At 37.0% G+C, this 258,371-nt stretch overlaps 7 protein-coding genes across 14 annotated transcripts; 2 read left to right on the plus strand and 5 right to left on the minus strand.

The window, feature by feature from the left end:
• The first annotated feature begins 3,187 nt into the window (after positions 1-3,187).
• Positions 3,188-68,836, plus strand: LOC134533042 (integrin alpha-PS5-like). The gene is made up of 24 exons (XM_063370211.1): positions 3,188-3,387; positions 15,703-15,830; positions 16,305-16,414; positions 18,325-18,454; positions 24,235-24,317; positions 25,390-25,438; positions 26,341-26,439; positions 28,999-29,099; positions 31,981-32,208; positions 33,083-33,197; positions 34,736-34,924; positions 37,217-37,390; positions 39,099-39,250; positions 42,922-43,024; positions 44,997-45,135; positions 46,883-47,096; positions 54,353-54,516; positions 56,556-56,637; positions 58,463-58,576; positions 60,716-61,034; positions 61,726-61,825; positions 64,945-65,077; positions 65,820-65,879; positions 68,516-68,836. Exons 1-24 carry the CDS (start codon positions 3,221-3,223, stop codon positions 68,558-68,560), a joined length of 3,198 nt encoding a protein of 1,065 aa, XP_063226281.1. The 5' UTR covers positions 3,188-3,220; the 3' UTR covers positions 68,561-68,836.
• A 1,331-nt stretch (positions 68,837-70,167) lies between these two features.
• LOC134533043 (cytochrome P450 6k1-like) lies at positions 70,168-102,994 on the minus strand. Of its 2 annotated transcripts, none has more exons than XM_063370212.1 (9): positions 102,690-102,994; positions 94,627-94,840; positions 89,089-89,277; positions 81,353-81,477; positions 76,548-76,755; positions 75,012-75,169; positions 72,728-72,949; positions 71,097-71,357; positions 70,168-70,422 (listed from the first exon to the last, which is right to left on the minus strand). In XM_063370212.1, the coding sequence occupies exons 2-9, from the start codon at positions 94,824-94,826 to the stop codon at positions 70,256-70,258; spliced, it is 1,530 nt and encodes a 509-aa protein (XP_063226282.1). In that variant the 5' UTR covers positions 94,827-94,840; positions 102,690-102,994; the 3' UTR covers positions 70,168-70,255. The 2 variants fall into 2 exon arrangements, with proteins under 2 accessions (XP_063226282.1, XP_063226283.1); XM_063370213.1 differs by having other exon boundaries at positions 94,627-94,857; positions 102,690-102,835.
• A 6,397-nt stretch (positions 102,995-109,391) lies between these two features.
• On the minus strand, positions 109,392-134,366 carry LOC134533044 (aldehyde dehydrogenase 1A1-like). 2 transcript variants are annotated; one of them, XM_063370214.1, is made up of 12 exons: positions 134,061-134,366; positions 129,231-129,335; positions 128,262-128,363; positions 127,277-127,442; positions 124,991-125,181; positions 122,813-122,926; positions 117,062-117,164; positions 114,718-114,902; positions 113,563-113,727; positions 111,726-111,883; positions 110,450-110,524; positions 109,392-109,806 (listed from the first exon to the last, which is right to left on the minus strand). In XM_063370214.1, the coding sequence occupies exons 1-12, from the start codon at positions 134,094-134,096 to the stop codon at positions 109,737-109,739; spliced, it is 1,470 nt and encodes a 489-aa protein (XP_063226284.1). In that variant the 5' UTR covers positions 134,097-134,366; the 3' UTR covers positions 109,392-109,736. The 2 variants fall into 2 exon arrangements, with proteins under 2 accessions (XP_063226284.1, XP_063226285.1); XM_063370215.1 differs by lacking the exon at positions 134,061-134,366 and adding an exon at positions 130,036-130,323.
• Positions 134,367-156,474: 22,108 nt separating this feature from the next.
• LOC134533046 (breast cancer metastasis-suppressor 1-like protein-A) lies at positions 156,475-168,740 on the plus strand. Of its 5 annotated transcripts, none has more exons than XM_063370220.1 (5): positions 156,475-156,618; positions 160,990-161,128; positions 162,792-162,882; positions 165,463-165,670; positions 168,273-168,740. In XM_063370220.1, exons 2-5 carry the CDS (start codon positions 160,999-161,001, stop codon positions 168,570-168,572), a joined length of 729 nt encoding a protein of 242 aa, XP_063226290.1. In that variant the 5' UTR covers positions 156,475-156,618; positions 160,990-160,998; the 3' UTR covers positions 168,573-168,740. The 5 variants fall into 5 exon arrangements, with proteins under 5 accessions (XP_063226290.1, XP_063226289.1, XP_063226291.1 ...); XM_063370219.1 differs by lacking the exon at positions 156,475-156,618 and adding an exon at positions 158,098-158,264; XM_063370221.1 differs by lacking the exon at positions 156,475-156,618 and adding an exon at positions 158,277-158,315.
• A 3,831-nt stretch (positions 168,741-172,571) lies between these two features.
• Positions 172,572-204,153, minus strand: LOC134533045 (ADP-dependent glucokinase). The gene is made up of 8 exons (XM_063370216.1): positions 203,625-204,153; positions 201,795-201,985; positions 198,321-198,417; positions 192,999-193,135; positions 192,018-192,181; positions 184,909-185,015; positions 178,492-178,669; positions 172,572-178,197 (listed from the first exon to the last, which is right to left on the minus strand). The coding sequence occupies exons 1-8, from the start codon at positions 203,948-203,950 to the stop codon at positions 177,976-177,978; spliced, it is 1,422 nt and encodes a 473-aa protein (XP_063226286.1). The 5' UTR covers positions 203,951-204,153; the 3' UTR covers positions 172,572-177,975.
• A 7,835-nt stretch (positions 204,154-211,988) lies between these two features.
• Positions 211,989-231,648, minus strand: LOC134533048 (transcription cofactor vestigial-like protein 4). 2 transcript variants are annotated; one of them, XM_063370222.1, is made up of 6 exons: positions 231,486-231,648; positions 225,150-225,243; positions 223,147-223,249; positions 222,619-222,797; positions 221,450-221,587; positions 211,989-220,811 (listed from the first exon to the last, which is right to left on the minus strand). In XM_063370222.1, exons 2-6 carry the CDS (start codon positions 225,226-225,228, stop codon positions 220,648-220,650), a joined length of 663 nt encoding a protein of 220 aa, XP_063226292.1. In that variant the 5' UTR covers positions 225,229-225,243; positions 231,486-231,648; the 3' UTR covers positions 211,989-220,647. The 2 variants fall into 2 exon arrangements, with proteins under 2 accessions (XP_063226292.1, XP_063226293.1); XM_063370223.1 differs by lacking the exons at positions 225,150-225,243; positions 231,486-231,648 and adding an exon at positions 224,664-225,140.
• A 7,038-nt stretch (positions 231,649-238,686) lies between these two features.
• Positions 238,687-257,524, minus strand: LOC134533049 (probable ATP-dependent RNA helicase DDX47). Its single transcript, XM_063370225.1, has 9 exons — positions 257,332-257,524; positions 257,141-257,234; positions 253,765-253,929; positions 251,872-252,038; positions 247,830-248,066; positions 245,067-245,290; positions 242,091-242,223; positions 240,636-240,764; positions 238,687-238,986 (listed from the first exon to the last, which is right to left on the minus strand). Exons 1-9 carry the CDS (start codon positions 257,521-257,523, stop codon positions 238,843-238,845), a joined length of 1,485 nt encoding a protein of 494 aa, XP_063226295.1. The 5' UTR covers position 257,524; the 3' UTR covers positions 238,687-238,842.
• Between the last annotated feature and the right edge of the window lie 847 nt (positions 257,525-258,371).

The raw sequence follows: 258,371 nt of genomic DNA on the forward strand, positions 1-258,371 counted from the left end.
TATAGGCTTCGGCCTGAGACGCACTTAAGTCTTCCTTACCTAGACCTCCCAAATACACTTAGTTTTAATTTAGGTTCGGAAAAAATTTCTGTTCTGTGTAGCTCACGACTCAGACAGATGTGATAGCGCGGTGATTCGTGTGATTGTGTATAGAGAACTGACACACTGGGCAATACAGATTATATGTTCACAAAAAACATTAATTTTGATATTATGCCATCGGTATCTCATTTATCATATCACAGGACAATGTTAAATAGAATTTTCGTCGTAAGCTACCATTTAATGTCTGTTTTGAATTAAAATATTTAGTACGTAGTGAATGTCTCGTTTGTATTTTAAACCATTAGCTACACTAAAAGCGACTCGCTAACATAGAAATTTCACTTGAAACAAACAGCCGTGAGTCTCGATACAGCCCCACCGATTTTTTTTGATAGAAAATTGGTAGGATGGTTCCTTACTGTAGGTCATGGCTAATTCATTTGACATTGCCGCTCTACTGGGGCGTTGTGTTTTGCCGTCTATTAATCTGTCTACGGACAGACAATCATTTCAGAATAAGAAGAAAAATGATATCGGAAATAGACTATTCCCCTGGTAAACATACATAAAAATGATTTCAAGGCTTTCATAAATTAATATTCTGAAATGTTTCCACTTAACCAGCTCATTACAGTATTACTAAATTATTTATTAGTCATTGAGGCAGTTATAATATAGGTCTAATTTCACAACTACTTAATTAGTAAAACTTAAACAGCAAAAGTTAATCGTTCTCAAGTAATGTATAACAAATATTCCGTATTCGCAGTTCACAGGTTGGAAATGCTGTGATTGTTTTTATCTATTCTTAATGGCAATAGTTTTTTCTGTACATATATATGTTAAAATCTCTTCTAATAGTTTTCACAGCAAATGCTAAAAACAGGGAATCACAATACTCTGTAACATCCCCAACATGACAAAAACAACACCACAGCCATTATGAAGTAAGTTAGTATAGTGAAGTCAGCCTACGAAAATTGAACCCCAACAGCCCATCAGAAACATAATGTGGGTATTATTAATGATGTAGGTAGTAACGTAAAAAAAATATTTTTTCTGTGAAATCATTAACGCTTAAGTTCATTTTATTGTTCATTTGATAGACATTACATAAAATAAACTCAATTGAATTACTACCTCAGTAGTATTGATGACTATACACCTGATGGTGATAGCTGTCGTGGCATTTTAAACATATGATATAAACTAGCTAAACCCATACACGCTTTGCTGTGGATCAGTATTAAATGAAATGGACAGGAAATTAAAGTGATTAAGTATTGTAATAAAATCTAATTTAAAAAAGTTAAAAAAATTAAAATTTCATTAAATGTATTGATTATCAATAACTGAAAAAATCAAATAAAAAATATGTGTAATAAACTTTAGAAAATAATGAACGGATGTTTTTAAATTTAATTCAGAATCTAGTAATTACTATTAAATGGAGATGCAATTAATATTTCAGTTATTACTTCATATTAAGTTGAATTATTTAAAATTATGGTGATAAATTACATGGGGAATATAGTAGAGTATATTAGAATTATATACGTTTAAACGGAAAAACTAATTACATAAAAACTCACCAAAACTTCAAAAATATGAAGAATAACTTCTTATTGATTGTGTTCACAAAGTTTGATTTCACTCACTAATATCAATAAAATCACTTCTGAATTGAGTAACAATTAACTAAATTATCATCAAATACACATTAACTAACATTCTACTCAAATAAAAAAAATCACCAAACGAAGAAAATTATAAGAACAATTATAGATTAATAATTAATCTCACTTAATTAGGCCCACTTAAATCAGGTCTACTTGATTTAATTAAATCAATATGATCAGTTTTTTGAAAATATTTATCCTGACAGCTGTCTGGTTATATTTTTATTTTGACACAATAAAAAAAAGTATCAAAATGAATGTAATTGGTTTTTAAGATAGCTTCAATTCTATGAACATAGTCAAGTAACATCCTATTTAAACTATTTACAAATAAATAACCCATTTCAATTTAATAACTGAAATAAAATTTAATATATTTACAAATTACAAAATTTACTAATTTAAATAAAAATAAAATTTCATGTTAAATAAAATAACCAAATATAAACCAACTAATTAAATTTTTTTCCAATATTTTATAAAGAATTGAATTTAGAGCAATTAATAATAAATGGAGACAATATATTATGACCTCTATAAATTAAATTAAAATACAATTTATTAAATTAATTATAATTAATTTCAAAAATGTATTCTTTTTTCTTCCGATTTTAATCTTTTGAACTGGAGATTTGCAAATCCAAAAGTTAAATAATAGTCAAAGAACGTAATAAATCGAAAATCGAGAATTGAAAAGGAGAGAAAATAAATTATTCGTCATCTACGTGCGAAAACTGAACTCCAAGTTCAATATTCGGGCCAAGTTTTATACCTATAAGAGCTATAGTTTGAAGATGTGGATTTTTTTAAATTAACGCCCCCGCAACCCCCCTTGCGGGTGGAATTTCGTAAAATCCGTTCTTAGCTGACCTCTATTCGGCGAAAGGAATAATCCTACCAAATTTCAAGTCTCTAGGCCTTATGGTTCCAGAGATATAGTGATGAGTCAGTACATTATTTTAGGTTAAATTAGATGAAGTATGATTTTTTGCGTAGTTGTGTAGTTCTGTGGTTAGGTGTAAAATAAGGCTAAAAGCCTTAACTTCGTCATTAAGTCAATAAATAAATAGTATGTTCTGTTATAGTTATGAAGTTTAGGTAGACGCTGCCGACTGACAGCGCCATTACGGTGATTGCTAAGGTTATATTTAGCCCGGCGAGCGGTGGTCTGGCGCCAGTCCCTCCTACCGTGGACATCACCGGAAGGAGTCGCATCGCCGATGGACTATCGTTGTCACAGGTCATTTCAACTCCATCCGAAGGCACAGCTGGAGGCAGTGCTGGAGGGAGGTGCTATTTGCAGCCCGGAGAGACAGACAGACCTCCGGATGACTCACGGGACCTGCGTGGCCGCGATGGCTATCTCGCCGTTCAGGGAAGTGGAGAGGGGTTATCGGGATACGGATGTTGGGTCCGGATGATGAATAGTGGAGGGGGAAAGGGCCAGAGGAGGAAGGGGGAAGACGCCCGCCGGCGGGGCAGACTTGCGCGGCGACATGGGGCGTGCGGCGGCGGCGCTGGCGGCGGTGGTGGCGGTGCTGGCTGGGCGGCTGGCGGGCTTCAACGTGGACACGACCTACCCCCTGGTGTGGGAGTCCCACCAGAGGGCCAGCTACTTCGGCTACACGGTGGCCCTGCGGGACCTGGGCGGCGGCGACTTCAGGTGAGGCAGGGCCCGCAGCCGAGATCCTGTGAGGCCGGGTTTATAGAAAACGCAAGAACGCAGAAACGCAAGAACGCAGGACGCGACAACCGCAAGAAATTCACAGTCGTTTATAAAAAAAAAACGCTATGACGCCGGCCATCGCCAACGTCAAAAAATAAAATTTCAGGAATAAGTCATGATTATTTTTAAAATTTTTGTTGTACCTATCGTACAGGCAGGGAAAATTTTTGGATAAGCTGAACAAGAAACTCATCAGCTTCCTCCATTCTCGCTGTATTCACTAGAAGAATGCCAGCCCAAAACATAAATAAAGAAACACAAGCGTAAAGGTGGGTCTACACTGTGTAACAAAACAAGTTATAAAATGTTATATTACAAAGTTATACAACATGTTACAAAATGAAAAGAATGAAAATTATATTACAAGTTACACAACAAAGTTATATAACTTGTTATGAAAACGTGACGAAAAATGTTATATAACACCATGTTTTATAACAAAATAAGTGTTATAAAACAAGTTATATGTTTCCCATGCAGTGTCGGTAAAGATCAAAGGAAGTTAAATAACTTGTTGTATAACATGTTGGCCGTTTGTCCACACTGGTATACATATTTAAAAACATGTAACATGTTATGAAACAATTTGTATTACTTGTTATATAACTTATTATATAACTTGTTATGTAACATGTTATGAAACAAGTTGTATAACTTGTTGTATAACATGTTACAAATATAACATGTTTTTGTTATATAGTGTAGACCCACCTTAACGCTTACAATCGCAGAGCCTTCTATATGCATTACATGACAGTTTCAGTTTTTCACATACTAAAGCAACCAGTATATAAGGCCGAAACGCAAGGAGAAAACGCAAGAAGTAGAAAGTTGAACAACTTCTGCGTTGCGTTCTTGCGTTCTTGCGTGTCTTGCGTTTTTTATAAACGTGCTGGTAGAAGAGTTAAGGTTGGACTTTTACCGTAGTTGCGTTTCTTGCGTTTCTGCGTTCTTGCGTTTTCTATAAACCCGGCCTGGAAGGATCACTTTCAACTGTTTTCAATGCTGTGTTCTAAAATTACTTCGATGATTTCGTTAAAAAACCTCGTAAATACATAATATTGATAAATAAATTACACACACATGTCAAGTTTGAATTAAAGACATGCTTACAAAAAACACACCTGTAAACCGGCATCAGATGTAGACTACTGCATACTTGCAAACACACAATTCCTGACGCTTTCGTGTATGAGGAAAGTCGGCCTCTAATTGGGAGGAAATGCATTATTTTAGTCCTCTAAGGATCACAATTATTAATTCTTCCAGAATAATATCTCTGTAACCTTATTTAGGTAGGTTGCCATTATTTTCTTATGATGTATTAGCTTTTTTATTTTTTTAATCGTGTAAGGGAGAGGTCCATGTGTGAGGAGAACTGTCGAGAGGGATGGGCAATGGAGCCCATCGCAGGGAAGTCGGAACAAGCGGGGGGGGGGGGGCAGCAGGGGCGAGTCGCCCCCGTGCTGTTATGCATGGGGGGGGGGGGGAGCGAGAGTAGCATTTCGCCCCCCTCCTTTTCCCAGAATAAATGTTTGGTCCTAGTAGTATTTTTCTCAACCAGTAGTTAACAAACGTTGCATTGGTGAATTTTTTGAACCTGAAAATTATTTACAGAAAAGTGTTATTTTTATATGACAGAAACCATGTGAAAGTGAAAAGATAGTTGTAAAGTGAATTTATGTAAGTGAAATGTTAAAATATGAATGTCTAATTACTGTGAAGTAGGCCCTATATCTCACTAAAAATTTTGTATATCACCAGTATAATTTTTTTTAATTGTTATATTTTATAAATAGTGGTTTTGTGTGAAATTGCTATAGTTGTCATGAATTAGTGAAATTGAGGACAGTAATTGATTTGAGTTATATAATTAGAAATATATTTCAAAAATTAAAATTGTCTGTATCTGAATATTTTCAAGAACCAGTACGAATCAGTTCAATTTTAAGATCTAATTTTTCAGGGATAAAACATTGCAGTATTTTCCTGGAAATAGAGCCATACATAATAAGATTATTATTTGCTTTAAATGTTCAAATTACGATAATGTAATGAATTATTTATAAGCTTTTTAAGATTAATATCTTAAATTTATTTCTTAGCAGTTGATAAACACTTGGATTTCAGTCCGCTGGAACTCATATCGTAGTAGTTTTTAATGTAGTAACATATTATTTAAGTTGAAAAATAAAAATTCAGTAAAAAATTTATTTTGAAAATTCCTAGAAATAATATGTTCAAGCTACCAATGTTCACAGGTTAAGGAACCAAAAAAATATCTATTGACATTAAAATTCCAAGACCGAAGCTAAGGGGTAGATCACATGGGTTAGGTTATTTGTCACCCTCTACCCACGATATTTTAATCCATATTTAACACATACTACGTCATCAAATTCTTGGAATGGTATATTTAATATTTTGGTTCGGAAACTCATTAAATAGCACAATTTTTCATCTAAAATTCCAAATTTTTCCGGGGGAGGGCCATCTGTTCTTTCTTTTGAAAGATATTTGTGCATTGGCAACATGTGTTATTGAACATAGTTTGCATTTATTGAAAGCTTTTTAAAATAATTCTGATGGTTTGTTTACGTCACTGTGGAAAAGTCGTTGGAAGTCGTTTTCACTGTTTTTTATTTTTTACGGTTGGTTAAGTTTTGTATTCACGTAATTTTATTTTGTATTTTTTTGTTTGTTTTAGAGTCCGTCGTTAGGAAGTGTCAAGGGGGAAAAGGGGGGGGGGGATCTCCGGGGCCCAGGGAGGCCCCAGTTTCCAGATTTTATTTATAGTTATAGTGTTTATAGAACTAATAGGAAACCTTAGAAGTAATGCAATACCCACAGCCATGGCCATAGTGACGTTTATAATTTTTAGATTTTTTTTTTTAACTACGGGATTTCATAAATAGTACATTAAATAGTAGGGGAGGATGTTCGACGAAATGATTTGCCATTTGAGCCCTTCGTTTCTCTCGATGGCCTTGGTCCAGACACCAAGTAGCTACGGTTTACAGACCGCGCGAGCGAGCTACAAAGCGGAACATTTTTGAGTTAATCATTTAACGGCTTATTTGCCGAAAGATCTTTCAAATCATTTGTCATGGCGGAAGGGGTAGCTGCAGGGCCGGGCGACCGCCCAATGCCCGCACTTCTACTACCGAAGCACCTGTCATGTAAAATGGTTGTCAATGAATTGTAGAATCAGATTTATTATAATATTATAATATTATATGAAGTCCATAAAATATTGTCCCAGTTCAATGGTATATTATAACTCTTAAATTAGACTATTTATAACAAATCAAACATCCTAGTTTGTTTTTTTACAAATGTTTAATACGTGCTCATTTAGTTATACGGCACACATCCAACCTAAAGTCTAATTCTTCCCACACTATTGTTAACAAGTCAGGAGTAATGGAAGCAATGGCCTCTTCAATTCTGTGTCTCATCTATGGCAAATTACCAAGTAGTGTGGCGGAACGTAGACACGATATTTTATAAATCCCCAAACAAACAAAAATCGCATGGCGTTATGTCAGGTGAACGTGGAGGCCAGCGAGAAAGAGCTCTGTCGTCTCGACCATTACGACCAATCCAACGGTCATGGACTATGACGTTCAACCACTCTCGTATCAAATAGATTCTAATGGGGAGAGGCCCCATCTTGTTGCCGAATAAAGAGTACAGGTTCACCTTCTACTAATAGCCATTTTTCGTAGATGGCGCTGCAAGCGAGAAAACAACAAAGCAGTACTAGCACATGCGCCTATCTAAAACTGTTTTGAGTTACTCTTTGTGACCTTGAACCAAAACTCTACAATGCTTACAGTTGATACTATAAAATTTTTAACTGGAACATTCTTTTATGGATATATGTATAACGTGAACGTAATTTATTAGTTTTTTCAACAACGCTAATATCATACTTATTTTCTTTTCTTATAATTTTAACTTATAAATAAATGAGCAAAACCGTCGTCGAAATTTAAGTTCCTGGTTGGCTTATAAACGGGCCCGAAAGTCTATATGAGCCACTACATGTCGGCCCTGAGTTGGTTAAGTTTCGTGTTACTTTGTGGGTCCGAGTTTAAAAAAAAAAGTGTTTGTTATGTCATTATAAGTGCATTTAAGTATGTTCTGCGCCAGTTAAATACTTCTCATTTAAAAACTAAAAAAAGTTTTGTTTGAACGTTACAAAACAATCCTACATGGTATTTTTACATATGAATTTGTAGTTCTGTTGGCAAATATAAGCCATCGACGCCTCTTGCGCAGAAGACGATTATTGGTCTATATTAAGTATATATTCAAATATACATGGTCGCGTCAGGTGGTTAGTGGCCGAGTTTCGTAGCTTAATGGACACATAAAAACTACTCAACTTTCTTTTTTAATTCTAGACTTAGCATAGCATCGCTCGATTTACGATAGTTATCACACAATATTGGAATTCCCAAGTATATACAGTGAGCATATAGGCTAATCTGTTTTAAAGTTGATATATAGGTCTGTCAACCTGTTTAGGTAAAAAGATACCCGGTAAAAAAAAACAAGAGCAGTGAAAAATTCATTTGGATTTCTATATAATCGCTGCAGACACAAAGTGCAGCGATAAAATTGCATTCTGTAATCATCAAAAGTTGTATACTGAAAGAACCATATGCGAAAAATTTTAATTTTCTCAAGAAAATTATTTGAAAGAAAGATTTAGCCAGAAATAATTCTATTTAAACGTACCAACTTAAAAAATTTTAAGGAACGAATTTGGAGTTTTTTTTAATGGTCAGTCACACATGTAACTGGTTTCAGCAGAGCTGATTAAGGTGACTGGCCGTTCGCTTTCCTTAGCATGAAAGACCGATAAGGAAGTTTCCTCATACAAGAGGAAAATTCTCACTCTTCCGAGATTATGAAACCGAACCCCGTAGAAAATCTGACTCACCAGACGTGAGTGATGATCACAGAAACAAAAGGTCAGACCAGTGGCGGATCTCGTTTGGGCCAGGAAGTGAGGGGTGAGGGGAGGTGTGCTCTTCTCTTCGGCAGTGACACAAGATAAAATTAAATTTCATTGAAAAAAAAAAGTTTCTTTTTTCACATCAACGAACTCCTTAATGTGTAAGACACTAATTTAAGATGTTTGCATGTTACGTGTTGACTTGCGAGCTTTCGTATGGGAAATAATGTTTAATTAAGAACGAATTAAAACTATATGCAGTCCAACCATAGTGCGTTCGGGTTGAAATAAACGCTTTTGAGATAAATACACACAAAAAAAAACCAAATGTTGCAAGCTTGTTATGTATCATCACCGTCATAATAGCACTCAACAGCCAGGAAACAATTCAGACGCAAAAGCAAGCGAAATTGGTGACAGTTCTCATAGTGCCAGCCAGTGGGGGATTTAGAAAAAAATTAAAAAAATTGAACATGTGTATTAAAAAAAAACTTACATTATTGTGACATTAACCCACTGACATATGGGCCTACAGTAGAAGCCGTAGGCAACGTTGCTTCTTACTCGGTAACATACTGTCTTCACTGATTTTTTGCAAATATTTTCATAACTTTGGGGAAGGGGATATATCCTCTATCCCCCCACCCCTTGCTTCCGGCACTGGCATCAGCATCCTGTTTAATGAGAAGTACATCTGTAATCGTACTTCCTGCGATTACAGATGTATTCATAACCCGCTGCAGTACATAACGTCACAATAATTCTCTTCTCGATAGCTACCAGTCGGGTTTTCAAAGCTGCTTTAGTACATGCACTGTCCTAATTAACGTTTCAAAAAATAGGAATCTTCAATGTATGTAGACTAAAGGCCGTCGAGAGAAATTAAGAGCCCGGGGGGAAATACGAGGGTTATTTTTTTTTCAACCTCCGATCGGTTGTAATAAAAAACGGGAATGAATTGGGAAATTATTTTAATGTCAAAAGAAACGTACATCTTTACTCTATTTTTCCACATAATCACCGTGCAGATTGAGGCATTTGTCGTACCGATGCACCAGCTTTCCAATACCCTCTGCATAAAATGATGCCTCCTGCCTATTCAGCCACGTTTTAACAGTGCCCTGCAGTGTGATTACAGTTTCATTTCTCCATGGCATGCCCATTAATCGATACCCTAATCGCTCGTACATGAATCGACACGTCTCGTAGTGTTTACCCCCTTCCACCAACCATGTGGAGCGGCCAACTCACACCTCAAGATTTCGATGGGAAGTGTTTGATCACCCTCCTTACAGTCCGGATTTGGCACCGAGTGACTATCACCTTTTCCCCACGTTGAAAAAGTGGCTTGGAGGACGACGCTTCAACACCAATGATGAACTGCAGAGCACTGTTAAAACGTGGCTGAATAGGCAGGAGGCATCATTTTATGCAGAGGGTATTGGAAAGCTGGTGCATCGGTACGACAAATGCCTCAATCTGCACGGTGATTATGTGGAAAAATATAGTAAAGATGTACGTTTTTTTTGACATTAAAATAATTTCCCAATTCATTCCCGTTTTTTTTATTACAACCGATCGGAGGTTGAAAAAAAAATAACCCTCGTAATTTTGTTGGGCTCCATCCCTATTACTTAATTCACAACTCAACAAAACCCTCACTATTAATAAAAGCAAGAGAAATTATAACGTGGTATGAATAGGACAAAACTAAGTGATTTTGAACAGCATTTTAAGAAAATATTTCTAATTTTTCTTTCAATAAAACTAATTTTCATTCCTTTTATATCTTTTCAAAAAATATGACAATTTTTTTTTTTAAAACATAACAATTTACGCATTACTGAACAACTTAAAATATAACATAAATGTACTACCGAACAACCTATAGTCATATGAGCGAACGTTTCAATAATACAATCAAAATTCAGTGGTCGCGCAAGTTTTGATTCAATGTATAATGTTCAGAGATCAGTAAATTTTTTTGACCCACTGTTGATCTCGGGCAATTATTTATCCTGCTAAGCACACTGAAAGATCTTTCTGCTTGAACAACAGAAACAGGAATTACGCAGAAAATGCGTACACACACTGTCGGAAATAAATTATCAATATTGAGTTCTGTCAATTGTTGAGTAATTTTAGGGTGCATGACATTTGTTAGCCTTTTCTTCTTTTTGATGATTTTCCTGGAAAAATTTATCACATTGCAATTTACGTGACTTGCGTTTTTAAATAAAGAGATAAAATAAAAAAGGGACACGTATATATAATATTTAACAAATCTGCTCTCATATATCTAACTCTGAACAAAATTAAACACCATGTATAATTAATATTTCACGTAACAAATATTTTTTAAGCCATCTTATTTATTATCTGCATGTTCATCTATACACACCACTGTTTCTTGCGTGAGATTTCGAATCTTTGTACTTACAGGTCATTTAATTAATATTCCAAACTGGAGACAAACTTATCGAAAAAAAGACACAAAAACACTCATATATTACGATTATGCTTCATTGTAATGTATGTGTGCGTTGTACGAACTGCAACACGCTAAAACGAATTAAAAGGGTCGAAAAATCAAGGAACGTAAATAAACCTGAGTTACTGGCTGCAACCGTAGCTGTCCCGCACATTATCTTGAAATAACATCTCCCTCACACAACATTCACTTGTCGTGGCAAGCAGATTTTTCATTGCCTTATCAGGTTTTTAACATTCCGCCACCAAACGATAACACAGCCTCCTCCTCATCTATGATGAAACAAAATATCTTATATAAAGTCTACAGCCACACTGAAGTCTACAGCCACACTGAAGTCTACGGCCACACTGAAGTCTATAGCCACACTGAAGTCTACGGCCACACCGAAGTTTACGAAACGAATGCGTGTGGTTTGCTGAACTCGTAGCTCGCGGCCCTGTCGCACTGTTGTTTTCTCGCTTTCAACACTTTCCAACATGCTGTGTCAAATAAAGTTGGAGGGTTATGACGTCACCGGTGACATGTTTGTTTTACAAGTTGGATGAATGGATTTTTTCCATCAATATTTTGCACGAAGGACAGGTTCTAAAATATGTTGGATGTGGGATGCAATCGTGCCTATCAAAAACGGAAATGACATCCGTTTCCGTCACAACGAATCTTTGAGATGGCAAAGAACACATGGGCGATTAAAGATGTTATTAAACTATTAAAGTGAAATAACTAAATAATGATAATATGAATGTCGCATGCGAAATAGCTTTACATGGAAAAAGGAAATCATGTTTATATAGCTTTACAAAAATCACCTACAGTTTATTTTTATTATTTAACCAACATCATTGTGAGTTAAATTTATATATGTTAAGGAAAATTATAAATCGATAAATGGCATAACAAGTTCAAAATTTCAATCAAGCTCTTGCTGAGTTATTTAATTTCAAAATGAGATTAAAAATTTGTAAAGAATGCAATAGCTCAGACCAAAAATAAACTTTGATAGTGTGGCATGATTTAAAACGTATTTGAGGTTATCTGTCGAAATTCACGTGACGGAGAAGAAGATTGTTTCCCGTCTGACAGTACTTCTCCAGCTCTGTTGCCGAATGCAGCTGGTGAGAACAAACATCGGACAGCGTGACAGGACCTCGAGGGCCGGCGCGGCAGGGGAGTGAAAGTCTCTGGCGACGCCGCGATGCAGACGCGCTTGGCGCACAAAAGACGAGCGAGCCCCGCGGCTCCGCCCGTTGCCCGTCATCGCGGGCAATCTTATCAGCAGCAAGCAGCAGCAGCCGCGCCATCTTCCTGCCGCGCGGTGACGTCACACTTCCGCCCGGCTCAGCGGGCCGCGCCTGGTGCGTCGACGGGCCGACGGCGGTCCCAGCTGTCCGTCCCAGAACACAATAGTGTTGTCATGTATTAAAAAATTCGGGGGAAATAAAAAAAATAACCAATACTACACAAAGATTCCAGATAAAGAGCTATTCGTATTTACAGTTGTAGACAAAAATAAAAAAAATAAAAATATTCTCCACAATAGTGTTGTCATGTATTAAAATTCGGGGGAAGTAAAAAAAATAACCAATACTACACAAAGATTCCAGATAAAGAGCTATTCGTATTTACAGTTGTAGACCAAAATTAAAAAAAAATATATTCTCCACAATAGTGTTGTCATGTATTAAAATTCGGGGGAAGTAAAAAAAATAACCAATACTACACAAAGATTCCAGATAAAGAGCTATTCGTATTTACAGTTGTAGACAAAAATAAAAAAAATAAAAATATTCTCTACAATAGTGTTGTCATGTATTAAAATTCGGGGGAAGTAAAAAAAAAATAACCAATACTACACAAAGATTCCAGATAAAGAGCTATTCGTATTTACAGTTGTAGACCAAAATTAAAAAAAAATATATTCTCCACAATAGTGTTGTCATGTATTAAAATTCGGGGGAAGTAAAAAAAATAACCAATACTACACAAAGATTCCAGATAAATAGCTTTTCGTATTTACAGTTGTAGACCAAAATTAAAAAAAAAAAAAAAATTCTCCACAATAGTGTTGTAATGTATTAAAATTCGGGGGAAATAAAAAAAATAACCAATACTACACAAAGATTCCAGATAAAGAGCTATTCGTATTTACAGTTGTATACCAAAATTAAAAAAAAAAAAAATATATTCTCCACAATAGTGTTGTCATGTATTAAAATTCGGGGGAAATAAAAAAATAACCAATACTACACAAAGATTCCAGATAAATGGCTTTTCGTATTTACAGTTGTAGACCAAAATTAATATATATATATATATATATATATATATATATATACATATATATACATATATATATATACATATATATATATATATATTTTCTCGTTTGTACAAATGAATGCATCTACGTTACATTTTTTTCCATTCCGTCACAGACATTAAAACAAATTGAAGAAAAACAAAGATAGCCACGATTACAATACTTGTGGCTGTAATAAACTGAGATCGACATTACATACTTTATTATAAAGGTACTTTTAATTCATCCTTTGTACGAATTAAAGGTTTCGCAAACATACAGCAGATAGAGAAGCAGAATTTTGGGATAATATTACTGGATGTGGGTACATAAATAGGTAGTACCGTACTGGTAATTTATAAAGTAAATGTATAAATAACTATACAAACGTGCACTGGATAGGAGTCGGGACTTTTTGCAGTGAAATTATATCTTATTTTTTTTTTTTTTTACATTCTTTGGGTACACGGGGACTTCTGGAAGGGGTATGGTTTGGGATTTGTTTCGTGTACAGTTTACTTTGTTTTTTGTCGATATCAACATCCGTGATTCAGAACAATTTATCATTGTTTTGGTTTTATTATGTGTATATTTAGTACACTGTGTTGTATGTACAGTACCTACGTTCGGAAATTGTTGGGCATACATTTAATGGTCGCAGGGAATAACAAAAATTTATATTTTTGTTAAGAAACATTAATCCCCAATTGCAACTCTAATTAATTACGGCGTGAACAGCAGCGCGCAAATTTGAATTTCGCGCGCAAAATGCACCACTCAATTGGCTGAGAGGATGCGCGATCGTAGCGTAATGACGTTCAAACGATCTGCGGGTAGCAGGCAACGAGCCGTGCACAGACGTTTTGAACTGGCCCAGAGTTAGCCATCCGAATATATGATCGAAGGTGTGGGCCAAAAATTTAATTTCGATCGCGTCGTGTGGCCGGGATGTTACTGAAATGAGAATGAAAATTTGGTTTTCGGATGTTGGTTAAAATTGGGTTTTAGCGATAAAATTATTATTCACGCATTTTTAAGGTTTTAATTACTAAATTCGTTTTGGAAATATATATAAAAAAGTTCACCTACAATGAAATTTCAGAATAAATATTAATAATGGACCAGACAATTTATTTTCCGAAACAAATCAGTTTTAAGTTAAAAAACACTTGTAAACACTTAGGGCCTATGGCTGTCGTGCGTTGTGCATGTAAATGCAGTAAACATTTAGCGTGTTGTTGTTAATTTCTATTTTTCATTCGGTTGAAAATGGCATGCCCATAATAATGCGATACTAGTCGACCCGTGGTGGAAATCCGCAGTGCGCACCAAATAGTTTTGTGTGGCATTCCATTTTTTAAAGATTTGTGAGAAATTACATTTTGAAGAAGAATCGAAAAAAAGTAAACGGGTGTTGGTACAAAAGAAGACATGTAATTGAACACACCAGTACAAATAGCTGTTACGTATCTTCAATACGAACTGATGCTATGAGAAGTAAATGTAAAAGGTTATTTTTGTAGGTTATGTTTGTGATACAAAATATCAGCAGTAATTTCAAAAGTACTTACTTATAAGAAAAGTCTGACGTGCCAGAAGTTTTGGTTAAGTGTTTTTTTTGGGTAGAATTTTTTGGTTAAGTTGAAGGATCCTCTATGATTTCTTTATCATAAGTTCTATTTATTATGACGGACGTGCAATTTAAAAAAGAAATATATAAATGCTTATATTTCAAGTGGATATCTGATTTGATATTTATCGATTCCTGTTCGATATCTATCGAAAACTCGACGCATCCATTAAAGGACCTCTTCTTAGATTATTTTAAATCTCAAATTTTAGAGAAGCGGTACTTTTTTAGACCGTGGGTCTATTTTTCGTCTTTAGCCGGCACGATAAGCTTTAAAATGAGGGGTAAATCATGGAATTTGATAAACGAATAAGGAAGATCTCGCGGACCGACAGAGTAGGTCCCATAATTTTTGTCCCATGTATGGGGCTTCCCTAACCAACAAATTTTGTTGAGCAAGCACTTGCTACGTCGGAACAGAAAAACAGGTTGCTTACAATGTTTATGGCTGCGTTCAGACATTTGAAAACTTATGTGCGTACGCAAATAAACTTCTACGTGTTTGTATTTGGTATATAATGTAATTATTTAAATGCCATATCATAGGAAAAAAATAGGAATGATCCACATTGGGTTCGTAACAGGTGATGAACATGCTCTTTCATTTTCAGTTCATGGGCAGTGGTTTTGTTTTGTTTGTTGGTTTCTGTGTTTGAGATGGGCGTGAATGGCATAGGTGACTTGCCAGTGATAATCATAAGTGATATCTTAGCGCGGGAATGGAATTGGCCGTGAGAGGTGGGAATAACTTATAGAAGAAAAGAAATTGAGAGTAAAGTAGATATCCTTGCCATAAGGCGGAAGCCCAGCTGCAAGCGTATTCTTGAATTGATTTTAAAATTAATTTAATTGAATTGTTGCAGGGTGGTGGTGGGAGCACCCAGAGCCAACTCCTCGTACGAGAGCCATGCACAGTTGCAGGAGCCGGGGGCCGTGTATCAGTGCAGTGTCCAGGAAACTACGTGCGAGCAGCTGACCCTCAGCTTGTCAGGTACGTATGTTGTGTGTCCTATTCACACACACTCTCTTTTTCGTTACTTTGCTTTCAGGTGGACTCTTGGTGAAGGTTTCATGCTCTTAGATGCTGCAGGTAGACAGGTGTGTCCTTTACTTGCTTTGCTCATGCTTTGGGCAGCACAGTGATGCAGATTTATATGTATGTGTGTATTTGTGCACGTGCGTGTGTGTGTTTGCACGCATGTGTGTGTGTTTGTATGCACACATGTGTGCGCACATGTGCATATTTATATATATAAATTTGAAATGTGCTTCTCATGCAGAACACATAAGAAACATTAGCAACACCCAAAAACACAATTTTCGTAAATTTATTTTCATTTTGTTTTGGTAAAGCATGTATGTAAACGTCACAACTAAGTACCATTTAGATATGAATGCAGATAAATCTGATGATTGGTTTACAGTGATACATTGGTGGCATGTGCTTGTCTGATTTTGTTTCTAGGAAATACGATTCACAACCTAGAAACAGGCTTCAGCTACACGGACAGAAAAGACTACAGTTGGCTCGGAGGGTCTATCGCTGTTCGACAGACTCCCCGCAGTCCTCTGTTGGTATGCGGCCACCATGTTTATAAAGCGTTCAAAAGTAATATCAAACATTTGATTGTCTCAGTTCTGTAGACTTGCAAAATGACTAATAGGTTGGCCTTTTATTTATTTTTAGTATGAACATCATGTTGGATGCAAGGAAAATTTGGTAAATATTTACAATCGCGGTAGATGCCAAAAAAAATGCTAAAAATCCGAAAATACTTTTATTCCATGCTCTTTCACTTCCTCTTTTCAAATCAACCGGCGGAGATAAGAAATTCTAAATACTTTAGGAGATATGGAATTTTTAAATTTTGAACATGTAGAGTAGCGGTATTTGCGAAAAATAATTCTAAAAATCTGAAATTACTTTTATTATATGCTCTTTCACTTCCTCTTTACATTAAAACCGGCGGAGATAAGAAATTCCAAATACTTTAGGAGATATCGAATTTTTAGATTTTCATCACAATACCTGTGAATTCAGGCGGCCACCATTGTTTCTTGTTTACGAGACGAGTATGATTTTTTTCCGCGTAGGTGAACCGACCATTGTTGCTTGTTTACGTTTATGATTTTTTATTTTCGCGACGTAGGTAGAACGACTACATCATTTTCTACTAATGGCAAAGGAATGTACCCGCCTCTAACATATCTGAGTTTTTAACGTTTCAAATTTTAATGTTTTATTTGTTGCGCAAGTAATAAGTAAAAAAATTACGTGAGTTCCTACCGTTCATCCTTTGTCCCGGTTTGTTAGGTCAGGTCAGCTACATTATAAATACTTTAAAACTAAACAACCATTAAAATTAACTTATAATATTTTTAATGTCTGCTTAGTTTGAAAGTATTAATAAAGTAACTGACCTGACCTAATCGACCATTTTAATTAATTAGGCATTCACGAACGGTAAATCAAGACGCACATAAAGTTCTGCCATTCCCGATTACACCCGAACCATTTACCTTCGGGCCAACCTCGGTTTTATTTATTAATATTTATATTTCTCTGTTTATTTTAATGTAGCTATACTAACCTAACTAACCGTCCATAGTGTTTTAAAGTGTTTTAATGTAGCTAACCTAACATAACATAACTATAATAAAAGTATTTTCAGATTTTAATAGATACTCCTAAACAAGCAACAATGTAGTCGTTCACCTACGTCGCGGAAAAAAAAATCATACTCGTCTCGTAAACAAGAAACAATGGTGGCCGCCTGAATTCACAGGTATTGTGATGAAAATTTAAAAATTCGATATCTCCTAAAGTATTTGGAATTTCTTACCTCCGCCGGTTGTTTTGAAAAGAGGAAGTGAAAGGGCACAGAATAAAAGTATTTTCAGATTTTTAGCATTTTTTTTGGCATCTACCGCGATTGTAAATATTTACCGAAAATTTGAAAGATAAAAATTAAAAATTAAAAAATAATTTTTGTTTCCCTTCAGCAAAAAACAGATTGATCCAATATTACCAGCTTGGGAATGTGAATCAGTATTGTTGTGTACCTTTTTACTTGCTAACATAATTATGTCAATAGCTGGTAGTGTTGGTTGAGGAGGAGTAAATAAACTAGCCACTTTAATCCATTAAACATCTGTTAGAATGTAAGAAAAAGAATAGTTGATGCTGCATCAGTTCCCAATGTTTTTTTTTTTGAGCTGAGCAGTTAAAAAGTTTTTAGTCTTCCATTGTTATACTATGCCACTCGGGATGAATCAATCAGCAGGAGATTCTTCTATTTAATCTCAGGTGGCAATGAGAGAAACATACATAAAATATTACTGCGTTGGTTGGTGGTGTTTGTGCAGGAATATTCTGAATCACGGAAATGCTGCTCCAAATAATCAAACAGCAGATTTACTAACACTGTACTGTAATTGTTTCAGCCATTTTTCAGCAGGAGTGTAATTTTTGTTTATGTTACCAGGTATGTGCCCCACGCTGGAAAAACAGTATTTACAAAAATTTCTTCTTCATGAATGGCATGTGTTACTGGTTACCTGCAGACTCAGAACCAACTTCAAATGCTCGAATTGTCTATCCATTAAGTGGCAATTGTAAGTATAAGTTCACATAGGCTGTTGCAGAGGGAATGTCAAATTGTTGCAGTTATTTACCAAAGTCTATAACTAGTTTACTTACCTAACCTTGATGGTTGTTTTTAATTCACACACAATTATTTTAAATAGGATAGGAAAAATTAAGAGTTGATGAAACTTAAGGCTTAATACTAATTTATAATTGTATAGGTAGGTTGTAGGTTCATTCTGTCATATTTGTACCTATCCACATGTTTACTATGAGTTTTAAATTTCATCATACCAAATACATATTTATCTGGAAAAAGCAAAAAAAAATGTAAATCCTAAAATACATTTCACATAACTGTAACAATATATGAAACAAGCCTTGAAATTTGCTTTGTGTATGTTATGTATAGACCACGCGGACATGGCGGCGGCTGATGCTCGACTGACTGAGTGACGCATCGGTCTGTGTTGCCAACCTGAGTCACCAAATATCCTCATCCATACTATATACAACACTTCCCCCCATTTAATTTGTCACGTAATCATCTAACTTTCTTGGTGGCACTCGATGTCTCCTCGAGGACCTGTCCTGAGTACGGCCTAGTACAGAACTGGAAGGAAAACCCCTGAATGGAGGAGATCCTTGGGAGATCCCCGGGCTGTTTCCATATCCAGGCATCTCGGAAGCTGATTTTACGGGTGTCCCTGCTGCCGCTGTGGACTCATCTGCAGTCGTCCGACCCCGTTCGCCAGTTGGTTCTGCTGCTGTTATGGCCGCAGCTGCTGGCTGCTGCGTACCTTCACTGCTGGGGCGAACTCCGGATGCAAACTGGTGTGTCCGCTGCAAAAACGTCTGCTCCCTACAGGACACTGCCTCCCCAGGACACTGTCCCCTGTCTGGCTGGCTACTTCTTCGACGTAACTGATCGACGTGCCTCCTGTGTAAGCCTCCTTGCTCATCTTTGACCCCATATATCAGCAACCCTTCTACCCCAGAGATCCAGCCTGGTATCCACTTTGGGACTCTTCTATAATTCCGCAGCCACACTGCCTCACCTTCTCTGAAGTGTCGAACCCGCGTTGCTACCGTATTGTCCGCCTGACTTCTCTGAACTGTACCTGTTGCTGGATGGAGTTTTGTCAAAGCTGTCTGTAATGATCGCCCCATCAACAACTCCGCGGGAGTTTTCCAAGTGTTATTTTCCCCTTGTCTTGGCGTAGTGCGCCATGCCAACAGCGTCCGTGCTATTCGAGTTCGCCAGTCACCCAATACCAGTTTACGGAGTTTCACCTTGAAAGTTTGCACCGTCCTCTCCGCCAACCCATTACTCGAAGGATGATAGGGTGGTGCGAAAACCATGTCAATGCCATTATTTTTTAAAAACTGTGCCATCTCTTGGGATCGGAAGGCTGTCCCATTATCTGCCACCACAGTGTCTGGCAGTCCATGATAACTGAATATGTCTCGTAATTCTTGAATTACGGCTGTTGCAGTCATACTTCCCACTTGCCTGACCTCTGGCCACTTGGAATACGCATCGACTACAATGAGAAAATTAGCTCCTTGAAATGGTCCCGCAAAATCTATGTGCAATCGAGACCATGGTTTGTCAGCTGTGGGCCAGGCTACTGCTTTAACCTTAGGTGGATTATTTTGACACTGCTGACAACTTTTGCATTCCTTCACAACCTGTTCAATTGCAGCATCTAGTTTTGGCCACCAAAAGTAACTCCTTGCCAACGCTTTCATATGCACCACCCCATCATGGTTTGCATGAAGCATGCTCATCACCTCTGTCCGTAACTGTGGTGGGATTACTACCCTGGATCCCCACAACAAACACTCCTTGTGAACAGACAGTTCCAGCTTCCGTCGAACATAGGGCTGCATCTCCTCTGTCACTTGATCTGGCCATCCATTTTGTGTATATGTCAACACCTTGCACAGTAAATGATCCTTCCCAGTCTCTCTTGCTATTGTCTGTGGATCGACAAACACTTCCCCCGCTTCTTCCAGCATGAGAATTTCACTGGGACCTGGAACTGGGAATGCAGGTGACTGCAGAGGCAATCTGCTAAGGGCATCAGCATGCTGTATTTGGGTCCCTGGTCTGAATTCTAGTTCAAAATCATACATTCCTAACATCAAACTCCATCTCAACAATCGCGGTGAAATGGTATCTGGAACAGGCTGCTTGGGATGGAGAAGGCGCAAGAGTGGCTTATGGTCAGTCACAATCTTGAACTGTCTTCCGATCAAATATTGTTTAAATTTGGACACCCCAAAAATGACAGCCAAGGCCTCTTTGTCCACCTGCGCGTAGTTTCGTTCGCTCTTTTGTAGTGTCCTAGACCCAAATGCGATTGGAGCTTCCGTCCCATTACCCAGATCATGGGCCAGCACTGCCCCTACCCCATACTCAGATGCATCACATGTTAAAACTAAGGGTTTGTTTAGGTCATAGTGTATCAAGACTTGCTCCGATCGTAAAAGCTGCTTGGCCTCTTCAAACGCCCTTGCGTGTGCATCTGTCCAGCACCATGGAGTGTTGGCATCCAGCAGTCTGTGAAGAGGCTCTAATACATCTGCTTTGTGACAAAGAAATCTCTCATAAAAATTCAAGAGACCCAAAAATGCCTGGAGCTCTTTTTTGTTACTAGGTTCTGGCGCATCGTGAACTGCTTCAACCTTACTTGAAAGTGGATGGATACCCATCTTGTCAATTCTGTGTCCCAGGAAAACAACTGAATCCACCCCCCAAACACATTTTTCACTCTTTAACCTAAGCCCTGCACTTTGCAACCGTCCCAGGACTTCACGGACACGACTCCAGTGCTCATTGTCACCTCCTCCGGATATTAATATATCATCAAGTAATACTACTGTACCAGGTATGCCAGCAAGCAAGGTGTCCATCAACCGCTGGAATATCGCTGGACCACTACTTATGCCAAATGGTAATCTCTTAACCTTGAACAACCCCTTCATGGTATTTACCGTAAGCAATTTTGCTGTGCCCTCATCTACAGTTACCTGCAAATATGCTTCCTCCAGATCCAGTTTTGAGAACAGCTGTCCTCCCTCTAGTACTGCTAGTGCTTCACTGACAGTGGGCAATGGGTACACACTAGTGTCACACACGCTGTTTACAGTGCCCTTATAGTTCCCGCAAAGCCGAATGGACCCGTCTTTCTTCAAAATGGGTATGACTGGAGTCGCCCAACCCGAAAAGTCCACTGGTTCATACACTCCACGCTGCACTAACCTATCTATTTCCTGGCTCACCTTGTCTCTCAAAGCAAATGGTATTGGCCGGCTCTTTTTAAACACAGGGTCACATTCTGGTGGAACTGTTATTGTCACTTGTGGTCCTACATATTTTCCCAGCTTATCTGCCTTAAACACATCCGGAAACTCCCTAACAATCCCTGCTGCCAAGTCTTCCCTAACCTTGTTCACCCCCACTAACTTAATTCCCAGAGGTGCAAACCAATCTCGTCCCAGCAAATTCGGCCCTTGTCCTTCCACCACTACCAACTCTAGGAGTACCGCTGACTCACGCCCCTTCAGTTGTACAGCAACTTCCATAACCCCCATCACCTGTAGATATTCGCTGGACCAGGTGCGTAATAACATGTCCTTCTTTGTCAGTGGAGGTTCCTGAGGCCACAGGGCCTTGTAAGTTCTCCCGCTGATAATCGATCGACCTGCCCCCGTGTCAACTTCCATCATCGCTGATTTCCCATCCAGCAACACTTCCACACACCACGGTTTCCTGGGCTGTTGTTCCCGCATATTGTACAGCGTATATTGCGTGGCAGCACCTTCCGAACAATCCTCTTCAAAATGCTGTACTTCCTGTGCCACTTCTCGTTGCGCTAGGTCGTTTGTTTTCGAAACTCCCTCATGCTTTTTTTTTGTGATACAAGCCCGCTCAATGTGTCCCCTCTTTTTACAGAACCGGCATACAGTGTTCCAATGTCGGCACGTGTCTGCTGCGTGCTGCCCATTACAGCGCCAACATAGCTGGTTCTCGTTGTCTCTTCCCTTCCTTATCGCTTCCCTTTGTCTTCCCAGTGATATAGTGTTCGACTTAACCGAACCCGCCGGTTTTGAATATCTTGACACGCCATTGTTCACTTTGTGTACACTCTCTTCCACTATTGTACTGTCTCTCAAGTCCGCCATGTTCTGTCCAGTCGCCTCTGTTGCCATCGCAATATCCACTGCTTCTTTCAAGGTTAGTTTCTCTTTAACGAGGAGAGCCTGTTGCACTGATTTATCCCTTACGCCGCAAACGAGCCGGTCGCGAAGCATTCGGTCGAGGTCCGAGAAATTGCAGTGTGTACTCAGCCTTCGAAGCTCTGCTATGTACACGGCGATCGTCTCCCCATCTTTCTGATCGCGCTTCAAAAACTTAAAAGTTTCCACAATTTCACTAGGCTTCGGGTGAAAGTGATTATTTAATATGGTGAAGACGTCCATCAAGGAAACCGACGCGGTCGACTTTGGTGATACTAGCGACGTCACCAGCCCGTACAAATCGGCGCCGCACACGGTATAAAACACTGCCCGCTTGGCCTCATCCTCCGTGATAGTGTTCGCGATAAAATAAAACTGTAACCGTTCGCGATAAGAATTCCACGATTCTTTCTCGGGCGCGAACTCTCCGATGGCTCCGATTAAGGCCATATTGTACACGAAATTGTTATCCGTTTTAACCTCGTCGCCAACTGTTATGTATAGACCACGCGGACATGGCGGCGGCTGATGCTCGACTGACTGAGTGACGCATCGGTCTATGTTGCCAACCTGAGTCACCAAATATCCTCATCCATACTATATACAACAGTGTACAATGCAGCACTTCAAGTAGGCTACTGGGAAGTAGGCTACTGCCCATGTAAAAACAACATGTGAAAATCAATCAGTGTGCTGTATTTTAGAGATATGATTTAATGACATTTATATTGTTTGGAAATGTTTGTATTTGTATGTTACGTACAATGAGACCAACTAAACTTAATGTGATTTAGATTTTACAGATATGGCTTGCTGGGAACTTAGGCTTGTATCAAACTGTCATGCCACAAACTATGTCACGGACGTCTAGACCTGTACATAGAGACTTAGTTCAGAATGTTTTGTGAAATCTTTATTAGTATCAGTATAAGCCTACATGATCTAGATCTCCTCGGTAGTCATTGTCCACCAAGGCAACACAATTATGTGACTAGGAAAAGGGTTTTGGTTCACGTATAAATTCAGGCATTACTCATGTTAAATCGTGAGCAGTGTGCTGGTCTTCTGGGGTCTGGAGTCCAATGTGATTGGAGGTACTATCTTCTATAGCATGTCAATATAATCCATGCCGTGACTGTTTATTGAACCATTGTATTATATTTCTCCACTGCAAAGGAGTAAACTGATGTTATAAACTGGCGCAACATGAAGGTGGTGCTGGTAGAATGTTTGTCTGCAGCAAAAACAATTGATGTTAGAGCATTTGACTGATTATGTCTACTGATTATAAATGAAAAAATAATATATGGCTTGACACTTACTGATGTAATATTATTTCTAATAAGCTAACCAATGTAATCTAAAACATGTTCCCTAAACAGTTACTTAAATTTTGAGTAGGTATAATTATCATAAGGAAGGAAAAAAAAAAACAGCATCTGGCAAATGATTCATAACTTTTGTTCATTAAGCTGATTTAGTCTCGTTGCTGAAACAATTTTACTGACAGATGTATTTGGTGCAAAACATATGGTAATAAACGTTTTTGTATCCATACTTTCAGATCACGACTACCCAGGAAAAAACAAGACAAAAGTGTATTATTTTGCATATGGGGAGGCTGGATTTTCAACGCATCTCACTGAGGTACTTTCACACGGAATACATATGTAGTAGCATGACGTGCTTCATGAATAGAGTGTGACTTTACATTTAGCTTTATCTTCTAATCATCCTGCTTGAAGGAATGCAGAGTTCTAGGCCTCTTCGTGATTAGCTTAGCTCGAACTCTTAGACCAGGAGTTCCCGAAGTGTGTGCCAAGGCTCTCGGAGGTGCCCCATGCACAAAAGCTTTTTTTTTTGTTTTTTTATTGTATCACTCAATTACTAGTCGATTGACTGACCTGTGTGATTAACTTAACTAGCAACACAAGAGACCATAAACTTGCACGGCTTTAACAGGACAGTTAGATCCTTTCTTCCACCTCATGTCATATATGAGGTGTGGCTATTAAATAACCGGACTGATGCTACTCCCAGCAAACTGTGAGCGTGCCACATGTTTGGACATGACTGTGTCTGATGGTCCTTCCCCCACCCTGAGCTCGCTAGACAAGCCAGCAAGTTGCTCAGTTTGACTGTAGCAGTTGATTGAATTAGTCTATGCACTAGTGACGCGACGAAAAAGGCCAAGTTGTCAGACGGAGCAACAGGTTAACCTCAAGTTTCTTGTTAAACTAGGGAAAACTGCCACAGAAGCTTATGCAATGTTGAAAGAAGTCTATGGGAATAAATGTTTATGTATTTGTAAAATAGCTTTATTAATAAAGATTGCTAAAATTTAATTTAATTTACAATTTAAAATTTTATAAAACATTAAATATTCAATTTAGACATTATAGTTTGTGGGTTTGTGCTGTAATATTTGTTTTAAAGATTTTTGGAACCAACGTTATATTGGTTCGTATTTGGGGTGCAGTTGTAAATAATGCGTTGGTCTTAAAACTTCGGGAACCCTTCCCTTAGACAATACTTACCACTTGTTGAACAGATTTCTGTTCCCCTTGACCCAAAAAGATTTACTTTAAAATTACTGTCCCCTGCTGTTGACGTTAACTATGTTTTAAGGTTAGTGATTCATACAATTATTTGGCAGTAAAATTAATAGTAAACAGTTTTTATTAGTTATGTATGAACTGAATGACTGTTTTTTTTTCAGAATGGCGAAGACATGTTGATTGGAGCTCCAGGGATATTGGATTGGGCAGGTAAAGTAAATTGTTCCATGCATGTGGAATTAATAAACTCTTGGTGTAAAATAGTTATATGAAGAGAGCATTTTTTTGTCGCATGTAGGCAACTGAAATGATTTGTTTGAATAACTTTTTTTAAACAGTATAGTTTACTATTTTGATATGTACTAGCAAACAATTTGTGGGTGCAATAAAGTTATTTAATATTATTTAGTTATTTTTCCAATACTTGTTTGTTTAAATGTCCATGGCAGTATGTTTTTGCCATAAATTATTCTAATAGCAACCAAAATAAATAAAAAATTCTTGTGCAAATAACTGAAAGTGAGAAAACCCCAAACAGTCCTTGTTGTAGAGCTTCTCTACACTCAAATTTTTTCACAAAATGCCACCAAAAATTTTTTAGACTGCGAATGGATAGGTAACGTTGTGCTACTCCCATGCCTAAATCAAAGTAGCCTAACATTTTTTATGAAAAGTTAAATTTATTTTTCAGTTTTCAAAAGCTGACCTTGTCTTAATTGCAGTTTCGTATATTTTGCCAGAAAATTTGGAGTCTTGAAGTTAGATGTGCTTTTGGAATAAAAGGCTTGCAAAATGTGTTTAAACATCGTGTTTCAGTTGAAATGCAGTGTGTGAGGAGTTAACTACACAACTGGAACAGATGCTAACATTTTCAAACTCATTTATTGCCCAAAATAGTGTTCTTGTTTGGTGAAAATAAATATTCTTAGCAAAACCTTGTAATGGCACTGTTATTTGTGGCTATCTTTGTGACTTGTGTCTTTCATACGTGAAGCCTATGAAAATTTCCTATTAAGAATAAAGCTGTTTGCTTGGCAGTGAAGTAAAATGCTATTTGGTGTTTAATAATTTTGTATGCTGAAAAAATAAATCTGTGCATATTTTTTGTTTAGGAAGCATTGCTTTCTACCGTAGCTCAAAGAAGAATGTGACAGAGCTGAGAATTCCCAACCCAGTCCACACGTCTGAACAGGAATCTAATGACTATTTTGGTAAATACTATTAAATAAATTTTTGGGCCATATCATTTGAAAAGTTTATTTAACCATTAATTCAGTGATTGTACATTTTTTTAAAACTGAACTATCATTTGATAATGAATAGTGATGACATAAATGTAAGGAATGTTTTTCAACATACTATTTTTGTTCTGGACAATATTTAAATAGAGGTTTAGATATCTCACTTATTTACATATTACGATTTACCGCGGGGTTCGTAAAGGATAGCCCAATTAAAGATTTTATCACTAAACAGTTTTATTGATGGCCCCTACTTATGTCACTTACAAATAATCTTCTAAAATGTTAAATAATCAATTGCACTTAAAAAAATGTTGCTCCCCCAGTCACTCGTTTCTTACAATCCACACGCCTCGCTGGGCCGCACCTCTGGTGCAACTCTCGCCGCAGCACCCCTCGTGGATCTCCGCCGCGGGACTCCGTCGCCGCACTCCACCGCCGCTGACGCACTTGCCTTCGCCGAGGATCCGCTCGACGCCTCGCTCGGAACTTCGCTCGGGACTCCGCCGCGCCCGCGACACTATCGTCCGGAACAGAACTCTTTGCTCTGGAACCTTTGTCCAGGGATTTCTCCGCTGTATCGCCCGGAAACTCCACCGCGGGAAAACTCCCGACTCCACTAAACTCCTGCCCTGGAACCTTTATCCAAGGACTTCGCCACTCTGCCGCGGGAAAGCTCCCGCCTGAACTCTCTGACTCTACTCTCTCTTTCTCTCTCTCTCTCTCTCTCGAGGCCAGCGTCCCAGGCATATATACAGCCCAGGCACCTTCTCGAATTCGCGAGTGCGGCTGGGGCCAGTCGCATCATTCCGCGCCGACCCGACGGCAGAAATCTCTCGAAACACGTGTCGGCGGCTCGCGTAACTCCGCAGCTGTCGGGTGTCAGTTATGTGTCAAAGGCAGGGTGCCGCGCGGGGAGTGGTGGGAAGGAGGGGGGAAAGCGACAATCCTTGTAATCTTCCAGGCGCGCGCGGCGCATATCATGTTGCGGCAGCCGCCAGCCAGCTCTGCACCTGCACATGTCCCGACCTTGCTCACGTCCGTAACAATATATTAAATTCATGCTGATGGAATGTCAATTTTATGCACTATTTTCATTTTAGTTACTTTTTCAAAATAAAATCAGCCGACTTCATTTGTCTACAAATCTTTACACCTGTCTTACAACACCGAGGTAGTGCGTTTGAGTCCTACCTTAGGTTTTAATTTTTAGAGTAAAAATAGTGTGTAAGCCATCCTCACTTAGCTTTCCAGCATGAGGTTTTACTCAATCAAATTAGCATTCTATAATTAAGAGTAACATGCTTATCTGTTTTATTGTTATTAATTATGCTATTTAAAATATAATATTTTGACATTAGGTTACTACCCTTCAAAAAATCAGTCGTTGGAAGGAGCAGACTCACATAAGTGCGCTCTTTGCAGCAAGATTTTTTTAAATTTTAGTTTTACATGTAGCTATGCTAGTTTTTTTTAAAAATAATTGTGTGAGTTGGAACTAGGTTACATTATTTGTGGCATCAACGAAAATGAACTTGCTCAATTTCACAATCTTTATGTGGCCATAAACAAAATGAAGTTATTCACACCTCTTCAAATAACCTTTATTTGTCCATCATTGTTACTTAAGCCTGCCATATTCATACTGTAACTTTATACGACCCTTGATAATGGCACAAATACCACTTAAATGGTACATATTACATGTCTGCTTCTCTTCTCCACCATCCTTCAACCAATCATTACCACCAATCCACTCTATTGGAAGTAGTGAGCCACTTTTTTCAATTGCTGTACACTAAATTTAACATTAGAAAAACAAATTAAATTTTGCAAGTTACTGTATTTTTAGGTATATTTGGCTTTTTTAAATTTTACTTATTTTCAATTTAATGAAACTCTTAAACTATTTTATTTAAATTTTTTATCATGTGTTGCACATGCTGAATCTTGACTTCAGTATGGGCCCAGAAAAGACAGTTCAGAGATTCTACTATGGAAAATAAAAAAATTAAAATAAAAAATGGTCCAATTGAATGTGTAGACATACCCAAAACATTATTTAAAAAAACCTTCTTTGAAGTATTTATGCATGGTAATTTCTTAAATAAGTTGTGTTATGTATTAAATTTATCTTATTTTTATTATGAGTTTCACCTTAATTTTGCAATAGGAAGTACGGCTTTCATAGTTTGAAAACACATTTAAAATTTGAAATGCTGAAAACTGCTCCAATTCAATGAATTTTCATTTTAAATCTCTTAAAAGTGCTCCGTTGGAATCTGGGGAGCACTGAGTTTGCATTGAATTTCATTATCTTAAGGTGGCCGCCAAACGGGATGCAAAGCGAGAGGTATTAACATGACATGAACAAACCATTTAAGATTACTTAACACTCAGAAATAACTCATTATTTGTTAACATAAACATCAGTTACTGTCATTTCCCTTATTTAGATCACTGACTCATTTTTTAGATTGTTGTGCACAGTAAAAATGATGTGAATAGTTGACTGACGAATGCTTGCAGGCTATGCTGTCAGCTCTGGCAAGTTCTTCAAAAAGCCAGCGGATGCATCAGGAACTCTGTACGTGAGCGGGGCGCCGCGGGCGGGCAATCTCCGTGGGAAGGTTTGGAAAGTTTATACTTAAAATTTCAGAGCTCACACTCAACATGTTCACTTGAAGTGTATGAATCTTGGATACAAGCTGGTGCACTTCCTGGCTTTACAAAGTAAAGAATAATCACAAACCTTGCATAAAATCGTGGTTATACGTGATTAATAAGTTTCTTTAATGTGCTGAACTTTCCCAAAGATAGTGAAAAATTTGTTACCAAGTAATTAACAGAAGAATGTAAATATAATAAGTGCTAACGTGAGATTATTACCTTTTAAGAATTATGTAAGTAATACATTTTTTTTTTTCCTTAGAAATTGTATGTAATATTATATGTTTTTCCTGAACCCCTGATGTAAAATTTGAAAATGTTTCTTAACTGCATAGTTTTTTGTTGAAATGTGAACAAAAAAAAGTGATGAACTTTGCTAAACCAGTAAATATATATAAACATTTAAATTCATATGCAAACAACCCAACCATGCCGGGTTTGTAGGGTGATAATACCACAATCCTACTTGCCAAATTAATTCCAATAATTTGACATTGTGTTAATGCCAAAGTTATAATTACATGAACATAGGCTTTTATATGCTAAACTTCTCATAGATCAGGGGAGAATGGTTTATGCTCATGTGAGAAGGGCAGTGTCGGATCCAGGATTTTGGTTTGGGAGGGGCTTGACCCAGCTGAGGCTAGGCTTTATCAAGGCAAACACTAAAACAATAGTGGACCGAGATGCTTTTGGAGGGGGCTTGAGCCCCTTAGCCTCCCCTCTGGATCCGCTACTGGAGAAGGGTAATTGTTAGCAATGAACACAAAGGCATTATGACACACACACATTTGGTGGTAAGGCAGCGCCAGTGGTGTCATGTCCGACAACATTTTAAAACCAAAGTGTTTCAGAGACCAATGTATATTCAGTCCATGCTGTCTTACCTGAAAACATTTGAAATCAGCAATAAAAAAAAAAAATCTTTTTTTTTTTTTTTTTTTTTTGTAAACTGGAAATGAAAGAATGTGTTCACACACTGGCGCACACCCATTTGAGTTGGCAATGTTTCATAGACTTAACATTTTAAAGAAAGTTTATTGTTCGAATTTGATGACTGCTAAAATGGGTATATTAATTTTTGTTTGTATATACATTAGAATAAAATTTAGCATGGTCACAACATATTTATATTTTATGAGAAATAAAAAAGATTTTCCTTGCTCAATGCATGCCTGCAGATCGCTAGGCTCCTAGCAATTCTATTTATGCATGTGGTGGAAGAATACTGAAAGCAGATCGTAAGGCTTGGTCTCACATATCATGTTAATTTTTTAATATTTTTTTCATAATTATTTTAACACAATACTTTCTTTGTATTTGTTGTTTTGTCACCAAAATTTTAAACTGATACTCACTAGGTTTAATTTAATGAGTGTATAGACATGCAAGTCTTAGTAATTACTAACATTGCCTGACTTTATATACCCATTATATTAAACCTAGTGACCATCTTTTTAAAACATTGGTGACAGAGCAACAAATACAAAGGAAGTATTGTGTTAAAATGTAAGAAATAGACCTTGTATAATAGTATTGATGAGAAAAATAAAAAAAATAAACAACTTTGCACGTGAGACCGGGTCTAGCTTTGGAAGGCCAGAAAATGAACTTTCAGTGACTGACCACAATGCAATTATGTATTTGGCAAAACTTTTCATTATAAATATTTGACTAACTTTTTACAAATATCAGTTATATGTAGCATATATCTGTTGAAAAAAAATTTGCTATAAAACAGAAAATTGAAAATATGATATAGTGGAACATTTGTAGAATTTGCTCTGGATAAAATTGTAATCCATTGGAACAATAACAGTAAACAATGAAGCACACAATACCGTACTAAACAGGTATCATCATGTCTAGGAAAAGCGTAGCTGGGAGATGGCCTGAGTAATTGTCGCCGTGTTTCTAACGAGGAGCGGCGGTCAGCAGGATGAGTGTGGAGCAGCCTGTCAGTAGCATAATGAATAATGCAGCACTGTAGCATTGCTTCACGAATGCTTGCACAATAGTGAGGAGTGGGTGTTCAATATTCCCTCCTGCCCTTTCAGCCATTGAGGGCCCCAATCTAATTGTTGCTCTTTTCATTATGCTCTAATGAGCAATTGCTTTGACTTACCATACCAGCTTCAAAAATAACCAAAGTACAACCTTGGATAACCAAACTAAAAGAAGGGTAAGGGGGGAGGAATTTTTGTTAACAAATTTTTTGGTTAAGCCATGCACATCTATTACTGTTTTATTTTTATCTAATTACATTATAAAAATCTGAAATGTTTTGAAGTTCAAACGAATTTAAAACATTATACGGTATGTAGGCTCCATTTATGGCAATTACTGTTATGGCCACACATACAACAACTGGCATCAGTGCGGTGTGTAAGGCAGATGTACATCTGGCAACAGCACACCAGTCTACACACAAGAATAATGTCGTATGATGTCGGACCCGGGAGTGCGGATTACACCGGGACCTTGGCAGTGATATCCAGCATGTATCAATTATAACATATTGCAAGAGAACTTAACATTTACTATTAAATTTTTAATTACATTCTAGTTTTTTTTTTTTTTGCATCCCTCCCAATGTTCTCAAGCAGCAATGTCCTTCCCCTCACGCCCGTGCAATTATTCCAATGCGGTATGGTATGTGTGTTTTAGATTTACTGTTGGAGGCGTTCGGATAACACAGGTTTCAGCTAACCCGAGTTCGGTTAACCTCTGTTTTGCTGTGTGTGATACTGCAGTAAGTCGAGATCGCGGGTGAATGAGAGTGCTGAGCGGGAATGTTGTAGTGCTGGTGCGAGTGCGAAGCTGCCGTCTGTGTGGCCGCAGGTGTTTGTGTTCGCCCTGCCGGCCCGGGAGAGCCGCCCCCTGGACGTGCGGGTGGAGAAGGTGGGGGAGCAGCTGGGAGAGTACTTCGGGGCGTCGCTGTGCGTTGCGGACCTGGACGGCGACGGCCTCGACGACCTCCTGGTGGGAGCCCCCCACTACTCGCTGAGGGAGCCCGGCGGGACGGCGTGGGACGAGGGCCGGGTTTACGTCTTCCTCAGCCAGGACCAGGTGTGTGGAACTATCCCGGCATTTGCCCAGTGAAACTTCGGGTGACCACGGCAGGGCCGGCGCGTTCGTATAGGCGAACTAGGCAACCGCCTAGGGCGCCAAGTAGCTGGGGGTGGCGCAGCACGACACAATAACAGCTCATATAATATGTTTAACGATTACTGTAACTAGATGAAAATGTATTTTTGTAACAGCTTGGAATGTTTATATTGATATAAGTAATTATTTTAAGTCCACGGTGACCTGTTTATGATTTGTAATAAGTAAAAAAAAAAAAAAAAAAGCACAAGCCTGCTTACATTTGATTGTTGACAAAATCTTAGGCTTACGTGATGTAGTTTGAGGCAAGGAAAATTTTTTTTCGGGTGTCCTGTGGGGGGGAGGGGGCGGGCAATTAAGGTTTTTCGCCTAGGGCGCCAATTTACCTTGCACCGGCCCTGGACCACGGGAAACCCAGATCAGGATATCTCGGCTGGAACGTGAGTCTATTGTCTTACCCAAGTGCGACCTTGCTCCGTTTCCATCCCTCTTGTCCTGCACGCTCATGTGTGTTATGGAAGCTCGGTGACTAGTCGTACAAAGCCTTCCAAGATATTGGTGACTAGCAGATATACTACTTTGTCAACCCTAATGATATGTGTGTTGATGAGACTCATTGCAATTCAGTTACTCATTTTAAGATGCCTGCTCTGGTGGTGGGAGCTGCTGAAACCCAAGGCTAGCCGGCACGAAGGCGGGAGACAGTAATAAATCCTCAAATGTAAAATACTATTGTAAAATTTATCTGGTACATATTTTATATCCTATTCCATTCCCCAATCTTAGATATGTGTATGTGCACGTTCGTGTTGAAATATTTCTTGTTCTTTTTCAGGGACGAATGAAGGAAGTTACGGCAGAGAATAAAATAGTGGGTGATGGAATCCATGGAGCCAATTTTGGGACTAGCATTGCGTCTTTGGGAGACATTAATGGAGATGGTTATGCAGGTATAGTTTAACAGTGATAAAGAGTTTTTTCACTCTTACTGCGACTCAGTTTTCTTTCCTAAAACTTACAGATCACATGCTACTTGGCTTTATTTATGATTTATACTCATGGGGATAAAGGTAGGCATTTCAATTGTCATTGGATTTTATCTGGGCACTCTCATTAGCCTCACTTGTATCACAGGGCATAATTAATGTCAACAGGCTTCAAGTTCAGAAGTCTTCCTCTCAATGAGTGATGTTTCCACTCTCAGATTTTCTCCCCTTGTCCACCATTTTAATTAATTACTATTTTTTTCAAACATAATCAAGACTCATGAAGACATTACCCTTGAATCTGTTTGTATAATGTGGCCAAATGTCTTGAGAGTTGGCTCCTTTAGTTTGATGGAAACATGTTGTTCGGAATAGACTGGCAGAGACCAATATAGTTGGTGAAGCGTTATGGAACCAAATTGTTCAGACTCGGCACAGCCTGGTTTCACATAAACCGTTTTATAAAAACATCATTTTGATTTTTCTGTGCTCACTTTCAGATTTTTTACACATAAAGAGCTATATGGTCAATTAATTTTGAACTGGTATTGCACTGATGGAGAATTGCTGCGGCCAAGATGATTTTTCAACCTTCTCAGTAGGATCAAGTGATGCCACTAGAATGCTCTGCACAATGTGTGTGTGTGTTTTTTTTTGATGACTTTCCTGTGTTGTCCTGCTACAATATTTGCATGGTCTCTTTCATGTTTAGTGTGGACTATGACGACAGTTATCGGTACATTATTTTAGTTCTGTCTCATATTTGGGTTATGTTTTTGTTGTCGGTTTATTTTAAATTGATGCAAAATAATATTTTTTTCGTAATATTTATTTACTAGTTGTCTGGTACCAACTAAAATTGAGATTAAACACAATATTAGAATATTTGTTTGATTTGTAAATTCTCTCTTGGAAAATTTTTAAACACACATATTTCTATATATTTTTTTATTCAACCTTATAATACAAGAATTAATTTATTCAATAGTAAATTAAAATTTTTGGCATAACTTCATTGTTGATGGCATATTAGTTGGTTAGTATATATTAAATTTTTCTTTACTGTAAAGTTAAAGTATTTTTTAAAGAATGAATACATACAGGAAATTAGAAGATTTTTTTTAGAGTTTTCCCTGAATTTACACTTTCTCACAATTTACACTTCTTTTTTCTTTGTTTCCCCCGAAAAGCGTGAATAAGAGGTTTTGCTGTTTTGCGGAACGAATTTGTATTTTTGAAGTTATTTTACTACAGCAGAGTTTTGTACCACCGAAAAAAAATTAACGTATCAATGGGCAACAGGAACTTCAAGTTGCATGCATGAGCGTAGTCTTTAGACAATTCTGTAACTGTTAGTTCATTTTATCAATTTAATTTTTTCTGTTGTTTTATTGCAAGATATGATAATTATGTTCGTATTGTGTAAAACTATAACATCTTTTTATGTATATTAGGCTGTTTTCTTAACACCTCCCTAATACCGACATTGTTTCTGTGTACAGATGTTGCAATCGGAGCCCCATATGGTGGTGGGGATGGAAGAGGAGCAGTCTATATCTACCACGGACATAGAGATGGAATTAACACCAAGTACAGTCAGCGCATATTGGGCTCTGACATCAAACCGACAGTCTGGGGTTTTGGAATAAGCATTTCAAATGGAATGGATATAGATGACAATAATTACAATGGTGAGTTTTCAAAATCTAGAAATATACCAAAATGTTCACTATTTCATGTCTGTTTTACCAGTATTGAACATGGGTAGTCAATAATCCTTTTCCGAAACCATGTTGACTACCTACTTGATAAACTTTTGTTCATTTGAAAGTTTAAAAATTTAAAAATTATTTTTTTAAAAAATTTTAGAAAAACCATTAAGTAGGGAGATAGGTTGATTGTTATTAACATCAAGTTTAGAGCCTTTTTTTGTGGCTAGGTATAACTATGGCTATTATTCATTGAAATGGGTGGACGAAAGTTTTTTAACTAAGTGTTAAAAATATGTAACAAGAGATGTAAAAATAAGTGGGCGCAACATTTTATAATGAAATTTGGAATGCCGCTTAGACCAGTGGATTTAGATGTTTTTAAAGTTTTAATACCCCCGTACACTAAGGTTTCATAAATTGTAAGGACAGGTATAGACTCTTAGGACATAGTAGTTGACAATGGATGTTGAATACAAATAACAGGTTCATAAATACTAGAAAAATAATTGGCATAAGCATTGGATATTATGCTAGGATCATTCGTAATAACACCATGCTGTTCGTAATTTCATAATTTTGACATAACGCCAATTGTGTTTTGTGTTAGATTTAATATAATTATTACTATTCTGATACCATCAAATTTTGTCCCTTTTTATTAAATATTTTACTAATTTGCAAAAATAAGAAAAAAGTGAATAGTAATAGGGATTATTACGTATTTCTTTTATAGAGTTTATGTAAATGCTTCTTAGATTTTAAAGCTTTTATTTAATCTGTAGAAAACCATATAGGAAATTTAGAGAAGTTGTTGGTAGATATAGGAATAAATTTTATCAGATTTGCATTTAGTAAGTTTTTCAACTAGTTCATTAACATCAGAACAATTGTAAAAAACCAGACCATTTGTGGTTTTTAACAGTCATAAAGACCGAGGAAATCACCTTTTTTTTATAGTTTCTGAACACTGATGAAATGTTAGTATTTTTAGTGAATGATTGAATTTTGACGTTGATGTATATAGCAGGATGATATATATCTTCTTTGATAAGAACATCATAGGCTTTTTTCACTGAACAAAGATGTAGATTGGTTAAGCACAAATCTAAAATAGGTATTTATATACGGCTGGATATTATTACACTGTTTTAGTCCGAGGATGGATATAAAATTAAGTAAATGGTGTACCTTAGTGTTGTCATGTGTAGGTGCTGTATAAAAGGGGTTAAGATTGATCCAGCCAATGCCAGGTACATTCACCAAGAATCATGATTTCATCCTGAAATGATGAGAGTTTATCTTCTAAAAACTCGAAATAGTTATGATAAAAATCTGGAGTAGTATCCGGTATTAAAGTTTTGAAAGTAGACATTTGTATTTTCAGCCACACAGCTTCAATACCTGGAGAATCAAAAGTGTAATTAGGTTGAACTGAGATAAATTTAGACTTGTTAACGGCTGTTAAAACGCCACCACCTCTTTTCTTCTCGGTTAGTTGAGGATTTCTATCAATTCAAACATGGTATTGGTCTGTGAAATAGTGTGATGTTACGCTGTTTGCATTGAGCCAAGTCTCAGTGAGGCAAATAATATCATGAGAACTGACAATATTACCAAAGAACTCAATTGACTTAGTCCTTAATCCTCTGACATTCTGGTTGTAAATTGCCAATGAAATTGAAATTTCTATGAATTAGTAAATTAAGGCTTAACAGCTGTTGATATTGAGATCATTGGAGACATTGAGCAATGGGACAATGACAAAATAAATGGGCAGGGCTGGCAGGAGTACCCAGAGAAAACATGCAGTGAAAAATCCAAGTGTTAAAACACTGGGAATCTAACCTGAACCACCTCGCTGGGAGGTTAGTAAACTGATCACTCGACCACCGTGGCCCCTCTAGTCCCGTCCACTGGGATCAGTGGCGTAGCCAGGATTTGTGTATGGGGGGTGTTAAGAAGCATGCCCCCTCCCCCCCCCCCCCCCGTATTAAAGCGGAGGTCCGGGGGTATTCCCCCGGAAAAATTTGGATTTTAAGGTGTAAAATAGTGCTATTTTAGCAGTTTTCGGTTCTTAAATTTAAATATTGTAATGGTAAAATTTTTATTAATTTTAATATGAAATTTGTTGAGTGATGAATAGGAAATTAATTAAATATTTGGCGCTAAGGGGGGGGGGGGGGTTTGAACCCCTAAAACCCCCCCTGGCTACGCTCCTGACTGGGGTGCCCGCCGGCCGTGTGCCACCGTCGCGCGACCGGATGTTCCCAGACTTGGCCGTGGGTGCCTACGCGTCGGGGCTTGCCGCCGTGCTGAGGACCCGCCCCGTGGCTGCCCTCAGCGCCGAGCTGACCGCGGACGTGAACAGGATCAGCATCAACGCGACCAGCTTCCAGGTGGCGTCCTGCCTCGGCTACACCGGCCGGTTCGTGCCCTTCGCCGTAGGTGAGCCGCCGGTGCGTCGCCACTCATCACTTGCACAGCCTCTGCTTCAGACAGCCATGAGTGGCATATAAGAGTTCGCAGTATTTCTTGTGAAATGTGGTCCAGTACTGTGTTGCAAGTGGCGGAAAAGGTTTTACAGTCAAAGATATATCTTTGTTACTTTACCTTAAAAATGATTTATGTACCAGCCTTTGAAAAAAACATTTCTTACAATGCAGAGTATTGTGAGCATTAGACGATTAGACAGTTTATGTTTTTGATGTTTTCATAAAATGGTTCTATTTGATTTTGCGCATTGCTCTAAAAGAAATTCCGTGAAAGAAACATAATATTTTACAGTTGCTAATATAAATTAAATAAATGGTTTTAAAATGAAAGGTGACATGTTTTCCTCAAGTTTATGATGAAATAAAGGGCTCCTTCAAATTGCATGCATTTGTATCACTTGCTGTTTTGTACGTTTGATGTCATTTTATTTAGAAGTGTGACCTACTTAGTGAGTGAAAACATTCCTCTTGTTGCAACTCTCTAGGATGTACCATACCACCTGACAGTGAACATTTAATCACAAAATTATTTTATTCAACATGGCATCAAATTGACTTGATGTAAGTTTTTGGACATACGCCATTGCTAAGAACTTTTTCTGTTGAAGAAAAACTAAAAACTAAAATAAAGAAATAAATTAAAAAAAATACCCAAAAAAGACATAAAACACACATAATTAAGCAAACAATTGCTGTTGTCAACAAGGATATGAACACCACAAAATATTCCGTAACAGGAATATGGTCAACAAACAAAGAAAAACAAAGAAAAAAGTACTAAGAGAACGAAAAAGAACCCACAAATGATGACAACACAAAAATATTGAACCCAAAATAATTCAGCTCAACAGTTGAAACGAGACAAAAACACGACAAAACGAAAAGACAAACGAACACAATAGTTTTACCAAAACAGAAACAAGCGACGTTTCGGGAACTGCTATCTGCTCCCATCCTCAGGCAGAGACGCACATGGTACAGAAACACAGGTGCGACCTTGTTGACAACAGCAATTGTTTGCTTAATTTTGTGTGTTTTTTGTCTTTTTTGGGTATTTTTTTTAATTTATTTATTTCTTTATTTTATTTTTTATTTTTTCTTCAACAGAAAAAGTTCTTAGCAATGGCGTATGTCTAAAAACTTACATCAAGTCATGCACTCCCATTGCACAAATCTTTTAAAGATAACATGGCATCAAATTATTAGGCTAACAATTTCTTGTCTCTATAGTATGACAGATTTTATGCTTTCTCTAAATTTTAATGTTATTTAAGGATGGATTAAATTTTATTGCATAATTTTAAGTTGTTAATGTTTTTTTATGACAAAAAATTGTGACTTAAAGTATTAAAGGATAGTTAACTATTTTTAACTTACTTGACAAGAAAACCTTTTTAAGTGGGAACATCTTAGAAGGGTTTCACTGTAATTCAGTATTCGTATTTGAGAACATTTTGTTATTTGTATTCAAATTTGTTTGGAAGTAAAAAAACTATTTTGCATGTGCCTTCGGTTGGGTGTAATCTCCAGACTATTTATTGGTTACTTACACTGTGATTACCTCTGCATGCATAAAGTATGGCCTTGATCCCAAGAATACATTTTTTTTTGATTGGATTTGGCTTACACCCAAGTGTAATAGGCAGAATTTTTTTTTACAGAGGTGAATTGCACGATGATGGTGGATTCACTTCTGTCCATCGCCTACTTCTCTGACTCCAGCGACCCTGCACAAGAGTTCAAGACTCACACTGAAAACATCCTCGTGTACAGCGGCGTCCCAAGTTGCAAAAATTACACCATCAACTTGAAGGTAACACAGGCGTGATTGCGGGGGAGGGGTAGGGGGCCAGATAAAATTTTCAGTCGATGAATCATTCTCGTGTGCTCAGAGTCGGAAGCTCAAAATAAAGAATTGCGAAAGTAAACAAAACACGTATTAGGTAGTTACATTTTCCGGCCTTGTGGGATCTTTTAAGATTTAAATGGTACAGCAGAGTTCCCCCAGACATGGAAAATCTGGAAAATATGGAAAAACAAAAGGAATTGAAACGTCTTAAAACCTGGAAAACATAGAAAAATTAACAGTATCTTATGCACAAACATTAGCTGTAATTTTTCATAGTATCTTAATGTCATAATACAGTATGTTATTTAATTATTAATTTGTGTGTCCTTAATCCCTACCTATTTTTTACTAACATGAACTAAAGGTAAAGGATATTCAATTGTGTTCTAACTACGTAGAATCCCGCCGATGCGACCCCCCTCTGATGCGTCCATTCCGTTTATACGACCGTTTTTTGAGAAACAGTGAAAAATTTGAGCAGAGAAAGTCGAAAATTTGAGTAAAATCGACTGAAAAACAAGTCTGTTGCACTTTGTTGGGCGCTGTGTGTTCACATTTATCTTGGCGAGCGCTGTACTGTAAGCAGGCAGGCATACAAAAGACGGCTAAAAATAGATACTACCCCTCTAGACTGTCCACGCTAGCCAGTACCCGTAAGCTAGCCAGTACCCGTAAACTGCGCGCATTACCTGATAGCATCTACGCGCACGTCTATTGCCGTCCAGCTCCCGTGCCTTTGTCTTGCAACTGGTTAGGCCGGGTTTATAGGAAATGCAAAAACGCAGAAATGCAAGAACGCAGGACGCGACAATCGCAAGAAATTCACAGTCGTTTATAAAAAACGCAAGGACGCCGGCCATCGCCAACGTCAAAATTTAAAATTTCAGAAATAAGTCATGATTATTTTCAAAATCTTTGTTGTACTTATCGTACAGGCAGGGAAAATTTTGGATAAGCTGAACAAGAACATCAGCTTCCTCCATTGCATTGTATTCACTAGAAGAATGCCAGCCCAAAACATAAATAAACACAAGCGTAACGAATAATTACAATCGCAGAGACTTCTATATGCATTACATGACAGTTTCAGTTTCCACATACTAAAGCAACCAGTATAGAAGGCCAAAACGCAAGAAGTAGAAAGTTGAACAACTTCTGCATTGCGTTCTTGCGTTATTGCATGTCTTGCGTATTTTATAAACGTGCTGGTAGAAGAGTTAAGGTTGGACTTTTACCGTAGTTGCGTTTCTTGCGTTTCTGCGTTCTTGCGTTTTCTATAAACCCGGCCTTTAGTGTGATGTGATCTTGCCAGCTGCATCTCAGGTGTCACTGGCCACACAAAGCTGTGTTCACTGTGTTAACGACGTCGCCAGGTGTTTGGTTCTCGGCTTTTTTTTCTATAACATCGCTGACTTCGCACATGCGCAGCTAAACAAAAAAAAATTGCGTGGAATTATGCTATACACCTCGGACTTGCATACCCCGAACAATGGGTTCCGATAAATACTCGCGCTAAGTGAACTCGCGTCACGCGAGTTCGGCTATGCTAGCCGGCTGGTGGTTATTTTCGTTCAAAACGTGGCGAAGGAACTTGTGTGGATCAGGTAGAAAACATTCGGCTATAAACGAAAGATATGCTATCCAAAAATGCTGTGACATGTTTTTGGAGTAGATAATCACAGCGACAGACCGACAGGATGCGCTCCCGACCTTGCCATCAGCGATGTTTATTTTGACAGCTCAAGCAATTATCTTGTCCACGGCCCTTCACAGCGTAAAAAAAGGAAGAAAAAAAAAACATGTTGGAATGCAGACGGAAAAGTAACTATGCAGTAAAATAAATATATTTACGGCCCTGCTAAATTTTTCTATTCAATAAAATTTGAAGTAGTATTAGTGATTTTTCAGCAGAAACTGCTGTGTGACTAATAAAAAAATTGTATCATAAAAACTTATAAAGTATTTATTAACGGCGAGGGACAGTCGTATAAGCCCATAAAAATATTTATTTTACCGAGAATGGACTATACAACCTGGCTTTTGCCGCACGCGGTGTGGGAGGGGAGGAGGATGCTGACAGTTTCTCACGCAGAAGGTAAGCTACCACAGTGGCTTTTCTTGCGGGCGGGTAAGATAACATGACAGCTGAGACGGCTTTTCGTGCGATAGTGGATGCGCCGAGCTCGGCTAGACACTGCCCGAGCGGCATTCACACGATGTATCCGACGACGCGGTGACGCCCCGAATTCTCTATTGCGACCATTCCGTTTATAAGTCCGTTTTTCCAGAAACCGTGAGGGGTCGCATCAGCGGGATTCTACTAGTAATTTAAAGCTCAACTAAACATCTTAATCTTTCACATGATAACAATCAATTATAGTGTCAAAGTTTGATAGACAAAGATTTTTTTTTTTTTTTCCCAGGATGGCAATGTTTATTAAGGCTTGGTCTCAAGTGCCATGCTGATTTTTTTTAAATTTTTCATAGTTACTATTATCAAGGGCTATTTCTGTGAATTTTAACACGAGATCTCCCTTGCATTTATTTTTCTGTTCACAAATATTTTCAACAAATATTCGCTCAGTGTAATATAATGAGTGTAAAAACTGTGACTGGAAAACTGCAAGATTGTTGCAGGCACTTCTGGAGTTTTCCATCATGTCTTGTTTCGTGTCTAACTCAGTTGGCATATGGGGGCCGGATTTGGTTATTTATATTTGTTGGGCACAATACACATCCTTGCACCAAAAATTGTTTTGACTTGTCGTTTACCGACGTGCGTATGCTCTGTCGAGAACCCTTGCCTCGTTAAGACCCCTGAATGAGACTCAGCTGTGCCTCCCGTGCAACTGTGACTCGTAAGTACCTGCTGAGACACTGAAGTGCTTCCCGCGATGAGGCTGCCTTGTGGAGAGGTAGCTACTGAGACCCAGACTTGCATCTTAACCCCTCGTCGCCTCCTTCCAGGGAAAGAGAGCTCCATAGGGGGACATTCTTCGGGGAATTGAATCTCAATGCATGTAACACTAACTGCATAATGATGAGTACAAATGTGCAAAAATTTATTTGTTTGGAAGGTATAGGGCAACAAGACGAACTACCTACACAGTGAGATGAAAAATTCAGCATGCTGATTCGATTTGGCAACAGTGGTTATAGTTATATAATTGCTTAAAGGGTAGTTTTAGAAAACACATTCTATAATATGAATTTAATAGACACACAAGCATTATTTATGCAATTATTTTTCAATTAAAATTAGTAGTAATTTCATGAGGCTGTCATAAACTTTTAAAATAAATGTAGTTGATGAAATGTTCAATTTTCAGTAATGTTAGTTACACACAATATACTATTTTGATATTATACTATATTTCTGTAATTAATTTGATATTGTTCTGAACTATGTATTGTGTTACTGTTTTGTATAATACATTGCTGTGTTTTATAGACTTTTACTTAAATTTATACATGGTTTACACATATATTTATATATAAAATGTATCATGTGCATCATATGTTTTAAAAGTTGACTGTATTGTGAATTGTAATTTCATTAAAAGTAATTTAAAAATAAATAAAATAGTGATGAATTGTACCACTATACAGAAATAATCAGTTAAAACCTGTTTCAGCCTGGTAAGAAAGACTTCTCGAAACCCATCGATGTTAAACTTGACTACTCACTAATAGAGGATGATATCACGCCCACCAGGAAAAGGAGAAACAGCTATGAAGGCATGTTTAGAGTTTAATTTTGTATCGTTTACTGAGGTAGGATAAAAATAGTATAATTTAAATAATTTATAGATTATATATTAAAAAGTCTTTGTCAGTTGTGGTCTTCTATCATCTGTGAGGTTGTCAATAATTCTAAAGGAATGAGATAATCAGATTTAACAACCATTTGTTTGGAGGTGACCCTCGAATAATACTCCTGTATATCGCAAAAAGCTAACTGAAACTGTTATCCAGCCAACATTATTTGTGTCTGCAAATGTGGATCATTTGTGCTGTTAATCATGCTTTAAACATATTTTTAAAATAATTTAAAACTTTTTTTTGTTATAACTTTATTTGTAAACTCTCCAGGTTATGTCCAAACAAAGGCCCCTGATTGAATTTTTTGTAAATTAAGTACAGCATAGAATTTCATGAAATAATAAAAAAAAAAAATGCTGCAAGATTTTGGAAATGATAACAAAATTCATAAATGAACTGAGTGCTAGTGATATTGTATGGGATGCACTTGATTCGTGACTGCACATGCAGATGAAGCATTGGCAAGTCATCTGGTTAAAATGACATGAAAATTGTACATGGGCATACGATGCATTCACGTAGAGAGCTATTGAAAAAAGAGCCATGTGGTACAAATCAGCTTCGGGTGAGATGAGGGTTTTTTCCCTCACCCGAACACAGGATTCAGTGTGGTTTGATCTGGAAGATGATAAAATAAACTGCATGTCGACTTCACAAGCTCTGTCGGAGTCACTGCGAAAGCTAAGCGAATGATATTTGATGTGACACATTTTAATAGGTACGATACAGAATATTCTCCAAAATTGTGCTATTAAGTGATAAAGTGATAACCCTGGCTATTGTTAGAGGGGGGTGGGTGGGGTTTGGTTTTTTTTTTTTTTTTACATATATCCTGCTATCATGCTCATAATATTAGCTTTATCTTTACCTTTATTTTCTCTGGTGTCTGGTAGTAATCAGTGGCGTCTCGTCAGGGCAAGCTAAGCAAGCAGTGCTTGCCCAGGCAGTTTCCAGACATTGTATTTTTTAAATAAATATTTTATTCAGAATAGTATTTTACTTTGGCTCGTGCAGTTAGGTGTATGTATTTTTTACACTATCTTCTTAGGACCCAATACTGTGCGGTGTGCCCTATAAGAAAAGAACTCGTTGACACACAAAACATGCTGTTTTAGAAGCGTTGCTAGGTTTAGAAGCGCTGGTAGGACCGCTTTCAGCAGGAAGGCTGCCGCAGTAGTTTCCTTTCGGAAGGGGGGTGGCATGGTACAAAGGTTCAGGGAGGGGATTGGCTGGAAAAATACGCGGTAGAAGCTACGAAGGTAACGCTTTCTTGCCGAACTGGAGCGAACATGGCCGAAGCAGACGGTGGAATTTTTCCGCCGACTGCTTCGGCTATGTCCGGTACAGTTCGGCACGGCAGGTGGCGATGTCGCGTTTCAGTCGGCGGTCGTCTCTCGGGGCGCGCACATCTCTCCCGCGGGCTGTTGGCTGGCAGTGCGTGGGGGATTTGTGGGCGTACGATGATACTACACTCCCATTTAGTATATAAGTAATGTAGAGTATGTATTTTACTATCAGAATAATGTAAGTCAATCATTATTTTTCAAAAATAATGTATTTAAAAAAAATGTCAATTTTTCTACCTGTGGAATAGTCAATGTTCAGTTAAGAAAACTACTTAAATAACACCATTTTGTACCTTGAAATCCATATTTTCCCGGCAGAGGGCCCCCAGACCCCCCCCCCCCCCCCACCCCCATCCTCATCATGTTTTGGTGTGAACGGAGTTATTGCTTCCCCTCATGTAAACCTCACGCCTCGCCACTGGTAGTAATTCAGGTTTTGCAACTGGTCTGATGGGATTCACATCTAGAGATGTCATGGCAACACAGGTGTCATCACACAGACTAAGGTGACGTAATCAGCATGGTTGTTGTCTTCTGTGCAGACTTCTGCAAGTCTTGTCCTGTGCTGGACCCCAGCCAGCCGACCTCCGCCATGCTGCGAGTCCCTTTCGCAACCGGTTGTGGGGAAGAAGACATTTGTCGCACGGACCTGAGATTGTACACGGATCTCGTCAGTGCCACGTAAGTCATACTTGCGATCCCCGAGTCAGGTAAGCAGGTGTTTGGTCTGCATCACACGTATGGGAGTCGTACAGTTTATTTTTAGCGTCTAGTGTCGCTGCTCGTACATCAGATGCCCAAAGTAAACATTGGTATTGGAGGTTTGCTGGTGACGTTAAAAATGTTTTAATTTTTTAAACTGTAAAATTAGGTAAGTAGTGAGAAGATCCCTTAAAGATGTGTAATTTTACCTGAAACCTCGATTCTACGTACACTCACGGTTCTCCAAAATTTGTCCTTACGACCGAGTTGTACGTACGAACCAGCAAGGCCAAATTACGTCCATTTGTGGCTATCCCCCCCCCCCCCCCTTCTACATTTTTCCCACCGCTGCCGCGGGAATTGAATTGCCGTTGCTGTGTCCTGCTGCCACGGAAAATGACCTGCCGTGTCTATATATTATGCTGATTAATTTTTTTATCAAAATTATATCCTATTCGTGCAGAAACAACAATTGAGCAAATCAAACGTAAAAATAAAAAAATCTCGACACTGAAGGCAATGTCGTAAGCTCCGTGTTTACATTTTTTATATTTTATATCAATAAAATAATAATTAACACACAATATATTTGCTCAAATAAAAAAATACAGTGGGCACTTTAAGTGTAGATAAGATTAGCTAGTAGGCCTAAAAACATCATGAAAAACGTAACGTTTGTAGTCGGCAAAGAACATTTTAAATCGCAATATATACATATTTTATAACATGAAAAGTTTCTTTTATTTCTAAACATGTAATAATTTAAGCCTAGGCATGTAAAAGTCAGAGTAATTATAGCAGGTGACAATCTAAAATGCACGAGAGAAAAACGTAAACTCACGAATGTATAAACGTAACGGGAACGTCGGGAATATTACGTGGCTGCTTGTAAGTTCTGATACTGTACTTATGTCACAACTTAGCCGAAATACTGGTACATGACATAAACTTCAAAAGATAAAATGGACAGAGTCTTGGTAACTGTTTTATACGTATTTAATAATTTCGGAAGTATTGTACAGTTGACGCATATTTTTTAAACTAACAATTTATTTCTGGGGATCGTAATTATTAATTATTGGTATCAAGACATCAAGATGAACGTAAACTTGAACATGTCACGACAGCGAGAAAACTGGTGCGTTTACCAATAAACTGGTATTAGAACTGGACAAAACTGGTACACGGGAGGTGGAGCTTATATTTTTCCCCGCTAAGCTATTGGCTGGCTGCTGATGGAAGGTCACGAGTCTGGGCGGAGCGTTGAGTTTGTTATACTGCGCATGCGCAGCTCAGAGAACAGAGAGCGCCAGCCGGCGGCCATGCCGCGCCGTAACAACAGCTGATCCAGTGCAATGACCTTTCTCCACACACGGCGCGCTATTGACGGTAAATTTCCATCAATTTGCGGCCCTTTTTTTTATTTTTTTACTGTGGCGCAATGCGTACGTGTAATGTAGCCCGTATTTGTTCTGAACGCTGCAGGATGCGACTGTATTTTAATGAACTTTAACGTATTTCTTACAAATTTTCATATTTTTAAAGTTTTTTTTTTCTTTCGAAAATCTGTATGTACGAACCGCGGGGCCGTACGAGCGAGGTTTTACTGTATTAGAAAATATTTGGATTGAATTTTGATTTCTTTAAAAGTGTTAAATCGTCACATCAGATCTGCCGTTGCTAATAACTTGTTATTTTACTTGCCTTGTTCTGCGTGTGCGTGCAGAGTGCCGCTGGTGCTGGGCAACCAGAGCGCGGTTGCGCTGGTCATCGCGGTGGAGAACCTATTGGACCCGGCGTTCCTCGCCCACGTCGTCATCGAGGCGCCGTGGCTGCTGGCCCTCATCAGGATGCCGTCCTCGTGCCGCGAGGACTCCTCCGCGTCGCTGCTGCGCCTCGACTGCGATCTCGGCAACCCCCTCACCTCCCGCGCCGGTCTGGTGAGTAGTGCAGGCCTGTCGCTGTGCCCTCCTTCAGTGAGCAGCGGTGCATTTCTTTACTTCCCGTTTTTGCTTTTAACACATCGTCAGCAGCGTCTTAAATAGAAAGGTGCATGTTTAGTTTTTTTTTTCTCGTGTCAACAACACTTGTCATTCAGTTTGGGAAATTTGGAGAATGAATCGGTCATGGCCCATAGTAAAGAACCATCATCTTATCAGCATTGCCTGGTGTGATTTTGGAACCACAGAAAAACCTTCATCAGAATGGTTTGACCAAGATGCGAATTTAAATCTTCCTGAAAGCGAGTCCAATGTTTTACCACCTCTCTCGGGCCACGGTAGAAAAGGACAGCTAGAACACTGGTTCATCTGGCGTGGATGGCATTAAAAAAGTGGACCAAAGGAAGACATTGTGTCTGCTCATGGAGTGATGGGAGGGAGTGTGCCCTCAGAGTCTAAAGTTCCTTGTGTGTAAAGCCTTGTGATATGGCAGAAAACCTGAAACAAGACCTGCCAGGCTAAATTAAGAAGACAGTTCTATGTGAGTGCAGGAAAATGGTGGGCAGTTCTAGTGTCTTGTGTGCTCCGTGCTGATTTAGGATCTTCCAATGGAGGCTGTTTATGTATTTCAGAATTTTTTTGTAAGTTTGCAGAAACAAAGCTGTTTTTGCAAACTGAAAAAAAATTGTGTTCTACTTAACTGTCTTTCCCATTGTATGTGGTACTAATTTAATTTAACTGTCTGATACCATAACTCTCTATGGTAAGGCAAAACAAAAATGTAAAAATCTAACCTAAAATCCAACCAAACTAAACCGTCCTATGTAATTACATGATGCTAGATTAGTTCATCAAAAATTGGCAGAACTTTTACTTTTGATGTTGGAAGCTGGTTACATTGTTCCATTGTTTCATCATTAAACCCCCTGTGTCCTTTCATAGCTGCAGTTAAGTTGAAGTTGCCACTGAACTGTGTAGGGTGTGCAGGGCCGCAACTAGGGGGGAGCAAGCGGGGCATACGCCCCAGGCGCAAAGCTGTGGGGGCGCCGAAATTGCTTGCATTGTAATTCCTACTACAACTGGTAACTGGTAAAAAGTTTTTTAACTTGCATGCCAGGAATGTCTAATCTGATTTACAATATAACGTCTCAACATATTTAATGAACATCTAGTGATTATATGGACTACTTTATGGACATAGTGGGTTCATGCATGAAAGTTACAGTAGCACAGAAACTGTTACATGTAGGTATGGAAAATGCTTAAATAGCACCATTTTTCCGTGGGAGAGCACCCGGACCCCCCGCTTTATTGGTGTGGTATGTGCAAAAAAAGAAGGTGGTGGGGGGGGGGGGGGGGCGGATGAATCCATTCATTCCCCGGGTGCCAGAGACTCTAGTTGGGGCCCTGAGGGTGTGCCAGGTTTTATGTAGTTATTGTCTCAGTTATGGTGACTTCCTGCCTTGTGTTTATTAAAATATCTCTTACGATTCGTCTGGGTTCTTATTTAAGGCTGTTCAAGAGGTCCAAAAATCGTCCCTACTTCAGAATGACTTCAAACTGATACATCACTCACAATAGCATGAAAACTGATGGCCGAACACCCTGACAGCGCTGTATAAGACTCAGGGTCGCGCCGCTGGGCATTCAGTGGCGAGACAGCCTCCAAAGGGGGAGGGTGTGTCACTCCGCTCCCGAACAATGGAAAGACGACGCGCGTATGAAAATGGACAGTATCACTCCTAGCGGAGGGAAAGCTAACTGCTTGTAGGCTGGGAGCAGGTAGTCGCGCTGGCTTGTGGGAGCGCCCTTTGGCCAAGGGGTGGGGGAGGATGTGACAGACAACAACTCGGAGCTCAGAGCCCACTGATCGCTGGTCGCCTTTTCGTGTCGTGGCCCGACGCCTGGCTCGCTGGCCAGCAGTGCGCGGCTTCACACGTGTTCCTGCTCCACACCTGCCATCTCGCACATACTTCCTAGATTCTTTTTAATGATGCTTCATCCACACGCATACGGCCTGTGCAATATGTAAGCTTATATAACTTTTATAGTTATAGGCATAAATTCTTTATTTGCTTTTTGTCTACATTCAATATTACAGAGGTGTCATCGCATTTAGCCTAGGTGAGCAGGGTGACGCTAATACATGTAATGACATTTTTTTAAAAATCATGTTTTATTAACGTTACCCGATTTATGCAATAACTATTTTTAGAGGATGGCGCACAAGCTAACACGAAAATACATTACATATTTAATGTAATAAGGTAGTTAGAGATATCGTTGATGTGTCAGTCAGTTAGACATAGCACGCCGACATCTCTCCACGGCAATCCGGGTTTCTGGACAAATACCACTTGAGATGTTTGGTGTTTGAGAGACGCGGTGAACGCTGTGAGTCTGAGCGGTGACGCATCATTTGCATCTCGCCGCTCGTCAGCGCCGTTTTGAAAATATTAAAAGTACTTTGTAGTTGTCACTACAACACTAATATAGAGTGGCACATTGACAAATATTTTAAGTAAGAAAATATATTGTAAATAAAAAACAAATGCACCAGACAATTCAACATTTCCCCTCTGTGATAGTTGTGCTGCACACGGAAAACCGGTGATCATACTTGCAAAGTGAGGTACTGATATTTTTCCTGCTTATTTTGGGATAACTGGCAAGATAAATCTTGGCCGTTTTCTTCAGCAATTTTTTTTGAACGCCTGCTGCGTTCATTTTTGCTGTCAGATATTTTTCCCAGGCCTGAAAGTCATTAATATCAAAGTAAAAATGATTTCAGTGTTGAAGGAAAATATAATGCTGTTGTTGGCTAACTACATTTATTTAAGTTCATATAAGTAATGCTTATTCTTAACGTTCATAATATTCGTGTTAATTAGTGTGTCGTTATTTATTAATGCTGAGGCTATTACACTTAGTAGTTTGGTGATATTTGTTCTACAATATAATGCAATGGAATGTAACCTGGTATTATTTCTTTCATGGAAACGCAAAGTACGTGCGCAATGCACTAGGCAAAGAAACGTAATCATCATTGATAATAATTGTAACACCTGTTCAATTGAAGTTTCGTGTTTTCAAAATGTCTCATGTCATAACGGGAGTGTTCATAACGGAAAATATCTCTTCGAGTTGACTGTAGCCAATTCCAATGGTCACAGCTCCCCAAACAGCAGCATCATTTACAGAGGCATATAAAGGCTTTTTCTTTGGGAGGACACAAAACCAATGAAGTTACGCAGTTGATGATACACACTTACGTACAAGTACATTATATGCTGCAATTTAACCTTAAAAAAACAAAATCAGAAAACTATTCTGTGTAAAGGAATGCAGTTAATAGAATAACACAAATATTTTAAAAAAATAATCTAATTGCTGGGTATAAACAGTAACAACGATTTCGCAGTAATTACTACAATACAAACTACTGCAAGAGTCAGCAAAAATAAAATGTTTTAATAAAAATGATGTCTTTATTACACTTTACCAAATACTTCGGTTTAAATTTGAAAATCGTGTTGTAGTTACAGCCTGATGCGGAGTCTAAGGATGCAGTGAATGGAGGTTGGCACGTTAGTGAGGCGGGCCGACCCACGCGAGGAAAAGACCTGCAGCTTCCAGCCAATCGTGAATAATGCCCGAGATAGGTCGAGGTGCATAGGGTGCGAGCGCCGTAACACAGGGACAGGGAACAGGCATATCTCCGAGAAACCCCGCCGACCAATAGCGATTGCTACATGCGGAAATCCGTGTGACCAAGCCGCGACGGGAATCTAACCTGGATTGCATAGATGGTAAACCTGCGTTCTAGCGCCAGCCAACGCTGCCTTTTTATTATTTTTTGTTCACCATAATTATTTTATTACAAAAGGATAAAGGGGGGGGGGAGGGGGGCAATCCGATTCATTAGCAAACAACGCGCACCATAATAAGTAACGAAACATCAAACGATGCCAAGAAAATATGCAGTATTTACTTTTATTTTATAGTTTCAGGATAATTTCGTTTCAAGCTAAACAGTTCTAAAGATTCCTGTATTTATACTCAGTAGTGTAACGCAACAATTCAAGACAAAGCCGCCGCGCCCTCCCCTCCTCCCCAAAACTCCTTTTTTCGTTGTCATGAGACGAGCAGAGCGCATTTTGGCGTGAATATTTCTCCCGCACGAAACTTTTGCAACGGGAGGGGTTAGTAATTCTTGCCACGGTGACCTTGAAAGGCGGTCCGCCCAGCCCCTACCCGGCGTCAGCTGATATGCAGGTCATTCACGCCGCGGAGACCTAGGCCATTACGCGTTACAAGCCAACCCACAGCTATATTATGAGACTGAGTCGTTGGCCAAGGGAAATTTGACTTGAATGATGGACGAAAAATTCAAACGAATGGCTAGGCAGTTGTGCAATTTCAACCACACATGACTGTAGTACAGTGGAGTGATTAAAATTTTTATCCTTACACCAAAAACTAAAAATAGAAGTACACATAATAGTACTTTGTGTTGGACAGATTATTCTATAACATAGATAGGGTATCTTGTATTGCGTTTACATACATTATTTCTACACTGACATGAAAAATACATTGGCATTAAATGGAGCAGCAAGATTAATTCTTTCAACTGTTGCACATGTGCCTTGTAATGGGTCGCGAAATTTCAGTATCACCTTAGCTGCAGCTGCAAACTCATTATCTTCTAGATTTGCAACCTGAAGCCTGGATTTTTCTAAATTGTATCTGCTTGTGTAACGAAAACTGTGCAATTTTGTATTTTTTTTTTTTCAAAATCATGTTTAGACCATTTTTAGTAAAATGTCAGTTTATTAAACTCGAAACTAGCGCTTAATTACTAAATTTACATGCATTAAAAATAGTTTATTCACGTTCGTCTAAGTACGATACCCATTCACATATGAAATTTCGATCTGATCTGATAACGTTTCAATACTGTCGTCCAGTGTACTGATTCTTCTGTTTGTCACGGTTGTATTTTGTTATCTACGACAGAAAATGACGTGAAACTTCAATAATATTCAATAAGTATCTATTTTTAAATTATTTTTAATGGCTAAAGGTAAATCTTTTACGCAAAAAAATGCACGCGTTTAGTTTCAAAAGGATTTCAATACGATAACCATATGAGTTAGGTAAATTTAACACCCTAGTCGAGCTGGTATTGACTCATTTTTGGGATGCCCGACTTTGACTGTTCGATTTAAATAGGTACTGTATACATGAGCGTATTCAATTCGAAAAGTGTTTCGAAATCGTTTAGAAAACGAAATGGAAACATGGTAACTGGATACCTCATACGAGTAACTTTTGGTCCAGTTTTTTGTTACGTAACCTTGACCCGAAAAAGTTAGCAGAGATTATAACGCGATTTGTTAGTACTGTCATAATGAGGTAAAAAAAGATATAACTGCAGTTTACTCAATGAATAAATTAATTATTTATTAAGAGTAATTATATAGTGAGATTGTGTTATAACTTAAAGATAATTTTTCTACAATTTCGGTAGTTACAAGCTCGTATTCGGAATATTTTCAAGTTTCTTTACATCTTTCTTAAAATATAATTTTTTTAAATTTCTAATAATTTATTTTTCTTATTGCATACAGAAAATTACGAAATATAGCATAAACATTTCCAGTTTCTCTTTTTTTATATAATTTATAAACTTACAAGTACGATACACCTGAATCACAGTTGCAAAAGAAAATTAGGCTATTGGCTGAGCAAACTTTTTTTTTTTCAAAATTCATTAGCATACTGAAACCCTGAATAATGTATGAATAAATATACACCTCAAAACGAGCGTATGACTTAACTCGAATTTGTAAAACATGTTCCGGTTTCGGCCTTGGCTTTTTTCTTCTTCCACAACTGCCGCATGATTTTAGATTTCTTACTTTTCTTCAAAATGCTTCTCGGCTGCCTTTTTCTGTTGGACATGTTTTACAGTTTCAGATCCACTCTGCCTACAAAACCACTTCGTACGACTCACACTTCACAAAATGCGCGCGAAAGAGGAATTTTTTCCCGGGAGACTGGCTGCCCACGCGAGAGCTGGTAGTAGTTTCAAGACATCTCGCTTGGAGCGCCAGCGTACAGTCACAGGCTGACAGGTCGCGCGCTGGTAACGGAGGCGATTTCCAAGTCTCGCGCGAGACCCAATCATGCCTCCGGTTATTCGTGGACCACAACTACGTTTTCACTCGTACATTTACAAACCATATACCACTGGAAATTATACTTTCGAGGCTAGGGCAATGGCTAAATATTAATTGGAAATAAAACTCAATTAATTTTATAACGTAGGTTGAATATAGCCCAAACTTTTCTGTAAAAAATTATGTAACACTAAATATGATGCCAAAAATGATCTAATGGCTTTTACTGAATACAAATTTGACATCACCCTCGCAAACAATATCGTACACCAGATTCTATTTTCTTGTCATCTGAAGTTAAATATTTTTCTTCATTTGCACGAATTCAATTACAGAATTGAAAATTTAATAAATCCAAAAAAATTAATGTTATAAAAATTTGAAATTTTTTAATGCATATACCAAACAAATGTGTGTCATGTATACATCAACTAGGAGTTCCATACTTTTTTATTCCATGAAATGATTTAATGTCTTGACCAGCCTTAAAGGAGTTCTTTATATGAACAAAGAATTTTTGTTCTGAGGTACAACATTTAAGGGGATTTAAAACCCTGCATTAAATATCCCAATACCTCTATAAAATGTTTGTGTGTTATACAGTCTTGAAATATGTGAATTATGCTGGTATCGCAGTCGTCAAAACTGTTTTATTTTGGTAACAAGACCGATAGTGATTATAGTCAATTAAGAAATAGCACTTTAAATTACCGTTAGTATGAACTGTGCTTCAAACTACGTATAGCAATAAAATATGAACTTATGATTTGTTTTATGTTTGAAGTTCATTGGTGTTGGTAACATGTATTTAAGTATACGTTTATATTTGCCCAACATAAGTCAACAAAAAAACTAACAAAGACAGAACAAAAAAAGTTACAGACCTAGGAATTTGACTTTCTAGGTCTGTAATATTTTTTCGTTCTGTCTTTGTTAGTTTTTTTGTTGACTTATGTGAGGCAATGGAGAATGTCCTTGTAAAATCATACACAAGTATTGATAAGTACATAATTAACATTGTATTGCTCACCAACCTTGCAGTGTGATCTTGTGTGTAAATTGTCCTTGCAGAGGAATGTAACTGTGGAGTTGGACGTAACAAACGTTCCCGGGAACACTACGGAGTTGGTGTTCAACGTGACAGCAGCTAGTGCGGGTCAAGAGCAGTTGCCTAGTGACAATGGCAAAGTTCTGAAGCTGAAAGTCAGCACTTTCTCCGATGTAAGGATAATAGGGTGAGTGACACTCGTTGAAACTTTCCTGAAAGTGTCTCAAAGGGTGGTGACTTTGGAACTATTTACGAATCAATTTTTTGGAAATGCCAGTTACCGTATTTACTCGTGTATAGCGCGCCCTCGTGTATAGCGCGCACCACGATTTTTGCAACTAATTCCAAAGAAAAAAAAAATGAAATTTTTTTTTTCCCCATAAATAAATTTTACTAACATTTTGTGGTACCTGATTATTTAAATTGATGTGTGGTGATGCGTCAGGAAAATACATAAACTCTGCTGTCTAAACGGAAGATAATGAAGCGCTATATCGTCACAACTGGTACGTGGAAGGAAGGAAGGGAGGGAGGCGTGCCGAGCTACGTTGCTAAGCTGGCGCGGAGAACTTGATGACTCACCGGTGAGGAATGGAGGAAGCGAAGAAGCTGGCCGGGGGGGGGGGGGGGGGGGAGGGAACTGGTGACAACATTCTCTCTTTCTCTCTCTCTCTTTTTACTACTTCTGAGCTGGCTATCTGAAAAGGGGGGAGGTCTAAAAATAAACAAGAGACCATGATGTGCGAGCTTGCGCGCGCACGTGTGTGTGTGTGTGTGTGTGTGAAACAGAGGCCTTGTTGCTTGTGCGTATGTGTGGGGGCTGGCCAGAAACGTCACCCGTCACCCGGCAGTTAACGACTTCCACTCCTCCCCGCCTCCCCCCCCCCCCCCAAATTTTTTTTCCGTGTATAGCGCGCATCCTTATTTTTTTCCTTTACTTGAGGGGGAAAAAGGGCGCGCTATACACGAGTATATACGGTATTTTACTCTACGCTATGAGGAGGTCTTAAGATCTGATTCAGCATGTCTTGTTCTGTTAAGATTAATCCCTCTCGAAAAATTGTGTGTTCACTTAGTTTTGATAATTTCTTTTCCTATTCATCAATGAGTATATTATCACATCTACATTTTCTCTATATTTACTACTCCAGATTTTTTTACTGTTGCATAAGTATACTCTAAGCTGACGAAGAAGGTCCCAAACCTACTCATTATAGCCATAGGATACAAATCAGCCCTTTCTGTGACTAGTAAATGAATGATTGCCATTTTGTTAAGTTACAGATTTTTTAGTTGTTGAAGTAAATCTAGATTTTGTTTTAATATCACTCCACTATATTTCGACAACATACGCAGGGGATAAGTGTGTGTGTGTGTGTCGGCAGTGGGAAGTGGGGGGGGGGGGGATATCTCCCTCTGAAATCCTAAACAATCCATCATTCCCACCAACAATAGGAAAGAATTTGGAAGCAAAAACCGGGAAAAGTAGTTCCATCACTTCACTAAACGAAATGCTGGCTTCAGTATTATGATAGTTTGGTTTGAGGCCTTCTTTGGCAGAAAAATCTACTGAAGTGTAAAATGTGGGAATATTTTCTGCCAGACACTAATATTGTAATATTCAAATGCTCAGAAGTATTAATTTTTCTTCGGGTCCTTTTATTTTGGCTTCCATGGAATGTTGGGAGAATACTTCCAGATAAAATTATCTGCTACATACTAGGCAATTTATATTTTGTGTATAAAGTTTTAGCATATTACAAAACTTAAGTCACATATAATCATTTGTGTGAGATTGTTTAGTGTGCAAAATAGCATCACTGCATACACATAATTTATTTTAACACCTGAAATTTTTCCATTTGTGTAGCCAATAATCTCTTAAAAGGAATTAGGAGAAAGAAAGTTATCTCTTTAAACTTATATTATAACTGTAGGCAGCAAATTAATCATAGTAAAGTCAATACAGTAATTAAAGCTAATTGCTAATTTATAATATATACACACTTTTTAGGAAATAAGGATATGGCTCACTAAATTACCATTTTGACTAGGCTGATTCAGGAAGTTTTAAATGTATTATTAGAGACAGTTTACCTTTGATATCTTTGTTAAACTTTGTCTTTTTTTAAAATTATCTTTTGTGATTGAGGTAGTGCTAGATTAATAGACTTCCTGGCTGGTAGATTGCCAATAAATACTGTGACCACGTTCCACTTGTTTCAGGACATCCAACCAAGAGACAGTTTACTTCAGTAAAGCAGATGACAGTGATGATGAGGAAATGACAGTTGTACACTCTTATGAGGTAAGTAGTTTAGCAGATATTTGGAAAAACTTAATTGCTGGATTTTATTGTGGAACAACGCATGTTGGTAAAATCATACTCAATATCTAGAGACATGATTATATGATGAATAGTGATAAAATTAAAATAACATTGAATTTGAAGTCAATACACTTCTGAACACCAAACTCCAAAGCAAAACTAAATGCAACAATAGTGACCTGAATTACTTAGTTGTATCTTTTAAAATGTAAATTTCAATTCTATAATCTTAAATTAAGTATTTTAAAATTTTATTAAAAATTTTAAATTGGTTTGTACTCTATGCAAACTTTTATATACCTAGTGTGTATTGTGTTTTTTTTTTTCTAAGTATGTTGGAAGAGAAAAGAAAAATAGTTTTATTAAAACTAAATAAATAAAACCTATCAGCCTATCACTCATTTCACACTCACCAGCAGGGAAATGTTGGAGACTGTTATGGAGTTGTATTTACACAGTTGGTGAGAGGGGCAGTGTGTGTGAACATGGACATGTGGTGGAATCCAGGCAGATGCAGTGTGGAAGTTAATATGTTTTCCACAACATTATCCTGCGTATTCGACACAATATCGTGATCACGAACCTAACAGAGTCCCTTGCTTGTTTACAAGCATGCATGTTAAGTTTGTGAATATAGAATTGGCAGATTTAATCCTTATTGTTTATCTTGAAGTAGGTGGCACAGTGGTAAGACAATGTACTGCTTGCACCACATGGGTTCGAATCCCAAGATAGCAATCCTGATTTTGGTTTTCCAAAATCATCCCAGGCAAATGCAGGGGGTGGTTTCCTTCTATATGACATGGCCAATTTTTTCCCCTAATATCTCTGTTCGGTGTTGTGGATTACAATCACTAATGATCTCGCTGCTGACAAAATCTTTGATAAAAAAAAATCTTCTGGGCTTTAAAAAAGCAAAAAAGTAGAAGCCTTAGATTCTGAAATTAATGTCTTTTGTTGTTAATATGCTTGTTAATCTTATCTGCTGTCCTATTTTTGAACTGGCATGCACAGTGTTGACTAGTTTAAGATTCAATGAATGACTTATCTACACAGAATTTCTCCAGTGATAAGCACCAAACAGAAGCAATGAAATTTGCAGACACTTCTCCTCAGAAAAGATTTGAATTGTTGATATTAGAAGTGTAGGCCCGCCAAGTATATTTTGTGCTGATATGTGGTTCCCTCGTGTGCTCTTCAAGTTGACAGTTAAAAAATTTAAATATCCATATTTTACATAACTGAATAATAATTTGCTTTACTTCAGTTTTCATTGGCTGAAAAAATAATATTACTTGCTGTACCTGCCGTACCCTGAGATCCTCCACTCACGAGTCAATTAAAGTACAGTATTTGCCCGAAAATACTGCGACTCTGAATGTAATGCGACCCCAAACTTTTTCCACATGATTTAAAAAAAAAGATGGGTAAAAATTAACATTCAAACATACATAAATTAAAAAAATATTTATGTTATTAAATTTATACATTTACTAACAGATTTTCTGGTGTGACTTTGTCAGTAGAGTGATTTGCATGGCCTTTTTTGAAACAGAAAGTGGCTATTAGAAGAAAAAAAGAGTTGTATTGTTGTGGTTCAAAAGCCATTCATCAGCAAGCAAAGAATGCTGTGATCTATGGTGGTCAACAGGAAGGGTGCGGGGAAGGGGAGAGGGGTTGCCAGTGGTTATCAGCAGCATTCCAAAGTGTTATCTAAATAATTACAAAGAATGCGCAGAGCTTTTTATCCACGTAAAAATAGCAAAATTATGTTAGAGATAAAAACTCACTGGTGTGTTCTTAGGTGAGGAACTACGGCCCCAGCAAAGTTGAATCTGTGCGCCTCGAGTTTAGGGTTCCTGTTGCAATGTTGGTTGCTGGGAAGACCATAATCTTCAACAAGTTGTACCCACCAAAGGTTGGTATAATTTGTGTGCATCATTTGGTAGTAGCTTAGAGGACTTGTGTGATGTGTTAGGTTAGTTTTGAAATCTTAACATCTATGAGTAATAGTGGCCTTATGAGAAGGGTTAGGAAATCCAATAAGAGCATCTATTTTTGTGATTTAAATTCATTGTGAGTACAGAAATTGAGCTGTGATAAATACTTTTAAATAATAAACCTATTTTGTATCAATTATCTTTTAAATTTAAAACACCTGGAATACTTGTAAAAATAATGTATCCATAATGAAGTTCAGGCAGTTCTTTGATGTATTGTGATGGAGAGGAAATGTAACCAAGTGTTACAGCATATGTAGCTGCCACCATGTTCATGTATGCACATACTTACTTCTACAATCTGGTTCTTATTGCATCATTTGGAATGCCACCTTGATTATGATCTGCTACATTTTTGTACAGACGGCCTGCCGCCTTCTGCTGTAATGGCTGATAACTAGGGGCAAGATTACCTATATGGTTTTATTTTTAGGCTAATTTCATTTTTAAAAACAGGAGATTAGTGTTATTTTTTATTTTTTACTAGCTAAGGCCAGGCATGCTTCTTTCAATTTTTTTTTTGTAATTTGTTTGAAGTAGGTATACATATACAAAGCATCTCTCTATCTCTGTATATAGGTCCCTCTATATATATATCTCTATGTCTATATGTTCAGAATATGAACACACACACACACACACACACACACACACACATATACATATACATATATATATATATATATATATATATATATAAAAACATGCACGTATTTGAATGCAACGGTGTGTCAAAATTTCAAAGCAATTGGTGGAGAACTTTTTGTTTATTTATATAAGTCATTTCTGTTTATTCAAAACTATATGTTATTAACAAATATGACCCTTAATGATATTGACTAAAATATATTGTACTTTAAAAATTTAATAATTTTAAAAAATCATGTTTATTTGGAACAATAAAAATAAATTGGCAGTATCTGTGCATTTGGAAAATATACCACTTTCATAATACTTAGTTATAAATGCTATTGCATTTTGGTGCTTTATGGTATATTTACTTGAATTTTGGTGTTACGTATTTGCATTGACATGCTTTTCAGTGTTATATGCGTTGACATTCTTTTTGGTGTCATTTCGGTTTTATCGCAATACCCTGAATAATCTTGCCCTTACTGATGACTTGCAGTCAGTACACTATTCTTTTTTAAGTACATTTAAATGGTTGGAACTTTTTTAAGTTGGAATATTTAAATGTGCAATTTCTCATAAAAAGTTTGTTTATTGGAATTAATATGTAACACACAACTGATTCAGAATAGGCATACGAGTGTTTAATTGTTTAGAGAAAAATGCTAATGAATTTACTGTTGCACATAAATCGTAGTGATTATCTCGGGTATAAAATAATTTTGAATTGTTTTTAAAAAAATTTAAGGGAAACACAAGTCTTCTTGGGGAAAGGCAGGCTAGTTGATCTAACTTAAAAAATATAACACAGTAAAATTATCTCGGTTTTTCCCACTTTTATAACAGTTGTTGTTAAAACTAGCTTGAACTCAACAGACTGGGAAAATAAAGGTAAGGTTTGTGGTGGGTGAAAATAAAAAAATAGATGAAAAAATAATATAATGGTTTAAATAAATAAAAGCTCTTGATTTCTGGTAGTTACAGTGCAACAATGGTTGAGTGGTTTGACTCCTGGTGGGGCCAAACTCTGAGTTTTTGTAAGTTTGAAATGTGTTAAATGTTTTGAAGAGCTGGTAGATTTTTTCAGAGGGTTCCAGTGAATTACATTGCTTCTGTGTCTCACGAAACAAGGCGGCACAGGGGTTAGACACTGGACCAGGGCTTATTTCACTCTCAATTTCTCTGGTAGGTGTTGTTTTGTGTTACAGTCTCTAAATGTTAACAAGACATATAAGGAAGGGTATTGTGTCCCTCTGTTGTGCATTAACCCAAGATAAAGTGGGCTCCAAACTATCTGGGTACCGACTCGGTTCTATTTAACTTTAGTCATATCAGGGAGATGGGATTGAACCGATGACCTGTTGTTGGCGATCATTGCCACCGAGGACCCTCTTCTCGGATGTTGAAACGTGTTTCCTTTCCACCAGGCGTCGCTGGGCGGGCAGCCCTTCTTCTGCTCGGGTGCTGGCTACGAGTTCGCGGTAGACAAGCGCGGTTGGGGCGACGCGGAGTCAGAAGCGCCCGATGGGGACGTCAGCCTGGCGACGCTTGCCCGCAGACGACGCTCCGCGCGGGATGATGCCCGAGAAGGCGAGGGATCGTTGGCCAACGGAACGCTGCTCGTGAACTGTAGCCAGGAGCACACCGTGTGTGCCACTGTTGCATGCGACAACGTGGGCCCGTTCCCGTCCGTGCAGAGCAGCGCGCCGGTGCAGCTGTCCATGAGTTTGCAGATACGTGACCTAGGTGAGACGATTCTCCACTCTTGGCGCTCTGGCTCGACTTTAGGCCCTTGCTTAGCGTGGAGCGAAACTAGGGTTTGTTACTGTGCTTCAGTGCCGGGAACATTCCAGGCGATCTTCAGTCATTACTTCTTTAAACGTCCCATATATGGCAGCGCAGATGGTCATGAATATCATTTGCAATGAGACGTGATATTTTAAGCTCCTATGAGTGGGGAACTATTAGGGCTAGCCACCAAGACTTATGTTGTGGACATTAAAAGTGTAATGACCTTATGAAGATCATCTTGCCAATAATACCTACCAAAGTTACAGAAAAACTGCTTTGTTTGGTTGTTATTTTTATTACATTCATTATAATTGTAGCCGTAATTATTTCGCATATTATTTCTGCATCAGGCCAGACTGTCCTATTCATGATCATGCCTCTTTATTGTGCTTGTTGGTCAGAAGCTTCTCAGCCTGTAGCCTACTGTCTTTTTTATTACTGGCTTAAGGTTGTGCAGTACATGTCAGCCATTCATAAAAAGTGTGTGTGCTTCCAATATGTTAAGTATTTCAAAGTGTTTATGAAGTTTATTTATGAATTATACACCATTACTATTTTGAAAATATTTTTAGCAAGTGAAATATTATTGCCATTAAAGTATATTATATATAACAATGTGTTATTAAAATGCTTTTTTTTTTTCCAGTACACATTTTGGGCAAGAGAAATGTCTTATTGCTGTCAACTTCTGGTAGCATCTTGAATCAAATCCCACCTAACACCTTAGAAATGATACCTTCTAAAAGGTAATAATCTCTGGGCATTTATACTATAGCATTAAGTAAAAAGAAATTCTGTTTGTTAATTTGCCTGTTGCTTACACATTTTAATGACACACTGGATTTAAATGACATTTTGTATGCAGATAAATATATATTATGCTTCTAATTAAATAGCAGGTAGTTTTTATCATAATAACATAAGTGTTTTCCATAATACAAGACTCGGAAGGTTTTATTGTCATTGTTGTAATGTGCATCTTTGTTTAATTTTTTTACTACATTACAAAACTGTTATATACGTACAACTTTATAATATATACATTATTAATACTTCATATATAATATCTAATAAAACCATATACTATATTTAATTCACACTCAAAGTATTTCAGGAGGTGATTACATGTATTACTTCGTATAGAATATAATTATATACACTAGTACTTACAACCTAGCTCAGTTTCTTACAACACTTACAATCTAGCTCAGTTCTTAAGGGTGATGTTCATACTTGAAAATCATGTTTGGAGCTAGTATATGTACATAATGTAAAAAAAAAAAAAAAAACAATTTTGGAGATAATTTTTTATTTTGTGAGTAGTTTTTAATACTGTGAAGTTCTTCAGCCTTTTTAATACACCCTCGTTTTTTTTTTTTTTTACCACAATGCTATATTGTGCACCATTTGTGACTCGAGGTGTTATAGATATTTGATAGCATCTTGTTGGGTCTGCCTAATCAGAGATGTAGGTGTGTTAGAAAGGCAGGATGATAAATGCAATACAGCTGGTGCTTCTAGTGCGGTATTGCCTCTAAGCGCAAGGCTCTGAAATGGTGTGCAGTCCTCTTGTGCGTAGCTCATCTATAGATTTGAGTGGTAACCATAATATTATATGGTGGAAAAATGAAGATAAAGGTGTAATGCAAGTCCCTCGAGTGCTCTCAAGTATCTTTACCAAGGGTTTCAAGCCTAAATATCACTCTTCTAGATATACATTTAAAAAAACTAAGTCCGGAAACAGAACCATTAATTTGCCCTCAGCACATTCTTAAATGCCTTTTGTAAACAGACACTACTCAGATATCTTGAGCAGTTTCCAAATGATGAGTGGGGCTTGCTGGCGCCAATGTGCTGCAGTTCAGAGCCGACATACGTTTGGTGTATGTTAGGGCAAGTGGCATTGGCCCTAGAGGATGCTACGTGTACCAGCGAAGGTATCCTAACCATGTTAATCCTTGTGTAGGTTCATTAAAAAAATCAGACTACAAAAATAACCTTGAGTTAACATAATTTGTATTGTAGAGACAAGATTTTATAATTTTATTTTAACGCCAGTTTTGTTTCAAACGAGGAGATTTCGATGTTATTTTTTTTATTTTTTGTGAAATCTGCTTATTAAAAAAGATAGCATATTGCTGAACAAATATGATACTTAAATGTTCCATGATAACTAATTTCTGCAAAACAGTGTCATTTTTTTTAAGATAATGATTTTTTATAAGTGAACAAATAAAATAAATCTGTTAAGTATTACTGTTTTGAAAATTGTTCTAAGATCATAATGTAAAATGAGAAAAATAGTGACAGTTGCCAGATTAAATAGTATACATTTAATCTAATATTTTTTTTATAAAATAACAAATATCATGCTAAATAAATTACTTTTATTGAATTCAATATTTAAAAGATCAGTTTGTCATTAGAGTCAAAATTGTTGGAAAATGCTTATTATTTTCATGATTTTAATTGCAATTTGGTGCTTTATGGTGCATTAACTTGAATTTCAGTGTTATATGATGTATTGACATGCTTTTGGTGTTTCGGGTTTATCACAATTCACCACATAATCTTGTCCCTAGACATTACACATGACTGTATTTTCTGCAATGTGGTATTTATTTTAAAAAGCCCACGACAGTGTAATTTTTTTTGCTTGGAGTTGAGTCCCAGGTGGCCATGTTCTGGGGAGGTTGACCACAAGGTGAGACCCACAAGCTTTCACCAAGTGTATCTTCACCTCTGGGAATGGCAAGCAAACACACTATGCCTTCATGCGATAATTTTCTTAATCACTACACTACAACGGAACTTAAATCGTAAATACTCATTTCAACAGATGTCAGATGTCTTACCTAATGCTTAACTAAAAAAAACTTTAAAAGCAATTATAATTAAACATTTAAAAAAAAATCACATTTTTGGCAGCCAAAATACAAATTCAAAATAAATTATACAACCCAGATAGCTTAGCTTGTCTTTTTTTTTTTGAGAGTGAGAAACAATAGCTCAGTAAACATTGTTTTAGCTGCAGGGAATACATTTTTGGGCTCTCAATTACAATGTGATACTAACAAGCCACACACAAATGCAGTTAAAGGTCTTTAATGCTGCATTCTGTGGTTTGAGACATTTCGTAATCAGGCACTAATTGTACCACTCGCGTTCAGATATTTTCAGGTTGGTTCCGGCTGATGATTTTGGCTGCCAGATCATGTTACTGGCTAACTGCGTTTTTAGTTCGCTCAAATGTTTTTCATCAATTTTTTTTTTTCCAGCAGAGATCATTTTACATTTCACATTTCATGTTGGATGATCTGGCATGACTGTGGTCCTGAATGTTCCGGAACTGTAATGAGACTTGACGAGTTCGTGCTGACAAAGCAATACATCAGTACTGCCAAGTATTACGTATTTTCAGTAATTTTTACCGATTTAGACTTTCAGTTATGGAACTACGGAAAGTTATGCATTTATTGCAAATGCAGAGAAACTTGAGGAAGTCTCAGTATCAGCGTTTTGTATGATAAATATCGGTCATTTATATCTTATAATAAAAATGAGCAAGAACTCTGAAACTTGTTGCAACTTTTTAACTATCAAGTGGTTTGCAAACCTGTGAATATTTTAAATTTCTTGATGAATAGATTATCTTGTAGCCATTTAGAAGTGTCGTTAATTTTTTTGTAGAATGTAGTACCTGGCGTAAACTTCATAGCTTTTGTTTGACATATGTTGAATTTTTTAAAAAAAAAATGTGATTACTTTGCTCACCTGACCAAAGGCTGGAAGCAGTTGATGATGATGAGGTAGATGATTACTGATGGGTGTGCCTCGAATTTGGCAGCGCTGATGCTTGTTCCAGCTCCTCAGAGAGGACGGTGTTGACCGTGCTGATAGCTGAGGCCCCCAGCCCGGGCGTGAAGTGGTGGGTGCTGACGCTGGCGATAGTTGTGGGTGTTCTGCTGCTGCTGCTACTGACGCTGGGACTGGTCAAGGTAATTTGCTGGCAAGACGTGTTTGGAACAGGCAGCAACAATCCTCTCGCTGCCGCAAGAGTACATGCTCGGATCCGGGCATCAGCCAACAGAATCCACGTCATCCAGGGCCAGTTTCACCAACTACAGATTTTAAGAACGGGGAAGTTGAGATAATTTTACCGCAATGAAAATTTTTTTGTTCCGGACATGGTGAATTATAAATGACAAGTCATCTAGATGGTGTGGTGTTACTTAAACCAGATGAAGTTTCTAAACGCTGTTGGTGAAACTAGCCCAAATATAGATATTTTATGAAAGTACCACAGAAATTTAACTAAAGCTTTTTATTTTTTAATGTTATTCACTTGAAGAAATTCTCTAGTATTATACTTATTTTATTACTGTAGCCATTCATCGTTATAATAAGTAAACCTTTATCTAGTTGAAATTTGTTTCACAATGTCATTGTTTACATTAAAATCTCATTTTAAACATTACAAAAAGTTCCTTTTGCCTCAGCTTGTAATCCGCAGATACTTTCAAAGTGTTAATACAACTTATAATTTGAATAATTCTCTCAGGAAAGATATGTACGTCAGGACCTTTTACTTACTAACATTCGTATTTCACTTATTGAATTACATATTAAGAGAGAGATCAGCTATGGAGTCCGACACTTTCTTTGTCTCTACATTAGTTTTTGTGCTGATTTGTCATTTTCAATTTGTATCAACGATTTGTTATGATTTTCTTTTTTCAGCTAGGATTCTTTCGTCGAAGTAAAAAAGAAGAGCTGGAGCATTTGAAAAACGAGATGGAGGTGAGGATCAGTTTCATTACATTGCAGATGACTGTGTGTTTGAAAATTCAGTTTCATAACTCAAAATTAGTGATGGCCCGATATTCGATATCCGATATCGGAGATCGGTAATATTGGCACATTTTTCAATATCGGACATCGGTAAATACTTGCGATATTTTGATAACCGATGTTTGCTCTCGCCAATAATACTTCTCACATAACCTTAACCGTAATTCCAAGCTTATTTTCCGCGGGCGTAATTTATCTTTCTTCACGTCACCATATTACCTAGTAATTCCAAGCATATTTTCCACAGAAAAAATTTCAAGATTTCAAGCCTATTTCTTCTTTCTGATACTGCAATGCATCCCGACGGTACAATTCTTCCATGCGTACACAAATCCCAGTCATTAGTGCATATTTATTCGTTTCAGATATTCGCAAAATGTTTTCGCTTGATGAATTTTCGAAGTTCACTATGTGTACATAAATTGAAAACATAAACGAAAATAATTACGATACTTAATTTAATAAGTGGTGTAGCCGTAAGTAAACATGAAGAAGAATAAAGTTGCTGCTTGATATAACAGACATTTTCTTTCCGTGTCGTTTCATGGTCGCCAACTGCTGTTCTATACAAAAACATTACGTAAGTTTTTACAAAAGCTAAAATATGAAACGTGTTTACGTAGGGCAAGTTGCAGCAAAGGTAATATGTTGGCTATATTGAGTGCATTGAAAACAACATAAATAAATATGTGTGGTTTTATAAACTCTGCAGTACGTTTCAAAGTTGTATTGAAATTATTTTTCACGTATTTTTAACGTGTTTTCGCACCAATAAATGGAGTGATACACTTGAACAATGGTCACAAAATTTACTACTTGAAGACCTTCCTTTCTAGCGTGTCGTTTACCGTGATGAAATTTTACAAAGGGTACAAAAGTTTGATGTTTTTCGGCGGTAGCCTACAACTCACGTAGTTTAGGTTCCCTACCACGTTCGTGCAACTTCGGATTTCTCTCAAAAATTGAAATTAAAAAAAATCGAAGTGTTATGTTAGGTTAGGTCAGTCACAACATGCTTGAACTTCTGATTTAGCGGCTGAAGTGGCGTTAATAAACTTCGGAAATCTTCGGAAATTCTTGCAGGGAACCGAAACTACGTGAGTTGTGGGCTTCCCGTTTTTCGGACGGTATTTTTCGTAGATTACAGTTGAGACACTGGACTCAGTACATGCAGTGGCTTGTAATTCATACATTATAAGCAAATACACTAGAGACTAATACCGGACAGCTACAATATTTCTCAACATTTCTCCACAAAAATCTGAAATTTGTTTCCTTGTAGTTACAATATGTTTTTTGCATACTGTAGGTAATACCTACACCAGAATATTGCTTTATCTGGGCTTGAAAAACAATTTAAATTTTTAAGACCTTGAATTTAGAGAGCTTATTTGTAGGCCATTATGATAAATTCATTATTAGCTTTCATTTAATGTGAATTTACTATATTTTACAATTAATAAAAATAATATACATTCACATATGTATGTTTTATTAATATTTAACATTTTTCATTATTGTGTCTAACAATACTCCAGAACCACAATTTTATAGAATCAGTGTTAGAAATGAGATAGGCCTATTATCAGAATATCGGAATATCGGGTATCGGTTATCGGATCGGTAAATTTGGAAATATCGGCATCGGTATCGGTATCGGGTTTTTGGATATCGGGCCATCACTACTCAAAATGCTAAATATATATGTTTGTTTGTGCAAAATGTTACTATGAATTCAATTAATATTATCAGAAAGAGCTCTCTAAGATTAGGGTGTTGTGAGTATTTGATGTATTACACTGACCTTCTTTTAAAGTGTGGAATAGGCACATGAAAAGAAAAGTTGTCTAGGAAATGAAAATGAAATAAAATATATATGAATACAAGTTGTACCCAAGAGATAACAGTAGATAGTTGCAGGAATGCATGAAAGGATTTTTGATACATATTAATTTCTGTGAATAGTAATTTATGAACAATGGTTAGCTGCATTTTATCACTTCACCACAAGCTGAGACTGAGAACATAAATATTTCAGTCAAAAACATAATTAAATTATTCTTCTTATATTATTTTGTTCTTATATTTTTTTAGTTCACTATTAATATTAATATATTTATGCATTTTCTTTTAGTTTTACAATAAGTTATTATATTTTCTTATAATTTTAGCATAAGTTAATGGAGTAAAATAAACATTTTTAAAATGGTAGAAACTCTACGGTGTTCTTAATGTTGCCAGAAGAATAAAGAATTTTTACAAAAATATTTTTTTGCGTATATCAGAATAGACCTACATGATGTTTCAGGTTAATTTAATTTAAACGTTACATATAGCCATGTATTAATTTTCAAACACAGGCATGGTAACAATATTTTTAAAATATGTATGTATGAAAAAAGAGTAAATGTTAAGTAAACTAGATTTTTGAAGGTTTAATCACAAAGCTAATGTACAAAGGGTGATTTGGTTAAGTATTTTCGTGTGCAGATGCTTTTGTATTCATTAAATCACTGCTGTTAAGAGTTACGAAGATGTGCTGCCAATGGCGGAGCAGTGATCTCATGTTCACTTATGTTCCACAGGTTCAGTACGATGAAAATGACGCTGACGCAGACCAAGCCCTCTGATGACATCGGTCTTCACGTGTAGCGACTTATCTGCAAGAGTGATAACTTCTCTGTATCACTTAATGGACACTTGCAATCAGGTGCGAACACAGGGGAGAAATGTTGGTTTTCCTACGACGGTTGTGATAGACTGGCAACGTGAAGTCTGGTGTAGTGTCCTACGCTACCTACAGCTGATATACTTAAGATCTTTTCTTATTGTGACTGTGAATAACAAAAAATATATTTCTATATTTGTTGCATTGTGAATACAGATACATTTGTGCAGTATTGTAATGATTTTACTGTTTGATTTGAAGTTTGTAACAAGCATCGACTGAAGTAATTCTATCAAAATGGCATTCATAAAGTATTAAGTTACGCACAACTTTGATAACCTAATATTTAACAATTTGATGGGTTTATTTTATTTGTTTAGGGATCTCTGCAAACAGATTATCAGATTGGGTACATTTGAGTTATGTTCAACTAAGTAAGGCTTATATTAATTTCTTTCCTTAGTGATGATTTTTTTTAATTATAGCTCACAAAATCACATTTTAAATATTTATGCTGCCAAATTTTAAATTTGAATGGTCTAAAATAATAAATTAGGTTGAAAATTATTGAACATATCTTTTTATTTTAAATAGATTTTTAATAACAATATACTTTCTTTTTTTCTTCTTTTTTTTTTCTTTTTTTCATTTGCTGCCAACCATTAAATAGTTTCCGAAAATTCTGTAACAATGTGGGGAAGATATTTCTGTGTTTGGCATTGTCTACCAAACAATTTTAAGATCATTTTAGACGAATTGTTACAATTTTTCCTATATAAAAAGTGTTATTTGACGTGTCATCTAAACAATCTAAAACAAAAACACATTACATTTTTTAAATAGCTTTTTATGTCTTAGTTTCATTGCAATGAAAGTTTGCATGTTTCGTGACTGGTACATCCAGAAATATAGTTACCCCGTCAAAATTTAACTCTATGTTAAGTCACTTTAATGAAAGTGCGTGTATAATGAAGTGCAGTTTGTTAACAAGTACATATTTTATTGCTTACTTTTACTGACCTTAAAATTTCCGTTGGCAAATGGTAAGCTAGCGATTGTGTTTCATGTTCACAGTTAAAAATCTTTTTTGTTATTTGTATAGGTTATGCATTTATGTTGTTTTACTCTCCTTGGTTTACTGTAGTTATTTTTTCATAATTTGTAAATGTCTTACTTTTATGTACATACTCATTTACTATTTTATTATTGTTTTGGCATGTTATATGCAAGTTCTATGCAATGACTGGCCATGCACTCGAAGCAATTAAAATTGAGGACCTCAGTTGTAAACAGTGATAACCAACATTCCTGTGAGTTGTGTCACAGTAAATCAAAGCTTTGGAAAATCGGTGAGAGCAAATTTTTAAAAATTAAACCTTGTTCTTCGTATTTTTTTGGAACGAAACCGCAGATACAGTTCGCATCTCGAGACCAACACTTGAAACGGGAATTTCTTGTTTTTGAGGGTTGTCACTATTTAAACCCGAGGTCACGCTGTACGAGGCAGGATCTGCATGATGGAAGAAGGGAGGGGGGGGGGGGAGGTGTGGGTAAATAAAAAGAGACGCCTCAGGGTCGCAGAAAGGCCACGTGTATGCACCACGGCGACACGGAAGCAGAGACACTGAGACACTACAGGGCGACAGCGCGGGCAGCGTCAACTCCTCTTGCGGAACTGTAGCCACACCTCGTCGTCGGTCACGAAGATGAAGGCCTGCGGGCTGTGCGACAGCTCCTTGGGCGTCTTGTCCGTGGGCAGGATCTCGTAGTGCGCGAGGATGGACACCACGCCGCACTTGACGAGCGCCTCGCCGAAGCGCGTCCCTGCGGGCAGGCAGGCAGGCGTCTCGCTACAGTCCGTGTCGAGAGACTGTCACTTGCAACAATCACATCACATCACTGTTCAAAACTATTGCTGATCAGTCATTTCACTGGTGCTCCATTTTGAATCTGTATGGAGAGGTTTCAAAAGGTTTTTACAGTGAAATTACGCTGTTTCGAAGTATTTTTTTTTTTTTTTTTTCAGCAGTTTCACTGAGATGTTAAGTTTTGTTATCACATTTCATGTTGGTTAAATCATTGGTATTAGCTAGGGCCTTGTATTTCGTGTGAACATGTTTACAGACCAGCTATTTGTTAAATCCATGTAGCTTTGTCTGGGTTGATTTTGGGTTCGTGTATAATGTCTCTACACCAATCTTAGTCATCCAGTGCGGAAGCAAACGCGTCGTGAATGGCCCCGCCAAAAATAGGACCGCCAATTGCGAGGGAACAATCGCTAGCGCAGACATACCTTATCAATCAAATGAGTGATAAGTTTTTTTTTTTTTTTTCACGAAAAATACATGGCCCTAGACAACACTGTATTTTATGCTTAGTTACAAGTTATTTGTCCTCGTATATTTACTGAAGGTTATTGCATGCAGTGAAATGACTTTCGTCGTCGTTAGACGACATGAGAGCAAAGACGTGGTGCCGAAGCCAAGATGGCCCCTCACCGAGGCACTGGCGCGGGCCTTCGCCGAACGGCAGGAAGGCGTAGCGGTGTCTCTTCTGCACGTTTTCCTCGGTGAAGCGGTCCGGGTCGAAGCGCTGCGGCTCGGGGTAGTACTTGGGGTCGTGGTGGATGCCGAGAGTGGGGGTGAGCACCGGGGTGCCCGGCTCCACGCGGCACGACAGCCCGTTGCTCGCCACCAGCTGGAACGGCTTCGTGCAGATGCGGCCGATGAACGGCACCGACGGGTACTTCCTCACCGACTCTGCCGGGCAGCCACCACCATGGAGCTAGCAATTTTCTGGAGATGTGACCCTACCATCGCCGTGTGGCAACACCCAAGACATAGCCGACCACGCCTGACGGAGGCTCGTGATCATGTATCGCTTCCGTAAAATAAAACTGTTTCCACAGTTCATCAGCAGAGCTGCGATGGTTCAACTTGCTGGACTCACGGCATTTGCTCACATAAGGGCTGAAACCACCAACATGAGCTCCCTAGAGCCACAGGTAAATTGATATGCCATTTCATCGCAACTTGGAGGTGCTTGAGGAGGAGCTACAACGAGAGGCTGAGGCAGCTCATCCCAGCATCGTTGACTTAAAGGACTTCCCATCCTACAAGTATCACAAGGCGCTTAACCAAGTCTACATCCCCGGGAAACCTCAGAAAACCCAGAAAACCCAGAAAACCCAACTGTTCCCACAATGCAAGCAAACTGTGTGTCCGGCAAATGTGGCATGGACCATCAGATGGTCTAAAAGCGGCTTCACGCAGTATCTGCGTGGTGATGCGTGCATGGCCACCCTGTAGTTTCAACTGTACATTAGCCACAGATAAACAGTATGCGTCGGAACACCATCAACTAATTATAATGCAGGTTCGTGAAAAAAATTGTTGAAAACATTTGCTCGACTTATGGTATAGACTCTAGAGTGCTTCCCAAGGCTGGCCCACGACTTGAAGTTGGAGATGAACAACTAGTTTATAGCGAATAATATAGACATAATTTGAGATGGAGAAATAAGCGTCTGGGTAATGTTTAGTTGCACGAAGCTCTACAACCACTATAAAACTTGTTACTATCGTAAAATCGTTAAATTTAAATATTCGCTGTACACTTACTTCCCACGTAGTTTTGTGACTTCTTGTTTCGCGCGTGGTCTATATAAATCATTTAGGATCACTTAGGAGGTACGATAATTCAAAATGGATGCAATTATTTTTCGTGTTAGGGGAGTTAAAGTGATTTTTCAGTTTTTCAAAAAAAAAATCCTATTTCTACCCCTTTGCAGTGCCCTTTGACCATTTATAAATTATACCGAGATTTACCAGTGTAATATTTCATGTTGAAGCCTGAAAGTAATGTGTGCAAAATTACGGCAGTTATCGTGTCCATAGAAAAGTGATATAAATATGGATGTTTAGGCTACACACACACACACACGCACGAACACGCACACACACACGCACGCACACAATTATCAGCTGACGATGGTTATGTCTAGAGATCACTAAAAAAAACTAAGAATTTTTGAAACTTCCACAATGGTAACTACAGCAAAATGTAGCCTTATTAAAAAAAAAACTTGCTAACGTATCCTTGCTAGGAAAGTACCAAGTAGAGAAGTTACCTTTGAACACCATGTCGAGGTACTTCATCTCGAGGATGCCCTCGTACGTTATCTCGCCGTTGGTTTTCTCGAGCGAGGCGACAATCTCCTCGGTGAGCTTCCTCTGGACGTCAGGGTTGACGGCCAGCTCGTACAGCGTGTACATCAGCGAGTTGGACGACGTCTCGTAGCCGTCGAAGAAGAACGTCATGCAGTGGGCGGCGATGTCGTCGTCGGTGAACTCTGCGACAGAGGGACGACCCTCGCTGAAGCGTCCAGTTCAGCCCTGCAGTGATGGGCAGCTTGTACGTCCCACTGACCCGCCGACATGTCCCAGAACACATCCGCTACTAGCCGCTCGCTCATGAAACTTCGCAATTGGAGCAAAAAATTTTTTTGCAATTTTATATATATATATAGGTATATATATATTTTTTTCTCCTGTTTTATTATAGTATTGTAAATGTCGCTGAACTATCCCAGCCAACTTTTAATTTTGGTTACAATCACCTAGACGAGCGAAAACATACACTCACGGGGGGGAAAAAAAATGAAAAACCAAATTTCGTGAGAATTTAACACACTCATAAAGATTTTATGTATTGTTTATGTAGTGACTTAACTAGCTAATATTTTGTTATTAATTACAATCATTTAGATGAGCAAAACCTTACCCTTTCAGAAATAAAATAAAGGATGAATTTTTGTCATAATTTTAATACTTTTATCAACGATTTTACGTATGGTTTATGCATTGAGTTTAACTTATCCCACCTTTAATTTTTATTTCAATCACTTGGATGAGCAAAAACCAACCCCCCCCCCCCCCCCCCCCCCCCAACCCGAAAAAAAAAATATATTTTTGTGGAAATGTTGTTTTATGTAACACACCTAACTTAACCTTCCGTTTACTTTTTTAACATCAAACAAATCTGAACATGCAGGAACAGGAAGCGCGTTAAAGGGAATGAAGTACATGGTTCCTCAGGTCTGTTTGCTGCAACTCTTTAAGCCTCCTTACCTCCGACGATGTCTTTGTCTAGAGAAACCATAGCCGGATGATCCAAGTACAGAACAATATTACATATGTACTATTTTACTCGAGACACGCCATTGCCACGGAAGAAATGCAGAGGAAAGGGTTGCCGATAATCAAGATTCATTATTCATAAAGGATGACAAACTTAAGCTGCAGGTTCATCACGGAAAAATAAGTAGAAAACTTTCATACATGTATGGTCTAAAGTACTTCCCGAGGCTGCTGCTATTGGCCTTTGCAGTTGAAACTGAAAAACAAATGTGTTGCCAATGGTAGAGAAACAACTTGTCTAGAGGGAGTACCTGGGTACGCTTGTATCATTCTCTTCTAGTTGAAGAAGTGTGTGTGTGTTTGGAAGATGGCCGCGTGCCAACCAGAATTCTCGGTGCAAAGTGTGAGTAAGCAACAGCAGCATGAATTGTGACACAAAACTTAGTCCATCGATGAACTTCAGGTCGTGTGAAGGGCCAAACTTCTCTTAACTTGAATGAGTGGAGTACAGTCCACTCATACACTTATCATCAACACTTTTCGAGACCAACCATCGAATAAAAAAACCATGTGTTCATAAACTGGTAATGCCAGAACTCAATATTAGTTATTTAATTTTCTTCTCATCACTATCATTTGAAGTCTTCTGTAAATTTTATCTTGATAGTGCACTTGAGTTTTATGTTTTGTCTTAAATTTTCTCAACAATATAGCTACAAAATCTCCAATGACTGTATGCTTTTTTGGAACATATTACTTATGTATCTATCATGAAACCACAGCAGTGGACGATTCGTGACAATCATTGCGATTTAGAACCATTTAGAAATATTCATGCCTCTAGGTTGATGATTAGTAGAGAAATGGAAACATTCGCTTTATTTTATAGTGTTAAGATAAACTCTAAAAATTTGTACATAGTCATTTCAGAGTTGTACATCATTGACTGCTATCACAGATCTCCTGTACTGGTTTCTCATGATATGGTTCTGTTTGTTATTGTTTCTAATTGTTCAAGGCGTGCCAAATAACCCATGATAAAATGATAAGTATGAGTCAAATAAACAAATATTTGCAATACAACCTGTCACTAAATAATAATGTGAAGTTAATATTATTGTAACTGTAGATAATGCGATATTACTGATGATAAATTATCTATATCGCGTAAAAAGTATTTTTTTTTTATCCTCGTACACTGTAGGTCTGGTGAACCCATACCTTACTTCAAATACACAAAAAAAAAAAATGGCAAGAACCACAAGAAAAACTTACCATCATACCAATTGACCACTTTCTTGCCCTGGGACTTTTCTTTCAAGCTAATCAAGAGCTGCAAGAAGTCGTTCTTTTTCACATTGTTCTTCTGACGGTAGGTAACAGCTTCCTTCATCACACGTTGGAAGAACTGGGTTACTTCTTTCTTGGTTATACTGAAACACATTAACAAACTGGCATAACATAGAGTCCTCATGTATTGAAATAATTAAATTTTTTGTTAATGGTAGACGATATATTTTATAAAACTAACAGCTGTATGACTAAGCAAGTTATAATTTCTGATATATTTATGACAATATTTCAGTGGAGAGAAAACATGTGTTCTTGATCACTAACACAAAGGGTATTAAAATTATAACAAGATCTATAATCTTGAAGATTTGTGAAGTAATGAGGGCTAATCCACCTCTGAGAACCTAAGTCTCGCTTTGTTTCCATATCCCGCATGAATAATGCAATACTCACTATATTTAATTCAGCTTTGCATTTTTAAAGAAAGCTTTTATATAACAGCACCTTTAACATTATGTTAAACAACTGTATACCAAATATAACTCGTAAAATTATCAGTATTCGATTTTTTCAATTTTAAAAAAAGTGCATGGACATTTATATGAGTTATACGTTTTCTTTTTATAAAATAATGTTATGTTCAATTATATTACTGACAGGTATACACATGCAGACCTACATTTCTGTCCTGAAAGACGTTGGATCATTTTCGTGTTGCCGTCACCAATCGTCAGTGTATCTAAAACACTCGTCAGAACTGTGGGTACAAGTGCAGGGCACGAAGAGGAGACAGAAAATGTCAACGGACATAGGTGCGGAAATGCTTCCGTTTACGGCCAGAGCCGTTACTGTGCACAACGAGATACACCGGATCCATGTTATGTGGACATGCCGAGTAGCTAGCTGTCTCGTACCCGGTAACGGCTCTGACGATAGCAACAAATGCCCTGCGAACGCCCCAAGAGTATTGACGTGAGTTCGAGAGACACCCTATGGCAAACGGTATCTGCAGGTCGTAAATGCCAGACACCAGGGGCGCAACAACAGGGGGGGGGAAGGGTATTTTGCCCCCCCCCCCTCTGAAACCTTTAGGTGGGGGCAAACGGGGGCAAAGAAAGTGCTGTGTAATCAATTTTTAGATAATAAAACTGCTTAAATAGCACCATTTTCCACCTTGAAATACAAATTTTCCCTGGGGAGGACCCCCAGACCCCCCACTTCAATAGAGGGGATCGATGATTCTTTATAAAAAGGTATATTGCCCCCCCCCCCCCCCTTGGAAATTTAGTTGTTGCGCCCCTGCAGACACGTACGAAAACCATTTTGTCTGACTAAATCACGCAATCTAAAAAACTGTTTTGAGTAAACTCTCTAATGAACCAACCCTCTACAACGCTTACAGATGAAACTTTAAAAAAAATTTTTTAACTGCGGAACATTCTGTTACGGGCATACTGAGTTCAGGTCGGGAAGGACCCGGCTAGAGACGAGTCGTGCGGGGGGTGTCGCGGGCCTCACCCGATGTTGAGGAAGCCGGCGAGGCGCGGGAAGAGCATGATGATCATCTGCTCCACGCCCTGCCGGATGCTGGGCGCCAGGAACACGCGGCCGATCTCGGCGAACTCGGAATGCGGGTTGACGAGCGCCGTGCCGTCCAGGCCGTAGGCGCAGCACGCCACGATGTCGAGCGCGAAGCTGCCCACCATGTCCTTGCAGTTGAGCGGTCCTGCGGCGACCGTGAGTCAGTCAGTCCCCTGCTGCTCGCCGTCAGGGAGGCATCTAGCTCCGACCCTTCCCCCTTCCCCGCCAACACCCGGCATCAATGAGCATAACAGTTATTATTCCTTTCTGCATCCGCGTACAATACTTTAAATTTATCGAAACCTATGTACTTTACAGTGTTCGACGTAGCAATATAATGGTGTTCAAGTTTCAATTGGAACACAAAATATATAAAAAAAAAAAAAAAAAAAATTGGTAGTCTGTAAAGTCGGTTTACGGACGATAGTTTAACGTGACAACGTCATAACAAAACATTGATGGAATGATTGCATACTTTTATGAATAAAATTGAATCATTTTTATTGAATTATCTCTATTTTGTATGGACACAGAGAAGGAGTGAAATGAAATCTACAATTTAATTGATAAATTTACTTTTATTTGCACTCATTAATTCAAATATGTTTATTACTTTAACGAAGAGTTTATTTTAACTTTAACTTTTATACATGTTTGCTATTTAACTTCTTCCAATCTGTGTTATTCTTTTAAGGATAGGAAAAGTAGGAAACTAATGGGAGTGTTTCAAGTTTAATGTGCCTCGAAAAAGTCATTTCGATGGTTGTTCCAATCGAGTGTAAGAGAGATAGATGCGGTGCAAGCGTACAATGAGCGTAACGGGACACAACGTAACGGGACAATGTGCGTTACGGGACACTTTTTCGTGCGTGCAGCTGGCGTTCATCGTTTTATTAGACGTTGTCACGTAAAAAAAACAACATATTTTTAATTAATATAATATTGGAAAAAAATTGACAAAGTACTTTTACTGTTGTATTTCCTAAATCCTATACATATTCAAGGGTCCACTTTGCGCTCATCTAGGGTCTAGGGCGTCGCCACGCCCTTCACCTCCTAGATCCATCCGTGCTCACCCATCGCCATGTCGCAACGCCCGGAACATGGCGGAGACGTTTCTTCACCACGCCCCGTGGTGGTTCATGCGCACGAATTATTGTTTCGCCGTTCGCTCCCATCAAAATGCATGTCCTGGTAACTGTTTCCACGATGCGAACACTGCACTTCAGCCAATGTTCTGGGTGTTATCGAAAACATGGCGCAGACCAACAGTTGGACAAAAGGTGGCTTCAAGCAGTGTCCGAATATTAATGCATCCATGGTTACCCCCTGTCCTGAATGGTTCCAACCATAGACTAAATATATTTTATAGATAGGTAGATCCTTGTCTTCTGCGCATGAGACTATCATTGGCTTAGTTACTACTTGCCATCAGAACTTTCAAAAAAAAAAAAAAAAAAAAGAGATAGAGAGAAAAAGACAATTTTCTAAATAAACATGAGCTGACAGAATTAAGTATTACTCACTTCAAAATAACTGCTCGAGATATCAATAATTATTGATCAATCAATAATTATTAACTAACAATAAATATTACCCACTGTTTGAAATACACCATAAAGAAACACAGTGCATCTTACTGTTTCTGCAAACAATTCTGAATGAAATATGAAATTTATAACAAGTAGCGCCAACTATGCGGGAAATGCAGGGACTGTCTCAACAGTGCTCTCTACGCTGCTGGTTGAAAAAGGAGGTACGCAAGCGCGCTGGTAGCAAATATAAAATTCAAGTCACGCACAACTGACTATACAGGATACCTATATATATTTTCTGAAGAAAAAAAAATGCATGTGCATACTCTGTCTTATTCTTTCGTTCATCTTTCTCGGGTTTTTTTTTTTCGGTGGGGGATGAATCATCACACAAAGAGGAGAACGAAAACGAGCCCAGCAACTCTTTATATCTCAGAAACGTTTCACAGCAATGTTTCACGCAAACGTTGCATTAAAATTCTGCCTTGAAATTTTACTCTCGTCGCACCCAAAAAAATTTCATTTATAAATAGTTAAAATTATTAAGGGTACAAGATATTAAAACACAATCGTAATTAACAAAAAACAAAACTTCACTGAAACTCGACAGACAAAGTGATGTGAGAGTTCCTAAACTTAACAGCTTATTAACTGCGTCCGCCATGACAGCACGATTCAGGCCACCGGGTCAGTTCTAACGAACAATATGCTGTTCAATGTTGGGCGCAAAAATTTCCTACTGCATAGATTGGCTCGCCGTCTGTGTCCTTGCTTAGTCCATGGCGCCGTCTCGACGCCTCTAACATCACCGTAACAGCACGGGTTAGAGAGCGGCAGTTAACCGTAAGAAGCTAACATGGACTTTTGGAGTCGAGTTCTGACAACCACGATTCCCTACGACTGCACAAAAATACGCTGTCTTGACGTCAATATTACAATTGACAGCACAGTAAAGCAAGTAGTTTCATTTTTAAACATATTAATGACTGAAAGTGTCTCTCTCTCTCTCTCTCTCTCTCTCTCTCTCTATATATATATATATATATATATATATATATATATATATATATATATAGGGCGGATCCAGATTGATGGTCAGCGGTGGGCTGAATTTAATTTTCTAATACAATTTTATTACATTCAGAAAATAATTTAGTACATTTTATCTGTGGTTCATGAACGTCCTATTATAGCACTGCAGGAAAATAATACTTTAGTAAGTTTGAAATACTATGATTAGGAAAAAAGAGAAAATCTGAAAGTTATTCAGGGTTCAATGGGGGCCATGCAGCTATGCCCGCCCCCTTTTCTGGATCCGACAGTGACATTAACAAGTGTTGATATTAGGTGTAATGTTCTGCAGTGTTTGATGTCTTATTTTTATCCAGGTCATGAGACGGAGGGGAAACTAAAGGATGGATCAGTGACAGAACACGTTCGCACAGTACACTGCGCGTCTCTTATCATCTCCCGACACAAACAAACCTTGAAAAGGACAGTAAACTTTTTATGACAGTCAAAGAGCTATCGGGAAAGATGCCCTTGAACATTTTTAACACTTGCATGAGAAAACGATTTCGATGCAGTGCTGAGCGCATTAGTCCAGTTCAAACTAGATCCGCTGTTTTTAAAATGATCACTAACCATTAGGCTCACTAGGGAGAAACTCCCAAGAGTAACAGTGGCACTTAAAATGAAACTAATGAAAATATAATAGGATAGGCATAACATTTCGTCACCATCGAGGCATTTAGAGATCTATGAGCGTAGTGAGAGGTAAAAGCAACGGAATGCATTCATTGGTACACAAAGAGTATCCCGAGAATACATGACACACCATGGTGCCAAAAGCTAGCGTGACAGCACTGCTCCATTTCTAACTGGAAATCAGTATCTCTTAAAACTATTAAATTAGATGCATTGTATTTGTTACCTACCATCGACTATTCGCAAGGCTTTTCGGTGAAAAGTAAACAAACTGCCTATTCGTCGTATGCGATGCGCTACGAACCCAACGTTCGACGATCGTGCGACGCTTTAGACGCACGTCGCATGTGGAGAATCCTAGTATTCATTTACCCCGAGTCAGACGCCAGAGCAGTCCGCGTTCGTGCATCTTCTGATACTCTAAAATCGCGAAAATGTATGAATTATCACATCCCTTAGCAAATGCTGCAATTCTAATAGATGGATAATATCCATAAACGTTTACTGCTAACACTATATGTTAATTGTTGGTTGTACTAATGTGAACGTAGCCATTTAGAGTCAAGATATTTACGAATATTCAACAAAACATAAGTAACAACGACCAATTAAAACATAATAATATGTTGTAAATGCTTAAGATAAAAAAAGAGATTGTTGTAAATTTCAAAATATTAAAAATAATTAAAATGAGGTTTAAATGACCATATAAGTTTAAGTTCGCCTTCCGGTAATTTTTATTAGTGTTATTTGTTTCTATTTGAGTTATTACTTACACTTATAACGTTTTGAACAAATATTATGGCAAAACTGAGGTAATATTGTGTACAAAAATAATTAAACACGATTCCGAAGCTAAATGGACGTAGGGACGCATCAGTGGATGCGAGTGCCGCATCCATAGAAATCTTGATATAAGTAGTGGACGCATGTAGGGATACATCGGCATCCCTTGCGAGAATTCGGAAGCAACGCAAAGGTGGCCCTTAGCTAAGGGATCCACTAGGCTAGTATCCGGATGCAGCTACAGTCTTCCCAGTGCTCTGGCTGGTAGCTTTGAAAATATATACTGTATAGAAGTCGCCAGCCCAGGTTAAAATTTCTAATACGGTTTTGAGATTTGAGGTAGTTGGTTAATTCACCGCCGCAATCGCCACCATCTCTAGGGCATCGACTTGTGATGGTACCTAGCAGACAAGTGTCGAACTCTTCAAACACCCCTTCCCCCTCCCAGTGAACAACCTTGAGCTGCAGTGAATGATGTATGAGGGGTGCGGAGTATGACAGCGGGCGACAGCGCTGCTCTCTAACGTGTAAATAACAACTAAGACGATACAGGGCGTTACGGCAGCGCACTGCAGCGGTGAAGTTCCCAAGCTGCTCATCATACGCTTCTGAAAAACGTAGAGTAAATCCTATCCACTCGCGACTTCTATACAGTATATATATTCAAAGCTGGTAGCGTGTCCAGCGGGGGGGAAAAGAAGACGCGCTGCGTACCTTTGGGCGCGTGCGTGTTGAGGTAGGTGTTCATGTTCTTGCTGACTTGCACCATCTCCAGGAACCACGCCTTCACCTTCTGGACCGTGAAGCCGGCGGTCAGGGGCGACCGCACCGCCTTCCATCTGCCGGGCAACACCGGCGGCCGTCACTCAGACGCAACCGACGGGTACAGGCAAATTATTGTAATCTGTACGACTCGCCACATGTTGGCTGGTTGCAGGGTCGTGAATAGACTAGTGTCCACCCGGGGCGCACCCCCTCCCTTCAATTTTCAAGCCAACCAAAACCAAAACAATTCCCGACAACACCTCATAAACCTCTCTCCCCCCCCCCCCCCCCCAAAAAAAAAAATATTAATTCCACTATTTAATTTTTTTTTATTCAACTTAGATAGTAAATAAATATATTAATTTCCAGTGATTTCATTTTTAATGCATCGCAAGTTGGATAGTGTGCTACGCGAAAAATACCATATTTTAAAATGTTTACGATATACACATACGTATCTTTCAACAATACAAATAATCCTAGTTCATCTGCCCTCGAACTTTTTTTTTTTGTGTTTTTACACTACGATATTCAAGTAAATATCTATAGTTAAAATTAATTTGCCAGTTTAGCAAACACCCCCCCCCCCCCCCCATCCACCCACAAGTTACGTCCCTGGCTGGTGGTCCTTCAAACGACTCACGATTTTATTCGTAACAGAACATATTTAAATGCACGAGTTGTCAAACACCAAACACTTGGTGCATTGAATCTCAGGCACAGACAGCGCCCTCACACTTTGTTTCGGCAATTCTATTGGATGATAAGGCCGGCTCACAAAATATGTACTGCGCAGCGTTGAATATCGGGGTTCATACCGACTGCTTATTCACTGTACGAATACGGCAAGGTATAAAATATTGTAATATAAACATTTCATTTTATTTCAAACTGACTCGCATATTGCAGCCTCGCGTATCATATTTTGTAGACTATCGTCCGATAATCAGGCAGACGGAAGGGAATCATTCGAGATTTTGATGTGTAACATCTTAGCTCTCGGTATTCGGCATTTGGTGGGAGTGATGCCGTGAATGGAACGGAAGTCGCATGGAACGGAAATGTGTAACCACGGTGCTGCTATCTGTGGCGGATGGCACGAACCAAAGTTCACAATGCAAAAGGGAAACTTTACAGTATTAACTGTTTATTGAATTTTAATAAGGTAGGCAATATTTAAATAAAACTCCTTGTCGAATATCATATCTAAAGCTAGTTTTTTTTTTTTTTTTTAAGCATTTTCGCTTTTATCGGAGCCGTTTCATTATAAAGTTTAAAATACCGGACTGCAACGGGAATGATTCGATAGTCGACGTAGCTGCTCCGACAGTGAATTCAAGTGGCGGGTGCGGAAAGTACGTCTGATTCGCGTTCAGAAATGCACTTTGGGTGTATCTATCAAGCTCGTAAAGAATTTTACGTTAAATTTCGTGTCCGAGTTTCATATTATAAGTGTATTGCAACAAAAGAACACATGAATTTGCTCGTTACTGCGGTTAGATTTTACACATCACTGGATACTACTGAAAGACTAGCTCACGTTGTGAGGTTTCGGAAAAAAAACAAAAAAAAAACTATGGGAGAGGGTCCGACAAAATTGTTTCGCCCCCGAGTCGTTAGTTTCTCTAGACGGCCCTGGTGTATTCAAAATGGCGTCGCGACACGCAGGACCTTCGAGCCCGACCTTTCCCCGGGCCACGACTGCTGCGCGGTTATCACTCTCGATAACTCCCGCCGACACTTCCAGCTTGGTCACAAAGAGGTCACTGATGTGACCGGCTGCACTGATCTCCCATCAGTATCATGTACTGTTCGACTGTGCCACATTGGAGAACGTTTACAGCATTGTTATACAGCCTTACGTAAATGCTAAGGGTGCCGTCTGCCCGGGCGCACATACGGTGCGCAATGCTTCAGGAAAAACAACGCGATTTCAAAACTACTGAAGATGTCCGAGTGGGATCTGCTTGCGAAAAGCATCTAAAAATTCGCTGAGGGCCGAAAAGTACTTTTGATTTCGGATTAAGTTTTTAAACTGCATTTTTGGAAGAGTGAACATTACTAAAAGGCGTGTTTTAAGAGTAATATTTAGGAGTAAAGCAACCGGTACAGATTCTTGAAAGCACTTAAGGGACTTTCATCACACCTTTATCTTCATTCTAACACACCCCGACCAGACGGCGCCCTGTGGCTAGCTTTATAAGACGCTGAGATTCAGTGGTGGCCTTAACCTTTGCCCGGCCCTGGGCCATTTACTTTTAAGGTGACATAATATTTTAAAGAGGAGATTAACCTATTAGGGAGGAGGGGGCCTAGGGAATGCGGAATAGCCCCTAGTCCCTCCTCCGAAAAATGTGAAAAATAACTTCTTTCAAACAACTTTTTAAAATAAATCCGGAACTTTTATTTCAACAACGGTTTCGCTAATTTATCATAAAAAACATATACGTATATATATTTCTAACAAATCCTTATCTGGTTAGTTTTATAAATTTTTAAGTATAATTCTGGTAAAATCGTGTCATTATAGAAGGCAATAATATATTTGAAAATTTTAATATGATTTTATGAATTTAAATATATGTATTTATTAGCGCTTTAAAGAATGCATAATTATTTATTTTCCCATTAATGTCCAGATTTTTAACAGAACAATAGAAAATCAGAGAACATAAAAATTCAATCGGCTTCTGGAGTCGCCCCTGCTGAAATTATGCTTTCAACATGAAAGCGACGTTAATTTGTATTTCTAAAAATCAGCTCTGAAACTAATTTCAGCTACTCTAGCATATTCACAGTGAAGTCTTAACACGTCAATTAAGGGGCCCATCTAGTCAGGGGTGTATATGTGTTGGTGAGGACGGATGATAAGCGCGACGCTCGCTGGCGCTTCTAGCGTGGTATCGCCTCTAAGCGCAAGGCTCTGAACTGGCGCGCAGTGTTCTCGTCGTGCATAGGTCAACTAGCGGTGATATGGCGGAGAAATTAAATGCAAGTCCCTTAAGGTGCTTTCAATAATCTGTACCGGTTGTTTTATACCTGAAAATTACTCTGAAAACACGTCTTTCAGCCATTTTCACTTTTCTAAGAACACAGTTTGAAAACTTAATCCGTAAACAAAACTACTTTTCGGCCCTCGGAGAGTTCTTAAATGCTTTTCTTAAACAAACCCCACTCAGATATCTTGAGTAGTTTTGAAACCGCGTCCCCCCCCCCCCCTGAATCTCTGCGCACCGTACGAGTGTCCACGATGGCGGGGCCCCATAACTCGCGAAGTTGATAAGGCTATTATCAAACACAATTCCACGCTACTCGGGGAAGCAGAATGATCTGCAAACACACTTTATGGCAATATTTACTGCTCCTTAATCTGGCTTAAGATGGATGGCTCTACGTCGTGTGACGACAGAAATGACAGACTTGTAAATGCACTTGCTGGCAAGTAGGGAAGAACGAGGCAGCACCAGGGCCGTCGACGCATTCGTTTTATGCAGGCGGGTTGGTCGGAGAGAGTTAACATATAAGACTCAACAACTTAAGAGTTGTTTATCTGTTGGCCGAGGAATCCAGCTTGTCAAACTGGTCAGAGAACATACCGAGCATCAGTGCATTCATACACGTAACGCCTTTCTAATAGGGGATGGATTTATGTTCCTCATGGAAACAAAAATATTAAAATTTATTGCGTTTGATTTTCATGAGGATGGAGCTTAGTTCCATCAATGGCGTGGTTGTGTTCAGATGGTTTGGGTCCTCCAATATTTAGTTCCTGTCACTTCAACACTTACCCAAGCCAAAAACTGGGTTGTTTCAAATTCGTAATGCACTGTTAAAAATTTCACCTTGAATTGGCGAAGAACACTGGCTACAAATTTTCCAGGGATATTCGTAAATGTACTAATCTCTCTTTTAATTTACGAGTACAGAGTTTACATGCATCACAAACATTATCTTGAAATGTTAACAAACGCTTTAAAACTTGTCATATCTACAACAAAAACACTCTTGTTCCTTCCGTGTGCGTGTTAACCATGTTTTGAAAGTCTTAATCCGACCTTTGAATATATATACTGTATAGAAGTCGCGAGTGGATAGGATTTACTATACGTTTTTCAGAAGCTTATGATGAGCAGCTTGGGAACTTCACCGCTGCAGTGCGCTGCCGTAACGCCCTGTATCGTCTTAGTTGTTATTTACACGTTAGAGAGCAGCACTGTCGCCCGCTGTCATACTCCGCACCCCTCATACATCATTCACTGCAGCTCAAGGTTGTTCACTGGGAGGGGGAAGGGGTGTTTGAAGAGTTCGACACTTGTCCGCTAGGGACCACCACAAGTCGATGACCTAGAGATGGTGGCGATTGCGGCGGTGAATTAACCAACTACCTCAAAACCGTATTAGAAATTTTAACCTGGCCTGGCGACTTCTATACAGTATATATATTCAAAGATCCGACGTAGTTTCACGTACATCCAGTTATTGGGCTCTACGAAGAACCTTCCTCTTGTTTCACGAGCATTCTTCGTTGAAAAGTCTGTGAATATACTGCCGATGCCAACAAAGCAGAGCAAGTTAAGGCCCCTCTACAACAGTCCGAACCTGCGAGCGGTCCGTGTCATCCTAATGAGAATGACGTCACATTGTCGCACGGAGGAGAGCCCTGCCTACAACTTCGATGTACGATATTCGAATCTACTGATTTCTAAAGTAGGCACCAGAGAGCGGTAAATTTACAGCGACAAATATATTTTTCTCTCGATTGTTTTTGTTTATTTTATTCATGCAATGTAATTGAGAAGTACGCAGTTAAATTTTGAAAATTCATTTAACTTGTGAAAGTTGTGGGAGTTCAATAATATTTATTTATCATTATGAGGAAAAAGTAAATGCTTGTAAATGAATCGAAAAGCGCCTGTCGCAAACGGATAGCACCGATGAATATTTTGTCTCTGTCTTATTAGCTTCCTAACATACCGGTCGTTATCTTCTGCCTACCTCTTTGAAACGGGAGCAGGAAACGGCGAATATTACGAGTGTTGTCCTTCTATGCTACCGAAGGACACAGATTGGGACAAAAATGATCTCAAGTCGGACCCATGTGTTCGGATCAGGCAGATTCGGACCACCGTCCCATGACGTCAGAGGGTCACCAGACGGGCCTTCAGATGGACGCGGATGTCGGCGGGCGAACCGTGAGACATGGCGCGAACGGGGACGCACCACAACGCCGAAATACCACAACGCCGAACGTACAATAACGCCGAAAACCATAACGCCAAATGCCAAATTGACTACAATGCCGACAGCTAGAGAATTGCTGTGTACCACAACGCCGAATTACCACAACGCCGAAATACATTAACGCCGAAAAATGTCATTGCAGGACTGCCACAAAGGTTAGGTTAGGTAAGGTTAGCACACAAATTCATTCAGTTGTTTCTCATTTTTCTCCTGTGCCCCCCCCCCCCCCCCCCACCCTTCCCTGCAGCAACATTTTTCGGCGTTGTGGTACACAGCAGTTTTCTAGCTGTCGGCGTTGCGGTCAATTTGGCATTCGGCGTTATGGTTTTCGGTCTTATTGTACGTTCGGCATTGTGGTATTTGGGCGTTGTGGTAACTACCCGGCGCATACTGCAAGGAGCACTGCGCGAGGCGGCAGCTGGCGCGCATGCTAATGGCCAGCGGGCGGTCCCCGGAGTGGTCGGACAAACAAACACGTGATGTGTCCCGGCCTCCGGCCTTGGCGCCGTCTCGACAGCCACCGTCACGAGCGGCCGGCCAGAAGGCGCGCAAGTCATCGCAATTACGAATACAACAACTAAGACATTGTAACTTTGTACAACAAATTAATATCGTTATTTTCACATTTACTTAATACGGTTTTTTTTTCTTCGGGATTACTGAGTATTTCTTACAACAATTGGCACATCATATTATATTTTAACAAATGTTTCATCCAAGTATAATTTTTTTTTTTTTAAATCTTGGAAAATATACTTGTATATTCAACAGTTCGACTTTATTTTGTTTCATCGTGCTCTTTATGTGCGCAGTTAATACTGTAAAGCTATTCAGGGAACGGTTTTCAGATAACTTTTAACTACTGGAGGTACTGGGATAACACAAAATATATAAATGCCCGGGCGAGAACCCGAACCCAGTATTTCTGCGAACACTATTTTGTAGTGATGAGAGTTTTATTGCACGTAAATAAATCCGAGTTTTTTTTTTTACCCGGCGGGAATCGAATTCGGACCGCCTTGCTGCGCGCTCCATCGCACGGCTTTTCTCAGTACCCTTCTCTATTGTGCTGGTTTTTTTTTTCCGTCCTCTTTAACTAGACTATTCATATTTAAATGGCCTCTACTGCAGCCACGGCGCCAGACTGCCCTGCTAACAGCCGCAATGCTTGCGACCGCTTAACAACCCAAACGCGACCTAGAGCACAGACCTGACCTGACACGCACTCAAACCCCAACCAAACAGAGCTACATACGTGCATGCCGGAGGCCCACAGAACTGTGAAGGGGCCCACATTGGCGTAGCGGAATTTGGGGGTTCTCAAAAAAAAAAAAAAAAAAACCTGTGCGTGGAGTCCACGCGCGACAAAAGTGAAACTTCTTGCTTATTTTATTATGAGGTATAGGAAACACAGCTATCTTTGACTGAGGCCACAGATCATATATATATATATATATATATATACATATATATATACATACATATATATATATATATATGCAAGTATGATAGTGCTAAAGTATACTATTGCGTAAGTATGCAAATGTTCAAGCATGCAATTTCAAGTATGGTGCGTCACTTCTACCTATCCCGTGTCGCCTCCTCCTCTTCCGGTTCCCCCACCACTCGCCTAACTATTCCCCTCATGCCATCGGAATTTTTTTGACGTTCGAAAATTGTAGCTCCCTCGGCAAAGAAGTTTCACAAAGCAGGAGGAGGTGAGGTTATTACTAGAGACATGCAAAATTCGCGGATTCATTTCGCGATGGGCTAGCATCAAAACAACTATACCTTCGTACCGCTTCTGCGATTGGCCCACATTTTATCCGGGGAACTGTTGAGCCAATGGGAAACACTAAACTAAGAAAGTGCCGAATTTACGGACAGCCTAGTTGAGACGTCTCACGCGTCAGTGGCCAATGAACAGGTGTCATTTCCGCGAGCATTTAAAGGACTGTGGATTCTATCCTAGAGGTCAATGTATCCGCGAATTTTGCAGGTCTCTAGTTATTACCTTTGAATATATATACTGTATAGAAGTCGCCAGCCCAGGTTAAAATTTCTAATACGGTTTTGAGGTAGTTGGTTAATTCACCGCCGCAATCGCCACCATCTCTAGGGCATCGACTTGTGGTGGTCCCTAGCGGACAAGTATCGAACTCTTCCAACACCCCTTCCCCCTCCAGTTGAACGACCACGAGCTGCAGTGAATGATTGGTGGGGGGTGCGGGGAATGACAGCGGGCGACAGTTCTGCGCTCTAACGTCTAAATAACAACTAAGACGATACAGGGCGTTACGGCAGCGCACTGCAGCGGTGAAGTTCCCAAGCTGCTCATCATACGCTTCTGAAAAACGTAGAGTAAATCCTATCCACTCGCGACTTCTATACAGTATATATATTCAAAGTTATTATTATTATTATTAGGTGACGAAGACACTCACGCCTCGCCGCGCAGCACGAAGGGGTTGCGGCCGAACAGCGGGTCGCAGTGCACGTACACCACGAAGTCGTTGTCGTGGAAGCTGGGGAACTCCTGCACGGAGACCACCTTCACCAGGTCCGGGTCGCGGATCATGAGGCTGGGCTGCCCCAGCTTGAAGTAGCCGCCGAACGGGTGGCCGTCCAGCTCCCTGTTGGGGACCGAACATCGGGGACCTCTCGAGGTCTTCAGCCGTCAGGACTCGCACGAAGCACACAACTGGAGGAGCGATCGTTTCAGCCGTTGTAACGATTTCACAAAAAAAAATATGCTTTTACTTTCTTAAATCTCGGTCCACATTCCATGTCTATTATTATTATTATTATTATTACGTATTAACATCTTAACTCTCGGAATACGGCATTTGGTACGAGTAATTACGTGAGTGGAACGGAAGTCGCATGAAAAAAGAAATGTTCAAACTCGGTGCTACCATCTGTGGCGGATGGCGCCTACCAAAGTTCACAAAGTCAAAGAGAAACTTTACAGTATTAACGGTTTAGTGAATTTTTAACAAGAGGGGCAGTATCTTAAAAAAAATCCTTGTTGAAAATCAGGTCTTAAGCTGGGGATAGTATTTTTTTTTTAAGCCTTTTTTGCTTTCATCAGAGCCGTTTCATTATAAATTTAGCTCTGCAAAAGGAATGATTCGATAGTCGACGTAGCTGCTCCGGCAGCGAATTCTAGCGGCGGGTGCGGAAACTACGTGTGATTCGTGTCCTTAAGTGTAGTTGAAAATATAATTTTAGTATATGTATTTATCACGCTCGAGATATAGTTAAAGAATTCTACGTTAAATTCCGTTTCCGAGTTCCGTATTGTAAGTTATTTGCAACATGAGAAATCATGAATTAGCTCGTTATCGAGTTTATATGTAACACATAACTGGCGAGTACGTTACATCTGTTGCGAGTTCGTCATTCATTTTAGTTAAGGGCTATTTATAAAAAATTAATTCTATACATTTCTTGCATTTATTCTTCTGCCACAAAAAATATTCAACATATATTCAGTTAGTGTAGTATATGGTTGCAGAAAGGTGCGCAAGTGATGATAATTACGAATACTTAAGCGTCTTTTTGCACACACGATAATATACTAATTGAATATCAGTTGAATATTTTTATGGCAGAAGAACAAATGCAAGGGAAGTACCGAATAACAATTTCATAAATAGCCCTCGATTAAAAGTAATGACGAAAAAATAAAAATAAAAAGGCATGTCAGTTAGGAACCGAAACATGCCAACTTGGTTTAGCTCTTTCTATATCCTAGAAATTTTCAAAATTTTCTTCTTTGAATCATAGCATATAACTTAGTACAATGCCTGAAGTCAACAGTGACTGGTTGCTACAAATAGTTTTTTTTTTTGTGAATTCATTAGCATTTTAGCATTGCAATTATTATTTGAAAATGCGTATAACTGTGATAATGCTGCCAAAAGACAAAAATGTATTGTATTTTAAATTCTCTTAATGTGTGAGACCTGTCTCAAAGAATGTAAATTTTCAGTATAAAACAATAGAAAATGATAGCAAAAGAACTTGCGTATTGAGGTTTTTGCCTCTACCCCCTTAAAGGTCATTCGTGAATTCAGACCCCGCGCAACTGTAGAGTCTCAAGCTCAGAAGTCAGTTCAAATGTTTATATTAGTTGGAATATACCGTATAACGATTTTTTTTTCAAGCCGAAAATGTCACAACTAGATGGACGTTGAAAACAAAAATCATTCATTGATCTAATAGGCATTCTTTACATGGAAAAAATTCCAATGTGTACTTAAAAAAAAATTCAAATGAACCAGCCCCTGAAAACACTTGGTTGTCGTTTACATAACCAATGTTTCATTTTTGGAAGATATTTTTAAATAGAAATGTTTTTGTGAGGCATTGCAAAATGTACACAAACAATTTAATGTCAATAAAGACATTAAAAAATATTTCATGATGACAGTAAAATAATTTTGTAGTCTTTGCGAAACCAATTATTAGTGGCACAAAAATTTTACTCTTTTTGACGTGACGTCTAATAAATCGATGAACGCCGGCTGCACGCACGAAAAAGTGTCCCGTTACGCACATTGTCCCGTTTCGCTGTGTCCCGTTACGCTCATTTTATAATGCTCTTTGTTAACCTGAACCTCCTAGCATTGCGACCGAGTCCGTGGCGTAATTCTGTTTTTATGCATTTCAATGTAACATTTTCATTGCTCTTTGCTAACCCGTTCCTCCTAGCATTGCTGCAGAGTTCATGGCGCAAATATATTATTTTTTACTGCATCTTGGTGTTGGGTAAGCCATTTTCCTTCAAATCATCCTTGAAACACTTCCATTCATTTCCTACTTTTCCTATCATCGTCCTATCCTTAACAGAATAACACAGATTGGAAGAAGTTAAATAGCAAACATGTATAAAAGTTATAGTTAAAATAATCTCTTCGTTAAAGTAATAAACATATTTGAATTAATGAGTGCAAATAAAAGTAAATTTATCAATTAAATTGTAGATTTAATTTCACTCCTTCTTTGTATCCATACAAAATAGTGATAATTCAATAAAAATGATTCAGTTTTATTCATAAAAGTATGCAATCATTTCATCAATGTTTTGTTATGACGTTGTCACGTTAAACTATCGTCCGTAAACCGACTTTACAGACAACCAATTTTTTTTATAAGACATTAGGTGGACACTAAAAAATTATTTTGTTGTCACTACGACATATTTTTTTAAAATTTGTATTGACAAAATTTTTTTTCAATGTACAAACATGTATACATAGATCTACGTACTTAGTTTCTCAAAAAAATTTCATGAATATTTATGTTCGATGAGATTTCTGATTGTCATTTTGTGACACATGCCATAATTGTTGAACACTCTTAATGACCTCTTTCATAATCTAGTGACCTAATTGGAGAGCGAAGTGAACTAGTGACCTTGTTATCTGTGACACAAACACTATACTCTATTGAGCAAACCATGAGAAGAACTCATCTGTAATATGCGTGTATTGGGAATAACATATGTTATATTTATGTCCTAAGGTCAAAAACTAAACATAAGTAATGACTTAAATTTAAACTAAAATACAGTTTGCGTATTAAAACGCTCCCTAATTTTAAAAACGCATAACACAAATTGTCTTATCGTACTTGGAAGAGAAAGTAAACATGAAACCAACTAAGTTGTTTTCATTTGTGATGCAGTACGTGCTTTCAACACAACAAAAACTGTAATACATGACGATAGAGAATGCTCTAAAATTTATTCTCCTTTGTGATTTTACTTCAGAAAAATTGTATTCTAAACTTATAAACACAATTTTTATATTTTTACCTGAATATTTTGGGAAATGACATCACAAATTATATTACAAATTGAAGACCATTACTTAGAAAGTGTTAAGGCAATATAAGTCCTTTACGTGACCAACATTTGCTTGTAATGGTTTTATTTTCATGTGTATATAAGCCGCTCTTTTTATTTCTATTTTTTTTAAATTCAGACTTTACTTCAAACCAACAACGATGTCACTACACTGTTAAAAAATTTCTCCTTGAATTCACGAAGATGATTGGTTATAAATTATTCACGTAACTTCGTAAATTGACGGGTAAGCTACAAAGTTGACTTTCATTAAACATGTACTCACAAGAAACATCTTGGGGTGTTAAAAAAACCTTCAAACACTTGCCACGCATGTACAGCAAACACACCTTCTTTCTCCCTTCCACGAACATGTTTACCATGTTAAGGCCGAGTTTATAAACTACGCAACAAACGAAAGAACGCACGAAACGCAAGACGCAAAAAGTTCTATAACGACGTTTTCAAATATTAGTTTATATACTACGCAAGACGCAACAACGCAACACAACGTAATTTCAGGTAAATGAATATTCGTAGAAACTACGACAGATACCAACATTTCAAGTCTTGTGTTTATTTGTAAACAGCGTAAGCACACGCGTGAAAGATAAAGAGGAGTATCTTTGTTGTAGTCTTAACCAGTTTTCCTTAAATGTTTTTGTTAATATAAGAAGATAATCATCTAGGATTCATGATCAAAGTAAGTTAACATAGTATCCCGTAAATTTACGAAGATAACCGTCAATTTACGAATACCTCTGGATCATTTGTAATCAGCGTTCTTCGTAAATTTAAAGTGAAATTTGCGTTTTAGCTTGCGTTTCTGCCTTTAATATTTGAAGTGAAATGTTTAGAAAAAAATTTTAAGACGCAGATGTCATTTGCATAGATGATCACGATTTTGTTTTCATTTTATACATGATGTTTCCACTTGTTAAACTTTGGCACAGTGAAATAAAATAACACTTTTAAAACAAACTATTGACAATTTCATACGTTTTCATGATAAACCACGAAATATCAAACTAAGTTCGGAAAATAGATTTTTTTTTTTAACTGTTTTACATTTTCAAGTTATAGGGTTGGTGACTTCTTGCGACTTCCGTGCTTTGCAAACGAGCATGATTTTCTTGCATCGACAAGAAGCAGCCAAGAACACTTGGCTGACAATATCGTGAGTCAAGTGTTACTTCTAATGGCCAGTTGCACCATTCTGCTCTTCGATCGGATATCCAAATATCTTAGCCCAAAAATTTATTCTCTTTGGATCACTCCTCTAAACGTTGCGCCATCACGTACCGAGACTAATGCGACAACAGATAGCAGCAGTTTCAAAGAAATGTTAGGTGCATTTATATTGGTGGGATGGAAATACATGAGTCGCTACAATCGATTGTGACACGACTAGACAATGATTAATGCTGTTCACACATGTGGCTACTGACTCGATTTTAATAACGAATGAAAACAATACTGTTGTTTAAAAGTTAATATAATTCAAAGCAGTCTGAAAAAATATAGAAAGTAATTATGAAGAAACGAAAAGACTTATTAAAGCATTAAACCAAATAGAAAGCATTTCAAACACTTAAAATAGGGTATTTTACGTGAGAAATGGTTTTAACATTAGAATAAAAAGCGTTTTGATACCTGTCTTAAGAATTATCTGAAATTTTGTAAAAAAAAATAATAAATCTTATATTTACGTCTGATTAAATTAACCCGCATAAATTCCGTAATATTTCTGACAGGTCTGCTCACACAGTGTCGATCCGAGATCATTGTCCATGAACCACCACGAGTGTCGGTTCATATCGTACTTCCCAATGATCTTCGTTCAGCTTTAAAAAACGCAATGGTGGTCGAACCGCGATCAAACGGTTTTCTGACCGTAGATCACGCTCGAACTCTAATGGTTGGTGCAACTGGCCGCGAGAGCGCGGGGAGAGCAGGAGCCGAGCAGGAGCAGAAGGGAAGCCTACAACTCACGTAGTTTCGGTTCCCTGCAAGAATTTCCGAAGATTTCCGAAGTTTGGCGTTTTGGTTGTAACGAAGTTGCACGAACGTGGTAGGGAACCGAAACTACGTGAGTTGTAGGCTGCCGGGAGCAGAAGGAACTGTCGCTGACCAGTAGATGTCCTGGTAGACGCGGCCCACGGACTTGCGGCCCAGCACGAACTCCTTCATGTTGCCGAACAGCAGCCGCGGCCTGGCGTACGGCACACCCTTCCTCTTCCAGTAGTCGAAGCTCCAGGCGAGGTAGGAGTAGACGGCGATGAGGGCGAGGGCCGCGAGCAGTCCCCAGTCCACCAGGCCGAGCGACACCATGACTGCACGCGGAGCTAGAGGGAGGCCACGTCTGCATCATTACGTCATAACTGTATCTAATGGAATGTTTAACCTAAACAATTAATTTTATAAGTTAATAACTTACATAGTATGTTTAAAAAAGTTACCAAATATCTTTAAAGTTGCTATTTGCGAACAGTGGTGCTTTGTCCTTTACTGATCCAGCCTTAACCAAACGATCCTTTGGTTTCAAGACTGCGTCCAGTGAGAAACTAGCCTTGAAAGTATAACCTAATTCTTCCGAAGATTACACAATCCGGGGTATCAACAAAGAGATATGTTGCAAGCTTACTATAATGCAGGGCTGTGAAATGATAGACAACATTGTTCACTGTAATATTTACTGGGCACCATATCTCTGCGTGCACAGTCACACGCAGAGCCTACAAGCACACTGTCCACTCGTGAGCTCTGCCGCTCCCGCTTCAGGGCACCCCTCTGACTGCTACCCTTCAATATCGGTTTCAATCCTCCCCTGCCTGACCCTCTCCTGCCAGTACAGTCTGTCCATCACCATTATTGATACACAACATCAAACATTATCCGCCCCCTTGAAACCATTAGTTTCAAATTTAAAATGCTAAGTACATACACAATTTGTTGAGAACTCATAAAAAACTAGGCCGTAGGTAAAATCACAAGTTTCTGAACAGGTCGCTTCAAGATGCCACTGGAAGTTTTTACATTCACCACCCTGACTACACCATCAGTTCCAGGAAATGTCTCCTGGACAACTGCTAGTCGCCATCCAAGAGGAGGCATGTTGTCTTCCTTGACAAGGACCACCATTCATGACTGAATGTTGGCATTCTTAGACTGCCATTTACTTCTTTGTTGTAGCGAGTTCAGATAGTCTTTAGACCAATGGGTCCACAACTGTTGAGATAACCTTTGAACATGTTGCCACCTGGATAGCTGCTTCATTGGTAAGTCAGACACATCAGGCTCAGGAAAGGACATGAGTGGACAACCAATTAGGAAATGTCCAGGACTAAGGTAACTAGGGTCATTAGGGTTGTCGCACAACATTGTCAGTGGCCTGGAATTGAGACATGCCTCTATTTGAGCGAGTAATGTGGCCAGCTCTTCAAAGGTAAGAAGGGATTTTCCTGCCACCCTTCTCAAATGATGCTTCAATGATCGCACTCCAGCCTCCCATAGCCCACCAAAATGAGGGGAACTTGGGGGAATAAAGTGCCATGTGATACCCTCTGATGATGCAAACCCACATAGCATTTGGTTGGATTCATCATTAAAGAAAAGTTTCCGAGGTTGTTGTAGTTCCTTGTTAGCACCAACAAAGTTGGTAGCATTGTCATTATAAAGATTTAACACCTTGCCTCACCGAGCTATAAACCGCCGGAGTGCCGCAATAAAAGCCTCTGTCGTAAGAGAACTGACCAGTTCTAAATGGATCGCTTTTGTTGCCCAGCAGACAAAAACAGCTATGTAGCACTTGACCACAGATTTGCTCCTGACACTACCAGATTTTACTGCCAGGGATCCTGCATAGTCAATACCAGTGTTCAGAAATGCACGAGCAGGCCGAACCCTTGCTGCTGTTAATTGGCCCATCGGTTGTTGGGTAACAACTCCCTTCAGTTTTGAACATGTCACACACTTGTGGATGACAGAGCGCACATTTTGACGGATTTTTGGTATCCAGAACTCCTGGCGCAATGATGCTATCAAAAGTTGAGGCCCCGCGTGTAGCAGACGTTTGTGTTCAGCTGTAATTATGAGTCTTGTAATGTGGTGTTTGGGTGGTAGGATAAGTTGGTGCTTGTTACCAAAAGGCAGCTCCGAATGATGTAAACGTCCACCCACACGTAAGCACCACTTTGTAATGAAGATATTCAAGTCCTTTAACTCACTTTTAGAGTTGACTACATTAATTTCCTTTAAGTCATTGATTTCCTTTAGAAACTCTTCATGTTGTGCAATCTTGATGCAGGTTTGCAAAGATTTCTGTAACTCTTCAGCTGTCAAGTAGCCTGTCTTTTTGGTCAATGAATGTCTTGCATTGTATGCAAATCTTTGGACGTATGCAATTACTCTTTTCAGTCTAGCTAGTGAGGAAAAGTCTCTCAGAGTGTCTTGAAAACAGTCCATGGTTGGTTTTGTTGCAATTGCAGAGATCATTGGCATTCGTTGTTCTGGAGTATTTTTGTCATTTTTGTCTAGATCCTTGCTGGCTGTACAGGGCCAAGCATCTGGTTGCTGCAGAAGCCATGATGGACCATGCCACCACAGATGTAAGTGATGCAATGTATCTGGATCAACTCCTCTAGAGATTAAGTCAGCAGGGTTGTCTTGCGATCTTACATGTCTCCATTGATATCCATTGGTTAAATCCTGAATATGTTCTACTCTGTTTGCAACAAATGATTTCCATCTTGCAGCTGGTGAGTCTAACCAGGACAGGACAATTGTGGAATCCGACCAAAGTGCCACGTTACCACAACTGGAAACAGATCTTAGGTACATACAGGCCCCATATGCTTGTGATTGTTATAACGCTGATTTAGTAACTGCCATGCCACTTGAAAGTTTTCGTCGGAAATAGTCAAATTTTGAACCATTTCAAGTGCTTCACCTTTCAATGAAGAAAGCAAGTAGTGAAGTTTCTGTACTTCTGGGAGAGATTTATTGCCAACGATAAAACCCTTGAATGTGTCCCTGAATTGTACCCATGTTGCAAAATCACCAGAAAATGTAGGCAGATTGACTGCAGGGAGATGTAAATAATTTGGTTTGCCATGGCTAGATTTATCTGTTGAACTGGGTGTCATAAATGTTTCTAAGTGGGCCTTAACATGTAATGATAAAACATAGCTTCAAATTCCGCTCTGTGTTCACTATGGTCAGTTTCTTCATCATCCAATTCCAATTTTAATTGTACATCGTCAAACCGTGACCATAAGTCGGGAAGTGCCTGTAATCTACTTAGAATCTCACCAATGTTCTGAGATTCACTGTAATTGGATGCAAAGGTTTGCATACGAGTCAATGAACCCTTGTACACAGCGCGTTGTTTCTTAAGTCGTTTGCACTGATCCTCATCCATGGTCGAAAATCGACATACAATATAATGGATATGAGTAGAAGGATTAGTAGGGACGAGGGAGGTCTGTCATTATGTCTGACTAACCTGTCTCTGTTCAATGTAGATCATGAAGAACCACTGTAGTAGTCCCAATTAGACTTCGTCTGCTGGCCTTTGCACTCTATTGCTGGGAATACTTGTCGCGGATGAACGCTAGTTCAGATGCGCACGTAGTTGCGTTTTTACGGCTCGTGCCTCGCCGGGAACACGCGCGGACGCAACCGACGCGACGCGACCGGGAATGATTGCGATGACGTTACACGGGAAGCTTCCAAACCGCACCAAGTCTCTTACACAATCACATTGAGTGTTCGTTACATTCGTATAAATTACGCCACTGTATTGTTAGTCGTGTTTTCATAGAGTGTGGAACCGGTAAACACTCACTTGTCGTACCGATCCGGCCCGGAGGACCAAAATGTTGCAAGCTTACTATAATGCAGGGCTGTGAAATGATAGACAACATTGTTCACTGTAATATTTACTGGGCACCATATCTCTGCGTGCACAGTCACACGCAGAGCCTAAAAGCACACTATCCACTAGAGTTGTAGCAAACCGTATGTATTCGTTACTGAGTAACGGGTGCGCCATCCAGTAACGAGTAACGAAACGTTACACACGGCTGCATTTCGTTACTCGCATTTTTCGTATGTTTTACGCATGCGCGCGCTTATTCGTTACAAAGAACGATGTTTGTTTTTTAAGTAAAGTATAATTTGTAAATTCGTCGTCCAAGTTTTTTACTTTTTACTAAAGGTATTGTGTGTGTGAGATTGGAACAGAAACAACGTAAGAAAGTATTTTTTACATATTATAAATATGTAGCTATGTTAATATTTTTTATTATCGCGTATTTTCACGTTTTTTTGTTCTTATCTTAAAAGAGATATTATAATAAAGCCGTTATAATGAGATTTAATTGTTTCTTGTTTAACAAAAGCTGTTAATTATCAAATATTGTTAATTGTTTATATTAGATTTATTATTATTTATGCGACGTCATACTGTACGCGTACGCAATACGACTCGATTCGTTGCTATAACACAACATAGCATGTTATGCGGTATCAGAAGTAAAGAGTAACGTAACGATACGAAAATAACGAGTACTAATTGTTATAGTAACGAATACATACGGGTACGCTTTTTTTCGTTACTTTTACACCTCTACTGTCCATTCGTGAGCTCTGCCGCTCCCGCTTCAGGGCACCCCTCTGTCCGCTACCCTTCAAAACCGATTTCAATCCTCCCCTGCCTGACCCTCTCCTGCCAGTACAGTCTGTCCATCACCATTATTGATACACAACATCAAACAAAATACTTTTCGGCAGTCAATTCTTTACGCTTAAAAATTTTGTACACTCTGTTTTCTGACTTTATTTATCTTCACTTTTTTTTAGATTTCAAGTCATTCATTTGACAGTAATAAAAAGGCATAAAAATGTGTGGACATCAGTTGGTTGCCAAGAAACGTATATCGTTACTATTTACTAAAAATATGGCGCCACAAATCCCGGAAAGGCTACAAGGAAGTATGAGAGGATGCTAGTGACTCGTCGTGTCACGAAAGGCTGCACCGGCGATTCTATAAGTATCCAGACAACTATTTGGAAGGTAAAAATAAATAATAATAATAAAAAATAGCTGACATTCTTTTAGGTGCACTTTGCAGTAATTTTTTTTAGGCGAAATGGTGTTTTGAGGAGGTATTTGGAAGCAGAAATGAAACGCTCCGTTGCCGTCCTGAGACTGCTGAGGGCTCTGATTATGTGAAGTGGCACGGGGAATAGGATTTTGCTGTCGGTTAATTTCTGGGGTGAGGGACGAGGGTGATTGGCCGAGGAAAACTGGTCTTGAAATAAGTAAACACTTTTACTACGGATCCTAGACAATTGACTCTTAAGGCTGGTATTCCAAGAAGAAGAAAAAAGTGGTTTGGTGTTTAGATAATATGCTACACATGTACCCTAACTGTATACATAGTGCATGATAGGACACAGCCAGGGTTTTTGGTGTCCTATCTGTTGCCCATCTGTTGCCTAAATTCCGCGCATGCGCAGAGCTAAGTTCTTTGTTGATATGTCCAGATGGCGGACCCACGTCTGGCAACATAAACTCGTCTATAGTCACTTTTTGTGATCGCTGGAGGACGTACCAAGCGTGTAGGTGTGACAAATGAAACTTTATGATGGCAAAACTATCCTGGAATCCTTTTTGTACACTTTAATGGAAATAACAAGAAATAATCGCAACTTAAACAGGGCTTTAGAAAAACGGTTCTGTTTTTGTGCGATGGTGCTGCTACCTCTAGTATTTCTGCCGTAACAATTTTATCCGTTAGAATGCTCTTAAAACCAGTTTCTAGCCTCGCGCAGGGCGCCGTTCATTAAAAGCGACGGTGGCCGATTTGTTTCTTTACTGGGATTCGGTTTTGACACGTTATAGTTAAGTTACGTTTTTATCCCAACAAGGCCGTGCTTATTCGCTACCTCACCCGAGCGTTTTGAAACACCGCCAAAAGAGACTTCGTTAAAAATAAAATATTTCCAATTTAAAATGGCGTTTGCGTTTTTGTAAACATTGCGTCGTCCTTAAGGCTAAAGGGTCCAAGAAGGTACTCGGAAACAGCCAGTGTTTGCAAGCTCGCACACGGGAGGTCGAGCTGGTCAGCGGAAGGGCGTGGTCGCGGTGACGCTACCTGTGCAAAATCCGATAAGGGGTTAACACCACCCCCTCTAGTTTTTTCTTTGTCAACCCGGCACTCTTAGGCATCAGTTCTTTCCGTCCCGGGGCCCTCAAGGGCATCGTATACGGAATACGGTGGGTACGCAACTCAGGAAAAACCGTCAGAGCCCCGGCTATGACGAGAGGCTGAGGCTACCCATCGCAGCATCGTAACCCTAACACACTCATAACCAGACAGTGACTGTGTACTTAGCCCTTAAGGTGGGTTTACGATTGAAAATTAAGAATTAAGACTTAAGACTTAGTCGTGTACTTACCATATGACTCTATGTAAACTAGTGGAATGGTTTATGATTGTCGTGTGTGAATTTTGACGGGTCGTGTGCGCAGTGGCGTAGCGTGCCATCTCGGCGCCTGGGGCGGGAAACCCATTTTGCCGCCCCCATTCTATAGGTGCTTAATTAAAATTAAATTTCACATGCAATGAGGTACCTTTTATTGAAGTTAAAATAGGATGAGCGGTTTTACAAGCGGATTCTACGGGCCTTATGAGCAGCGAAGTCAGAAATAACTTTGTCAAAATCAATATTAGCAGCCAATTCTTGTTCAATCGACAATATAGTCAAGTTTGATAGTATAGCGGAGTTATGTTCTTATATATTTTTAATGCCTTTTTGGTAATTATATTTAATTTTTGGAGCTCCGAAGTATATGATCAAATTATAATTTTTCGGGGGAATTGTTAAAGTATTTTTTTAGTATTATTATATAGCTATTTTTTATAAGTAGTAATAGGGTATGTATTTTATGATGGATGCACCGATTTGTGATGAAACGATTTTATGATACATATATATATATATTTATTAAATGTTGTCATATAAATTTTGCGTCTTTTTAACTTGCTGCCTCCTCTCACTGTTCGCAACCTTATTAGTATTTTTTAAGCCTGCTATTAGTTTGGGTTTTAATATTGTTTTGGGTTTACCTGCGCTCGCGGTACGGGGCAATATATGAGTTTTACTGTGTCCCGGTTTGCGGAAGATGTTTGGTTTGCCTTGGGTTAAGGTCAAACTTTACAGTTCAATGCGTAGTACTAAATTCAATGAGTGCGAAAGAGAGGCATCGACACGGGCCGACGCGTGAAACAAAAGATTTTGTATGAGTAATTAACATAATAAGGAGTGCCGCTCAACTCGGCTCGCGCGCGCCGGGCGGCGCGGCGTGATGCGATGTTGCCGTTCGTATGTAAACAAACAAACGTTATAAAGAGCTCTGTCAGTGATTTCGCAGTTTTTCTTTTAAATAAATATTAAAAAATTGTTGGTGCGCAAAATTTTAGATAAAAATGGAACATTATAGTGTGTCTGACACATGTAATGAATGAATCATAGATCAGATCTCAACCCGCTTCACCGGCGACCCGCCCCCGCGGGCTGCCGCCCGGGGCGGGCCGCCCCCTCCGCCCCACCCACGCTACGCCACTGCGTGTGCGAACCATATGATGACTTAAGACTTAACAGAAATGGTTATATTTTATATTTTTCGTTAAGTCTTAAGGGAAGCGACCAATCACAACAAACCGGAACCTTTCATCCGGAAGTTTATGTTTTATTATTGGACCGAGCGAGGCAGTATTTTGGGTTAGAATTCGTATATTTGTCATTTGTAATCATCATCCATTTCGAAAAATAGATATCCCATTTGTCAATAACCTATTTCAAACCTGCTTCTCCGTTTCGAACAATGGCCGACCATGTGTTTTGTGCTGTGATTGGTTAGAATTAACGACTTCTATGTCAATCGTAGACTGGAAAATGTAGTTTTGACTTAATCGTGTGCTCGATGTTAAGTTATAATTCTTAAGGAAATCAATCGTAAACCCAGCTTTATGCCTCGATCCACCACATCACACTGGGACCCGTGGCACGGTGGAAGACCATCCAGCCTCTCCTAGCTGCGCAGTCTAGTAGCCGGAGCTGTATCGCCGCTCACTGGGTCAGCTGTTCACAGGGCTCCGAGCGATGGCAGCACCACCACCACCTCACCTGTGACCGGAGCCGGCGACGGCAGGAACGACAAGCAGCGGGTAGCGCTGCCGGCGACGCAATGCCCGCCGCGCGACGAGGCGCCGCTCTTGGCGGGGCGCCAAGGCCTTGGGTCGCGCCGAGATAACCTCCTGCCACCGCGGCCTGCGATGCTACGAGCGGCCTTCGCGCCGAACCGCTTCGCACTAGGTCCAGGGTCTCCACTGCTACTACTATCGTAATACGTCTACTACCTTTTTTTTTTAAAAAATACATTTTTTTATGTGTAAACATCTTAGCTCTCGGTACAAGGCATTTGGTACGGGAGTAATTTCGCGAAAATGGAACGGAAGTCGACGAACGGAAATGTGTCAAAAAGATGGCGGATCCACGTGTAGCAACATAACCCCGTAAATAGCAAAATTCGTATTGGTGTGTCAAATGAAACTTAATGATAGTGAAACTTTCCTGGAATATATTTAGTCAACTAAAATAGTAATAGTAAAAAGTAATCACATTTTTTTTTTTAGAAAACTGCCATTACAATGATTATAATACATATACTTCTTCTAATTTCGCAAGAGGCTCATTAGTGCAGAGGTAGAGCACGCGCTTGGTAACCACAATGGCACGTGATTCAAATATCGTCATTGGATTTTTTTAAATACAATTATAATATAATATCATAATAATATTGAATCAGCTCAATAAGGATAAAGTTTGTTTGTAGGAAGTGTTGTCAGACTGATTTCAACCAAATGAGCAGAAACAAATGTACAAACATATAATGGTGGCTCGCTGTTAGGAAAGGTTTTGATGGATATTAAAAACGGAAGAAAACGAGCTTCTACTGCGCAGCTTAGGTCCCTCCCCTTCTTTGCGACGGAGAGGGGAGTGCTATGGAAAGAAAACATGAGTACGGTACACACCATACTGAAAGCATCACGCTGCTGTTGTGTAGTCGGTTCGCCTACTGTAATACTTGAAATATGTACGATTTACTATATCCCTTTCAGAGCGGTTACTGTCGGAACAGCAAAACACGTTTTTACAGTATACATTACACTGAAACCAAAATACATTTTTCAGTTTACTTACCCACTGTAGTTCTTCAATGCCAGACAACTCGCTGTCCCTTTCAGAGTGATTTCTGTCATCACTGTAGCTATCGGTGTCACCTGAAATGTCAGTTTCTCCACAGCGATATCAATTGCCCCTTCCTGTGTTCTATATCCGTTTTCAATTGTTTGTACATGTGCACATACTGATTTCCATTTGTCCTGATCTATCTCGGAGAACCGTTGATTGCACAAAGCGATTGCACTATTAATGTTCAAATCAACATTTCGTTGCGCAACCCATTATTTAACGTCCGCCCAGATGAGTTCAATGGAGTTTTAATCAGGGTGGTATGGAGGAAGACGTAAAACTCGGTGAGAGTACTGTGACATAAGCTCGTCAATAACGTAACTCTTATGTAGTTCTTTGTGTTTTTTATTATTTCGTACAACTCTGGTTTCAACATGTCGGGCCGGAATGCAATACCCTTTTCACATAACCATGTCTTCATGTCCTCTTTCTTGGAGTTGGAGTTAGGACACTTTTCACGGAGTTTATTGTGATACGGTGCATTGTCTATTACCAGAACACTGTTTTCTGGAATATTAGGTATAAGCTTCTCTAATACCCATTTTTCGTAATTAGTGGCGTTCATTTCATTGTGATAGTCACCTGTAGCTTGCTTTGAACGCCACATTAACAACGCGTCCAGGCTTTCTTTCAGACATTTTCCCCCGGGGGGGCAGTTAAAAGTTTTGGGGGGGGGGAGGGGGGGGAGAGAGATGGGGAAGGAATGAGAAGAAAAATTTTTTCTGTTAGGTCAAGCAATTATTATTAGACCTTTAAACTTCAATTTCATGTAAAAAAATTACCATATTACAAAATAATGAACGTTAATAAACAAACTAAATATTTAAATGCTAAAGCCTACTTTGATTGTTTTTTTACAGAAATCGTATCCGACGACCTTTTTTCATTGCATACAAATCAACTGTTTTTTATAGAAACTCCTCAGTCGGAATCTCAGGAGCCTCGATACTTATCATCATGCAATGAAATAGGGTTTCCGGTAGCATTCTAGATCTTGTCTTATTCAAAATTCTGTTCATTGTACTAAAAGATCTTTCCACCGAAGCTGTAGTCACAGGAATGGTAAGAATAATTTCGCAAAGTTTTTGTAACTCGCAGTAGCCTACATCAGCCTCAAGGAGTTTTATCACTGGACTCTCGTCCAATTTGAATTGCCCGCTATGAATCATGGATCGTATAAAAAATTGGAAGGATTTCAAGTCTGCAAGTACACCTTCGACATCGAGCATAGGAAAGTGTGCGCAAAACTTACTTGCATCATTGTCTTTTAATTCTAATAATGATTTAAATGTGTCAAAGTGGCTTGAAAATACCAGGATATCTATCGATTTGTCGTTGAACCTGTCTTCAATTTCTTGGAGGACACTTTCACTGTATTCTTTCATACCCTTGAATGTTTTTTTTGAATCTTCATCAGCAACTAGGCACACCTCAGATCCAAACTTCTCTGTTATTTCGCTTCGGACATTTTTTTGCAAGTCGCTGTTGATGTCTCCACACTGGTCTGCAATATCTCGTAAGTGAAGTTTTGTTGTAGTAATTAGAGGAATGACTTTGGTCAAACTCAAATCCTTTCTCTGCAAAGCATTACTCAGGTAAGAGAGTGCACTGAGGAGTTCATTCATCACATGACAAGTTATGAGAAAACTCTCATTTCTGATTTCCAGCAAAATTCCCCCAGCTAATGACGCGAGGTCTGCTCCTTCTTTATGAATGTGCTCACAAGCCATCAAAATAGACTTCAAGCATCTTAAGACAGTATTCACTACCTTGTAGTGGGACAACCATCTCACTTCAATACATTCTGGAATCTTGAGAACTGGATCATTTACTACTGCTTGAATTTCATGCAAAATGTTTTCTTTTTTTGGTGACTTACTAAACAGCTTATAAATGTCTTTCAAAACATGGAAAAACCTTTTGACTTTTTGATTTTTATTCCTGCAGGAAGCTGCTGCCAGGGACAAGATGTGTGCTCTACAGTGTATGTAAATAACTTCCTTGTTCGCCTTCTCTGAAAGCTTCCTTCTTACACCTCCAATGTTTCCAGCCATATTAGAAGCACCATCAAATCCAAAGGCAATAATATTTTCATAATTTAAATCAAGAGCAGCAAGTTCCTTGTCAATTGCATCTGCAATAGTTTCTGCCTTTCCATTTGGGATTTTAACTATTGCTAAGAACTTTTCCACTGGTACTTTATAACATGTCATTGTATTCCCACCATACATGTGTGAGTTAAAGGGCAAAGATAAAGAGGTGCGTTCGGGAACATAATACCGTGGGGGCGAGCACTTGAGACACACATGCTGGACTCTGCTAACTGCATCTATAACAAAGGATGCCTGGCAAACCGATTGCAATCATTTATAAAAACTTAACATACTGAAAGAGGGACTGCATAATAGACATGGCCATGAACCAGTTTTTAATCAATTTACATGAAGATTGTGACTGTAACGAATTTCTTTCCTTAACAAGTAACATTAAAATGGATTCCAATTTTATATTTTGAATATTCCCCGGGGGGGGGGGGGGGGGGGGCTCGGGGAGAACTCCGGGGGGGCAAAGCCCCCCCGGAGAAGTGCCTGAAAGAAACACTGAACGCGTCCTTGATAAAACCCATTTCACCACCTGCGTGAACAATTGTCACTCACTCGCCTTTAGATACTGGTTTCAACAGGCCTGCATTGCTTTCGTCACTCCATGATTTTGCTGTACAGTGCGAGCTCAGTATATACGTCTCGTCCATGTACACTATAGGCCTGCCTTGCTGCCTAGCTTCCTTTCTCTCTCTTTGGTACACAATCCGTTTGTATCTTATTTCTTGCCTCTCTGTAAGTACAGAACGGTTTGTTCTCGTTTTCTTCCATCTAAATCCCAATTCCCGTACGATTTTTCGCAAGCTTGTTGCTCCTCCTTTAAAACCAATACTCTGTCGCAGTTCTTGTAGTAGTCTTGGGATAGTAGGGGCGATTTTCTGATTTATATAAAAAATGTGAATACTTCGTCGCACAACATACTTATCAGAATCGTCAAGTCCCGTAACATGCTTCGTACGCGTCCTATGTTTGTTTGGTATTACGAAACTTGTGCCATCGCTGATTGCAATACTCTGCATCTCTTTGGTAATCTGGGTAACAACATTTTTAGACAAGCCTGTAGCCGCAGCAACACGTTTTCGTACTTCGGCAAAAGGGATTATGGGCTCTTGAGCTTGTTTTTCATTTTTCATGAACTCAATTACATTCGCAATAACTTCTCGCGTTTGACTATGCAGAACCTTGTGTTTCAGCTTCGAACGTATTGAAGGCATTGTTACGTACCTCAAGAAAACATGCACACAAACTCCGACAATTCTCACAGAACTCTGTTAAATACGTATATTAATTCACGAACACAACACTACCACGGAAAGAGGAAGACTGATATATTCACGCACGATAGTAGTCTACTAGACAGCCGTGCGCTATCGCTGGTCTTGGCAGGCACAACCAACCAGAGCACGGGCGCCGCTTGGACTATCAGGTGGGGGGGGGGTTTACGATCTGCGCGTCTCAAGGCCCTTCCTAGCCTGCGCGAGTTGCTTAGTATTATAATGTGTGTTTTAAAATTGTTCAGGTTTATATTTTAGTAATGCGTAGAAGTATAACTTCTAACGTGAACGGAAATTTTATAGTATTAACTGTTTAGTGAATTTTAACAAGATATGAAGTATTTTAATAAAATTCCTTGTCGAAAATCAGGTCTAAAGCCGGGGTTTTATCGCAGCTGTATCTAATACGTAGTTTAAAAAATCCGGTTGTTTCGTGCTGTTTATTGCTATCTGCAACGTTTACGATTCAGGCAGCGAATTCTAGCGGTGGGTGCAGAAAGTAAGTTTGTGATTCGCGTCTAGAAAATTTTGTATGTACTTGAATAGCTAATATTTTATTGATACATATATAATTTATATATATATATATATATATATATATATATATATCACGCTCGGCATTATTTTAAGGAATTAATTATACTTTAAATATCAATGGCGAATACTAAAAGTCTCTCTCACATTTTTTTTTTTTAATTTAAAAGCCATAAGAGAGTAAATGTTCCTTTTGGAACGACGACGGTCAAAGTTGTTCTGTGCCTTCTTTTATTTCAACAGAAGAAAAAAAAATCATTTGGTTAAATTGACCACTTAACCAAAATTAGTATATTCATCAGTTACAGATTACTGTTACTCGGTACCACACGCAACCTTACTATTATTTAAGTGCTATTCGTGTACATCTATCACTACAGTTCTTTTGAATTTGTTGTTTTGTCACTAATTTTGTCACTATTTACTCAGTAAACGTTATTTTCTGTATGTAGAATTTCACACCAGTGATCATTATTATTAACACTTGCGTGACATTTTACCAGTATTAGATAGCATTTAGTAAATAAAATATTTAAAAAATTGTGAAAAAAATATCAAGAGAGTTATCGTGATAAAACTACGGCCCTTAAATAATATCAATAACAATAAAATTAAATAACCAGGATGTCGAGTGAAATCGAGCCTTAACGGGCCCTGTCTACACTATAAAATAAAATTGTGTAATTTTATACTTAATGTATGTGGCAGAAGTGATGCCATTCCTAAGTTATTTAATTTTACACCTACAAGGGTTTGTGTTTCATGAACTTTTATTTAAGTAAATATTATATCCCTAAATTTGCTGTAACTCTTGGTGTCATTTTACTACGTTGTCTATAAATTTACACATGCAATTTACCTAATGATGTTATCTTTAAAAGATTTGTGCAATGGGAGTGCATGACTTGATGTAAGTTTTTGGACATACGCCATTGCTAAGAACTAATGATAACTAATTTTACTGTGATAGTTAGTGAATTCACACAAACTATGAATGTGTAAAATTGTTCTTATTCCAAGATTGTTTCAATGTAGCTTAAGTATGTTTATCCACGTTGATTACTTTAAAATTGTTTTAATAAATTTACCTAGATTTAAAGGTTAACTTAGCACTTAGCACTTAAAACTTAGGCTACCGAGTGATTTGGTAGAGTATCGAGTCTACACATTTTTAAAAAAAATATTTTGTTTAACTTAATAGACTTCCTTGTAATAATAATTCAGTGTATTCTGAAAAATATAATGTTAATTAACACTGAAGTTCAGTGTTTATGATCATGTAAAAATTATAAAAGCAGTAAAACCTGACTTGGTTTTGAGTCCAGTAGCACGTTTTTGAATGTTATTGTAACAATGACAATCCTATTCAGTATACAGTCATGAAACCTTGCAATATCGTGTAGCATTCTTGAAATATTCATTTACTTTTAAGAGTAGGGAAGTATAAAAAAATTGTTTGTTTTGAGGAAGATCAGAAGTATAATGGGGTGTTAATTTTGCATTCTAAATGTTAGTATGTTTACAAATAAGTCTTCGATATGTGGTATTTTATCTGTGATGAATACGTATTGTTAAATTTATTCTAGATTTTTTTTTAATCAGTACTTTTACGTTTACTGGAAGATTATTTTATCATGTTTGCCAATCAAAATAAAACTAACATGTATAATTTATTTATACTTTATTGAGCTACTGTCCCATCAACAGCAGAAACACACAACAGGTCTATTGGTTCAGGACTCAGTCATTACCTACAGCAAGGATCCATAAGCATTTTCCGCGAACACTCACAATCTACTGTGTTCCCATTGCACAACCTCGCCATATAACACCAATAGAAACAAATCCAAAATAAATTGGGTCAATTTTTTTTTATTTCAAACATAAAATGTATAATATCCTCACCTCTTGTATTTCAATTTACATAAATTGTTTTCACAAAAATATTATCTCAATAAATTCACATTTAGTTCTTAACAAAACATCTTCTCAATCAGTTCCTCGCAGCATCAGAATTTCTCCGGCAGCTTTATGGTGATGGTCTTCACTTCCAGGTACTCTTTCAAGGAGTCTTCGCCTCTGGGGAATAATAAAAAGAAGTCATATCACAGATTAGAATTTACTTAATTAAAAATAATAAGAAAATATGTGAGCGGGTTTTTCAGCACTCTCCAGATATGTGCAACATCTAAATTCTGTAACGAGCAAATTTTTGTGTTCTCATGTTGCAAATACACTTATAATACAAAACTCGGACGCGAAATTTAACGTAGAATTCTTTAAAATAATGCCGTAAATAATAAATATATAAGCAAATTGTGTTTTCAATTAAATTTCTTATGCTAAACTCACAAAGTTTCCGCAACCATCGCTAGAATTCGTTGCCAGAGAAGGTATGTATGTTGACAACTGAATCATTTAATTAGCAGACCGAAAATTTATACTATAAAATGAAACGGCTCCAATAAAAAGACTTGAAAGAATTCCACACCCTGGTTTTGGACTAGATTTTCGACAAGAAATGTTATTAAAATACTGCCTATCTTGAAAAATTCACTAAGGAGTTAATACTGTACAGTTTCCATTTGGGTTTTGTGAACTTTGGTTAGTGCCATACGCTACATATGGCTACACATGGCAGCACCGTGACTACCCATTTACATTTAGGCCCAACTGGGAGAGCATGCGTGGATTGCTTTACAGAAGGATGCTCGATACTCACAGTTCTCTGCCGGTCCCCGACTCCTTGAAGCCGCCGAACGGAGCCTGCGGCACTATCATGTTGTAGCCGTTGATCCTGCACATGAAAGTTCACGAACAATCAAAAATATACACAATTAATTATGCCTCGTAGGCAATATCAAAATACAGTTATTACCAAAACGGCCTTTGGCACAAACGAGATGATTAGTCAGGTATAAAAGGCAGCTGTGTTCAATAGATAAAATGTGCTACAAACTGTTTAGTTTAAATTTACCCTACTAAATTATTTTAAATATTATTTTTTAAATTATAACCAATGTTTTAAAGTCGCCACGAAAAAATTTGTTTGTAACCGCATACGTTAGCGTATACTCAACCTAACGTTAAATAATTTGAATTATTATAATTATTCCATACAATAAGCATATATTAAAATATGAATGAATATGAATGAATAACAGTTAAAGACCCTGTTTGGTTAAAAATTTTGCTAAGGCACTATACGACTTAATACTATAGACTAAGTTAATTATTTAAAAGTGGCAGTAATTAGCATTAAGGGCGTATGTCATATTCCAGGTCATTATTTTATTTTTACGTTTAACACAGTTAAACTAGTAGACTTTACGTGAAGCCGAACTTCAACAAAATGAAAAAAAAAAAAAATTATGCATACTAGTATTTGCATAATAAGCTGGCAAAGCTGAATTTTTCAAATTGTGTGTTATGGATAAGGAGAATCAAATTGAATAAATAACTGAAAATCTTTGGGTATGGTTTAAAATTATTTCAGAAATTTTTATTAATTTTATTTGTTTTTATAAATTATAAAAATTCTGATGATTTTAAAACACCAGATAAAATTAAATACTTTTTTTTTTTTCTGAAAGAAATGAAACTGTATCACATAGCAGCCAGTAAAATTTACATTAAACCTAAAAAGTTCCAGTTTTATATTCCATTTCATTCTCCTTATCCATACTGCACAAAAACATTAAAAATGCAACTTTGCATTATAATTATGCATAAATAGATACAGTAATTTTTTCTTCATTATGTGTAGGTTCAGCTACTTGGGTAGGTCGGAAAGTTTAACCGTGTTAAATTTAAATATAAAATAGTGACCTGGAACGGGACACACGCCTTTAAGTATAATAAACTTCTAAAATTATTCATATACGACCACTCCTTACAACATTAATTCAGCAAGGTAGCATATGAACCTGGTACGCATGACGCATCAGGGCAACAGGCACGGCAACAGTGTCGAGGCGAGGAAGGAAGGCCGCACTCACCAGACAGAACCGGCCTGGACAGACAGCGCGAAAGCCATGGCCTTATCGATGTCATTGGTGATGATGCCGGCGGCCAGGCCGTAGCGGGTGTTATTGGCTCGCTCGATCACTTCTTCCAGCGTCTTGAACCTGATGATGCTCTGCACGGGCCCGAATATCTGCGCGCGAACAGCCACACTCAACGAACACGTCCGAGGAACACAGCGACGCTGCTGTGAGATTACTGAAGGGGTGCACAGGTGCAGGTTGGAGATAAGATACTGTAGGTATTTTCCAATTTTTATTTTTTTTATTTTGACCGATTGTTTTCAAATACTTTATTCAAATGAAACGGCTAATCACAAAGTATAATAACTAGGTTTAGAAAACAAAAATTAACTATAAAAATTTATAAAGCAACAAATTAAAAATTATAGATACTAAATTCGGTGTTAGTGAAATTGTAATTATATTACCTGATTGATTTTTCAAAAAAAAAAAAAATATTCAAAAATGGAATTTTGATAAAATTTATTTTACTTAAAAAGGTGTAAATTCATAGGTTTAACAATTATTAACATAATTTCATTTATTTATTCATCTTCGTAAGTAAATAGCAGATCAATAATTTTTGATAATTTAAGCCAAAAGTCGAGAAACATCTGTATTTCAGTAGTAGGCCTATCATACTACACAAATCTACTATGATAAAAAAAAGGTACCATTAATTAACACCTAATAACTGGTAAGTGCTCCGAGTAAACAGCATTGAAATACAGTAGAATCCCGCTGATGCGACCCCTCACGGTTTCCGGAAAAACGGACTTATAAACGGAATGGTTGCAATAGAGAATTCGGGCCAATTTTAACCCTCCCCCCTCCTCCCCCCAATTATAAAGTGAATTTGCGTCACGCGAGTTCGGCTATGCTAGCCGGCTGGTTGTTATTTTCGTTCAAAACATGGCGAAGGAACTTGTGTCAATCAGGAGGGGGGGGGAGGGGGAGGGGGAGGGAGAGGGAGAGGGAGAGGGAGAGGGAGAGGGAGAGGGAGAGGGGGAGAGGGAGAGGGAGAGGGAGAGGGAGAGAGAGAGGGAGAGAGAGGGAGAGAGAGAGAGAGAGAGAGAGAGAGAGAGAGTGTGTGTGTGTGTGTGTGTGAGTGTGAGGCTGGCAGGTCTCGCCCTCTTCACCTTCTTTATCTTATCTCTCACGCACCCTTGAAGCACCTAATACGTCGCGCCCCTCAAATTTTTCAATTTCAAATTGCTGCCTTCCTCCTGTACTGCATTTATAATTTCTTCTCTCTTTTTAAGAATCGTGAAGAGAGTAGACTTCGGAATGCCATATTTCTGTGCTATCTTCGTCTTGGAAAATTGTCTTCTTATCCACTTGCTGGATAATCTCATAATTTTTCATTAGCGACAAACTGGCTCGCTTTATACTCATTTTCACGAATCCACGAGTCCGTGTAAATTGAAAAACGAGTCACAATCGTCAAACGGGACCGGGATCGGGACCGGGACCGGGACGGCAATAGACGCGCGCGTAGATGCTATCAGGTGATGCGCGCAGTTTACCGGTATTGGCTAGCGTGGACAGTCTAGAGGGGTGGTATCTATTTTTAGCCGTCTTTTGTCTGCATGCTTACAGTACAGCGCTCGCCAAGATAAACGTAAACATACAGCGCCCAACAAAGTGTAACAGACTTGTTTTTCAGCCGATTTTACTCAAATTTTCGACTTTCTCTGCTCAAATTTTTCACGGTTTCTCAAAAAACAATCGTTTAACGGAATGGGCGCATCAGAGGGGGTCGCTTCGGCGGGATTCTACTATAGTTTTTTTTTCTTTGCAAACAAGTGACCTCTTCTCTGGCGATCCTCATGTCGTCGGTGACGCCCGAGAACACGGTGGGCTTGATGAAGTATCCTTCGCTGCCCAGTCTCTCGCCTCCACACTCGAGCTTGGCGCCCTCCGCCTTGCCGGACTCGATCAGCCCCAGCACCTTGTTGAACATGTCCTCGTCGACCTGGCAACACAGCCCGGCCGGAGCGCCTCCACAGGACATGCCTTCGGAAACCACTTGCCGAGAAACAGTTTGTAACATCAACATACATTTGCGTGTTCTTAGAGATGATACTGGATTAAGAAAACTGGCACAAAATTTTACATTTTAATTAATGTTCCATTCAATAACAATTCTCTTAAACCATGGAAAATATAATCGAATATTCAATAAACTGTCTTTATTTTGTTTTATAATGCTTATTAATCTGCGCAGTTAATACTGGAAAGCTAATCAGGAAACGGTTTACGAATAAATTTAACTATTTTAGGTACTGGGACAACACAAATCATAAATGCCTGGGTGTGAATCCGAACCCAGTATTACTGCTAACACTATTTGGTAGTGATACAGTTTTTTTTTTCTCATTTAAATGTACAAATTTACAAATGTCTGTAATTTTACTTGAATGATTCTGTTCCATTTACAAAAAAATATTACATGTTGGAAATTGACTTGCACTTAACATACAAGCAATTATAAAGCGACTTCATAATTTTCGAAAATTATGTGGTTAGCTAACTTAATAATTACATCTTAAATTATAACCTACTTTATATCAATGTTACACTGACAAGTTTATCAGCGACAGCTTACACACCAACTTAATTACTAAAGTAGCATATCTAATTGTATTTTAACGTTTTTTTTTTTATGAAGTAAGCAGTTGAAAATGTTTGTGATTTTAAACTGTTTAGTTACCTATCTATATATATATATTATTTGGGAGATATAGGTACAAAATAAAACTTTTATATATCCTGAATAGCTACACGATGAGAAACATTGTCCCCGGGAGAAATTGGCCAGTGTAACGCATAAAATTGCAGTTTAACATAAAATGGAGAAATGAAGTGATTAATTGAATGTGTTCGTGAGGAGAAGCTGGAACACGACATGAACTGGCCACGCAGCAAGGGCGTGCTTGGTTGGAGAAGAAAGGCGAGCTCGCACCTGCGGTCCCTGCTGCACTCCGCTCGCGAAGGGGTCGCCGACCGTCCTGGCGCTCGCCCTCTCCACGGCCTTCCTCACGAAGGAGTCGTAGATGTCATCCTGCACGAAGGTGCGCGAGCCCGCCGTGCAGATCTGGCCGTGGTTCACGAACAGCGCCTCGTGCGCCACCCCGACCGCCAAGTCCACTGGGCACACGGTCCACCGGCTCCCGTCACCATCCCGCTGCTCGAGTCCGTGCGGACCTCATTAGTCGGAGAATCTCCCTCGCAATCGTTACTGCTAAAGACTTGGACTTCGGACTATTAGAGTCTCATCGCTGTCTTAGACTTTTTTTTTGGACTCTCAGTAGCATCTTTGAATATATATATATACTGTATAGAAGTCGCGAGTGGATAGGATTTACTCTACGTTTTTCAGAAGCGTATAATGAGCAGCTTGGTAACTTTACCGCTGCAGTGCGCTGCCGTAACGCCCTGTATCGTCTTAGTTGTTATTTACACGTTAGAGCGCAACACTGTCGCCCGCTGTCATTCCCCGCACCCCCCATCTATCATTCACTGCAGCTCAAGGTCGTTCAACGGGAGGGGGAAGGGGTGTTTGAAGAGTTCGACACTTGTCCGCTAGGGACCACCACAAGTCGATGCCCTAGAGATGGTGGCGATTGCGGCGGTGAATTAACCAACTACCTCAAAACCGTATTAGAAATTTTAACCTGGGCTGGCGACTTCTATACAGTATATATATTCAAAGGTAGGATGGACGTAGATCCTGGGGAAGCCCAAGGGGCGGGGGCCCGGGCTCCCATGGAATTAAGAAGGCCCCTCACTGAGAGGGGCCTGCCTTCACTTGAAAAAAAAGCTAAACTGTGAAACAGGTTTGATGTCTTATGATTAACATTCTGTATATTTTAGAGTTTTCTGCTTATTGCATGCATTTAGGCCAAAATATGGGCAGTACACAAACGCATACAAGCACCGTATCCAAAGATGACGTGTCGGTTCACCCCAAGTGCGAAATTCTAAGAGTCGCGCAGCCCCAACGACTAACCCCCCCCCCCCCCCCCCCCCACACACACACACACACACACGGCCCGGAAATATCCGCGGTGCACCCCTTGCTAATCTTACAGATTTGCGCTCCTGGAGTATTTGTTTTAAATTGCACAGAGAGAATTTATTGTTCGTGTTAATATTTCTCCTGTGTTCTGTTTACGTAAAAGCTGCATTTTTACGCATCACAAACTAGCTTCCATCATTACTGGTTTAAACTAATAGGTGAACATTGTAAACAGGCATAACGAATGACGAGAACTGAACTTGTAATGATTGGTAAAACACGTAAGACGACGATAGGAGATGCCGATTTGTGGGTAATGTTAATATGTTTAAATAAATTTCTAGTCACATCCATGAACTCAATTAGAATATAAAACATGCATACTTATCTTACAAAATTAAGACATTTTGAAATTCCCACATTGAAGAAGCGGCAAAAAATTTTAGGTATATAATAAACGTGCTTAAGATAATGAAATCTACAATGATGATCATATGGATGATATATATGATGATTATGATATACAGAATGAAGACAATGAATGGTTTAAGTACATGACGGAAGTCTCAGAATTTTGTTACACTTCTTAGGACGACCAAAGCATATACATGTTGGTAGAGACACGAATAATTTTGAAGAATTTGCAAAAAATAGATAACTATAATGTGTTCAGAGAATTAATGGTAGCGGGCTATAAAAAATTAGTAATTTTGTATGGCTCTTCAAATAAACATTTAAGCTCATTGTCCTAAATCTAGTTTTAAGATTTATAAATAGGGAAACACTAAACAAACATGTATTAATTTTTAATAAGATTTTGGTAACCCGTATTTCAGTTAGGGTTGCAAAAATTCCACTGTGATTTAACAATGGATAAATTATTGCAAAATATCTAAACCAAAAATTAGACCTATTTTAATTACATTACACTTGGCGTATTTCCATCCATTACATGGATAAAAAGCAGATTTTTTACTATCTATGAAAAGGTACATAATGTATCTGACTAAGAATAGCTGTTATGTTAAGTCATAAAAATGCTACTACAGGATATAAAACATGACAAAATATTTTTAAAATTTCATAAAATTTAAAATGCAGCTCAACTTCAATTAATTTCTTTAGCATTAAATATTTCTAAATTTATATAGAAAAGTTTTAATTGACTCTTAAAGCTACAATAAATTGTCTCCTTGTGTGACATTTAAAACTTATTTTTCTTATTTGAGCAAGTATTCATATTATATTTCTACATTAATGAGTATATTTTTGTTGTAATAAAACTTACGATCAGCATCAGAAAAAACAACCAGGGGACTTTTCCCTCCTAATTCCAGTGACACTCTTTTGAGATTGGACTTGGCTGCTGCCTCTGCAATAATCCGTCCGACCTGTAATACAGCATATATATTACAACATATGTAGGGCCTACATTAGTCTTAAGCTGAATCTAAGTACTATAGTGTGAAAAAAAGTTTGAAAAACCAAAAATCCTTCTATCTCAGCGCTATTCTTTCATGCAAATTAGTAATGTATTAAACTATTGCTTCACATTACAAGTAAAATAAGTGAACTAACAATAGCTTCCCTGAGTAACGGGACAATGAGCGTAACGGGACAATGAGTCATCCTTGTTCGTGCGTGCAGCCGGCGTTCATCGATTTATTAGACGTTGTCACATCAAAAAATTAATTAATTAATTTTTAAAAATTGGTTGTCTGTAAAGTCGGTTTACGGACGATAGTTTAACGTGACGTCATAACAAAACATTGATGAAATGATTGCATACTTTATGAATAAAATTGAATCATTTTTATTTTAATACACTTGAAATTATACTAGTAATCAGATTTTTTAAATTAAAGAATAAATAACCTTTATTGCCGAAATTGTTGTTGTAATAAGCATTGAAAACCACATTAACTTTTCACTTCACTTTATAAACAGTCGACGAAACAGTTCACGTGTAGATGACTTGTAATTAATTTTAAAAACTGGTGTTTAGCTATAAAGTTTAAATATAATTATGAACAAGTTTTCATATAAATAAACTGTAATCAAATATCTATCATCAATTATATGAATCACTATAATTTTTTAGTAAATTGTAACATAACCTATTATTACTGCACTCGCCAACAGCGTAACGGAACACAGCGTAACGGAACAATGTGCGTAATGGGACAATTTTTTCGTGCGTGCAGCAGGAGTTCATCTATTTATTAGACGTTGTCACGTCGAAAATAGTTTAGTTAAAGTACTAAATTTACAAGCTAATGATTAATCAATTAATAAAATAAATAGTTTAGTTAAAGTACTAAATTTAAAAGCTACTTTTGAAAAGCCCACCTTAACCTATTTAATATAATAGTAGATTCATAGGCCAATCTAGTGGAAGAGAGATAGATGCGGCGCAAAGGTACAATGAGCGTAACAGGATAATGAGTCATCCTTTTTCGTGCGTGCAGCCGGTGTTTATAGATTTATTAGACGTTGTTACGTCAAAAATTAATATTTGCACCTATAGAAATTATTAACTAATTTGGAACATTTTCTATCATAGTTCCTAGTTTCTCATTACAACTATTTCAAAATGTATTCAAATTAAAGTGCGGTATGTATTATAACACCATTTTCACTTTTGTGATTATAATATACTACAGTAATATGAAACAAGACTAAATAGGATGAGTGAATCGCTGGAGTGTACATATATATGTTTGCTTTAAAAGATTTGTGCAATGGGAGTGCATGACTTGATGTAAGTTTTTGGACATACGCCATTGCTAAGAACTTTTTCTGTTGAAGAAAAACTAATAAATTAAATAAATAAATAAAAATACCCAAAAAAAGACAAAAAACACACAAAATTAAGCAAACAATTGGTGTTGTCAACAAGGATATGAACACCACAAAATATTCACCACAACATATTTCCAGTTCAAGGATAATTTCTACAAACAGACCGATGGCATGGCAATGGGCTCTTCTCTTTCACCATTTATGGCCAATATATTTATGGAAAACTTTGAGCAAGAAGCACTTAGCAAAAGTAATAGCCCTCCTAAAATCTGGCTCCGTTATGTGGATGACACCTTCACTGTCTGGCAACATGGACCTGAAACTTTGGAGGAATTTGTGAACCACCTCAACTCTCTGAGGCCATCAATAAAATTCACATATGAAAAAGAAACCAAAGGTAGCATTCCTTTCCTGGATGTACTAGTCAGCAGAAAAAACAACAGCCTGGAAACTAAAGTAAACAGGAAACCTACGCACACAGGCCAATACCTTAATTTTGCATCCAACCATCCCAAAACAACAAAAACTGGCATAATTCACACACTAACCAACCCAGCTGAGATTATTTGTTCTGATGAGAAATCTACGGCGGTTGAACACAATCATATAAAAAAAAGAACTCATAGCCAATGGTTACCCTGTCAACACCATCAAACAGCATATGAAATCCAACAAAACACTCAAATCCACAGAAACTGAGTAACCTGCAGGAACCCTAGTTATTCCGTACGTTCAAGAGCTTTCAGAAAAAATAAGACGCCTGGGAAACAAATATGGACTTCAAACAGCATTCCGTTCTAAATCTACTATTAAAAGTATTGTTACCAAGGTAAAACCAGCCACAGAAAAATTACAAACTCACAACTGTGTGTATCAGATGCCCTGTGAATGTGGCCACATGTACATAGGTGAAACTGGCAGAGCTCTATCCACCCGAATCAAAGAACACAAAAACAACTGCAAGAAGGGTGAAACCCTAAAATCCAGACTTGCTGAACATACATGGAAAAATAGCCACAAAATTCTCTGGGAAGACTCCACACCACTCATACAGGAATCCGATAAAATAAAAAGGAAAATCAAAGAATCAGCCTTCATTATTAGCAATAAAAATATTTTCAGCCAGCAGAGCATTAAATTAAAAGCATTGGTTATTGTGCGTCCATGGTCTTGGGAAGGGTTTATCTTGACAAGGAGCCCACAAGGTGGGGGGAAGAGAGATAACACCTCGTAAATGGTGTGGAGAAGACAGTACGAGAGCGATAACTGACACATTTTTGTTTCCTCCTTTTGCTCTCTTCGCGGTCATACACACTCACATACCCAAATGCAGATGCCAGGCGCAAGCTGAGAACTTGCTGCTCTGATGAACGCTCTTAAGAGGCTGTGTCACAAATTTGCGCTCCTATCTATATCAATGTTATTTTAAAAGGCAGTTTTTCTCAAAGTCTATAAGAGGTAGGGGCAGGAAATTTTGCCTACTGAAAGTATACAATACATTTAACATAACCGCTTTTTTAAAATTTAGTTATCATATCACATATTATTTCTGTGATAAAAATAATATTATCAATATTTTGATTTGTCCAGATACAGTGAAATTTTGCTTATATTTATAATTAATTAGCAAAAAGTCAAAAACTGAAAAGGCCATTGAAATGTATTGCACATTACCTTCCGATCAGTGTCTTCATGATCATGATGGGTTTATAAACCTGGGTGTAATCAAGTCTTTAACTATTACATGACAACATTTATACTTAATCATTTGGAGATAGGCCTTTTCTATCCTCAGCCCCTGAGCTTTTACTATCTGGTCTGGCGACCGACCTGACACTCTTCAACCACCACAGGGGTCTCCGATTGCACATCCCATAAAAAAAAATCTGTTCATTTGTTTTTGTGTTCGAGCGAAGGTTTACGTCTCCACAAGTGCCACAGACTTCACACATTTATGCCAAGGGAATATTCCGCTGATGTAAAGCCATACGAATGTATTATTCACGACCATATAACTTTTTTGTTTGTCATCGGGAAGAAAATTTCGGGAAAAACATTTAATGTTCATTTTGAATTGAGCATTTTTAAATGTCAGCGTAGAATATGCTTATCTGCCCATTTTGCTTCTTTCCATTATAATGAGTAAAGTTAATATTGTCATAGACATTTTATTATATTCGTTTGCCGTCCAAGTAAAAATGTCACACTATATAGCACGTAATTATATATTTTACTAATTTGTTAGTTGTCATTTTATTTAAGTTACAAATAACAGTAATAAAAAATTATTACTTAATAGTCCAGAAAAGAGATTGAGTTATTATTCATTTAATAGGGGTTTAAAATATGGTACTACATACATACTTATATTATCTTGTCTTCTTTGTAACTTTACTGGAAGAATGGCATTTGGTATGTATGTTAACTCACAATGAACATACTTCAGAAGTATTCAATTAACAGTGAACAACCTAGGCCCTATACTAATTTCATTATGTTCATGGAAATATAATTGAAATTACTAGGTAATAATGAACTGTATGTGTTTCAATTAGAGATATCGTACGAACTGTATGTGGTACAGACCAACATTTGCTAAGACTCTGTAAATAATTAATTTCAGTTAATGTGTAGAGAATATTAAAAGTTATAAATAATGATATATATAAAACAATGTAAAGTTATCAGCATAAAAATAGAAGTTATTTTTACTTAGCGCCTACTGGAATGAGTATTTTGTGTTGAATTATGTGGCATGATTATTATTCTCTTATGGTATGTGTGTTTTGTTAAAATCTTATAAAACATAACTTAATGTTGAAGGATTTTCATTTTTTTGTGATGATCTTACTTAAACAAGTTTTAATTATATTACACATGTCTATTTTAAAAGCATTTTAATGTATACTTATAGAATTGTAATAGGCTTTATACGGACTCTCAAAATGCATGTGAGCATCTATAATTATCTACATCACCATTATGGCCGTTTCACAAGATCAAATATTTATTGAATTTAATCAGTTGCATTCATTGATTTTCGATATGTATATTGAATTCAATACAAATTGAAGATGTTACTCAACTAAGCTTATTCTTATTAACTTATAAGTATTTTGTTTGTTCAGTACATAAAAGCAAAAGATTCTTTATTATTTAAATAATGAGCATCTATAAGCAATAACGTTTTCTAAATATTTACATAAACATAATGGAATTTATTTTTTTCAATACTTTATATCTACGATCACATCAACGGCAGTATTATGTAATCAATTAGGTAATGAAATATCTTTAAAGGATATTTTCTCCTCTGTAAAGTAAATTTGTAACGCAGCCCTCTTAATGTTAGTCTTGTGAGTTATTTCGTCTTCTAACATGCTACAGCAATATATAAAATTAAGTTTTGTTAGTGTTTTAGTCTTGTGTAATGTTAAAGTGTAATGTAATCAATTCAATATTTTTTTTTTTTTGTAAATTCGTATTCATAAAGATACATATCGTAATAAGATAAATAGTAATATTTGTAAATTTAAATTCTTTGAAACAACGTCGATAAGAGGTTCTCCTACTTCTGTTAAACTGTATGATGGTGCATTGTAAAAAATTAGGTAGTCTGACTTAGTGAGATTGTATTTAGATTGTGTGTAATGCAAATGCAATATCTAAGTATATGAATTTGTTATTATCCTTTTAAAACGTTACATGATGAATTTCGTATACTTTTTAATGTCAACAAACTTTATTTTTCACGGAATATTACATCCAGATAAAGAATAATTACCACATGTTTGAAGATTAATTGTATTCCGATACGTTTAAAATATTAAAATTTTTTAGATACGACTCATAGTACAGTTGTAAATGTGAGGTTTCTTGATTCTGAATCCCTGCACCGCAATTTCCTAGTGAACCGCCGGTCAGATTGTCATCCTCTCAGATTGTCGAGGAACCAGATACATTTTTTCGTCGAGTAAACTGGAGCTGTCAACCGTCCCACTAATCCTGTGATAAGGGTATAGTAGCTTTATCACGCGCTGCGGCTACAGTTACTTCGGTTGAATAAGTCACTAAATCTCACTGTTAAAAGAGAGAACTTCTAAAGCAGAATATTGGAAATAAACATTTACTGACACGGCCTCTTAAAGCACCAGCGTTGATACAGTGTTTATTTGAAAAATGCTAATAATATTTTTTTTTTTCCCAAAAAGTGTAAAAAAAATGTAGATAAACTTACTTCGGTGGAACCGGTAAAAGCGACCTTGTTTATTTGCGGGTGATTGGCTATGGCGGCGCCTGCTGTTGGTCCGTACCCAGGGACCACGTTCACCACGCCTGCAGGGAAGCCAGCCTGGAACAACCATCGAGGTTCCAAACGTAATACGCACTGCTGTGTAAGTACAGCCATAAAGTGGCTTGAAAAGCAACACAAGTGTTGACTGTAACTTGTCTCAAATTTGAAAGTTCTCGAAGGTATTGCAAACTGTCACATGCAAAGAACCACATATGTTTGTCTTCGAACACTGACAACCACATGAAGGTATTTACAAACACTTTTGACAGAAATACCTACAGTGGCAAAAAAAAAAAAGTAGACATTTTGAATAGACCTTTGGAACTACTTATGTCAAGTGTCAAATTTAAGACAAGTTGCAAGGACCATACTATATTCACAGCTAAATATATAAATCTTAGAGCGTACGTCATGTTTAATTTTTTAATACCACACTGCTGGTTTTTAAATATAAGTATAATCAGTGACATAAAGCAATGGTAACAACCCGTTCTCAGAAATGGTTTTTAACGAAAATTATTACTTCTATGTGAGATTTTTTTAATACGAGAAAAACGGCTAGTAGCATGGCTTCGTTTCCAAACCAAATTTGAATTCAAAACCAATCACTTTTCTTTTGAGTTGATATAAAGGCATCCGGGATTAAAATAACACGCCTTGTTTCTTCAATCATAATTTTTCGCTGTGAATTGTTCGCACTAGTTTACTGGCTGCAGAATGAAACTATTTAGGAGTTTAAGTTAAGTTTCTCGTCAAAAGATGTCACCCTGTGAGAAGAATTTTTTTTTTACTTTTTTACTGCGTACTCAAATTCAACAACTACAAGTACAATGAACCAAAATTTTAATCAAACCTTTGTAAATGAAGTAAAAGCATAACTTTTCTAACTCCCTAATAAACACAAGCTTAAAAACCATCAGTTTTAATGCCACTATGTATCCACAAGATTATCGATGCGGTATTTTTTAGCGAGTGTAGCCCACTCTCAAGAGATCGTTTTCGTTTGATGTCACTAACTATCGTCGAGAGTTGCGTGTATCAGATTGCGAGCGACCAGCACTTCCCAGTTTGTAGAAACTTAGGCTGTTTAAGAATAGCAAGGATGCGTAATTTAATGATGAAGCCTTAACCAAAATATCCTTAAGTATGATGGCTGCACTTAGAAAGAAACTAGTCGTGGATGGCTGTATGAATTCTTTCAACACTTATTCAAACTGGTGCATGAAGAAATAATTTTTTGATGATCATTTGTTTCTGATTACAGATTTTTCGCGATAAATTTTTAGTAATTTCGGAATCAGTATTTTTTTTCCAAGTTGATTAATTTCCAAAATAAATATAGAAATATAGAATGTCCATAAGAATGCACAAGTTTAAATGGTATTTTATAACAGTTTAATTTAGACTATTTAGAACAAATCATACATCAAATTGAAGGTAAAATGACCTAGTTTTTCTTACAAATGTTCACTATATACTCATTTAGTTATAATGGCACATGTCCAACCTAAAGTACAATTCTTCCCACACTTTGGTTAAGTCCGGAGTAATGGAAGAAATAGCCTCTTAGATTCCGAGTCTCAACTCCGGCAAATCATTAGGTAGCCCCAAAGGAAAAAAAAATCCCATGGTGTTATGTCAGGTAAACGTGGATGCCACCGAAAAATAGTTATGTCGTCTTGACCATCACCACCAATCCAACGGTCAGAGACTTCTACGTTCAACCACTCTTCTACAAAGAAAAAAATTCAAAAGGGAGGGGCTCCATCCTGTTGGCAAATAAAGTTTACAAGTTCACCATCTACTAATTATGCTCAAGAGTCACCATTTTTCGTAGGTGATGTTGCAAGCGAGAAAACAACAAAGCAGTATTCGCTGTTTGAGTTACTCTTTAATTGTGACCTTGAACCATTATAACTGGGACATTAATTTATGGACATACTGTACTGTGGACATCAGTTGGCTGGTTGAAAGGCCGACTATCGACGCATGTCCACTAAAGGGAGCGCCGGGAGACCCGAGGCCCGCGATCCCTCTACTAGCTCGCCCCATGATCGATAGGTCGCTCCGGCGATCCTGCGAGGATCGTTGCAGCTGTTCAGGCGGGAGGGCTGAACGCACCTCCTTGGCGAGGGACGCGATGCAGAGGGCGGTGAGCGGGGTCTGCTCGGCGGGCTTGAGCACCATGGTGCAGCCGGCGGCCAGGGCGGGGCCCCACTTCATCGCCAGCATCAGCACCGGGTAGTTCCAGGGGACGACCTGCCCCACCACCCCGACGGGCTCCTTGCGCGTGAGGGTCAGCACCGGGCCGTCTGCGCACCAGTACCACCACATACAACCAAAAACATGGCAAACGCAGGCGCTACTTCACAGTCAGAATTTCTTTTTCAGGGAAATTTTATGTTAACTTAATAGTTCAATTGAAAAAAAAAAATCAACATATGATGCTGCCTCTGGTATTCCCCCCCCCCCACCCCCCCCCCCCCAGTAACACCAAAATGTGCAGAATTTTTCTAAACGAGAAAGAAAAAAAAAACCACAATTAACCGCAAGAGAAAGAGAGAGGTGATATTTCAGTCATTCAAAGGATTCCACATCCTAAACACCCGGAAAAAAAATTTATTAAAGCAGCAGATTTGCGTGCGTGTGTGTGTGTGTGTGTGTGTGTGTAGCCTTCAAAGCTTCGTAAATTTAACAATATCGGACTATAAAAATTTGCATACAATTTTTTAAAATCCTTTAATTTATTATATAACAATAACTATCAAGTGCCTATAATTCCCTAATTATTTCCTAAGGTTAATTTAAAAATCGTTACCAAAACAAATAGATTTAAAAAGGGCAGTGCTTTTGAGAAATGTGTGAGTAAAGCTTAACAATAATGTGTCAATTGCAAAAAAAAATCATTGTTTCACAGCATTTCAAGTGTTCAGCTCGCAGCCTCATGGTAACACTGAAGAGCGCATGTTTTGGTTGTTTTGGCGGGTTTGATCTGAAATGAATGCTTATAAACGATTTAATTGTAGATTTTATATTCTGAAAGTGTCTTATAATGAATTTTTAGTATCTAAAGTTATAGATAGTAAGGGTGATGTCACAGCACAATAACCTTGAAATTTAACCTTAGACAATAAATATAACTGTGCAAAATCGGTTTATAACGTAATAAAGCGTTTCAAATATTTTTTCACGCAACTTTACAAGAATTTTCGTAATATTTCACTTACACATTTAAATTTGAACATGTAAGTGATAATCCGTTTAGATTATTAAAAAACTTAATATTTAATAATGTTAACAGCTTTTAATGTAAGAAATAATGCATTTCCAACTGTTTGTGTTTGTTCATAATTTTTAAATTTATTTTTATTTTTAGATTTAATTACTTGCTGTAAAATTCGCAACATTTTCTTGCCGTCTTCTGCTAAGCTCACGGCGCTCAAGGCTAACATACGAGTGTTGTGAGCTTGCTGTAATGTCAGGCTCCAACTAATTTGTTTTTCGTATATTTCCTTCAAATTCATTTAACCAATATCATGTCAATATGATGGCAATGATAATTGCAGAAAGATTAAATTAAGTTCTTAAAATTAGGTTCACTTGCGAGATATAACGCACGTGTGCACTACGTGATGGCCTGACATTGTGATTTTGTTATCTATGTAACGGTTAATCAGCGTGAAGCCAGAATCAAGTGGACTTGGTCGTTTGCCTGCAGTTTTGAATTAGAGATATGGATTTATCTTAAAGAAACATGATCTTTTTTTAGAATATAAACCATAGTCCATGGCCATCTGGAATAATGCAGCTTTATAAAGAATGTTTGAAAATCGTCCATCAGTTTTTGAGTTTACTTCTTGAGCCCGTTCCACAATGACACGAAAACGAAGAAACAGAAACAGATCACGAACCTTCAAGATATTTACGTTTCCCTATTCGTCTGCCACTTACACAATACACGGAAACATAACGAATGGCAACCAATGAGATTGAATTTTATGATTACAATTACGTTAAAAAATTTTTAGATACGACAATGTAACACGGGACGAATTTACATATATAATAAAAATAAACCAGAAAACAATAAGAGCACCTAATATTATCATACTGCGAGCTATTATTAACGTATTTAAAACGTAAACAAACATGGCTTCCACCGCGGCTAAATAATCTGCTTCTATGAGTTGAACGAAAGAGCTGAGCTACTCCGTACTGGTATTAGGTGTCCCCACGGGTGCCATTGTAAATACTCCGTTACGTGAAATCGGTCTCCGGTCTACGTGATCCGTTCTGCGCTTCCGTGTCATTACAGAACGGGCTGCGTTACACAAGCACACTAGCGCACACACCGTGTTTACGGCATGCAGAAGCGGACAAGAAGCCCGGCAGAGTGTCCGCGCTCACCTGACGGACACGTGTGTCCGTGTATCTTGTCCGCCCAGCCGGCGTAGTACTTGAGCAAGCCGGCGGAGTACATGATGTCGCCCAGCGAGTTCGTGTACGTCTTGCCGTTGTCCAGGGACTCCAGGTTCGCCAGGTACTTCACGTCCCGCTCCAGGAGCGTGGCCAGCTGTCGAGGGCAACGCCCGACCACAGGCGTATAATGCCACCATCTTGGATCTTTCCATCTTTATGCTATCATTCTAACTTCCAACTATTTATCCCAATTTCTGGCATGTCAAGGTATAAATCATATCTCCCACACATTCTATACCTTGTTGCAACCACGCTTTTATTAACAACTTATAGTCTGTAATATAACTCATGTTGCAAATTAGAGGAGATTCATATATGTTATAACAATCTACAATGTTTTGACATATTATTTCTTACTATAATTTTTTTTTAATTTGAAAAAAAAAAACTTTGCAACGATAGTGAATAGTTACATTATATCATCCTGGTTTTGATAATGTTCACTGTTTAAAATATCTTATAATAAATAATGTACTTGTATGTTCATTCAACACATGTATGTGTAGAAGATATAAATGCCTTTAGCCCAATTTTGACTGGAACATTAAAATTTTACTTAGTTGTAATTTGCCTAAAAAAAAACCTACATACAATCAAACTGCTTTGTTATTAATATGAAACTTGTGTCAAATTTGGTATACATTCTAGATTTCAACAACACATTTCAATAGTTAATTCGTATGAAATTGTTTACGAGTTAAGAGCAAATAATCGTGTATATCCTCAGTGCGTGTTGTTAGTTCATGCAGAGTCGGCCAGCCTCAGTCAAAAGGTCAGTGCTGTAAGTCTCGCGTTAGGAACCTCCGGGAGACGGCACGCCACTGTCGACCTCGCCACCGCTGCATTGCAGCGGCCAGAACACAGTCACGTCCAGCACCGCACCGGACCCAGTGTTGTGGCGCCTGCGTGTCACCTTGTGGATGAGCTGGCCCCTGGCGGAGGCGTCCATGGTCCTCCAAGGCGAGCCTCTCCGGAACGCAGCGCTGGCCGCCGCCACAGCCTCGTCCACATCAGCCTGCTCGCGAACAGCGAAGCACACGCAACAATTTGCACCGCGTCGTCAACAACAACACCCCCCCCCCCTCTCCCCCCCCCCCCCGGTAAGCCTTACGGATATTAAATCAGCCCCTTGAAAATAAAATATATCTCTTAATGCTGGGATAGGTGGTAGTCGGGGCTACCAACGTAAGGTTTTTAGTGAAAACCTTCCACTAGAGAGCAGGGAAGATTGTAGGCGTCGTCCTACACGTGATTATGAAGGCGCGCACGCCCCTGATAACTCAGCCCAGAAAACTAATGATGCGGCTCACATGGTCCATGCACCAACTCTCGCATGGTTGAACTTTCCTCCGCCCGGCCCCTCTTAACGGAACATTCACTCGTCCTGTTGTTTAATGCACGTTATATTTGCACCCCGCATGCCCGAACCCAGGGTTTTCCTTGTGTCTTGCAGGTTTTACCTGAGCCCAACCTCAGCTGGCATACGTACACAGATGAGATGAGGGAGTTGGTCATTGCGTCAATTTCAGTAATGGCTGTCAAACCTCAAACAAAGCACATGATGCATGCTATTCATTCCCAAATCGTTGGAAGCCAGCCAAAATCTTTAAAAAAAAAATTTTAAAAAAAAAGGAAACAATTTGAAAGCAAACCTATTCTCCCTCCCTCCCCCACCCCCACCGAAATAAATAAATAAATTCTGCGTATGCTTCTGAAGCATAATAAGGCATGGAGGCTTAGGTCTGAAACGTAATTATGATTATACCAATTATAGGTAAGGAAAGTAACAGAAAATGCCCCAACACTAGTATTCTGATTTAACTTCAGAAGGTCTTTACATGTATTTACTACATTCGAATTTTTTTTTTTTTTTTTTAATTACCTTGTCTCCTTCGGCAACATCAGTTATCTTCTTTCCGTTTGTTGGGTTGATCGTTGGGAAAGTCTTGCCAGACACTGCATCGAGAAACTTATTGTTTATAAATATCTGAAACAATAATGGCACCAGTTTCGAAATATGTTCTACGTGATTAGGGCCTGCCTACAAAAGTTATACTTATGTTTAACCTGCAAAATATTGGGCAGATAAATTATTTTACTTTTGCCCCATGACTTTTTAAGATCCCTTTTGATAGCAATATTGCTTTGAATTAAACATAATATTGATTTCAATATTCATTAAAACTATTTTCGTTGTCACTACAAAATTGTTTTGTGAGACCTGCAAAATATTTGGCAGGATTAATGTTAACTTTGTAAGAACCAAAATTATAATATTCAGTGGAGAAGTCGCAGTGCCCGGGAAAATCGAGAAACATTTTTAATTGAAAGATTTAAAGCTAAGTGTCAAATAATTTAAGAAATTTGAAAAAAAAAAAAAAAACATTATTTAAATTTGAACTATATGTATTAATTCATTTATTTATGTCATTTAGGAGATTTATATAAGCGCAAGATGGTGACTGGATAAAACTACAGACCGTGGTCTTGCACAGTTAGTAAGGAAAAACTTAGTGAAACTTCGCAGGTTAATAAATCACTTTCTTTATTTCTTAATTTAAAAAAGTTTTAATTTTCTTGTATGTATTTAAAAAAAAAGTGGTTCTGCATTGTAATGATATTTCACAATCTGACGTGTTTAACGCAAGATGATTGAGATCACACGGAATTATAACAACTTTACAAACTTTATTCACAGATGAGCTTGGCCTACGGAGAACGTGAGACTGCTAGTTTCGCTTAGCTTTACGGCAAGTTTGCTGATGGTTCCATGTAACTCTGCGTAGTGTACAGACAATTTTAGTAATTCCTATAAATCAGTTAGTGCTTATTTTTAATATTCAAATCGGTACAGTAAAAATGTTCCGATTTTTATAAACGTCCACAAACTTTATTCGGCAGTGGTTTTGAGACACCGTTTAGTGCCTAGATTTGCGGCATGTAAGTTGTGAGCTTGAACACTATATATGCAAGTGTTTATTTAAGTGAGAAAACCGGCCGCAGACAAGGAAGTAAAACTTCGAAACATGCCTAGTTTTCTCCACAGCACGGTCTAAGAAGGGGAGGTCTGGACACTCGCCAGATAAAAGTGACAACTTACTGTCTCCATAGTTCGTTCGACGTCCGCAATTGAACTCTAGCGCTAGGTGTCTTGCGGTGGAAATATATCACTAGGCCATATGATGAATTTGTCAATTCTCGTGAAAAACAAACAAGATGTAAATAATATACGACACAACGATAGTTTAAAATCATCGCCGGAGGACGCACAGTAACGTGATAATCGGGCATAGGGCCACATTTCCGCAACCTAATATGTTAATGTCTATAAAACTTAAAAAAATACACTCGTTTAAAAATGTAATTTTATGCAAATTACTGGAAATATCGCAATGCCGTTTTGCAGAATGATCAGGAATCATGTAAGGAAGTAAAAATAAGTTTTTTTTTTTACTTTTTTATTTCCATGGTGGCCCTCTACTCCATAATTACAAACGTAGAGAGTTACGACATTATTTGATGCACTGCAATGAATTTTAATATAATTACACTATATTTTATTATTTAAACTTAAAGGCTGGATCTAATTACATAACTTGGCTGATTTACGTATTTGAATAACAATATCAAACCTGCATTTACAATACATTATTTGCTACACAAATAAGTGCTATCGTCAATGTTTTGTGTCTCATGTCAAGTGTTGACGCTTCAGCTTTGGTGCATAGTAGGGACGTATTTTTTAATTTTTTTATTTACATTGCCTTACTATATCCAAATAAAAAATATATACGTTTTTATAAGTTGTCGAAAACAAACAAGACGCACATACACAGCAAACAAAAATAATTGCTTTGACCGCATGAATGCACAGGTATTGTAATGCAAATTACAAACGGCGATTACTCCTAAACGAGTTGGAATTCCGTAGCTGCGCCTTTTGAAATAACAAAGGAAAGTTTAGAGCACTGAATAAAAGTATTTTGGGATTTTTATTATTTTTTTTAAGGAAGAGACCGCACTCGTTTTGCAAATTTTGTATTTTAATAAAAAATGGTGTATTGTCAAACTACTTACAAACAAGTATTATCAGGGTTGTGCTGGTCATTAATAAAATTCGACATCATACATTCCATTTTTAAAAAAGTCGGGCCTATGCAAAAATAAGTAGGCCTAATATTTAGACTACATTCATACAAATAATAAAATTTAACTTACTATTCCAATGACGTTTCCGAACTGATCTTTGTGTTCCTTTTTTTTTTGTGAGAATGTCGTCTTCCACAAAATGTTTTTCGCATACATAATGGGATCTTTTAAGTACAAACTTGTCTCATGGAATTGCTTTCTGCCACAATTATTGCCTAACATTGTCATCATTGGGAACTCGGAATATTGCAACTTTCTCGTCCGACAATATACGCTTATTCTATTTACTAACAATCAATGCTCCTTGCTCACAATGAAGTTCCCGGCTTCCCGCCAATGCCAATGTGGAAACTATACTTCGTAACCTAATTGACCTAATTTATGAAATAATTCCCAAACTTATAAAAAATAAACACATCCGATTTAATACTGTATCGATATCTGGAGATTAATGCATTTTTAACATTTAAATGAAAATTTAAATGATTATTATGTTGAGTTGTTCATAACAACAAAGCTTAAAATACCACCGCAGAACAACCAGCGCTACAGTTCAGATGGTGGAGCGGAGCGGAACTACGGAGACATTAGGTGTGCCACTTTTGCATGCTGACCTGGTTGGGGAGTGTCCAGACCTCCCCTTCTTAGGGCGCGGTTACACGGGACCCTGAACTACTTCAGGTGAACATGTTTAAGTAAACACATTTACAAACGCGAAAGTGTGCGGTTACACGGTAGTTGCTGAAAAGTGTGTTTAGCTCTAAAACCGATTGTCTACTGTCAACGAATGACTGTGTTGTTGATCTCTATTTTTTAATTGCATCCAGAAAACGCGGGATTTTCTCACTTGTTTATACAGCATTATCAGCAGAAATGAAATGTGTTTACATATTGCTCAATATTTTTTTACAAATCGGGAATTCAAACATGCACAGTAAAATTTTTAAACTTATTTTTTATTATTTTTTGAGCGAGAGTGCCTATCTTTTTAAGAAAATTAAGGTCAGGATAAATTAAAAAATATGTATAATTATCTGTTGGTTTTTTTGTTGCATTCGGTAAAATATTACTCGAACTTGTGCCAGAAACACTTTCCATCTAGAATTTCTGCAAAAGACTGTTTATATTCTAACCAGCCAATCAGAGGCTAATGTAGAAGATATGTCGATCTGAACTACTTTGCCAACCTGTTTAAGTTAAATGAGAAATGGCCTCGAACGAAACATGTTCAGACTGTGTGTAACCGCACTCAACAGCTGAACATGTTCACCTGAAGTAGTTCAGACTCCCGTGTAACCGCGCCCTTAGACCGTGCTCCACAGTGACTCTTTAATGCCAAGGAGATATGTATACCATGGTAACAGGCGTATCATGAAGCACAAATACCCCATGCTCCATGTTCCGTAGAGATATGTATATAATATAATGGAAGTGTAACAATAGAGTAACATTTGAAAAACAGCTACATAAGTGTAAAACACATTACATTTTAAACTGAGATTATTTTCATCGTTTATAATTATGCGCCTTACAAATAACTATGCTTATAATTATTACAAAGGCTTATATCTCAGAAAGTTAAGCTCTAAACAAAAAATGCTGACAATTTTTTTTTTTCCATTTAGGTACCTAATCTAAGTTTGCGTCACTGGGAATCTTTGATGATGATATGAATTTTGTACTTATGCCCTTTCGAAAATCTTTGTTATTATTTTATAAACAATTAGGAAACATGGTAAACATCACAGGCCTAATTGTTCTCACCGAAATCTCTGAATTAAATAAACAATCGGTAATCACTCGGTTATTTAATGTTTTGATTTGCGTGTTTTAGGAAAACATTCATTTAATAAACCTGTTAATAACTATGTCGAAACTATATACAAAATATGTATTTTTTCCCCAAATATTTAACTGGTGTCTTACAAACAATAAGTACATATTATACATATGCAAATGAATATTTACAAGAAATCATTAAATAAACAAAACAGCAGTGTTTATAGTTTTTTTTAATGGTATGATATAGGTACCAATTTGGATATAAATATTTATGTAGGCTAAATATATGTACTCTATGCTGTATTTTAGACAAAATCATCTAATTATCTGACATAGCTACAAGAGCTAGATAGGTACATACTAACCAATCAGACAAGAGCTTGTCACATTCCCTAAAAGACTAAGGTCACTAAAAGCATAAATGTACGCTGTTTTAAATGATTGTGTTAAGTTTCAGAATAAGAGTTCCGTCAATATAGATCGTAGATTTGGTGGCAGTGGTCCTTAACTATATTTCTTGTTAAGAGAGTTGAGACTACGTCTGTGGAAAAAAATTGATGTCCAACGTTTTGACGTGAATTGGTCTAGCCATCTTTAAAATAGATTATAATCTTAAGGCCAGGTGTTCTTTGATTGTTAACAACACTTGAAGATGACTGCAACCATACATGACAAACGTCGGAAACATCAACATAATTTTACAGGTGTGTCCTAACCCTAGAAGCCAAGCAAGAGTTATTTAAGTAAAATCTTACAATAAAATCACCTCCTTTTTACGTACCTTTGTAAACTTGATGGGAATATTTTTGTTAGCCATTGTTTGCAGAAGAGCCTTTTTTGTTTCACAAGACAGACTCAATAACTACAAAAGATTCAGAATCGGATTCACAGCTGTCAGAACAACTCCCGAATCTTGGAGATGTACAGCTGAACACCTCAGCACGAAGTTCAGGCCAAACTAGTGATAAGAACTGAGGCATAAAGTAAATATTGGGAATACAGAGTTGATAATAATGTTGATTCTGCTGAGTCATTCGTTATCTCGCACAGTAACAGAACAGCTTTCAATAAAACTTTCTCCTTATCTCATCGTACATTGCACTCTTGAAACAATGGAAAATTTAAAAAAAAAACTTAAATATTTACAAATACAGACTGAGGTAGAATTTGACGAAAACACTTAAGCCGTAGAACCTCTAGAGCTAGACGGAGAATGGAGTGTGTGTCTGGTAGATTTTAAAACTTAGAACACATTACCGAACATTGATGGAAATCAGTTGCAAAATTTTCATCCTGAAATGTGATGGCATGACTTAAGAAATACATTACCTGGGGTCTTACAAAATATACGGCATTGCATATTTCTACAAGGAAATGTTACCCCCAGAAGTAAACCGGTTTTCATTTAGTCGATAATTTTACTACATGTAAAAATAATATATATATATATATATATATATATATATATATTTTGTTTTCAATGTATATGAAAGTCTCTTCAAAATGTATTTTATCTAGTATTGTAGGTAGGAATCAGCCCTCTATGCTACTTAATGAGTGTGTACCTGTTTTAATAGTTAGTTTATTCGTTCAGCAACAAGTACGAATTTAGAAATCATAAAAGGAGGGGACACCGTTTCAGTTTGGGGGGGGGGGTGTTATTCACCATTCCCACCTTTAAAGCGGGGGGTCCGGGGGTCCTCCCCCGGGAAAATGTTGTTTTTAAGATGCAAGTTTGTGCTGTTTAAGCTATTTTTAGAATCTAAATAATCAATATACAGTTGACAGACATTTAAATATTTTTAAAGATAAATTAAATTAAATTTACAATAACTTAAATCAAAATGGTACTAACTATATCTAAATAATACAATTCAGCATTTGACAGCTTACGAAAACTGGCTTGGTTTATGAAAGTAATGAGAAACTATGCCAAGTCACAGAAACAAGTTTTAATAAGAAAATTAAATAGCTAAAATAGTACAAGTTGATCACCACAAATCATAGTTTAGCAAATTATGTACAAAATAATACTAGCTACATTATTTTGTATTATAATATGTTATATTTACACATATTTTACAAGGACGAAAATGGTTATTAGAAATACCTGACAAGATACTTTGTGGTAATATGAATTAACATAATTATTTACTACAGTACGTGATTTTTGCTGCAAATTCGTATTTGTTTTTCAAGATAATACAAAGTGAAGCTAAAAAAAATTGTTGTCTGTAAAGTCGGTTTACGGACGATAGTTTAACGTGACAACGTCATAACAATACATTGATGAAATGATTGCATACTTTTATGAATAAAATTGAATCGTTTTTATTGAATTATCACTATTTGGTATGGATACAAAGAAGGAGTGAAATGAAATCTACAATTTAATTGATAAATTTACTTTTATTTGCACTCATTAATTCAAATATGTTTATTACTTTAACGAACAGATTATTTTAACTATAACTTTTATACATGTTTGCTATTTAACTTCTTCCAATCTGTGTTATTCTGTTAAGGATAGGATGATGATAGGAAAAGTAGGAAACGAATGGGAGTGTTTTAAGTTTAATGTGCCTCGAAAAAGTCAAATCGATGGTTGTTCCAATCGGGGCGCAACAACAGGGGGGGGGAGCAAAGGGTATTTTGCCCCCCCCCCTCCCTCTGAAATCTTGAAGTAGGGGCAAACGGGGGCAAATAAAGTGTCGTGTAATCAATTTTTAGATAATAAAACTGCTTAAATAGCACCATTTTCCACCTTGAAATACGAATTATCCCGGGGGGGGGGGTACCCCCGGACCACCACTTCAATAGGGGGGGATTGATGATTCTTTATAAAAAGGTATATTGCCCCCCTCCCCTTTTGGAAATTTAGTTGTTGCGCCCCTGGTTCCAATCGAGTGGAAGAGAGATAGATGAGGCGCAAGCGTACAATGAGCGTAACGGGACAAATCGTAACGGGACAATGAGTTGTCCTTATTCGTTTGTACAGCCGGCGTTCATCGATTGATTAGACGTTGTATTGTCAAAAATGTCATTTTCATTCTCCTTGAATGCTTCCTCGCGAACTTTTCCACGACTTGAATGTGATCCACAGTAATGTCTCTATGAATGTGAAGTGCAGCTAAACCATTGAGTCTTTCCTGCCCCATAGTAGATAGCAGGTACGATTTTATTCATCTGAGAGTCGAGAAAGATCTTTCTCCTGTACACATTGTAACAGGCACTGTGAGGTATAACATTAGGAGGGTCTTCACATTAGGGTACAAACTGTTTTGAGGATGCCATGATGTTTTCAACAGGTGACTTTAGTTTTTGTTCATTGTTGCACCACAACAAATGCCATGTACTGAGCTCACCTTCAAGTTCTGAAAGACTTCCAGGCAAGGCTGAAGCATAAATTTTGACAGTTTTCATAACTTTTTCGTAATTGAATATGCTTTAAAATCCTGGTATTAGACCTTTAAGTTGTGTAACAACGTTTTTATCATTTCCAAACCTATCCTTGAATTACTAAATGAGGCAGTCAATAAATGGATAGTAAAATCCAATTCTGTAGTATGCTTCTACATCTGTTTCAAGAATATTACATCGATGGGTGCTTCTTGAAGTTATTCTTGGAATTTTTACATCTATATAGTTGTTCAAAGAAAATTGCACACATTCCTTAAATATCCTGCTGAAATGTTCTTCATTTCTTGACTCTTCGATCGCTAACACTGCAGTTTTTGTCATGTCGTCTGCTTGGCCAATATCTAACTTTGGACTCTGAAGTTGTCTTGACAAGGGTAAAGTGCATTTCATCACACTGACAATGACATGCAAAGCAAGAATAAATTGAAAGTTCATTATTGAATGGTACAGTCCGCTGGCCTTAACAAGAGCTTCACCAGTGATTAGTGTCATTGTTTCCTCTAAAAATGAAATAACTGCTGGTAGCAGATCCTGAAACATTAAAAAGGTCTCATGACGTTCAATTCAACGAGTTTTAAAAATATTATTGATTTTTTGATAAAAAAAATTGTTTGAGTGATGAAGTAAGAAAATAATTAAAGATATTTTAATCAATCCAAGCGCCTTGTCCACATCCACTCAAAATCATAAATCATGCTCGAAGCTCGTCAATGCAAAAAAAAAAGGAATAAAAATGGTTGGGTTTCGGCAGAACTGGCCTATTCCTGGAAACAATTAGCTAAAGCTTGAAGAGTTACCCAGTCACCACCTGCTTATAATTACCGCGCTGGTTAAATACAATAGGTGTAAGATATTTGAAAACTTGCGACCCGTCACGGCGTCACAACCTTATAGCTTCTGCTCGCGACAGGGGTAGGGGAAGGGCAGGAGAATCGGTAGGGCTCGCTTACTCTTACCTTCCAGTGCAGTGGCCGGTGATAGCAGTAAGACACTCAGGCTTTTAGCTAACCTGCTTTCAGATAAGAAAAAAAAATAGGGTCTAAGGGGGGGGGGGGGTTAGAACCCCTAACCCCCCCCCCCCCACCACCCTGGCTGCGCCCCTGGTGACAAGTGTGTTTCTCCTCCTGTTACATCGGGAGAGTGATCTTGTATTTTTGACGTGACAACGTCTAATAAATCGATTAACGCCGGCTGCACGCACGAAAAAGTGTACCGTTACGAACATGGTTCCGTTACGCTGTGTCCCATTATTACGCTCATTGTACACTTGCGCCGCATCTATCTCTCTTCCACTCGATTGGCCTATGCGTCCGAGGAGAAGAAAGACAGCGGCAGCACACAACTTACATCTACACGTGAACTGTTTCGTCGACTGTTGATAAAGTGAAGTGAAAAGTTAATGTGGTTTTCATTGCTTATTACAACAACAATGTCGGCAATAAAGGTTAATTATTCTTGCATTTAAAAAATCTGATTACTAGTATAATTTCAAGTTATTTATTCTTTTATTATTAAAATAAAAATGATTCAATTTTATTTATATAAGTATGCAATCATTTCAACAATGTTTTGTTATGACGTCACATTAAACTATCGTCCGTAAACCGACTTTACAGACAACCAATTTTTTATTTTTCAGCAACTCTAATCGTTTCGGTGAGTCCCTCACAAAGTTAGTGGTTTCTTCCACAACACCAATCATGTTTCTCACTGCTTGCACTTGATTCCCACAGGCTTTTACAAGAGCCAAATTTAAACAATGACTGTAACAGTGTACATATATAGCAAGTGGTTGTAGCTCACTAAAATAGCTCTGAGCTCCTTTGAATGCCCCTGACATGTTACTGCCTCCATCATACCCTTGACCTCTTAGATTATCCAAACCAAGGCCCAGCTCTTCTAAAACACTGACAATGGTGTTATATAATGACTTTCCAGTAAGATCAATGACTTTCACAAATTTAATGAAATCCTCCCTCACTGCATGTGGATGCGACTCCAAGTCAACATACCGAATACTGATGGACATCTGCTCAGAATGACTCGAATCTGTGGTCTCATCTGCCAGAACTGAGAAAAATCTAGCCTTCTGAATTTTTGCAATGATTTTTTCAACAATAATATTTCCACAACAATCAATCAAGTCATTCTGAGATGTCATACTTATGAAAGTTACATTTTTTTGATGCATTTTGAATGTGTTCCTTCAGAATGGTATCACCTGCATCGATTCGGAAACGCAACAACGATCTGAAGTTCCCGTCATTTACTTCTGAATCAGTTGTTTCATCTAACAGCCCACCAGACTCATTTCGGTAACCCCTAAGTGCTATATTTTGTCTCCCACAAAATGTAATGGTTTTGCCTGTTCGATTCTATTAGTTGTTTGTTGTTTAGCTCTTGTATCTAACTGAATGTCAACACTAGATATTTTACCCTCAAAAACATTACAAAAATCTTCAGATTTTTGAATGGCAAGAATGTGGTATTTGCAACTTGAATGTGTTTTGAAGTCAGATATTGCATCTTTGTATTTGATTAATGGCTTGATGCAAAATATCCCTAACTGTTGATCACCTTTCCCACCACATTCAGGACCAAAAAGTACAAAATCTTACAATATGCACCATTGTCCTTAGCACTATAGGCAAGCCAAGGATATGTCACAAACCAATCCCTTCTAAATTTTCTGTTTTTGTTGCCTTGAGAAACCAGTGGAAATGAAAATGATGTGGAAGGGGTCAAAATTTCTTTGAGAAATTTATATTTTTCTTCATTTGATAACTTAGAAGGTAACCCAGGTCCAACACAGTTCCCAATGTCTAGCTGATCCACAGAGAGAGAAGATAAAAAATGACATGTTGTCTCACCATCATCGAAGTCGGGCACCTTAATTCTAAATTCATTAGTACTAGCATTGTCTAGCTGAAGCTTGTTGTCACTAATGCTAGTATGGCTGCTGACAGTTGAGGCACCAAATAAATCTTTCTCTGCAACATGCTCCATATTTACAATGGTAGACTGAGGTTCATCGTTAAGATAACGCTTTTCAAGTGTGGCATCTGAAAAAAAGGAAAACACTACCGTAAACCATAAACAGTATTGGTTCCTACATTAAAATTATCAATGTGAATGTTTAGAAGTTTATAATTTATACTCTTTATTTTATGATCTTTTACACCATTGTTAAATTTAAAATCAAAAGTAAAATATATTTTACTATTTTTAGTTTGAATTTCAATGATTAAATCGAAGTATCAAAACCAACAAATTTATAAACGATGTGCTCATTGTTTAGTGGAAATTTCAATACTTTGTTAATTTAACATGGTTCATTCGAAACTTACCTTCAGACTTCTGTTTTTTTTTTTTTTTTTTTTTGTGAAGAAAGCAGTTATCTTTGGTTCTTTCAAATATTTGGTTCGCTTCATTGTCTCTTCCCCTCTATCATTTGATAAAGATATTTATTGTGCTATTTTTATGACGATGGAGAGCGACGCGATCGCCTAGAGAGTACAATGTACAGGAGTGAACTGCTCAGCTGACCTAGCCACCCGCCCTTCTCGTGACCTTGGCGCAGGCGAGGGCGCGGCGCAGGTGCATGTATGATGAAGTCACGCTCTTAGGGGAAAGAGGGAAGAGAGAGGGTTGCAGAGAAAGCGACAGATAACTTCGCACCATACTACAATCAGTTCGAAACACGTGTCCTAATTCCTTGGGCGACAATAAGTACAACCATTTTAATTCAAAATGTACATTAATGTTTTTTTTCTTTTACAATTTTATAACCTTTGTTTATTGTTTACACATTGATAAGTAATACCAAATTTTGAAACAATGATCGGGGGGGGGGGGGGGAGGGGGAGGGGGCATGTGCCACTTGTGCCGCCCTCTAAATTCGCGCCTGTGTCAGCAACAACCAATAGCTGCGAGCTTAGAGGACCACAATTGGTTAGTTTGCAAGCTAACCTGTCACCCTCCCGGATAGATTTCAAACATCCCATTTCCAGCCATACCATGAGGCTCACCCTGTGTTTCAGGCACGAAACTGCAGGTGACAGCATGGTAAACTTACACTACTGATGTTAATTTATGAGTTGTATGAAAGTTGTTGGCACAGCATCACAGAGAGTAGGGATCCATTTCCAAAAGAAATTGTGTTGGAAATGCCTCCCTCTTGCAGTAGTGAACTCCGCTAGGAGTTGTTTTGTGAGAAATGTGCATCAAACAAATGTCGAATCAAGGTCAAATTTTCATAGGCTAAAACACCCAGTTATTGGCACTTTAAGCATGATTTTAACGCAAAATGCAGTTTTTTAAACTTTGCTTTTGCTAGTTTACTTTAATTTTTTTTTAATAATGGCGTTACTATTTTAAAAACATGTTGCACTATAGACATTGTAGCATAAATACATAAAAGAAAACAAATTTATTTTTTAAGTAAAACACTGTTAAAAACACCAGTTGTTGGCACAAATCGCTCAGTTATTGGCAGTCAACAATCCTATTATTGGCACCATAGTCAATATTTAAAAAAAAAATTGTTTCGTAGCACTACACTGTACAGACCCTTTTGCAATTAATAATTAGTAAACTTTTAGAAGTTACTACAATTAAAAAATACCACTATACATCCACATTTCATTCGTTAATAATATCTGGATCTAATGGTTTCAATATCGTAGTGCTTAACTTACAAAATGTCAGGTTTTAAAACTCAGAATATTCATTTTCATCAGAAATGTCAAAATCATTATCTTCAACTTGAAAACAATCATGACACATAAACAGTTCGTCGTCGGAATCATCTGGAAGGTGAATTTTGTGTTCCTTGGGTAGGTATACATGTCTCATGGTAAATCTTCTTGCATTTACTACATCCAAGCCTTTCCTAGAATTTCCGATTGTACATGTGCATTTGTAGCACATTCCTCTTAAAGTATTGTTGGTAAGCCTAGTTGATATTTCAGGCATGTCTTCATTAAGGATGCTGTAAGAAACTGATGTATTTGCCCTTTTGGCATTGTCTGTAGAATGCTCTTCTGCAGTTCGTTTACTGGGCCTACTGTTCCTTTAATTTTTCAGTGATGCTAGTTTTAAGAGTCTATTCTTTTCTCTGTCTTCTTTTCTTTTTTCTTTCTGTCTTAGAGCATCCTCTTTAACCTTTTCTTTCTCGTCATGGACTTTTTTCCACCTACTTGAAGTAAGGACAAATGAAATTCTTTCAACATTCCTCTTCCCTTTTCTCTTCGGAGTTTCAGGCCATGCCAGGATCTCAGTCATTGGATTTTCCTTTGATGGTGTAACTAGGCCTATGCTGCTTCTAACAATATTATCATCTTGCTCCACATGACACGTATTCCCTTCTTACATACCGGTATTCATTTCATTAATCCCTCCATCTTGTTCAATCCTAAAAATTTCATTTACACTTTGTCCAAAGTTACGCTTGTCTACTTCTTGCTCAGTACAACTAGGTCTATCATTTACTGTGCATGCCAAATTGCCTTCAACATTATTTTCCACTGTGTTATTTTCACTAACTTCGTACACCACATTTCTAGGAACAGCATCCACCTCTGGCAAAGCTTTCTCCCCAATATTCTCTAGCATTATACTCTGTTCACTTGAATCATCAACCTGCTTATCTCTGTCATCATGAGGTTTTTCTGGTTCTTTCTGAAAGTGTTGCCAAAGTTTGAAAAGAACAGAAAGGTCTTCACTTGCATCATCAACTTCAACATCTTTCATGCATTTAAAAGTCTCAATTCGCCATTTAAGTGGTTGTAAGGCTACTTCTGGATTTGTAACAATATTTTTTGGTCTGCGAATCTTCTTTCCAATGCACTTTGAGAAATCTACTGCATTTGATCCCAAGGATAGAGACCCGTTGCTCGGAAGCCATTCTGAACAGTTCGCTCCAAATCAATGTTTTTCAACAGACTGTCAAGTAATGGGAGCAAAATCCTGTTTTGTAACTGCTTTATCAGGATTTTTTGCTCGCCATTCCAGAACTGCATCCTTCCATTTGTTCTTCACTGGTCGGAATGCTGATACATCAGCTGGCTGCAGAATTCTTGTAGAATTGTGGTAAAGAGCCACAACTACGATTTTCAGCTCCTTGCACAACATACTCAAATGATAAGTAAGATGTGTTGACGTCGACCCAGGTGTATCCCCTGCTCATAAAGCCCGTTATGCTGCGCCAACTCCTGAACCACCCCTGCCCGTGCAGTGTGACATTTTAATTTGTATATATTAAGAACGTACTTTTATATGTAATAATGGGTCATGTATTATTTTATGTATTATTTTTCCGTAATTTTTGTAATTTCATTATTGTTGTATGTCTTTCTAAATATTATGTGACATTTATTTTAATTGCTGTCACCGGGTGACGAAGCCGAGGCCAACAACCGGAATCTCTCCGAGCGCTGCACATGTCACGGAGTGGGGGGGGAGGACGGGCGGAGAGGCAGAGGCGCGGCAGGAGAGGGGAGTCGGAGTCTGGCGGCCGAGAGGACAGACGTGTCTTGGGACGAGAGTAGCAGGGCAACGAGAGAGTAGTCATCTGGCGGTCGTGCAGGAGACTAGTGTCGCAGGAAGACGAGAACCACGGCTGGTGAGATTGGGTCCGGGGGATCGAGAACCGCGCGTTTACGTGTGTTATGTTGTCGGTCGCCATTGTAAATAATTTAATTATGTATAAGTATTTTCTTGTTTCCTTTGAGGCGGGACATTCCGCAAATTCAGCGGACACGTGCGTGCCGCAACGAACCGGACTTTACGTCGCCGGCGACGGCGTTCCAACTTAATCTCGCGATCATAGGGAAAGGGCAGAGACAGTTCATCAAGCGCATACGAGACCTAGGGGTGCAGTCCGCACTTGGCGCCTGCCCGCCCCAAACACGTGCAGCCGAGCCTCACTCCGCGGAGGGACGGGTGTTGTGCCGCGGATCGCCCATGTACGGAGATTGCGAGAAGGGCTCAATAAATACTTGCAGTCAAACTGTCGACACATCATTATAGCTCGGATAGTGTTAATTTCCCCCGCCACGAGGCCTGAACCTTCCCTGAGAATACAACGCAACCCGCATACGGGGGTGATATCCGGTGCTACGACAGTGTCTTATGTCCATCTACAAACAACACAACCGGTAGCTGAATATTATTTTCTACAAGATAAGGGTAGAAAACATTCCCAATAAATTCAAAGAAAACCTCAGACTTCATCCATCCATTGTCACTGCGACTAATACCCCAATTTTCGGGAACCTTAGCGACTATATTCTGTGGGATTCGTTGCAGAGGATATATAATCATAGGAGGGCATACTTTTCCTGAAGCCGAGAATGTACACATGACAGTAAGTGTTGCTTTTGCCTGACTGTGTTCCACTTCATAAACATTTTTGCTACCTTTCGGAGCACGAACTATATTTTTTTTAGGACACAACATAAAGTTGGTTTCATCACCATTTGCCGTCAGCCGCGGTCTCGTGTTCGATATCGGGCGCAAGTCCTAGCCGGTTGGCTGGCTTTTTAGAGATTTCTGTTCCGGGAGGGCGCCAGGCTAGCTCGGTGTCTAACCGTGTGATGGTCGTGGGTTCGTTGCCCCAGCGTGGCCCGCTAGAACTGTCGGCGGTGATGGAATTTGGTTCCTGATTAGGTTGGGTTGTTTAGGTTAATTTACATACACTGTTCTGATTGGTTTACGGGTCGCACGTCGTGCACGGGAGGTGCGGGGTGGACTTTTATTGTTCACGTTTTACACTGGTTCATTACACTGGGCGCGAGATCTACTCGGCGGTACATGACTGCCAGTGAGGCGTTGGAACACGTAAAAGTTTTGGTTACACTATTACACGATTACACTTGAAAAAACTGCACACTATGGTGCTCTTACGTACACGATTACACTCCACACGTTATCTAAGAAGGACACCTGCGTGCCTCTACGTGTGTTTACTTATTAAGCCCTCACGCCAGTCGAGGATGGGGGGGGGAAGCTTGATTGTTTGTCGGCCAATCCCGTAAATCGTCTCTACGTTGTGGGCCGGGCCACTTGTGTGGGCCGCGGTCGTAGGCTAAATTAGGTTCACAAGCGAAGTGTCGTTGTGGCCGGTGCCGGTGCACACGAATTTTAGTTAAAGTTCTGTGGTGGCGGGAGTCGGCCCGTGCCGTACGCTGAACTGCCCCGCGTAGCAACTGGTGCAGGGAGTTTTATTAATAAGCAGCTGGGTTAGTCCCTACACCGGAAAAGGACCGGGGACACACGGGGAGTTTAATTAGAAGAGAAAAGGTTGATGTTTTAAATGACTATATTTACCAGAAGTACTCGGTCGGTGAACAAAGGATGATGCCTCCCCGTGGAACGCACGTCCGCCCCGGCCCGCGAGCTGCTCTGAACTGGCTTGTGACCCTGGCGCGAGGGAAGGGCTCGGCCGTTCTCTCGCGCCAAAGTTTCCCAAGTTCCGTTATTCGGAAATTACTATGTTTACAAAAGGCTGAAGACCGCTTAAAATTCCTAATATTATTACTAATGACAAGTTCTGACAACAAAACTCTCTTAAATAATTGCAATTTAGTGTTTCACGTAATAAAGTTTGAATTTGTAACGTCACACCAGAGACTGTCTGTCTCTTGTTAACCGCTCCGGGGGCTAATCAATTATGTAAGCACTGGGTTGCACACTAATGTTAATTAGTTGCTGTATTTAAATAAGGCTGAAGGCCGCAAGGGGGGCACTCACACACGTATTGTTTACTTAATACGTGTGAGTGACCCGGTCACTCCTACGTCGCACTCTATTAGTTAGGGGCTTTTGTTTGTTTCTGAATAATTAATTATTGTGTGGGGAATTCTGTAGGCATGGGGAGTGTGTTGCATGTGTAATTAAAATGGTTCGCTATTCTCTACCTTGGGCTGCGGTCCTCTCACTTGACTCAGGTGGACCATGGCTAGGGGTGCGTTCCGTTAGCGGAGCCGAGTACTGGCGGGTGCAGGTCGGGCTTTGGGGTGGCCTTCGGCCGTACAACGTCACATTAAACACCCTTTCAGGATCTGATAGAACCTCAGATACTTTTTCTTCCTAAAGGACTTCTTCCACAGCCTGAAATCACCCTCGCAGATCTTCCTCGCTAACAGAAGCACTAGCTACAGTGACACCTTCGGGAGTTCTGTTCGTTACGTCAGGATGTCAGCGTAGGAAACTACTGTACCATTTATTTCCTGGCATGTTGTTTTTAAATGGGTTTTGGCGACCATTTTCCTCAAGAAACGCCTTGACACTGGATTGTATATTGTAACCAGTCTAACTGTTTACAGTTATATTATTATTTTTATTATTATTGTAACATTGATTGTATATTTCATGAGCAGATCTTATGGATTTAATAACTTTATTGTAAAGAGAACAACCAAAGTTAACATACATAACACATATAATTGCCAGAGACAACACACGTTTTAACTTCAGGGTCATGTAAGCATTATTCTTTGGAAACTTTATTCATTTGCCTTAGTCAGCGCCAGCTACGATCGTCCACGACGTTTGGTGAGACCGATCTAAATTCAACCAGACTTTTTAGGACGAGAGGGAAGCCGATTCTTCAGCCAGACTCCCGGCGACATCAGCTCTTCCTGTAGCTCGCCAATTTCAGCTTCCAGCGTCCAGTGTTCCAGTGTCGCGGTGGATCACCTGGAGGTCCTGTGAAGAGAACCTCAAGCCTCCGACAGCTTCTAGCTAGACCCGGCATGGTAGTCGATGTGTTCTTGTGATCTCATCTGACACGTAAATTTGACAAAAATGCTAAAGTACAATATAAATGTTTTTGGTTGTTCCTCTAGCTGAATTACATGTTTGAAAGTAACTTCACGTCAACATCAAAGTACACATTAAAATTGCATGTTTCCCAACCATTCATATTTTATTTATGTTACGTGTCAAATTACGTCTAAAACAGACCAGGTCATAAGTAATGCAAATTGTCACTCGTCACACAACACTACCAAATTTATGTTAATAATTACTCTCTCGACTGTAATACAGTGCAGTGATGTGCTAGCTGGATTAACAGTCTGGATAGTCACTCCAGCAACAGCGTTTTCTGAGATCTACAGCGAAGAGAATAGGCGCCAAAACCCTGAGAATATTCATTATTGTATGATAATAATTATTGGCACCGTAGAACCCCGATATAGAGTTCACAATATCCTCTTTCCTCCGTGGAAACCCTTTTCGAGCAGACTCAAAAATCCACCTGAAAAGAAAGAAATGGCATAGATTACTTTATGTTACAGCCAGTTTCGCCACACATGTATAAAACAGGTTTAATTTAGTTCGGTATAAAGTTAATTTGAATTATTTCATGAAGTTCAATATTATGTTTTCTACCATTAGATTCCTGACACATCACTTATCTCAAAATATCATTTAATGACAATTTATCACTCCATACATGCCTACCTAACAATAGTGTCTTCCTCCTCCTTACAAAGTACAGGAGCTGGACCATGTGTTGCCTTTGAAAATTTATCACTGCAACGAAACTGCAGAGTTGCCCTTGGAATACCATATTGTTTTGCCGCTGTCTTGAAAGGTATTCCATTTTTCACAGCACCAACCGCAGCCTCAAGTTGCTCGGCTGTATAATTGTTTGTTTTACGTGGACCCATTTAGTATATGAAAACATAGACAAGATCCTTTTAAAATTTACTACAAAAAAATACATTGTTAGAATTAGTCCCAGTCATTGGCATGGTTTTTCTGCAGTAATTGTCACCGTATCCAGAAAATGGCACCAATATTTTTCAGTTATTCGCACGCATGCCAATAACTGGTTCCACTCATTTCTAAAAAAAAAAAAAAAAAAAAAAACTATACAGCTTTGTGCTCAGTGGCAAAAAAAGAAACGATTTGAAAAACGAAAACATTTATATATTTTAATAACAAAAATAATCCAGTTATAGGAGCCAGTGCCAATAAAAGGAAATCAAGCAAATTTGTGTACCAGTAATTGGCATACCTACAAAAACAACACTTTTGAGGTTATGAGTTTCATTTACTTCACAAATAACTGCCATAGTATACATTCACACAAAAGCCAAACATCAAGTTTCTTATCAACCATGTTTCTTATATGATTCTACTCAATGAATATACTATTCTTAACTTACCTTTAAGAAAAATTGTTAATTAGTAGCTTCATGTGCAGCAATTGACTGTCAGCAAAGCGGTCATTTAACTAAAATGTTTTGTGGTGGAAACACAGACACAGAATAAACAATTGGTAACATAAGCGACAAAGTGGGTTTACCCGCGTACTCACACATCGATTGTTTACTTTTCGGTCGCCATCTTTTCGGGGCACGTTTAACCAATGCTGGGATAGCAGTTTAGTCGGATTTGAATTATTAGTTAGTGATTGCGAGTGAATTCTGGCATTGTAAATTATTTAATTATGTAGGCTTCACATTTGCGTACATTGATTAACATTATGCAAGGTTTTTGTTTTGTTTTGTATTGACGTCTAATATCTTTGTACAAACGTGTACACACAGAAGATCTGACAAGATGGACAAAATAAGCTAAACAAAATGACATAATGATATGTTGTCCTCCCATTAAGAGCTAAAATTTACAGACAAGAAAGTTTCTTCAAATAGTGTCAATAAGAAAATGGTTAAGTAAACTTAAATGTTAAATTAATTTGTGTTATAAGATTTTACTTAGTTAACAAGCCGAAAAAGTAGGTAGCTATTTAGGCCTACATTATAAATACCTAGATATGATGTGCATTTACAAAGTTTATTTTAAGTATGTAAATACATGTTTTATACATGTTAACTGCATAACATAGGGGCCAATTAAAAGCAACGACTCAAAGAAATTCACTCTCAACAATATTACATTAGGACTACAGGAAAATAAAACACACATATTGACGTCCCTCGGTTTAAGGTCCCTAATTTCCTGTTCACGAAAATGTCCTGTTTTGCCCATGTAGCTCTCGCCGGTGAGGAAGTGAGTTCAGGCCAACGTGGCTGGGACCGGAAAATACGGGACCTGGAGGTAATTTTACGTGGGTAGAAGGAGCAGTAGGTAGTTCAAAGGATAAAACTATGATGTCCGTTTTCACGAGCCCCGTTTTATTCACATTTAACAAACCTGCAGCAGCCTGGCGGGCCCGTCGCGGAACGAACGTCCTCCCCGCCACGATCCGGACGTCCGGAAACACGTCTCGCCTTTAAGATGCGACCCAAAACATACAGGGGTGGTAACCCCGTAGCTAAGCGTACCGGTTACGAAAGTTCGTATATATATGCAGCGCGTACGCGGCCCGTCGCGCGAGCGGACCGGGTCAAGTTAATACTCGGCTGCTTGAAGAGACACTTACACGGCCTATGACGTGTGCAGGTAAAGTCCCGGTGAACACGTAAAACTGAGAAAGTCCAGCGGAATGACGGTTGTAAACAAAGGGCAGCTCGGCTGCTTACAGTCCCGTGACGTTTCACTGACCGTAACTCCGAGCTAAGAAAACGCGTATCTCGAGCGGCACGGAGACCACTCGCTCTCGCGTCTCGTTCGCTACTGCTTTCCCCCGCCCGCCCGTGGGCCAAGCCGCGCGGGCCGCGAAGGAGGGGGAGGAATTCGGCCGGCGTGGGAGAGGCCCGCCCCACAAGGCGCCAGGCTGCAGCTACATGGCTGACATAACACTGGAACGGATTACAGAATTATTATAATGATATAAAATAGTCAATTAATAAAATACAAACACAAATGGCTCAGTTAATAAATTACAGAATAAAGACGAAGTATTTACATGACATTCATATACACTAATCCAGATGTAAGTTATATATTTGCGGAGGCTCGTGGTTATTTAAATATTATTAAAACATAATTATTTACAACACTTCTGACATATCAGGGCGCACGCGGGTGCGTCCCTGCTCGCCGCACTTCACAGTCGGTGCAATGTTGGAGGGGGTGGGGGAAACATATCTCCCTTAGGCCCACGTCGGCGGGCAGGTACGACCTCTGCATCTAGGAGGGTACGACGACTGTCGTCAGTATGTTAAGTGTGGTATTTGTAATATAAATGGCATATTAAATTATAGACAAAAATCACTCTACATTTTGATTGCTGTAGCCTTAGGTTCATTGGGCAAAAAAATAAATAAATAAATAAATAAAGGCATCGAAGACACGTTGCATGACAATAAGCACAGAGTTACACAAATATCACGCATTCTTTCCCGCAAACGAGATGGACAAGAAGACGCCTACTGGCTTTCAATCATTATTTAATAACATGTCGACGAGTTACACCAAAAATTATGCATTCTTTCTGAAATTAATTTGTTTGGCATTTACTGCACAATTCCCTGAATCACGGAACACAAGGCTAGAATGCACACGAACTAGCTTATTTATTCCAATACAAAAGAATAATGTTGATTGGAATCACGCATGAATACTCTAAATACTATGAATTTAAACATATTTGTGAAATTACGACGAATTATTGTATTTACTACCACACAAACTCTTCATTAATCATACGCCCTGACATAAATAAACCTTATCTTCAGAAACTAAGCCTTTATTAAGCACAAAACATGAGTTAGATATTTACATGAATTAATAAATAGATTTGAATAAGAGGTAATATTGAAGGTTAAACAATGTTCATGCAAAGAGGTTGCTAAGAGGTCGCTAAGAGGTTAAAACCAATATCACCACATTCGCCCCCTCTTCATTTAAGGACATAGTCCTTGAGATATTCAGAAGGTCTAGTGGTGCGGGAAGATCTCCGGAGAGGAGGTTGAGGTCTGGGAGGAGATCTGGGTGGAGTCGGAATTGGGTTCACTTGAGGTAGGTCTTGATCATTCATGTTCTTCTCAGGTGAATCTTCTGGAGTGAGGTTCAGCTGGGTGTCTTTAGATGCTTCAGTGTGTTGATGAGGATCATCAGCGAGGTTTTGGAAATTCACATCTTCTAAGTTAGGTTCATTGTTGACAATATCCCCTGCAGGAGCAAGATGCCTGAGGTTGACTGTTGTCTCCTTACCATCTGGAAGTTGAACCAGAGCATAGTCAGGGTTCGCCTCAAGTAGAGTTACTTCTTGCACCAGGGGGTCATATTTACTCTGACGGACGTGATTCTTCATTAGAATTTTCCCTGGTGTAGTAAGCCACGAAGGAAGAGTAACTCCAGAACTGGCCCTTCTCTTATGGTAGAACATACATTCGTGGGGTGTAGCGTTAGTAACAGTACAGAGCAGTGTGCGGATGGAGTGCAACGCTTCAGGTAACACCTTTTCCCACTGCGTTATCACGAGTCCCTTCGTTTTCAGCGCCAGCGATACAGTTCTCCATATTATTCCATTGTAACGTTCTACTTGGCCATTCCCACACGGATTGTATGGTGTAGTACGACTAGTAGCAACTCCATTGGAATGTAGGAATGATTGAAGTTCTCTGGATATAAAGGATGTACCTCTGTCTGTGTGAATGTATGAAGGATATCCAAAGAGTGTAAAGATCTCATTTAGTGCTTGAATGACGGTTGTGGAGGATAGGTCGTTGCAAGGGATGGCAAAAGGGAACCTGGAGTACTCGTCGACTACCGTTAACAGATATTTCCGAGGAGTGTTGGATGGTAATGGTTCTTTAAAATCAACGCTGAGCCGTTCGAAGGGTGCGATGGCCTTGATGAGGGTGCTCTGCTTGTTGTGAAAGCGAGGTTTGATTTCGGAGCATGTTCTGCAGGAAGACGTGACTCGGCGTATCTCGTCGATGGAGTAAGGAAGGTTCTGATTCTTCACCCAGTGGGCCATCCGGGTGATCCCTGGGTGACACAGCGCCTTGTGGTAGTGGACAAGTCTGTCGAAGGTATGGAGCGAGCCGCAAGTCCTAGAGAGAGCGTCAGCCGCCACGTTCTCCTTCCCCGGTATGTAGATGATGTCATAGTTGTAAGGAGCAAGTTCTAACCGCCATCTTGTAAATTTTTCGTTCTTGATTTTACCAGGATGCCGAATGTTAAACATGTAAGAAATAGACTTCTGGTCGGTTATAAGTTGAAACTTTCTTCCTATCAAGTAATGCCCCCACTTCCGAAGGACTTCAATGATCGCATAAGCTTCCTTCTCGACAGCTGAATGGTGTTGTTCGCTCCTAGTGAGGGTTCTCGAGAAGAAGGCTACTGGTCTCTTGTTTTGAGTCAGAGTGGCAGAGATGGCGACGTCAGAGGCATCTGTTTCGACGCAGAATGGGATATCTTCCTCTACGTTAACGACGAAGGATTTAACTATGCAGTTCCGTAAATTGTTGAAGTCTTGGATTAGTTCAGGGGCCATAGGAAATACTTTACAGTTCACTAATCTACGTATTTTATCTGAAAATTTTGGAATCCATTTAGAATAATAAGCGAACATCCCTAGTGCTTGTTGCAAGGATGCTTTGTTTCTAGGGATAGGGAAATCAATCAGTGGCTTAAGTCTGTCGGGATCTGGTTTAATTATATTGTTTTCGATGAGATAACCGAGGAGCTTAAGAGACTTCAAATTGAAATGGGATTTTTCTTGATTAATGGTTAAATTATATTTCTTGCAGACGTCTAAAAATTTTCGTAGATTGGAATCGTGTTCAGATTGGTCTTTTCCACTCACCGTCACATCGTCCAAGTAGATGTCAACTCCTTGTAGTCTTTCTTTGGTCTTGATCTCGTCCATCTTCCTCTGGAATGCAGACACTCCATTGGTGACACCCATTGGTATACGTTTGAATTGCCAGAGTTTTCCTGCTGCCTCGAAGGCGGTGTACGGCCTGACTTCAACCCTTATTGGTATTTGATAATATGCGCTCTTGAGATCTATTGTGCTGTGGATATTGTATTTAGCTACATCGGAAACTATTTTCTCTATGGAAGGGATTGGGTAAGCGTCTAACATCGTGTATCGGTTTATAGTCTGAGAATAGTCGACGACCATACGTTTTCGATATGTTCCACTCACGACTAGTACTTGCGCCCTCCAGGGTGAGTTGCGTTCTTCAATGACGCCATCAGAGAGAAGTTTTTCTATGTGGGATTGAATGTATTTTTCGTCTTCGTTTGAGTGTCGTCTGGACTTGATCGAGATAGGTCTACAATTTGGTGTTAAGTGTTCGAAGAGGGCGGCCGGACCGACTTTGGCACATGCTAAGCTACAGATTTGCAGTTCAGGTTTATTACCACCAAAAACTATCGACAGAGTGGAATGCTGCTTAAAGATATCGTGCCCTAATATAACATCTGCGCAACAGTTGTTTAGAACGTTAAGCTTTGTTTTTCTGTATATATTGTCCGAGATTTGTAAATCTACGGAACAATAAGCTTTTATAGGCATGGCCAAAGATGACGATGCCATAGCTACTTCAGATGACGTAGGATATTGTTTTAATTTATGTTTGGAGACAAACCCATCATTTATGTAACTTTCCGAACTCCCCGTGTCTATTAGCCCTTCAGCTGGAAAACCATTTACTTTCAGTTTGACAATGGTTTTGGAAAGGTTAGGTGGAGAAGCAGCTGATGTTTTGGAAGATGTTGGTTTGGTCTTACGATTACGATTAGATTGGTTAGTAGGGGAAAACAGAGACTTAGCTGTAAGAAAAGCAACAGTTGAGAAGTCATCTGTGTCTTGAGGAGAGTCAGGTAAGGCGGCAGTACGATCTTTGGGCTTAATTGACCTACAGACTTTTGCATAATGGCCTTTCTTACCACAGAGTTTGCACGTAGCTTCTCGCGCTGGACAGGAAGAACGAGGATGACGAGGGAACCCACAGAAGAAACATTTCTGACTACTGCTGGCTGCCGTTACAGGAGAATTTGGTCGCTGAACCGGCTCAGTTGAGGCTAAAGGTGTCTGGCTAGGAATATAGGATTCAGAAATTATATGAGCTGATTCTAATGATCGTGCTTTTGCAAATGCTTCATCCAGGCTAAGAGTTGCGTTTTCTAACAAACGTTGTCGAATACTGTTCGATGAGAGACCTTTTATAAATGCATCTCTAATGTACTCGTCCCTATAAGCCGCTGCTTTAACATCTTTGAACTCGCAGTCAGAGCTAAGGAGACGCAAAGATTGTAAGAATTGATTTACACTTTCAACAGGTTGCTGGTGTCGGCTCATTAGTTTATGCCTTGAAAATATTTCATTCTTAGGTTTAATAAAGAGTGAATCTAGCTTTTCGATTGCAGACGCATAAGAAGTACATTCGCTAATAAGTTCGTATATACTGTGACTCACGTGATTGTAGAGTAGTAACAGCTTATCAGCTTCAGAAGCCTTGATTGATGCTGTGAAGACTTCGAATGTTTTAATCCAGTGATTCCATTGTGAGGAGCTTTTCCCAGTTGTGTGATCTGCTTCAAATCTCTCGGGCTTGAAATACTTGTCCATTGTTTGTATTAAATGTTTCTTGATAGAATGTGCTTAATAAATTGACATAAATAAACCTTATCTTCAGAAACTAAGGCTTTATTAAGCACAAAACATGTCTTAGATATTTACATGAATTAATAAATAGATTTGAATAAGAGGTAATATTGAAGGTTAAACAATGTTCATGCAAAGAGGTTGCTAAGAGGTCGCTAAGAGGTTAAAACCAATATCACCACACGCCCCTTACTTTCAATGGGAAAACATTGTTTATTTACATTCGTGTACGCCCCGAGAGCATCACATTGCTGGTACGCACTAACCAAGGATAAACCCACATTTTGTCGCTTTTGTTACCAATTGTTTATTCTGTGACACAGATAAGAAGTAACCAGATAGAATTCATGGCTGCGAATGTGTAACCAAACAATCTTTGACGTGGAATGTACCAATATGGTGACCGTATTTACAATCTGCAGAGCAACACCCACATTGAGAACCAAAACATTGCATTGGTAATACGTGTTTTGATACGCAATAACATGGTTTTGAATTAATTGGAGTTATTTTGCGAGTATATGAAGTAATATTCGATGATAATTAAATCACACTTGAATAAAGATGCTTTATATATTCCTGTGGTTGATTTATATAATTTAAATGATGTGTGTCACTTAAGAAGTAGCACAAGTACCCATGCAAACTGTTTATATTTTCTAAGTTATCCAAGATGGGTTAATTTGTGGTTGGAAAGATCGCCACAGCCAATGAGGCAGAAATATAAACAAGTTTTACAATCTGAAAGAATTAACACAGTAGCTTGATCCTACATAAAAATATGTTTATCTGCTTGTTTGCCATCAAATAGTGTACAATAGGCATAACCATTTACACATTCAGAACATATTCAGATTTATTTGGTGTTCAGTGTTGTTTTACGAGTGCATGCCAATTTAAATTTATCTAATATAGGCCTTAACCTAAAAGTAGAAATAATTCACTGGTGATACTTTAACAAGCGCATAAACAAAAAAAAAAAACAGGCTTCAAACAATACATAGAACAATAACTAATAATAAAATAATCTATAAATACCTGTGAAAAGTTTTTTACTAATACTTTCTTTCTCCAATTGAAAATTAGATTTTCGTCCAGTTCGGTTACTACAGCCGAAAGCTACACAAGTCATTTTCGTTTATCCCACATCTAGTAACATGAAATAATAAAGGTAGCAGATCATGTACACGTTTTTTTATATCAATATATTCACGAAATGTTAGTTTTAAGCCACTAAGTTCCGGTGGACCCCCGCTGCGGACGAGGCCTTGCAGCAGGTTGTCGCCAAACCGTCGGTGCTCCTTCAGGTAGCACAGATCATTAATTTCCGTCGCCACCTTAATGGGGCGTGTGTAGTAAGAGTAGGGTAGTGCGGCGCGTCAAACGCAGCCAGAGTTTGAAAGGGCAACGAGCCTTGTGCACCTCCATCTTACTAATTACACATTTACACCAATTTTGAAGCTGCCCAATGCAATTTTATGAGTGTTTTTTGGAAAGTGAAATATACCAATATGGCGGCCGGGCAGTTCCAGCTGATTATCTGCCCCCTCTAGGCATCATACCCCTCGTCAATCGCATGACCTTGTGCTCCCCCCGTGGGTGGAAACTGTTGATAGTAATAAACAAAAGGTTGGCATCACTGAAAAAACAGGAAACAGTGCAGCTAGCACACTGCAAAGCTTATTACTTGAAAATGAATTAAAGAGTGCCAATAAATGGTACTGTGCCAACAATAGGATGCTTTAACCTAAATGCATTAACCTTTAACTTATATCTGTTATTTCATTACAAAGTGAATAGATGAACTAGTTTATTTAATCAACCCTGTATTTGGAAATAAATACATGAATCCCATGGGTTGCGCCTGTAATATTCGAAACACAGGCGATCGGTGCACAAGGCTCGTTGCCCTTTCAAACTCTGGCTGCGTTTGACGCGCCGCACTACCCTACTCTTACTACACACGTCCCATTAAGGTGGCGACGGAAATTAATGATCTGTGCGACCTGAAGGAGCACCGACGGTTTGGTGACAACTTTGAGGTATTATTTTAATTATAAATAACTTTATTGTTGAAAAGTTCGAGCTAACTCAGGTCATTAATAAATTTTCATAGCGTGGCAGAATTTAAACCTATTTTAAGTTACATGTTCAACTTAATATGATTGAGAAAATTTAAAACTCCATTTAGTCTACATTCATTTCAAATTATGTATACCTATCTAGTTGAAAACGAAAATTTGTCGGTAGGATCATGGAGGTAATAGTCTATGGAGTGGAAGCAGGCGTACTTTTCAAGGGTAATCAATGAAGCCTGTACCCGAAATAAAATCTTCGGACTGCGCATGCGCACGACGATTGTTTACATGCACCGCCATATTGCGGGTGGCAAAAGAATAGCAGACAGCAATGTGATTTGTATGACGCTTTAGGAAATGTGCGTGCAAAAAATTTAAATATGAAACTATTCTTTTTATATTATTAGTAATAAAGAACCACGCAGGAGGGCTAGCATATCTTTCACATTTAAACGGTAACGGAAAGATTTAATTACAGACAGTGTACGAACTGCCAATACCACATTCAAGTATTTACGATTCTGCATGTTTGTTTAATACAACGAGCAACTATAATACTTGGTTTTTAACATTGTCTAGATATTGTTTTTTTACTGTGAATATTATTATTGATGTACTGCGACGACTGATGCGAAGTGTTATGAAATCGACACTATACTTTAGATTACAACCACAGAACAGTAATAAGCAAAACTAACGAATGTTCAATTCAAACGAGTTTTTGGATTCCACGAAATGCTATGCTGCAAACTGTAGTCAAATAAAACATTTTTTTAAAAACAGTTAATGAGAAAATTGTACAAAGGTTGCGAAAGTGTAGAGTAAGTCACAGTGTGTGTTGATGTTTACATGTAGATACTTCTCAAGATTCGTGCATTGTGAATAAATAAACATGCTGTTTTAATATTCCTTAAAATTTAATTTACATCAACAGTTGAAAGTGCCTAGGGTAGGCCAATGTGATTTTATGCATAATTAAAATTGTTCATGTGCACATTTTTTTTTGCTAATCAACTTACCTAGTCCAAATGTTTAATTTATGAAGCCACTGAATTCAATTAAATTATTTGTTTTCCAGGAGACTACACTTTTACACAAATATGGTACAAGTAGTATATAGGACTCGTCAGCAAAGTTATATTTCACAATATAAGTTACCTATTTGATTATATATAAACACTTGACAAGTGACAATAAACAAAGGGTAAAATTCTTAGGTCGCGGTTTTTCCGTAAATAAAATAATAAAATTCTGATAATACATTTTTTTTAAACACTAATGACGTTCCTCTACTTACCTTGAAAACGGCGTTTCTAAATTTCTACTGGTTTTCGAGATACTGCAGTTAGATATTACAGGGTCATGCCATCAGGACCAAGATATCAACTTGGATACGTGATTATGGAACTTTTACTACATTATCAATTGGTAGACAAAACAATGACAAGCTTGTAGTCAACCGAATAAAATTTATGTAAAATATTAAGTTTAAGTGCATCTGCCTTGCGTCGTACGTGTGCGCTCCGTTTACTCGCCATATTTTAAGTAACGACCGTTAAAAGCACATTAAATTTACATGTTCATAAATATAATATCTTACATATACATTTACTATTTACAATACTATTTACGTCGTCCACCAGCACATAAAATTGGGTTAGGAAAATTTAAAAGCCAAATTTATCTCTCGCTGTATGAACGCACATTATACATTTACAAAAAGAAAATAACAGTTTCTTACTTATGGAAACTTAATCCACCACAACTGCCGAATCTATTAGTGCAACCAAAAGTTGCACAAGCTTTCACCATTACGTATATTCAGCGAAAAATTAAAACGGTGCCATTCAAAATAATGTAAACATTGGCGTTTTTGCCACCTTTAGCTCTATCCTTGTCTTTCAACATCGTCTGCTAGGATGCTTCAAGTTTGGTTATACGCTTCCACTCCATAGACTATTACCTCCATGGGTAGGATAGGTCAATGGATTTGACATAAATAAAGGTAACTTTTTCTTGGCTTTTAATAAACGCTGAAAACGATTTGGTACAGTTTGTAAGTGGTAAAAAAACTGATATTTTATTTATAATGGTCAGCATGTTTTGGTTGTCATTTTGTACTGTTGAATCTATGAATAAGATGAAAAAAGTGTTTACATTTTTAAATTATTTATTAATTAAATGATGTGCATTTAACATTAATGAACTACTGTTGGTAAGTTAAGATAAGCTGATTCTCATTTGTTGCAAAATATTTCAAAATATTTTCGTAACTTAGCTTTGAATATAAATTTGATGATACAGCGGTTTTGTTTCAGGAAGAATACTTCACTTAATGTGGTTATATATCAAGTAATTACTTTTATTTTTAAAGCTCTCAAGGGTAGAAATTCGTCGTGAATCCTAATTTATTAACACTTTTAAGTGATTATTTTTTAATAATGCAAAATATTCACTTGATGTAGACCACAAATAAGGTTGGAAAACAGATTTGCCCCGGCCAAAACATACTTATACAAAATATACTTGTTTTTAAGAAATGTCTCGGCTATTCTGTATTCCTAAGGATCTCTGGAGAACCACGGGATCTAATTACAGCTAGTATCAAACGAACAGGGTGGTGGTGACAACAATCTCTCTTGGAAAAAACTTGCAATTTTATTAAAACACAGCACCAATTTACATCAGTATACTTACATTACGTAATATTTACAAAAATGTACCAGCCGTTAACCCGAAAATACCATTTTTCGTATATGGCTATGTTAACCATTTGTTCTGATATAATGCGCTGTTACAGAATGATTATAAAACATTGTAGGAAGTAATTAAATGTATTCTGGTACTAAACTAAATTATGGCCAAGTAGTAGTATTCATATACCTAACAACTTGTTCAAACTGTAATATTAGAAAAGATTCAAAATCATGTAAGGAATTTGAAAAAAAAAAAAAGCATTTTGGAATTAAGTTTTTTTCCAGAAAAGTTGTTTTCCTTCAGAATTACCAAATAATGGAGCTAACTTAAAATAACCAACCGTCCTTACTTTTTTATAGTACTTTAATGTACGTAGTTGACCTAACCTAACCAACATTAACATAGTTTCAGAGTATTTGTAGGCAACTCAACCACTCATCAAAGCGGTAAACCTTTTTAAGTATCACTGATACTTTTAGATGATGATTGGAAAATATACCAAGAGGGGAAAAAAAAATATTTTGGAATTTTTAATTTTTGTACAAAAAAAAATTTAGAATTATCAATGAAATCAACAATCTCATAATTTTACACCAATATGATTAGTATGATTCCAAACTTGGAAAAGTGAAGGATGGATTACTTCCCGGCTCAGTTCTTGGACATCTGTAATTTCTCATAACTTTCCATCCAATATATATTCTATTATAATACACCACTCCCATCCTATTTGCAAAGAATTTAATTCATACACAACTTTTCAGCTAGCAAATGATCTAATGTGCATGATACAATGTAGGTCAGAGTTGGCCATTAGTAATAACAGAAATTAAACAAATCTAGTGGCCCAATTAGTGTTTTTTAAGGGCTGTGTATATTATTTATAATATATTATGCCAGTTTGGTTTGTGATAGCACATAACTACAAGCAACTGAAATTAAGTATATAAGTTCAGTTCCAGGTGTCATCTACAGACATTGAAAAGAATAATTTCACAAATTGTAATTGGGAAGGAATGTAATATAATTTTTATTTAAATTTGTTAAGCAGTTTGGTAGTGGTTGCCTGTTGGCATGACGGACCATTGCCCGAGCCTTAGCGGGCCGCAGAGTGTGAGTAGCGCCAGAGTATAAGTGCACACTGCAGTATGCAAGAGGCTCTAGTTATGAGGGACCACGGTAGTTGAGTAGTCAGATCACACACCTTTCAGAGGGGTTCTTGGTTCAGAGCTCACTATAATCTTGGGGTCGTGTTGCTTTAAACCTCTGTGCATTAACCATGCAATGTCGAAACCCAATAAACAAACTTACATTCTTCCACCAAATTGATTCGGGTTTGGTTTCATGCAGAATCCAATACAGATCCGGGATCCTGCGTACAGGTAACACTCGGAAAATTGAAAAGTTGTCTTGAAAATACTGGGAGAAACCGGGAAATCAACAGAATGTTAGTTATCAAATGGTTTAGTATTTTCAATACCATTGCATTTACCTTATTTCTTAAAAACAGTACTTTTTAATCACAAATTAATCCGTAGTTGAAAACTATTTGTTTTCATCATTAATTGTTACATGTTCAATCAAGGAATCAAATGTACGATCATATGTCGATGAGTCATTCTCCTCGTCACAAGCAATAATCTTTTGTTTCTAAGTTTGAAGCAAACATTTTCTAGTGAATTTGGCATATTGTATGTGGCTTACAAGTTTATCTTGCAAGATTGATTAATGAGAAAAGGAAGGAAGGAAAAAAATTTAAACAGGAAAATTCAGGAAATTTCAGGAAAAATCATTTAGAGTAAGAGATCAGGAACCCTGCAGATGTTTCGCAATTGGGAGATGTTGTAGTGAGCCAATGGGTTTTTGTGTGGTTCACACATTTCCTCCCACCCATTGATTCCCTCAATGCCACTCTCATCACATGACCCTTCAATGCCCACAGTGACTCCGATGTTGACGTAACATTCAGCCGTAGCTCGGCGCCGGTGCGGACATGGAGAGCGGGTGACAGGGCTGTGTGCGGGTGCTTGCAGGTGACGGCCATGCTGGTCATCAAGCACGACCATGACGACAGCGACGGGGAGGAGATGGACCGGGACTCCCCCGAGTCTGACAAGTCCACCTCCAGCTGCGACAGCAGCGAGCCGCCCAGCGACTCCGATGACAGCTCAGGTGAGGTGCCAGTCGTGGAAGTGCGAGTCAGAAACCTCTTCTACCTGGGGAAGAGATATTCTAAACATCAACTATGTTGTGGTAATGTACATTTGAACCAAAAAAAATTAAAGAGCAAACCAAATAAAAATTTACAACTTCAAAGTTAAAATTTTTTTTATCGACACCAAATGTTTATCTTTAAAAAAAAACTTTCTAAATAGTTATTTATGATTGAAAAATTTCAAATAAATATATTTGTAAGCACAAAGTGAACTTTATTTGCTATGTTCATCTTAAATTTTCTAATAGGCTCATTTTATCAAACAAGTTTTAGAAGAAAAGGTTGTAAAGGCCATAGTGTAGTTTCTGTCCCCGTACACAGATCAGTATGGGAGCGTGTCTCTGCATTTGTATGCTTAGAAACACCTGTATTTTGGCAAACAGTTTGTATCTCACTATTCCTTGAAAATACGTATTGAACCATTTTTGTACTAAAGAATGTTTGACATTAAGCATATAGGTATTTTTAGGCAGATCGTCAAAGTTGGCTCAGTCTGTTGTGAAAAGCACCTATCTATAGCCAATAATAAAATGTTCTGTGCAAAACTTAAATATAGTGTTGGAATCCATCAAGCAGTCAAATTTACCAGTGAAATATGGGTATATCTATGTATGTTTGATAAATTTTGTACTCTTGATAACCAAGCGAGGCGATGCAACTGTTAAGCTCGGTGCACGCTGAATCAGATAACGTGACGCGACATGTTGCGACACCACAAAATCTCTCGCAACAGCTTGACACTCTTTCCACATTCTTGAAATCTAATTGTTGTCGTGATACTCCTTCAGCGATGGATTATATAAAATAGGTCTATATTGTACTAAACATACTGATCAATCTGCATCCAGTTTAATAATGTTACAAAATCAAATTCTTTATAAGTGAATATTTATTCAAAAGTTACAAAAATCTTTAAATATTCAGCTATAACACACTAGTGCATGTAAATTTTTAACAAATTTAGTTTGCTTGTACTTGTGCAGAACACTGCTCGCGACGAGATGGAGCAGTCATTTGATGTGGTCACCTCGTGTCTGTTCGCGACAGTTTTGTGTCACCATGCCCTTATGATTTTTTGTACATTGGTTTTATGTATAAATATATACATAAAAGGCAACTACTAAGACAAAATGTTGCATTGTTTCATGCCTTATTCTGTATGCACCTGGCCTTAAATGTTGGACTCGCATTCTGGAGGAGCAGGGTTTGAATCCTGGTCCAAACATCCTTGTTTCTAGTGTCCGTGATTTCTCGAAAATCACTCCAGGCAAACGCTGGGATCGTTCCCGACAATATACCATCAGTCTCATAATGACCTCCTCGTTGACAAGGCATTAAAAAAAGGAAGAGCTTTTATGAGGAAGTTGCGCTACGTACGTATAGGACACAGTTTCTTGATTATTGTAACAGCGAGGTGTGTGATGCCAGGCCAGCGTGATGGTGGCTGCGTGTGGCAGGTGACGAGGCTGTAGCAGTTGGCTGCACTTTATGAGAGTGGGGAGGGGGGGGGGGAGAGAGAGAGATAGGGAGATAGAGGTAGAGATGTGTGTGTGTGTGTGTACGCGCGCGTGTGCGTGCGTGCGTGCGTGCTGGGTGTAGAGCGGGCGGCTGGTGTTGCAGAGATGGACGAGGAGGAGTGCGACCGGCGGAGGACGGAGTGCCTGGAGAACCTCATGGATCTGGAGCGCCAGTTCACGCTCCTCCGCGAGCAGTAAGCACTGCACTCCGTGCCTCCGTTCTCTTTCTAGCTCTGCCGGATGTTTGATGATGATAACTAGGGGCAGGTATTTTTCGCGAAAAGATCTGAACCTTTATTAGACTGCAACAAGGCATACCCGCACCTGTGGTTTCTCCCTTGTAATTGGCGGCCGTATGCGAGAGAAGTCGTTGCCTTATTTGACCGGGCCACTCAGGACGCGTTTACTTTCGCACTGAATCACTGTGATTGGTGTTGTAACATTCGATATGTACATGGGAGAAACTTGCCCAATCACGAAACACAGACGATGCTACAGTGTTTTAACTTTCATCTAGTCTCGAAATCTTTTCGCGAAATCTGCATGCCCCTAATGATAACATATTATACACACTGGCTTTATCTCTCTCGTGCAAGAATTGCATGCCTTCTTTTACACATTGACTTTTTACGAACTTGTGTCGTATGAATTGCCGTGAAGTACGCGGGCAACTATTGTGAAAAGACTTATGTTTTAGCTAGTGTGACTAGTTCAGTTCGTAAAATCATCAAGAAAAAAATTGTGTTGACTCGGTTCCTATTTTAGAATTGGCAGTTTTCATATATCCCAATGGTATCGAAGGATTCAGAATTAAATGGTTTTGGAAGTGGAAGCTGCTTGATTCTTTACCTCTAACATAATCTCTAAAGGGGAGAGCTATATTATTTTAATAGGGGTAAGAAGTAGGATGGGTCTATTTAGTTCCTGAAAAAATGAATTCACAAGAGTGAGTAGTAATAAAGTTGATTCTGTAAAGGTCAGTTCTCTTACTCCAAGCAAATGCTATTTGAACAATATTCAATGTGATTTAAGACAAGAATTTTCTTGAGCTTGTCCCAAGATTAATTTATAGTCACTGAAATTTTTGAGAATTCAATTTATTTCTGTGCTGAAAATTTCATTGGTGAAGCATCAGATACCACATATTTACACAGTTTTTAAATATTTCATGAAATTACAAAATTTTACCTCAAACACAAAGTTTAGCATGAGATTGGACGTATTTCCATTGGTTTAATTCAAGTTCGATAATCTATGATTGATAGCTCACATCAGATTGATTAGTATGTATGTTGCTTCTGTGGTTGCCAAAGATTTAAATAAGGGTTAACTTTCTTGTTCACCCTTTTATGTCCACTTCTATACTGGAGAAAGAGGCCAGTGTTTTTCAAGCTTGATAGTGTTACACTGTGCTAGTAATAAATGCTGTTAGGAAAATTAAATGTAAAAAAAAAAATACTGTTTTCAAGGGTAGGTGTAGCAGGTTATCTATGTGAAGAACTGCTGAGACTTGATGTTGATCAGCTGTTTAAATAAAGTCCTAGGTTTTCTTCTAACCTCTTTAATTTCTCTAAGATTATCACTTATTTTATCATTTTATAAGATTATGTATTTTATAAATATTTCAAGGAACAGGGAAAATATTTTCAAAAAATGCATGGAACTGTTAAAAGGGAAAATTTATACAGTAGTTCAATTATGAAACTCAGAGTTTCATCTGGAGGCATAATTTAGGGACCAAAGGGTAGAGAATATTACCTCCGTCCTGTCATTTTAAATATTGAAAAATATTTTAAGGTGTAATTAAATGTGAGAGTTTCATAAAAATACATATATTACATAACCCAAACACCAAAAAAAGACTTAGAATTTGGCCACTTCATGTAAGTTTTCTTCCAGAGACTAGCTACTGTAATGGCTGATAATCTTTATGATCATCACAGTCTGATGTTACTGAAGTTTGATGTCAATGGAGGGAAATTTTGAGTATTTTTCAGCAGTCCATCATTTAATGCCATGTAAATTTTGCTAAAATGTGGTAGCAACTTAAGAAACATTAAGAATGGAGAGAATTTGGCAGACTATTAACCTTTTTCCTGTGTAACTGTTGTTGTAATGTGTAAATTATGATTTTCTCATATGAACATGGTGAACATTTTACAGGAAAAATAGTTTCTCCTAATGGTTGAACCTGGACAAATATTTATCCATGACTAAAAATATTTGACATAATGAGTTACCTGCAGCTTTTGTTTTTTCATGCACACAGGAAAAATGGTTTTTTGATTTATTTTATCTCCGAGGAGGGTATTGATTTGAGTTTAATCAAGATGTAAGGATATTTAATAGATAAATATAGAATAGTTCTATTTAATTGATATGTGGAGCGAAGAGATGTTCCTGACGAGAGTGTAGAGTTGTTTGTCGCCAAAAACTTATTATGAGCGTTTCTTAATTATACGTTCAGATAGCAGCCACCCTTCCCCCCCCCCCCCCCCCTCATATTTCTGAACGGGCAGTGGTGGCTGAGTGATGGGCTCACTCGCCTCCAGCCAAGGTATTCTGGGTTCGATTCGTGGTGGTGCTAAACCCCAATCTTTCACACTTGGGGAAACGTGACTAGCATTGCCGTGATTCAGTGGATGCTCGCGCCTCCCCCAGTCGTTCATTCCGTCAGCGCTCCCATCACCACCGTCGTCTGTGGACTCTGTGCGGCACGCGGGAGGCACCGGGGCAAGTGCTGGTGGTGGCTAGCGGAGCCTGGGTTGTGGCAGGCTGTACCGGGAGCGAGTCCAGCAGGTGGACAGCAAGCTGGAGGAGGTGAGGGGCGGAGGGGCCCAGGAATACCTGCAGCCCCTGCGACAGCTGGAGCAGTCGATGCAGGAGCAGAAGGAGGTGGCCGGCTGTCTGCGCGGCCTCAAGCTGGAGAACCTCCGCAACATGTACGAGGCGGAGGAGCAGGCAGCCTTCCAGAACTTTGAGGTGTGTGCCACGCAAACGCTGCTGAAGTTTGCAATCTGTTCAACTCAGGGGCGCAACAACTGAATTTCCAAAGGGGGGGGGGGGGGGCAATATACCTTTTTATAAAGAATCATCTATCCCCCCTTTTGAAGGGGGGGTGGGTCCGGGGGTCCTCCCCCGGGAAAATTTGTATTTCAAGGTGGAAAATGGTGCTATTTAAGCAGTTTTATTATCTAAAAATTGATTACACAGCACTTTCTTTGCCCCTGTTTGCCCCCACTTCAAGGTTTCAGAGGGGGGTCAAAATACCCTTGCCCCCCCCCCCTCCCTGTTGTTGCGCCCCTGGTTTAACTTTAAGGGTTCGTCTAATTGGACTCAAGTACGATGTGCAGAGCTGCAGGAGAAACCACGCAATTTTAAAAACCGCCAGAGATATCCAAGCGGGGTCTGTCTACGAAAAGCATTTAAGAATGCGCTGAGGGCGGATGAGTGGTTCTATTTTAATATTTTGTTTTCAAACTGTATTTACATGCTTTCAGAACAATTTTTTTAAACATAAAACAGATTCTTGATAGCATTCAAGGGCCTTGCATTACATCTTTATCTTCACTTATCCATCATATAATATTATGGTTACTGCTCATATTTCATAGTTGTCCTATGCATAAGATGACTGCGCTCTAGTTCAGAGCCTTGCGCTTAAAGAGGCGACACCACGCTAGAAGCACCAGCGAGCATCATACTTATCATTCCGCCTCACTAACACAAACACACCCCTTTCTAGGTGGGACCTTTAAAGGGGGGCTGATTCAAGGGGGAAAGGAATGATTAAATCCCCTCCCCCCTAAATATCAGGGTTTTTTTTAAATTTATTTGTTTAAAATACTGAAACCAATATAGCATTAAATTTCTTCAAGAAATAATTAGAACACATTCTTAAATTGGAATAAGAGATATTACTTTACAATGTAAAATAAATGTTCAAAGAATTCATTTACTTTGTAAAATAATAATTGTTCACAATCCGTCTATTTCCCCCTGCTTAAAACTTGCTTACAATATCCCTCCACCAGATGAAAAAATTTTTTCACTGCCCATTAACTTGTACACATGCGTCGATCACGTACAAACATTCTGTCACAAACATATACAGTAAAATCCCTTTTTTACGTTATTCAAGGAGGTGTCTGAAAATGTAAAATTTGTATGAAAAATCTTTTTACTCAGAGAATAGAAATATTTTACAACCTTAATGTACCATACTCTGATATTAACATAATTATTAAGTGTGTCTGAAGCATATCTAAATAGAATGATTAACATTAAAGTTCATTATTTACATTCTGTATAGTATTGTACACTTTTAATTTTTTTTTTTATTTCATATTTTGTGAATTAATATATATCATGGTTATCTGTTACTAAATTATCTTGTGTTATATAGTTATGTATTAAATAATTAAATTTTTAGCCACTATTTTTAAATTCAATGGGTCAGCAACAAACAAATGAAAACAGAGAATGTTTGTTTTGTGACTAGATTAAACACAATTATCATTTTAGAGAAGTTAATACAAATAAAAATAAATGATTTCTGCACAACATAAATTTTATCCTGCTGCAAAGTACATGTGTGTCTGCTGCATCATTCCATCTGAAAGACTTTTCAACACATGTAGATTTTTTTATGGCACTAAAAGACATTTGTTAAAAAATTAAGATGTTTTTAATAAAAATCTGAGAATGGGTCAATATTTAAAAAAAGAAATCCCAATCAGTTCATCTTTCTTTTTAATGATCTTTTATTCTTTTATTTACTCAAATTAAAATACATTTCATGCTTTTCTAAGGAGACTTTTAGGTAATTTAGTAAATTTATAAAAATGTTTTAACCAAAATTTGTATTGGTTTGGAATCAATGAATCAGCTTATTGGCATATCTGCATATCAGTAAAAAATTTTGAATCTGTACAAATCACTCCAGGCAAATGCACCTTGCTATGGGCCATGGGCTTTCTCTCTTTCTCCCCCCCCCCCCCCCCCCCCCCCCCACCGCCTACCTCTAAAATTACTGGTCTGTTTTTTGTGCTACCATTTCTGATGGCCTCGCTGTCAAGACATTAAGCTCAGACCAGGTGTTCACATTGCAGCAGTCACATAATTTACTTGTAATCCAAGTTATTTAGATTTTGGTACGTATATGCAAGGACTTTGTACATCATGTTTATTTGTTGTTAAATTAAGTATATAGTAGCATTCTTACTTCTTTTTTTTGGTATTTATCAGTAGATTTTTGCCATTATGTTTGATAAATAAAAAGTTGAATAAATGAAATATAAAAAGAAATAAAATTGAGATATAACTAAGTCCCAGTATGTGGTTGGTTAGAGGTTAGATTTACTTCATGTATTTTGGAAAATTGAAAAATACGTAAGTTATTTTTAAAAATTGTTCAGAGATATTTAAAAAATTTTATTTTTATTTTTATTTATTTGTAATTTGTCACATGCCCACCAACAGTCATAGAGCACATAGGGCACAGTTATCACCACCAGTGTATGGACTCCCTCCGTCGGGGAAAGTGCGTACTGGCGCTGGAATGAGAGAGTGCGCGGTGCCGCAGAGCGACAAGGCGCTGCTGTGGGACAGCCTCCACGGGGAGCTGCAGGAGAAGATCCGCCGGCTGGAGGAGGACCGCCACAGCGTGGACCTGGAGACTGACCTGTGGCTGGTGGAGCGGCGGCCTCAGCGGCGGGGCAAGGCGGCGGACGGCGGCCGCCGCAAGCCCGTCTCCGTCGCCGGGCCCTACCTCGTGTACATGCTGAGCGACGAGGACATCCTGGAGGACTGGACGGCCATCAAGAAGGCCCTGTCCGTGTCCAAGCGCAAGACGGACCGCGAGTGGCACAGCTTCGTGCTCTAGCCTACCCTCGTCACAGCTCAACCCCTGGGGAAGTGTAAGCGATGATAACCAGGAACTACTAGAGAGTTCCATTTATGACACTTGTGCGTTTCATTGCATTCTAATTTTGATCATCCGCTCATTTGTCACGTTCTGCATTAAAATAAATTATTTTGGTTTTTTTTTTCATATTGTTTTTTTTTTTCTTTTCTTTTTTTCCAGTCTGTTTCGCGGTAATTGGCATGTAGTGCACGCCAAATAGATAATTGTAGAAGTCATGCTTACTAGTGATGTGTGATACGATTCAAATCTTGTATCAATTCTTTTTTTTTTTTTTTTTTTTTTTACGTATCCAATAACACGTAAATAACCACAGTAGAAGTCTATAAACTGTTTAAGTGATTCATGAGTACATTAATGAAATACTGTTATGGGCATTTATACATGAAAAAGTATTTTACCTCATTGAAAATGTCAGTATACACATCCTGCTTTTGACAAATAAAAATCTCAAATTTCAAGCATTGCCATACAACACTACTTCGTAGAGCCAAATTATGTATACAATACAATGTACAAAAGATATAGTACAATGTACACTTTTCAAACATTACCAAAATTGGCTGTCTTTGCTCATGAAATAATTGGCTCTACTTGACTTATGTTATGAATGCAGTGTTCCCGGCAAATGTAAATAATTAAAATGTCAAGGAACGAATGACTATAGAAGGCTCATACTATAGATGAGCTAATTTCTTCACAGGAAGTTTTATTACTGTATCAGATCATTCACATGTTCGATTAAAAATATTTTAATTTTAGTTACTTATTGTTAGGGCCTGGAATTTTTCGCGATCGCGAATTTTGCGAAAATTCGCGCGAATTTCGCATGAAAACGCGAAAAGTAAGTACATTCGCGAAAACCACAACATTTCTATATTACACTGCGAATATATCCCCGAAAAGTACCATTACAGTAGAATCCCGCCGATGCGACCCCCCTCTGATGCGTCCATTCCGTTTATATGGCCGTTTTTTGAGAAAACATGAAAAATTTAAGCAGAGAAAGTCGAAAATTTGAGTAAAATCGGCTGAAAAACAAGTCTGTTACACTTTGTTGGGCTCTATGCGTTCACGTTTATCTTGGCGAGAGCTGTACTGTAAGCAGCCAGGCATACAAAAGACGTCTAAAAATAGATACCACCCCTCTAGACTGTCCACGCGGCAGTGTCTAGACGAGCTCGGCGCCTCCACTATCGCACGAAAAGCCGTCTCAGCTGTCATGTTATCTTACCCGCCCGGAGGCTTGACGTCATACGTGACGTGACGCGACGCTTACCTCTCCCATCCCCTGCTAATTCTTCAAGGCTCATCCCTCCCAGAGCCACAAACCATGTAAAAACAACCCCCCCCCCCCTTTTTTTTTTAACAGCTAACATTTCAACACATTCCCTCCCTTATTTCAACCTTCTGCATGAGAAACTGTCAGCCTGTTTTTTTCCTCTTTTTTTTTACGCTGCGAAGGGACATGGAAAAGATAATTGCTTGAGCTGTCAAAATAAACATCGCTGACGGCAAGGGCGGGAGCGCATCCTGTCGGTCTGTCGCTGTGATTATCTACTCCAAAAACATGTCACAGCATTTCAGGATAGCATTGTTCTTATTTCTTTCGTTTATAGCCGAATGTTTTCTACTTGATCCACACAAGGTTAAAGTATCCTTTAACCCAAGTCTTGTGTTTCAGCATAATTACCTTATTTTTACATAAGCCGTGTTCGTGTATGGTTTTGATGCTCAAAATTGATCTGGGGTATAGTTCACACTAAGTTTCTTCTCATTTGTGGGCTGGGGTTTGTTCAAGTGGCAACCCCGTGTTCCTCCACTCCATTAAATACGAGCATATCAGTATCAGAAACATGGGTTTTATTGTACTGACAATAGCACAGTGATGTGCAAATTTTGCAACTGTAAAGTTTCATGGGATAGAAAAGATTTCATTGACAAACACCTAAAGTCGGCTAAGCATGTGGCATTGGCAGCCAAAAAAAAAAATTGTAGTTGCAAACATCTATAGCAACGTGTCTGTTTTGTTAACTGTTTTGGATTTAATTGGCTGTTATTATGCATATTAGCATATTCCTAGTATACATGGATTGTTTATTAAATATGTAAACTATTATATTCAATAATTGCACAATTTAGTCAACATTTAAAATACCGGTAAAATTTCCATTGCATAACGAAAATACCGACTTTAAACCACCGCTTTTCTAATTTGAAAGTACCGCTTTTTGCATATTGAAAACACCGAAATTTTCCAGGCCCTACTTATTGTACATATAGATTAAATTTAAGATGTGTTTTTTTGCAAATACTATTGGTTGAAAAGCTCTCATTGTGCAACACGGGAACTGTGCCCCAGTAGATACAAAAAAAACTATTCCATAACCCACTTTAGGCATCATAGGAGTTATGATAATGTTTAGTTGCAAACAAAATTGTTTTTCTACTACTTGCCCACAAATATTTATGAATGTTCCATGTTCTTGTAAGTAGCACTGCATATTTTCAGATAACTTGACTCAAATGGTCATCTAGGTACAGTCAAACCTCATTAATACGAATCCGCTTAATACGAAATTCCCGTTTATGCGAAGTACTTTCACAGTCCCGGAAAATAAAGTATGATTTCCTATGTTATTCAGTACTTTTAATACGAAATACGGTTAATATGAATTACGAAGTTGTTTTGATCCCTCAAGTAGCTGTTAACGTGTATAAGTAAACGGTTAATACGAATTTCACCACCGAAGTCTAAAGTAAATCATCTTCATAACTGTCATGTAAACAAACGTTTCTCCAAAGATACATGTATGTGTCCTACAGCGCAAAATGGTCGAAAAACAAGATTGAAAAGTTCAACTCTAGTGGCGATGTTAGTAACTAATCTAGAAAAGATGCATGTTGTAAACGGAAAACGAAAAGGAAAGAACTCTATACCTTATTAATATTAGTCATCGGAAGTGTACATACGTAGAAGTTTAAACAATCTATGGAAAAAAGTTCTGATATTTTCCATTGTTCACGCATGTGTATCGTAACCTCAATTTTGAGTGTAGTTGTTTTGTAATATGACTGCGAAACGTAAACGCAACGAACTTACATTGCAAGTTAAAGTTAAAATTATCGAAGAAGTAGACAATGGAGAGAGGATGAAAACTGAAATTGCGAGAGAATTTAACATCCCACGATCGTCGTTATCGACAATACTAAAAAATCGTGAAAAGATTGAATTGGCTTTTGCAAGTTCGTTCAGATTATCAACAAGAAAAAGAATGCGAGGCCCAAAACATCAAGAAATGGAAGCTACCTTGTTGCAGTGGTTTTAAGAAATGTGTGCAGCAAACTTGCCAATTTCTGGACCTATAATTCAGAAGAAGGCAGACTACCTAGCATTGAGGTTAGGAATTTCAGACTTCAAGTTCAGCAATGGTTGGCTAAAACGGTTTAAGGATCGCAACAATCTTGTTGGCAAAACTATGTGTAGGGAGTCGGCAGCAGTAGATACGACCAAAGTTAAATGTGGTAAATAATGCCTATAAGAAAAAGATAGTGCAAACCAGAATTGATGCTTTTTTTTAACCAAATGTTTGAATAGAAAATGTGTCATGAATGTAAGTTTATTGAAATTTGTATTATGATTTATTATGTAAGTGTTGCATTGTGTTTGTTTTCTTCAGTGTTTACATATTGTCATGCATGTAGTGAAGCCAGCTTATACTACCAACGGTGTGTATAATTTTCTTTATAATTGTAAATATAGGCATTTAAAGTTCAATTTTTTTTTGTCATGATAGCCCAATAGTTTGGTTAATACAAACCCTCGTTATTACAAAGTGCTAAAATTATGGTCCTTTCAGGTTTGTAATAATGAGGTTTGACTGAATCCATAATAGGCCACGAGCATATAGTTGATAGTTGTTGATACCTTCATTCATCATTTTATAAAGAAACAAACACTGATATTTGCATACTTATATTTCATAGGCAATTAAATTTGTGTACAAAATTTAGTTCAAATGTACAGTAATTTACAATATGGTTACATTTCTGTAATATGTATGTATTTACAGGTACTATATAATTCTTGCACAGCCATAACCTCCCTGCTTTTCAGGTCTCTATGCATTATTGTATGCACAAGCAAACAGTGTAGTTAAAAAGTAAATTCTTAAAAAAAATTAAGCAATACAGATTGATTAAAATATGTATTATATCATAATAAACTAATTTGCCTCAAAATGAAAATAATTTATACTTTCGAGCATATATCATTCAATGCAAGCAAATAAAACTTAATCGTTTTATGGAAAAAACTATTCAGGAATCAAAGTACATACTAACATTTTTACAGTCATCTATAGAGTTCAGACACACAGGCCCTCAATTTTTTTTTATAATCCTATACTTAACACCAGACATTTATAGTCACATTTAATATCATGCCTGATTACAAAGTATGTACAACAAAACAATTTTTACCTCAAATGTTTTTTTCTTAAAACACAAATGTTACAAAAATTAACAATCATTTTTCAGATGCAAGGTATGCCTCAACAAAAAAAATGGTACCTACAATCGCAATGCTAGGTTAAGTAAGGAATGTTGGATTTTCGTTGATGGTATCAATAGAACTATTACATTCAAATGCACGTGAAGGAACATGCACTTGAATAGCACAAGGCAGCTATATAGCTATACTAGAATATTTTACATTATAAATTTATGTTAGTACTATTGCTACAACACATGATATATAAATTTAAAAAAAAGCACTATGTCAAAACATTGCATCACCACCAGGATTTAAATAAAACTGTTCTTCAGGCTTTTGTATTAACCAAAAGCATTATATAACTTCATAAATATAAAGAAATATAACAGTCTTAAGGAACAAGCAATCCAATTTTTACAGTTCCATCCATAACTTAGCTATTGCCAACAATTATTCGAGACAAGTACTAAAATAGTTCATAATGTTTTTTTATGTAACAAGTTATACCTCTAACAAAAACCAAAATTATCCTTTAAAAAAATTTTACTACTGCCAGAACAAAAATATTAACCTCAAATTTATAAATGGGGAAAATAATACCTCACTTTTATAAAACTGAACTTTGGGTAAGACAGTCTGTTATTATCAACATGGTACACACCTACACAGTTAATATTTGCATCATGTATATGGTAAACACTGAAATACTGTTTTACGGAATGTCGCTATGTAAAAAAAAAAACTTTTAAAGTTTTGTACAATAATATAATTTATGATGTACCCACTAAATAACTCATTAAAACAGTTTGTTTTACCACACAATACCTCACTACCGTATTCATAAGCTACAAAGTTTGTACACACACATATATATAAGTGGAACTATGCATTATAATCCCACAGACAGGCTAAACCACCATGTGGTGCACGCAAGTAGGCACCGCACTTCGTATCAGCTGTCAAGGCATGGGAAAGGAATGACTAGGTACTCTTGTGATCTACGATGTTATTTACAGCCAGGCACTGGCAAAAACTCACTTAACATTAAAACCACAACCACCTTAAATTGCTCTCTCAAAATATTTGTAACCTGACTTTGTTTCCCCAGTATTTTGCCACACACTATGAAAGAACAGCTGCATTTAAAGTTATCTGAGTTTTAATTACTGCATTGAGGTTATACAGTGCACGTATTTCTTTTTTTTCTTTTTTTTTCCCATAACAAGAAAATCAAGGAGATGCAATGAAAGTAATTTTGCAAGCATTTACATTTTTTAAAATGTACCAAGGTCATTATAAACATAAATTTGCATTGATAAGAGATGAAAGTTCAAATCAAGTAGAATTAATTTCTTGCTACCAATTTAATACCAATATTTTAGTACAAACTTAATGTATACCAACATATTTTTGGTTTTATCAAAATCCGCCATAAAATCTTGTCATTTAATAACAACTTGATTAAAAGAACAGAAGGCAATGTGAAAATGGCCCTTAGTCTGTCATTACTGCATAACGTAACTACAAGTATCATTATAACTAAAATTTTCTAAGGCAATATTTTCTCTAAATGAGCTATTCAGTAATGTGAAGATAGTAGGCCTGGGCGAATATCAGTTGTTTTTTAACCTAAGTGTAGGAACACAGTAGCTGTTAAGAATATTCATCTCTTTTTCTGTTCAGTGTTCCCTCCTCTTAGTGTTACCCCCCTTTTATTTTTTATTTTTGGGAGGGGGAGGGGTGGCACAAAGGAGAAGATAATTGCCTGAGCTGTCACTACCAAAGTGTTAGTGTGGGCCTGCATCTGATTGCCATTCGCTGTGTATTATCCACCACAAAAATGTTGTCAAAGGTTGTTAGGTTTTAGGAGCCTTTGCTGTGAGTAAGCGACCAGATGTTTACCTCGAGATCGATACAAGTTTTTTTCTCTTCACTGCCACATTTTGAACGAAACTAACTACAGAGCAGGCATACCATGTTTCTACCCTGTGATCAGAAAATTGAACTTTATGACTCATGAAATTTTGATTTTTACAGACACGTATTTATCCTGATCAATATGCTGTCAGTTCTAATCTGTTTTTAACGACCTGCCATACACTCTTCTCAGTGAAATACTTTAGCTCAGGCCTGCCGTTTTTACGGATTTTATCTGTTTTCACGGATATTTGAAGCTTAAAACGGACTAACGGATAAACTGCGACATTCACAGATATTTACGACGCTTCGCCGATATTTTCATATTTGAATTTCGTTCGTGTACATATTTACATTCAACTACCTATGAAGTTGTCAAACCATACAAGCATCCAACAGTAAAGCAAACACTCACATTACGTGTAGCGCCATGGAACTTCCAATCATTTAACCACAAACCAAAAACTTTTACTCCCATATATCCTTTCATGAAGTACAATATCTATGGTTTCGGGGGAAATGTTTTTTGTTTGTTGAGTTAAACACTAAGAAGTGTCATGGCGTCAGTAAACATTGGTATTTTTTCCGTTACAATGTTTTAGGTGCGGCATTTGTTTACAAACTTCTTACGTGATTTAAGTAGTAGTTTTGGTCTTAGCTGATTGTGATGGAGAAAAACGAAAGGCTTCGCCGGACAGGTCACTTTATAAACAGCGTTATCGTAAAGAATGGGAGCAAGAATTGAAATGGTTGAAGCGTGGCAAAACGGAATTTTCCGCAGTTTGTTCGACTTGCAACTCGGAACTGAACGTGACAAAGGGCGGCTTGAAGACGCAAGTTCATGCGAAAAACCAACGAGCTGCTGATCAGAGTTGTTCTTTGACGAGTTTTGTAACCAAACCAAACAAAATATTTGATGCGGAACTGTTATGGTCGAACTTAGTTTGTGAAAACAATTTATCTGTGAAACTCGGTGATAATTTCACGAAACTTGTCCCGAAAATGTTTCCAGATAGTGAAATCGCAAGAAACTTTCTCGAACTAAAACTAGCCAGATAATTATTCAATCTTTGGGTACATCAGCTGCAGTGAAAACACAATTTTTCACACTGATGATTGATGAATCAACTGATGTTACAGTCACTAGGCAGGTTGTAGTGTTAGCAAGGTTCTTTCCATCTACGATTGTTGAAACTCATCTGTACAAAGTAATGGCTTTGAGTGGTGCTGCAACTGGAGAAAAACTGCTGTGGAAAGGGTTTTCAGCAATCTCAAGATGGTTAAAACTGTTTACAGATTGTCAATGGAATCACCAATGTTAAATGTGCTGTTGCATTGCAGAATAAGAACATCTGCAGGTCTGGCTTTCAAGCCCACTGACGAGATGCGGAAAAGAGCACAGAACATGAAAAAGTAGCTAGTTAATGATGTGAAATACATTTGTTTTTTTAAACTTGTAAATAACTTCAGTTGTATGGATGTATTTACAGCTTGTAAATAAGAAAAGCACCAAAACCTATACTGAAGAGAAATTTTTAAATTACTTTTCATTTTATTGTGATACCAACTATTAGTTTTATAATGTAAGCGACAAATCTCAAAAAATTTTTACATTCATTTGATTTTTTTTAAATTATGTTTTGGAATGCAATGTATACCGGTATTTAAAATTACAGCGAAAAATAAATTATGTCAGTTACGGCTATAAATTTTACAGGATTTTTAAATGCTGTAAAGAGGATTTAGGAACCTAATTTGGTGGCAGGCCTGGCATAAAGTGTCACAGTATGAAATTAATGGGAAAACATGTATTCCACTGCTTTGTAAACTTGCAAAGGCAATGCTTATTCTTCCACACAACAATGCAGGGGTGGAAAAGATATTTTGTTAGCTCAACCTTATCAAGACAGCGCACAGGTCATGTCTTGAATCGCTAATGCTAAATGCTTTGTTGCATATCTCTTCTAGGAAGAATATGGCAGAATTCCAGCCAACAGAAGAAATGAGGAATAGGGCAAAACATCTGAAAAAGTGATATTTAAATACTGCCAGTGGTGAAGTGTAGGCTACGTGTGTGTGTGTAAATACTTGTAAAAAGTGTTAAAAATTGAATTGTTTTGATTGAAGTATACTTACGTACATTATGATCAGGTAATTTTCCTAAAAATTGCATATTTTTTTGTATTTTTTAATGTACAGGATTTTACAGGATATTTTATATTCAAAACAAGGATATTACAGGATATTTCACTTTTCAATCAAGGATATTGTTTTCAAAGTGGTGGAAGCCCTCCTTTAGCTGATAACTTGAGAGTAAGTAATGGTTCCGAATTACTGTGTTAAATCCGGCTTTACTGTATTAGCATTCTCAAAATTTACGTAGCCAGATGTAGCAAAACAAACTCCACTTAAATAACCGCAACACAATACAAAAATCCCGTTGAAGTTTTTTCCCCACTCTACGAGAAAATTTCTGTGATCCCAAAATTATTACAGAGTTTCGAGATCTCGCACAGCTGTATTTGTGAATGGCTGACTATTCGCTTTTTCGAAATGTTAGTATTCAAAATTGAATTGAATACGGATAATAATATATTTGTTTTGAAATTTGAATATTCGCACAGGCCTAGAAGATTCCACTTTAATAAACTTTCTCAAATGAATTTTTGTCACTATGTAAAACAGTTACTGAAAAGATTTTCTAATTATTCATCTTAATGCTAAAAACTTGGTGCATGTCAACGCATTGTATTATAGAGGGTATATCTTTAAGAGAACTTGAACTGCCAATGTTCAAATTACATGCGTAATTTATAATATGATATTAATTACACGTGCAGGTGAAATTATTCAAAACAACATAATTTTTGAATGTGAGCATATAGGTTTTTCATGTGCTATAGCTTTAAAACCAAAGAACTGTATCTCAAAGTCAATGCTGGAAGTGGCCCACTAGAGCTGCAGGACGAGCCCGGCCGAGGATATGTTGTCCCCACCGCCGGCCGTCTGGTGGGCCCGGGTGCACACCAGCACCGGGGCCACGCAGATCTGCACCTCCCCCTCGCTCCAGCACGACACCGGGTGGTCCAGCTCCAAGGGCACGCGCTGGGACCCCCGGGCCACAGACGTGGAGAAGCTCTCGTCCATTATCAGCGTTGCCTTGTCCACGTCCACCTGCACATTCGTTCACATTCATCTTGACACATTCTTTGACTTAATTCTTGTGGTGAGGAAGATTGATTTAAAGCAATTTCATGGACATGCACCATTGCTAGTTTACACCCTTATGTTGTAAAAAAAACCTCTAGAACAAGTAAATAAACACACTGAGAACACAGCAAAGGAAGTGTGCAAAAAAAAAAAAAACGATTTTACTGTATAATTTGATTGGTAAAATATTTGATATTTGATATTTGTGAATAATTTATATTTGATTTGAAATTGGTTTTGAAGCCCGGGATGCAGCACCTGCTTAGAGCCGCAGACGTGGCGGTTGGCGGTGAGTGAGGCCTTGGCGGCTGCGGCCATGGAGTTCCTCCACGGGGAGGAGGCGCTGGTCATGATGGCCTGGTACGCCAGCGTGTGGACGTGCAGTCTCGTGAGCAGGCGGCCGCCCGGCACCGTGCCGCTCCTTTCCCGCACCAGCCTGTCACCAACCAGATCACTAGCAGTCGTTACACCAACTACCATTTACACTCTTGCCTAACCCAGGACCATTCACATCAGACTATGCTATGGGAGGTCAACCAAAGCCATCAGACACACACCACAGCCCCAACATCACAGCTCTTGGTTATGGCCCGATTCAAAGACTTTGTGAAAATGGATGGAAGCTAGATCACAAAACGGTGATTTACTACGGTCCAGAACTAAGCTGTCGATTCAGCCCTATTATGTATTTTTTTTATTTTTACTTATCAAGTTGAGAAGAAATGTTGCAACTCTTAAATAATTTCATTAATCATGATTAGGGACAAATTTATACATGGTGAATTGCAATAAAATCGAAACAACACTACAAAGCAAGCCAATACTACATATAACACTGAAATGTAACTAAAAACATTAAATCAATCTGCAATTCGACCTAACTTAACTTAAATTATAAAAAAAATAATCTTTTATCGTGATGAATTCATTGACTGTAATTTATCTCCATGGTGACCACACAAAAGCTCAAATGAAATTCCCTGGATTTTTCAGGGTTTCCCTGACCTGATTATAATTTTCCCTGAACATGATTTTGCACTGTAAGCGTTGAACAGGCAAATTAATACAAAGATCTTAATTTTATTCAAGGATGAGCAATATAAATGTGATAATATGCATCTCTAGTTGTTTACTATCAATGTACAAAACTCACTGAGAGTAAAAGCATTATGACATTATGTATGTAACCCAAATTAATTGTAGCAGATAATTAAATTACCAAAATAAGCAGCAGACATTCTAAAAGAGAGCAATTTTTCCATAAAAATAATAAAAATTCCAAAATTATATATTTTTTTTACTTGCTGACATTGTGGTACTAGTATTATAGTAGTGTACAAGTAATTGACCATTTTAAAGAAAGGTTATGTTATGTACATTAAAAAATTATAAAATTGTGAGAATATTTGGTTAGGTTAGGTTACCTACATTAGATTTACTTTAAACTGAGTTAACTGTTAGCTTCATTAAAAACACTATAAAATAGAATGTTTGGTTAGTTTTAGTTAGCTATTGGTAATTCTAACCAATTGTTCAAACAATATTTCGTACAACACCCTCTTCTTTTTTGCAGAAAAGTGGCTCTCCTAAGCTGTGCTACTGAATAAACCTCGCACCAATACTTAAGACCATAACCAAAAGAATTTTATTATAATAAGCCTTAAACCAATCTTAGAACTATATTTCAAATTTCTATTAATTTTTTCCAGCCTTGCATAATCATTCCAAATTATAAATTTGCTTAAAGGTTTTCTGTAAAAATAATATAGCATTCTCTGTACCATTGCAGTCTTCTACCAGTTACCAGTTTTTTTTTTCCTAGCAATATTCTTTCCACAAGAATACTATTTAAAGTTTCAATACTTCCATTAAAATTCTGAATGTAAATAGTAAATACACATCCCTACAGATATTAGGCTATTAATATTTAATTTGTTTACTTCAATTAAGCGCCATTAAAATTTTTGCCACAATTTCCTCTAGTCATGTACATGACTTTCTTCCCATAGCTGATTTCGCATTACTTAATAAATTTGAATCCTTTAGGGTTTTTCAGCTGCCATAGATAATCATAGCAATGTCTTTTTCACAAAAAATATGCACTTTCAAACCACGTGCAAGATAAGTTGCCCATTAAGCAACAGCAGGTTAACCAAACTTGAAGCTTAAAGAAACTTTTCCTATGCTGCATTGCACTGCAGCATTGTCAAGTTTTGAATAAACAGCACAATTTTGAAAATGATACAGGTAACTTGCATCTTTATAACAAATGGCCACTGAAGACATCATTACAATTCAGAAACAAGCTTATCTCAAAATTTCCCTGACTCATAAATAAAATCCCTGACTACTCTCGGTTCTCCCAGTTTTCCCAGTCTGTGGCCACCTTGATGTAACATGAATTTGTACAAGAATGTATGACCTAAATGGATTTAAAAATTTTTTGTTATATACTGTTTGATCTAGCATCTATTATATTAGTAACAGAGTTTTACATTAATGACAGCAAATATTTCAAACACACAACTTGCTGATTTATATTCATTTCTCTGAGTAGTTCTGTTCTAGACAAGCTTGTTACCAATGATTTTACTGTACATGTGTATCAGGTGTCAATCAAAATGAGAATATTTTGGTGAAAAAAGTATTAAGAAAATTTTCATATTTTTTTCAAAATACACTTTTTTAATGAATTAAGACAATATATAAAAAAAATAAAATATAATTCTGGCTCGGAAGGGGCTATCATCCCCACCGCTTCCTTGAAGCCGCACTTGGTCTAATTTGACATAAATTCCAGGAAAGTCTTTCAGCTACGAGACTCACATTAAAAACGCCAAGACATCACAGGGATTTAAATGTTTTTTTTTTTTTTACTAAAAATTTGGTTGTCTGTAAAGTCGGTTTACGGACGATAATTTAACGTGACGTCATAACAAAACATTGATGAAATGATTGATCCAGAAGAAAATGCAATATCATATTCAGCCTGAGAGTGAGCCGTCATAGGTTTTTGCAACCGAACAATTTAGGCATTAAAAATATTATATTCTTTGAGGAAGAAATTTTTTAAAATATTTTTCTATCTTTTGTATGATAAAATCTACCTCTGCATACTTTTATGAATAAAATTGAATCATTTTTATTGAATTATCACTATTTTGTATGGATACAAAGAAGAAGTGAAATGAAATCTACAATTTAATTAATAAATTTACTTTTATTTGCATTCATTAATTCAAATACAGTAAGTCCTCGGTTTACGTCGGGGTTACGTTCCTGAAAACCGCGACGTAAATAGAAACGACGCAAAATGAGCCATGTTTCATGCCACCGGCCGACCACGGCCCAAGGTCGGCCGGAAGCGCTGGCATACAGACGTGACAACGGGCAATTTTATCAGCAAATTACAACTGACAGCGTGGGAAACAAGTCCAACTAGTACTTCTCAGCTTTATAGAATGGTTATTTAACCAGCTGCTTTATTACCTTTATTGATTGAAATATAAAAACCGATATATAGTCGTTTGGAAGACATCTTATGAAGAAAAAATCATAAATTGCAGTGAGCTGATACTGTAGGCCTACTACAAACGCATTTAATCACGATAAAGTTAACAACGGCACGTTTAAAACTCCGGCCAACTCAATGATATCATAGCGACTGAAGTGTAGAGCTGTAGCAAACCGTATGTATTCGTTACTGAGTAACGGGTGCGGCATCTAGTAACGAGTAACGAAACGTTACACACAAATGCATTTCGTTACTCGCATTTTTCGTATGTTTTACGCATGCGCGCACTTATTCGTTACAAAGAACGATGTTTGTTTATTAAGAAAAGTATAATTTGGAAAATCGTCGTCCAAGTTGTTTACTGTTTATTAAAGGTATTGTGTGTGTAGACAAAGTTTGAGATTGGAACAGAAACAACGTAAGAAAGTATTTTCTACAAATTATAAATATGTATGTTTTTGTTTTTTATTATCGCGTATTTTCACGTTTTTTGTTCTTATCTTAAAAGAGATATTATAATAAAGCTGCTCTAATGAGATTTTATTGTTTCTTGGTTAACAAAAGCTGTTAATTATCAAATACTTTTAATTGTTTATATTCGATTTATTATTATTTACGCGACGTCATACTGTACACGTACGAAATACGACTCGATTTGTTGCTGTTACATAACATAGCATGTTATGCGGTGTCAGAAGTAACGAGTAACGATACGAAAGTAACGAGTACTAATTGTTATAGTAACGAATACATACAGGTACACTTTTTTTAGTTACTTTTACACCTCTACTGAAGTGCCAAGGAGTTGGACGAAAAGGGGTAGGAGAAAATGCTGTGTCGTTGCGGGAAGTAGATAACACTTTTACGTGCGAGATACGTGGGTGGCCGAGCGGGCGGGCTGGTAGTATTGCATCACCGCGCGGAGAGCAGCGGAGAGCAGGAAGCGTCCCTCATGATGTATCATAAGATAAAGCGGTGAACGTGTAGCTTACGCTACATAGCATAAATTAACTACCGAAGGAAACAAAGAATTATAAACGAATTATATACGGTTTTTTGGTTAAAATTACGATTTACGGTCATTGTAAACGACGTTATTGTGAATCGGCGACAACTTAAATTGAAACATGAGTACTCAAACATTAGCGACGTTAATCCGAAACGACGTAAATCGGTACGACGTAAATAGAGGACTTACTGTATATTTATTACTTTTGAAGTGTCGTGTGCGCCGTATTTATTTTTACAAGTACAAAAAAAAATTTCAGCTGCCAGGATTAGATCCATGAACCTATCGATTGGTAGTCAGCGTTGCTAACCGCACAGCTACGAGGCCATATTGGAAACAATTGTTTCAGATGTTATAAATTTATAATATTCCACGCACAATATTTGTTTGAATTTCTTTTAACTAGCATATTCTCTGTTGGACTCGAAATAATTACACCCTCGTGGGCTCATAACTATAATACTGTGTGTGATTTAGTTGATCAAATAATAACTCATGACAAATAATTACCAGTGTCAAACTAAAGCGTGAAAAGTATCATACCAGCAATAAATATTTAGTTACACAGCTAAAACAATACTCATACAACACTGTTTAAATATATTGATTTACACTAGTAATTAAAATAATACGTACTTGTAAGAACGCCATTTCATTGCGAATATACTCCAGTGGCGCGGTGCACAACAATAACCTCTAACCCTGCTATGTTGTCGTCTGCCCTGAGCAATACGCCGCCACGTGCCGGCCGAGTTCTCTGTACCGTCCGCAACATACCAGAGAGATGCCACGCATGCGTAAACAGGACACATCCGTAGTGGGACAATTTTTTGTGCGTGCAGCCAGCGTTCACCCATTTATTAGACGTCACGTCAAAAACATTCAATCCTGTCCTGAGTCAATATGTATTCTCATAAACATGACCTAAAAAATGTATTATTATTGTGTGTATTGCGATACATCAAATTTTGCTTTTAAAATTCATTTCAACTAGTAATTGATTCCAACAGTTCTCAACAAATTAACCAGCAAGAACTATAAATATAATCTCAAGATCCGGTTCCACGGTGCTACAGAAAGCTTGCCATACCTTTTAGTGTGAAAGTACAATAAACTTCTGTAAAAAAGCTTTTGTAAGGGGGGGATGTACATTTATAGGGAAAAAAACACCACGCATCCATAAACACGTGTGCACACACATATTGATAACTTCCATTTCAACCCCTTGTGACACCTGAAAGAAAAGTTTGTAAATCTTGAAAAATTGCAGTGGGCCAACAGCTTCCCTCCCTTTCACTTCCCTGCCTTCAGGATCATTTGGAAAGAAACCACCACACGGGCAGGATGTGTCCATCATAAACAAAAGAGTTCTTTGTGCTGAGATCCTGACCCTTTTACTGTCCCTCTTTTCACTTGGAGAGAGTGATCATTATTTTAACTTAAAGTACACATGTATAAAAATAACACAGGCTCAATATAGATGTACTCTTAAAATACCCTAAATAAACTACCATTACTTAAAGTTGTCTACTACTCATGAACTGTAGGTGTTTGCTATCATTTCTGCAGCCCTTCATTACTTCTAACTCAACCAACAAATCATGTGTGTATATCCTCTTTTAAACTACATACACTTTGTTAAACCTGAGGGTTACATCCATTACCCAACTACAATATATAACGTGTATTGTTTTGGTGTGATGCTACTTATATATTTTTTATAATTTACTTAATCTCTTGTGAATAGATGTTTACATTTTTCAATCATATTTTTATGTGCCTAAATTAAAAATTGCCTCAGAGGATGTAGGTTCCGTGCTACTGTAGCCACATAGCGAGACATTAAGAACCTATGCTGCCTAGGGGCAGGTGACTTGTTTGTGGTGGAATCATGGTGAAGTGGGACACTTAAGTCATATTGAACAAATAAACATGCCATTAGGACATACTGTTCCTTTGGTATGACTGGAAATTGTGTGGAAACCATACCAGGAAAAAGGTATGACCGAAACATCACTAATTTCAACGTAACAGATTTGAGCTTTGTTAGTATATATTCAAGACACAAGGGATTGTTTCACAGGACCAAGCAGTTAAAAGACCTAAGGGACTTCTGAAATGAGAGTGAAAAGCACAAGTGGGAGCTACGCACCTGAACACATGCCTCATCTGGTCAAGGACCACTGCCACTCGGGGGATGGCATCAGCAACCAGACTCACGTTCCCGTACACCAGTGTGCTGTGCAGGTTTGCCAACTCCTGCAGCACGAGGCATAGCAGTGCTCAGTTTGGCCAGGCAGCACACACTACATACATCACGATGCCACAGCAAATATTCAGGATGTGGTGCATCATTGTGAAATTATTGCCAAATTAGTGTCGCTTCTCTTTACGTCCACTTGGACTAAAATTTTAGGTTTAGAAACTTTTCACACATTTACTTTATTCCTATGTTTAATCCATATCATTTTACTAGCATTTTAAGTAATACGATTTTAACTAACCTTCGTAGCTTCCAATTTTTCTCACACTGACAAGATACAAATACTACTTAAAAGTTACCACTTTGGTTTTGGAGGTGAAAAAAAAATGGCCATAAATAGCTCAGGTAAAGTCTAGCTGAAAAATCTGAATTATTTAATTGCTGGAAAAAATTGAAGTTGTAATTATAAACACCAGGCTTATAACGTCTGGTAAAACTATATACCAATATTTACAATGTTGAAGTAGTCAGAACACATATTAAATCTATGTATTTCAGAAGAATTTGAAAATGAATTATGTACATACAGTGAAACTCTGTTAAGAAGCTTTTCTAGGGAATGTCAAAAAAAAAACTTCTTAGAAGCGTAAAGGAAAATTTCCTCTCTTTCATAGTTAACTAATAGTATAATTGAACAAATTTACAAATGTAAAAAATTTCTTATTAAATTAGGCCCTTAAGACTATATTACAAAACAAAGTTTAAATTTATTATTGAAAGAAACAAATTTGATTTTCATATATGTATGTTGAATAGTAAATGTCTGTACAAAACAAGTACAATAATACATATTTTTAATTAATTTTTTCGAGAAAAAAAAAAGATCCAGTGTTGTCTGCTTAGAGATCTTCTCAGTTCCTGCATTATGAAATTTTCAATATGCCAGACACTTTACCAAATACTGCACATTTGCAGTTACTTGAATGAAGTCCCGCATCCTTCCAGATGCACTAAAGTGACAGAAAAGGTTGGTTTTGGTGGTGCTTTGCTTCACTCTCCTCGTCCTCTTCATCTTCGTTGTCGTCGTCGTCTTCTACTGCAACCACGTCACTGTTGCTGCTGTTTGCTATCACTTCAACTCTCCGAGGCTCACAAGGAAGAACATCACTGTCAGCTTTAACACAGTTATCATAACTACAAGTAATATTTAGTTTGCCCTGCAAACTTTTCCATGCATTATTGCATGCACCCTCACCACCAAAATCACCCTCATCAGTTGGGCCTACAATGTCACCTCCAAAGCCTGCCTTCTTAAAGCAGTTGCCAATGATGGTTGGGTTCAACAAATTCCAAGAAGCCGCAAGGAAATGCAGTGCATCTAAAAGGGCTAGAAAACATCATTTAAGGACCTATGAAAATAAGATACCTATTTCAATAAAACAAAGCTTTTCAATAAATGGTACAAGGGTTAGAAAACATCATTTAAGGATTTTAATTTACCTATGAAAATAAGATACCTATCTCAATAAAATAAAGCTTTTCAATGGTGGAAATTTGGGTGTTGCATGATTCAATTTTGTGATTAGACTGCACACCAGTCTCTTGCGGTAATACTCTTTTGGTATCTTGATCACAATCTGATCCATGGGTTGCAGCACTATTGTGGAATTCGCAGGAAGAAACTCTATCTTCAAAATTCTCAAGTTTGTTGTTCATTCTTTGGATGGACAGGGCAGTGGTTCATAAATACAGGGCTTGTAACAGGTAAAAGGCTAAAAAAAAGTGAAAAAGTGACTTCAGATTTTTAAAAAAGTGACTTTAAGTGACTTTTCAAGGAGTAAAAATTGACAAAGTGATATGTGTAAAAACAAAACAAAATAAAGAAAATGGTCCTCCCCAACCACCCCTTGCCATTTTCCTTATTTACTTTTTAACTTTTAGTTCTATTACTTACATAATACATTTAACAACATGATTTAAAATTTTGCATACATGAGCTAGCTCAAAGATTATTCACTTGTTTTCATTGTAACAATTGAGTTCAAATACACACTATATCCTTTCCAGTATACATTAATTATTACATAAAAACTATTATAGAGCATTATTATTAATAAACCATTACAAAGTATACAAATGCAGATAGAAACCTAAATAAATTGTTTCAATAACAATAATGATTTTATTCAAGTGAATGAGGTAAAGCATATAGTATTTGCAATATAAAAAAATTTATAAAAAACCCCAAGTACTTAATATCAAATTGAAAGGCTAATATAAAAATTCAAAATATAAAATACATAAACACAGAAAGCTATTTTAATACACTTACACATTTTCTATACAAAACAAAACTTCAGTCTTTCTTTTTTAATGACTGTTGAAAAAAGTCTTTAATCAACTTGTTTTTTTTTTCTCTATTGATTTAGTCAAAGTTTGATGTACATGCTTTGTTTCAGCAGCTTGAACTTGGACTTTTTTAGCCCCTTCAATCATAGCTTGGGCCAACGTAACTTCTTTGAAGTCTCTTTTCTTCAGTGCTTTTATGAGTCTTCATCCAGAAGTGTTAAGCCACTTCCTTCAATTTCTTCGTATTCCTTCCTACATTTCTTCAACTTTTGCTCATCCTCTTCAATTGTTCTTTTCTGATTTTCCAACTTCTCTAGTTGTTCTTTTTCTTTTGCTTTTCTTTCTAGATCTTTCTGTTCTTCCAGTAACTTTTTTTTTCTCTCTCCTTTCTTTCTCTTCTAGGTAGGCATTATAACTCTTGTAAGCAACACGTCCCATTCTCAAGAGCTCATCCGTAATAGGGACTAGACATGGTTTATTATCATACTTTTTCAGTGCACTCTTTACAGTCATTATTGCATTTAACGTTCTTTCAGACATTGAGGCCCAATCAGTGGTCAATGTCCTACATGAAGATGAAAACCCCTTTTCAACATCAGCACTACCATGTGAAGGTGATAGTGCTGCTTTCACAACTTTGGTTACGTTAGGGTACTTTGGACCAGTGCCGCATACATTCTTCAGCTCCATGAACTGTGTCCAGTACACATCCACCGACACACATGCAGTTGAGGTTTCTTCCTCTCTTTGCAGTAGTTTCCATTCGTCCAATAGCAAGTCATTCAGGACGTCACATGGCATAGCTCATGATATTTCAAGTAGGCTATGATAGCTCTCTGGTAAACATCTCTTATCAGGATTGAGACAGGATAAGCTCTTGAGAAGAGCAGAACCAAGTGATGACTTTTTGACAATGTGCTTTATACTTTCAGTGAAATGTTTTTGAACACCCAAGAAGAATAAACTCCTTTCCTTTTCAGATGTACCATTCAAGGCATTTCTGACTTCATCCCCAACAACAATATCATTAATGGGAAGCAAATTATGTGTACAAAACACATCTTCAACACAGTCTAGTTTTAAATTCTTTAGACAGTCTGTGGTGCAGATTCTTCCAAGTAAGGTAGTAACTAATGATTCAAGTCGGGAATGAAGCAGATGAATTAGAGGTTCATTTCTCTGAAAAATCTGTTACACTGCTAAACAATATTGCACTTGAAATTAAAAACAATATTGAGCTTTGATTGTAGGCTTTTTCACTTGACGGACATTTTCAAGTAGCGTGGGGTTTCCATTAATTTTGTTTTTTTTTGGGGGATGTAGCTCAAAAAATACTTGCGCACAGCAGTCCACTGCTCTTGTAACCTTTTTGCTGCTGAACATAATGTGAGCCACCGACTTGAGCAATGCTTTACAAAATTATGTTTTGGGAGCTTCAAAGATGTCTGTATTTCCATGAAATCACTTCTCCAAGCTGGCCATCCATCAAAAAAATTGTGTATATCCAAAACAAGTTCTGAAACATCTTCTCCAAATTCCGAAATGCCTTTAAGAAATGCATTATGGATTGTGTGGATGTTGCAGGTACCTATGTCAATCAATGGCTTTCTTTTATTCAATACACAGGTATCATTAAAGTTTCGAGCAACTGACTTATTGACATTAGGACCATCAGATCCAAGCATCAGCAAATTGGACAAAGGAAGCATATAACTGTTCAAAGCATCATTCAGCTTTTCTACGATGACTGAAGAAGTGGCTGCACCTATGTAAAAGGTTTCTAAATGACTGAAAACAATTTTGTTTTGAGAATTTGACCAATACCGCACACCAGTTTGGAGCTCCTTCATTCCAGACAAATTTGTGGTTTCGTCATAAAGTAAAGTAAAGTAGGAACCTACCATATCTTGCATTTGAAGTTTTTTGAAGTACGGACCCAAAGCATCACTAACCAAGTAATGAGCCTTGTTATTTCCTAAAGAGAAGTCTTGCAACACACTGTCACCAAACATAACTTTGAATGTTTCTTGCAGTCCATTGCATGAAGAAAATGAATAGTCAGAAGCAACACACTTGAAACACCACATAAGCTCAGCTGCTGTAGTTCTGTCTCTGTTATTGTACAACAGCACTGTTCCACCACGTGAAGAAGACGGGGCAGATGAACAGGATGGGGGTGAAACTGTGAGGTGAAGTTGGTTAGATGCCTGCTTGATTTTAAAATTTTGTCTGTGTTTTAACATGGATGCATGTTGTGCTATTGCCTGAAAACCTTTGCTCACATTTATCGATTTGTCACATACTATGCACATCAGTCCACTATCACTGCATCTTTTTCCCCACTCTTTCACCAAATGTCCTTCAGAGTCATCTCTTTCCAGCCATGAATATTGAAATTTATACTTCCCCATTTCAAATCATAAGCCACTTCAGTGATAGAAAATCAAGAGACTTAAAAACACACATTACACTTGCACATGCAAAAATTTTCTTATCAGCCCTATCTACAAAGCAGTAAACACATTATTTTAAGTATTATTAAACCACAGTTGCCCAACAAAACATATAACTCACTTTCAATTTAATGCAAGTTTTTAATGAATAAGAAAATGTTAGTATTATTATATTACAGTAGCCAATTTACTACTTAATGTATAAAATGTAAGATAGGGGCTTATTTGTCTTTTACTAATTCAGCATAGCTGTTAAGTCCTGAAATAAAATGCTACACCATACTGGATTATGACAGCATGGGAGCATACGCCCCTCAGAAAACATTCATTGGGGCAAAACAAATTACGTACATAGAAGTTGAATATTATATTACTTACTTGAGCATATTTGAAGTACAGCAAGCCTCCATGTACCTTATCCTTATACTTAAATAATAAAATATTATATCCAATCCAATATACACTGGAAACAGTGAAGAAAAGTGACCAATGCAGTGAAAAAGTGACCAAAAGTGACACACACAAAAAAAGGGGAAAAAAAGTGAAAAAAGTGACTTGTTACAAGCCCTGTAAATACAATAATCTATCTGTTCTTTACTCCCACTTTGGCATCCAGGGATTGCAAATATTGTTCAAAAATTCCACAAGTCATCCATGCTGTTTTGTTATTTGTATACCTACATGGTAAAGTTTTCACATTTTTAAAACATCATGGATTTTTGGCCTTCCCAAGTACAAAAAGTGGAAGCTTCTTGGACCCATCCATGTTGGCCCCCACAAGAAAATTCAGCCTCTCCTTTTAAAACAAATGTCTTGTCAGGCAGCATTTGGAAAATGAGGCTGAAGTTATCAACATTGAAAATGTCCTTCAGATCATACTCACATAGAATTTGAGACAATAATAGTTTCCATGCATCTATTGATTCTCCCCTCAGACGGTTAGATTCTTCACTTATTGCCCAGTACACAATGCCAGTCCTATTCTTAAATTGTTCAAGCCAACCATTTGATGCTTTGAATTCAACATTAAGTGTCAAAGCAATCTGTTCTGCTTTTTCTTTTCAAATGTTGCCACTCAATAGAATGTTTTGGGCACGCTGCTGTTTAAAATATTTTCCACTCTTCATTTCTTACATGTCTATGAAATATTGCCAGCCTTGGAACATATTTTATCAAGTTTTAAAACAGTAGTAATCAGTGTTGATGATGGTATTCCCAGCTCTTTAGCAAATGCCACTCATGTAACTTTGGGGTTAGAATTAACTTTGTTAATAATGTCCAGCTTCTTTTCTTTTAATGAAAATGCTTTATGTTTAATTGCACTCTTAGTTAACGCCATTATTACGTAACACAAACCATATTCTGTATCACCTTTAAATTAACAAAAATCATACCACCACTGCAAGACGGCACTAAAGTAATGAGCGGTAAAATAATACTACTCGACAAAAGACAAAGTGTGCATAGTGCAGCAATCGGAGAGTTACCCATATCGATAGTCAACTATGTGTGCGCACTCTATCAGGTCATCAACCTAACCAAACATGATGCCAACCATCGCTGCACAGCAGCGAACTATCGATACCAATAATCAACTTCAGAGAACATACCTTCACCTACCTTCTCTTATTCAGTGTGCTCTGAAAGATCACTTTTTAAATTGTAATATAAGTTAATATTATTTAAAAATTTTTAAAAAGTTATGGAACCACTTAAAACAGCAATGGCAAAAAAATGTCAACTTATTATTAAGTTTATTTTTATTTTGGAATTAAGATCTGCGGTAAAAACAAAAAACAGGATGAGTTTGGTTAACATATATTGCGTTATTTACTTAGGCGACTCTGAAATTGCACGAGTGAAGCCGCTGGTTCTAAGCTAGTGTACAATAAATGAAATATATTAACTGTGGTGTTGAAAAATTCTACCATTTAAATGGTTGTTTCACGAACTAAGTTTCCAGAATCGATATATTGTAATTTTATTTATATAATTACATGTTAAAAGTACAATATCTTGGGGAATGCTAACAAAATATGTATGATGAAAACAATTGACATAGTAAAGTTAAGAGGTAATCATTGTTGAATTTTTTAATTTAGTATATTTCCTCAATCATTTTTCTTCAAGTCTTTTTCCTCAAATATTGAATATTTAGAATACTAAGGATTTGATGGTATTTGAGGATATGAGGATTTTATGGGCCCATCTCTAATTAATACTTATTCACAAACATGAAAATGCAAGTTCACAAACCTGCTCGTTCATGCCCAGGGAGTCTGCAAACGGAATGACATTTTGCGTCAACTCGACCAGCATCTCTGACTCCGCGAAGGAAGCCATCTCAAAGTGGACCTTGGTGCTGGCGGGCTGGGATGACATTTGCTCCCGCACTTTATGCAGCCTTGCTTTGCGCACACCTGTTCAACACACAGCAGCATCACAAACATTCATGAACTACTGATGCCTTTTAAAGTACAGATGCCTGAGTACCTAATAAAACATTGCTCATTTACAATGAACTCTTCTACAAGTGTAGCTGGAATGTACGGTAATATGTAAAAAAAAAACGTAATTATACTGAATGAACAACCTCATATTGAAGATTATAATGCTGTTTCTGCAAAACTATAGCAATAAAATTACACTAAAGAAACAAACCAATAGTTGCAGACAGAAACTCATCAGTGACATAATAAACATCTAAGAGAAATACTTCAACCATGAATCATTGGATAATTGTTGAGAGATTACATATACCAGCCCTTAAGCACTCTTTGTCCAAGAGGACAATAATTTTTTTTAACTGCTCAGATAAAAAACAGATAGGATGTGTAAAAAGTGTTCCACGATAATCTACAGTATGTTTCAGCTACATAACTCCGAAATACAAATAAGTAGTTGTGTTACACTGGTCTGATTGCACATTATTAATGACTGAATACATGCATATAGAAAATAATTTTAATATAAACTAAACATGTCAATGTTATCATAAATGTATTTTAAACCAAGCAAACGCAAACATGATGAATGGCAGTTGAGCAGCAAGTTTTGGAATTTCAAACACGTTTTACTGAACAAGAATCTTTTTATATATTAAAAAAATCAACACTACAAAATGCCTTTTCCCAAACTTTATAAATGTTTGATTTTCGGTAGTTAATGGTCAGATTCCACCAGTATGTGGCAGTTGTGTGATTTCTCCCTCGCCACCCGAGGAATGGGGGCAGTCACCTGGTGCAAAGGGGAAGTTGTCCATCATCTGCAGGCCGCCCACGACCAGGAGGTTGGGCCGGAAGCCCGCCAGCGCCTTTTCAAACTCCTCCGCGGAGCTGACCGTCGGGTTGTTGCGGTCGTTGTGGATGATGAACCTGCGCAAAGTGTCCTCGCGTACTGCCTGTGCGTCATTCCCCACACCTCGGTGACTTCACTCAGGCCTAAAATAACTGCATGAATACACCTGCCACCTGCAGAGTAGGCTCTGCTCTTGGAAGGGTGAGAAATTTTAAATAAAGTCTCCTCTGACTAATTGGCAGAATCAACATTGTATTTAATAAAGAGAGTGACAAAGTCCCCTGCTTCCATAATACAATTTGAAATTTGTGTTACTTGCACATCCAACAATTCAATAAAGCCAAAATCCTATTTTAACTTCAATACTAGGGACATTATATGGTAAATTGCGATCAAACTGAAATAGCACCGCAAAGCATGTCGGTAGAACACAACACCAATATTCAAGTTAAAACAGTAAACACCATTTAGCACCGAGATTAAACTAAAAACATGAAAATAATCAGCAAATTTGACAAAACTTAACTCAAATCACAAGAATGTTATCCCTTATCATTTATAATAAATTCATTGAATGTAATTTTATACCAAAAAGTATTTGAAAAAATTAATATACTATCATGTTGTTTGTTCTTGCATCTCTTTTTAGTTACAAATTTTACATTTATCACATTGGCACATTTTTCAAACACTCAAAAATATGCGGAATTATTTTTATTTTTCTAAGTAACTCTTTTTGAGACACGCTTGTTACAAATTATTATATTGTATAAATGGATCCTGTGTCAGTCAAAATGACACTATTTTAGTGAAATAGGTACTAAGAAATATTGTAGTTTCATATTAGTAATAATAATAATTTAAAAAAAAAACTATATTAATGAATAAACACAATGTATAAAAATAAAATCAATAACAGAAATCGGTTTTTGAAAACAAAAATGACCTAAAAAAAATCATAAAATTTTGTCACTATTGATTAACTATAACTACTAAAAGGTTTATAATTGTACATTTATACAAAAAATACATGCCACGAACTAAACTGATAAAATTTGAAGCAACCTTTAAAACATTATAATAATATTTAATTTGAGTGCAGGTAATTTTGACCAAGAGAATTTTAAATAGCTCAACAAATGTCTAGATGAAAATAGCTAATGTTGCCCTTGCCTCATTACGTTGCAGCACAAGCTAACTTCTTGCAAATATTTCACAAAGTTATTTTTTTTTTCCTTTGCATTGTTTTAAAAATACTATCAAAAAGTGCCACGTTAAAATCACATATGCCACTTATGAATAGGTATTAAAAAATTCATTTGCATATAATGATTATTAATTACAGACTGCAAATTACACTTCAGTAACACAAACCATCAGTCAAAATAATGGCTGAACCGATTCACAGCAATCCATATTTCCACTTTCTATTAATTCTACTGAACTAAGGCTGGCACATTCACTTTTTGCTGGTAAATATGTTCTTTCATAAAATGTATTAATCCATGTACTAAATATGTTAGTCATAGCACATTTAGTAGCATTAATTAACACCACACGGAAGTAACCTATAAGTATGTTGCCGCCACACTAACACACACATCACAAACAATAAGACAGGGTTCTTACAGTAATTTGGTAGTATTTTAGAACAATTGAAAGGTTCAAATGAAAAATCTTAAGGACCAGAGTGGTATAAGTTGCAGTTAAGATCAGTGACAAAAGGTATTCAATACATTCGTGGGTGGAGGTGAGTGTGTATGCGTGTGTGTGTGTGTGTGTGTGTGTGTGTGTGTGCACTTGTGTGCGCATGCACATTTGCATGTGTATGTGTATATACAATAAATTTGAAAAATAATATTTGTGAAAATACATTATACATTGTAACTAGACAATCATGGAAATTTTTTGAAGGCTAGGAACGCTTCAGTAGCTACTATGTACTTATTCTTTGAACATATATGTGTGTTATAAAAAAACCTGAATCTAATTCCAAGGAAAAAAATACCTAACAATCACTACTAGAAACTCATTCAATTTGGTGTTATTCCAAACAATAAATTATATTTTAACAAGAAAAATTTAACAGTCAAGATTTTTCAAGGTCAAAAGCAATATGTGGGCTTTTTAAGTCCTTGAAACTACACACTGAATATAAATAATTGTAGGCCTGTGAAAATACTAGTTTTTGATGCGAAGCGGTTATCAACTAGAATGTTAAAAATATTTACAAAGACTTATTGAATTGCGAGTACTGTTTCCGATGAAGCTGTGCAACACTTATTTTATAAAATACAGGATTGAAGTAAAAATAAACAAATAATTGTTTAACATTTGTAATGTTTGAACTGTATAAGAAATTAACCAACATTATAAAATTATTCAATAAATATTATGAAATAACCAATGATATTGATAGGTAATTAATAAAAGCAAATGGAGTGCCACCTTTTACATTTTTTTAAGTAACCAACTTTATTCAAGCAAAATATCTTCAACACAAAAAAATTAAAATATTTTCATGAGCGTATCTTAGACTTCCAAGTTCCAATGTTTTAACTCTGCAACAAATACAAAATTTCACTTCGGACACGAAGCTTTACGTCACAACCAGAGCTTAAAAAAATAGCAAATTTCCTGACTAAGTCAAACGGAATATTAAAAAGCTTTGATTGATTCGCATAGTGAAAGCTTTGCACAAGCTTGAATAAGAGGCAATATAAGCAGGGCTGGCCATCGAAGCTACTGGTTGCATACCAAGCCTCCAGTGCTGCCACCCAAACCAACAAGTCATGGGATGGAGTCTCAGCTAGAGAGACATTACAACCCCATGTCCTGATTATCATCCTGATGCAAGTTTACAACTTTGTGAGGTGTTCTTAGGGCGGGATTCCAAGACATTTGGATAAGGTAGCGAATAAACACTACCTTGTTGGGATACAATTGTAACCTAACTCGCAGACCATATTCCAGAATGTGTCCAAACCCAATCCCTGTTAGGTAACGAAAAAGCTGTTTTAATAAACTGTGCCCTGCACTAGGCTAGAAACTGATTTCAATGCATTCTAGCGGTCATTTGGCAACCATCGAAACATTTGCTTCACACCATTTGCGGCACACCAAAATGCTTGGTACATCCTCAGATGATCATAAAAATGACTGTATATGAGTTAATGGCGCCAGATGCGATTCAGCCATCTGGATGAAATCAACAAAAAAGTGAGCTCTTGCATGCGCATAATTTTGGCAACAGAACAGCAACAGACAGGACACCAAAACAGGTTGCCTAATAATAAGGGACTGGCCGTATCCTATCGTGCACTAGGAAAACGGTTAGGGTACAGTTATAGCATATTAAATCAAATATTATAATACAACAACATGGGAAACTCTGGCCAATTAACATTGGCGAAGAGCGGGACAATTTACTGCATCGCTTTCTAGCTATTTTCCACACCAGCCGCTAGATGCCATTACTGTAATTATTCTCATAAACTTAAAAACACATTGTATAAAAATGTAAGTACACTCCACACCGCCATGTTTGCTGACATCACTTGTCTTGCATACTTCTTACAAGTTTCCCATATTGTCCCTAATAGAATATTTGCTTAATTTAACTTTTCTGTTTTCAATTAGGTTTGAGGTGGCCAAACCATGTCGGAATATCGGCCTTAGTGGTCGGAGACAGAACTACGATGGCTCGTGTAGCAATTCCACACAGTTCAGGGATGCTTTCGATGAGTTAAGTGTAGTTAAATATGCACAGTCGCCCCAAATGTTAGGTAAATACCAAACTCGTAAGCATTAGTAAATAATTAAATCCCACCTTGTTGTGCATGTGGGCATTTGCTTCTGCTGTCCGTGGGAATCTCCAATGATGATAAGCAACGGCTACAATTGGCAAATATAAATCATTTGTACCTTCATACAGTGAAAGCTGTCTTGTGTTTGTAAGAGTACAGTATACCCAATTATGCTGCAGGTGTAAAAGAAAGTAAAAAATCAGCAGCAATAAAACCAAATCCTTGTAAATTCCATTCACTAAGTAATCTAAAATATGCATATTGCTTTAAAGTTCACTTTAAAGCACCGAGATAAAGCAGATGACAGATGTACAATTCACAGAATTTTTTTCTCTTCATAATATGTACATATCATCACTTAGCTAACAACACTCCCTAAAAAACATTTCAGTAACTTGTCAGGCAGTATTATTTGCTAAACAACAATATTAAATATATTTCTTTTTGAAGAGTATCATGCAAAAGATTACAAAATCAGATGTTTTATTATGATAAAATTTATTTTGTAATGTGTAATAATTCTTTCAGTTCATATCTAATTACAAAATGTTGTATTTCTTAACCCCCAAACTGGATCAAGGTTGCTGTGGGATAATTTCATAAATTTTAAACAAGTTGCTAGGGCAAAGGATAATATAATTGTTGTCTTTTTTTTTCCCCAGTGAAAGCAGTTTACCAGACAACATATGTCAGAAAGGAATTTCCAACACCTGAAATCATTCATTCAAACAGCTGCAGTGATCAATAAAACCTTTGTATCCAGTACGATAGTGAGTCAAGAGATGATTTAAGTTAAATTTATCACCAGACAATTTCCCTATTAAAATTATTATTTCCCTACATAATACAGAAGCCAAAATTTATGAAATATTGCATAACTGACCAAACAAAAATTAATCTGTAAAATGAACAGAAAACTTCAATTTTATGTTTTTTTTCCCCCCCAAGAAACGTGAATTGGAAGATTTAACAATAGAATATTTCTGTAAATTAGATTCCTGTACCAAATACGGACTCTTTTCAAGATACTTCATGCAATGTCATGCCTGATCTAATTTTTGTAAGCTATACATTTAATTTTGGTCACCTGCAATAAGTATAGTATTTCTATGATAATACTCTCTGAACACACATACTTTCATTTCTTTTGTCAATTAAACTTCTTTATGTCTTGCCATGTTCATCATGGAGCAAGTTTATAAACCCTACGTGTTAAGCAACCGTCTACCAAACTTCATCAATGGTGGGCGGAGAAAGGGGGGAAGCTGTATAACTAACTCGGGCTGACTATGGCTGCACAAGCGTAATCACTATAAACCCAACACCTTGCGTAGAGGTAGAAGCCACACAATCTCAGTTCGGTGGACCCTCGGCAGTTCTAGCAATTCAGAACTGGTACACCGAGTGCACCTTGCAGCTGCCCTGCAGTGGAGGGTGGGGGGGAACATGCACCCACCTGTTTGCTCGGGGCGCGACGTGGGGGCCCCAGCGTTCCTCTGCCTTGTACTCCAGTATTAGGTGCACGTCATCCTTGGAGGTCTCTCCTCCGACAACTGCAGACACACGCACATACACACACCGTGCAGGAACCTGAGGTTAGTCATGCACGCGCCTAGCTCGAGCCACTCTCAGCAACACTCATACACACACAGCACACCACGGAACACAAATACCACAGCTTAGTAACATAACCCACAACTAATACTCTTCATTATGTAACCAGCTTAAACTACATCCTCATAAACACAAGTACCACACCTTTATAACTTATCTCACAAATACACTTATACCAAAATGTTCCTTACAAGATGTATTCAATTTCTTAATACTTTATACAATTTAACTGACATATAAAAAGAAACTTGCAAGCTACCGCTAACTTCTGGTAAACTTTAAAAGGTGAAAACCAACAAAAAAATAAGCCAGGTATCATTTTGAAACCTAAATGTAGCCAAGAAAAAACAATTGTGGCAGTATGAATAAGCTTATGAATAAACTAGGAGTTAACTTTAAATATAATGTTAAACAAAATTTTAATGACTCATGTAGTCATGTAGTACATAGATCCTGTGGTACATGATGATTGTTGTTTTAATGTATTATATTGAAAGATTCTGGATATAACAAAACATTATGACATAACAATGAATTATGATCATAAGTTGAATACAAATGAAAACATTTTCACAAGAACGGACATAATTTGTTTGTATTGTGATATTTCCAAGTTTTTTTTATACCAAAGAACCAATGTACATTAGATATGCCATCAGGATTAATAACTAAACTTGGATACTTGATACAGAACAATTTCCTATAGCAATGTAGCAAATACAGTTTATCTTTAACCGTGAAGTTGAAATACAAATTAGAATACATACACTGGTTGGGCTCTGCTAATAAACCAAGTTACAGATAATATATTGAACTTATGAAATATTACATAAACATATTCAAAACTTAAATATTAAGGGACTCACCCAGTCAGGGATGTATCTGTGTTTGTGTGGTGCACTTATGTGCGATTCTCGCTGGTGCTTCTAGCACTGTGTCATCTCTAAGCCACAACCTTTGATATTTGAGTCCTAACCGTAACATTATATGGCAGAGAAATGAAGATAAAGTTATAATGCAAGTCCCTCGAGTGCTTTCAATAATTTCTACCAGGAGTTTCATATCTAAAAATGAGCCATTATCCAAAAACAGAAATACTCATTTACCTTCAGCATATCCTTCAATTTATTTTTGCAAACAGACAACACTCGGTTATCTTGAGCAGTTTTTGAATATTGTTAGAGGTAACCGAGGTGTATCCCATTGCGTTTAAACATAAAATATTAAATTTAAATTTAAAAAAGATTTAAATGTGTTTGTGATGCACAGTTGTATTAACTATCAAAATATATTTAATTTTGAAATTTGCGTATAAAACTTTGAGGGACATTTTTCCAAGAGCAACTGTTCCATGTAACATATCCAATTGTAGGTCTACTTTACATACAAAATTAAAATAAAGATATCTGTTAAATGTTTTTGTCACGTAAAACTTAACTATAACCAAAATATATTTGATTTGTAAAATATGAATGTGATCTAAACTGGATATGTAATTAGGAACATTACCTTGTTGGGGTTCTTCTAAAGCTCAACACACCATGTTTTCCCAAGTAGGCGAGACCCCTTAATAACTAGGTTATAAATAGGTAATATTATGAATATCTGAATGAAGCACATTATGTATTCACTTGCAATAAATTTTTTCAAATTTACATTTTTCTTGTACTTTTCATAAATATCATGGACAGTTTTTCTTGTGGAAAATTTAATTAGCTAGCCAATATTTATCATTGTAATAATGCAAAGAAATAGCTGAAACAAGTGATTTTTTTAATGCTACAACTTTCACGTAAACAACAGACTTATACTGTGGTACGTACTACGGTAAATATTTACTTGGGCGGTATTTCCGAAAAAAAATGTTAAAAATCCGAAAATACCTTTATTTTATGCTCTTCAACTTCCTCTTTTCATTAAAAGTGGCGGAGCTAAGAAATTCCAAATACTTTAGGAGATATCGAATTTTTAAATTTCATCATATGTTGTTGAGCGGTATTTACGAAAATAAATGTTAAAAATCCGAAAATACCTTTATCATATGCTCTTCAACTTCCTCTTTTCATTAAAAGCGGCGGAGATAAGAAATTCCAAATACTTTAGGAGATATCGAATTTTTTAATTTTGCAATACAAGACCTGTGGAACCATTCGAGCGGCGCCATTTTTGTTATTTTGCCGTGTGTTCGTGAATACGTGAATCGTGAATGCGTAATTAATAAAATGGTTGATTAGGTCAGGTCAGTTACATTATTAATACTTTCAAACTAAGCCAACATTAAAAATTATTTTGTGAATTAATTTTAATGGATGTTTAGTTTTAAAATATTTATAATGTAACTGACCTGACCAAACAAACCCGGACAGAGGGTGAACAGTAAACTAAAATGGTCGATTAGGTCAGGTCAGTTACATTATAAATACTTTAAAACTAAGGTGATATTAAAAATAATGTGAATTAATTTTAATTATTCTTTAGTTTTAAATTATTTATAATGTAACTGACCTTACCTAACAAACCCGTAACAAAGGATGTACAGTAACAACTCACGTAAATTTTTTTTGTTACTTATTACTTGCGCAACAATATCAAAATAACAAATAAGACTTTAAAATTAGAAACGTTAAAAACTCACGTAAGTTGGAGGCGGTAATTAAACACCGTTTTAAACAATAATTGAACTAAATAATCACGTATTAGTTCATTTGAATTCTGGCCTATCACGAACAATCACGTGACATCATTATCCAATAAAAAAATAGATACTCGTACGTAAACAAGAAACAATGGTGCACGCACGCCACAGGAATGCGCTGGTTTTGTGCTGAAATTTAAAAATTCTATATCTCCTAAAGTATTTGGAATTTCTAATCTCCGCCGCTTTTAATGAAAAGAGGAATTTGAAGAGCATATAATAAAGGTATTTTCGGATTTTTAACATTTTTTTCGCAAATACCGCTCAACTACATATGAAGAAATTAAAAAATTCGATATCTCCTAAAGTATTTGGAATTTCTAATCTCCACCGATTTTAATGAAAAGAGGAAGTTGAAGAGCATAAAATAAAGGTATTTCCGGATTTTTAACATTTTTTTTCGGAAATACTGCCAAAGTAAATATTTACCCGTACTACATATATATGTATTACGTAGGTTACACTGTGATATTGCTGCTTGGCCAAGCACTTGCACTCAAAACTAATTTCATGTTTTACAGCCATTTATTTTGTGCATATTCAACAGTGAAATTTTGTAGTTATTGGGCCTACCAAATCAATTGTACCCGTACAGCCAATTTGTCATGACAATCACAATACCTGTGACACCTCGTGGGAGAAACTTTTGTAGTTCTGGTGACATTTTTGCAGCCAGAAGTACTTTGCAGCCTTCATGAGCAAAACGTGATGCCATCACCGGAGCATTCCCGCCCAGTCCTGAATGGCTCCCTGCAGTCGCAAAGGCTCTGTTGACCAGCTCGTCAAACAACGAAGAGTTGGACACATAGCGCCTGCAAATACCATTACTGCCATCAATGATACCCTTCAAAATTACTGGTTTTACCAAGGAAAAAAAAAATACAAATTTCAGCTATGAAGAAAAAGCACAAGTTCTCCAAATTAATAATAAAAAAAAATGAGTCACTACCCACTGCAGTCTACTGATTTCATTGGTTAGGCCTTGCAAGTTTACCAACTGTCAGATATCTGTTTTCTCTTTCTTCCTACCTTTTCCTGAACCTACTATGCTTATTCACATCCATGTCTTGTCTTATGTATTTCCAGCTATAGAAGTTTACTGTATCCTATTTTAATAAATACTCCACTGCTCCCCACATAAAGCAAGGTGTGCCCTCTGTGCTTCAGGAGGCGGTGTAATGCAAAATTACGATAAGAAAGCACAGACACTGTCAAAATTAAAATACCTGCCAACTTATATTCAGTTGCTCACCGAAGGATATTAGAAAGTCATAGAAACATTTTCCGGTAAATATGTAGTGTACGGATTAGCGCCAAAAAAAATCATACAAATATAAAATAACTTTCATTATATGCTCTTTTACGTCCTCTTTTCATAACCGCCTGCGGAGATAAGAAATTCCAAATACTTTAGGAGATATGGAATTTTTTAATTTTCATGCTGTGCACTGATGCGGCATTCGGCGGGAAGCCTACGATTCACTCATCATTCTGGACATACCCGAATACTCACGTTGGCAAGCCTTCTTTTCTTAAAATTAGCAAGAAGTAATTAAAAATACTTTAAAACATTGTGGATGGTTGGTTATATTAGGTAAGTATAGCTACATTAAAAAAACTGTAAAATCATTTTATGGTTGCTTAGCAAATAACTTTTTAATATGTAGCTAGGAAACCGTTTACATGATTTCGCAGTATTTTTAATGTAGCTATCCTAACCAAATAAACCATCCACAATGTTTTATGTCAGGTCAGTTACATTATAAATACCTACTTAAAACTATACAAGTAAAATTAATTGATATTATTTTTAATTTGCGTTTATTTTGAAGTATTTATAATGTAACTAACCTTACCTAATGGAAAATTTATGTTATTTAGGCATTCACGCGCACACGGCAAAATATAAAATGGCATCTGTTGAATGATTACACAGGGCTTGTATTGCAAAATAAGAACAGCGATATCTCCAAAAGTAATTGGAATTTTTTATCTCCGCAAGCGGTTATGAAAAGAGGACGTAAAAGAGCATATAATGAAAGTTATTTTATATTTGTACGATTTTTTTTGGCGCTAATCCGTACACTACATATTTACCCATTTTCCAAAATGTACATATTTATTGTACTCAAACTATTCCCAACAATTTATAATTACCCATTTAACCTTTGATTCATTGCCCATATTCAAAACATACAAAATATAATTTTTTATTTCATTTTATTTTTCCTGATGTCCACAATTATCTTTCACGTGTCAAATGTGAAGTTATCTATCACACTGCTATCGCTTAAGGCTTTGAGATTAACTTTAATGGTTTCTTTACCTTGAAATGACTGTATGGCCTTGAAACACAACTTCCTGTTCACAAAATTATATAAGATTAAAAGTCTAAATGAGCCATTATATATACTAAACCATCCACGGTAAAAATTAAAACCGATAACTTACTCTGCAGCAGCTCCATGCCTATAAAAATATGCATACGTTTTTGATAACTCCTTATTTGAGCTAATGTCAGTAAAATGTTCTGGGTTACTACCCAAATCATTATAGGGTAACAACACATTTCCATCCACAAATAAATCAAGGCAAGCACCGTAACCAATGGCTACTTTTTTAGAAATTACGGAATGTTCCTTTTCAACCCTTTCCAAGCTTTCAAGAATAATATTTAGTTTACTTCGTAACTCATCATCGAAATTATTTCTCATGAAGAACGCAATAAATACGATGAACACTGACACAAACGCACATGTTTTAACAAGTCCTGACATCTTCGGACTCGACTTATCAATATTTTACACTTTAACAGATTTATTTGATTTTACCGAATTTGTATAAGACAACATAACCATTAATCAACTAATATACTTCTACTCAAACTTCTGCTACTCTACTACCGGTTTCTGTTTTCTTTTTTCAACCTCTTTACCCCCACTCAAAGAAGTTTTTTTTTTTTTATTTATTTATAAGCCTCCATTTCTCCAGGCAGCCTGAAGGGGAGTTGTTAATACAAAACACATAGGACACTCACATACAGAACTCAAATTCAGTACAGCGGATATTTTGTCATGGTGCTACCAGCAAATCATATACAGTAGCAATTAATATACAGTTTTGATACATTAAATTATATAATATATATTAAAAAATAAAAACAAAAGTGGGACTTATATACATATATAGATAGATACAAGACAAGACAGATACAAGTCATAAATAGTCAATGTTTACAGAGCATTTAATATACAAAACAGATACAATAACTATATTTGCAGAGCATTTAATATAATCACTTTTCAAAAAATATGAATCACCCATCTAAAAACTCTTTAACAGAGTAGAACGCTTCATTAGTTAAATACTCTTTTAATTCCTTTTTAAATTTCTTATCATTTCTAGTATTTATCATCTGTCTTGGAAGTTTGTTAATTAATTTTATGCCACAATAGTACGGGCCTTGTGCAAATATATTAGTTCTATGGCCTACTATCTGTAACTTATTTTGACCCCTGGTATTATATTCATGTATATCACTATTTTGTTTAAAATTTATATGTTGAGTTACAAACAATATGGTATGATATATGTACAAGGAGGGGAGTGTAAGAAAGTTTAGCTCCTTGAAGAGAGGTTTGCAATGGTACTTTTAATTTTACCTTTTATTATTCTTAGTATTTTTTTTTGAAGGCGAAATAATTTAATTGCTTTACTTGAGTTTCCCCAAAAAATAATACCATACTCAAGGATAGATTGAACGTTTGAGAAATATAGAGCTCGGACAGCTTGAGTCGAACAAATATTTTTAATGGTTTGCATAGCATAACACATAGTACTTAATTTTTTAGAAATAGTGTTTATGTGCACATTCCAGGATAGATTTTTATCAATTACTAAACCAAGAAATTTTATTTCATTTTTAATTTCCAATTTTCTGTTTCCAATAGGCTTAATTTCGTCTTCCAGAATTAAATGTTTTGACCGTGAAAATTTCATTATAGTGGATTTAGAAATGTTGAGGACAAGTTTATTTTTTTGGAACCATTTATTGAGTTCACTTATCACTGTATTTGTTATGTTTATAAAATCTGTTTTTTCAGTTCCTGATATTATTACACTTGTATCATCAGCAAACATAGTTGCTTCACCTTTAAGTAATCTTACTGTTTGTGGAAGGTCATTGATAAATAGTATAAATAATATTGGCCCCAATATCGAGCCTTGAGGTACACCAATGGTTACTGGATTTTTTTGCGAAATGTATTCTATTAATCTTCCATTGTTATTTCTATGAGTAAGTGCTGTAACTTGATAACGGTTATGTAAATATGATTGAAATATTTTAAGTGGTACTCCTCTTACCCCATATGATTCTAATTTTGTAATTAACAACTTATGATCTACACAATCAAAAGCCTCTATCGTGGCCATTGGGCGAATTATGAAACCATAAGGTCGAATGAAAATTACAGTCAAATAATAATTTATTATTGAAGTGAAACTTGTTTGCTGAGGAAGCTACAATTTACAATCGTTACGGAAATTCCGAACGCATGGGGAGAATGGTTAGGTACGGGGTGGAGAAACCGGTAGAGCGGGAGAGTGCTTGTGTTCGTCTACGCTTTAGTTTTCGTAACGGTTATTGATTGACACTACCCTATTTATTTTATTTTATCTAAAATATCTACTATTTATTTATGGGAAAAGATTAATTTATTGTACAATCAACTTGATAAGTATCATTCATTTTTAATTAAAAAGTGAGATTGAAAATGTAAAAAAAAAAAGTATATACCTACATAAGATGTTAGCTTTATAAGTATAATTTATGTTCGCTTGGAATTGTTTTGTTCTTTCATTTATTCATCTGGGAATAGTGATTTAATTAACACCATGCCTAACAATAATATTTCAATTCGATTACACCCGCAATCTTACTATTCTATAATTATTATTATCTCTTGTTTAAAAAAAAATACAAATAATTTATCTTTATTTATACCTAATAAACAAGAATTTACACTTCTGTCACACGTGGACTCCTCGCGCACTTTATTTTATTATTGTACACTGGGGTTTCATCCGATGACGAAAAGTTCATTATCCCAGAACTTCAAGCTTCCTACTTACCTAATTCCTTTGCATTTCTCACTTCTGCAACCCTACACAAACTCATTCCCCTCCCGCTCAGTCTTCACCAAAATCGAGTTCCCCACATTTCTGATATTTTTCACTCGAGATACCTACTCTATTTATAACCCTTACAAGTCAACTTGTTTTCCAACTTTGACTACTTGGACAACACAAGGCTTTCGCTTGCCTCCTACTGTGTAACACGAAACATCTCCTGCAATATAACCATTTCAAATACGTACATATTTCTGTTGTACGAAAATTATATTGTTTCGGTTATTTTTATGACTACTTAGAATATTATGTGATATATGGAACACTATATCTATTTTCTGATCTAACTTAAACTAAAGGTGGGTTTACGATTGAAAATTAAGAATTAAGACTTAAGACTTTGTCGTGTACTTATGGAAACTAGTGGAATGGTTTATGATTGTCGTGTGTGAATTTTGACGGGTCGTGTGCGAACCATATGGTGACTTAAGACTTAACAGAAATGATTATATTTTATATTTTTCGTTAAGACTTAAGCTGGGTTTACGATTGATTTCCTTAAGAATTATAACTTAACATCGAGCACACGATTAAGTCAAAACTACATTTTCCAGTTTATGATTGACATAGAAGTCGTTAATTCTAACCAATCACAGCACAAAACACATGGTCGGCCATTGTTCGAAACGGAGAAGCAGGTTTGAAATAGGTTATTGACAAATGGGATATCTATTTTTCGAAATGGATGATGATTACAAATGACAAATATACGAATTCTAACCCAAAATACTGCCTCGCTCGGTCCAATAATTAAACACAAACTTCCGGTTGAAAGGTTCCGGTTTGTTGTGATTGGTCGCTTCCCTTAAGTCTTAACGAAAAATATAAAATATAACCATTTCTGTTAAGTCTTAAGTCATCATATGGTTCGCACACGACCCGTCAAAATTCACACACGACAATCATAAACCATTCCACTAGTTTACATAGAGTCATATGGTAAGTACACGACTAAGTCTTAAGTCTTAATTCTTAATTTTCAATCGTAAACCCACCTTTAAGGGAAGCGACCAATCACAACAAACCGGAACCTTTCAACCGGAAGTTTATGTCTTATTATTGGACCGAGCGAGGCATTATTTTGGGTTAGAATTCGTATATTTGTCATTTGTAATCATCATCCATTTCGAAAAATAGATATCCCATTTGTCAATAACCTATTCAGTGGCGAGGCGTGAGGTTTACATGAGAGGAAGCAATAACTCCATTCACACCAAAACATGATGAGGTTGGGGGGGGGGGGGTCCGGGGGCCCTCCGCCGGGAAAATATGGATTTCAAGGTACAAAATGGTGCTATTTAAGTAGTTTTCTTAACTGAACATTGACTATTCCACAGGTAGAAAAATTGACATTTTTTTTAAATACATTATTTTTGAAAAATAATGATTGACTTACATTATTCTGATAGTAAAATACCTACTCTACATTACTTATATACTAAGTGGGAGTGGAGTATCATCGTACGCCCACAAATCCCCCACGCACTGCCAGCCAACAGCCCGCGGGAGAGATGCGCGCGCCCCGAGAGACGACCGCCGACTGAAACGCGACATCGCCACCTGCCCTGCCGAACTGTGGCGGACATAGCCGAAGCAGTCGGCGGAAAAATTCCACAGTCTGCTTCGGCCATGTTCGCTCCAGTTCGGCAAGAAAGCGTTACCTTCGTAGCTTCTACCGCGTATTTTTCCAGCCAATCCCCTCCCTGAACCTTTGTACCATGCCACCCCCCCTCCCGAAAGGAAACTACTGTGGCAGCCTTCCTGCTGAAAGCGGTCCTGCCAGCGCTTCTAAACCTAGCAACGCTTCTAAAACAGCATGTTTTTGTGTCAACGAGTTCTTTTTTTATAGCGCACAGCGCACAGTATTGGGTCCTAAGAAGATAGTGTAAAAAATACATACACCTAACTGCACGAGCCAAAGTAAAATACTATTCTGAATAAAATATTTATTTAAAAAATACAATGTCTGGAAACTGCCTGGGCAAGCACTGCTTGCCTTGCTTGCCCTGACGAGACGCCACTGAACCTATTTCAAACCTGCTTCTCCGTTTAGAACAATGGCCGACCATGTGTTTTGTGCTGTGATTGGTTAGAATTAACGACTTCTATATCAATCATAAACTGGAAAATTTAGTTTTGACTTAATCGTGTGCTGGATGTAAAGTTATAATTCTTAAGGAAATCGATCGTAAACCCAGCTTAAGCGTTTTGACTTGGGAGAGGTCCGGGGACTCTTAATCCAGCTAACAAAGACACGTGACTTGAGGCAAAATAAATGTTGGCTTCTTTTGATTGACCTGTAAAGTGTTTGCTTATATTTTACTTATTTGTATGTGCAAGTGAGCCTCAATTTGTCTTATGCCGAAGCCTATATGCCTTAACATGCGAGCTTTCAACCATCAAGGCTGGCCTACAATCTCGCCCTAAACCTTTTTGCTTTCATACCAAATAATCAGTCTCACTGCTTTGTGATATAATATTATTATCTTGTATTTATTTTATTTATTTTTTGGAACCCACATAACATTAAGTACACTGGTACCGGTATAGGAATTCATATTTAGAATAACACTTATTAAAATATAAAACACGAAACAGTGTGTAAGTGAGAAGTATAAAATAAGTTCCACACAAAGGAAGAGAGAAGTAAAAAAATAGTCCAATGCTACATTTTTTGTAAACATGTGCTTCAATTACCAATCAAATAGCACAAAATATTTGGTCCATGCTGGAATCAATTTGCCACGAGAAACTATAGAGCTTGCAGTAAATTTGTTTAGAAAAAAATTAGATTACAGTTTTGCCTCTAATACCACTCTATGAACATGGATCAGAGTACAGTGCTCTCATGTCTAACATCTATAATAACAAAAAAATCAAACAAGCAACAAAATTGGACAATCTAAATATCTCGTGCTTGAGCAAATTTAGCTATATATTCAAATAAATACAATAAAATGTAAATCTAGTGTTAAAAATACATGTACCGGTTATTTCAGTACAAACATATTACTGAATGAAAATACTGACACTCGTAGGCACCGCGACCGAGTGCAGTATAACTTTTGCTGTGCGACGGACTTGTGCAGCCAATATATCGATTGCTGCGGACGGCTTTTTTTTTCACAGACGAGAGAGCCATTCGCCCGATCGTGCATCTTCGTTTTTTTTTTTTGTTCATTGTAATATTGTAAACAAATATGGCGGTGTTGATACAAGGAAAGACCATAAACAAGGCAACGTTCTTTATTTGTAATTGTTTTTAGAGGAAAACACCTAATTGAATAAACGTACTTCGTGAATTTGTATATTTTTCATACCGTATAAAATCTAGGAAGTCTTTGTCTTCCACAAATATTCTCGGGACGCACCATATTCCGTGAATGTTTATTTTGGACAACTCATGATAACTAATGGTCAATTAGGTTACGTTAGGTTAGCTACATTATAAATACTTTAAAACATTGTGGACGGTTGATTTGGTTAGGATAGCTACATTAAAGATACTGTGAAATCATGTAAACGGTTTCCTAGCCCTGGATAGCTACATATTAAAAAGTTATTTGCTAAGCAACCATAAAATGATTTTACAGTATTTTTAATGTAGCTATACTTACCTAACATAACCAACCATCCACAATGTTTTTAAGTATTAATATTGTAGCTAACCTATCCTAATTGACCGCAAAATGTAATGCCACACCGGTTTATACGATGAGTTAGAACGGAAAAAAAAGCGAGCATGAACTTCGGGTGTGGCTCTCTAGTCTGGGAAATGAAGACTTCCCCTAACTAATGGTTATATATCACACTACCAGTCTATTAAAGTCAAAACTAATTAGGCCTATACACCATTCATGTACCTGTTTTTAAAGCACTGACATGTGTTTCTACTATTTAACTGTTATCAATGTGCGACTAATTCTACGACCATAGCAGTCTTGTCTTCTGGTCTCTTCACACTTTTCGCCCGCGAACTCGGCACTGAAGCGTAGCGCCTCTCGGTGTCGTGGGAGTAGGACCATATAGTAGATCTCAGCCCTATGCCAGGGGACGTCACTGCGAAACATCACCATTCAGCCAGCATTGAGGTAGTTTTCCAGAGTTAATATTTTCTCAATCTGTTTTCATTGGCTTTGTGGTAGGTCCTACTCGGTCAAGATCTCACCAGCTGGCTACTTAATTAATATGTTAGCCCTCCTTTGAGAGGCGTTTTATTTTCCAACGATTTAACGTGTTTTACTTGCTCCGGCCACGAGTTTGGCCCGGACTTCAGATCACAGAAACTTTGCCACTAGGCTTTCTCAGCATCACCCACACTGGGCCATTTGTGGGCTTAACATGTAGACAAAGGACGAGTCATTTTCCTGGAGCTTTGCAGGAGGGCATTTCAATGTCCACGAGATGTACCACTTGTAGGTACCCTCTGTCCAGGTTTTACATCTGACTGTGTCAGGGTATTTTGTCTAATTGCATCAGTGAAGTTTGTAACTTGTTTTACTTATGCTAACTTTTATCATCACCCGTACCACAGGCCCAAAGGTCCCACCACCCAGTTTTAGTACCTGATGGTGCCTGCTCTAGAGAGCTCATGTACTTTCAGGTAACATTTTGTAAGCAACATGTAACTTTGCGTAGCTCCATGTAACTTTGTGCGTACCTTCAGGTAATCCGTCCGTCATTCACTCGTGCAACCTAGACCACATCTAAAGTGCATCACAATAAGATCCTGCTCAAGCACACGATAGGCTAGGGACATAGACAGCACCGTGTAGTGACCTGCAGTTACAATTAGATCTAGTGTTTACAAAAGACTTATTTAATTCCCAAATCAGTGTCTCCTGAGTGGCCATAACAGCTCAGGGAGTCTGTACTGAAAGCGAGTTACTGCCTCCGGCAACGTGGCAACACCCACCCTCTGAGAGAGACTCGCATACCAGCGCACGGTAATTTGTTAGTGATGCTCTGGGCTAGCTCGTTCAACAAATCATTCCGGGAGGCAGCTGTACCGACATCAATATCTTTACAGCACACAGAATTTCAAGTAGGGATAGAATCACTTTGTCTGCTGTTTTGCTTTCTAATTATATTTGTTGATGGGAATGATTTTTTTAATATTTAAAAGTGAATATAACACCCCATTTTGCATTTGCCACGGCTGTAAGCTACTTGACATGTTTAAATAAAAGTATTATTAGCTGACCTTTTCAAGCATTTTAGCAAGGAATGAGGGTGGCCGGACCAAGATTCAAACCCACTTCCCCTGGAATCTGGTAAAATATCCACCTCCCTCAGTAGATGTCATGAATAATAAGAACCAACTGTTAAGAGATAGCTCAAATATACTTTCTTCAGTGTCTGTGGTTTTACAAATACAGTCTAAACAAGACTCATTTTAAGTTTTTTTTTTTTTAAATTAACATGCTTCAAGAATTCAAAGTTGGTAAAAAGTTCTGTGATCTTTACAGTTTACTGTATTCTACACACAGGACAGTAACCAGTGTCACACAGAACAAATTACTCATGTTGTCGTATTGAACATACTTTACCTTTTCTACTCTCTATTAGAATAATAGCTGAGGGGAAAAAAAAATTTCACAGCCAATTATTAAAATAAACAAAAAATGCAGATACACATGTTTTATTTCTCTACATTAATGCATGTAGGGCATTATTTATGTATGCACTAAAATGTCTCCACTGTAGGATCACACTCACTCTACCCCAACACAGACACTTTTTTACATCGGAAACCACAATGTACGAGATTACATAGTTTAACTAATATTAGTTATATCTTTTAATGCATGGCTCTTAAAACTTGGGAAAAGCTTATTTGCAAAATTTACGCAACATTTTCCTCATACGGTAACTTATTTTAACATTGAAACACACATTTTTATTGCTATCAAGACTTGCTGATTCATGTATAATTTTATTAATACTGTTAAAATAGTTTATGCTTGAAATCTAAAATCTTATACATACACAAAAAGTTTACAACTTATGGACATCAACTCACTAAAAATAAATTCACTTGAATACAGAGAAATATATTTTTGTTTCCATCTACAATATAAGCCCCCAAAACTACAATAGTTATGTACATAAGCAGTTTCTGTCCAGACTGAGAGCAATAAAAATGAAGTCCTAAATGTACATACTACAAATCACCACATCCACAAAACATTTATTCATAGATAATAACAAGAAGAAAGTCAATAAACAGTATTGTATAGGGACAACAATGTGTCAATATAAAATGTGTAAATGAGGTGAATATAACTGAAATGAATGAACACTTTTCCACAGACATTCTTAAGTAGATATAGTATAGCTTACTGCATACTGTGCATAACATGTCATTTCTAATTGACGTAGTATATGTGGCATAGCTCCTAGAATTCTTAAAGTTAGGTTATTTTAGTAACATACAGTATACAAGGTTTTAATGAAATAAAAAAATGTACCGGTTCAATGAATACAGTGAAATATAATAGAATATTTTCATTTGAATACTTTCTTCAGAGTTGAAGTTAAATTAGTAAATTACACAATATACAGTCACAATAGGTAGGTCACACCTTATTCTTGATATTAAAAACTGGAGTAAAAACTCTGAACAAAAATCTTAAAGCTATGAGCAGTCAAGGTTTTAATATAAAACTCATTTAATTTTGCAATTACTGAAGTTATTATAAAGTTAAATCTCATCACTCATAAATGTTAATAAGAAATGCCTATAGCCACTTGGTACACTGGTCAAAACTACTGGCTGATGGGCCAAAAGGTCCCGGGTTTTGATTTTTGGCTGGGATGTCAAGGTTGTTGCGAGACGTTACTACCTCCTCTCCCTTCCCCTTGTATGTCTGTCATTTAAGGAAGGTTACCCATTCAGAAACTATACATGAATAAAAGCTGTCAACAAAGTGACAAAGCATGAAATGTATTATGAAATCTGAGCTACCTAATAAATGATAAAGTAAACAATTTTTGTCATTCAATGTAAGCAAATAATAATATTTAATGGTTTTTTATTACTTTCAAAGCACTTTTTTTAATTATTGTTAAACGTTGCTTGGTCATTTTACAAAATTGAGAAACATACATCGCAACCAGTAGCACTAACAAATGTGCATGTCAAGCTAACTTCGCTTAAAGCAGCAGTGAACAGTTACCTTCAGCATTGTGTGATCCTTGTACAGAAGGACAGTTAGAAAATTATTTAAAATACATGGAAACTAGCGGTCTAACTTTTCCCTCCCTATAGCTCACTTTAGAAACTGACAGGAGGAAAAACAAACTGCACATCAGTAACCAAGGACATCTTGTGCTATGATTGAAAAAGGAACCTCAAAAAATTTTACTAAACTATGTTGCATTTGTCTTCATTTCTAAGAGTCATCCAGGAAATGGATGCAAAATGGAGGAAAAGCACTTGGTACTGTGGTATAGTAAGTCCTATAAGTCATTTTCACAAAGCAAATAAACTACTAGTACAGAGTAGACACTCGATGCCATTGAATCATCACATATTTTTGTAGTCGCTAACAAAATCACAAACTTGTTCGTCATTCTTTTAAACTATTATTAACAAATTTAAGTCACTAAATTGTGATTTTTATCAATAACTACGAGGGCTATTTGTAAAGTAAGCTCCATTTGGTCATTAAAAATAAAAATCTAATGAGAAAAAGTTTTTATTGACAGTTTTAGTTTACTACATACCTACTTCACATTTTCACATGATCGCCACTAATTTCCAAGCACCAATTCTATATCCCCTCTGCATAGAAGTTCGCAGCCTGGGGATGGAACGACACCTTGGCCAATGGAATCATAGACTTCGAAAATGCAATGCGTGTAGCCTAAGTAATCATTTCCACGAAACATTTAAGCAATCTTATGTACTGGAGTAGAAAAATGATGGCTGCCTTTTTTTTGGGATGAAAACAATGTCATTTTGGTTGATTTGGCGAAACGTCTATCAACAATTACTGGTTTAATTCCCAGACGAACTTCTAAGCAGAGGGGTTAACGAAATTGATGCAGCATTGCAAAAAGTGCTTAGAACTGAATGGTGAATATGTGAAAATGTAAAAAAACTTTATCACACAAGTTAATTTTTTTAATGACCAAATGGAGTTTACTTTACGAATAGCCCTAGTAATATGCCTGAAAGTTAGCCTTCTATGTAAGTATGGAAAACAAATCTGTATGGGAAAACTATGGAATTTTATATTGGGCTGCAAAGTAGCAGCTACCACCATATTATTATTATTATTAAAAAAAAAAAAAAAGTCTTTTGAACACTTTATTTAGCTACTATCATGATGGGAGACTTGACAAAAAGCATTTCAATGTTGTTCGATCATTGCATATCAAATACATGTGTATGTCATCAAAATTCTAAAAATTAAATAGGATTATTTGCAGCAAGCATGCCTGTCACTGTCACCAAGCCATGTTGTCTTTAATCCGCCAATATTCAGCAAGTGTAAATCATGACAGAAAAAATTAATATATTATTAAATTCCCGTTCTTTTAAAGCAATATCAATTTGAAGTAATATCTATTTAAAGCTGAAAATAAGCACCCTAGTATATTATAAGTTACACTGCCTCTTTTTCAGCTCTTATTTCCAGTATTTTACTCTGGAAAGCATGATAAATAATCATAGAGCTTCAAAAGTACCCTTTCCCTGACGGACAGAGGGCGTGCACAAGCTTTGCTACACACTCAAGAGAACCAAGGAAAATTAATGCAGTATTTTAATAGTTAATTTACTTATTTATTATGTCAGTTCATTCCTCAATTCAACTTGCCGAACATACAAAATACAATTTAAATCACAGAGACATTTTTGCTTAGATAATAAAAACAACAGCCATTTGATGAGATAACTTATATTAATGAATTCTTCTTTCTTTAAATATTTATTTTGTCCAACTTGTCATGAATATTCATTTTATGATTCAATTTGCAAATTAAGATGCAAATAACTTTATTTTTTTACTACTGGGAAATAAACAGTGTATTTAACATTGTTTTCTACTATAATAGTTAATAGGGTGTAAAGAAAGTCTTCGTAATTATCATAACTTGCAAAACTTTTTATAACTATGATATTACACTAAGTGGATATCTTTGTGGCAAAACAACAAATGCAAGGGAGGTATTGAGTTACAATTTTAAATAAAGCCCTTAAAAAAAGTTATAATGAAAAAAAAAATCAATATGGCATGTGAGACCGAGCTAAACTCTGAGGCTCCACTTTACTGTAACAACTCCGAAGAAAACTTCATAACAAAAAATTTTTAATGCAATTTTACTTGGCACAGTTTATGTTGTTGCATCACGACAAAAATAAGATTACGAGATGTGCATAGTTGTTTCCTGAGACAAAACTGCCTCAAATCCACTGAAGCAAATAATAAAATAGGTGAGAGAATAAAACTTGTGTGCAAAAAAAAATATTAATGGTGATAAAATAAGAATTACACAAAAAAAATATTATTAAAGGTAAAAAATTACAGCTACATCCCTCTAAACTTACACAAACCTGCATGTCTATAATATTGCAGAAACAACATAACTATTTACAGTAATGAAAATTTAAAGTAAATAAAAGCAACAGGACTTTGAGATACAGAGTAAGAAATTCCACTGAATCAAGCATGAAAATCCATCACACTAAACAACTAATTCAAATTTTATTTTATTCCCTAACATAATCAAATGTGTGCACAAATTTAGCGCAAAACTGGTCCAGCAAACTTACAGATGTTAAAAAACCAACTTGTTAGATGTCAGAGCTAAATTGATATTTTATGTTTTTGCTGTCACAGCTTTATTTTATGAACACAGAACTATCACTATGTAATTAATTATTCTACAGTCAAAATTAGAGCCAAAACTTTTTTCTGTAAGAATTAAAATATGAAGTATTAATATTGGTAACAAAAACAAAATTAGGTCATGGTTCACACCCACCTTCTGGTACAAGAAAATTTCAATTTACTACAAATGGTTATAAGTTCATCATAAATTAGCAAATCCAGTTGACACAAGACTTTCCAAACAAGATTACATGATGTACCATTATATTACACTATGTACGTACATATCCACTGAAAATATTTGTGACAGAATCACAAACACAAGAGCGGTATAATGACAAATTTTCAGAACCAACACTTTCACTTGACTACAGCTTCCACTTAAGTGTCGCTGATAGAGACATATCATGTGGAAATCTTGGAGAGAAAAAAAAAAAACTTTTTTTAAGAATGAGCTTACTAATAATTGCAATAAGCAAAGACGCTTCTTTAGCTCGTTAAATAGCTCAATAAAGATTATCAGTGCTATACATAATATTCTCACATAGATGCAAGGTTGTGCGACAATTACTTTCATCAATTACCGAGGAACATGAAGACAAACAAATGATCAAGGTAATCACTACCCTAACAACCAAACTTAGTCACAGCCACTGGACAGTGATCTACCAACTCTAGTCTCCTAATCCTCGTTCCTGTCGGAAAAATGAAACACTACACACAGCTGAACCGTGTAAACTTGGCAGTCCTAGAAGCACGTGTTGATTCAGTGGGCACTGACACAGCTGACACACTGTAGAATATTTATGACGTACTGTATAGTCTGTCTCATGCTTAGATTGCAGTACAGAGCCCACTCTTGGGAGATTAATGCTACCCAGTTTGTTAATGTTAATATACTCATTTTGAATATAGTCAGTAATTATATAAAGTTTTAACTTTTTTTTTCTTTCAATTTTACTATATGTCGATTTTATTAAGAACATAAAATACCGTCTTTTGACAGTATTATTACAATCATATACATACATTCTGAAAAGAAAAATATAACTTTTAAGCAACAATCATTATTTCACAGGAGAAACTATTTGCAGCTGTCATTCACTCTTAAAACCAAGCAAAAATTTTTAAAAAAGGATGAAACCAAGATGGCATCCTTCTCTTGAAAGTACAAATTGAATACTATCTAATGATTCTCTTTATGAAATATGACAACAAAAAAAATGTATTACCAAAATTCTTATTCCAAATTTTTCCTCTTAAAAAAGTTTTCTTTTGTAAATTTGTATAATTTGTTTATTATATTACTAAATTGTACTTAAAACGTTTTTGCTCTTTGGGTATATCTGGCAACAAAGAACACTGAAACAGTCGTAACAGCAGCTATTGTGCATTAGAAAGAGAGAATAAATGCCAATTAGATTACACACTGCAATCTAAGGATGATACATGCTATAGAAATATTCGCATGATACACTCGCTACGTCTACACCATGCCAAGTTTAAACCTTCAGAACACATACCTTCGGAACATTCAGAACAGGCAGGAACAACAAAAGATACAACTGCCACCGGGCAACGGTGAGCACACATACAGTACAGCCGTTACCTTCTAGCGAGGTACACCAGAAGTAGAAGCCTTTCTTCTTCAGCAACCAGTAACATTCATATTACAACAACACAACTACTGGCTTACTATTACGACTCATACCCTACTGCTCTACTCATGAACACACAGCTGCCACAAGCTTGACTCAGCACACCTGTGCGAATATCAGCTTTTTAAGTTCAAACTTAAGTTTGAATACAAATATAAAAATATTCTCAAAATATAAAAATCAAATTCAAACAAGGTGGGAAAAGTTTTAATGTTAGTTTTCAAGTCATATTTAACTGTACCTATACAAGGTAATTAATTAATGGTTATAAAAAACACAAGTATAAAAGATTAATGCTTTCAAATTTTTAAGGATTTTTTTTTCTTTTCAAATGTTGAAAACTGCTTATTGTTTGCTTGCTTATTTTTCAATATAACCAAAAAATCCCTAATTAAAGATTTTCACCCAGTCTGAACTTTAGAAGTTCTGCCATTCACTATGCTCATGTTGAAATAGATGCTGTTAGTCATATAAAACCTAATAATATACTCAAAGTGGGATTTACCATTTATATGGTAAAACAATGAAATTACTTTTACCCTTGTTTTGATCTTTACATGAGGTGATATGAAACAGCTTCACAATACTGATTACACAAACAATTATTTATTTCAAAGTGTATTTGACATCTAATCAAATAGTATACAAATAATAAATTATATGATACATGTTCGGAATTTTGAATACAAGCAAAGGCCTAGATGAGGCAAACAGTTCTCTTGAGTCTACTGATTTCCAAAGGAAATACTTGTACTTCATTCATCAATATAAAAACCTTAGTTGTGGCTCGTACTTAAGTATACATATGTGTCCATTAGGCTAGAGTGAACGTTAATTTTTCACAGATTCAAAACATAGCAAATAATAACTTTAGGCCAAAATAAAACAAAATGTTTATATTACTTACTTTTTAATTTAGTATTTTAGTACATTATTTGCAGTGTTTTAGATGTATAAAAAGCATTGTCAATAAGAAAATGTCATGGAAACGTTTGCTACTTATTATCACTAGCCTATAAAATATATTTGCTAAGACAAAATAGACAGATTTGTTGTAAGTTAAAATAATTAGGGGTGTGTGAATATTTGTACAGACGAATAGTTGCAAATGGCAATTAATAAACTATTCACATTTGCAGGCGGAACATAAAAAAGTTTAATTGTGAACATCTGTCTTCATTACATCAACACAAACAGTAGGTCGATGGTATAAAATAAACACAACACCATTTCCAAATGAAACAGGAATACGAACATGTACCATAATTTTTATGGACATTTGCTATCATTTGTAAAACGTTAAAATAAATATTCCAAACATTTTATTCAATTATAACCTTATCTGTAATTGTTTTGATTATCCCAGCTAATCACTGAGTTTAACTGCTGTTTCAACTTTAACCAAACGGAACAACAACAATATTCTTCTATCTTTCATGTTGTCTTTGTGGTCTTAATGATGAAAATTTGGGAGTGATTTGCAACCACATAAAACACTGAACAGGTTTATTTCAGTATTTTCGGGGATCACAGAAAAAAAATTCTATGAAAAACCGCCACAGTACATACATTATTTGTATAGTCAGCCGTTGTCTTTGGGCACTGGATAGGCCTTACCTTGGACATTCATTAAAAATGTAAAAACAGATTTATATTTCTCACATAAAGTTAATCGTGGTTTACTGATATAAATGGGTATCATTGTTTAATACATTACAATCCAAATACAAACATAAAAAAAATAATAGTGGAATCTGATACTTCTTTTACTAGCAACAAGCAAATGGCAGAATGTAAAACATGCAACAATGTTCTGAAAACTCACAAGTAACCTGTAATTATATTACACAATTTTTTAAACATGTTTTTGAAACTAAAACTTAACTGAAATGTTAATATTTAATTTATTTCAATTTAAAATTAACATGAACTAAATCCAATCACAATTTTGTTACTACTGAGTACCAGTAAGGTATGTATGATGCAAAATTTGCCATATACGTTCGACTTCAAAATGATTCACATTCAATTCAAAAACTTTAATATTTGATTTGAAAATATTCGACCAGCAAAATCTACTATTCGCACACCCTAAAAATAAAACAATATTGTAATATAATATAAGAACATACCACTTCCAAAATGCACAGCTTGAAGCTTCTTATTGGTGGCTCCAACCAAAGTGCTTGAATGTTAAAAAAAAAAATGTGTATTCATCAACAAATTTGGTAAAAAAAAGTGAGCTATTGACTTTATTACTTCATGAAAATTACATCCCTAAAAAGTGAGAAAGATGCAAAGTAAGCTAAACAATCTTTGGGACAGCCACTGTTCAGGCCACACAACTTAGCCACGAAGCCTCCAAAGGACGGGACCTACCTCACATCCACAAGAGCACCACGATTTAAGTGTGCACAGCAACCAAGAAACAAATGGCAAAGAGATCAGAATTAAGGAGCAAATCTGTAAACTAGGACCAGAAAAAAAAAAAGTGGAGGTGTTCCATGTCGCTAAAATACTGCAAAAAACATTTTCATGATTTAATTAACAATTTTCAGTTTCCAGCTGGCAAGCAGTGTTTCCACGCGTAGTCACACAGCAGTGATGACCATGAGCGGCAGAAGGGGCAGAGCTTAACAATCTCGACAGTTCCTCCAAGGGGACGGGCCACACGCCACCGAGCCTCGGGCAGCAACAGTCTACTGGACGCTACGGGGAGGCAGAGGGATGGGGTCCGCAGCCATGCAAGCAGGTACGACAGAGACAGAGAGAGAGAGGGCGGGCGATCTACGTGGAGAGCACGCCCGCCCGCTGGGTGCGCAGGGGCGCCGGGGGGGCGGGGTTTGCCGCGGTGGCCCCCCCGGGGGCCGAGGTCCTCGCCTCTTCGTCCCCCTCCTTGCTCTGCAGCTGCCGCCACGTGTCGCCTAGCGCCTTCGCAAAGTGGTCATCCACTGCAACACACCCGGCCAGTCCGGTGACGCTAACCTGCACGCCTGAATGCTGCACCTGTGCTCATTTGCAAAACAACCCTTCAAAAATGTCCCCCACCCAGCTGAACAGAAGCCACAAAGTTTATTCTAAAAAATCACTCAATAGCTGATAAACAAAAATTTAAAGATTTATATTAAGAGCCCCACTTAGTAAGGGACATATCTGTGTTAGTGAGAGGGGATAAGTGAAACGCTCATTGTTGCTTCTAATGCGGTATCGCCTCTAAGCAAAAGGCACTTGAAAAAATAAACAAATTGCAGAACTCCAGTAAATTCTACAGAATGTATACATTTTAAAGTACTGTTTTATATTCAGCAACAGATTATATAATTTAACAGACTGCAACATTATTTATATTGATTGTCAAACAATATGCTAAATTACAAAAAATACTGTTTTAATTATATTAATAGCAACGAATTGAAAGTTTAAAACCGTGTTTAGCTATACTTTTTTGCTGCCCATCTCTAGATGACTTAGTATCTGTCATAATTAAACATAAATGACAATTATCAATGATTACTGACTGATAAAAGTTTCAACGTCCAACAGAGACTGAACGCAACAGAGCCGAAGAGAAACCACACACTGGCCTCACCTGAGAGTCCTATGAGAGCCACGCTATCTTGATTATTGTTGTCGTGGTCTGCCGGTGATAGCTCGTTGGAGAAGATGCCGACATAATCCTTGCCCAGAGAGCGGCGGAAATGTTCGTCAATGACAGGGTCACACATGCCTGAAAGATACGGTCCAGCATTAGACTAATACCGTGTTTTCTCGCATAATCGTCGCACATTTTACTCTAAAATAAAGTTTTAAAAGTAGGGGTGCGACGATTATGCAAAAAAAAATTTTTTTGTTAGGTAAAGTTATTCATAAAAACAAAACCTATTCATGGAAAGTATGTTTATTTAAAAACAGGTAGAGTATACAAAAGCACACAAAACAACCTATTTCAATAATTCATTAAACAAAAACCTTTCTTCAACTTTAAATAGAAAAACCAAAACTCTAACACGAACGCAAGCTGGCGACCAAGGACTTGGAATCCACCCAGAAGGATCTGAACACCAGCAACTCAATTGGTGCTGGATTACTAGGGACAAGATTATATGGTGAATTGCAATAAAACCAAAAAAAAACCTAAAATCATGTCAATACACCATATAACCCGGAAATGTAAGTTAATACACTATTTAGCACAGAAATGCAACAAAAATAATGAAAATAATTAACACATTTAATCAAAACTCAATTCAAGACTACAAAAATATAATCATATTAAATTCATTGAAAGTAAATCATTTTGCATGGAATTAGTACCAAAATGTTTGTTCTAAAGAGACTGAAATTTTTTAAAACTGTAACTGTTATTATTAACTAATTTTTACATAACGACATTGGTACATTTTTAAAACAAATATACTTGCTGATTTATTTGTATTGTTCCCAGTACTTTGACATGCTTATTACAAATTATTATATGTATCATGCATCAATCAAAATGAGCCTTTTTTTTTGGTAAAGTAAGCATCAATGAACACGTGTCGTATTTGGTGAAACGAGTTTATCTTTTTAAATAACAGAGTTCATAAAAAAATAATAACGTAAATACAGAAATCTCCTGTTTTAAAAATGCAAATTGGCTTAATAAAAAAAAACCATAAAATCTTGTTCCTACCGATTACAAAATGTACTGATCCAAGGAATGCTAGATTAAAGACCTTTCACAGCAGCAACAGAACAGCAAGAGATTCAGCGCGGTACCTGACTGCATGTCCCGGCGGGAGTAGATGGTCTGGCGGTCCTCGCCGGAGGGAACGCAGGCAATGACGGAGGGCCGGTAGCTCGGGGCCAGCACCGACTCTGCATACGATGGCGGCGGGCCGAGACATCGCGCCCTCGTCGACATGTCCAGAGGCGTGGACAGCCCCTTGCACCGGCCGCTGCAACAGCCGCGACACCCGCCGGTGGTTTCCGTCAAGCACAACACTCCTGAGTACTAATGAGTGACAGTTACACATATACCACACGAGAACTAAGCCTTGTTCCCACGGCGCGTGGATCGCCGTACGGAGGCTTATCGTTCGCCCAACCACGAGCATGTGTTCTCGAATACACAAAAACTTAAGCCTTTTACCCTTGCATGCTAAAAACAGAGTTCACTTACGGGGGAAGAAATGTAAATATTCCAGTACTTCAGACGATCTATTAATTTCCTGGCAGCTGCTTGAAAACACCAACTCCCAACAGAGCAACAGTGACGCTGGTGATGCAACAAGCTGCTTCGCTCACCTGTCCGTGTTCTTGTTGCAGTCCCCCAGCTTGCTCCTGTACCTTCGCTCCTGTCGCCACCGTGCAGACGGCAGCTCCTTCCTGGACCGGGCCGGTGCGTCCCCTGCAAGGCACGGCTCACGCACAGTTGCACAGCAGTGACGTCGCACTTCCACTGCTACCACAGCCTACTGCATATCCTCCCCTCGCACAGCACACAACCAACGCCACGGGCCGTCACTTGTGGCCGCGCAAACACATGACGATTTGAAAATTAGTTACCACTGGAAACAAACATCTGATCCTGCGGTTAATGTAAACTTCTGAAAAAAAAAAAAAAAAAAACCTAAATGTGCAGATTCATTGGTAAGATATTCAAATGTTACAGTAAATACATGCGAAGAAGTTTCTCAAGGTTCTTAGAAATTTTGACTTATCAACAAGGAAAACTATTAAAAAGGTTAAATTGCATGTATTGATAGCTAAAGTGCTAAATTTTTTTTAACTTATTATGAAGAAACTTTTCTTTCTTAAGAGGGTTTTACTGTAATTACCTACTTTTTACAAATTGTTTTGATGTGAAGCTAAGTTTATTGATTTACCCAAAACAAAATAATGTGTACATTATGTGTACATGGAAAGTAAGGAAAACAGTTACGATGCAGATAAAAAAAAAAGATCAAAGTAGTCCCAACTCAATGACCAGAGGAAGGAGATTTTTTTTTTGTCAGAATGGTGAACATGTTTCAAGACCCAAGGTTATTTTGACAGAGTTTAAAAATTCCTTGTTGTAGGGTTTGGAGCCAACTCTTTAAGAGCCAGTGTGATTCCTGCACACATGACAGGAACGAGGGCGGACAGTGCAACGTGCAGTCAAAGAGCTGGATCGCTGCCAGCTCCATCTCTGCCAAATACCTCTTTGTAAAAAATTGAATGAAAGACAAAAGGAGAACTCTACTATCACCACTGCCAACATTCCTTCTTCGAATTGGAATGTGTTCCATTACACAACAAAGAAACATAACAGTGTTGCAACACAAATCTAGTTTCCACAATCATTTATATTTGAAAAACAATGCTGTGAATCAGGACAAAAGTATTTCAATTTTAAAATGTCTCATATTTAATGTTCTATAAACATGAGACTAGACGCTTGAACTTAAAAAGTAATTAACTTTAAACTAAAATATTTTAATACAAACCATTACCGGAATCTGTTGAAAAAATTTACTTCTTTATGGTAAAGATAAATATCACAATCCTTCATAACATTATATAAAAATTTTAAAAATTCTATACATAATAACATAAACACAATTCATGTCATATACAGAACAATATTTAATTGGTTTGCTTCTAAAATACAAAACAATTTTTATATGCAACACTGTTATTTTATTTATAATTCCTGATGTAATAAACAAATTATTTTAAAGAATACAACTATTTCACCATACTAAATAGTTCTGAGCATATGCTTCCCGAACTTAACATATTAAAATATTAGCCTAAACCATCGACACAAAACAATTACTCACCGTATGTACTAGTTAGGTATAATGAATACATACTTTCTTTCAGTTCTACTTTCGGTACTACAATTAGTCATGAAGTTCCATTTAATATTTACATTAAAATAGATACCTCAACTCCTCACATGTTATTTTTCTGTTTAAAGGCCACCAAGTCAAAGGGTGTCAATCTTTTTTAGCAGAGATAAGTAAAAAAGAATCAAGTTGCAAAAGACTCTTTGTAAAGAATGGTGCATGCACTTGAATCAGGGTGCAAATAAGTAATTTAAATCTAATAGGAACATGGGGTGATTCAAATTATGTTAATTAAGTCTGCACACAAGACTTCTGATAAGATATGTAACTTACTCATAACTCTGGACAATAGCTGCCAAGCACAATCCTTTCCTTTTTTTATTCACTCAGAGACAGTACTGTGGATAGTGAACAAGTAAGTTGAGATGCCCAAACCACATGCAGGAATGTCGGCACCATCATAACATATCAATTTACCGTAATCAGGAAGAGAATTATCCTGGACCATTGTGGCAGCCCGGGACAACACATCCAGGGGTGATTCTGAAGCCTCCATTTGCAGTTGGCAGCCCTGCAATACCAGAAAACAATCAACACTTGCAGGTACACAAAGTGGATGGGCTCTGACCACGAAGACAACCAGTGATTACACTTATCAACCACAGATGATTACATTATCTACTTGGATATTATCACCTAGGGCCGCTGGGTAAACTAGCACAAAGTCACCTTTCACAACTGATTGTGGAACAGTGAAGCCTGCTAAAATGCCACTAGCAGTGTTAACCTAACACATAGGACATACGTATCTGAAGAACACACATATATGTACCCAAAAATACAGCAAGCAAACCAAGTGGTTTATAAAGGGAGTGCATACATATTAAAAGCACAGCTAGCCATTAAAAATTGTGACTTCCTAAAATATGCAGGCATAAAAATATTTAAACAGCAACAAGAAAACATCAGATAGCCATTCACAGCTACTATTTAACCCCACAACTAAAACTTACAAAAAATTAAGGCAAGGTACTTAACACCAAAATGTCACCAAGTCAGTCAGTCCTAGTATCCATTAGGTAAAACAAAATAATGTTCACTTAGCTTTCTTTACATTCCTTACATACCTATTGAAAAATACAAATACTACACAGAAGATAAATTAGCTTTGAATAAGCATCTCTGAATATCCAGCTATAACGGTTCTAATATTAGCATAATTTTAATTACAGTACTTGTAATATGGGTGATGTCAGATCTATGACAGTTATGGGAGTTATTCCCCCTTCCTCATTGATTATGCAAGCTGCTTTGCTTGATGGCTAAGGAATTATACAGTACTTTAATTTGTGTTATCGCTCCTATAAAAAATTGTGGGTTTTTGCCTATGACCACAACAATCAGACATCTACAGAGTCAATGCAGTCCCCAAAAATATGCACACATTTAAAATCAAACAACCCAGAGAGGGGCGCAAAAAGGGGAGTGCAATAGTGTGGGGCACATGGGTGTCACCACTGAGGGGGGTGAAAAATGACAAAAATAAAACAAATTGGGAATACGACTTTTTTTTTCTAATTATATTATATTAAAATTTTTCCATAAATAACATTAACAGTTAACTATATAATGGTCTTCTTTACAATTCTTTGAGGTTTTTGTTAAATGCAAACTTTCTGGTTCTGTACCAAATCTGACTTAAGCCTTAATATTCTTGTAAACATTATGTGTTCAGCAGCATCATGGGAGAGAGATGTTTTAAACTGAAAATTAATCAAGAGTTATCTTAGGTTAACTATGAGTCCAGCTCAACAATCTCTAACTTGTAAATTTAAAACAAAGAAGCAAAAGGAATTGATTTTGAAGATGTTATTTCCCAATATACAGAGAATTAATTAAGGGGAAGAAAAAGTTTTTAAGTGATAACATGCTTACAATAAGTAAACAAAACAGAAAGTAACTCTTCAAACTATACGTGTCTTAATTCTATTTTTTTTTTAATAAATTAATTTTGGTGGAAAAAGGGGTGGGGGTGACAAAATAGTTTCCGCACATGGTACCACCTGACATTACTACACCACTGCCAAGAGGGCCTGTCTCTGCTTATGATTGCAACAATATCATCAAAGTTGACATTCACCTAAGTTACACATGGCAATGGGGACCTCCCTTCGACCAGGAACTAACTGTGATCCACAAACAAGTCAGTTTCCCCATCACTTCTAACTTGGAAACCATAAATTGATTTCCGTAAATACTATTCTGACAGGTCTTACAGATAATTTCTACCTTAAAATGCATATGGATTTCATAGCAAAAAAAGGTGTGGGTCAATACTTCCTAGGCAAGGATTGACTGATGACCACAGAGTTTGATAGACAACATCCTAGCTGACTTGGCTGCCATGGTGGTACTTTCACTTCACAAAACTACATCCTAGCTGACTTGGCAGCCATAGTGGTGTTCTCATTTCATAAGAAAACATCCTAGCTGACTTGGCTGCCATGGTGGTACTTTCACTTCACAAAACTACATCCTAGCTGACTTGGCTGCCATGGTGGTACTTTCACTTCACAAAACTACATCCTAGCTGACTTGGCAGCCATAGTGGTGTTCTCGTTTCATAAGAAAACATCCTAGCTGACTTGGCTGCCATGGTGGTACTTTCACTTCACAAAACTACATCCTAGCTGACTTGGCAGCCATAGTGGTGTTCTCATTTCATAAGAAAACATCCTAGCTGACTTGGCTGCCATGGTGGTACTTTCACTTCACAAAACTACATCCTAGCTGACTTGGCTGCCATGGTGGTATTTTCACTTCACAAAACTACATCCTAGCTGACTTGGCAGCCATAGTGGTGTTCTCGTTTCATAAGAAAACATCCTAGCTGACTTAGCAGCCATGGTGGTGTCCTTACTTCACAAAACTACATCCTAGCTGACTTGGCAGCCATGGTGTTGTAACTTCACATGAACAAATCCTAGCTGGCAGAAATTGTTTTGCCCTAACTTCACTGAAATCCTCTTGGCAGTCATGGTATTGCCCAAAATTTTCAAAACTTCATCCTAGCTGACTTGGCAGTTACCCCTTAGGTAGGCAATTTCTGTACATTTAAGACTATAAGAAACACATCTACCAGCAAGCATTATCTTATATTTTGCAATTCAACCCATGAACTCTTATGTCATTTAAAATTATGAGTGTGAATATTAAAGATAGTTATGTCTTTCAGGTCGAAGCCATGTGGTGTTTGAGTTAACCAACCACATGACACGAGTCCAACCAAAAAAACCAAGATTCATGTGACTAAATGTCTTAAGCAAATTAAATTTTTAAGTGTTATTTCCTACAAGTTTAGCTTTATATCTTCTACAATTTTTTTTAAAACTAACAACTGCTCTAATGCAAAAAAATAACATAGAAAAAGAGAGTTTTCATTAGATTCATTATCAGATGTTCATGAATACATAACAAAATTGCAACAATTTTTTTTTTAATTCAGCTATTCGATATAATTGATTAATTACCTAATTATTAAACATGCACAATAAGTATTGCACATGCAAGATCCATTTTAAAGTAAACTAAACTTCTCACTGTTAAACTCAGTTTCTACTTCTCAATGTAAGTAACAGTCCAAAATAAAAAATTTCCCAAAAATAACAATTTTATAGACCCACATGAATAAATAATGTTTTACTATATACATCACCAGGAATACCTAATCTCTTCAAAATACCTTGAATAATATATGGATATCTGTACTCACTAAGACATGTAAGATTTTGCACCATAAACAAATTGAAATATTAAGGTCACATTTCATACATGACCCCATCTGACATCACAGATAAAAGCTATCAAAACAAATGATAGCGTAAAAATAATGCTAGGCACATCTTAAGATTTCTGCAAAGCATCTTCTTCATTCCACAATACTCCTAATATCCTCAACTGTTTCTCTAACAGGCACTTTGGTTCACATCATCTTATGCACAGGATATTGTTTCGCTGTTTCAGCTAATACTTGTGCTACAACACAATACTTTTAAATTAATATCATATACTTTTAAGTAGGGCTACCTATTTTAATTATTTTAATTATATTTTATTTATTTTATTATTTATATTTATAATTTTTATTTATATATATTATTATTGATATTTACTTAGTTTATTAAAATATATTTAATTTTAATTAATGTTAAAATAATTTTAAAATATTAATCTTGTATCATAAATTTTTTAAAAGCAAAATGAAACATTTTTAATATTAAAGATTTAACATAGCAACAAAAAATCTATGAGTTTTTTTTCCAACGGGGGAAACTTCAAATAACTAAACTCCCTTGTGATAAAAGCCACAGCCTGAGAGTACAGGACAGCCCTATCCAGGGAGTGAGATATATATACCCCCACCAAATTCTGAATATCTATTCCCACAAACAAATGGAAAGAATATGAAAGCAAACAGCAGGCAATATGGTTCTACCAGCCCTCTCCCCACACCAACAATGAAATTATGTGAATGCTCCTGTTGCTCCCTCCTGCGTTTGCCCCTATGCAACCCCAACCCACCATTATTCAGACCCACTGACTACTGCAAATCTGCAACAATCCACTGCACTCTATACTGAACCTGTGAGCACAAACGGCACTACACCCTGAATGATGGGTGCATCTGCTCTCGCCAGCTCTGACCCAGTCTGGGTACCTCTGCTGTCACTCGCTGGCAAGCGGTATCACCCCTGAACTGCTGTGTGGAGTCCTCCAGTCACTATCCCAGCCGGCAAACTGGTCGATGGGCCCCTACTCCACATCTGTACACAGCCTTGCTCCGAAGCAACTTTGATTCTGCTCCATTACTATCACTTCAGTTACAAATCATCCTCCCTATCACCAAGCGGCCCACCTAACATACCACACGGTAAATATTTACAATCGCGGTAGATGCCAAAAAAAATGCTAAAAATCCGAAAATACTTTTATTCTATGCTCTTTCACTTCCTCTTTTCAAATCAACCGGCGGAGATAAGAAATTCCAAATACTTTAGGAGATATCGAATTTTTTAATTTCATCATATGTAGAGTCGCGGTAGATGCCAAAAAAAAATGTAAAAAATCCTAAAATACCTTTATCATATGCTCTTCAACTTCCTCTTTTCATTAAAAGCGGCGGAGATAAGAAATTCCAAATACTTTAGGAGATATCGAATTTTTTAATTTTGCAATACAAGACCTGTGGAACCATTCGAGCGGCGCCATTTTTGTTATTTTGCCGTGTGTTCGTGAATACGTGAATCGTGAATGCGTAATTAATAAAATGGTTGATTAGGTCAGGTCAGTTACATTATTAATACTTTCAAACTTAGCCGACATTAAAAATTATTTTGTGAATTAATTTTAATGGATGTTTAGTTTTAAAATATTTATAATGTAACTGACCTGACCAAACAAACCCGGACAGAGGGTGAACAGTAAACTAAAATGGTTGATTAGGTCAGGTCAGTTACATTATAAATACTTTAAAACTAAGGTGATATTAAAAATAATGTGAATTAATTTTAATTATTCTTTAGTTTTAAATTATTTATAATGTAACTGACCTTACCTAACAAACCCGTAACAAAGGATGTACAGTAACAACTCACGTAAATTTTTTTTGTTACTTATTACTTGCGCAACAATATCAAAATAACAAATAAGACTTTAAAATTAGAAACGTTAAAAACTCACGTAAGTTGGAGGCGGTAATTAAACACCGTTTTAAACAATAATTGAACTAAATAATCACGTATTAGTTCATTTGAATTCTGGCCTATCACGAACAATCACGTGACATCATTATCCAATAAAAAAATAGATACTCGTACGTAAACAAGAAACAATGGTGCACGCACGCCACAGGAATGCGCTGGTTTTGTGCTGAAATTTAAAAATTCTATATCTCCTAAAGTATTTGGAATTTCTAATCTCCGCCGCTTTTAATGAAAAGAGGAAGTTGAAGAGCATATAATAAAGGTATTTTCAGATGTTTAGCATTTTTTTTGGCATATACCGCGACTACATATGATGAAATTAAAAAATTCGATATCTCCTAAAGTATTTGGAATTTCTTACCTCCGCCGGTTGTTTTGAAAAGAGGAAGTGAAAGGGCACAGAATAAAAGTATTTTCAGATTTTTAGCATTTTTTTTGGCATCTACCGCGATTGTAAATATTTACCTACCACACTTCCCGGCGCCCCTCACATATTTACAGCAACCCAGGACATCTGTTCTGGGGTTTTATCAACCCTAGGAACCGAGTTCCTCCCTCTGGTATTTGTCAGTGTATACAGCACAGACTTACAGCTAAAATTAAAATACAAACTCTCTCGTAATAACATGTAATTTTAACTCAAAAATATAGCACAGTTGTGTTCTTATCAACATAGAAAAATAAGTGCAGTCCATGTATTAAACAATATATCTCTCTTACTCACAAAATACCACAATAACTGGAGTCAACTTGAATAAAACGCAATTGTTATTTAAAGTAGGTTACAAAGAGTTTGTTTTTAGGAGGCCCCTACAAAGTAATTCCTCACATAATTGCTTGGGACAAAAATATTTAATGTAGGTAGAATTTACCATAAAATACTTAAAATAACTAAATACATAATTCACAACGTAAATGGAAAAGAATTAAATAAATATATATAAATAAAGCAATATTATAAATAATTGTCAAGATTCTGTCTTGACATACCTAATAAACTTTCCCGGGAAAAATTTAACCAGCACAACGTAAATATGAATGAGATACTTACGAGAACGCCGCAAGCAATATTCTTTATGAGGTCACTTTTCTCATTCGCACTTCTCCTCACTTTTGGTAATTACTCTTGCCTTTCTCCCTCATAAACAACACGCATTCTTCTGTCACACCACTCACATCGGCATTTTGGAATGCGAGGAATGAATGGAATGGAGCCAGCAACCTTGCTGCCATCTGTGGACAACTATGGCAACTCTACGTGATCTGGGTTCAACATTGTTAAATTAAATTAGAAAAGAAAACAATGGGAAATTAAAAGGGAATGAGTTTATAATAAGTTCGATCTACCTCCAAATAAAACTTTAAATTAAATAACTTAATTAAAATACAATTTCAGTACTGCGTTGGGAAAATAAAGCGAATCTTTCTTTATGTGAACGTGGTTTTAATGGCCGTGGACGTATTGTATTGTAATGTATTTGTGGACAGACGATTATTTTGTGGTGTATTTTAAGTACTTTCAGAATTTCATTTCATTAGTTATGTCGCCATTGTGTTTCACAAATTTTAAAGTTTTTTTTTTCATTATGACACACATAAATATTTTATTTAATAAAAATAAATGACACGTCTAAATGTTCTATTTTTACTAGAAATAGATATATAATACCGATTTTTTTGGGAAGATATGCACAAATAAATTATGAAACTAATTACTTGCCTACGCAGGGCAATGACGCACATCCCTCTACGCGTCTACCACAACCCCTGGCTGAGATAGACTAATCCCAAGAGCAGGGGATGTTACCCTTATTTGTCTGTATACACAGACTAATAAGCTTGATACCATGTGGGAGGGGATTGTGTAGAGTTAAATTTTTTAATAGAAAATGTAGTTTTATTTTTCATTTAATTTCATCTTAAAACCTGCAATTGGTCTTCCATCTGGTGGCAAGGAGACACACTTCCCAACTCCCCACATTCACTCACAACTAAGTTAACTCCTTAGTTCCCTCATCCCTCTCACTCCCAATATCTTATTCCACTCTTACTTTGTCCTCACCAGAAACTAATGCTTCTCTTCCTCTTTCAGTTCTCCATAGGTACCCATGAATCTTCCACTCATGGTCTCTTCCTCTGTTTTACATGTTTCTATTGCCCTGTGAAATGTTCATTCATGGAAACAAGGTACTGTTGTAAAATTTACACGATCTTAATAAATGTGAGATAATTGCCTGTCTGGCTACCTGTCTAGGTGTTAAGCTAAAGTAAACACCATACCCCCTCCCACCCAGCAGTAAAAAAAAAAAATCAGCAAAGTAGTGATATCAGATGTGTAAGAATAAAGAACTGTACCAGCAGTACTAGTATTAATACTTCCAAGAACAAAACATAGACTTCTGTATTCCAGTGCCAGACCTGGGCCATTTACTTCTACGATGGCATAATATTTTGAATAGCCCTCAGGCCCTCTGCAGAAAATATTAATTATAAACTCTTTCAAACAACATTTTTAAACTGATCTGGAACTTAAATTTTGACAATGGATTTTCTAACTGAACTTAAGAAATTTTGGTATTTTCTCCTGGTAATTTATCCTCTGGTTAGTTTTATGAATGCTTACAATTAATTTAGGTGAAATTGTGTCACCATATGAGGCAATAAAATCTTTCCTTTTCCCATTATTAACAATTTTTTTTACCAGAACACTACAAATACAAGGAACATAAAAATGATATGGGTTGGAACGGGGCCTTAGGTGTTTGCCCGGCCCTGGAGGGCCCCCTCCTCCCCTGTATTAAGTTTTTTATACAATTTTTTTATGGGTAAATTACTGTAAAATACTGCAGATTAAAAGAATTATCAGACTTAGTTAAATCAATTTTTTGCTTAGCTTGAGAGTTCTAAGAAAAGTCATTTGCACGTCAGGTTTCACAGCAAGAGCGGCTACAGACCTCATTAGTTTTAGTTATCAGTGAAAATATGTACATTAATGGAATGAGAAAAGGAATAATTAAATTCAATTTATAATGCTGCTAATAACTTTTTGATTTTGAGTTTTCATCATTACAAACGTTTGTAATTTGTTGCCTCTTACGACACTACACCATAATTAGATCTTTATCATTCATAAAACTAACCCATGCATAATTTAGAAAGAATATAAAAATTTCTTGAAATACACTACGTAAAACAGTCATCAAAAATTTAAATCCCAGATTTGCTTAAAAACATTGTTTTAAGGATTATTTTTAAAACTTTCTTAGTAAAAGCTTCTTGAAGTATATTCAGGCCCCTCTCCAAAATATAAGGACCCTGCAAAGTCTAGGGCTGCTACTGCTTAAAGGATATACACAAGGATGCACCACATAGGGTAAAAATAATCATGTGTTATCAATGTTATCAGATCCTACAAGTCACTACTTCTTGGAGCACATTCGCACCCTGAATTGGCCATTATTGTTTTATTTGCAACTAGCAAGAATGTAAACATCAAACCAAGAAGCATCTATGTTTTAAAGTGAATATTCCAAAATGTAAGTTATTCCTTTACTACCTACGTGAGTCATTGCGGAATCCTCAACCTTCAACTGGCAAACAGTGTTCAGTATAAATTGACATAATTATTCCTTAAAATTCTCTTTACCTCGCATTGGTTACAATTAAATCTACTTGAGGCAAAATTTGGCGTAGTGAATTCTGTCCACCACTGTCACAGTTGCCCTTTTGAAGCCAGGTATGCATCTGCATCATCTGCAAAACGGTCCCTGGACCGCATTGATGAAATAAGATGCTGTCTTACTTACTGTGTTATATTATTGTTCGTTATAATGACGACTGCCAATCAGCGTTAATTGCTATTGCAATAATGGATGCTGCTGTTTTCCTGTAAGAAAAAATACTTTTGGGCTATCATGCACAAAGTTTACTTCCTCCTGGGTGGTTAAACTTTTCACAGCATTTGCTCATTTGTGGTTGTTTTATTTGTTCGTATTTGCAAGATAATTTTTTTTTCTTGATCCTGCTGACATTCTTGAACAAATAATTAAAATAAATGGAAAAAAAAATTTTTATACCATCAAACACAAAAGGAGTGACTGCCACTTGTGTTTATTTGCTTGACCCATCATTGTCTTGTCTGATAAGACTGGCGTTCTCATCTTTGCTTCCCTCAAATGCACAATTTTTAATGGCAAAAGCATTACTCTTCAAAGCTGCTGGTGGCTATCAGTTTTATAGTCTCAAAATAATACACAACAGTTCAGTTTATATGCAACTTATTACTTATTAGTACTAGTTCCATCTATTACATAAGCTGTATTGATAGCTTTCTAAAAAAATCCATTTTTGATGTTGGAGCCATAAATATAGTGTTATTTTTTACACTATCTGTCATTCACATCACAATAAATATTTATTGTAAAGCTAGTTTTTTTTTAATGCCAGAATAGCATTAACTCAGTTGTTCACAAAACTACATGCATAGAGATAACACTGCCACAGGAAGAATGTCAGCTGCCCATTTTTCCTTGTCCCAAATGATGTTTGGAGACAGCTTCACCGATATTTATCAAGGCACATTTATTTACATATTCACCCCCTAAAAAACTTCATTATTTTTGAAAATTACTACTATATTGTGATGTAAATTAAGAGCTAATATACATTTTACGGGAATGTAGATCATTTAATTTTGTTATTACACTGGCAAAAATAAAAAACAGTAGAATCTGTTTATTATGACTCTGCCTATATTGATGAACCGCCTATTATGACGTAATAACACAATGAAATTTGGTTTTCATATAAAATTCTTTGTAAATAAATAGGATATAATGACTTTGCTTACAGTGACATGTCGCTTATTGTGACCCATTTTTAATAAATTATGTCCGGTTATAATGACAGACATGATTCTTTACACCTTCGGCAATGTTCATTAATTCTCAATGACTTGGCACGTGGCTCGTTTTTGTTTTGAACCTCAGTGAGTAATTGACAGTTGAAGGTCACGCATTGTTGTTTGTGATATCCTGTGGAAAAAATGTCATCTCAATGCTGTAAAGCATTTACGATTGAGGAGAAAGGTGCAAATCTCACAAGGAATTTGGCGTGGGTCATTCGACAATCTCAATGATTTTCAAAAACAAGAACCGGATTAAGTAATTTTTCAATTCAAATGTTTTGAAACTGAAGAGGCTTCGAAAATCGCGACAAGAAAATTTTCATCAAGCATTAATTCAATGGTTTAAATTCACGAGAAACAAGGGAATACCTGTCAGCGGCCCTATGCTACAGGTAAAGGCAAATATTTTTGCCACGTGTTTTGGTATTCTCGACTTCAATTGTTCTGCAAGCTAGATCAGTCGTTTTAAGGTTCAACATAACATTGTGGCGGGAAAAATTGTTGGTGATTCTTCATCTGCTCATCAAAATTCAACAACAAACTGATTAATGCTGATGAAACTGGACTGTTTTACAAATTAATGCCAGACAAAACTTTGAAATTTAAAGGTGAGAATTGTAGTGGAGGCAAGTTGTCGAAAGACGGAATAACTGTCATGGTAGCAGCAAACATGAGTGGCACAGAGAAAAAGAAATTGCTCGTTATTGGAAAGTCACAAAAACCAAGATGTTTTAGCAGTGTCAAATCGTTACCTGTCGATTATGCTAACAATCGTAGAGCTTGGATGATGTCCGAGCTTTTTGAAAAATGGCTTCGAAATTGGGATCGTGATTTGGTGAAGAAAAGAAAAAGATTTTATTGCTGGTTGATAATTTCCCGGCGCATCCAAAAGTTACTGATTTAAAGTCTATAACACTTGCTTTCCTACTACAGCCAAAGGATCAGGGAATAATACGATCACTCAAAACTAATTTTAGAAAAAACCTTGAGCTTAAAATGATTAATTGTCTTGATGCTAATGAAAACAACTCTTCTACAAAAATAACTGTTCTAGATGCAATTCTGATGGTTAATGATGCCTGAAATAAAATGTCACAAAGTACCATTCACAACTGTTTCAAACATGTTGGATTCATTGGAAACCACGACGGTTTACCTGTTCAAACAGAATAACATGAATATGATGAAGAAGATGGCGTCCCTTTATCTTTGTGGTCACGAAACCTAAATTCAGATTCTTTAGCAACACCGGAAATGTGGGAAGATTATGTTGACATCGATAGTGCTCTTCTCACATCCGAAGAACCCACCGATGAAAATATTATACAGAACATTAATGCTAGGGAACACCTCGTCAGTGATGGGGAAAGGGAAGAGGAAGTTGAGGAAGCACCATTACCTACCGCAGAAGAGGCATTCAAGGCTGCAGAATTATTATCACGATTTGTTCATAGCAATATTGAAAATGATAGTAATTTGACAATGGCGATGTCTTCTATACACAATAGTATTAGTGACTGTTATTACAATAAAATGAAAAAACAAAAGCAGACGAAAATTACAGATTTCTTAATTTAAAAATGAAAAATATGTACATATATGTATCATACTTGTACACGTGTTTATATGCTAAGTTTCTCTATTAAAATACAAAGTATTCACCTAAAAAAGTTTTTTTTTCCCACAAAACGCTTTGTATGACGTCCGTTTATTATGACGTGTTTGTCAATTCCCTTCGATGTCATTATAAACGGATTCCACTGTACTATAGTTTTTGTGCAAAAAAGCAGTGCACCATTGCCTATACTGATGTTTTCTAAATAATAATACTGTTCAGTATGCCTGTACGAATGTTTAAAAAATAATAGTTTTTATGTATATTTTATTTGATTTGACCTCAAATACTTTGAAATAATGAATATTCAATTCCTTACGAATATTTCACATAACATACCAAATGAGTTCGTCATACACCAACGTTTACTGATGAGGTTTAATCATTTATGCATTATGAAGTTAACTCAGAATCCAAGTAACTTGACTGCATCTCTGACACATGGAAATATCACTAAGTATGGTAACATAAACTAGTGTAAAAAAGATAACCAGGAACTCTACAAATGGGTCAAGTGTAACATTTGGGGGGACTGCCAAGTACATACCTACAATATTGCTGTGGTTTACTCCACACTCCCGTTAAATCAAAATACAAGAAAGTGCTGTTTTTTTTTTTTCATGTTATCAGCCAACCTTTAGTCTTGTGAGATGAGAAAATCTGCGGCAAAGATAGTGGACAAATTGTATTTGTGTATTAAACTTAAGTACGTCTTAATGTGACACTCATAATTTAAATTATTTTATTATTTTATTTATAATTATAGATGCACATGTGCCCTAAACAAACAGCAAAGTATGAATATACGGTGAGTCAGGTAACAAAGTCTACACAAAGGGTTGTTTCTTTCTATGTGGAAGAAGATACATTTTATACAACAATTTTCAAAACTATCAATATATATGTAGCAGTAAAGTCACATTTTATAATGGAATTTTTACAATGTCATTACAAGTGAATGACATTGTAAACAAATTTAACTAACAGAAAAACCTTTTATTAACAAAAAATAGAATAGAATATGTAAATCAACAAAAAAATAGCATCTATATATAGCAAGTGCTCATTTTTCCGGCCCCTATCTATCCAACACCAGTAGCAGCAGACTAAAAAATTTATTTGTAAAAAAAAAATTTAAAAAAAATGGTGTAAGATTACAAATGAAATTAGCAGAAATTGTGGGTATATACATTGCTGAACAAAAAAACAAAATTCTTGACTGCATGAACACGAAAACTCGTGAATAAAACAGGTTCTGGATATGAAATGAAAGGTTGGTTGGTTAGGTTGGGTTAAGATGGGTTAGCTGCATTTAAAAAATATGTTTTAGTTCATAGTTTAAATATTTAAATAAACAATTGCCATATAATTATTGTAGCTGATTTAACCTAACCAACATTTCACTTTATATTAGACTAATATTCCTGAAGTTGTTACATGATATGAAAAAAAAAAAAAATATTTAATGTGATTCTATCATTCTTATTATTCAAAATTATTTATTCGTATTTTATTTAAACTAAAATACTGATATTTGCACAGGCCTACTGTTACGTCAACTTAGATGGTAATTAACTTGTAATTAATAATTAACTATGCTAACAGCCACTCTTCTCTAAAATTAGGATTTTCTTTGCAAATCCTTCAAAGTAAAACCCCTCTTCCACCGTCATCTTACTTATAATGGTAAATGTGCAGAATGCAGGAGACTAAGAAATAAGTTCACCCACAAAATTTTCTATTTTCTTTATGGTACCAATTCAATCAGGCACTGCTTAATCAAAATGTGTGCATTAAAAATATTTACATTCTTGAACAAGCATTCCATCATGAAACAATTTCAGTCGCAAACAATCTTGAACATAGAAATAACAAAATTAAACAAGCTTATTTCCTTCTTCGTTTCTGACCAGACTTCTTTCCTTTGAGCCTCTTGCGGACACCCTGAGAGTCCTCCATATCGTCATTGTCATCGGCATTTGAGCTCTTGCGCTTCCCATTTGGTTTCTTCTCATCGCGGTCTTTCATTTCCTGGAACAACATTTTATTAATTTATTTTATTGGAACTTAATATATCGTCAACAAAACAGCCATTAGTTTTTTCCATTACTGCTGTGAGAGATAGCTATGATTACTTCTGTGTTCAAATGCAGAGTATTGTTTATATTTTTGATATTGCTTATAAATATTTTTATGCCATTGTTATGAGATTTGACTTTGAAATGCTGTAAATTGTGCATTTTTAATTACATACATGAATTTGCAGAAATCAACTACTAAAAACTGTGTTACCTTAAAGACAACCATTTAGTAAATAAAAGATTGTTCTGTTGTATTATCATTCTTTGACTACACCACAAGGTTCTTACAATAGGTTGCATTAAGATGAGTACTAGGCAATGATTGTCGACAGAAAAAGAATTTTGTTTTGTGTTTTTAGAGTTTATATGATGCTTAAAAAATAAAAAATCTAAAATCCTCAAAGCATATTTAAAAAAAGGGATGTTTAAGTTAATGGTAGGTATAGGAATCTATTGGTGCTATATTATTGACATTTCAGACAAGGAATAGTCTCAAGCAGTGTCGTCTCAAAAGGGTTATTTTCTGTATACAGTAGAACCCCTGTCATACACTTTTCAACGGAGGGCACAAAAATGGTGTATGATGCGGGAAAGTGTATGAAAAGGGAATGGCAATAATAAAAAATTTTTCCAATCTAGCATACCAGCACAATGTCAGATTAAACATAAATACATATGTGTAAGTAATTGCATTATATTAATGAAAGATATGAATTCATCATTATATATACATATAATAAAACCACCAGAAATGTAAAATACTGTCCATAATCAAGTAAAGCTGACATGAGAAACAGTGGCCTTACAAAATGTTATGAAGTCCTTTCTTGGAAGGGGAGAAAAGCCACCAAGCCTAAATTAGAAATTAGAAAAAATAGGCTATTGTAAAAAAAAATCACAAATTTTTGCTTGTTTGTTTCATTTTACAAACAACTTTATGCAACAGAACAATTTTCAATAAAATGTTAACTTGAGAAGCGTAAAATATAATACAATCCGATCGTAAGAAAACAATAACAAACGGGTATATTCAGTTCAAAGATTAATGAATGCACAAAATATGAGATCCGTTCCTTGGTCAAGCGCTTGCACACTTTTCATCATTGCTAGTTTGCGCCACTAGTCTCGCTTGATGCTGGCCATAGATGCTACTAGCGAAGTGCACAGTCTTCCTGATACTATCCATATCTATGGCGCGATAAAGTTATTTTCTTACCTTTGCAAAAGTAAACAATGAACTTTTTTAAAAAGAAAGCATTAAAACGGAGTTTATAAGGCGGAATATAAAAAAAAATTGTGAGTTTTAGGGCTTTTCCGCTTCGTAAAAACGTATGAAACGGGAAATTAATGATTTTATAAGTGTATGATCCGGGAAAGTAAACCATTGTAAATATAGTACTTTCGGCGGGACCAAAATTAATCGGCGTATGACACGGGAAAACGTATGAAACAGGAACGTATCATCGAGGTTCTACTGTATTTACTTTTAAATTATAACGTGTGCGAGTCTAGCACTAAACAAATTTTACCAGTAAATAAACTTTATCCTATCTAAACGTGCACTAATTACAGCAGACAAACACGGAACACGCCACACACCATCTTAGCAGACCGCTGAGCCTCTGCGACGCGCTCCTGGAGTATCATCACTTCCTGCTCCTCCGTCTTGTAGAGCGGCAGCTGCTTGCCGATGAGGTGCTCTATCCGCTGGTAGAGCTCCACGTCGTACTGCCACACACAGAACATCTACAGTAGAACCCCATTATATAAGGCATAAGGAAAAAAAAAAAAAAAAAACATTACAAGCAGGAAAATGCTATACGTAGGAAATATCAATTTAACTTGTCAGTGTTTGAACTTTTTACCAACGGACTCACAGATGGGATAAGCGTTCGGGAAGTTAAGATTTAAAAACTATTTTTTTTTGCTCTTATTGAATTTTAGAAAGCAAACATTATAAGCAGGAAATGCACCATTTGTGCAACATTATATGCAGGAAATAAAAACATTATCCTCATGGAGCAAATGTTGGAACTTAAAAAATATGATATTATAACATGATAGGCAGGAAACATTAAAAGCAGGAACATATAAAAGGGTTCTACTGCAGTTACTTCATGTGTCACACATTTGCACAAGACAAACATCCCCAGCAGCACAAGTGTACAAAACATGTAGTTTGTCGTGGTCCTAGAGACATGGGTTCTTTTTTTAAGAGTACACAGACATGCTATAAGAAGTTTACTTTCTCTATTTAAAACTTTCATTTATCACTTTAAAAAATTATAGACATTCAAGGAATCAGATTTATATTTAATTCTGAGAAACTTAAAAGTTTAAAACTTAAATTTAAAATATTTACTCCTAGTTGAACATGCGAAAAAGTTTTGTTTTGAAGCTGGACAATGTCAATGTAGAGCTTCCAAATTTCACACACAAGCACACATTTCTGATGGCGAGATACACACTGTGAGACAAAGACAGTTCAGCAAGAAGGAAGACTTTGTCTCCTCTGCAATTGCATCTTTAGGTGCAACAGAAAAATCAAATCTGACCAAAAACTTGAATTTACTATTTTCGAAGCATAGGTATTTATTTGGAATACAGAACTGAAGGGAAATTAAACATAAAAAAAAGGGAAAAAAAAGTTTAAGTGATTTGCTTTTATATATAACTGATGAAATAATCATACAAAAAAAATATATTTTTTTAATTTATAGGGGTACTGAATTAAATATGGTATTGTACATCACAGTTGAATCCCTTGAACTACACTATTCTTGTTTTACTCTAAGTGTTGGGCTAAAATAAAAATTTCAACATTCTGTGACAATTGAAGATGGTGTTTGTAAGGAAAATGAAAATCAAATTTTTCTTATTTCTTTATTTAATTGAGAGACAACTAAATGTAGAAGTTGGTTGGGAACAAAGGCCTACATCTGTTTGGTAATCATGAGACTTTTACCAGCCACAGAGAATGCTTGCAGAGTGGAATACAGTCACCACTCATCTTGCACCTCACAGTCGCACACAGCTACTATCGCCAACACTCACCTGAGTAACAAAGGTGATGGCCTTGCCGGAACGGCCAGCTCGAGCCGTCCTTCCCACCCTGTGGATGTAGTCCTTGCTGTGAGTGGGGATGTCGAAGTTTATCACAACATCTACGTGAGGAATGTCCAGTCCTCTGAAAATTGTTCACAAATGTGCACATTTCAGGCCAAGCTTGATACTGCCATATAATCATAATAAAACTCCATTAAGAAAGTATTTATAAAAAATTGAAATTATTAAAATGTATTTATATGTAAAACTGTTTGAATATTTAATAAGAGAAATTAATTTTTATTACTGAGGAAAAATTCCCAAAAATAAATGATGATTCAGTTATATGTACCTCTAAAATTGCTGACTTTATTAGATTTAGGCATGTGCGAGAAAGACTTTTTTGAATTCGAGACGAGATCGAGAAAGCAATTTAAAAATTCTCGAGAATCGAGTCGAGATCGAGAAATCTGTACTTTAGTTAACAGGATAATATGAGCCAAAAAAGTAAAACTCAATAATCTGACAAACATACATAATTATTCAATAATTTTATCAAGTATCCACAATTGCAATTACAACTTTACCTTTACACTCAACAGTTTATTTGCCTACTGTCGTATGTAAACATACGTTATTGACTCCATAGTCTATACAGTTTCCTTGAGCCATGGACGGTACTTGATCATGAAAGTCTGAACATTCACCACTATCGATATGTCACTATCGATACGGATCGCAATTTAAACATCATGTTGCTTGTTATATACTGCTGGCCGTGTGTATAACCTAAGGCCATAAAACAAAATGCAATCGCGGAAGAATTCTGCAGTCATGTTTATATTTTTATTTTTTTACCGTACCGTTTTACGTTGATACTTGATATTGATACCGAAAATGATTTATTTTTAACTTTAATGTTTGTTTTATTAACGGAAAATAATAATTTTCTTCTGTAATTTAATGTGATAACCACAGCACAATTCATTGTTTACGTTTACCGTTTCATGTAGTGACTTGTGAACGGAAGTTGTTCGTTTTTAACTTTTTAATAATTTATTGTGTATACTATCGTAACAAGTATATTTTATTTTATTCGATCTACGTTACGTTGAAGATATGTTAATTATTTCAACACGCAACGCAAAATGCTGCCTCAATATATTATATTACCTAACCTATTTCTTGTTTACAAAATTCTCGAAAATTCCGAGCCAAAAAAATTATCTCGAGACGAGATCGAGGAAATTTCTGTCTCGACTCGTTCTCGATGATGCCGAGACTCGCACATCACTAATTAGATTATAAGAAAAACTTTTTTTGTGACTTTTAAGCTCAACAATGCCTTATATTCGCTGAATTTATTCAATGTTAAGATGATTCACCAAAATTTTGAAAACAGAAAATGAGGTGTGGCTTACAATATGAATTACTTCCTACAGTTACAAGCAAACTCCTCAAATTTATTTTAAAAAAATAAGTATAAACATACAAAATAAAAAGAGCAGCAAGTCCCATCATACAGACAAAAGCAAAACCTCTTAAGTGAAATTAGCCAAATATGTACCTGTGAGCAAAACATGCTCAGTAGCACTAAAATTTAGTGCATTTTATGTTTATATGTAAATTTTTTCTGTTAGAAAAAAATATTGATTAAAAGAAAGATGCTTCTTAGAATCGTTTGTGACCTAAGATTCTAGTAAATATGGTACTGACCTGTGATTCTGCACATTGGAATGACTCGCAGTTGGCTGGCTAACTAAAATGGGTTTCACAATTCAATTCCAGGTCCCAGCTGGCCAGGTATCTCACGGAATGAGATTGTACCAAAGTAGTTGCCATTGACTGACTAAGCTAACACACACATGTCTTTTGCACTATACTATACAGCCAACCACTACGATCCACTTCCTCTAGTCTCAAGTAACTAACTACATATTAAGCATGCCTTGATTGGGAATGTGGGAAAACTATTATTTTGAGTGAACGTACTGTTACAAGTATACTAGAAGTAATGGTCGTGAGGCAATCCAGTGAGCCAGCTAGCCAGCCAGCTGGCTCGTTAGTCGTTAGCCTGTGGGTGGGGTCCATTAGCATGATAATCCTAATCGGATTTCCAACGCCTCGCTACCCCCCTTCCTCAACACTTTCTCAATGAGACTGGAGAGTTCTCTGCGACTCTGGAGGGTTAAGCACGTTCCCAAGCCCCGCCTGCATGAAGTGTAATAACTAGAATGCCATTGTTCTGGGTGATTCGGAGATAAAAAAGGCGACACCAATCTCCGAGGCAGTTAAGTTAAGTGAAGAGGGTGAGTGACCCCTTAGTGAGCAAAGGTGGATGACGAGCAACAGGCTTTGTGTGCGAAGACTGGTGCATCGGGGATCGAAGCATCCGGGACTGTGGTGGGTGTGCGACGGACGAGTGAGTAGAGCAAGGCAGTGCGTTGGGACCGAGGTAAGAGACGAGCAGTAGGAAGAACCACTGTCGATTCAAGCTCCAGTGGGGAAAGTTTAAACTTTCAACCAAAAGTCTGTGTGTTTTAATTTAATTAATTATGTACAGTAAATTAAAACCAAAACTCTAATTATTTGGGCTGTCCTTTTAGAACATGTTTTCCCATTCGTAACAGTACATACTGGCCTAGTTCAGTTACTGAACATGTCAATACAATAGCATTTTAAGTGTGGCGATGAAAATGTTGACGACGAAGGTTGTTGGAGAACTTGGAAGCTACATTGCTTGCAAACTACTTGTTTTAAGGACCAAATTGTAGTAGCTATCTTGAGCGAAGAGCTAAAGTGTGTCAAATGATACTAAAAAATGTTATATTTTAATAATAAACAGTGGTGATAGCTGACACATGCCTTACAGAAATAAATAAGAAATTTACGCTTGTGTAAAGGTGAAAACATACAACTCTGAAAAAGCAGAAAGGAAAGCTGCTAGATTCCACACGACAAGATGTTAGGAAGGATAATCCTCACCTGCTAGCCACATCCGTGGATATGAGTATGGGACGTGCTTTAGCGCGGAACTTGGTGAGGGCAGCCAAGCGCTTGTTCTGGGACATCTGGCCGTGCAGAGGGACGGCCATTAGCCCGAGGCTCCTCAGGAGCAGAGCTGTGCGCATCGTGTTGTTGCATGTCCCACAGAAGATCATGAAAGAGTTCCCCGCCATCTCGTTGAGTATGTGCACCAGGTACACATCCTGGAACAATTACTGCCAACCTCTACTGCCTGCACTCTACATGAGAGATGACGTGCTTTTCAGTGTCATTTTGGTTTCATTGCAATCCACCAATAAGATCATATCATCATACAGAGAATACAAACCAAATACTTTAATTCAAACCTACCATACAGCAAATCTGTATGTTCAATATTGTATGTACTGTAATATAACATCAAAGCCATGGTGCAATTTAAAGCACTTTTACAGATTCACATTTAAATAATAAAGTCAATGTAACCAGTGCATATGTACACTGACAACACTGTATGAATAACAAATTAACAGTGCGACCTATGTTAGGTTTCAAGGTATGCTATGATATTTAAAAGTAAAATACTAAGATATTCTGTCCTGTCATTGATATGTATTTCACAGTTGCTGTGCTGTTTTAGTGCCATTTTTTTGTTCTCAGTAAAAGGGTCAAGATTATATGGTGAATTGCGATCAAACCGAAATATCTATCACTGAAAAGTATGTAAACACACCCTGGTAATACCAAAATGCCAGTCAAATCATGAAAATAAGCAGTATTTAACCAAAACTTTGTCATGGATACCCCTGAGGCCAGGCAAGGGAACAAAACCGGCGGAGGACTGGGAAGTACAGTGAGCGCGGGCAGCAGCCAGTGGACTTCGAGCTCGTCTTACGACTACGCGCACATCGGAAAAGTCCTGATGCCTCGGTAAGGAACGAGGCACCGTGAACCTGTCACGCCCTGAGATGTCCGTGCTAACCACGCCCTTGTCCGTGGCACACAGGACTTTGCTTGGAATCCGGGGCATATCAACATAATTGAAATCACAAAGAAAGTTATCTCATAATGTTTAAAATTCAAGGAAGGTCATTATTTTTATATAAATTTTGTATCAAAGTGCATAGATTAGAAAAATATTTGATCATATGTACCATTATGAATCACTTTTAAAATACAAATTCTTCAAATTTATTTTTTATTTACCTGAAAGATATGTTTTAGACAAAATTATTACAAATTATTTTATTGTAACAATTCAGCATGTCAACATTACACTACTATGGTTGGAAATATCACAAAAAAATAATTTTTTAAAATAAAAACAATAACACCAAAATCTTCTGTTTTAAAAACAAACTTGGACTAAAATAAAACCATATAATTTTGTCTCTATCAAAAGATCATTGCCGTACTGTCATTTTCTCATTGAACATGTTTTAGTACACAATTCCCATCAAAATTGTTGTTACTGTAACCAAGCTAAAAATATTCATAACTTATTTACATGGAAAATAAAATTTGTCTGGGTATTATGCACGGGATGGGAGGGAGTACATGTGAACAAATAGTGCATTATTACATTATATTGAAAGTGCAAGTTCTACATAGCAACATTAAAAAAAAAAATTATGATTAATACTCATGATATGGTCATACGCCAAAATTAAAACTGGAGTCGTTAAAAGTACTACAGTAGACATTCTATCCATGTATAGTAAGATTAAGTTAGTGATGATAAAAATTTTAAAAACAGTTTACAGAAACACAATCAACAGAATTACCTATTAAAATTATTGTGAAACTTAATGTAAATTTAGAGTTCCATGTTAGAGAATATTCAAATGCTAGAAACAGCATCTATAAACTGACCTCAGTGGCAGGCCTGGTTTAGAATGCTTGTTTACAAGAGGGTAGCAGACACACATGGGTGACGAAGAGATGCAAGAAATCAATGGTGAAGGTTTAAGTACTAGCTACAGTATAGTCCAGCTAATCCAATTGAGCTGTGGGAGCAACATTAAATACTGAATATTTTGTATTTTATAAATTAGTTTTGATGTCTTGACCAAAATATCAAAATGATGTGATTTTGTGCTCTTTAAAGCTAATAGACTGTACTACAGTATACATCCGCAGAAGAATCACTGCTTCATATACGTCGCACCCGTAATTTTGTGCAAAAAAAAAAATCTAACATTTTCACAGTATGGGTCGCAGCACCATTTATCTGTCTTCACTAAAGTTCTGTGGATACAAGTGAAGTGTTCCTTTTCTCAGCATATTGCACAAACACTCTTGCTCCCTCTGACTGGCTTGCCGTCACAGTGCAGCAGACGTGTCACTTGTCGACACCGCGACAGGTTGGGCGGCAGAGACGGCACATGTACAATAACTGCGCTGTTCACTCAACTTCACGCGACTTAAGAGATATTTTGTTTAAACCATCGATACTTGCTCGGGAGTTATATTTATTAGAATCCAACATAGGTTAGTTATTTACGCACATATTCAACCACACAATAATATATATTTTTTTAACCCAAAATTCACAAAAGAGTCACAGTACATTTTTTTACACTAAAAATCAGAATAAAATATGTGATCTATACGCAGGTAATTTCGGTATGTGATAACTTAATGCTTACAGGGATGTATTTTACTTGACGCTATTGCATTACGGCAATTACTCGACTACTCCGAAAATACAGTAATCCGAACAGGTCTCGGCTGCCAGTGAGTTAGCGCGAATGCGTGGCTGACCTTGAACTTGACCGGTATGAAGACGTAGTACTGCTGCAGCTTCTCGACGGTCTGGTACTTGGTGGACACCTCCACCTTGACGGGGTCCTTCAGCGAGGCCCGCTGCAGCTTCTGCACCTTCTTGGTCATCGTGGCTGAGAAGAGGAACGTGCGCCTCTCCCGGGGCACCACCTTCAGGATCTTGTCCACCTCCACCTCGAAGTCCATGTTGAGGATCCGGTCGGCCTCGTCCATAACCTGCCGGCGGCACGGCGCAGGCACACAGCGAGTAAGGGCAAGCCAAGTAAAATACATGTGCAGAGCACCACAAACAGTACTTCCAGAGCACCAGAGCAAGTGTTCCCAGTAATGGAGTAAAACTTTATAACAGTCTTCCAAATGACATAAACAAATCAAAAAACTAATTTAATCAAAGAAATTCTAAGTAAATGCTTTTATAAGGTTGATGAGTACCTTAACAGTCTTCCAAATGACATAAACAAATCAAAAACTAATTTAATCAAAGAAATTCTAAGTAAATGTTTTATAAGGTTGATGAGTACCTTAACAGTCTTCCAAATGACATAAACAAATCAAAAACTAATTTAATCAAAGAAATTCTAAGTAAATGCTTTTATAAGGTTGATGAGTACCTTAACAGTCTTCAAAATGACATAAACAAATCAAAAACTAATTTAATCAAAGAGATTCTAAGTAAATGCTTTTATAAGGTTGATGAGTACCTTAACAGTCTTCCAAATGACATAAACAAATCAAAAACTAATTTAATCAAAGAAATTCTAAGTAAATGCTTTTATAAGGTTGATGAGTATCTTAAAAGTCTTCCAAATGACATAAACAAATCAAAAACTAATTTAATCAAAGAAATTCTAAGTAAATGCTTTTATAAGGTTGATGAGTACCTTAACAGTCTTCCAAATGACATAAACAAATCAAAAACTAATTTAATCAAAGAAATTCTAAGTAAATGCTTTTATAAGGTTGATGAGTACCTTAACAGTCTTCCAAATTACATAAACAAATCAAAAACTAATTTAATCAAAGAAATTCTAAGTAAATGCTTTTATAAGGCTGATGAGTACCTAAGAATCAATCTCAGAAATTTTTTTTTACTAATATATCACAAGAAATAGATCAAAAAAAATCCTCAAATGCCTAATGCGAATGCCATTAAATCTACAGTATATAGTCATGTTAAAAAAAATTACGATTTATATAGATTCAGCATACTTAGGTCATTAAAACAAACATTAAAAAAGTTAAAATTTCCATCACCACAGTTAATAGTTTGTATATTATTTTATTTTTATCTTATATTCAGATTTCAGGGGTTGATTTAAGGTACTTGTATTTCAGGATTGAATTCAATAATATTGTGATCCGACCCATCACTAGATTTCAGTGTATTTGACCAAGTTATTTTATTTAATTGTAATTATGTGTGATATTATAAAACATAAGTAGTATAAATTTAATAGTTAGCCATAGATATAAGAGAAATAAATTTCAGGTACTTAAAGGTTTCACATTTTATAAGAAAAATGTTATGTGTAAACATATATGAGAATTCAAGTAAATATAAGCAATAACATGACCAGGTGCTTCACGTGAGAAAATTCAGATGGACAGCCTGCTACTCTGAGCAGGATGCCTAAGTTTTGCATTAGTTCACATTAAAAAAAAAACTTTTATAATTGTGGTTCTTCCATAACAATTGTGTTTTGCAAGTAACAGTACATGTTTAACTATCAAATAGCTTTCAAAATATTTATCAGAATTTGTATTAGTTTGAAAATTGTACAAAAAATATTATATTGTCAGCAAAGGCAATATACACAATCAAAATGAACAACCCCAAAGCCTTTTTTTAAATTAACTTTCACAACATACTTTTGGCTATACAGCAGAACCATGATTAACCGAGCATGTGTATGACCATTTGTTTTCAGCCTGAGTCATGCTCCTCACACATGCTCTGCTGACAGACTACTGTACTGCCGGACTGTTTGCCTTGCTGTACTCTTTAATCTGCTGTTTTATCTGTGCACTTTTTAAGTTTTTGCCGAAGGTGACGTTGCTGCTGTTACCAATGAAGATCTTGCCGTGATCATATCATCAATCTTGTTTTGCAACAGTACCAGTACAGTGTTGAACAAGAGGAGTCAGATGATGAAGAAAAGGAAGAAGACGAAAAGATCAGCCACTTTGCAGCGAAGGATGCGTTCGAGACTGCCCTCAAATATTTGGAACAACAGTCAATCACTACAGCTATAGATATATTGTGGGCAAAGAAGTGGCGTGATGCAGCAGCAGTCAATATTTAAGAAATTGGAGAAAAAAAATTGTTACACTTTTTTAAAATAGATTTTCAGTATCTAAAATTTTGTTTTCCTTTCTCTTTATTAGAAATGTACCTAATTGGTTTTACTTAAATTTTATTTATTACATCATTTAGAACACTGTAAATTACTTGTTTCATTCTCCTCTGATTATCCTACCTTTTTAGCGTTCCAACCACCCCCTGGTCAAAAAGTGATGGTTAAAAGAGGTTATAATGTACATCTAACTAGGTATTTCCCATACAACAGTTGGCACTCTTGAATCCTGTATTATTTGGTTTAAGGGATTCTGTAAATCATTGTAATTTATATTAATTTTTCTTTGATATTTACGTTGAAACTCTATTGCTAGGAGAAAAATTTCATGGTTTTATTATAAGGTCAATTTCTTGATTAAAACATGAGATTTCTATGTTAACGTTTACCACTCCCAACATAAGTTTAATTGTCATGATGAGTCAGGTGCGAATATCAATAACAATACAATCATGAAAATTGTTTATGGTAAAAGCACGCCAGAAGAACATATAATTTCTATACAGCAGTTAGGTTTAGAAATTATAAAAATTATTCCAAAACGATATCAACCACGATTTTATTTCACAAAATTGACTAGTTACTCTATAAGCAGCATAGTAGAAAAAAACAAGAGAAGCAGGCTCATTATGCTAAAACATTCAAAACTTTTAACGTAGCAAAATAAGATGCAAGTATATTAATACAGTCAAACCTCAATACCACAAACCTAAAGCAACCATAATTTTTACACTTTGAAATATAGAAGTTTGTATTAATCAAACTACTAAAACATTAAATCATAATTTTTTTCAATAATTTTTAAAATCAAAATCAAATAAAGATAAAAAATATATTTTTTTTTATTTAATACATGCGTAACACACACACAAGAAAAGGATCTGCTCTAAGGAAACTTGCAAACAATTTTATACAGCACAAAATGTACCATATTTACACTGCTGTAGACGACCAGCACTACCCCTTTTGTACCCAATAAAAAAGGCTAAAGCACATAAGCAAAAATCAAGAGAAGGGCACTAGGGTAAAAATCAAAGGGAAGTAAGGTATGACAGTGTGAGGGAAAAGGGTAAAGGAGGGGCGGGGGCTAATAGGGGGAAGGAGAGGCTAACGCTAAAGTACAGCGACGTCTTTTTAAGTTGCGTAGCTCAGTCCCATTAAAATCATTAATAATAAAAGCATATCTAGAATAGAACTACTTAGAAAAATATCAAATAAAACAGCAAATTACTATGCGAATGAAAAATGTGCCACAGTCATTAATGTAAGCGTGTTACTGATAATGGATCCAAGGTGAAAAAATTAATATTAATATTTTACAATCCAATTAGTTCCTACATTTTGGTACCAAATTCATGCAACATAAATTACATTCAATAAATTTACCACAATAAATTTTTTGTTATTGTTGTCAAACTGCTGATTGATACCAGTTTTTAGTTAAATTTTGTTGTTAAATGGTGTATAAACTGCATTTTGGTGTTAAATGTTGCATTAAATTGCCATTTCAGTCTTAAGTGATTCACCATATTATCTTGTCCCAATATATTGCTGTTCAATAACTTGGCTAGATCAAAAATCCTATATGTCGGTGGTCCCAAAGTGCCTGGTTTGAGAACCTTTAATGTACCTGTGTAAAGCATGCCAACTGTGACGGCAGTAATTACCAGGAACTTGAGAGCACGAAGGTTGAAGCCCTTGGTGTTCTCGAGGTGGTCGACCAACCGGCCCGGCGTCGCTATGATGATGTGAGGCTTCTTGGCCAGCATGAGGGCCTGGGACATCATGTCCATGCCCCCCACGATCACGGCACACTTCACGCCAATGCTCGCACCTGCACCACGCACAACCGTCAGGGAGCAAACACTGAAACAGTCCATTAACACATGGTGCAACAGTCAGGGCCGGATTTGGGGGAGGGCAACCGGGGCGAAAGCCCCGGGGCCTCAACAAACGGAGGGCCCCCACAATAGACACTTCGGAAAAAAAATCTTTCAAATTCCGACAAGTAAACACTAGTAAACATCTTTTCCTTTGATATTATTTTTTCACTGTTTTACCTTTACCTACAGTACTTTGTACATACATGATTATATTATTGTTAAATATTAACAGAAATATTCATTAACACTAAAATTTAATTTCATATAATTCTTGTCTCCGATTATATTTATGTATGTTTTTTAAATACTAAGAGAATCTACTTGATTTCACAATAAATTATTTATTGAAAAACTCGACTGTAAAAAATTGTTCATTTTATTTGGAAAATAATTTGGGGCCAGGGGGCCTCCGCTCCTCTGTTGCCCCGAGGCCTCCAGACCTCTAAATCCGGCCCTAGCAACAGTTCAAGTTAATTCACCTGTTTGATAACCGAGCTTCAACCATCTTCCATGCAATCCATGAACATACGGGTAGTGTGCATTTCACAGAATTATGGTAAATACTAAACAGAACCGAATGCAACCTACCAAAATGGGTTTGCTTATTAAGGGGTGCATTTGTGTTGGTGAGGCAGGATGATTAGTGTGACGCTCTCAGAAGCTTCTCGCGTTGTATTGTCTCTAAGCGAACCACCTGCAATCTTCTCGTCATGCATAGGTTAACTAAAAAATTTGAGCAGTAACCATAACATTATGTGCCGGAGAAATGAAGGTAAAAATGTAATGTAAGTCCCTTGAGTGCTTTCAAGACTCTGTACCGAATGTTTCAAGCCTCAAAATTATTCTAAAAACTGTGTTTCAAACCATTTTCACTCACCTACAAATAAGTTTAAATACAAATTAGGAAAACAGGTTTATCCATCCGCCCTCAGCGCATTCTTAAATGCTTTTTCGTAAACATACCCACTTGGATATATTGAGCAGTTTTCAAATTGTCTGGGTTCTTCTGAGGCTCTGCACACCGTATCTGCCCAGGTAGCCGGGGCCCTTAAAATTTCACCACTTACCCTACTAAATTGCTGTGATAGAACACAACTTATAGACATGCACTTGTAGATCTACCCAAAGCTACATCTCCATATAACTGTTACTTTTTGTCCAGCATAGGTCCACCTGCAGGTATATTGCTGTCCCAACTAGTAGTTTCAAAATATATCTGCAAAGTGCATATAAATTTAAAATACAGTCAACTCTGAAAGGCTTTAGAAAGTTAAGGCTTTGTAAGCAGGAAAATTTCTTGGAAATGTTCAATTTCATGTACTGTATTTAGAAGTAAAATTAAAAATTATTGAAGTTTATTGTGCAGGATAAAGTCTTAAATGACTGTAAACAAAAACATATGTTCAGAGTTGGAATAAATTTTGGTATAGTTAGGTTTTTAAAAAATGTTTTACATTTACTGAATTTAAGAAAGCAATTGGTAAAGTTAGGTTTTTAAAAACTTTTTTTTTGCATTTATTGAATTTAAGAAAGCAAACATTATAAGCAGGAGATACACCATTCATGAAACGTTATAGACAGAAAAAAATACATTGTTCTTATGGGGGAAAGTTTGCACTTAAAAAAATGTTATAAGCAGGAACATTACATCAGAACGTGAAAGCAAGCCATCCTTACCGAGTGCTTCAAACTGCTCGGATATCTGGAACGCCAGCTCCCTGGTGGGGGTGAGGATCAGGGCGAAGTAGCGCTGTGGGTTCTCCAGCAGCGCCTGGAGGATGGGCAGGGCGAACGCTCCGGTCTTGCCCGACCCCGTCTCAGCCAGGCCAATCACATCCTTGCCTGCAACACCAGGTGCAGCCACAGGCTCTTAAATCCAGCACATTCGAGACCACAGCCATGCCGGACAAGCCATTTTGCCGGATCATCGAATGTCAACACAACTTAAATGGGAATACCACAGAAAAATTCTAATTTGCTAGGGGGGAAAAAAAATCAAAATTCACAATATAACAAAGAGAGTATAAGGCAAACAGTCTGCTCATGTGGTCTTGGTAGTACTGTTCTTATAATATCTTTTTTTTTAAATAAGTCATAATTTTCCAATATTTATAGAGAAGAGCACAAGTCAAAACTTCACTTACACTCCTTTATACTGGAAACCTATAATTAACACAGTAAAAAAAATTTAAAACAAATTATAAAAAGCTGCTCTACAACAAAAAAATACAACTTTAATGTTTAAAAAATCTGTCACGCTTCCGTAACCAAATGTGCAGATCCATCCAAGATATATCTTATCTCCACAGGGTTTAATGAAAAGAGGAAGTTAAAGAGCATATAATAAAAGTATTTTCGGATTTTTAACATTTTTTTTCCGCAAATACTGCTAAACTAAATATTTACCTCAAATATTTTTAATGGTTGCTTATGAATTACCAATTTTCAATGTAGCTATCCTGACCTAACCAATCATTTACACAATTTTACAGAATTTTTAACGTAGCAATACTAACCTAATCAACCGTCCAAACTATTTTAAAGTAGCTCAACTATTCTCTAATTTCACTTTCACAAAAATCTATGAAATATGAAAGACGAAATGGACATCTTTTATGCTTGTATTATCCCGTAACATGTGCTACTGAATTGCTCGAGCAAGGCAAACTTTCGTAATCTTCTGTGAACTTCGCAACTATTCGGGCATTAGAATGCACTTGTGTGGACTGGTTGCTACGCTGAGTTATAATTCCTAAGCAACCATTAAAAGTAATTTTACAGTATTTTTTAAGGAGCTACACTAACCTAACTATCCGTTCACAATATATCAAAGTATTTTCAATGGAGCTAACCTAAATGATCATTTTCACAATGTAACAAATTTGTAATATTTGTACTGGACTGTTGTGAATATTCGGTTTGCCGATTCTGTGATTATACATGTATAAGGACGTAAAAAAAAAATGGTGACAGCTGCACAATGCATAGGTATTATAATGTAAGCTATAAATGGTGATTTGTCAGAAACCAGCTGGAATATAAAGAAAGTGTTATCAAGGTAAATAGAGGAACGTTTATAGTTTTCAAAAAAAAAAAAAGTATTTTCTGAACTATGCATATTATGAATTTCCGAAAAAGTCGCGACTTAAGATAATTACTATTGTAAATAATCAACAATAAATTTGAGTTACCGATTTTTGAAATGGGTAAATATGTTGTTGGGCGGTATTTGCGAAAAAAAAAGTTAAAAATCTGAAAATACTTTTATTCTATGCTCTTTAACTCCCTCTTTTCAATAAAAGCGGCGGAGGTAATAAATTCCAAATACTTTAGGAGATATCGAATTTTTAAATTTCATCATATGTAGTTGAACGGTATTTGCGAAAAAAAATGTTAAAAATCCGAAAATACCTTTATTAGATGCTCTTCAACTTCCTCTTTTCATTAAAAGCGGCGGAGATAAGAAATTCCAAATACTTTAGGAGATATAGAATTTTTTAATTTCATCACAATTATAGCAGTGCGTTCATGTGGCTTTCACATTGATTCTGGTAAATATTTACTTGGGCGGTATTTCCGAAAAAAAATGTTAAAAATCCGAAAATACTTTTATTCTATGCTCTTCAACTTCCTCTTTTCATTAAAATCGGCGGAGATTAGAAATTCCAAATACTTTAGGAGATATCGAATTTTTAAATTTCTTCATATGTAGTTGAGCGGTATTTGCGAAAAAAAATGTTAAAAATCCGAAAATACCTTTATTATATGCTCTTCAACTTCCTCTTTTCATTAAAAGCGGCGGAGATTAGAAATTCCAAATACTTTAGGAGATATCGAATTTTTAAATTTCAGCACAAAACCAGGGCATTCCTGTGGCGTGCGTGCACCATTGTTTCTTGTTTACGTACGAGTATCTATTTTTTTATTGGATAATGATGTCACGTGATTGTTCGTGATAGGCCAGAATTCAAATTAACCAATACGTGATTTACTTCATTTATTGTTTAAAACGGTGTTTAATTACCGCCTCCAACTTAGGTGAGTTTTTAACGTTTCTAATTTTAAAGTCTTATTTTTTATTGTTGCGCAAGTAATAAGTAACAAAAAAATTTTACGTGAGTTGTTTCTGTTCATCCTTTGTCCCAGTTTGTTAGGTCAGGTCAGTTACATTATAAATACTTTGAAACTAAGCCTACATTAGAAATAATATGAAATTATTTCAATGGTTCTTTAGTTTTAAAGTATTTATAATGTAACTGACCTGACCTAATCGACCATTTTCATTAATTAGGCATTCACAAACACACGGCAAAATAAAAAAATGGCGACGGTCGAATGATAAACACAGGTCTTGTATGCAAAATAAAACGGCGATATCTCCTAAAGTATTTGGAATTTCTTATCTCCGCCGCTTTTAATGAAAAGAGGAAGTTGAAGAGCATTTAATAAAGGTATTTTCGGACTTTTAACATTTTTTTTCGCAAATACCGCTCAACTACATATGATGAAATTTAAAAATTCGATATCTCCTAAAGTATTTGGAATTTCTTACCTCCGCCGCTTTTAATGAAAAGAGGAACTTGAAGAGCGTCTAATAAAGGTATTTTCGGATTTTTAACATTTTTTTTTCGCAAATACCGCTCAACTACATATTTACCTTGAAATGTTACCTAACTTTTATTCTTTGCTTGATTTATCAAATAAAAAAAGAATAGTATAAATTTATTTTGGGTCTGCCATGCTGCAGCAAACCTGCATAATCCTGAACACCCAATTACCTGCAAAGTTTTAAATTTTTTTAATAGTTTAACAAAATAAAAGAAAAACCGTGGGACAAAATGCACATGTGTTCAAAAACGCATATTTTGTAGACAAAGTTGTGACGTGATTCAATTTTATACATAAACATCTGTATCTAACCAACTTACGTTATATATTGGTTTTAACCTGTTAATAATAAATAGGTGTGTGTTATTGTGTCATTTATAAAACAATATAATAGCAACGATCTAAATTAACAGCATTAACTGCAATTATTGCAGCTACCTTTTACCTTTCAGAGCAAGTGGAATGGCTTCCCGCTGAATTTTGGAAGGTGTTTTCCATTTTATTTGCTCACAAGCTTCACACAGCACATCCACAACACCCTAAAACCCACGAAGAGTACAAAACAGAACACGTGCTGAATAACAAACCCAAAATACGTGATTTACAATTAAAAAAAAGCATATTAATATAGCTAACCAAATCTTTGAATGTGATTTCCGGACTGTCGTCATTTAAATTTTCAGCGTACTTTTTATCATCTTCATTTTCACTGCTATAATCGGTATTATCATTTTTGTTTACAATACCAGAACCTACGTCAGCCATCTTCCAAAACACCAATACAAAGACTATATAAAAGAAAGACTGGTAAGCCAATGCTTTTTCCATACACCTAGATTGCGACTTTCCTGCTACCTACTGGATTCCTATATGTACTGGCTATGTATTTATACTAGATATCTCTAAAGTGCATTAGCTAAATAAAATATCTGCGCTAACAACGATCCAGTGGGACTTTCAAAAATACGGCGGGAAATTTTAATATACTTATATAAATATTAATGAAAAAATATGTTTTTTAACGCTGTTAATACTATTTTTAGAAAGAGTAGTTCCTACAATCTTTAAATAGTATATAAAAAATAATTGTACACAAAAATTGTAAAACTATTGTCAACATACCGTACGAGGGTTGTCTGAAAAGTGTAGACGTGATCTGCGTGTATCACTTGAATTGTAGTTTTCAAATTGATTTTATTAACAATAGACTTGTATTTTTTTTCCCCCTGCTATTAGAGTAAACAAACGAATTTAATCTTCCTCTGTGTACAGCACTGTATTTATTGCTGAATGAATTGCGTCAATGTTATTTTTATGGGATGTTTGGTTTTTTTTTCTCCCTTATTCTGTAAATTTACAAAGTTTACATAGTTTTAAAAGTTGCATAATGTGGTTACATTATGCTCAATAATAAACAATTTTTCTAAATACACATATACAGAGTACCATCTCAGTTCCATAAAAAAAAAAAAGTCCTGTAAACCTTGTTAGATTTTTCACATTTTGTGTTTTCCAACTTTTATATGCCTTATAATACGAAAATGAATATAATTTTTAATATGCTTAGGCTTGAACAAATCCAATTGAACTAATTGAAAGAGTGTAAGATTTTCCGTCAGAAAAACTTATCAATCTTCAAAGAAACTTAAAATATTAGCCTAAATCGGTTCCAACAT

Source organism: Bacillus rossius, chromosome 6 (genome assembly GCF_032445375.1).
Source record: "Bacillus rossius redtenbacheri isolate Brsri chromosome 6, Brsri_v3, whole genome shotgun sequence".
NCBI lineage: Eukaryota > Metazoa > Arthropoda > Insecta > Phasmatodea > Bacillidae > Bacillus > Bacillus rossius.

Bases quoted from the DNA above. Each gene is read 5' to 3' on its own strand.
- LOC134533048 (XM_063370222.1), bottom strand. From the start codon at position 225,228: ATGGAGGCTTCAGAATCACCCCTGGATGTGTTGTCCCGGGCTGCCACA. The intron at 222,798-223,146 runs GTGAGCGAAGCA...CGGCTGTTGCAG, and splicing joins TGCAACAAGAACACGGACAG to CGGCCGGTGCAAGGGGCTGT. The intron at 220,812-221,449 runs GTGAGGCCAGTG...GGTGTGTTGCAG, and splicing joins GGCTCTCATAGGACTCTCAG to TGGATGACCACTTTGCGAAG.
- LOC134533043 (XM_063370212.1), bottom strand. From the start codon at position 94,826: ATGGTGTCGCTCGGCCTGGTGGACTGGGGACTGCTCGCGGCCCTCGCC. The intron at 76,756-81,352 runs GTACGCAGCGCG...CGGTCGCCGCAG, and splicing joins CAACACGCACGCGCCCAAAG to GACCGCTCAACTGCAAGGAC. The intron at 72,950-75,011 runs GTAAGTTTTTCT...CCTCTGTCGCAG, and splicing joins AGTGGTCAATTGGTATGATG to AGTTCACCGACGACGACATC.
- LOC134533044 (XM_063370214.1), bottom strand. From the start codon at position 134,096: ATGGCTAACAAAAATATTCCCATCAAGTTTACAAAG. The intron at 117,165-122,812 runs GTAAGTTTATCT...GCTGTATTACAG, and splicing joins CTTTTACCGGTTCCACCGAA to GTCGGACGGATTATTGCAGA. The intron at 109,807-110,449 runs GTGAGTATCGAG...ATTATTCCCCAG, and splicing joins TCGGGGACCGGCAGAGAACT to AGGCGAAGACTCCTTGAAAG.
- LOC134533045 (XM_063370216.1), bottom strand. From the start codon at position 203,950: ATGTCAGGACTTGTTAAAACATGTGCGTTTGTGTCAGTGTTCATCGTA. The intron at 178,670-184,908 runs GTGCGTAGCTCC...GGTTGGTGACAG, and splicing joins CAGATGAGGCATGTGTTCAG to GCTGGTGCGGGAAAGGAGCG. The intron at 178,198-178,491 runs GTGCTGCATCCC...ACGAATGTGCAG, and splicing joins ACGTCTGCGGCTCTAAGCAG to GTGGACGTGGACAAGGCAAC.
- LOC134533049 (XM_063370225.1), bottom strand. From the start codon at position 257,523: ATGGAAAAAGCATTGGCTTACCAGTCTTTCTTTTATATAGTCTTTGTA. The intron at 257,235-257,331 runs GTTAGCTATATT...CGTGGGTTTTAG, and splicing joins AAATCACATTCAAAGATTTG to GGTGTTGTGGATGTGCTGTG. The intron at 248,067-251,871 runs GTAATTACTGCC...TGCCGCCGGCAG, and splicing joins TTCGTGCTCTCAAGTTCCTG to GTTATGGACGAGGCCGACCG.
- LOC134533042 (XM_063370211.1), top strand. From the start codon at position 3,221: ATGGGGCGTGCGGCGGCGGCGCTGGCGGCGGTGGTGGCGGTGCTGGCT. The intron at 45,136-46,882 runs GTAAGTCATACT...GTGTGCGTGCAG, and splicing joins ACGGATCTCGTCAGTGCCAC to AGTGCCGCTGGTGCTGGGCA. The intron at 47,097-54,352 runs GTGAGTAGTGCA...TTGTCCTTGCAG, and splicing joins TCACCTCCCGCGCCGGTCTG to AGGAATGTAACTGTGGAGTT.
- LOC134533046 (XM_063370217.1), top strand. From the start codon at position 158,555: ATGATACAGCGGTTTTGTTTCAGGAAGAATACTTCACTTAATGTGGTT. The intron at 161,129-162,791 runs GTGAGGTGCCAG...CTGGTGTTGCAG, and splicing joins CGACTCCGATGACAGCTCAG to AGATGGACGAGGAGGAGTGC. The intron at 162,883-165,462 runs GTAAGCACTGCA...GGGTTGTGGCAG, and splicing joins TTCACGCTCCTCCGCGAGCA to GCTGTACCGGGAGCGAGTCC.